Below are 288,358 nucleotides of genomic sequence, written 5' to 3' on the forward strand. Positions count from 1 at the left end.
CACTTTTTGATGTCACAGCACTGAAATCTGCTCCAATTTGAAGAAGGGTTGCACTTCCGTCACTTTGAACTATTGCCTTCAATCGTCGTTGGTCCAGTTCTGGCAGGATCTTTTCCGGCCGCAGCGATGTCGGAGATTTGATGTTTTACCGTATCCCTGATATTCACAGTGCACTCGTAAAATGGTCGTATGGGAGATTCCGACTGCATCGCTACTTTGGATATTTTGTGTCCCATCGCTCGTGCGCCGACTGTAACATCACGTTCGAACTCACTTAAATCTTGACAACCCGCCGTTGTAGCAGCAGTAACCGATCTAACAACTGCGCCAGACATTTGTCTTGTATAGGCGTTTCCGACCGCATCGACGTATTCTGTCTGTCTGTTTACATATCTGTATTTGAATACGCACGCCTATATCAGTTTCTTTGGCGCTTCAGTGTATAATTCTTAAACCAAGTGTTAGCGATTATTAAATGATGCTCTCTGGATAATTTTACGAGTAGTATGGATAATTTCACTCCTTTCCCCCAGTCTATATTCACCTACTATTATTTCATCTCTTCCTTTCCGTGCTATAGAATTCCAGTCCCTTATCACGATTAAATCTTCGTCTTCTTGAACTATCTGAATAATTTCTTTTATCTCATCATGCATTTATCTGCGAATCTAGTTGACATATAAATTTGTACTGCAGTGGTCGGCGTGAGTTACATGTCTATTTGGGTACGATAATGCGTTCACTATGCTGTTTATTGCAGCTTACCTGAATTCCTATTTTCTTATTCATAATTAAGCCGACTCCTGCATACATATTTGGCGTTGTATTTGAAACACACGGCAAGGAAAACGTTTCTGAAGAAGACAAATTTGTTAACATCGAGTATAGATTTAAGTGTCAGGAAGACGTTTCTGAAAGTATTTGTATGGAGTGTAGCCATGTATGGAAGTGAAACATGGACGATAAATAGTTTGGACAAGAAGAGAATAGAAGCTTTTGAAATGTGGTGCTACAGAAGAATGCTGAAGATTAGATGGGTAGATCACATAACTAATGAGGAGGTATGGAATAGGATTGGGGAGAAGAGAAATTTGTGGCACAACTTGACTAGAAGAAGGAATCGGTTGGTAGGACATGTTCTGAGGCATCAAGGGATCACAAATTTAGCATTGGAGGGCAGCGTGGAGGGTAAAATCGTAGAGGGAGACCACGAGATGAATACACCAAGCAGATTCAGAAGGATGTAGGATGCAGTAAGTACTGGGAGATGAAGAAGCTTGCACAGGATAGAGTAGCATGGAGAGCTGCATCAAACCAGTCTCAGGACTGAAGACAACAACAACAACAACTGCAACAACATTTGGAACACTGTATTCACTTGACCAGTAGTCCTGTTCCTCCTGCTACCGAACTTCACTAATCCCCTCTATATATAACTTGAAACTATTGATTTCCATTTTCAAATTTTAATACCTACTTCCCCTATTAATTGATCCAACATTCCGCGCTCCAACCCGTAGAATGCCGGTTTTGTTTCTCCTTCTGCTTTAGGACTTCATATTGGCTTTGCTCCAAGAGTGGGCTGAGCTAGCAGGGCTTGAGGGCGCTGTTATGACCCGTATGGCTCAAAGGCCAGTAGCCATCGTCTTCGTACTATTCCGCTCAACTCTGAATGAAAGTGAGCTTTTGCTTGAGTGTGATGTGGCGTGCTAACTACCACGGTCGTATTCAGGTATATGATAAAGATGGAAAGCGACACACGAAAACAGCCTACGGTTTGTATCCGTGAAGATATTCTGACAATTGGGAGCAATATTTCTCCGTGCCTCTATTCTGAAAGACAGGGAATAATTTTTTTATGTATACAAACTTGGTGAGCCGTATTGTAACAGTAACATTCCATGGTTACCAAAAAAGAATGAATAGCAGCGAGGTACTTGCGATTGCGACTGATCGTACGCGAGTTTACAAGACAGAATTCTAATCACCAAAGGCATTTAGCACTTGACATTTCTCACGATGCTCAGAACAGGAGGTCTTTGTGTGTCATTTTCAGTGGCCGAGCAGTTCTAGGCGCTACAGTGTGGAACCGCGCGACCGCTACGGTCGCAGGTTCGACTCCTGCCTCGGGAATGGATGTGTGTGATGTTCTTTGCTTAGTTAGGTTTAAGTAGTTCTAAGTTCTATGGGACTGATGACCTCAGAAGTTGAGTCCCATAGTGCTCAGAGCCATTTGAACCATTTATTTTGTCATTTTCATTTGCACAAAGCGGCTCTTGTGACATTAATATTATTGTCCTATGCTAAATATGGACCTTGCCGTTGGTGGGGAGGTTTGAGCGCCTCAACGATACAGATAGCCGTACCGTAGGTGCAACCACAACGGAGGGGTATCTGTTGAGAGGCCAGAAAAACGTGTGTTTCCTGAAGAGGGGCAGCAGCCTTTTCAGTAGTTGCAGGGGCAACAGTCTGGATGATTGACTGATCTGGCCTTGTAACACTAACCAAAATGGCCATGCTGTTCTGGTACTGCGAACGGCTGAAAGCAAGGGGAAACTACATCCGTAATTTTTCCCGAGGACATGCAGCTTTACTGTATGGTTAAATGATTTTGGGGTCCTCTTGGGTAAAATATTCCGGAGGTAAAATAGTCCCCCATTCGGATCTCCGGGCGGGGACTACTCAAGAGGACGTCATTATCAGGAGAAAGAAAACTAGCGTTTTTCGGATCGGAGCGTGGAATGTCAGATCACTTAATCGGGCAGGTAGGTTAGAAAATTTAAAAAGTGGAATGGAAAGGTTGAAGTTAGAGATTGTGGGAATTGGTGAAGATAGATGGCAAGAGGAACAAGACTTTTGGTCAGGTGAATACAGGGTTATAAATACAAAATCAAATAAGGGTAATGCAAGCGTAGGTTGAATAATGAATAAAAAACTAGGAGTACGGGTTAGCTACTATAAACAGCATAGTGAATGCATTATTGTGGCCAAGATAGATATGAAGCCCACGCCTACTACAGTAGTACAGGAAATATGCCAACTAGCTCTGCAGATGACGACGAAATTGATGAAATGTATGATGATATAAAAGAAATTATTCAGTTAGTGAAGGGAGACGAAAATTTAATAGTCATGGGTGACTGGAATTCGTCAGTACGAAAAGGAGGAGAAGGAAACATAGTAGGTGAATGTAGATTGGGTCTAAGAGATGAAAGAGGAAGCCGCCTGGTAGAATTTTCCACAGAGCATAACTTAATCATAGCTAATACTTGGTTAAAGAATGATGCAAGAGGGTTGTATACATGGAAGAGACCTGCAGACACTAGAAGATATCAGATTATACAGGGTGATTCAAACAGAATACCACAACTTTAGGAATTTAAAACTCTGCAACGACAAAAGGCAGAGCTAAGCACTATGTGTCGGCGAATTAAGGGAGCTATAAAGTTTCATTTAGTTGTACATTTGTTCGCTTGAGGCGCTGTTGACTAGGCGTCAGCGTCAGTTGATGCTAAGATGGCGACCGCTCAACAGAAAGCTTTTTGTGTTATTGAGTACGGCAGAAGTGATTCGACGACAGTTGTTCAGCGTGCATTTCGAACGAAGTATGGTGTTAAACCTCCTGATAGGTGGTGTATGAAACGTTGGTATAAACAGTTTACAGAGAATGGGTGTTTGTACAAAGGGAAAAGTTCTGGACGGCCGAGAACGAGTGATGAAAATGTAGCACGCATCCAGCAAGCATTTGTTCGCAGCCCAGGAAAATCGACTCGCAGAGCTAGCAGAGAGCTGCAAATTCCACAATCAACTGTATGGAGAGTCCTACGAAAAAGGTTAGTTATGAAACCTTATCGTCTGAAATTGGTTCAAGCACTGTCTGCAGCTGATAAGATTAAAAGAATCGATTTCTGTGATTTTATCCTTGCTCAAATGGAAACAGATGAATCTTTCGTTTCAAAGATTGTGTTTAGTGATGAAGCAACTTTCCACACTAACGGGAAAGTCAACTGTCACAATGTCTGTATATGGGGCACTGAGAATCCGCGGGAAACAACTCAGTATGAAAGTGACTCGCCTAAGGTGAACGTTTTCTGTGCCATTTCAGCCAATAAAGTTTTTGGTCCCTTTTTCTTCGAAGGTGCTACTGTAACTGGACTACAGTATCTGGAGATGTTAGAGAATTGGCTGTTCCCTCAGCTCGAACAAGAAGCACAACAATTCATATTTCAGCAGGATGGAGCGCCACCACATTGGCACTTATCTGTCCGTAACTACCTGAACGTCAACTACCCGAGGCGATGGATCGGCCGCCAGGCAGCCCGTGACAGAGCACGTCATCACTGGCCTCCAAGAAGCCCTGATCTTACCGCATGCGATTTTTTCTTATGGGGGTATGTTAAGGATATGGTGTTTCGGCCACCTCTCCCAGCCACCATTGACGATTTGAAACGAGAAATAACAGCAGCTATCCAAACTGTTACGCCTGATATGCTACAGAGAGTGTGGAACGAGTTAGAGTATCGGGTTGATATTGCTCAAGTGTCTGGAGGGGGCCATATTGAACATCACTGAACTTGTTTTTGAGTGAAAAAAAAACTTTTTAAATACACTTTGTAATGATGTATAACAGAAGGTTATATTATGTTTCTTTCATTAAATACACATTTTTAAAGTTGTTGTATTCTTTTTCAATTACCCTGTATAATGGTAAGACAGAGATTTAGGAACCAGGTTTTAAATTGTAAGACATTTCCAGGGGCAGATGTGGACTCTGACCACAATCTATTGGTTATCAACTGTAGACTAAAACTGAAGAAACTGCAAAAAGGTGGAAATTAAGGAGATGGGACCTGGATAAACTGATAGAACCACAGGTTGTACAGAGTTTCAGGGAAAGCATAAGGGAACAATTCACAGTAATGGGGGAAAGGAATACAGTAAAAGAAGAATGGGTAACTTTGAGGGATGAAATAGTGAAGGCAGCAGAGGATCAAATAGGTAAAAAGACGAGGGCTAGTAGAAACCCTGGGATAACAGAAGATATATTGAATTTAGTTGATGAAAGGGGAAAATATAAAAATGTAGTAAATGAAGCAGGCAAAAACGAATACAAACGTCTCAAAAATGAGATCGACAGGAAGTGCAAAATATCTAGGCAGGTATGGCTAGAGGACAAATGTAACGATGTAGAGGCTTACCTCACTAGTGGTAAGATAGGTACTTCTTACAGGAAAATTAAAGAGACCTTTGGAGAAAGGAGAACCAGTTGCATGAGTATCAAGAGCTTTGATGGAAACCCAGTTCTAAGCAAAGAAAGGAAGGCAGAAAGGTGGAAGGAGTATATAGAGGGTATATACAAGGGCGATGTACTTGAGGACAATATAATGGAAATGGAAGAGGATGCAGATGAAGATGAAAAGCGACATAAGATACTGCGTATAGAGTTTGATGGAGCACTGAGAGACCTGAGTCGAAACAAGGCCCCTGAAGTAGACAACATTCCATTAGAACTATTGACAGCCTTGGAAGAGCCAGTCCTGGCAAAACTCTACCACCTGGTGAGCAAGATGTATGGGACAGGCGAAACACCATCAGACTTCAAGAAGAATATAATAATTCGAATCCCAAAGAAAGCAGGTGTTGACAGATATGAAAATTACCGAACTATCAGTTTAATAAGTCACAGCAGCAAAATACTAACGAGAATTCTTTACAGATGAATGGAAAAACTGGTAGAAGCCTGTGGGGCGGCGGATAGAATTATTGTTATTAAATGTTCCTAGAATGTTATTTATGCTGTCTTTCGCCGTTCTCAACACTGGCTCTCTAACTACAATATTGGCAACCAGAAAGTGATTAGCAAAACGTGAAGCCTGTAATTAGAATTCCTAGTGCCCACTTCGTCTGAGAATACACTTATAGTTACAGCTTATAGGTCTGAGGAATTTAGGAGATTGTCCGGGATTTATAATCAAAAACGATTTTCTAAAATAGTTGAGTATATTCTGAAAGTCACAGATGAAAAACAAAAGAATCCACACAACCTAACTAACAGAGCAGTTCAGAGTCTAATGCGCTGATGCAACTATAAATGTCCAAATTAAATGTTTAAATGAATGCTCGCCATAACTTGATGATTAGTTTCATCAAACGCCACGCTAAATAACGGTAGAATGTCTGTCCCGCGACGGCACGTGAAAATACGACAATACGCAAACTGAAGATCGATAATTAAAGTCAACCCACAATTAACACTTCACTCGAAAATGATTTCATGGTTACGCCTATCTCGAGTAACTGAATACGGAATCCGAGGCTGTTTGTAGCAATGATACCGACGCGACGCGATTCCCGACACAGATGGCGTGCTATTCAGCGTCTGGGGAGAACTGGGGCCTTGCTTCCTCGCGCAACGTTCTTATATATAAAGCCGCGGTGCGGACGGCTAAGGGAACGCCTGATCAAATCGGCTCTCCCGACTAGCCGCTGGGCTAGTAATGCACCACATTAAGTTACCTAATAAATCATAGCTTCTCTAGCTGATGGCCGATGAAGCTCTTAATTTAAATGTGCATTCAGCACGCATGTAAGTATTGATAATAAAATTTTGACGTGGCTAAGTTAAATATTTTGGGTGAGAGAATTAATTTAATTACACTGCACGCAATAGACGAGCTCTGAACTGGCCCTTTGGAGATACGCTATCGCTATAGTTTTATAGGTATTCAAATTAAACTTCTCACATCTTCATAGTTATAGCGGATCTCCAACCTACTTAAATATAAACATCCTAGCCTTATTTATTAGCCTACTTAATCTATTTTGCTTCCTTAAGTTATAAGATGAAACCAGAAAATCATGAATTTCCACTAAAATCTTAATTTGTGAAATCCAAAGTACTGTATTTATTAAATTATTATGAAAGATGAATCTAAATATAAATTTTTAACTTTCTAGCTCTTTGCTGTTGTACCAATGATTTTTATAGAAAAACGTCCAAATTTCGAAAATGGCTAAAGTTATCGAACTGATATTGAACACATATTAATTTAGTATTACTCCTGACATGCTAGAAACATTATAGGTAATTTGCTTAATTTTTAAAGTATTGCGCAACATTTATGACGTCAGAGCTAGTTACAGCGGACTGGCTGGCACACAATGGAAAGACTGATGTGAATTTACTACGGCGTGAGTAGGCTGCTTCCCTACAAGCCGACCTCGGGTAAGATCAGTTCGGATTCCGTAGAAATGTGGGAACTCGTGAGGCAATACTGACCCTATGACTTATCTTAGAAGAAAGATTAAGGAAAGGCAAACCTACGTTGACAATGTTGATTTTTAAGGTGGAAGGCGTAAAATACAGGGAGCGAAAGGCTATTTACAGTTTGTACAGAAAACAGATAGCAGTTATAAGGATAGAGGGCCATGAAAGGGAAGCAGTGGTTGGGAAGGGAGTAAGACAGGTTTGTAGCCTATCCCCGATGTTATTCAATCTGTATATTGAACAAGCAGTAAAGGAAACAAAAGAAAATTTCGGAGTAGCTATTAAAATCCATGGAGAAGAAATAAAAACTTTGAGGTTCGTTGATAATATTGTAATTCTGTCAGAGACAGCAAAGGGCTTGGAAGAGCAGCTGAACGGAATGGACAGTGTCTTGAAGGGAGGGTAGAAGGTGAACATCAACAAAAGCAAAAGAACGATAGTAGAATGTAGTCGAATTAAGTCGGGTGATGCTGAGGGAATTAGATTAGGCAATGAGACACTTAAAGTAGTAAAGGAGTTTTGCTATTTGGGGAGCAAAATAACTGACGATGGTCGAAGTAGAGAGGATATAAAATGTAGACTGGCAATGGCAAGGAAAGCGTTTCTGAAGAAGAAAAATTTGTTAACATCGAGTATAGATATAAACGTCAGGAAGTAGTTTCTGAAAGTATTTGAATGGTGTGTAGTCTTGTATGGAAGTGAAACGTGGACGATAAATAGTTTAGAGATGATGAGAATAGAAGCTTTCGAAATGTTATGCTACAGAAGAATGCTGAAAATTAGTTGGGTACATCACATAACTAATGAGGAGGTATTGAATAGAATTGGGGAGAAGAGCAGCTTGTGGCACAACTTGACTAGAAGAAGTAATCGGTTGGAAGGACATATTCTGAGACATCGAGGGATCATCAGTTTAGTATTGGAGGGCAGCGTGGAGGGTAAAAATCGTAGAGGGAGACCAAGAGATGAATACACTAAGCAGATTCAGACGCATGTAGGTTGCAGTAAGTACTGGGAGATGAAGAAGCTTGCACAGGATAGAGTAGCATGGAGAGCTGCATCAAACCATTCTCAGGACTGAAGACCACAGCAACAACAACAACAATGCTAAATATCTGAATTTTTTGGGAGGTACTAATCACAAATCAAGAGAAGATCTCATTTTTATTTTCATTCCGTCGCTTCAACATTTCAGTTAAAGGACAAGTATTACTTAATTACAATAAATTTTTGTCAGAAAGTAATTTTGTCTAACGAATGAAAGGCAAGCATTTGCTTTGCAATATTCATTCACTGTTTAGTAAGAATATTGTACACAAATCAAAAAAAGTTTTGCATCACCTCGGTTCCCAGAACGCTCGAAGAAAGACGCTAGCTATGGACATTGATCACAGACACAGTTCCTTTGACCGTTCAGAGATGTCGCTAAACCCGCCCAAATATGTAAACAACCATGCATGAGCAGCGCCTATTAGACGGAGTGGGTCCGACAGCCAATCGGTTCCAATCATTCGACGAGGACGGAGGTACACAGCTCGTGTTGTGTGTAGTTCACCCATGCCTAGACGGTCAATACCGCGGTTCAATCGCGTCCGCATTGTTACTTTGTAACAGGAAGGGCTCTCGACAAGGGAAGTGTCCAGGCATCTCGCAGTGAACCAAAGCGATGTTGTTTGGACATGGAGGAGGTACAGAGATACAGAAACTGTCTATGACATGCGTCGCTCAGGCCACCCAAGGGCTACAACTGCAGTGGATGACCCGTACCCAGTTATTATGGCTCGGAGGAACACTGACAGCAACGCCACCATGTTGAATAATGCTTTTCGTGCAGCCACGTCGTGTTAAGACTAAAACTGTACGCAACAGGCTGCATGCTGCGCAACTTCACTCCAGACGTCCATGGCAAGGTCGATCTTTGCAACCACGACACATGCAGCCCGGTACTGATCGGCCCAACCACATGCCGAGTGGAACGCTCAGGATTGGCATCACGTTCTCTTCACGAATGAATGTGGCATATTCCTTCAACCAGAGAATCATAGGAGACGTGTTTGGAGGCCACCCGGTCAGGCTGATCGCTTTAGACACACTATTCAGCGAATGTAGCAAGGTGAAGGTTCCCTGCCTTTGTAAGGTGGCATTATTTGGGGCCGACGTACGCCGCTGGTGGTCGTGGAAGGTGCTGTGACGGTTGCACGATACGTGAATGCCATCCGCCGACCAATGGTGCAACCATATCGGCAGCTGTTTGGAGAGGAATTCGTCCTCATGGACGACAATTCGCGCCTCCAACGTGTTATCTTATGAGAGACTTCCTTCAGGATTACGACATCGCTCGACTAAAGTGGCCACCGTGTTCACCAGATTTGAACCCCACCGAATATGCCTGGGATAGGTTGGAAACGGCTGTTTATTGACGGCGCGACCCACCAGTCACTCTGAGGGATATACGCCGAATCGCCATTGAGGAGTGGGACAGTCTGGACCAACAGTGCCTTGATGAACTTATGGAGAGTAGGTCAGGGGGAGTACAGACATCCATCAATGGAAGAGGTAGTGCTACTGGGTGTCAGAGGTACCGCTGTGTATAGGAGTCTGGACCACCACCTATGAAGGTCTCGCTTTATAGTGGTCCTACATGCAATATATGGTTTTCATGAGCAATAAAAAGGGTTGAAATGGTGTTTATCTAGATTTCCATCCCATTTTTATGTACAGGTTTGGGAACTCTTCGAACCAAGGTGATGTAAATCTTTTTCTGATGTGTGTGCTATCAAATACTATTCAGTTGAGTCAACAGTCTTCTGACTAGTTTCATGAGACCCGCCAGAATTTCTTTGCTGTGCCAAAATTTTCTTTTCAGGGTTGTACTTGAAGTCACCATCCTCAATATTTTTGGAAGATGTGTTCCTTTCTCTTTCTCTACAGTTTGTACACTCTACAGCTCATTCTAGATTCATGGAAGTTATTCTCTGATGTCTTATCAGGTGTCGTATTAGCTTGTCCCTTCTTCTTGTCAGTGTTTTCCATACATTTCTTCCGTCGCCGTCTCGGCGGAGAACGTCCTCATCCCATACTATTTCAGCAACCTAAATTTCAAAGTTTTGCTGCAGGACCACTTCTCAAATGCCCAGATCACGTAAGAAACAGATTGCCCAATCGCTTGGTCTAGCAGGCAACCCTTGTCAGGGAACAGCCACCAGGCGGGAACAGCGTCACACCCTTACTTGTGGCAACAGCCACTAGATGGCACTCCGTTCTGTGAAATATGTGGAAACATCGGCCGAACGCATGCAGCTTCCCACCATTTCGCGTCTGTGAAGTACAGCTGTTTCTGACATACCAGTGGTAGCGGATCGAGTCTTCATGCGGAGGGCCAGCGAGTATATCAACTGTGGAAGGAGTGGACGGACAAATCCTGAACTAAAAATTTTCAGATTTCCCGTCTAAGATAAAGAAAGGTTACGGGAGTGGATTTTAAATCCAGGTAAATCAATAAATTAGTTACGAGTAAGAATTAATAAAGAGCCCTAAGAATTCGATCCGATCTAAATTTTGTCGATCTTATATTCTGATATAACGTGGCAGCCCTTCCTGTTCAAGAATCATATCATACAATTTTTAAATGAAATCTTTGCTGCGATTTGGACTTTTTTAAACTGTTTATTCACTTCACTATTGTAATTTTGGCTGTAGAGGCATCTTTGTGTGTAATGTGAAAACTGAAACCAATATCAGATACGGATAACAAAATGCAAAGCATAGTGTGGTAACATTTGGTAAACAATTTAAGAAGCATTACCTTACAAGACCTTTCCCTTGGTACTTGAAAATGGCTCTAGAGCTGAAATCGAAACAGTGAAATAAATGAATAATAGCCGTCATCTAACTGCTAGGTCATCGGTCCCTCTAAATACTGGTATATACTAGAGCGAACGAAGTGAACGAGTGTAAAACCTCGTTTACACTGCAGCAAACGAGTATTCATAGATAATTCGCCAATGTTCACTGCGATTCGTTTATACTTGTGAACAAGCGTTTATACTGGAATGAACGGAGGGGAATAGAAGAGAACAAGTATAACATGCAAACTATAGACGCTGCCTATTTTAATTTTTTTTAATCTGCGCGCTAATAAGCCTCACACAGCTTTCACTGGAAAACAACACTACTTATATTAACAGGTCTGCGCGAGTGTGGATATCCCCAGTAATAACTGTGTTGCAGATAAAAGCGTACGTCTGTTGCGAATATTTGCGGGTTATATTTAAACTGTACAAAGTAAATGTTTAACATAATTATGGTTTGCCGTCTGAGGCTCTTCAAAGTTGACACCGCCAAAATATGCTCCAAAAACACGCTTTCACTTGTATATTACCGCGTTTGCAGCCCCCTTTCAACAACAATCGAAAATTCATCGTTTTGTGCCACTCTTATATCATCTACGATAAGTTACATGCAAAGTAAAAGAATTTAAATTTGATATGACTGTCACTGAAATATGTCCAGCATTAATTCGCATCATAACGGAGTGCGGATTTTGAAAACTTTCTAGTGTCAACCTGCACGTGGAAATCTTTTTTACCGCCATAATCCGTATGAGAAGAGCTGTATAGCAAAGAGGAAATAGATGGCATGGAAGGCGAGTGTAAAACCTATGTGACTGCAATACAGTCTGCATTTAAACAGTAACTCGCGAGAATTGTTTGTGTGTTACTTTTCATTTATTTCATTTCGCATATGATAGTGAGAAATATACTTGGTTTGTAGAATTACAGGAGATAATCTACATTCTTAGATTGAAAACTCGGGAAAAACCACAGCCGATGATGAGCTGCAGTCAGCAGTGTGACGAATGCATTTCGCGCGCAGCGCTCTAGTCGAACGCAAATCAGCGTCTTTCACGTCACCGAAGATACAGCGTTGCCAATTCCGCGGCATGTACAGGTCAGTTAGCATTGTAGCATCGCCTGCGACATCTGTTGACCGACGAAAAAACTATTTTTTCGGTTTCCTAAGGACGGTCAATCTGTTTCTTACGTGATCTGGGCTCAAATGCTTCGATACACTTCTGTCTAGGTTTTCTCACTACCATACAATTCATTGCTCCAAACGTACTTTCTAAGAAAATTTTTCGTCATATTAAGGACAGTGGTTGCTACCAGAAGACATCTCTTGGTCAGAAGTGCCCTTTCTGCAGTGCTAGTCTGCTTTTAATGTCCTCCTTGCACCGTCCGACATGGGTGCTTTGTTGCCCAGTTAGCAGAAATCCTTAACTTCGACTACTTCGTGATTTCCATTTCTGATGCTAAGTTTCTTGCTGTTCTCATTTCTCTACTTCTCATTGCTTTCGTCTTTCTTCGATTTACGATGAATCCATTCTCTGCCCTCTTAGGGAACGTAATCCTTCGCTTTCGCTGAGGATAGCAACGCCATCAGCGATATCATTTCAGCACGAATTTTCATCTCGTTCTTGAAGCTTTCCATCACAGCTTCTTCGATGCATAAATTGAATAGTATCACCACCTTACACTCTTTTAAATCCGAACACTCCTTTCTCGGTCTTCCACTCTTATTGTTCTCTCTTGTTTCTTCTAAAAGTTGAGTGTATACCATCTTTCCCTGTACCTTACCACTATTTTTCTCAGAATTTGCAACATCTTGGACCATTTCACTTTGCCGAAGGTCGGTAAATCGTATGTGTCTTTTTTCGGTCCGTCCAGCTCCTATTACACTACTCGCGATTAAAATTGGTACACCCAGAAGAAATGCAGATGATAAACGGGTATTCATTGCACAAATATATTATACAAGAACTGACATGTGATTACATTTCCACGCAGTGTGGGTGCATAGATCCTGAGTAATCAGTACCCATAACAACCACCTCTGGCCGTAATAACGGACTTGATACGCCTGGGCATTAAGCCAAACAGACCTTGCATGGCGTGTACAGGCACAGCTGCCCATGGAGCTTCAAAACGATACCACAGTTTATCAAGAGTAGTGACTGGTATACAGAGACGAGCCACCATTGACCAGAAGTTTTCTGTAGGTGAGAGATGTGCAGAATGTGATGGCCACGGAACATTTTCTATATCCAGAAAGGCCCGAACAGGACCTGCAACATGTGGTCATGCATTATCCTGCTGGGATCGAATGAAGGGTAGAGCCACGGGTCGTAACACCTCTGAAATGTAACGTCCACTGTTCAAAGTGCCGTTAATGCGAACAAGAGGTGACCGAGACGTGTAACCAATGGCACCCCATACCATGACGCCGGGTGATACGCCAGTATAGCGATGACGAATACACGCTTCCAATGTGCGTTCACCGCGATGTCGCCAAACACGGATGTGACCATCGAACAGAACCTGGATTCATCCGAAAAAATTACGTTTTGCCATCCGTGCACAAAGGTTCGTCGTAGAGTACACAATCGCAGGCGCTCCTGTCTGTGATGCAGCGTCGAGGTTAGCCGCAGCCATGGTCTCCGAGATGATAGTCCACGCTGCTGTCGAACTGTTCCTGCAGATGGCTGTTGTCTTGCAAACGTCCCCATCTGTTGACTCAGGAATCGAGACGTGGCTGCACGATCCGTTGCAGACATGCGGATAAGATGCCTGTCATCTCGACTGCTAGTGATACGAGGCCGTTGGGATCCAGCACGGCGTTCCGTATTACCCTCCTGAACCCACCGATTCCATTGTCTGCTAACAGTCATTGGATCTCGACCAACGAGATACGACAAACCGCAATCGCGATAGGCTACAATCCGACCTTTCTCAAAGTCTAAAGAGATGGTAAGCATTTCTCCTCCTTACACGAGGCATCACAACAAAGTTTCACCAGGAAACGCCGGTCAACTGCTTTTTGTGTAAGAGAGATCGGTTGGAAACTTTCCTCATGTCAGCACGTTGTAGGTATCGCTACCTGCGCCAACCTTTTGTGAATGCTCTGTAAAGCTAATCATTTGCATATCACGGCATCTTCTTCCTCTCGGTCTTTGCGTCTGTAGCACGTCATCTTCGTGGTGTAGTAATTATAATGGCCAGTATTGTATAATATCAACCGCAGCGTCAGAACGGCCACTCCTGTATCATCACCTTTCCCGAAGCAAAACTTATCTTCATGTATTTGATCCTCAATTTTCTTTCATAATCGTCTGTATATTATTCTTTTCAGCATGTGAACAGCTTCGATGAATCATCTGTGAAGCTCATGGTGCGATACTTCTCGCCCTTGTGGGCTTTTTCCATTCTTGGGATTGTGTGAATTGAAGTTTTTCCGAAAATGTGATGGTATACCTCTAGTCTCTTACATTTCCACACCAGTGTGAATAGACCTTTTGTTTACACTTTTCCCAATTATTATTGAAATTCTGATGAAGTGTTATGTATTCCTTCTGCCTTAATTGTTCTTAAGTAGTCCAAAGCTCAGTTATATTCTGAATCTAATACATGATCCCCTATATTCCCTATCGGCTTTAGTTTTTTCTTCCATCAGGCCACGAGACAAGCCCTCTCCTAAAGTTCTTCAGTATTCTCTTTTCAGCTCTCTGCTTTCTCCTCTGCATTCTACAGTGGAATTCGTATTGCACTGTTGTCACCCTTGCTTCAAATTTTGATCTTTCTATATGCTGAGTCAGTCCTTCGGAGCACCATTACGTTTTCGATTTCTTCACATTTTTCATGTAGCCATTTCTCCTTCGCTTCCCTACATTTGATATTTATTTCTATCCTAACTGACATTTATAACTGTGTTCCTGAATTTCCCTGAGCATTTTTGTACTTCTTTCTTTAACAGATCAATTGAAATATGTCTTCTGATAACCACGGTTTCTTCGCCGCTACGTTCCTTGTATCTGTGTTTTTCTTTTTAAATTCTGTGATTATCATTTTTAGAGATCTCCATTCGTCACCACCTGAACTGCCCAGTAATCTACTCATTATAGCAGTATCTACAACCTCAGAGATTTTCAAGCGCAAGTTGTGATCTTCATATTCTGTGAATATACATTGTTGTTGTTGTCTTCAGTCCTGAGACTAATTTGATACAGCTCTCCATGCTTCTCTATCCTGTGCAGGCTTCTTCATCTCCCAGTACCTACTGCAGCCTACATCCTTCTGAATCTGCTTAGTGTATTCATCTCTTGGTCTCCCTCTACGATTTTTACCCTCCATGCTGCCCTCCAATACTAAATTGCTGATTCGTCGATGTCTCAGAAGATGTCCTACCAACCGATCTCTTCTTCTAGTCAAGTTGTGCCACAAGGTCCTCTTCTCCCTAATTCTAGTCAATACCTCCTCATTAGTTATGTGATCTACCCATCTAATCTTCATCATTCTTCTGTAGCACCACATTTCGAAAGCTTCTATTCTCTTCTTGTCTAAACTATTTATCGTCCACGTTTCACTTACATACATGGCTACACTCCATACAAATACTTTCAGAAACGACTTCCTGACACTTAAACCTATACTCGATGTTAACAAATTTGTCTTCTTCAGAAACGCTTTCCTTGCCATTGCCAGTCTACATTTTATATCCTCTATACTTCGACCGTCATCAGTTATTTTGCTCCCCAAATAGCAAAACTCCTTTACTAGTTTAAGTGTCTCATTTCCTAATCTAATTCCCTCAGCATCACCCGACTTAATTTGATTACATTGCATTATCGTCGTTTTGCTTTTGTTGATGTTCATCTTATACCCTTCTTTCAAGACACTGTCCATTCCGTTCAACTGCACTTTCAAGTCCTTTGCTGTCTCTGACAGAATTACAATATCATCGGCGAACCTCAAAGTTTCTACTCCGTTGATTTTAATACCTACTCCAAACTTTTCTTTTGTTTCCTTTACTGCTTGCTCCATATACAGATTGAATAACATCGGGGATAGGCTACAGTCCTGTCTCACTCGGTTCCCAACCACTGCTTCCCTTACATGTCCCTCGACTCTTATAACTGCCATCTGCTTTATGTACAAACTGTATATATCCTTTCGCCCCCTGTATTTTACCCCTGCCACCTTCATAATTTTAAAGAGTATTCGAATCAACATTGTCAAAAGCTTTCTCTAAGTCTACAAATGCTAGAAACGTAGGTTTGCCTTTCCTTAATCTTTCTTCTAAGATAAGTCGTAGGGTCAGTATTGCCTCACGTGTTCCAACATTTCTACGGAATCCAAACTGATCTTCCCTGAGGTCGGCTTCTATCAGTCTTTCCATTCCTCTGTAAAGAATTTGCGTTAGTATTTTGCAGTTGTGACTTATTAAACTGATAGTTCGGTAATTTTCACATCTGTCAACACCTGCTTTCTTTGGGATTGGAATTATTATATTCTTCTTGAAGTCTGAGGGTATTTTGCCTGTCTCATACATCTTGCTCACCAGATGGTAGAGTTTTGTCAGGACTGGCTCTTCCAAGGCTGTCAGTAGTTCTAATGGGATGGTGTCTACTCCGGGAGCCTTGTTTCGACTCAGGTGTTTCTGTGCTCTGTCAAACTCTTCATGCAGTATCATATCGCTCATTTCATCGTCCTCTACATTCTCTTCCATTTCCATAATATTGTCTTCAAGTACATTGCCCTTGTATAGACCCTCTATATACTCCTTCCACATTTCTGCTTTCCCTTTTTTGCTTATAACTGGTTTTCCATCACAGCTCTTGATATTCATACAAGTGGTTCTCTTTTCTCCAAAGGTCTCTTTAATTTTCCTGTAGGCGGTATCTATCTTACCCCAAGTGAGATAAGCCTCTACATCCTTACATTTGTCCTCTAACCATCCCTGATGAGTCATTTTGCACTTCGTGTCGATCTCGTTTTTGAGACGTTTGTATTCCTTTTCGCCTGCTTCATTTACTGCCTTTTTTAGGCGATGACGTCTCGGTCGTCGAATGATTTCATCAATTAAAATCAATATTTCTTCTGTTACCCAATGGTTTCTACTAGCCCTCTTCTTTTTACCTATTTGATCCTCTGCTGCCTTCACTATTTCATTCCTCAAAGCTACCAATTCTTCTTCTACTATATTTCTTTCCCCTATTAATGTCAGTTATGCCCTTATGCTCTCCCTGAAAACCTATACAACCTCTGGTCCTTCAGTTTATCCAGGTCCCATCTCCTTAAATTCCGACCTTTTTGCAGTTTCTTCAGTTTTAATCTACAGTTCATAACCAACAGATTGTGGTCAGAGTCCACATCTGCCCCTGGAAATGTGTTAAAGTTTGAAACGTTGTTCCTAAATCTCTGTCTTACCATTATATAATATGATATCTTCTAGTGTCTCCAGGGTTCTTCCATGTATACAACCTTTTTTCTTGCATGATTCTTGAACCACGTGTTAGCTATGATTAAGTTATGCTCTGTGGAAAATTCTACCAGGTGGCTCCCTCTTCCATTTCTTAGCCCTTATCCGTATTCACGTACTTTGTTTCCTTCTCTCCCTTTTCCTACTGACGAATTCCAGTCACCCATGACTATTAAATTTTCGTCTCTCTTCACTAACTGAATAATTTCTTTTATCTCATCATACATTTCATCAATTTATTCGTCATCTGCAGAGCTAGTTGGCATATAAACTTGTACTACTATAGTAGGCGTGGGCTTCGTGTCTATCTTGGCCACAATAATGCGTTCACTATGCTGTTTGTAGTATCTTACACGCAATCCTACTTTTTTTATTCATTATTAAACCTACTCCTGCATTACCCCTATTTGATTTTATATTTATAACCCTGTATTCACCTGACCACCGAACTTCACTAATTCCCACTATATCTAACTTTAACCTATCCATTTCCCTTTTCAAATTTTCTAACCTTCCTGCCCGATTAAGGGATCTGACATTCCACGCTCCGATCCGTAGAACGCCAGTTTTCTTTCTCCTGATAACGACGTCCTCTTGATTAGTCCCCGCCCGGAGATCCGAATGGGGGACTATTTTACCTCCGGAATATTTTACCCAAGATGACGCCATCATCATTTAATCATACAGTAAAGGCGCATGCCCTCGGGAAAAATTACGGCTGTAGTTTCCCCTTGCTTTCAGCCGTTCGCAGTACCAGAACAGCAAGGCCATTTTGGTTAATGTTACAAAGCCAGATCAGTCAATCATCCAGACTGTTGCCCCTGCAACTACTGAAAAGGCTGCTGCCCCTCTCCAGGGACCACACGTTTGTCTGGCCTCTCAACAGATACCCCTCCGTTGTTTTTGTACCGAGGGTACGGCTATCTGTATCGTTGAGGGACGCAAGCTTCCCCACCAACAGCATGGTCCACGGTTCATGGGGGGGAATATACACTACGTTTATTTAATGCAATGATTTCTATTGCCTTCTGAATCTTCATATGGTTTATTAGTGCTGATTCTGTCACCTTTAAGGAGCACTTTCCCACCCCAAGGCCGGGAGGGTGCGTGAACCTTTGCGCCCGCTCTTCCACGGTCTTCGCTAGGACCATTGGCAAAATGAGGGCGGCTTCTTATGCCGTCATTGCCATCATTCCTTATGATTTTTATCCATATTTTAAGCAGTGGTGGGCTGCGATGCCGGGACCCAGGGCGTCTTGACCAATAGTCGAAGACGTTACCCCTACACCAGTGATCCATTAAATCAGTTACTCCCTGCTAATTGTTGATTTGTGGAGGCTCCTAAGGATTCTGTTTGCCAATTATGATTATTAGAGCTGCGTAAGTGCGCACCGGCGGTACTAGAGGCAGAGCACAGACCGCTGTGAGGGGTTTGGGGTGGGCAGCCTCAGAGTGGTCGCTGGGATATGGTTCAAATGGCTCTGAGCACTATGGGACTCAACTGCTGTGGTCATAAGTCCCCTAGAACTTTGAACTACTTAAACCTAACTAACCTATGGACAGCACACAACACCCAGCCATCACGAGGCAGAGAAAATCCCTGACCCCGCCGGGAATCGAACCCGGGTCGCTGGGATAGTCGTGGAATGACGACTTTACTTAGCACCAGGAAGCGACTCGGCATATTTAGTGCAAGTGGATTGAGGCACAGCCAGATGTTGACATGTGGTTGTGTGAGAAGATTTTGGGTGGTTAGATGCCGTGAATTGTGTACCGAGTCAGCAGCATGGTCAGTTGGATGAGCCATTCGAGTGTGGACCGTGGAACGCCTTGCTTTGAGTTTAATACACTTTGATGTCAATTGCCTGTGCCTGGAATACGCATTCGCTATTTCAACTGGGCCTGTGGACTCAGTTCTCAGACTGAACGTAAATGTTGTTGAACTGCATTATAGAAAGTGCTATAACTTTAACGGCAATCGATTCTGCTCGTATGTATGTTGTGGAAGAAGTTGGCAGTTTGAGTGAACGCCTTGCAAGGCATGTGCATGGTTGTTTCTCTTTTCGTAGCTAAAAAATGGTTCAAATGGCTCTGAGCACTATGGGACTCAACTGCTGAGGTCATTAGTCCCCTAGAACTTAGAACTAGTTAAACCTAACTAACCTAAGGACATCACAAACATCCATGCCCGAGGCAGGATTCGAACCTGCGACCGTAGCGGTCTTGCGGTTCCAGACTGCAGCGCCTTTAACCGCACGGCCACTTCGGCCGGCTTTTCGTAGCTAATTCACGAATGTGTATGAGGCCAAGCATCACCACGCCAATGTCACATGCCCAAGAGAGGCTTTTTGTTTTATTTTTAAAACTTTAATTTTTTGTTATTATTTTTTATTTTGTTTTCTATTTTTCACATTTGAAACATTATTTAATTTTTATTGCTTTTCAGCTTTTTTTAATTTTTAATGTCAAACTTTTATTCATATTTGCATGAGACTGTATACGCAAACATATCAAAAATATCCCTAAATGTTAAACACAGTGCACAAAATAACGGCAAACATAAAACGATATCGAGAGAAATAATAAATACTGTGCGACGTTTAGGACAATGATATATATAAGAAGTTTGTATTAAGCAGATAAACTTACGATATGATCATATTACAAAGCTAACCTTTCAAACTACTGAAAAGCATATATGTTGTTATTACCTCTTTCCTTAAAATTCTTGTTTATTTTAAGTATGCAGTAATAAAAATAGAAAATCAAGATACCGTCACTGGAAAAATTCAGGTGAATTAATTATTGTGCGAAATATTGCAACAATCTATCCGAGTTAAACACGAATATGTTTGTCTGAAATATGCAGATGAGCTGCGAAACATATTCACAACAGGACACTATCAGCTGTTCCACCATGTGGGAAAATTGAGGAGTTTCAGTTTGTTTTTTCCAAAAATAAGTTTTATACAAGAGAGCATGTTATTTTTTGAAGAAGTTGCAGTAAAACTTCTTAGACATAAGGTGTCCTTCATTCTGACAGTTATTTTTATAGTATTTAGGAAATGTTCAAATGTGTGTGAATTCCTAAGGGACCATACAGCTGAGGTCATCGGTCCCTAGACTTACACATTACTTAAACTAACTTATACCAAGAACAACACACACAGCCAGGCCCGAGGGAAGACTCGAAAGTCGGGCGGGAGGGGCCGCATAATCCGTGACATGGCGCCTCAAACCGAGTGGTCACTCCGCTCGGCTTTATAGTATTTATAGGGGTAAGTTTAATTTTCTGTCTGGTCACCGAAAAAGCTTTAAAAGCTAGATCAAACATTTATTATTCTGTAAGGGGCTAGGCATAATTCTGGTTTGGTACATGCATTGTTCTGCACGTCCAAATATTTTTGAATGGTTTTAAGCAACTGGTGGATAAAATGTTTAACGTAAAAAAGGCGAAACGACAATAAACTGTGATAAGTAGCTTTTTAATTATATCCAGCGCTTAAAATGCAACGCATCTCGACGTAAGTTTTCAAACGTGAAACCAGAACGATAAAACATTTTTGCAAACGCCTCTTATACTTTACGAACGAATATATTTCTTATTATCGTTTGCATAACTTTAAATGGTCTCAGCACGTACAATGAAAGTAGAATCGGATTTTATGTGCGCCTTAGGATCACTGTATCGCGGCAACGGATGAAATTTTCAACAAACAGCAGGAGGATAATTGATTACATGTATTTGTCATCCTTGCCAAAAAATTGTAACCGGTTCCCGCAGGTTTGAAACACAAAAGAGGTGCGCGTAAAGAAACTCACAAAAACTTGTTTTTACACATGAAAGGGCGAATGAAGCTAGATGATTGAAAGCGAATTTTCAGTTTTATCGTAATAACGAGATTTATTTATTTTATTCACTTTAAACTGATTTATCTTATTTAAGTCATGTAAGAAATGCAAGTCTTTTCAAATGAAATTATAGTTATTGACTGAATACTGTAAACAACTAACAGTTGGGTTAAGAGAAAAATGGACAGGAAATCTGGGAAGCAGAAGTGAGTCAAGTACTCTGGCCCTAAAAATGTTGATAACGTAATCTGAATCGATCTGACACTGAGCAGACTTTGAGTGATACGCTACAGAAGTTTCTCAATACAGATGCAGCTAAGAGAAAGTGGCGATTGAGATCTGTAGGCCCTGACAAGGCCGGAGCAGCAGTACACTACCCTGTGTGCTTCGGCTTGCGATATAAATTGCAGCTGGCGAGAAGTGGCAAGACGTGGAGGTGGAACCGGTGAATCGACCGCAGCCACGAAAGAAATGCAAAAATCTCACGGTCTAGCGATCAGGCCGACGGATCGCAATTAACTCTTTACCACAGCCCTGAAATCGCGGTAGACTTCAGAGTGTGACACATCCGTTCGCTGGCTGTACCAACGATCAATTTAACTTACTTATATGACAGACCACACAAAGATACATTGATTGATACTCTACAGACGTTTCTCAATACAGGTGCAGCTGAGAGCAAGTGGCGATTGAGATCTGTACGCTCTGACAAGGCCGGAGCAGCAGTACGTTATCGTCCTTGCTTCGTGCAGCGATGAAAATTGCAGCTGGCGAGGAGTGCGTGGCAGTGGCGAGACGTGGAGGCGGCACCTGTGAATCGACCGCAGGAACTAAATAAATGCTAAAATCTCATGGTCTAGCGATCAGGCTGACGGATCGCTATTCAATCTCTACCAGAGCCCTGAAATCACGGTAGATTTGTGTGACACAGCCGTTCGCTGGTCGTACCGAGAACAAATTTGACTCATTTATACGACAGTGCGCACAAGGATACCAAACGTTGAGACTGGTGAACCAAAAAAGTGTGCCCTCAGCAAACGAGTACTCCGAGACTTTGGAAATCACACTGTCTGTACAATAAGCACTTCGCCACAGGCTCCCTAGTCTAAACACTCGCAAGTGAAGTCAGTCATAGGACAAGTCCCTAGTTCCAACCAGGCATGCCTGAGCTTCGATCAGAAGATGCTTCCACACCAAAGTTCAGAACACGAGAGCTTTACAATTCCACTTTCCCTCAAAGTACATAAATGACAGACACCACCTTCACGCCTTTGAGCCAATCCCCGGGCTTTAGAGGCGCTAAATATCCCATCCCACACGACATTACAAACTCCTGTCGAACCAGCGCAACAGTTAAGAAACCTACGTCTGTGAAAAAAAAAGAAACTGCCAATTACTGGCTTTTTTAATTTTTCGTGGAGGAAGGAGGTGTTTTTCCCCGAAGTCGCGTCACTTCCCGCGGCAACTAGTGAACAGATACAATCTTACAGATCTTTATCTAAAGAGCCTGTGCCTTGGAGCTTGTTAGTCCTAGCTATGAGGTGTAGTAAATATTCTGCCTCTAAACGTTTCTCAGACGCCCGAGTTCCTTATACAACCGAGGCGGACGATGGAAGTGAGTCACAGACCTATTTGCAATATCGGCGAACACGAAAACTTGTGAATTTTTATTACGTGCGGCTCTGAACACAATGCCCGGTTTATGACTCCACTGTGTAGACTTGTTCCTTCAGTCCGTCGCCCCCAGCCCAGTTTGGCATTGTTCTGCTGGAGACCTGTCTCAACTAGGGACTGCTCTGTCTGCTCTGTATGACTGTGCGCCTGTCTGGCAAGATTTACTGAGGGATGGGATCGCTGCCAATTAATTTCAATTCCAACATGCCGTTTCTGTGAGCTAAGAACCATAAAAATACCTCATGTTTATAGTGCCCTACCAAGCTCTGTCAGTGTATGCTCAGGGCGTTAACTCTCTAGAGTGTCGTTCAAGGTGTGTAAGTATGTAACAAAATCTTTAATAATTTTCTGTATACGAAAAATAGGTGAGAGAACAGCTTGTCATCTGTCACAACGAATTTTATATGCTACATTCAGCTGGAATTTAAACCATCATATCTCGATAACAGAAAAAGATTGTTGGATTTAAAAAGTTCGTTTTGGATTTATCCTTTTATCTACACTGGCAACGGGAATTTCAGTGTTATAGTACTCTAAGGTCGGATTCCGTTAATGGGTCAGTTAAATATATGAGCAAAGTTTGAATCGATTAGTACAAGTTTAAAATATAGAAGTTGCGCGCTTCATAACCTCACAGATAAAGGGTTTTTCGTGTATGAAATAGAAATGCAGCAAGATCTTTTTTCACATTGTTAAAACCTATCTTAGGCCGAGGTTCGATGCACCGGAGGACAAAATTTGAGCCATCAGTCTCGCTCCAGTATGGACTTATTTAATGGTGACTATTTTTATACATATAATCCGAACGACCGAATAAGGGTGACTATTTTCGCTCATAAAATTCGAACGCAGCAAATATAAATTGTGACATTAGCCGAGCCTTAATTTCAGCCCACTTAAGATCGTTTTCAAAAAGAATTAATCGATTAACTTAATTTTCCTGGTCGCCAGCTCCTGTTTGCCATCCAAACATATCAACGGTGAGATGGATGTGTGAATGGGTACAAAAGTGGCCGATGGTCTGGGCTAAACGAAAAACTTTTCACCCCATGTTCCTAGCTCAAATAGGAACCACTCATCAAGACCCCTTCAAATCGCAATTAATCGGTAGGCTTTTATGTATATTATATATTTATACAATGCTTCCACGCTATAACCATGAACAAAAGTGAAAAGACAAGGAATTCTCAGTAACAATCAACAATAGGATACTGTCCGTATCTGAGGTCGAAAAGTAACATGGAAACGAATTGAATAAAATGAGCAATACTGGGAAACAGTAATGAAATAATTAACCAACATACAAGATTCAAAAATTACTAATTATAGTTAGTTAACACCTCAGATTTGTACAAATTAGATTTTTTAATGTATGATCACTGATCCATTATTTTACCATGAGTAATTCTAAAGTTTAACATACTGACTTGAAGCAAGTATGGATCATAAAGTTTTGGATCTGTCATCCTAACGAGTTATTGGAAGGACTTCAGCAGCCAGTTCACATGTACTAAAAAAATTCAATAACTAACATTATGTAAAAATACGTTGCTCGTAGAAATGGGTAATTATAGTGAGCATTTTACACTCACACTGAGGATTTATTAATCGGAAACTTCTTTCTTCTACACACTGCCATCCTATTACATTATACCGCTGAATCTCTTCACATTGACTTGCTTTTTGATTTGACACTACACGTAATCAGTTTACTTTTATAGACTTCTACATTCGTCTCAATGACGTTTTTCTACATTAAACACTGAACCAAACATAAACAATCTCACTGGCATGGATATGAAAGATTTCCTTCACTCGACAGGTGACAGCGGCATAAAGTAAGTGTCCAAGTTCCATCTAGACGGGACTCAGCCATTTGTAGCGTGTCCTTGCATTGCGTCGTATCAGACTCCCAGAAGTTGGCATAGGAATGAATACTCTTTCTCCCTCCTCTCCTCTCGTCTCCTTCGACAGTATATAGGTCTAGTACATTTTTTCATGAAAATGTAAAATGCAATTAATTAATAAATTAATTAACATAGTCAAACCTTGAAACAAACCACAATAAATCCTCATGATATTTATTGCTTGGTACATCTGCATTAACATGTATGCTTTTTGATATTTTTTCATCTCAAATGTGACTTTATCAAACAGTGGCGCACCGATCGCACAAAGGAAAAGGAACGCTGAAAACATACCGAAAAGTCGCCCGGGCTCCATGTAGCGGACCACGTCTCGCTTCCATTTTTCACGACCTCTCTCAACCCATGCCTTGGCTCAGGAGGTGGCGTAACTTCTCGTTATGACTTCCTTCGCACGCTGTGGGGTTCTTTACTGGATACAGGAGCGAGGGACAGATGTCCTTCATGAACATAGAATGCAGATATTAATTTATTCTACGTCGGACACTAAATAGTATAAAATACATAACTTTTTGCTGTATTTGCAGCGTCAGTTGCTGACATGTAGAAATATACAGGGTGGTCCATTGATCGTGACCGGACCAAATATCTCACGAAATAGGCGTCAAACGAAAAAACTATAAAGAACGAAAATTGTCTAGCTTGAAGGGGGAAACCAGATGGCGCTATGGATGACCCGCTAGATGGCGCTGCCATAGGTCAAACGGATATCAACAACGTTTTTTTTTAAATAGGAACCCCCATTTTTTATTACATATTCGTGTAGTACATAAATAAATATGAATGTTTTAGTTGGACCACTTTTTTCGCTTTGTGATAGATGGCGCTGTAATAGTCACAAACGTATGGCTCATTATTTTAGACGAACAGTTGGTAATAGGTAGGTCTTTTAAATTAAAATACAGAACGTAGGTACGTTTAAACATTTTATTTCGGTTGTTCCAATGTGATGTACGTAATACGTACCTTTGTGAACTTATCATTTCTGAGAATGCATGCTGTTACAGCGTGAATACCTGTAAATACCACATTCGTGCAATAAATGCTCAAAATGATGTCCGTCAACCTCAATGCATTTGGCAATACGTGTAACGACATTCCTCTCAACAACGAGTAGTTCGCCTTCCGTAATGTTCGCACATACATTGACAATGCGCTGACGCATGTTGTCAGGCGCTGTCGGTGGATCACGATAGCAAATATCCTTAAACTTTCCCCACAGAAAGAAATCTGAGGACGCCAGATCCGGTAAACGTGCGGGCCATGGTATGGTGCTTCGACGACCAATCCACCTGTCATGATATATGCTATTCAATACCGCTTCAGCCACACGCGAGTTACGTCCCGGGCATCCATCATGTTGGAAGCACATCGCCATTCTGTCATGCAGTGAAACTTCTTGTAGTAACATCGGTAGAACATTACGTAGGAAATCGGCATAAATTGCACCATTTAGATTGCCATCGATAAAATGTGGGCCAATTATCCTTCCTCCCATAATGCCGCCCCATACATTAACCCACCAAGGTCACTGATGCTTCACTTGTCGCAGCCATCGTGGATTTTCCGTTGCCCAATAGTGCATATTATGCCGGTTTACGTTACCGCTGTTGGTGAATGACGCTTCGTCGCTAAATAGAACGCTTGCAAAAAATCTGACATCGTCCCGTAATTTCTCTTGTGCCCAGTGGCAGAACTGTACACGACGTTCAAATTCGTCACCATGCAATTCCTGGTGCATAGAAATATGGTACGGGTGCAGTCGATGTTGATGTAACATTCTCAATACCTTCGTTTTTGAGATTCCCGATTCCCGTGCAGTTTGTCTGCTACTGATGAGCGGATTAGCCGCGACAGCAGCTGAAACACCTACTTCGGCATCATCATTTGTTGCAGGTCGTGACTGACGTTTCACATGTGGCTGAACACTTCCTGTTTCCTTAAATAACGTAACTATCCGGCGAACGGTCCGGACACTTGGATGATGTCGTCCAGGATACCGAGCAGCATACATAGCACACGCCCGTTGGTTATTTTGATCACAATAGCCATACATCAATTCGATATCGACCTTTTCCGCGATTGGTAAACGGTCCATTTTAACACGGGTAATGTATCACGAAGCAAATACCGTCTGCACTTGCGGAGTGTTACGTCATACCACGTACTTACACGGTTGTGACTATTACAGCGCCATCTATCACAAACCGAAAAATGTGGTCCAACTAAAACCTTCATATTTCTTTGAGTACTACGCGAATATGTAATAAAACATGGGGGTTCCTATTTTTAAAAAAACGCAGTTGATATCCGTTTGACCTATATGGCAGCGCCATCTAGCGGGCCAATCATAGCGCCATCTGTTTTTCCCCTTCAAGCTAGACAGTTTTCGTTCTTTGTAGTTTTTTCGTTTGATGCTTAATTCGTGAGATATTGGGCCCGGTAACTATCAGTAGACCACCCTGTATACAGACATAAAAGGTTTACAAATCTGTCTGTCTTCCATACAAAGTCTGTTCAGAATACGTCGAGCCCCGGCCACTATTAAAGACTGTAAATGTTATTTATTTGTCAGACATACAAAGTGAGGCCAGTGCCTGAATATTCGAACTTAAGTACACCCACGTCAGGAGCTCCGGAGAGGGGACAGTTGCGTCTCATTCGCTGCGGCGTAGTCTCGTACCGTATGGCGCCGGCTGTAGGAAACGCGGCCACGTAACTGGCGGCGAGCGTATTTGATAGTGTGGCTGATCGTATAGCTGCCGTTGCCGCGCTTCCCATCTTTGGTATAGCAATTTCCTGCACCACACCTCTTTCTCTTAAGGTGTCTCGAGGCTCCACTGAGCGTTACCAATTCTTTCTCCTTACTTTTAGGTTGGTTTATCCGTTGTTTTTAGGCTGGTAGCAGCGAAACGCCCGCTCAGCAGAAGCGAAGTGTGACCTCTCCTATGGTGGACTTGTGGCTATAGAGCTGCAGACAACTAAGGGCAGCGGAACTCTACAACGAGGTCATGGTGAAAGTATCTCACCTTCCAAGTCACAAAATAAAGCCGGCCGGTGTGGGCGTGCGTTTCTAGGCGCTTCATTCTGGAACCGCGTGACAGCTACGGTCACAGATTCGAATCCTGCTTCGGGCATGGCTGTGTGTGATGCCTGATAACCTCAGATGTTAAGTCTCATAGTGCTCGGAGCCATTTGAACCATAAAATAACATTCACAGAAAGTTCATCTGTGCAAAGATGTTCATTAACAATCACAGTACCTGAAATAGTAGTTGATGATAATGTTGCACTATATGGGTTTTGATGCTGCATCATTGTAGTTATGAACATTATTGATGGGTTAACTCTTCTGGTTTATACACTTAGCTTTTCCCTTCATCCTCTTAGTATATATACGAGATGGTATTGTTTTTATCTCATTTTCCGTTACGAGGCCGGGATATATTATAAATACATTCTCTTGTATTCTCTTTAGACATGACTGTTTACTAACTCATCAATATTTATCAGTAACAATAATGCAGACAGCAGCATCTTTGTGACTGTGTTCTGCAAACTATCTTAGACATTAATATGGTTACAAAAACAGTATGAATTACAAGGATTGTGTATATTTATAACATAAAGTCAGCCTTCTATTATCGTTACAACAGATTTAAGTGAATGACTTTTTGTGAAGAATAAATACGTGCACGTGTTAAAAAGAAGTGTCTCCGAATTGTTTATTCCGTTCTCAATATTAACTGAAGTATTGCATGTCACGCTTATTGCTCTGTCACTTTCCCGCTTCGCTGGCATAAGCTGAAACTCTCTGACGCTTTGAGGACTCCGGAAATGTAGTGTGTAATATGGCGGTGTATGACGTACCCATACTTGTGCATGATAAACAGCCGCACTAAACGGACCACTAATTTAAATCCACAGGAGACTGAATCTAAACCAGTAATGTAACAGATGATGAAACCTGAGTTCACCATTTCCGCCCAGAAAAAAGATAGCATAAATGGAATTCCGCACAAAGCACCACCGATGGCAAAAAAGTTCAGGTCCCTGCTATCTGAAGGCAAGGTCATGCTGACAGTGTCCTGGAATGTTCAGTTGTGGTGCAATTGGAATTCATACCTAAAAGTATCACCATAAACTCTGAAAAATACCTCGAGCCCCTCCGAAAACTGAAAGCAAGAATTCGGAGAGTTCGTCCGCCCAGAGAACACTCTCTCGTTCAGCATGACGATGCCGCAACGCGCACGAGCGGTTGCGTGACGACTGTACGCCTTGGGTTCACTGTCACTGATCATCTTCCATGCAGTCCCCACTTGGTCCCATCCGATTTTCATCTGTTTTCAGAACTTAACGAACACCTTCGAGGAATTGCCATCGATGGTGATGGAGCGGTGCAAGCTGATGTGAGGTTGTCGCTCCGTCAAACATTCTACAGTGAAACTATCACCAAAAACTGTCTTTTGTTGGTAGAAATGTGTTCATCGCCACGGTGATAATGTTGAGAAATAAATGTGTAGTCATGATGAATAAAGACGTAGGCTGTTACTATATGCTTTACTTAAAACGTTTTAAGGTTGTTTACATGAGGAATTCGGAGACATTACTCTTTAGCGCCCCCTCGATATTGTCGTCGACAAAGTCGCGCAGGCAGTATTCGATCATTGGATGTTTGTGTTGATTGCTGTCTTAATGTGGAGCACTGTGTCGGATCTGTAACTTGTGGATAACTCTGATCTTAGAGAAGAGCGGGAGGGGGCAGACCCACTTCCTGACACACTATCTACCTATTTCATATAGATGAGAGTGTGACACTTAAATTAGCGACTCTATCCGACGAATGCAGTAACAGCGACAGCATCACATGCCCCAAAATCGGAGGTGCCCACGGTCCACGATACTTACGGCTTCAGATACTTGAGAACACCCTGAGAATTGCAACCACTTCATAATAACCTACTATTAACATTAGTTTCCCAAATTCAAAGTCAAATGTCACATTACTTCTTGTTCTTGTAATTGCTTACATTCATATTTATTATTGCACTCTCATATATTAAATGTAAAATTAATTCCACCTTGCGTTCTTTAGAGTAAAAAATCATAAATTAATCAATCCTAAACTAGTTAAATGTGTTAACCGTGAACCACCAACCGCCCTTCTTTTTATTTCCTTAGTAGTTATTGGTAGTATTAAGAATATTACATATATTATGAAGTTGTGAGTGGCCCAAGGATACTTGTCTTTTTCCACTATGATCCAGATAACCTAAAAGGTTTGATAGCCTTGCTCTAAACCAAGAGACTCTACAGAAGATCTTGCGTTTTAACACATGATATTCTGCTATTAGTGCACTTTCGAGCGCGTACTGTAAAGTAACGCCTCTGAATTTTTTATGTGAAACTTGTTAAGGATTTTCAGATAAAACACAAATATTTTAACACTGTACATTTCTGTTCTTGACGTCTACATATGTATATATGCCAACATGCTATAAAGGCGAACACATTTCTCCCAATGAGAAACCGTGTTTTGATGTCGTCACCGTAAAATGTTTGACTTTTTTGGCTGAGCTACAAACTCATGTCACTGCTTCATCACTATAAAAGTGAAGTCCTGCCAAGTGTTCTTTAAGTTTTGCAAACACATGAAAATTGGATGGTTCGATGGCGGTGAACCCAAGAAGTCGTATTGTTGTATATGCAGCACTGCGTGTGCTCTGGTATTGTCGTCCTGAAGGAGAGCCTACTTCATGTGTGCAAGTACTCCCCGCACCTCTTCTGCGACCACAAAGTCTTTACAGAACACTGTTTCTCAAGCCCGATCATTTTTACGTTACACACCGCCATGACACAGGCTACAATTCGAAACCCTGTTATGGCAGACGGTTGAAACTCGCGCCAGCAAAGCGGGAAAGTCGACCGAGTAATGTGCGTGACATGTAATACCTCAACCGATATTTTTAGAAGAGATTACATATTTCGAAGGAATTACTTGTCAGCATGCCCTCGCATACCACTGCCTGTGTTTTCCGTTCTCGTCCAGATATCGTGAATAATCACTTCTCACCTCAATGATTGACATCAGCCCTCTTTAGTAACCTCAGCTATAGTGACATTTCACTGCAACTATACGTTCTATGGACATTGGCGAAAATTAATCTGGCGCAGTAATTGAGCATCAGATACCGAATTTGATACAATTCAATGTAGTACAAGGTATTCAGTGGATTTTCAGCTGCTTAATCTCGCATGTTATGTGAGTTCAAATGACCTGACAGGCTAAACCTGGTCTGATCTGACGTGAGAAACTGGGACTCCAAATACTCCAGTACAATATCATTCGGAAACGATCTGCATACCTTAATAGTTGTACGTTCATCTGCAGCCTTACATTAAGTTTAAAAGAAAATTTCTCAGAATAAAAGGTTAAAGTTTTTTTATTCATATTGTTTCGACGCAATGAACTTTCAGTTTTTCCTTGCATAGGCAGCCGGCCTTGTGGTTTTTGGGATTTTGTTGTATGCTACGTGTTATTTGAACAATATCTGTTTTTCAGTACCCATTTTCGATACTTTACTAATAATCACCCTATCAATACTTCGTTGGTGGTGCAAGACTGCTATTGTGATGAACGATACTGTTTTCGGATACGTACAATGGACGGACAATTCTATGGGATGCAACAGTTTCAAAAAGACTAAAATTATCTAAAGTTGATTTAGCCTCTTCCAGGGTCTATAACAACACTACCTTGTTTTCGTAAGGTAGCACAGCACTTCAGTTTCTCACGAATACGTTCCCATACGCTTCCACACATCTGATGGACGTCTCTATTTCCTCGCTCTGTTCCCACTTCGCCAGATCGAGCTACTTGACAGAGACGTGCGCAGTATAGCGTTTTGTGGCCCACGTTCGTTTCCTAGCACCGCCGTGCGTCAGTGGTTTCTCCCCCTGTTACAAGCGCACTGCGGCTGACAGCTCCAAATGCGTCCCTTTTCCATTTCTGTAGCCGCCTTTGTTCAGCTCTCGGCACCCCGTCGTCCTGCAGTCCATCCATCAGTATCAGCAGGACAAAAAGGAAAGAACTCTGTGCATCGAACACGTTTCGTCCACCTATGATTAAATTTCGAACACTGACAACTTTCTCTTCGCTATACTATGAACAATAGCCTTTTATAGAACAACAGACCTTTCCGCATATGATAATAAAACTTTGTAACAGAATTACATACCATACCATTTTAGAAATAAAACAGCGCTCAGCTGAAGGGGTAACGAAAATACGATTTCACGTGGCGTGAAAAATTTTCGGATTCAAAAGTGACGTTTCTGTTTTATGCACCGCTCTGACCATCACTCATTATATCGTGGGTACACACGCACACACACACACACACACACACACACACACAAAACGATATGAGAAACGATTAATAGAAGCAACAAAGTGTGGAAGTAAAGAGCCTAACTTACACCGTTTTAGTTACTCTTACATACTGATTGTGGAATGAACGCTTTCACGACCGGGTGACATGGCTGTTGATATACTTTCCGGGATGTGAGGTCGTGGTCCAAGAACTCCTTACGTTTCGTCCAGGACTGCGCTGGACTTCCTCAGAGCGCTGCTCCGCTGAGTCTTGCCGACTGACTGGTCGGGTGTCTGAGAGCGACTTATATATTGTGAGTAAGGGGGGCGTGGTCCAGGTGTCACGTGATGAGCAGTGATAATCCATAGCAAAGATAAGGTTGACTATCGATTACCACCTTGTCAAAGATAAAAATTGTTAGTAATTTTGTAGAGCCACTATCCATATATCGCTAAGCTTCATAGCCTCCTCTTTCCTATTAAAATTATCGTGATGTTTATAAATTTCAATAGCTTCTCTATATAGCCGTGGATAGTAATTTAACGTTGTAGATAAAACTTCGGTCTCCAAAAACTTCACTTGGTGGTTGCCTGATTGAAGAGCATGTTCCGCTACAGCTGATTATTCTATTTTTCCAAGTCGACAAAGACTTTTATGCTCTTTCAGTCGCGTGTTTACGCTTCTTTTGGTAGTACCAATATAAACTTTACCACAGGTAGATGGAATTTTATACACACCACATGTCGACAGGGGAGGGCGTTTATTCTTCACAGATCGTAGTGCTTGACTTAATTTCTTTGTTGGTTTGAAGACAGGTTTTATGTCATGTTTTCGTAAAATCTTACCGATCCGATCTGTTACATTTTTAATAAAAGGGAGAACTACTGTATTTTTCTGTCGTTGTGGTTCATTCTTATCTTTTGGTCTTCTATTCCTTGGACGCAAAATTCTATTTATCTCTTTTCTTGAGTAGCCGTTTTTTTTCAAAAGCCTGCTTCAGATGTTTCACTTCAGCATCCAAATGTTCAGGTGTACATATCCGTTCCGCTCGATCGACAAGTCTTTTTATGACACCCCTTTTTTGTTGTGGATGATGATTAGAATTTTTATGTAAATATCTGTCCGTATGTGTTGCCTTCCGAAAAACTTTATATTCCAAGCTTCTATCGGACCGTCTCATAACTAAGACATCCAAGAAAGATATTCTGTTATCCTTTTCTATTTCCATGGTAAACTGTATTTTTGGGTGAATTTTATTTAGATAATCAAAGAAATCGTCCAAGGCCTTTCTGCCATGGGACCAAACCACAAATGTGTCATCTACATATCGATACCAACGAGATGGTTTGTTATTAGCTTTGTCTAGGGCTGATTTTCAAATTTCTCCATGTAAAGATTGGCAATCGCAGGGCCTAATGGATTACCCATTGCTACTCCATCCACTGGAACTGACTTGATGTAAGACAATGTCTGAAAAGAAGTCAAATCTTCTGGAAAAATATCCGCTATGAAAATCATTACTTCGTTAACAGGAATCATTGTGAATAAGGACACAATGTCAAAACTTACAAGAATATCTTCAGGGGCCAGAGTTAGTCCCTCTAGTTTTTCAATAAAATGACGCGAGTCTTTTATATATGAGTCAGTTTTTCCAATAAATGGTAGTTAACAAGTTGTTAAATATCTTGCTATTTCATAAGTGGGAGACTTGATGGCACTGACTATGTGTCTTAAAGGAAATTCTATTTTTTGAATTTTAGGTACACCATACAATCGAGGACACATAGCTTCACTTTTCAACAAAGTTCTTTTATCTTCTTTTTGGATAGAGGTAGATGACTTAATCAAATTATTTGTTTTCCTAAGTACACTGGCTGTAGGATCCCTCGCAAGTGTATTATACTGTCCTGATTTTAAAATGTCCATATATCGCTAAGTTTCATAGCCTCCTCTTTCCTATTAAAATTATCGTGATGTTTATAAATTTCAATAGCTTCTCTATATAGCAGTGGATAGTAATTTAACGTTGTAGATAAAACTTCGGTCTCCGAAAACTTCACTTCGTGGTTGCCTGGTTGAAAAGCTCATTTTTCTATTTTTCCGAGTCGACAAAGACTTTTATGCTCTTTCAGTCGCGTGTTTACGCTTCTTTTGGTAGTACCAATATAAACTAGTCAGTGCCATCAAGTCTCCCACTTATGAAATAGCAAGATATTTAACAACTTGTTTACAACCATTTATTGGAAAAACTGGCTCATATATAAAAGACTCGCATCATTTTATTGAAAAACTGGAGGGACTAAACCTGGCCCCTGAGGATATTCTGGTAAGTTTTGACATTGTGTCCTTATTCACAATGATTCCTGTTAACGAAGTTATGATTTTCATAGCGGATATTTTTCCAGAAGATTTGTCTTACATCAAGACAGTTCCAGTGGGATAATGAATTTTATGAACAACTTGATGGAGTAGCAATGGGTAATCCATTAGGCCCTGCGATTGCCAATCTTTACATGGAGAAATTTGAAGAATCAGCCCTAGACGAAGCTAATAACAGACCATCTCATTGGTATCGATATGTAGATGACACATTTGTGGTTTGGTCCCATGGCAGAAAGGCCTTGGACGATTTCTTTGATTATCTAAATAAAATTCACCCAAAAATACAGTTTACCATGGAAATAGAAAAGGATAACAGAATATCTTTCTTGGATGTCTTAGTTATGAGACGGTCCGATAGAAGCTTGGAATATAAAGTTTTTCGGAAGGCAACACATACGGACAGATATTTACATAAAAATTCTAATCATCATCCACAACAAAAAAGGGGTGTCATAAAAAGACTTGTCGATCGAGCGGAACGGATATGTACACCTGAACATTTGGATGCTGAAGTGAAACATCTGAAGCAGGCTTTTGAAAAAAAACGGCTACTCAAGAAAAGAGATAAATAGAATTTTGCGTCCAAGGAATAGAAGACCAAAAGATAAGAATGAACCACAACGACAGAAAAATACAGTAGTTCTCCCTTTTATTAAAAATGTAACAGATCGGATCGGTAAGATTTTACGAAAACATGACATAAAACCTGTCTTTAAACCAACAAAGAAAATAAGTCAAGTACTACGATCTGTGAAGGATCAACGCCCTCCCCTGTCGACATGTGGTGTGTATAAAATTCCATCTACCTGTGGTAAAGTTTATATTGGTACTACCAAAAGAAGCGTAAACACGCGACTGAAAGAGCATAAAAGCCTTTGTCGACTTGGAAAAATAGAAAAATCAGCTGTAGCGGAACATGCTCTTCAACCAGGCAACCACCAAGTGAAGTTTTCGGAGACCGAAGTTTTATCTACAACGTTAAATTACTATTCATGGCTATATAGAGAAGCTATTGAAATTTATAAACATCACGATAATTTTAATAGGAAGGAGGAGGTTATGAAACTTAGAGATATATGGACAGTGGCTCTACAAAATTGCTTACAATTTTTATCTTTGAAAAGGTGGTAATCGATAGTCAACCTTATCTTTGCTATGGATTATCACTGCTCATCACGTGTCACCTGAACCATGCCCCCCTTTCTCACAATATATAAGTCGCTCTCAGACACCCGACCAGTCAGTCGGCAAGACTCAGCGGAGCAGCGCTCTGAGGAAGTCCAGCGCAGTCCTGGACGAAACGTAAGGAGCAGAAAAGTTCTTGGACCACGACCTAACGTCCCGGAAAGTATATCAACAGCCATACTGATTGTGGACAGAATAATATATGAAGCTCTCAGACGGCATTTGTAAAGTACAGGTGTTGAATATTTTAACGACAGTTCGTTATTTAATGAAATAAAAGAAGAAGCGACGTTCAACACTGATATTTCGGAATTATCACATTTACCGTGGTGAGAGGTATATTAAGATGCTAGATTCGTGACAACACGACTCACCACGTGGTTGATACAATGTAGTTTTGAAATGTGAAGAAGTGAAAGTTAAAGGAGCTTGTAATTTGGATTGTATATAGTTGAATATTCAGTGAAATTTTCAGTAGACTGTGTCAGCTGAACAGTCTGAAACGAAAACAGGAAGTACAATTTTTGACAATACCATGTTGTTGTTTAGGTCTTCAGTCCTGAGACTGGTTTGATGCAGCTCTCCATGCTACTCTATCCTGTGCAAGCTTCTTCATCTCCCAGTACCTACTGCAGCCTACATCCTTCTTAATCTGCTTAGTGTATTCATCTCTTGGTGTCCCTCTACGATTTTTACCCTCCACGCTGCCCTCCAATGTTAAATTGGTGATCCCTCGATGTCTCAGAACATGTCCTACCAACCGATCCCTTCTTCTTGTCGAGTTGTGCCACAATCTCCTCTTCTCCCCAATTCTATTCAATGCCTCCTCATTAGTTATGGTCTACCCATCTAATCTTCAGCATTCTTCTGTAGCACCACATTTCGAAAGCTTCTATTCTCTTCTTGTGTAAACTATTTATTGTCCACGTTTCACTTCCGTACATGGCTACGCTCCATACAAAAACTTTCAGAAACGACTTCCTGACATTTAAATCTATACTCGATGTTAACAAATTTCTCTTCTTCAGAAACGATTTCCTTGCCATTGCCAGTCTACATTTTATATCCTCTCTACTTCGACCATCATCAGTTATTTTGCTCCTTAAATAGCAAAACTGCTTTACTACTTCAAGTGTCTCATTTCCTAATCTAATACCCTCAGCATCACCCGACATAATTCGACTACATTCCGTTATCCTCGTTTTGATTTTGTTGATGTTCATCTTATATCCTCCTTTCAACACACTGTCCATTCCGTTCAACTGCTCTTCCAAGACCTTTGCTGTCTCTGACAGAATTAGAATGTCATCGGCGAACCTCAAAGTTTTTATTTCTTCTCCATGAATTTTAATAGCTACTCCGAATTTTTCTTTTGTTTCCTTTACTGCTTGCTCAATATACAGATTGAATAACATCGGGGATAGGCTACAACCCTGTCTCATCCATTCCCAACCACTGCTTCCCTTTCATACCCCTCGACTCTTATAACTGCCATCTGGTTTCTGTACAAATTGTAAATAGCCTTTCGCTCCCTGTATTTTACCCCTACCACCTTCAGAATTTGAAAGAGAGTACTACATTCAACATTGTCAAAAGCTTTCTCCAAATCTACAAATGCTAGAAACCTAGGTTTGCCTTTCCTTAATCTTTCTTCTAAGATAAGTCGTATGGTCAGTATTGCCTCACGTGTTCCAACATTTCTACTGAATCCAAACTGATCTTACCTGAGGTCGGCTTCTACCAGTTTTTCCATTCCTCTGTAAACAATTCGCGTTAGTATTTTGCAGCTGTCACTTATTAAACTGATAGTTCGGTAATTTTCACATCTATCAACACCTGCTTTCTTTGGGATTGGAATTATTATATTCTTCTTGAAGTCTGAGGGTATTTCGCCTGTCTCATACATCTTGCTCTCCAGATGGTAGAGTTTTGTCATGACTGGCTCTCCCAAGACCATCAGTAGTTCTAATGGAATGTTGGTTACTCCCGGGGCCTTGTTTCGACTCAAGTCTTTCAGTGCTCTGTCAAACTCTTTACGCAGTATCATATCTCCCATGTCATCTTCATCTACCACCTCTTCCATTTCCGTAACATAGTCTTTAAGTAGGTCACCCTTGTACAGACCCTCCATATACTCTTTCCACTTTTCAGCATTCCCTTCTTTGCTTAGAACTGGTTTTCCATCAAAGCTTTTGATATTCATGCAAGTGGTTCTCCTTTCACCAAAGGTCTCTTTAATTTTCCTGTAAGCAGTACCTATCATAACCCTAGTGAGATAACCCTCTACATCCTTACATTTGTCCTCTAGCCATCCCTGCCTAGCCATTTTGCACTTCCTGTCGATCTCAATTTTGAGACGTTTGTATTCGTTTTTGCCTGCTTCATTTACTGCATTTTTATATTTTCTCCTTTCATCAATGAAATTCAATATTTCTAGTATTGCCCAAGGTTTTCTACTAGCCTCATCACTTCTATTAGCCCTCGTCTTTTTACCTACTTGATCCTCTGCTCCCTTCACTATTTCATCCCTCAAAGCTACCCATTCTTCTTCTACTGTGTTTCTTTCCCCCAGTCCTGTCATTTGTTTCCTTCGGCTCTCCCTGAAACTCTGTACAACCTGTGGTTCTTTCAGTTTATCCAGGTCCCATCTCCTTAAATTTCCACCTTTTTGCAGTTTCTTCAGTTTTAATCTACAGTTCATAACCAATAGATTGTGGTTAGAGTCCACATCTGCCCCTGGAAATGTCTTACAATTTAAAACCTGGTTCCTAAATCTTTGTCTTACCATTATACAATCTATCTGATACCTTTTGGTATCTCCAGGGTTCTTCCATGTATACAACCTTCTTTCATGATTCTTGAACCAAGTGTTAGCTATGATTAAGTTATACTCTGCGCAAAATTCTACCAGGCGGTTTCCTCTTTCATTTCTTAGCCCCAATCCATATTCACCTACTATGTTTCCTTCTCTCCTTTTTCCTACTGACGAATTCGTGTCACCCATGACTATTAAATTTTCGTCTCCCTTCACTACCTGAATAATTTCTTTTATCTCATCATACATTTCATCAATCTCTTCATCATCTGCGGAGCTACTTGGCATATAAACTTGTAGTACTGTGGTAGGCGTGGGCTTCGTATCTATCTTGGGCACAATGATGCGTTAACTATGCTGTTTGTAGTAGCTTACCCGTACTCCTATTTTTTTATTCATTATTAAGCCTACACCTGCTTTACCCCTATTTGACTTTGTATTTATAACCCTGTATTCACTTGAACAAAAGACTTGTTCCTCCTGCCACCGAACTTCACTAATTCCCACTACATCTAACTTTAACCTATCCATATCCCTTTTTAAATTTTCTAACCTACCTGCCCGATTAAGGGATCTGACATTCCACGCTCCGATCCGTAGTATGCAGTTTTCTTTCTCCTGATAATGACGTCCTCTTGAGTAGTCCCTGCCCAGAGATCCGAATGGGGGACTATTTTACCTCCGGAATATTTTACCCAAGAGGACGCCATCATCATTTAACCATAAGTTTAAGCTGCATGCCCTCGGGAAAAATTACGGCTGTAGTTTCCCCCTGCTTTCAGCCGTTCGCAGTACCAGCACAGCAAGGCCATTTTGGTTAGTGTTACAAGGCCAGATCAGTCAATCATCCAGACTGTTGCCCCTGCAACTACTGAAAAGGCTGCTGCCCCTCTTCGGGAACCACACGTTTGTCTGGCCTCTCAACAGATACCGCTCCGTTGTGGTTGCACCTACGGTACGGCTATCTGTATCGTTGAGGCACGCAAGCCTCCCCACCAACGGCAAGGTCCATGGTTCATGGGGAGGTACCATATGTAGTATGATATACTGACTTTGAAAAATAGTAGCTATTTCTTTTGTGTGGGATAACAATCCAAACGGGTGGTCAAGAATACGTGTACAATCGCAGAAAGTACTTTTCTATCGAAAACCGGAAACATTCCATGATCTCTGTCGTACAGAACTCGCAATTGTGTTATGATCCTCAACACATCCTGTGGATTACTCCGTAAAATCGTCTAAAGCGTCGATTGCCAAGGGCTACCGCAAACCGTCTGAGTCAGTCAACGACATAGTCAGTATCAAGCTTTCTGTTCCATATCTCACTGTCAGCCACCTCAGAATTTTTGTATCTGTATATCAGGACGTCACTGGAGGATGCGCGAGTTATACTGGAACCAATCTGACAGCACAGTAAAGCAAAAGAAAACAAAATATTCTTAAGCTAATATTCTCCATTTAGATCCTGGAAGAAAAGCTTCTTATCGACATTTGACTTGTAGGAAGCGAATCTCACTACTGGACCAACATTAAAAGCAAAGGCGTTATTTCTACCAGCTAACAGCTCCGTAACGGTTTCCAAAAGCAGTGCATATCACATCGTGCGTTATCTGATGCACATACGAGATCACGTACTGTTTGATTCTGAATTGTGGAAAGATTTCGTATCTGCGACACTGAATATATTTGGCAGTTAATTCTTAAATTTCTTTGGACAGAATTGGAGCCTAGATAGCTGACGTCGCAGTCGCAAGTTACTCTCACATAAAGAAGTGGGTTCCAGTTCTCTTCCTCATTGTGGGAAAAGTATTAACCTCTTTATGATTACAAAAAACGTTTCTTTCTGTCTTACAATGGCTAGCAAGCAGTTCACTTTATGAGGTTGGGGATAAAAACATACACTGCTTAACTCATACTGACACAGCCCGCACTACAGCCTGAACCCTCGTGGATTATGTGGCGAGTGTACAGGTGGTGTCACCTTCACGGGGTGTGATTATATGCATACATTTATGTCCAATCATATCCGCACTTTTGTTTGCCCCACCCTGTATATGCCTGTATTCTACTAACACAAATATGAAATAAAGTCCGCCAAGACAGTCTGTGCCTGTATTTTTGGGCTAATCTCAGAAACCATGGTAGGGATAATCAGACGGATTCCACTTGGAAGGCATCCCCCGAGATCTCACCGTGAGGTGGTACGCATATCGTACATTACGCTAACTCGGAATTCCACAAAGAAGCTCCCTGACATGACTCCCATACGCAATATCTCATTATTAATCCGCTGCCCCTGTCGAAGAATCGTGGCACTTGAGGAGGCACTCATATGAGACGTTATTTTAATAAAAACAAAAAAATAATCACCCAAAAGAACTACTGCGTTAGAGGACTGATGGGTAATTTTTAACTAAAAGCCAGAAATATTGTGCAGGTTGAAATAAATTTTTGTTACTACTAGGTTTTTGCGTCAACATCTCAATGTGCATGATGAAGTCATGCCTCCTGATTTACGGCACAGTGTGCATAAATAAAAATAACAACTAACAGTAGAGTACTATTTTTTTCAGTTTCCAATACGGGTTGACACCTATGCTATCACTGACAGAGCGCATCAGATTCTAGATGATTTCCCTGTCAACATGAAGGTTATTGTCGTAAAGACGAAAACTACACTTGAGCGCGCACTGCACTGCATATATGCCCTCAACTAGCCCTTCTATACGTATTTCGGCATTGGAAATTTGAATACGTCGAAACCACAGCAGTCGGGATGTGGATCAGCGTCTTGTTGCGCATCGCATATGTGTAAAACTGATGTCCGGGCTGCTAAACGAAATACAAAGCTTCGATATCGCTACGTAGCACGGACCGGAGCAAAAGCGACCGCTTCCCTTCGAAGCCAAAGCACGAGTCCTTTAATTTCTGTAGCTATCAGACGGACTTGGCGCTCGGGCCGTCCTATGGTTACAACTTTCTTATGAACAACCCAATCACTGTCACTCCCGCTTGCTGTCTGGATGCCCAGTGGCTGTCCAATTAGAGTTGCTTTTAGGAGGCGCCCGTGGTCTGAGGTCACTGGCCCCAGCACAACAGCGGCGCCGTTCCCAGAATTCGCGGAAGGTTGCTCCGTTGCCCGATGATGGCGCCACCATTGTCCGGTCTAGGGTAAGATCAGAGGGAAGTTTCTGCACATGATGGCGACTTGGGTGGCCCTGTCTGTGATAAAATCTCCCCCCGACTGCTCAGTACCGAGCCCACTTGCAGTGGTTTCCGGCAGAGAACTCTGTCAAGGAGAAGTTTTTCATAATAAGTGATTTCTATTTCAGTGCAGCTTGTACTCATTGTGAGTTTTAATAGACATGTGACAGTTATAACTATGCGTTCGGATCCCTTAACTTGATCTCCGTAAATTGCTGGTTGCCATGGTACTCCTCAAATCGGTAATAAAAATGCGAATTGGCGGATAATGTGGGACTTGCATTTGCAGTGCATGGCCCAGACAGAACACCCTTGCACACTAATAGACTGATAGATGAGTAGAATTTGGGAATATGTAAGAATCAGTCAAATCGAAGAGAGGCAAATCGAAAAAATGTAAGTCAAGTGTTTATTACTTCATAAGTAATCGTCATACGTATAAATACATTAATCCCACAGTGAGACAAGAGAGTCAGTGCTTTCGTGCAACAATATTTGAGGTTGCCCACGGAAATACATTGAAGAGCCAAAGAAACTGGTACACCTGTCTGATATCGTGTAGGGCCACGCGAACACGCAGGAATGCCGCAACACGACGTGGCATAGACGCGCCTAACGTCTGAAGTAGTGCTGGAGGGAACTGACACCATGAATCCAGTAGGGCTCTCTATAAATTCGTAAGAGTACGAGGGGTTGGAGATCACTTCTGAACAACACGAAGCAAGGAATCTCAGATATGTTCATGTCTGGGGAGTTTGATGGCCGGCGGAAGTGTTTAAACTCAGAATAGCGTTTCTGGTGCCACTCAAATGAAGTAGCAATTCTGGACGCGTAGTGTGTCGCATTGTTCTGATGGAATTGAACACGTCCGTCGGAATGCACAATGGACGTGAACTGATGCAGCTGATCAGACGGGATGCTTACGTAGTGTCACCTTTCAGAGTAGTATGTAGACGTATCACGGGTCCCACATCACTCCAACTGCACACGCCCCACACCATTACAGAGCCTCCACCACCTTGAACTACCCCCAGTGACATGCGGGATCCCCGGATTCATGAGGTTGTCTCCATACTCGTGCACGTGAATCCGCTCTATACAATTAGAAACGAGACTCGTCCGAACAGGGAACATATTTCCAGTCGTCAACAGTCCAATGTCGGCGCTGACGGGCCCAGGCATGGCGTAAAGCTTTGTGTCGTGCGGTCGTAAATTATAGGTGAGTGGGCCTTCGGATCCAAAAGCCCATATCGATAATGTGGCGTTAAATGTTTCGTACGCTGTCACCTGTTGATGGCCCAGCAGTGAAATCTGCAGCAATTTGCGGAAGGATTGCACTTCCATCGCGTTGAATAATTCCCTTCAGTTGTCGTTGGTCTGGTCTTGCAGGAATATTTTCCAGTGGCAGCGATGTCGGAGATTTAATGTTGTACCGGATTCCTTATATTCCCCAGTTCATGGCTACCTCGGAGATCACTCACTTAATTGTTGATAACCTGCCAATGTAGCCGCAATAACCGATCTAACTAATGCCCCAGACACTTGTCTTATACAGGTTTCGCCGATCGCAGCGCCGTATTCTGCCTATATATATATATCTTCGAAAACACATGCCTATAGCAGTTTGTTTGGCGCTTCAGTGTTTAATTCTACCCAAGCGTACACCCCTTTGGCCGAAGCAAATCGACGGTCAAGTATGTTTTCCTTCTGGGCTCCAAAAAATATGTAAATCACATGGAGAGATATCGGTACTGTATGGAAGATGTGTAAAGTCATGGGGAAAGATCTGGACTGCATGTAGAACGAGTGAGGTCTTACCACAAAACTTATGCAGTGTAGTCATAGCACCGTTGGTAACATGTGTGACCGTCTTGTCTCACAGTTATGTCGATTACTTTTGGAGTAATAAGCAGTTTACTTACTACTTTTCGTTTGACTTCTCCTTGTCATTTACAAATATTTTGTGCAAATGGCTGAAATATAATGAAGTAATCTCCTCTTCTGCCATTGTCTTGTAGTGGTGGATGACAGAGCTCTCTGGAATCATCAGTACGTTTTATAGTAGCTGGCGAAGGATGCTTCCGACCGATGTTGTGGCAGAGGTTACTCCGAGTCAGTTTTACAGGTGTAGGGGGATGCTGCAGCTTCGTACCAGTGTTGCCTCCAGAGGCTGCTTCATATACATGATATGTGCTGAGGTGCTTCATATCGATTTTGTGAGGCAGATGCTATATCACATCATTTTTCCGCCGTGGCATAGAAGAATGCTTCATACCAACGAACGATGGCAAAGAGTACTGCGTACTGATATTGCGTACAGACAGTGCTTTGTTTCGTACCAAGATTCTGACAGAAGGTACTTCAAACCAATGTTATGGGGCAAGGGGTGCTTTGTACCATAGAAGTACTATCTTGGGAGGTGTCGGTTGGTCCATAGGGACTGTGAATGGCAGAAGGTGTCTTGTGCCATACTGCAGGGCAGACCGTGCTTTCTTACCGACATTACAAAGCGGCGGGTGCTTTGTACCACACTGCGTGGTGGAGAGTGCTCCGTATCACGTTGCTTGGCAGAGGTTACTCTGTACGGATTGTGCTTGACATCGGGGGCTTTATGCCACTTTTAATGCGATTCTGTCTGTTTTAATTACTTGGCAGGTGACCGTCTGGTCTTAAACTTTCTTTGCTTTTTGCGTTTAATTTGATTGGGAAACCGTTGAGATTGAACTTAACATATACATAGACGGACATGAGAAATGAATGGTTGCAATAAATTTATCATCTGTGATTATTACTTTACGTATGAAATATTCTGTTGCAGATTAATAAAAAATGAATTTCTTTCAATATTCCAAAATAATTATTCAAGTTTTACTTTTATTCAAGTACTAAATCTGTTTGTGCAAGAATGAAAATATTATTGCCCATCGAACTTAGCAAACATTTTTACGATGCAATGGATTTTTGTTTAACTGTATATACCCCGACTAGCTTTGAAGCATAAGGCTATCTTTATTATATGAAAATGTTTTCTTTTTTTTATATTGTTAAGCTGTAATGAAAATGCACTTTACGATATGTTCAGAATTTATCACTTTTTTGAATGAAAATTTACAAAAGCCGCAGCTTGTATCCACCTGTGAATGCACAAGATAAAATCTACTAACTCGTTTTATTCTGTGTCTGGAATGCTATGAAATGAAATACGTGATTATTTCCGTTCACCTCTACCTGTACCCTTTTTAGGATGTGGTCGTTATTGCGATCGTATATTTAAATCGGCCACTGCTGCAGACTGCTCGCTCACGGCGCAGCTCCGCACCGTCAGCGATATCCAATAAAATGTTGAAATTTCTGAAATGAAATGGGTAATGTCCGGAGCAAACTTTGCAGTAATTGTGACAAACAGATTTTACTAAATATATATATACAGAAAGAATTAAAATCTTTACACACCTTTTACAATCCCAGCTGCCAATGACGTCGATCATCGACTTATGACAAATTAAGACTACGTAAGAGCCTAATGCAACGTCACGGGTTCCTCTCCCATTCAGTACGTGCAGAAGACAAGCGATTCTATTGCAATATATTGCCTATTTATATCTTAAGTAATTCTTGTACAGTCGTTGTCATTTCATATCGTTTCTTCTGTGGCGGTTTTCATACCCTCCGCCACAGATAGTATTTCACACTCTCTGAATAATCATTTATAATAGCAAAATTCATAATTATCTATTTCCTCGCAAAATTAAGCGTCCTTTTGTTATTCAATTAACAGAAATACATATAAATTATTTGTTACAGTGAGCATTATACATCGAAATGTTATTTTAACTTGCACTTTGGATGCGTGCTGCCAGAGAACCTTACACACTGTCGCATGGCTTTGTGCCGATGTTGCACGGCACAGGGCATTTCGTAGCGATGTTACATTCGAAAACGCGGCAATAGGTCACTCAGAAACCTTACTCAGGGAGATGGGTTCTGGAGTCAGCGGACTAGGAACTGGCAATAGTTCGCGCCTAACACCTGTGAGGCCGGGTGATCCACGCTGTACTGGCATTGCAGCTGGAGGGTGTGGATGAAGACCGCACTGTTCGGCGTGGTAGCTTGCAGCTCCTGACACTGCCATACGATATTACTCCAAAACACCATTTAAATAAGGAACAGATAAAGTTCGAACCTCCTAACAACTTAAATCGTCAAATTTATGTGAACGTGATGATATTAAGCTTGATAATGCTGTTCTCTCGAACCTCCTAACAACTTAAATCGTCAAATTTATGTGAACGTGATGATATTAAGCTTGATAATGCTGTTCTCTCGAACCTCCTAACAACTTAAATCGTCAAATTTATGTGAACGTGATGATATTAAGCTTGATAATGCTGTTCTCTGAATTTAAATCATAACTCTGTGCAGTGGGCCATAAAGATATGTCTCAGTATACCAGGTTCACCATCCACCATAGATACACAGTGCTGCCCATGCGAAACCAAGAAGAGTTACTAGAGAGTACAGATGCTGCGTTGATCTATTTCCCGAAGGCCATGACTTTACAGAAGTCCATGGTTTGAAGTTGACACGAATTTCGTGACCGCAATTAGTTACTCACATTCAGCACTTTTTACTAATTTCTTACATCTGAGTAAGAGCGGACTCAGTTTTTCGGTGAATTTTGACTGAAATCTAACCCCTCGTACAATATCTTATTGGAAACGAGTTAGTAAATTTCTGTAGCCTTGGTTGCTTTGACGTCAAATAGTGGAATACTTTAGGAGTAAATAGTAAAAGCAAGGATTAACGGATGCAGTTGAGTATACTGCTGAAATTGTATTTAAGAATTAATATGACTTTCCTCTTTGTTTTTCAGAGTTCCCATTCAGTGTTTGAAGATAATGATATTTCGCGACACCAAATGTTTATTGTTAGTTTAATGGAATTCATGAAAGCGCCTGATGTAATGTGATAATCCATCATACACATCTAGTGATTCATTTATGGAACTGTGTGCTGAATGACGTATGACTCTTTAGAATATACCTTACTTAGCTATATCATTTAGAATTCCAGATACGTATCTGGTGGCACCTACGGTTTATCATACACTTCTGTCTGTATGCGTTTGGAGTATTGATTTAAATAAGTATAATCCGGTAGTGAGTTACCTGAATAATTCATATCAATGCCGTTTAGTGTAATTCCAGTTTACTACAGATAAGAGTCCCATTCCATCTACATTATTGTGAAGTTACTTATATTGGGATTTCTTTGGTGTACTCTATAGCAGGCCTCTGCAACTGTTCGAACGGAATTTTACGTTGTTATTATATTGTAATTATATAATCGTTGTCCGCTCCTGGTAGCTGAGTGGTCAGCGCGACGGAATGTTATACCTAACGGCCCGGGTTCGATTCCCGGTTGGGTCGGAGATTTTCTCCACTCAGGGACTGTATATTGTTTTGTCCTTATCAGAAAGTCGCCGCAGTGAAATCAACTAGAAAGAATTGCAGCAGACTAACGGTCTACCCGACGGGAGGTCCTAGCCACATGGCATTTCCATTTATAAAATCGTTGTGTCAGGAAGCAATACGATTCTCATCCACTTTGTCATGTGTCAAACGGAAGAATTTACACTTTATTTCACAAATAGTGGAATAAGGTATCTACTGAATTTTAGTGAGCCCACCTCATAACTTCGTTAACAGAAAAAGGGATTATGTGTGAACACACCGCTGTGACTGAATTATTTTTCTGCTGATTGTAATATAATCGTGTCAACCACAATTGTGTAGGTGTGTCCAAGACGAAGATTAAAAAAGAGATTGTACATGAGAAATGCGAGAAGTCTATCAGTTTTGTGGAGTGATAAACGAGAATGACTGGAGCTCTATAGTAGGCAAGTAAAGATGTAGGTACTTAATTTGGTGGTTAAGGAAATAGGTCTTTATAAATATCTCTCAAATGTAATGAGTAGATTACAGTTGCGTGTGTTAAAGTACACAGGAAGAACCACAGGGCCATAGAAAAGGCTACGTTTTACAGCTACAAGTATTGACGAATATTGAATTTTCTGAAGGAGGTGACAGAACACTTTGGAGCAAGTCTCAGTCCATGTTTGTGCTCAGTAGACTGTTAATCTAATTCAACAGGTCGTGCAAACCTCGCTCCCTTAGACATAATATCATTGCTAACTGACATGTATTTTATCGAGAGGGTATTACTTAATAAAGCCTTTATATGTAACATTATATGGGGTGTTACAAAAAGGTACGGCCAAACTTTCAGGAAACATTCCTCAGACACAAAGGAAGAAAATATGTTATGTGGACATGTGTCCGGAAACGCTTACTTTCCATGTTAGAGCTCATTTTATTACTTCTCTTCAAATCACATTAATCATGGAATGGAAACACACAGCAACAGAACGTACCACAGTGACTTCAAACACTTTGTTACAGGAAATGTTCAAAATGTCTTCCGTTAGCGAGGATACATGCATCCACCCTCCGTCGCATGGAATCCATGATGCCCTGATGGAGCCCTGGAGAATGGCGTATTGTATCACAGCCGTCCACAATACGAGCACGAAGAGTCTCTACATTTGGTACCGGGGTTGCGTAGACAACAGCTTTCAAATGCCTCCATAAATGAAAGTCAAGAGGGTTGAGGTCAGGAGAGCGTGGAGGCCACGGAATTGGTCCGCCTCTACCAATCCATCGGTCACCGAATCTGTTGTTGAGAAACGTACGAACACTTAGACTGAAATTTGCAGGTGCTCCATCGTGCATGAACCAAATGTTGTATCGTACTTGTAAAGGCACATGTTCTAGCAGCACAGGTAGAGTATCCCGTATGAAATCATGATAACGTGCTCCATTGAGCGTAAGTGGAAGAACATGGGGCCCAATCGAGACATCACCCACAATGCCTGCCCAAACGTTCACAGAAAATCTTTGTTGATGACGTGATTGCGCAGTTGCGTGCGGATTCTCGTCAGCCCACACCTGTTGATTGTCAAAATTTACAATTTGATCACGTTGGAATGAAGCCTCATCCGTAAAGAGAAAAGTAGCACTGAAATGAGGATTGACACATTGTTGGATGAACCATTCGCAGAAGTGTACCCGTGGAGGCCAATCAGCTGCTGATAGTGCCTGCACACGCGGTACATGGTACGGAAACAACTGGTTCTCCCGTAGCACTCTCCATACAGTGACGTGGTCAACGTTACCTTGTACAGCAGCAACTTCTCTGACGCTGACATTAGGGTTATCGTCAACTGCACGAAGAATAGCCTCGTCCATTGCAGGTGTCCTCGTCGTTCTAGGTCTTCCCCAGTTGCGAGTCATAGGCTGGAATGTTCCGTGCTCACTAAGACGCCGAGCAATTGCTTCGAACGTCTTCCTGTCGGGACACCTTTGTTCTGGAAATCTGTCTCGATACAAACGTACCGCGCCACGGCTATTGCCCCGTGCTAATCCATACGAAATGGGCATTGCCAACTCCGCATTTGTAAACATTGCACTGACTACAAAACCACGTTCGTGATGAACACTAACCGGTCGATGCTACGTACTGATATGCTTGATGCTAGTACTGTAGAGCAGTTAGTCGCATGTCAACAAAAGCACCGAAGTCAACATTACCTTCCTTCAATTGGGCCAACTGGCGGTGAATCGAGGAAGTACAGTACATTCTGACGAAACTAAAATGAGCTCTAACATGAAAATTAAGCGTTTCCGGACACATGTCCACATACCATCTTTTCTTTATTTGTGTCTGAGGAATGTTTCCTGAAAGTTTGGCCGTACCTTTTTGGCGCCGGCCGCGGTGGTCTCGCGGTTCTAGGCGCGCAGTCCGGAACCGTGCGACTGCTACGGTCGCAGGTTCGAATCCTGCCTCGGGCATGGATGTGTGTGATGTCCTTAGGTTAGTTAGGTTTAAGTAGTTCTAAGTTCTAGGGGACTGATGACCACAGCAGTTGAGTCCCGTAGTGCTCAGAGCCATTTGAACCATTTTGAACCTTTTTGTAACATATCGATATGGGGTAATAGGGTTAAGTGGACTGAAACTAAGGCGTTGTTCAAATGAAATTGTTCATAAAATTTCTTAAACAAAAGCTGATATAACTGCAGTGTAATAAAGATTTTCCTATGGTGATACAATTGTGAACCTGTTGAGGACATCCATCATATTGTATGCAGTAGTTCTTAGTGATGTTTAAATCACAATTTTTCGGCCTGATTGTGTTACAGTCATATGTGCGTTATATCTGCGTGAAATCGGTCCGTGCCGGCCGGTGTGGCCGTGCGGTTCTAGGCGCGTCAGTCTGGAACCTCCTGGCCGCTACGGTCGCAGGTTCGAATCCTTCCTCGGGCATGGATTTGTGTGCTGTCCTTAGGTTGGTCAGGTTTAAGTAGTTCTAAGTCCTAGGGGACTGATGACCACAGATGTTGAGTCCAATAGTGCTCAGAGCCATTTGAACCATTTTTGAAATCGGCCCGTGAACGACGGTGCACGATATCAATATGTCCCTTAAAAGCCGTGTGCAAAAATGCGATTTTTTAGGCGGTCATATCTCGGTTCCTGTTGATCACAGAGCTAGTGTGTCTCGTGTTTTGGGGAGCCCTTGGCCTAACGGTCGGAAAAGGGGCGTAATGTAGCTGTCCTACGATATAGAGTCATGTATTCAATGTTACACACCTCCCCCAGCCCAGTCATATGGTGAAAAACGTTTGGGTTTTTGCTTTAGGTGTGGTCTGGGATGGGCATCATGTGGCTTATAAAAGCACCATTTCTAGATGGGTGGTTCCTGACAAAACAACGAAAAACTAACCGTAAGTTTTAGGTATCGAAAATACTAACTGTAGGAATAGCCACTTCCATCATTTCTGTTCATGGCAAATCACCCAAATTTTTACCATATGTTCTTCAGCTAAGGCTCTTGGCAAACTTCGAAAACTTTTTCCGTTAACGAGATCCAGAGAATAAAATTTTCCGGGTATTAAGCACGTAATATATGCACGTAATATCCAGTCTGACGCATAAATGCAGTTTTAATTGACATAGTGAACACATGACAACAGTTCTGGGTTCTGATGTCACCAGACTATGGGTTTTAGTCCAATTTTATTTAGCATTACAACTTTATGACACTCTGTCTCTATGCATTGGGCACTTCACACTTACACAGAGTGTCTTACATGGTAATAAATAGATGGTGACATCTAGCGGCGCAAGCGCCTTACAAAACATTATTTCGACATACGAAATTCTTTGTGCTAGCAAATCACACATCGCATGTTTTGGTATACGTTAGGTGTCGACTAAAAGTGCTATGCATTTTTGCGTAATGTAAAGTGAAATTGCGCTGAACGTGAGACGATTTTGTGTTAACCTGACATTATGGTTACTTACATATTGTGTATACACTGAGGCTCCAAAGAAACTGGTATAGGCACACGCATTCTAACACAGAGATATATAAACATGCAGAACACGGCGCTGCGGTCCGCAACGATTATATAAGAAAACTCTCGCGCAGTTGTTAGACCGGTTACTGCTGTACAATGGCGAGTTATCAGGATGTAACTGAGTTTGAGCGTGGTGTTATAGATGGCGCCTGAGCGAAGGGACACAGCATCTTGCAGGTAGCAATGAAAGAAGAGAATCGTTCAACGTGACGGAAGTTCAACCCCTCCGCAAACTGCTGCATATTTCAATGCTGGGCCATCAACAAGTGTCAGCGTGCGAACCATTCAACGAAACACCATCGATATGGGCTTTCGGAGCCGAAGGCCCATTCGTGTAACCTTCCTGGCTGCAAAACACAAAGCTTTACGCCTCACGTGGGCCCGTCGACACCGACATTGGACTGTTGATGACTGGAATCTTGTTGCCTGGTCGGACAAGTCTCGTTTCAAATTGTATGGACGTGTACGGGTGTGGAGATAACCTCATGAATCCATGGACCCAGCATGTCGGCAGGGAAGTGTTCAAGGTGGTGAATGCTCTGTAACGGTCTGGGAAGAGTGCAATTGGAGTGATATGGGACTCCTGATACGTCTAGATACAACTCTGGAAGGTGACACGTACGTAATAATCCTGCCTGATCACCTGCATCCATTCATGTCCATTGTGCGTTCCGACGGACTTGGACAAATTCCAGCGATATAATGCAACATCCCAGACGTTCAAAAATGCTACAGAGTGGCTCCAGGAGCACTCTTAAAAGTTTGAACACTTCCACTTGCCAACAAACTCACCAGACATGAACATTATTGAGCATATCTGGATGCCTTGCAACGTGCTGTTCAGAAGAGCCCTCCACCCCCTCGAATCTATGGATAGCCCCGCAGGATTCATGGTGTCAATTCCCTGCAGCAATACTTCACACATTAGTCGAGTCCATGCCACGTCGTGTTGCAGCACTTTTGCGTACTGACGGGGTCCAGCATGATTTAGGCAGGTGTACCAGTTTCTTAGGCTCTTCAGTGAATGTGTCGAAGCACAGAAACCATCAAAACAACAGTAACCTACTGAATTCGTTTTAAATAAGTAACACATCAGCAGTAACAGGGAAAAGAAGCGAACCAGCTGAAAAATGCGTATTTCGGGGAACAAAAAAGCGAATCTACTCCTCTTTAAACGATTCTGTCAGAAATGTGGTGAACCAACTTCTTCATTCCTCATTCCGTCGTCCTTACCAAAAATTTTGGCATGTGAACTTATTCTCACTTCCCTGTGGTAAAAGAGAGTAACCGAGCCGGCCGCGGTGGTCTAGCGGTTCTGGCGCTGCAGTCCGGAACCGCGGGACTGCTACGGTCGCAGGTTCGAATCCTCCCTCGGGTATGGGTGTGTGTGATGTCCTTAGGTTAGTTAGGTTTAAGTAGTTCTAAGTTCTAGGGGACTTATGACCTAAGATGTTGAGTCCCATAGTGCTCAGAGCCATTTTTTAGAGTAACCGACAGACAGTGAGGGTGGAAATGAGAGGTAGAACTTTGGTGAGTTTGCGGAAATGAGGACTAAGTCAGCTGGTTCACTAATTAGCTGTGAGAATCTTTAAAAGAGGAGTGTATTCGCCTTTTCTGCGGGAAGACAGCGGCATTTTTTAGCTGGTATGATTATGATCGACTTTGTACAAAAACGAATGGTTTTCAAATTTGTAACATTTAATTACGTGTATCATAAATGATTCTTGTGTAGGCGTCTTGCCACAAATGAAAATTAAAACTGATTGGTATGCTACGAATTTTGTTTCACTACAAGCACATCAGCAAAAGCAGATCTTCCAACTGAAATATTTTACTCCGTTATGGCAGTATGTTGCAGATATTTCACATAGATCCACTATTGTGTTGCAAATTCTGCAGTGATGAGCATTAGGCACAGAAGAAGACAAAGTGCCAATAACAGGGATACCAATTGAAAAAGTTCTATACAAGTGGAATAGAAACTAATACTGCAGGGTGGTAGATAAAACGTTCGACGAAAAAGTTAAGTATCAGTCAAATAATTACATTGTAAAGTTGAAGATATAGTTTTTGTACACTGCCATTTTCCCATACAAACCGCCTTTTAATGTTCAGTAGTTAGCTTCAGACACATATGTTCTTTAATTATAGGTACCGATGAACAGAAAATAGTGTTCTATTTTTCTGTCCTACTTGTTAATATTTCGTGTTTATCATTTAGCACTGCCAGAACCTGAATGGCGAACAAGTAGCCTACTTTGTGAAATACAGCGGTGAAACATCAAACGCAAGTTCACCTCAAAATGGATGTTGAAGCGTGTAAAGCTACCAGTCAGAATTAGTTGGTCTGCGGCGAGTCCAAATAGTTCATCACGCTGCGGCACTCCCTATAGCAGCGGCCTGTAATCCGCTGCGGTGATTCTGTGATCAAATACTGCACTTGCGCGTCCCGCGCGCTGCGGCTGCAGAGGCCAGCCGCGGTGGCCGGAATGGGCGTCCGCCGCGTTTGCCGGATCCGGCAGCAATCTCAACTCAATCAGCTGCCCGTTCGTCCGTGCGCGTATGTTGTGTAACGCACGTTGTCATCAGAGCCGCTGCCCATCAGACGCGGCGTCGCTGTACAAAGTGCGCAGCGTCCACCATGACCGTCCAGCGGCCGTGGGAATACTCGATGCTCAGCTCCACGCGGAAGCGAGAATAACGGCCGAAAAAATTAATTTTTTATTTGTTCATCAACCGAGGACTACATTACGAAGTCATATGCTGCGTGAGCATCGTACTGGATTCACTCATTTTTGAAATATTGACCAAGCGAGATGGAGCAGAGGTAAACTCTTTACTCGCATTCGAAACGCTGTTCTAGTGACATCTGCCCTTCCTGATTTTTCTATGATATCCGCAAGTCGCTTGGACATCTACATTTAAAAGATTGTTATCATTAGACTTTCGTTACTTCAGCCACTGTAGACGGTAAACCACCGTGCTCAAAATAATGTCACGTATTGCTTTATAGTCAGTTTCTGGACATAACAAGAAACAAAACTGACATTATAAAGTTTTGATGCTGCTGAGCAACAGTCATAGAACCTGTTTTTAAAGGAACACATCGCAATTTGACCGTTTTATTGTTTATTTAAGTACAACCCAGGGTTCAGCCTTTTATGCCATTCTCAAGTATTTAGTTTTATGTCTTTAACGTATACTGCAGGACACTTAACATCTTGTCAAGTTCAAAGTTGGCCATAATGTAAGAAAAATATTGGCTACCCACGAAATGCCAAATGTAAAATCACCACCTTGTAACTGGGCAGTAAATAATCGTGGGAGCACATCATACTTACTAAAAAGAGGCTTACGTTGGTAAAAAACTGTTATTTATTTATCTATGTATTTACCAACCTAAGCATGTTTTAAAAAAAAATATTTTTATTTATCATTTTTTATTAATTTATGGCCAAGTTTGAACTGGACAACTTGTTAACTGTCATGCAATATATGTTAAAGACATAAAGTCAAATTCTTGAAAATGGCATACTCGGCCGGAACCTTGGTTGTACTTAAATAAACAGTAAAACAGTCAAATGACGGTTTGTTCCCTTAAGAAAATAGACTAATTTTGTTCTGATGTGAAGCCATCACACAACTTCTATTCAAGCCAGAACATGTTTCGGGGCAACATTAGCCCACTTTCAAGTGTTAAAAGCAAGGAAACCAGGTACAACAATCCTCCTTAAAACGACAGACATATAACGATTACAGACCTAAGTTATAACCTATCAAATTTTTTTATACTTTTAGGCCTCCTCACAGTTTAAAAACAGACTACAGACATGCAATGTCAATTCAAACCATACACTATCACAAGCCAGTGCATCCACCTTTTCCGAGATACTGTAGCAAACTTAAAGCCGCTGCCATCAGCTACCAACGATATTTACCTGAAACCTAATGCTCAGTACCAATCAAAAAATCTGTGAGAGCTGCCTTCGGGTCCTAGCCCATTCCAACTTAAAACTAAATCTACGCTGCTGACTGAACGGAAATAGCATGCGAAAATCCTGTGTCAATAGTTAAAGTATGTTGGTGGCTGATTCTTATGGGAGACGTCGTTAAAGGTTCCTATACGCTTCCGACACGCCGGCGCACTGCTCTCTAAAGGCACAATTAATCTTTACCTCCCCTAAACTACAGAATCAACCCTTTTTTTTTTAACGTGCTACACCATGCTTTCCGTTATATCTCTTAACGAATTGATTTTGTTCTTTGATGTACAGTCAGGCAACCTATCATAAGAAGCTGAAATAAAAAATATAAACACATTTCCTCTTGATTAACACAATAAAAGAACAAAAGTAAAGCCTTACAAAGTATTCCACTGCAAGCATTACAATTCCTTCCTACTGTCTTTCTGCTTAACACGTTGATTATGAACCAGTCGCCGCTCCTTGTGGTGGAACAGAATAATTGTAAACTGCTCTTTTTGGCCTGACCACACAGTCTCAACGCCGTTGAGGTCTAGAAAATGTAGAAGCCGTTCCTTGCTACTGGTTCTGTTCTCCACTATTAATGTGTTCATAAGATTGTGACGTTAGGGGTGGGCATTGCCGCCCATCGGTGCGAATCCCGCTCCAGTACGTTCACCAAGTGGAGCCACAATGCGTGAAAGGATGTCGTCCTGATACTTCACACCATCCTTCCTCTAGTAGTGGCACAAGCGGTGTCCAGCGGTCATTCACTACGAGATAAAAAGTATCCGGACATTACCAAATTCATACGTTTTTCGTATTAGGTGCATTGTGCTACCAACTACTGACAAGTACTCCATGTCAGCGACCTCAGCAGTCATTAAACACCGTCAGAGTGCAAAATGTGGCGCTCCGCAGAACTCACGGACTTCGAACGTGGTCAGGTAATTGGGTGCGACTTGAGTCATACGCGATATTTACGCACTCCTATACATCCCTAGGTCAAATCTTTCCGATGTGTTAGTGAAGTGTAAACGTGAGGCACGCGTACGTATAGCAAAAAAGCGTACAGGCCGACTTTGTCTGTTAACCGACAGATACCACCGACAGTTGAAGAGGGTCGTAATAGACTTCTATCTGTAGACCATCACGCAGGAATTCCAAACGACATCAGGATCCACTGCAAGTACTATGACAGTTAGGCAGGAGGTGAGAAAGCTTCGATTTCATGGCCGAGAGACTGCTCATAAGCCACGCAACAACACGGTAATTGCCCAACGACTCCTCGCTTGATATAAGGAGCGTAAACATTGGACGATTGATCAGTGGAAAAACGTTGTGTGGAGTGACGAATGACAATGACGGTAAACAATGTGGCGATCCGATGGTAGGGTGTGGGTACGGCGAATGCCCGGTGAACGTCATCTGTCAGCGTGTATAATGCCAACAGTAAAATTCGGAGGTGGTGGTGGTATGGTGTGGTTGTGTGTTTCATGGAGGGGACTTGCACCACTTGTTGTTCTGCGTGATACTGTTATAGTACAGGCCTACATTGATGTTTTAAGTATCTTCATGCTTCCCACTGTTGAAGATCAGTTCGGGGATGGCGACTGTATCTTTCAGCATCATCGAGCACCAGTGGCAGAGTGGTTACACGACAATAACATCCCAGTAATGTAATGGCTTGCACAGAATCCTGACCTTAATCCTATAGAACATCTTTGGGATGTTTTAGATCGCCGACTTCATGCCAGGCCTCACCGACCGGCATCGATACCTCTCCCCAGTGCAGCACTCAGTGAAGAATTGGCTGGCATTCCACAAGAAACCTTCCAGCAACCGATTGATAATGGTTCAAATGGCTCTCAGCGCTATGGGACTTACCTTCTGAGGTCATCAATCCCCTAGAACTTAGAACCACTTAATCCTAACTAAGGACACCACACATATCGACGCCCGAGGCAGGATTCGAACCTGCGACCGTAGCGGTCGCGCTGTTCCAGACTGTAGTGCCTAGAAGCGCTCGGTCACTACAGCCGGCCAAACCCATTGCATGTATGCCTGTTAGAGTGGGAGGTATTAACAAGGCAAAGGCTGTGCGAACACCATATCGAATTGCAGCATTACCAATGGAGGGCGCCACGAAGTCATTTTCAGCCAGGTGTCCGGATACTTTTGATCACATTGCGTACGTAGTTTCACCACAAAACATGACGGGTGGTGGTCAAGGATACAGTTAGGGTGTAAACATTGTCGTCGTTTGCCTCCACAAACAAGCATTAGTAGCGTCAGCGTGGAGACGGGCACGGGTGACACCAGAAAGGGGCGTTGTGTCCCACTGTTGCATAGTCCACAAAGAGTGGCTTCATGCTCTTGTGACACGAGCACGTCTCCAAGCTCGAATTAGTGGGGGAGCTTCGAGAGATCTTCCAGCACGTAATTTCGGTTCGCGTAGCCCATTTGGTATCGTTTGTGTTGATACGTTCACTTCTGCAGCCATTTGGAGCTGCAGCCGTAATTGTGTAGGGTTATATTGAGGGTTTCTGCTTGCTGTTACACGCAAAAAAATTGTTCAAATGGCTCTGAGCACTATGCTACTTAACTTCTGAGGTCATCAGTCGCCTAGAACTTAGAACTAATTAAACCGAACTACGGACATCACACACAATCACGCCCGAGGCAGGATTCGAACCTGCGACCGTAGCGGTCGCGCGGTTCCAGACTGTAACGCCTAGAACCTCCACTCCGGCCGGCGGTGATATCAACAGCAGCAGAAAATGGTATAACGCGTATAGGGTTCGTTGTGAATAGGAAGTTAGGGTAGAGAGTGTGTTACTGTGAACAGTTCATCATGAGGGTTGTTACGCTCAGAATGGACAGCAAACCAACACCGACAACGATAGTGCAGATATACATGTTGACTTCGCAAGCCGGCCGCGGTGGTCTAGCGGTCCTGGCGCTGCAGTCCGGAACCGCGGGACTGCTACGGTCGCAGGTTCGAATCCTGCCTCGGGCATGGGTGTGTGTGATGTCCTTAGGTTAGTTAGGTTTAAGTAGTTCTAAGTTCTAGAGGACTTATGACCTAAGATGTTGAGTCCCATAGTGCTCAGAGCCATTTGAACCATTTTTTTTGACTTCGCAAGTTGAAGATGAAGAGACAGAAAGTATACAAGGATTTGGAAAATTTAATACAGTAAGTAAAAGGATATGAAAATGTAATAGTCATGGGGGACTGGAATGCAGTTGTAGGTAAAGGAGCAGAGGAAAAGGTCACACGAGGATACGGTCTTGGGAAGGAATGAGAGAGAGGAAACATTAATTGAGTTCTGTAATACATTTCAGCTTTTAATAGCGAATACTCTGTACAAGGATAACAAGTGGTACAGCTATACTTCGAAAAGGCGAGCTGATACAGGAAGATTTCATTTAGATGACACCGCGGTCGGACAGAGGCTCCAAAAACAGGTACTGGATTATAAGGCGTACCCAGGAGTAGATATAGATTCGGAACAAAATGTAGTACTGCATACGAGAAGGCTCAAGTTTAAGACATTGGTCTGGAAGAATCAATACGTAAAGAAGTGGGATACGGAAATACTAAGGAATGACGAGACACGCTTGAAGTTCTCTAAGACGGTAGGTACCGCAGTGAGGAATAGCTCAGTACGCTACTGGATAAATACAGCAGAAAATGTGTATAAAATACAATGTGCGTCCCGTAAAACAAATACATGCAGATCACCCAACCACAAGCACTGAAGAGGATATAACTGTGAAGGAAGGAAGAACGCTTGACCTACTTTAAGAACATCTAATAGTAATTCACATAGAAAGATTCGATAATGTGGGACAGAGTGGTAACGCTTTCTCGAGTGGTTTTACAAAACTAGTTTGAGACCACTTCTCATACATTACTCGTGTACAGTTGTTTCTTCAACGCTTCTGTAACAACTATGGAACGGTTTATGGCTCGGTGCAGTCAGTTGGGGCTGTAAGGTTATAGTTGTTTACGGACCTAGCCAGTGCACGGAAAGGCATGTGGCGTGAATTGAAGAAGATGTGTCCGGTGTTGCCACTACCGGAAAAGAGAGCCCCCATGTGCGGTCTATAGTATGGAGAAACATTCCATCGGAATGGCCTGTAATATGGGAGGACAATCCATCAGAATTCATGAAGTTAATTGCGGGAAGTGTCAACAAAACGATTACTCACATTAGTATGTAGAATTTATGACAATGGCTATATACCACCTAACTTTCTGAATAAAAAACGTCGTCCGCAAAATTCCTAAGTTTGCAAGTACCGACAAGTGTGAGAATTATATACTTGTATGAATATAGTGTCTATTCTTTCGGACGTGACTTGCAGCCGTCTAGAACGAAATTAGAATAATATGTTAATACCTTCAGCTGCTAACGAGCGTTGATATGTATAAACGGGGACAGGTGAAAATGTGTGCCCCGAGTGGGACTCGAACCCGGGAGCTCATGCTTATATGGCAGACGCTCTATGCTTTTTTTTCTTTTTTTTCAATCTCATTTTGTTGACTTTTGTTCGTTGCATCTGCTCGGGGCGGACGTCGTAAGACATCCGTTTAAGTTCGTTATTGATTGATTAACTCAGTCTTTTATTACAGAGGGCAGCTAACCCTCTGACCGGAACACGCTGAGCTACAGTGCCGGCTCCATCTGAGCCACCGAGAGCACAGAGGATAGTGCGACTGCAGGGACTAACTTGTGCACGCCTTCTGTGAGACACACATTCGCACCTTATATGTCCACGCACTACATTCGTAGTGTCCCTACACAACACACTCACTACTCGTGGACAACATTTTTACCAAGTCCCGTAAGAGTTAGGTTAATATGTGTGCATTCGCACAGAAGAGGAATGGTTTAAATGGTTCAAATGGTTCTGAGCACTATGGGACTCAACTGCTGTGGTCATAAGTCCCCTAGAACTTAGAACTACTTAAACCTAACTAACCTAAGGACAGCACACAACACCCAGCCATCACGAGGCAGAGAAAATCCCTGACCCCGCCGGGAATCGAACCCGGGAACCCGGGCGTGGGAAGCGAGAACGCTACCGCACGACCACGAGATGCGGGCACAGAAGAGGAAGATCGTGGCTGGTATTCCCAGAACTATATACTTACATGGATATGGTGTCAGTTCTTCCGGACTTGTATGATGGGCAGGAGCACTATGAATATAGTGCGGGACAATACGTTGCGAATGTGGGTCTCACGAAAGGCGTGCCAGAGATACATCCCTGCAGTCGTACGATCCTCTGTGTCCTCGGTGGCTCAGATGGATAGAGCGTCTGCCATGTAAGCAGGGGACCCCGGGTTCGAGTCGCGGTCGAGGCACACATTCTCACCCGTCCCCGTAGGCCTATATATCAATGCCCGTCAACACCTGAAGGTATTAATATATAATTCTAATTTAGTGTTAGAATTATCACACAATTAGCTTAAAGGCTCGTGCACCCAAGATGATGACAAGAAAAACGTACAAAATGGATAAGAGAAAAGAGGATCTGTTAGATGACTATCAGTTTGGCTCTAGGAAAGTTAAAGGCACGTGAGAGGCAGTTCTAACGCGACAATTGATAACGGAAGCAAAACGGAAGAAAATTCAAGAGGAAGAAAATTCATAGGCTCTGTCGACCTGAAAAAAATCGTTGGACAATTTAAAATGGTGCAAGATTTCCGAAATTCTGAGAAGAATCGGATAGGTTATAGCGAAATTCGGGTTGTACTGAGTATGTACAAGGACCAGGGGGAAACAAAAGGAGTGGTAACCAACAAATACGTTTTCGGATTAAAAAGGGTATAAGATAGGGATGCAGTTTTTCGCAACTTCTATTCACTCGGTACGCCGAAGAGCAATGACGGAAATAAAGGAAAGTTTCAAGAGTGGGATTAAAATTCAAGGTAAAGGACAGCATTGTTGAGATTCGCTGGCGACATTAATGACCTCAGTGAAAGTGAAGAAGAATTACAGCATTTGCTGAATTGAATGAACAGCCTAACAAGTGCACAATATAGAATGAGAGTAAATGAAAGAAATACGAAAGTAATCAGCAGTAGGAGAAATGTTATCAGCGAGAGACTTAATATCATAACTGGCGATAAAGTTATAGAATTCTGCTACCTAGGCAGCGAAATAACCCTTGATGGATGAAGCAAGGAGGAAACAAATAGCAGACTGGAACTAGCAAAAAGTCTGCTTGTATCAAACATAGACCTTAATTTGAGGGAGAAATTTCTGAGAATGTACGTTTAGAGCACAGCATTGTATGGTAGTGAGACATGGACTGTGGGAAAACCAGAAGAGAAGGGAATAGGAGCAACTGGGATGTTGTCCTCCAGAAGGATGTTGAAATTTAGGTGACTGATAAGGAAATCGGAGGTTCTTTGCAAAATCATCCAGGAAAGGAGTATTTGAAAAACCTTTACAAGAGGGATGTACAAGGAGATATGACATGTGTTAAGACATCAGGGAATACTTTCATAGTACTAGAAAGATCTGTAGATGGTAAAAGCTGTAGAGATTGGGATACATATTGCAAATAATTAAGGAAGTATCTCTGAGATAGAAGGTTAGCACAGGAGGGGAATTCGTGGCTCGCCACATCAAACAAGTCATAAGACTGATGACTTAAAAAAAAGTAGAAAAGCGATACAGGGATGTGGACTTTATGTCCGAATATTTCTATTTTGTTTTTATTTGATGACTTCATCAACTGCTTCGTGCTCGTTAAGTGCTTGTGTATGAATGGTTGAATACAGACAGCGTAAGTGCGGGTTACATTCCTCACTCAGCATGTAAGCCAATTATAGCTATGCTCTAACAATAATTACGTCGGGATTAAACAAATAAAATGTGAATGGCAGCCACAAGAAACTCCTGCCAATTTTCAGAAATCTCCGTACAAATAAAGAAACTCAATTAAGCGTTCAGCCACTGATAACTTAAGCCATAAGAACGAAAGAGAGTGGCGATGTCCACAACCAATCCTTCGCTAACGTAGGTTTCCCGTTGGCGTCTCCTTCCTTCTCTCTCTCTCTCTCTCTCTCTCTCTCTCTCTCTCTGTGTGTGTGTGTGTGTGTGTGTGTGTGTGTGTGTGTGTGTGTGTGTGTGTGTGTGTGCGCGCGCATTCCAGTCGCCCATGACTATTAGATTTTCGTCCCCCTTTACATACTGCATTACCCTTTCAATATCCTCATACACTTTCTCTATCTGTTCATCTTCAGCTTGCGACGTCGGCATGTATACCAGAACTATCGTTGACGGTGTTGGTCTGCTGTCGATTCTGATTAGAAGAACCCGGTCACTGAACTGTTCAAAGTAACACATCCTCTGCCCTACCGTCCTATTCATAACGAATCCTACACCTGTTATACCATTTTCTACTGCTGTTGATATTACCCGATACTCATCTGACCAGAAATCCTTGTCTTCCTTCCACTTCACTTCACTGACCCCTACTATAACTAGATTGAGCCTTTGCATTTCCCTTTTCAGATTTTCTAGTTTCCCTACCACGTTCAAGCTTCTGACATTCCACGCCCCGACTGGTAGAACGTTATCCTTTCGTTGATTATTCAATCTTATTCTCATGGTAACCTCCCCCTTGGCAGTCCCCTCCCGGAGATCTGAATGGGGGACTATCTTTTAGCATTACCTTGAGCCCACCTCCCCTTGCAGTGACAGTCACTGGATTGGAGATCGTTAAATATCTAAGTAACGCTCTTACGCTTCTTAAACATCGTCATGAAGGGACTCCACTCTTCTTTTGCCGCTTCGATATAAATCCCTCTTTCCTAGGGGTCCAGTCTGGCGATTAGGTCGAACAAGTACTATGTAATGGACATTATTTATCGTTACGGTTTTTTGGTTTACAACGCGAACTGTAAGGAATGTTATCTGGAGCTACGAGTTTCGAGAGTCGAGCTCCTAGCACCAGGGTCTCTCCAGCTTTCGCCTCACAATCACGCGCTGAAAGCTACAAAAAACAGTCATAAAACAGAATAAAAGTATTCAGACATAAAATACAAGCCTTAGTTTAAAATCGGCTACTCTTGTCCCTTTGTTCTGCTTCATTGTACTACTATCTGTATTACTTCTGTTTGATACTACCACCGACTGCGGTTGCATTACGTAACTGGTTTGGCCTGTAAACATCAAGCACACGGCGCCGATTGACCACACTCAGACACCAACTGTTCCTGTTTCGCAGGAGAGCTTCTGTAAAGTTCGGAAGTTAGGAGACGAGACACTGGCAGAAGCTGTGAGGACGGGGCGTGAGTCGTGCTTGGGTGGCTCAGATGGTAGAGTACTTGCCCGCGAAAGGCAAAGGTCCCGAGTTAGAGTGTCGCTCCGCCACACAGTTTTAATCTGCCAGGAAGTTTCATATCAGCGCACACTCTGCTGCAGAATGGAAATCTCATTCTGTCTACCAACTCTTCAACCGTGTTCCAGAGATGACGGCAAAGGTAATTTGAATAAACAACATTTTCTGTGGTAAACTGTGAAAACAGCTTACTTACATCTTATTGCTGTTAAATTCAAGATAGATTCTTGACACGTGTTAGGTTACTTCAGAGATCAGATCAAGTTGTACAGGGAGATCTTTACTCAAACTATCCTGGCGAACGGAAATTTATTCAAATAGGTCGAGCTTCGCAATTCAGCCAACTCGTAATATTCTACAGTGCCTATTTGTGTGATTAACTACTGCATATTGTCAATAAATGCGCAGTTATATAGCATCTTTCTGCACTTCATATCTTCTAGAAAATGTTTTTCCTGTCTGTGCCACAACCCTAGCGTCGCATAATGAACGCTGTGTTTAATATACTCACTCATGTTCCAGATTATTTTTCTCATTAGCGATCTAATGCCTTAAGTTATATCAATTTTGTGCTCCGCTTGGAATGCCAACTTCTCAAAACAGGGAACGGCGACGATATTTTTAAGCTTAGTACACCGGTAGAAAAAACATCGCAGCTCTAAAGAGATGTGCTACAGAAACAAAAGTTTCTGGTCATGCTTCTACATCTGAAAGACGATATATATTCAGATTTCTGGTAGTTGCATAAGAATGGCGCTAGTAGCGTCACTATGAGGATGCAAATCAGGTTTGCTTTGAATACAATCTATAGCGGTCGTGAGCGTTAGTTAGCTTGAGGATGGACGTGTTGAATTGTTGTTAGTCAAGAGTGCCCGTAAGATGATAAAGACGTCGTTTGCAATCCCCTCACTGAGTTTAAACGAATTCGTGTAGAGGGGCTACAAGAAGATGGACGTTTATTCTGCGATATTTCAGAAAGCCTTAGCAGGAGGGCACAAAACGGCCACGTGGACTACCGACTGGGAAGACCATCATGCAAAGCGTATGGCTTTGGAGCATCGTATTGCATCTGCAGCAGCAATGTGAGCAGCAGTTGGCGTCAAAAAAACAGAAGGAATTGTTACAAACCGGTTGCTGCGAGGACAGCTCGAAGCCGCAAGTCCTGTAGCGTGCATTTCACTGACTGCAAATCTCCGCCCACTGAGAACTCACCGGAGGGCAGAGTGATTGTCTCTTGCGTTTTCTAATGAAAGCTGGCCCTGCCTCGATGCCAGTGATGGCCAAGTGTTGGTTCGAAAGAGGCCAGTTGAGGGACAGCAACAAACCTATCTGCGTGGTACTAAACTGGAGCTACAACTGGAGTTGCGGTCCGGGGGTTGATTTCATATGGCAGAAGGAGCACTCTTCACCCTGACTCCAAAATTGTACATCTGTCTGATGATTCGACCTGTTGCACTGCCTCTTGTGCCTGTATTCCAAGAGGATAATCCTCGTCCGCATACAGCTGTTGTAACCAAAACATGCTCTTCAAAGTGTCGACAAGCTGCCTTGGAATAACCACATCTGTCTGCAAACGAGTACGTGAGGGACATCAGTGGACGACACTCAAGCGTCGGGTGCTGATAACCTCGTCCTTGGGGGTCCATAAAGCCTAAACAAACATACACAAGCGTTCTCCACAAGCAGCATTAACCGTCCCTGGATTGATCCACCAAGTACGACAGGCGTGAAGCTCTATGCCACAAACTGTCATCTGGCGTCTGTACAATGCTTTACATGCACGTCTACATTCAACATGAAACTTCTAAATACCAATTTTACTTAAAGTGAAATAACTGAGAAGGCGAAACTTCTGCGATTTTACTTAAATTGATTAATGCAGCTGAAAACTGTAAAACTGCAAAGTGAAACTGAACGTACTGTCACTTTGCTATTTTTTTTATCATTTCACTTCTGACCAACAGAATTATTCCTGACAAATGCTACTGAAACTTAATCATTTATTACTCACAATATACAGGGATAACGCAGTCTGACTATTAATTAACATATAAGAATGACCATGATTTAAAAGAAATCCTAACAATAACCCATACATTTCATAAGTCACTTACCACAAAGAAAATCTTCATGACACGATCTACAGGAAGTATACAGCCTGCTAAATAAAGAGCTTCTAACTACTAATAGGCAAGTGGTTACCTAAAGAAAGCTTTTGTTGCAGGGTAAACAATGTATTCCACAGATTTTACCTTAACCATGTGACAGCCAGTTCAAAAAATTATGTAATATCCGTGGCACACAGTTCCATAATGTATATAAACATCGGTACTTACATTATCCACATACTTTAATCCATGACCAGCCAATATTAAATCTCCATGACGGACATACGTTCGGAACGTCTACTAGCGCTAGCACTTCCAACCTCTGTCACTGCTAACCGTTAACTTCTAACTGCAAGTCCTTACAGCCATAGGGTCTTAAAGGGGGCGCACCGCGTTGTCAGTGATATTAATGCAGTCTGTAGCGCTGCATAGCGCTGCCAACGTACAAACAGTTAAACAGGCTCATTCCATGTAGGCTTTCACGGCCGGCGTCTTCATCAATAAACACTTCCGGGCTAAGTTGCCGTGGTCGATCTGTAAAACTTCTTCTCCCTAACGTTTCGTTCTCAACTACGGAGAACTTCTTCGGAGGTGACTCACCTCCGAAGATGTTCTCCGTAGTTGAGTACGAAACGTTAGGGAGAAGAAGTTTTACAGATCGACCACGGCAACTTAGCCTTACCTCCGAAGATGTTCTCCGTAGTTGAGAACGAAACGTTAGGGAGAAGAAGTTTTACAGATCGACCACGGCAACTTAGCCCGGAAGTGTTTATTGATGGAGTTAAACAGGCTACTTACAAACATTCTGGCGGTTATACCTGTTATTAATGTACCGGCATTTCATATTTGCAATGGTTCATCCTGCTCTTATATTAACCTGGGGTCTTGCAATTGTAATCTCTTAATTATGTTACCTCGACAAATGTATTACTGAAATTTCAGTACTCTACATTAATTCTTTTTGGGGAAAGATTTTTTTCTGCCTGTGTGCTACTGTCTTGAAGAGCAAGTGATCTATCATTACGTATGAGAGGTGCTCTTATATGACTCAGCTTCTTAAGAATCGCATTATGAGGATTCTGTGCAGTGAAAGAAATTTTTAAAAATTCATAGCATGTGAAAGATCGTACAACGCCAGTATGTCTCTTTATGTTTGGAAATCGGTAATGGACATATTGCACTAAGATATTATGTAATTCCTTGGTCGGTTGACGAAAGAACGACCGGAAAAACGGCAGAGAATACGAGAAACTGCACATGGACAGGTTCATATTAAAAGTGTATCCCAAAACCGAATGCTAATATTACAAAGCATCAAAAGAAGATCGTTAACGAGCCATATTTTTTGGAAACATCAGAGTAACCGGGGTATGTTTAAACTACTCAGTCTCATGTTGGTGATTTATTTCGCCGTACTATGTAGCCAGTCTCCTTTTAAGTTTTTGATATAATTTATTTTCTGTACCATTAACTTTTTTCAAGCCACTGCAGCCCTCATCAACAGATAGAGGTGTTATAGGAAGATTATCTGGATACTGTGCACCTAGGTGCCGCATTGTGCTGATTCCACTGACTAGTGGTACAAACATACATATTTTTCTGCAGCTAATTTAACATTCATTAGCAGTAAATAGACACTATTGTTGCACATCATACCGAGGTAACTGGATTTTAAATCCAATTTCAATTCGCCACACGAAGTGGTTGCAGTGAATGTCACGTTGCGTTCCAAGCGGGAACCGTAATTTCAGTTTTAAAATGTGAGGTCGGAGATGGGAAAAGTAAACTACAAGAATAAAATATACTTTGCGTCATGCAAAGCGATGTACTCGGGGCTGATATGTAGAACATTAGCGAGAAGGCGTCACGAACAGATATACGCTTTTGGACTGAACAGCGGAAACTCTGTAGTGGCGAAACACTCATCGCTCGTGCCAGACCTTCAACGGAGATGCACTGAAGAGGATTTGAAATTGGTGCTCCTAGATTCTTCAAAGGTGTCACGGACTTTTTTTTTATAATTAAGAATCAGTGCGACATACGAAAGACGTTTTCAGCGCTACTGACACTGTCGTTCCTTCGTTGCACCTGTGACATCTCTGTCGTAGGGTGGAACGTTGGTGGCTCCGTCCAACCATTCGGCTTCGTATACTTGTCTACAGAACAAGCTGGTGTACGGACAGGAAGTTTGAATTACGTTAAGCAGATTGTACTACTATAGAAACTGGGTATTCGGTGAACGGAAGGTTGTGTGATGAAGAAAAAGATTGAGGAACAAGTGTAGCTGATTTTAAAGTAATGTGGACAATGTGCCCGAAAGCTTACACTTACATCGAAGACCATTTTATGCACTTTTATGGGAATGTTTATGGTGGGATAAACACAGACTGCTGTTCGAATGTAGCTTGACTCCAGAAACAAGGAGCTGCGAACAACAGTTGTCATATGTACGTGTTGTCTGCTAAATAATTAGAAATATTTACTTCACAGTCGCTACCTCTCATCTGTACGGCTGACAGTATCATAACAGTTCTTTTGTTTATGTCTTAAATTTCCTTAAAGTTTTTCAAAATAATTTTACTCTTCAATATACTTTTCCTAGAAATACTTTTAATGTGGTCGCTTTACTTCTTCACTCCCAAATACTACATGTTAGTTAGAGATTCCATTGATTTATTGGCATCAGCGTAATCGTGCGGTAATTAATCCTTACTACTATTCACCTGCATCGTGTTTGATTTATTTCAGTTCAAAATCAGTTATTAGTTGGTGCAACAATCGCCGATCGTCTCAAGATTTTCATGGATTTATCTACCGTTTCCTGGCCTCGGGACTTTTCTACAGATACGACGATTAAATTCAAAGACCATAAGGATCATATATATATATATATATATATATATATATATATATATATATATATATATATATATATATATAGGGTGTTACCAAAAGGTACGGCCAAACTTTCAGGAGACATTCCTCACACACAAATGAAGAAAAGATGTTGTGTGGACATATGTCCGGAAACGCTTAATTTCCATGTTAGAGCTCATTTTAGTTTCATCAGTATGTACTGTACTTCCTCGATTCACCGCCAGGATTTCATACGGGATACTCTATCTGTGATGCTAGAACATGTGCCTTTACAAGTACGACACAACATGTGGTTCATGCACGATGGAGCTCCTGCACATTTCAGTCGAAGTGTTCGTACGTTTCTCAACAACAGATTCGGTGACCGATGGATTGGTAGAGGCGGACCAATTCCATGGCCTCCACGCTCTCCTGACCTCAACCCGCTTGTCTTTCATTTATGGGGGCATTTGAAAGCTCTTGTCTACGCAACCCCGGTACCAAATGCAGACACTCTTCGTGCTCGTATTGTGGACGGCTGTGATACAATACGCCATTCTCCAGGGCTGCATCAGCGCATCAGGGATTCCATGCGACGGAGGGTGGATGCATGTATCCTCGCTAACGCAGGACATTTTGAACATTTCCCGTAACAAAGTGTTTGAAGTCACGCTGGTACGTTCTGTTGCTGTGTGTTTCCATTTAATGATTAGTGTGATTTGAAGAGAAGTAGCAAAATGAGCTCTAACATGGAAAGTAAGCGTTTCCGGACACATTTCCACATAACATATTTTCTTTCTTGTGAGGAATGTTTCCTGAAAGTTTGGCCGTACCTTTTTGTAACACCATATATATATATATATATATATATATATATATATATATATATATATATATATATATATATATATATATATATATATATTATAAGCCCATGTTTGTTTTTGTTTACAGTGCATATATATATATATATATATATATATATATATATATATATATATATAAAGTAGAGAGTAAAAACCTTGTAATCCTTTCTTACGATACAAAGTAGCTACAAAGGCCGGCTAAAAACTAATGCTTCCGGATTTTTATGAGAAAACTCTTAAAGCTCTTTATTAACATTCTACATCTTTATTATTCATATCTACTTATTTATTTCACAACATATGACCAGCTCGACGAACGCATTTATCCCAACGAGGGACCAGTTTCCTGATACCGCCACTCTACAGAATTGGAATTTGTTTACGGAGCCACCAACCTACCTTTGCTTGCAGCGGCTCATCACTACGAAAGTGAAGCCCTCGAAACGGTTCTTTATGTTTTGGAAACACATAAAAATCGGACAGAGCCAAGTCGATACTCTGTGGTCGATGATTGATGACAGTGAACCGCAGGCTTCGGATTGTTACCGATGACACAGCGCTGGTAAGTGGCCAGGCATTGACAGGCTGAAGGAGTGGATCCTCCACGTGTGGACAACTTCATGGAATTCAAATGTAGCATGTTGATTATCACGTGCCGACAAGTTACGTTACGCAGCGCCACGGTACGTGCTTCAATTCGTAGCCCTCTAGCACCAGAGGGGTGGAGATGTGTAAACACGAGTAACACAGATGTATAATGCTAATAACGATTGTTTGGTTTAAAATGCTGTACGGATTTTCGCATCAAAAGTTCAGAGGCATTGGTTTTCAATATGTCGTCGTGCATCTGACGTCTACGGCTCTTAAAGCAAACTTAAAGAAGTCTCAAGGGTGGTCCGATATTTTACAAGCCCATGTTTGTTTTTGTTTACAGTGCATTGTTTTCCAAAGTGTAAGGTAACCCTGAAACAAAGGAAATTGGTATTTAAGTCATGCACAGCTCTCTCATTGGCAATATCTGAGTATTCAGTGTGTACCAACCTAATATCCGTAACCGGAAAGCACAGCACTGCACAGTGATGGCTCTTCCCACCTAACATGTCTCATTGTGGCCAGGTTATAATATAGTATGGACGGGTGACCACGCGCACGAATTCAGTAGTGAAATAAAGGCGTGCAAGGCGACTTGTCACTGGCATTTCTTTTCTAGGTGTCTGTAGATACGTAACCACCCAGTTCATTTCACTCAGTCCCGATATTCTCTGAAATGCAGTAGATCATGACCTCTAACTGCTGCTTTCATAATGATGTTCAAGTGATGTTCTCCATGCTTTGTTTCAGGATCATCGGCAGTTCGCAGTGAAGGGGCTGTTGCTTTTGGTAAGCGAAATACTTTTCTCCTGGAATTATTTCAGTTGAATGATAGTTGTTTGCTTTAAGCTCTTTGAAAACGTTGTTCGATAAGAACACAAATAAAGGCATCAGAACACTTCGTGCAATACTATTGTGCTGTGTCTGATAGTAGTCGCGTTGAGACGCACATAGGCGAAATGTTGAGGTGACAAATAATTATTACAAGAAAATATACTTATTGAAATAACATGTAGTCCCAAGCTGCGACGTTTCGATATTTTCCAGTTTCTGCCGCTAGCTTCAGCGAGAAGTATGGCACTCAAGATTCAGATATGGGAGCTCAAGGGCCTGTTCTTGATGTGTATTCTTGATCCGAAAGAATTATATAAATGCAATCGAACGTATTTAAGTTTACGTTTACAGCTTACAATGAAGAGTCTAAGTTTTCGCCTTCTAACGGCAGTAACGTCGTAAACTGGAACAATAATCCTCATGTTTGGAAAGCATATACTCTATGTTGCTAGTTATTGTATGCAGTGTACTCCATCGTCAGCGGTAGTATTACCGCACAACACAATTTTCTACCTTCTAAAGATAAACACTGCCCGTCATCAGTATGTAGAACAGTTTCGGAACGCCGATAGTTCAGTAGTTTGAATATAACGGGTAAAAAATTAAATCTAAAGATTCGGGCCATAGAACTTCGTTCCGTAAAATGAGGAGCAAAGTGGGTATTTATCTCTAGTGAGCCAATCTCATGACTTCAACAACAGCAATAGAAGAAACCTTTAATTTGCTGGTACCTCTGTTATTACTCACATAGGTAAGACACTGACGTAACATGGTTAGTGCCGTGAATGAATAAATTTTCTGGTATTTGTAATAAATGCAACCCACACATTTTTGGGGTTAAAGAAGTCAATGCATTCATTAGTATCACGTGTTCCAGGTAGGCCAGCGAAACCTCCAACATAGAAAAGGAGAAGATGTGCTTAGAGCTTAGATAACAAAGAAAAACTAAAAGTACTTCTTGTTTATCCTCGGAACATTCTACTATTGTTTGTAGATCAAGCGCAAATTTCCAAAAGGAATTACATTATCAAGACACTTGGTGTAGAATGACAATAATCTACATATCCTTAAAAAAACACCAGTAAAAGTACAAAAATTGAGTCTTTTTTAAATACAAGCTTTAATAAATAAAATTATTTTAAAAGTAAGTTACTTTAAAAGTATTTATACCTCAGATGTGATTTATGTCATAAGTAGGGACAATAGTGTAATTTTTTTTTTTCAATTTCAACGCATTGGACGTGAGATGCCCGACCGGACAGTAACGTTACAGATTTTCTAATAAGCAGAGGCTTCATGCGACATGCCCGAAATTTGTCAAGTTCCTTTCAGAAAACGAAGCGCATAGATTACAGATTCACGTAGCGGTATCACCATCTCATACGCGACGAAGAATGTAATACACTCCTGGAAATGGAAAAAAGAACACATTGACACCGGTGTGTCAGACCCACCATACTTGCTCCGGACACTGCGAGAGGGCTGTACAAGCAATGATCACACGCACGGCACAGCGGACACACCAGGACCCGCGGTGTTGGCCGTCGAATGGCGCTAGCTGCGCAGCATTTGTGCACCGCCGCCGTCAGTGTCAGCCAGTTTGCCGTGGCATACGGAGCTCCATCGCAGTCTTTAACACTGGTAGCATGCCGCGACAGCGTGGACGTGAACCGTATGTGCAGTTGACGGACTTTGAGCGAGGGCGTATAGTGGGCATGCGGGAGGCCGGGTGGACGTACCGCCGAATTGCTCAACACGTGGGGCGTGAGGTCTCCACAGTACATCGATGTTGTCGCCAGTGGTCGGCGGAAGGTGCACGTGCCCGTCGACCTGGGACCGGACCGCAGCGACGCACGGATGCACGCCAAGACCGTAGGATCCTACGCAGTGCCGTAGGGGACCGCACCGCCACTTCCCAGCAAATTAGGGACACTGTTGCTCCTGGGGTATCGGCGAGGACCATTCGCAACCGTCTCCATGAAGCTGGGCTACGGTCCCGCACACCGTTAGGCCGTCTTCCGCTCACGCCCCAACATCGTGCAGCCCGCCTCCAGTGGTGTCGCGACAGGCGTGAATGGAGGGACGAATGGAGACGTGTCGTCTTCAGCGATGAGAGTCGCTTCTGCCTTGGTGCCAATGATGGTCGTATGCGTGTTTGGCGCCGTGCAGGTGAGCGCCACAATCAGGACTGCATACGACCGAGGCACACAGGGCCAACACCCGGCATCATGGTGTGGGGAGCGATCTCCTACACTGGCCGTACACCACTGGTGATCGTCGAGGGGACACTGAATAGTGCACGGTACATCCAAACCGTCATCGAACCCATCGTTCTACCATTCCTAGACCGGCAAGGGAACTTGCTGTTCCAACAGGACAATGCACGTCCGCATGTATCCCGTGCCACCCAACGTGCTCTAGAAGGTGTAAGTCAACTACCCTGGCCACCAAGATCTCCGGATCTGTCCCCCATTGAGCATGTTTGGGACTGGATGAAGCGTCGTCTCACGCGGTCTGCACGTCCAGCACGAACGCTGGTCCAACTGAGGCGCCAGGTGGAAATGGCATGGCAAGCCGTTCCACAGGACTACATCCAGCATCTCTACGATCGTCTCCATGGGAGAATAGCAGCCTGCATTGCTGCGAAAGGTGGATATACACTGTACTAGTGCCGACATTGTGCATGCTCTGTTGCCTGTGTCTATGTGCCTGTGGTTCTGTCAGTGTGATCATGTGATGTATCTGACCCCAGGAATGCGTCAATAAAGTTTCCCCTTCCTGGGACAATGAATTCACGGTGTTCTTATTTCAATTTCCAGGAGTGTATTTTTATATTTATTCTTCCTCAAATACAGAGATGCTATGTACTGCTTTCGAACACGTGCTGCAAGTGCACGAACGACGTTCTGGTATTCCAATAATTGGTAATTAAGCGTGCAAACTATGATTGATACGTAATGTTTGCTTATTTGATTAACGAGATAGGAAGACTGATACGGACAACAAATTTGGAAGTGACAACACATGTATTTTCATTTCAATCTTTGGTATATATTTTTCAATGACCATCTCAAATCAGGTGACGCTAATTTCAGATTCTCGAATCGATTTTTGATACACAAATTTCTTTGCCAGACTGCTTCTCCTCTATCTGTCCTCGTTGTCGATGGTTACTTGAAAGAAATAAATATAATAAGGAACACAATCGCGAATGAAATGCTTCGAATAATCTGAAATGTCGATTCGAAACAAGTGAAGCCTGAGTGTTATCATTATTTTGAACGTTTGTAATGGAGACTGAAATGCAGTTTACAATTCATACGCGTCCTAAATAATGTGTATAGAATAAAGAAGGAACTTGCAACTTAATCAGTATTATTACCCACTAAACTCAAATAAAAACCGGCGTCATTAACACATTTATCATTTCACAAGTAATTTTAGCGTAGGGTATTTATGCTAAAAGCGAAAACAAGGGTAATTAATCAGAGCTGTAGAGAAACTGTTGAGCCATATTTCCAACGCAAACTTGCGAGAGCGTGTGTAACATAAAAGTCATATCAGAAGATAACGGAATTTAATTACGCAGTTGAAATGAGGCTTTCTACCATGCCAGTTGCATTAATAAAGCTTGCAGCGCGATATTGTTGCAACGATTGAATGGGAAACCGCGCATGCATCTGTTTGCCAGAGGCACATTGGTTGGAATATATTACGTATAACGCGGTGGAAATGCGCTGGAGCCTTCGATGGGAAACTGGGCTTCATAATTGTAAGAATGAATGAAGCTATTTAGAGCGCGCATGACTTAACTTTTCGATCGACTAATGCACGACTTTTATGGATATACTTGCGTTTTCACCATTCATATCGTTCTCTCTAATAAATCTCCAGTTCGTCGGCATCGGTTCAGATTTTCAGGTTCTTTGATGGAAATGTGTAAAAAAGTTGATGAATTTAACATAAAATAGTCATTTCTCACTTACGTACATAAACAGCATACTAACATAATATGAACACATAAACAGTACAAACTTTAACGTAGCATGAATATTGAAATATGTTGCATACTCGACAGGATTTTCTGTGTTTAAAATTACACTGATATGCGTAGTAGTATGTTTCTTATCATTTCCCTTAGTAAAACTCGCAACAGTTACTTACATTTATCTCTTGACAACTGGGAAAGTGTGTACGTTACCGTGGGTTGAGATGGACTATGTCTCAAAATGTGAATACCTTCAATTATTTTAGGAGGTAATGTAATAATTTATGCATTCGACAGTAACTTATGATTGTCAACGTGTTTACACAATCTAAGAGGGAAAAATAGAAGTGTTTATGTTCAAACGATTGAAAAATATAAAACAATAAACAAAAACTGCGTTATGCCATATATCGTTATCCTATTGAGATGGCGACTCCAATATGGAGGATAACGCTACTAGGAATAAGTGATATTATAAAGTAATAAGCAAACTAAAGAAATTTCGAACGGAAAACAAGGTGTTTTAGGTAGATCCATCGTCGTTTTTGATGCTATTTAACCGAATGTCTGGCAAATGTTTATATAATATGTTTTTTCTATGGTACCAGGTCTTGGATATGATACTCTTCAAACGGTCGTCGTCCTTATTTTACGCATTCAATATCAGTGTAATCTCCGAGAAATTCATTTTCCTCTTGATACTCAGACATTGAATCCTCTTCCTCTTAATGTGTACCTGAGGAAGATGAGTCTTCATTCTTGAGGACTTTCCCTAAATTTTCTTTCGTATATTCTTTGATTGCTTTATCGCCACACCTCTGTTCTCGCCCTTTTCTTCTACATTTGACGAAGGTGACGTGCCTTTTGACCATTTCCTTTCACTAAAATTTTGTTCTCATCGCTTTCGTTTCTTTCAGCTTTATTTCTAACATATGAAATTTGTTCTGAACAATTTAATAGAATAGAAATTGATTTAGATCGTTTTTCTGGCAGAACTTAAAAGTTTTAGGTGTAGGTCAGATTTGTTCTAAATGCATTCCTGGAACATATGTAGGCCTATTCGCCACCAGCGATCTGCATCAAACTTCGACAGTTTGTTTGTTGGTTTCGCGGTTGACAAACAGATGAGTGAGGGTCTTCACGATATGATGTTTCAGTGTCTTTCGATTGGGAATCGTCGTCTTGGTTTTCTGGGAACGCTTTCTGCCTTGCTCTTCTGCTTACATTTGATCAGACACTGTGTACGAAATACCGGGAATTATGTAAAGATTCTAGGAAAACGTTCACGTGCCTTCGAAGCTATCAGTGGATAAAGTCACGTCAAAAATAAGTGGCGATCCATCTTCGAGACTTAGCGGCAACCTCTCCGAACCGCATGGAAGAGATGGCCACCTTGCCGAACAATGGAACGCTAAAATCGTGATAGCTTTTCGTTAGACTAGTAACACGAACATAGCACCAACGTAATTCAAGCATATCAGAAATCACCTTCAGCATAAATGCTCACAAAACTGCGAAATTTACGCTGATTAGGATACTTTATAACATTTTAACGTTATTCTAGTGGCGGTCCACAAGCGTAACTTTACATTTTTACAGTCGCTTAAACATATATGTCACACGAGATGCAGCGCCGCCAAGCACCCCTATGTAATGTGACGTTTGCTATCGCACCCGCATGGCCGTGTCACCGCACTTCAATCCTGCAAAAACGTCAGCTTAAATTTAGCTTTGCTTGAAATCTCGGCAATTGCTAGGTACACTTGTAAACAGCGTCTGAGTCCCAGTACATGGGGGAGTGCTGTAAATTTTAGGACAGAAGCCAGGTGAGTGGCGGCAATAACCCTCTCGGTGTACCATGAGGGCGCCCCCTGACGGCCTGGCGGCTGCTGCCGTGATAAATGGTTTTCACGAGGGCGCCCGAGAGGTGCTGTGCAGTCCACTACGAGGGACTCTTCCTGTGAACGCCACCAGCACGTCGTAGCAACAACGTACTGTCTCTCTGTCTGCCATGCGAACAGAATGATACTCTCGGTCCCTCGGTATTCGGAATAAATGAAAACAACATGAGACACATTGTCGTCTTACATGCGAATCTCTCGGAACATCTGATAGGAGCACTCCGCAGCGGAACTACGCTAGCAATTCATCGTACAGCTTATTCCAGCTCATTCGCAAATGTGATGTCATTTAAGGGGCTCCGGAGAGGCTCAAAATCATGAAAAGTTCAATTTTTACTTTTTTGCGTTTTCTGAATCTGCAGACTATTACCTTTTAATAGATATATAATTTATTCAATTCCGAAGACTACAACTATTTTTAAATTTTTTTTGAAATGTGTTCTACATGGGGGTGACCAACTGTGGCGCTGTTAAATTGCTGTCAAATGGTGTTATTATTAACGTCCGTGTTCATCAGGTACATTTTAGTGATGTGAGATAAAGTATGTGTTGTGGCTAACCTGTGATGGTTCAATATATATCGCTGGTGTGATTGTCGATTGTTTCATGTTTATTTACTCTGTCGTTATCTCGAAAATATTCGTAATTAATTCTGTTTCTTGAGTCTCTGTTTTGTTGAAGTATAATAATGAGTAAAAGTAAAGTTATTAGAAATCCTCTGAAGGCTTTTAAGAAAAGGAGAAATGTTGGAAAGCCAAAGGTATGTGTTATTACTGTAAACAATAAAGACGATGAAAATCCCCAACATAGCTTGTGTCCCAAAGAAGAAGACAGTTGGTGTAAATATAACAAAGGATTGCTAACTGGTGAAGTGTACACTCATAAGCATAGTCTGCCTCATGCAATAATGGAGGTGATAAAACCTATTTTCAGAGACTTAGCAGCACCTGAACTGTTGAAAAAGTGTATTCACGGAAAAACTCAAAACCCCAATGAAAGTGTAAATAGTGTTATATGGTCGAGAATCCCCAAGACTGTATTTGTTGGAATAGAAACACTTCACTTTGGTGTGTATGATGCTGTTGCGACTTTCAATGACGGCAACATTGTAAGGTGCAAGGTATTTAGAAATATGGGAATGAAGATAGGTTCTAACATGGTACGAGCGATGCTTGCTTTAGACAAGGAACGCCTTCGGGCTGCAGACAAGGCTGTAAAGAGTCTAGAAATACAAGCAAGAGTAAACAGGAGGAGGAACAAGAGGAAGCTGGAGGAGGAGTTTGCAGAGGTTGAAGATAATCCATCCTAAGGACCTGGAATGCACTAAAAAGTTAATCCAATCTTTGTCGCTCGATTCCCAAAACTTTTATTTTCTCATACTAATTACATGTTTTCTAAGGATCTTCCAAACATATTTGTTTCAAACTTTCAGTAAATGTTACACAATACCTTCTGCAGCCTTTTTCCAAAAAACTGTATATTTTTGAATATATAAATAAAAAATTGCAAAAAAATGTTGTGAATTTTCATTACAATTGAAAAAAATCATCTTTAACAACTGAACTAAAATTTTGTAAAATACATGTGTTAAGTTGTAGCCCATATTCCAATAAATAATCTGTTAAAAGTTCAACTTCCTACCTTAAATACTTTGTGAGAAAGATGTAACTTATAAGCGTTATTTTAACATTGCAAGTATAGGGCGTTCCTGAGCCCCTTAAAGCAGGGCTTCTTTTTTTTGCAAAAAAATGTAGCTTCTACTAATTCTGTTAACTAATCTACATTGTTATTGAGTGTCTTGCAATTAATTCAGGGCTGATATGCTGGGTGACTTTTGTATGTGTAAGAAAATTCAGATGACATACAGGTAGTACTCACAGTAAACGAAAGTAATCAAAATAACTCATATTCGTCTTGAAGGAGGTAAGGCTATTTCTCCGTACCTCACAAACGACATGCTAAAATAACATAAAGCTCTTGCATTAATGAAATGATAACATTATACAGATTTTATGATGCTGCTTCGTCTAATTTGAGCACATTTGTGGAAAAATGCAGTATAATTATGTATACTGGTCTTACCAAAAGAGATCGTATACATAGAAATATAGCAGTTCCCCCAGGGTTATTCAGCAGCGCAAATTGGTAAATGATATCAAGGGAATGTGGCATATCTGACGTCTCACGTAAGATTCGCAAGTGTCATTCTGTAGAGTGAAGTAGAAACGACACTGCGATGACTGACACGGCTGCCCTTCAGACAGAACTGGATAAAGCAAAACAAGATGTGGAGCGGTTAGGGGAGGAGAGGGAAAAAGAGAAATGGAAAGTGACAACAGGTTTTAGAATAAAATGGAGTACAACCTTCTGAGACACGGTTGTTGTCAATGTGAGAAACGGGTTTGATCTGTTGTCACAATTGGAAAGAGATGAACCACAGGTAGAAGTAGGATGGGACATCACACAATAAACTTTCAAGAAGTGTTTAAGAAGTAAGAAGTCAGTAAAAGTTATGAGGAAGAAGAAGAAAGATTTCTTGTTAAGTAGTTCCTATGATAGTGATGTTGTCCAACTCTTGCGGTATAAACTAGGGGCAGGTTGCCAGGCCACAAGTTACTTGTTTTAGCCTACTGCACGTCTGGTCACGCGATAGAGGCTGTAGGCTCACTTTGTAAAGATGTCACAAACGAGACCGTGACAATAGGGGTGGGGGAGGGTGGGTAACACCATAGATAGGGACGCTAATTCTTCAATTGAAGGTGACCAGGTAAAGATAGCGTTAGCAACGAGACTTACTGGTGTTGGGCGCCATGACCGGCTGCACTTAAACTCTTCGGTTAGGTGAGCTAATTTAGAGGTGGAATGGCTGCTTGGATCAGGTATGGGGTCTTACGTCGGTGTGGTTCCTGTCGACTCTATCAGCAGGTGAGTCTATCCTATGCATGGCCTTTACCTCAGCTGGAAAGGGAAGGGTAAACTGTCTGGGCTAATAGCAAATAACTTAAGGGGGCACTGTCACAAGTTGTAAAGTACCAGTGGTTAAAAGTGACAGAACAGCAGTTTTTGTAGCGTTGGGTGGACAGAAACAAAAGATGTTCAGAGGGGCGCTAAAATTTACATTCACATTGATAAACAGGCACCTAGAAAGCAAATTTTAATGTACATAATTGATGTACACTGCCTCACTGAAATTAAAGGTATTCAAAAATTGGCGAAAAAATTAGGTTCATCAAGTTGTAATTCAGCCAGAGCACAAAATCAGTTATACTCATTGCATCAGAATATCCGAGGACTAAGGGGTAAGCTCAATGAGTTACAAATTTCTGCTGAAGAATCAGAACTGAGCAACCCAGTTGATATAATCTGCCTCTCTAAACAACATGTGACCACTGGCATAGATATGCCAAATGTTACAGGATTCGAGTTACTTTCTTACTTCTGTAGAGAGAATATGGAGAAAGGAGGAGTTGCCACATCTGTGAGAAATTGATTTGATTTCAAGAATACGGACATGTATATTTTTGCTTAGTTGACCACTTAGAAGCTAGTGCTGCAGAAGTAGTATTTCATACCAAGTCCGTTACAATAGTAAGTATATACAGGAAACCTTCAGGAAACTTAAGCCTATTCATAAAAATTGTGGAAGCTCTTCTGTCCCATTACGCAGTACAAAGCAAATGAAAAGGGCTCGATGGTGATTTTAATGTGGATTTACTCAAAAGGCTCTGTCAGTGAACAATTATTGGAATGTGTAACACTGCCATTCAGTTTATGTACATTCTCTGAGACTGCTATTGATATCACAAAAACCAATAGTGAATGGTTTACCTTATCAACAAATGCGGCATCTTCTGTTAAATGTTGAAACTTGTCAGTATAAAAAAATCTATTAAATCTGAGTACAGGAGGCTAATAAATCTATCAAAACTTGAGAATTTTAGAGATTGCTCAAAGACATGAACTGAGTAGATGTTTTTATTTCTTCTGACTGAAACGGAAAATACAATGCGTTCATTAATAAACTTACTTCCTCTTTGGAATACAGTTTACCCCTCAAGACAACCCAAACCAAACAGAAATCTGAAAATAAACCATGGATTACACAGGGACTAAAGATATTATTTGGGACAAAGAGGAGACGATATATACTATGTAGGAATAGCTCTGACGTTAGTATTGTAATCCGTTACATAGAATAGAGAAAAGTATTGAAGCAAGTAATACAGAAATCAAAGCAGCTATATTATGAGGAAAAGCCAATTACATCAGGCAACGAAACCAAATATGTATGGGATATAATTAAAACAGACACAGTTTGGGCCAATAACGGAAGAGGAACAAGCTCTAAATACGAGACATTGGTAACAAGTGCACGAAGTGCCGCAAACCTCTTAATCAAATACTTTGTTTCTGTTACTGAAGACTTTGGGTTATCAGGTTCAGTAAACAGTGCAATGGAGTATCTGAATCAGTTTTTACAAATAACGTCAGTAAAATGGAACATTTCCAAACTGGCTAAAATATGCTGAATTTAAGCCTCTTTACAAGAAGGGGTTAAAGGGTTGTGTTCAAGCATCTCCTTAAGCATCTGACTGCAGATAATGTATTGTCCAAGTCAGAGTTTGGCTTTATTAAGGTTCTGATATGGAGAAAGCTGTTTACACACACAATCGGAATGTCCTTAATTGATTAGATAACAAATTAGGGGCTACTGGAATTTTCCGTGAACTGTCAAAAGTCTTGGCCTTTGTGAGCCACAGCATTCTCTTAAGTAAATTAGAATGTTATGGTGTCACTGGCAGTGCTGCGAAATGGTTTGAGTTTTATCTGACTATCAGTAAGCAAACGGTGTTGTTGCGAAATACCTGTGTAGTAAGCATTCAGTCAGCATCTGATTGGGAACGTTCCTCAATAATCTGTCTTCGTTCTATTGCTTTTTCTTCTGTACATTAATGACCTATCGCTTGTTACATAGCCAAATGCTAAGTTTGCTATTTTTTTTTTTTGCAGCTGCTACAAACATTGCAATAAGTATCAAGTCAAGTGCAAGTTTAGAAATGGCTGCTAATCAAATTTTCACTGAAATCAATAAATAGTATAAAGCTATATGAATGTCATTATACTATGAAAAGACCCACTATACGCATTTGATAATCTGTAAGAGATTTCCTTTAACATGTGTTTCACATATGGAGACATGTAGACCTCATAGTTTGACGGTGTTAAATTCCTGGGATTACAACATCGCAACAAATTCAACTGGGGAGGGCGTACCACAGAATTGGTGAAGTGCCTAGACAAGTTTGTATTTACAGTGAGAATGATGTCAGAGGCAGAAAATATAAATTTTAAAAATGTAATATTTTCTTTACTTTCATTCTAGTATGTAATACAGGATCACATTCTGGGGTAACTCATCAAACCAAGCAAAAGTTTTTGTGTGCAAAAGCACGTAATAGGAATAATTTTTGGTGTAAACTGAAAAACGTCATGTAGAAACCTGTTCAAGGAACTTTGTACTGTAGCGATTGGTTGGCACTATAGTTATTCCTTACTGAAATTCGTTTCAAGTAATATATTTCTATTTGTGACCAATAGCTCAATACATAGTATCAACAATAGGAGAAAAAACAATATACATAAAGACCTAAAATCACTTACCTTGGTTCAGAAAGGAGTCCAATATTCATGAACAAACATTTTCAGTAAATTAATTTCAGATAAAGCACGGTTTGAACAGGATTTGAAAGAATTTTTGATAGGCAACTCCTACTCTATAGATGGATATCTTAGCAGGACTTGTCAGACCTGCTTAAGTACAAATCAGTGTAGGATTTCAATTTTGACAGCACTTGGTCACAACAGTAAATATTAGGTATGTCGTGTATGATAAATTTCAAAAAAGTTCATAACTATGTTTCATTCTGACAGTGTATTAATTCTGTATGTACACTCCTGGAAATTGAAATAAGAACACCGTGAATTCATTGTCCCAGGAAGGGGAAACTTTATTGACACATTCCTGGGGTCAGATACATCACATGATCACACTGACAGAACCACAGGCACATAGACACAGGCAACAGAGCATGCACAATGTCGGCACTAGTACAGTGTATATCCACCTTTCGCAGCAATGCAGGCTGCTATTCTCCCGTGGAGACGATCGTAGAGATGCTGGATGTAGTCCTGTGGAACGGCTTGCCATGCCATTTCCACCTGGCGCCTCAGTTGGACCAGCGTTCGTGCTGGACGTGCAGACCGCGTGAGACGACGCTTCATCCAGTCCCAAACATGCTCAATGGGGGACAGATCCGGAGATCTTGGTGGCCAGGGTAGTTGACTTACACCTTCTAGAGCACGTTGGGTGGCACGGGATACATGCGGACGTGCATTGTCCTGTTGGAACAGCAAGTTCCCTTGCCGGTCTAGGAATGGTAGAACGATGGGTTCGATGACGGTTTGGATGTACCGTGCACTATTCAGTGTCCCCTCGACGATCACCAGTGGTGTACGGCCAGTGTAGGAGATCGCTCCCCACACCATGATGCCGGGTGTTGGCCCTGTGTGCCTCGGTCGTATGCAGTCCTGATTGTGGCGCTCACCTGCACGGCGCCAAACACGCATACGACCATCATTGGCACCAAGGCAGAAGCGACTCTCATCGCTGAAGACGACACGTCTCCATTCGTCCCTCCATTCACGCCTGTCGCGACACCACTGGAGGCGGGCTGCACGATGTTGGGGCGTGAGCGGAAGACGGCCTAACGGTGTGCGGGACCGTAGCCCAGCTTCATGGAGACGGTTGCGAATGGTCCTCGCCGATACCCCAGGAGCAACAGTGTCCCCAATTTGCTGGGAAGTGGCGGTGCGGTCCCCTACGGCACTGCGTAGCATCCTACGGTCTTGGCGTGCATCCGTGCGTCGCTGAGGTCCGGTCGCAGGTCGACGGGCACGTGCACCTTCCGCCGACCACTGGCGACAACATCGATGTACTGTGGAGACCTCACGCCCCACGTGTTGAGCAATTCGGCGGTACGTCCACCCGGCCTCCCGCATGCCCACTATACGCCCTCGCTCAAAGTCCGTCAACTGCACATACGGTTCACGTCCACGCTGTCGCGGCATGCTACCAGTGTTAAAGATTGCGATGGAGCTCCGTATGCCACGGCAAACTGGCTGACACTGACGGCGGCGGTGCACAAATGCTGCGCAGCTAGCGCCATTCGACGGCCAACACCGCGGTTCCTGGTGTGTCCGCTGTGCCGTGCGTGTGATCATTGCTTGTACAGCCCTCTCGCAGTGTCCGGAGCAAGTATGGTGGGTCTGACACACCGGTGTCAATGTGTTCTTTTTTCCATTTCCAGGAGTGTATTAGCAGTATTCTGACGATCTTCTCACAAATGATGAGGATAGTGAGTACAATATTCAGATGTTTTACGTTTTTTATGACATACTTTCTTACATGTTCCATACCCACGAGAATCATCTCATTTTTGTGTGTACATAACGAAAACTGAATCTAATTTCAACTATAATCTAATCTAAACTGCTGAGAGACTGATGTGCTACACTATCGTCATTTACCACTATAAAGAGCATACTTTCAGTCACTTTGTGGATGAACAAACTTCCTCAAACCACTCAAAAGTGTGTATGGAATTGATATGTCTACAGTTTTTTTATTCAATTCATGTCTGAATGTGAATGAAAATGTAGAGTAATATATAGTTTGAATCTGTAATGCTGTTGTATAAATGTATAATTACGTAACTTCTGTGTATTCTGAACCATTGGTCTAGTAGGGAAGGTATAATTGGCCGGCCGAGGTGGCCGAGCGGTTCTAGACGCATCAGTCTGAAATCGCGCGACCGCTACGGTCGCAGGTTTGAATCATGCCTCGGGAATGGATGTGTGTGATGTCCTTAGGTTGGTTAGGTGTAAGTAGTTCTAAGTTGTAGGGGACTGATGACTTCAGATGTTTAGTCCCATAGTGCTCAGAGCCATTTTGAATTTATAATTTACGATAAAAATTGTCAGCGATGAAGGAAAAAGTGAAACAAGTGAGGTTTGATCGGGACTTGGGTGGGTATATGGACAGACGGCACGGTATGCAGAGTTAATTGACTCAAATGGTTCAAATGGCTCTGAGCACTATGCTACTTAACTTTTGAAGTCATCAGTCGCCTAGAACTTATAACTAATTAAACCTAACTAACCTAAAGACATCACACACATCCATGCCGGAGGCAGGATTCGAACCTGCGACCGTAGCGGTCGCTCGGTTCCAGACTGTTGCGCCTAGAACCGCACTGCCACTCCGGCCAGTTAATTAGTGAAAGGGTGTTTTGTGGATGTGTCTGAGGGTGCATAAGTCTTACTTTTAAAGTTATCTAAAAATTAATAATATAGATTGAAGTACTCTCTGACTGTAAGCTCTGAGCTGTAATAATAACTGAACTGATGTTATGAAACTTTTACGGTCCTAATGTGAAAGCAAAGCTGCATAGTAATAGCAATTAATCGTATTAATATAAAGGGAAGTCTTTCATTCTGTAAAAGTTAACAAACTGACGGCAAGAATTTTGAACAAGATTAACCACCAGAATAATTAACTTGCATTTACTTGACTGAATAATTACCTAGAGTAATTGGCTTTGCGAAATTTATCACAAAGACTGTCTCTGAATAACATAACTTCGCCCTGACTGAATAAGTATGAAAGAAATTATAATATTTACTCCTTACCTTTATTCTGCCGAAATCTGGATAACGCTTTGCAGTACTGCTCTATCTTGTGCGCCGCTGTGTTGAAGCTGCATATTACTATATCCACATAGAGAGACTCGAGCGGTGCAATGAGTTCTCTGTTAATTGCAAATCGAATAGCTTTTCGAACAGACGTGGTAGGACGACCCATTAAAAAGAATTGTGAGAGAAAAGTTGGTAAGAAAGTGGAATGTGCACCAAATGACAACACGAAGTTTTTTGTATTCTGTAATAAAGTGATGAAGGCCGATTTTAAATTTAATGAAGTTCTTAACATCCAAACCATACACTTCACTATGACTCAAATCTAGCAGCTTTCAGTGCAATAACCAAGTTAGTTCGATGGCGCAGCAATAATGAAAACAAGATAACGTCATTATAACATTTACCTGATATTCCATTAGACTTCCCCATTTCACAACAAATTCTACGATAAATTGAGACTTTAAATTTGAAATATAATATTGCCATTGCTTCCTCACTCTGACACAGGTTAACATTATCTGCATCCTTACTCGGAAACTGCTTAACATTGTCAGCTTAACTCTAACACTGTTAAACTTTGACTGCCTCACTCTACCAAAGCTTAACATTGGCGGTTCCAATGCGCCCTCACGCAGTTCAGAGATACTAGCTTAATTCTGCAATGCTTTACAGTATCGCTGCTAGCTCACAATCGATTCAGATACCAAAATTATACATGACACCTATCAACTTCGCAAATCTCATAATGAAGTAGGAGGGGATCTAGCCACAAACACATACTACAGGTACATTCACTTATCATTGAAGCAATTTGTGTTAAGCTGAATCCGGTTAAAGGTGTGCACCACTTTGAGATAATTCTAGTTCAGAGTGCTCAGTTGTGACTTCGCTGGGCACTGGGGTACCAATTATTTGTTACTGTACTTATAACTCTTCTTATTAGTGCATTATAGGCTGTGAGGTGAGAATATTGAGTATGGTTATTTTAGTCAATTACTTTAAGGCGTATTCTGGCTTTCATAAAAGCTTTTCAGTCTTACTGAAATTTGCGAGTACTGATTTAACTAGACGTAGTTCGAGGGCGCGGTGAAATATGATGCCTACGAATTTTTTTTCTGTCCTCAATATCTGTTGAGGTATTACATGTCATTGAAGTTACTCGGTCAACTTCCTGCTTCACTGACCCAAGTTCCAACCCTCCGCCGGTACGGGGCTGCGAACTGTAGAGTGTAACGTGGCGGCGTGTAACGTAACTACGTCGGTGCGTGGGAAACAGCGTACTGCATTTAAATTTATAACCGCAGGAAACATTCATTCACACATGGAGCATGGACCACACACGAACGTTCCAACATCTGTAACAGTTCGATGATCTGGATTCAATGTCACTGATATTTTTGCATACAGTCCCGACTTGGTTCCTTTCGATTTTCGTCTATTTCCAAAACTTAAAGAACAGGGCTTCACATTGATAATGATGGAGCGTTTCAAGTTGAGGTGGTGGCACTTATAGAACATACCTCTGGTCACGAGGACGATTTTATTGGGCGTCGGCAGCTGATGGGACGCTGGAATCCATTGAATTGGAGGCGGCACTGCCTTTGGAGAACTGTTGCTGCCGGCCGTGTATTAGGTAAACTATTAAAGAAAAGACACTGTACATATATTCAGTAAATCCTGGGTTTAATTCTTCATAGAATATTCAAAGTATAGACTTTCTGAAGATTCCCTAAACAACAAGGTTCCCATATGATTTCTACCGAAAGGAAACCAGTTTCTCTGTCTCTAATAACTTCGTCCTCTACCGGATGACAAACCCTAATTTATTCCCTGAAATGGAAGTCTCACATTGCACTGGCTCTATGCGATGCGAGTAGTTATCTTTTTTTTCCCTAGGAGGAAGTTGTAAAAACAACCGAAATAAAGTAGTCTTTCTATAGTGCGTGACATCGTGAAAACATGTTTTCGTTTATAAACACCACAAACAGAGTAACACTGCATCCAGAAAGAAGTGGCCCTGAAGTCAGCTTACTTTCCATTTAAAAAAATTTTTTGATGATTCCCTTTGTTAGCGTCATTTGGAATGTATCTCAGAATGAACTATACGAGAAGAGGAAAACTTCTTCTGAGGTTACTTGAAGCAGATATATTTTGCAATATACCATACGTAATTTCTCTCTATGCAACCACCTATTCCTCTCTTCCCTACAGGAACCAAAATATTTTATTCTTTCTACTGGGGAACGTTGTCTTAGCAAGTGTTCAGTTTAGTTTGATACGCTACTAAGAAGTTTTCTTGCGAAGGATTTTTAGTATAAACTATTCTCCATGCATATGTGGATTTGGGGGCCTATTCTTTGTGTAAGTCGAAGTACTCACAATATCACGATTCAGTTCATCAGAAAAGCAGCTGACGGCTGAAAGAGTAGCGAAATCACACAGATGTAGCAGATTTAGTCGTACCCACAAAGACCAGCCACTACTTTAACACCAACGATGAAATAATAATCGTAGCGTCTTTGTTTTCATCATGGCATATAAAACGGTACGTTATCCTTTGTAGAGCATTAGTACTCGTAAATGTTTCTAGCTAAGGAATAAGTGAAAACAGGAACCAAGAGGATACACGGATTTATAATTATTTGTAAATGTTTCCCATTTCTTACCTCAAAAGGTACGGAAGTCTCTTTGAGTAACAACTCATTCAGGAGTGTGGGACTTTTTCGAGGGAATTTCGATCAAATAAGAGGCGAACTGATTCTGAGGCAGAAGGAGATCCGATGGTGAATGTTTAAAAGGCTATTTCCAATTTCAGCATTTGCTTTCCTTTATAATGAAGGTTATTGAAAGGAAGCTTCGGACCAAAGCGAAATGAACTGTGACTGTCTGGTGCAGCGACGTCACTATAGGAGGATAGCAAGACAGCCGCTGGTGCAATTAACGTTCGGTAATCACAAATAACTACTTATAACTGCAGTAGTTCTCAGAAAATCATTTAAAGCAGTCGATTTACGTATTCAGACGTTAGCAGTGGATGAAGAATGCCACTGGGGGAATTTTAACTTTTGTGCGGCTACTGCTTTTTGTATTTTCTGCTTCATATTGAGGAATCTCGTGCGAATGAAAAGTCCAGCTTTGACATACAGTTTTAAAATTCCTGGTCAACTATCACCATATTTCGTTTGGATAACAGTGTAATTTGTTTTCAGTGTGTTCGTTTCTTTCGTTGCATCCTCTATACAATAGTATTCATTAAAATTAATTTAAAATTTAAATACCTTACATAACCAGTCGTCTGTCGAACTCTTGGTTCAACGTGAGGCAGAAATTCAATCTAACCAAAATATTCAACATCTGTAGCAGCAGTACTTAAAATATCACTGAGCGGCTATCCCACGACACAATTCTTTGCGAGATATGCAATGTAACCAACCAGGCTGCGGGTCCACCTACAGACCAATCAGGACCCTCCTTGAAGGCGGATTCTTCTGGGGCAGGGTGAAGACGAAAGTTAACATATTGCACATTTGTTACACCATCTATCAATTACAGTATGCCTCTAACCTAATGAAATGTGAAAAACCGATGACTGTCCTATGCCTCCATCGGAGCTTCATATGATATAGGAATATCAACATCACTGTACCCCAAGAACCGCAGCCGTAGTTGACGACTTACTCTTGCCGGAGAAAGGTTCAAGTGGGAAGGACGAGTTCATGCTATCTGTGCGAAAATCATTTCCCTATGCATCTTGGTTCAACCGTGCACTGAGACTATATTTCATCTCCAGAGTCTGAAGATCGGAAAACAGTCCGAGCCAAGAGCGAACGGTTATCATCAAGCGTTTCTGCAATTGTAGAAAATTATTTGTAACACCAATGGGCATATTCTCCGTGCAGAAGTACAGTTCCCTTAACAGTCTTTCCTGAACATCCTCGTACGCCTCCTAACGACGTTACAGTGTACTCCTATCGTTGTTTCTCCGGTCATTCACGATCTCGTATATCTTGTTCGCTAGCTGAAATAGATTTATTGCTTCCTCTTAACCGTGAATCAGCTACATGAAGCGAGCAGTCCATCAGTCATAGATTTAGCAACAATTTTCCTACCTAGAATATTATTCCATCACCCAGAAAGTGGTTTCTGATCAATTTAAGAGGAAGAAGAACAACTGAAAACAGATTCATTTCTCCTATACCACGGATTGATTAAGCAGAAACTTGCCTCCTCCACAGTAAGATCTTTCGAAACATCTATTTAATTAATTTAAGTTAATTAATTTAAGTTAATTAATTTACTTTTTTACATATTTATTTATTTTCGTACCAAGGTCCCACACTACCACCACAGTATTGCAGCCAACATCTTTCAAGGAGCAGATAACCGAATTTAATAAACGAGCTGTTATCTTTGTGTGAAAATTACAGTACAGCAGTTGCTTCCATCCTGGAAACGAACAGCGAACCATTACACATAAGAGGTAAGTGCGCGGTCCTACGAAACGATCTTCGGTAGAATCCCATGTGACATTGCTGTCTGCTTTCATTTCGTCCATACAGAACACACATAAACATTCAACGTTTGACTCTACACAAGACAGGGCCTTCATTAGCAGCAAAACGTTTTTAAGTACACCAAGAAAACATATGAAGGAACTCAGCGTCCATCTTCTCAGAGTTTATTAGTCCTGGGTGGGGAATCAACCTGGTTTTACAAAATCAAATAATACTTTCCAGACATAGTACTAAGTGTAGTCGCTTTACAGGTACCTTGTCGTTGACACTTTGCTCGTTTCTACTCACTTAAAAAGCGTTTTATCTACGGTCTTGAAAATACACTCTATGGCAAAAAAGAAACGGCATACCACGAAGGACTTATCCGAATGGGACGGGGATCGGTAGATGTGGTGTACACATACTGACAAATAAATGATTACAATTTCAGAAGAAAGTGGATGATTTGTTGAAGAGACACAGCCTCACAAATTGAGCAAGTCAATAAAGCGTTCGTCCACCTCTGTCCCTTGTGCAAGCAGTTATTCTGCTTGCCATTAACAGGTGGAGTTATTGGATGTCCTCCTGAGAGTTATCATGACAAATTCTGTGCAATTGGCATCTCAGGTCGTCAAAGTCTCGAACTGGTTGCAGGATCCAGCCCACAATGCTCCAAACGTTCTCAGCTGGAGAGAGATCTGGCGAGTTTGCTGGCCGAGGTAGGGCTTGTAAAAGACGAAACAAGAAATAGAAACTCTTGCCGTGTGTCCGCCAGGAATCACATTGACTGGAGTAAGCTTGACTTCAGTGAGTTCCGCTTCTAAATGAGCCCTGATGACCAGCGAAGACCTGTCTGGAGATGTCCCGGACAATAGTGGAACTGCAACTTGACTGTCGCTCGCCTTACGGCCTACAAATCGGGAGTCATGGTCCGGGGTACCATTTCCTTTCATAGCAGGAACCCTTTGGTTGTCACCAGCGCACTCTTACAGCACAGTGGTAAATCGAGGATAGAATCGTTTTACTGCCCTTCATGGCGAGCCATTCTGAGCTTCCATTTCAGGATAATGCCCTCCCATGCACATAGCAAGAGTTTCTTCTGCTTGTCTTCGTGTTTGCCCAACCATGCCTTGGCCAGATAGGTCAGGGATTTCTTCCCAGTGTGACACGTTTGGAAAATTACGGGCAGGGAGCTCCAGCTAGCTCGTGATTCTGACGATCTAACACACGAACTGGACAGATTTTGGCGCAACAACCGTCAGAAGGACATCCAACAGTTCTATCAGTCAATGCGAAGCCGAATAACTGCTTGGATAAGGGACAGAGACGGATCAACGCTTTATTAACTTGCTCAGTTTTGAAGCTCTTTCTCTTGAATACAGCATCCTTTCTTTTTTATATCTTGATCATCTGTTTGTCTATGTACATCACATCTACTGATTAGCATCTCATTCTGATAATTCCTTTGTGGTGCGTGTTTTTGTGTAGTTCACTATAATTTCAGTCACTTTCTGCCATAGTGGCTTAATTTTACCCTTTGGCAAATGTCAACACAAATTTTCAGTTTTACTGTTAGCACTTCTCACTATATCTTAGGTGTATACACATAGCTGTCGGTCGGCAGATTCTGTGTTGTAATTGTTCTATCTTTTACGTTCGCGAATTTATTTACTATAAATCTCAAAGTCTTCTGTTATTTGATCTAGTTTTCTTGTTTTGGGAGATACAATAGCCAGAAGGTCCAGTGAACTTTTCATTGTATTCCTTGTCTCCATCGTTCCAGCTCTGTCCGGATACGGCTCTTGATCTCCACTCCGACTACCGCTTAAGGATATACTTACTAGTTCATTAACCATGACGCTGCGTGTAACTTAAACAGTTTTCGTGGTCATAGATTAAGACGTTCTGCTCACAAGTCACGGACGTAATCATCGGACACGAAATGTGACGAACTTGCGGTTGGTGTCGAAACACTGGAGCGATCTTTTCGGTACCACATCGTATAAGTTCACCAGTTGAAAGTTTCCGAGAACAAATCGTAGAATATATTCGCACCTTGTGTCTGTCTGCTGTGATACAGGCATTCCGTTGCAGCAGTCACCCATTTTAAAACAAAACTTTAATCGAACACCGCATTGACGATATAAAGTTTAACCGAACAACGCAGTAACACCACAACTCTGCTACGCGCCTCGAGACACATGAATCAACGTACTTCTATGATGATGTCATGCACACAACTACTCAATGTTTAGCACTCTACGTATATTTGACTCACTATCTCCCGCGCTCCCCTGACGCTGTCACCCCCTACAGATAAGAGAAAAACCTTCCAAACCATGACGAGAGCTGGGGTATGAGTACTGTTCTTAATTTAATTCTGAGGTAATATATTGTAGCTAAATAAAAAGGCCTTCTGTGTAAGTTAGCCTATCTATTTCTGTGGGAACAGAATAAAGGCAGCGACCTGTTCGATTTGTGCAGTAGATCAAAGTCGCTGTGTCGTAGCTCCAATATTAGAAGTCGTGATGGTGAAAAATATGATGCGAATGATATTTATCTGTTACTATGAAATTCTGGAGTTAAGTATTCTTCATTTGTAAGAGACAAGGATCGATCTGGTAACATCTAATCTTCAAGCCAGTGTCCCTTTTCTCTTAATGTGAACTTTCATAGTTCAATTAACTAATCTTGGTGCAGATTCGTTGTACCACTAAGAACTGCTAGATTTTTCTTGACTTTTGAATCTTGTAACTTGAAAAGCTTGTCATACTTGAACAAAATCACGTCATAACATTGAACCACCAACTAGGATTACCACCTTTGCCAGAGTTAATAAAAGGAAAGAAAGGAAACGCTGCCATCAGACCCTGAAGACTGCACGATAGTCAGCCAACGGCCGTGTCGCCAGCGACGGATGCGACACGGAGGGGCATGGGGTGAGCACGCAGCATTCCTGGCCGTTGTCGACGTTTCAATCTTGCAACCGCTACATTGCGGTCATATAGCTGCGAAATTTGCATCATGAGGCTGAGAGGACCTCTGTCCAGTCCTCCCGCTTAGTAAAAATTCTTCACTGTATTGGGAATCGAACCTGGGTCCCCAGCATGAGGGTGTCTTGTTGATCACTATTTTTTTGATGATCTCATTTGGTTCTACGTTTTTCGTTGAATCCGTTCGGGGCGGACGTCCGATGACATCCGTTCAGGTTCTTCGTTGATTCGTCCACTCAATTTTTTTTATTTATCTTTTTTATTACGGAGGGTAGCTAACCCTCTGGCCGAACACGCTGAGCTACCGTGCCGGCAGACACTTGGCTATGGAGGCGGACGCCAGAGATAATACTACTTCCAATATTTTCGGTAGTGTTTCTCAGAATGAATACAACATTAGTTTTAGCATTGCTTCTGCTTTCGTAGCCATAGCCAATTAGAAGACTTCAGTATCGTGAACAGTTCTACAGCAGTTTCTTGGATAAATAAAAGTATAGGCCTAACTCAGAATTATTTCTTTTTCATCCACTTAATACCGGCACTACTTCTTTACAGAATATCTTCAAATTACATAAAATAATTTCATAACATCTCGTTAAAGTCCTCAAAAGCTCATGCAGAGGAGGCTACCGAAAATATTTTATTTGCAAATTATCTCGCTTCAGAGTAACAATGTGTACCGGCGTACTTGTCGATAGTTCGTGCACATATCCTCGGCGCTGGCCATCGACTGACTCCTTACAATGATCGTCAATGCCGGACACCTCGTATGCAGATAAGCGGCTGACCACCTTGTCATGAACTCGTGTAGCAAGTAGTAAAACACAGATTTTATTAATCCCATACACGTTTCACCTTCTCCTCTTGTAAGGCATCATCAGTGGGATCTATAATGATACAGTTTTGTTAGTTATAGATTATCAAACAATTCACTTCGCGATTTTTTGTAAAAATGTAATTAATTACGATTTGCTAATCTGCGTTTCCTCACATCTGGTCTGGAGGTCGCAATACCACTTTTATCACTGTTTTATATTCACATCTTTGTGTTTTCACCATCCACACACTGTTCATCATGTTTCTCACTCTTTTTTGCGGTGGGCTATCGTTCTTCTGCCACTTGCTACAACTATTTCGTCGTACACAAAGAAACTTGTTATTCACGCCATGCCAGGCATTTCCAGGTGACCTGTACCAGAAATTCAGAAGACTTCATCCGATCATCCATAAAACCATACAACACATAAAATTCAACAACATATGCAAATGTAACGATCTTGTACCTAAATATATCAATGTGAAGATTAAAAACAGTTCACCTAGCGCCCAAAAAGCAATGCATGCTGCTCAGAAAAATGGTTAAAATACGAGATAGAGTCCCTATACTCTGTTTTTTAGTTGTATAAGACACATTTACAACTCGCAGACACCATAAATAATATGACAGTTTTCTCCAATCTGCTCAACAAGGTCGGAAAGCACACAAAAACTGCTGTAGAAAGAGTGGAAACAGTTCATAGAAGAAAAATCAACCAACTCAAGAAACTCCAGTCACAACATAATACCTTTCCACACAGCCAAGAAAAACACACACAAATTCTACCCAAGATTGGTGAACCTTGCAGACACACAGTTAAGCAATACAGAAAGAAAGCTGTTGGAGAGAGGATTATAATACAATGTAAATTCAGAAATAGATGAAGATTACTTAGAAAATCTAATTATAGAAGCAGAAAGTGTTTTGACAAGGGAAGATAGGAATGAAAATAGCAGTGTCAGCATGGGATTAACTTGAGAACTAGTAAAAAAAGGAATCCAGAATATAATAACCAGTATGAAAACACAACAAGAACAAAAACACAGAATGTGTGACACTAAGAAAACTTAGGAAAAAACTTCAAAATGAAAATGTTATGATTTAAAAAGCAGACAAGGGGAACATAGTAGTACTGATAGACAAAGAACAATACACTGAAAAAAACCACAAGAATTCATCTCACAGAATAACATTACAAAATTGAAATCAGATGCAACAAGCAGATTCCAGACAAATGTAAAAAACACTCTGAAAAATATTAAAATCATACTGGATAGCACAGAGAAAACGAAGTTTACACAGATCATTCCCACTGCACCAGTCCTCTGAAGCCCACCAAAACTCCACAGACTGAACCTTCCTGTAAGGCCAATACTAGATTTCAGAAAATCCCCCACTTACAAGCTTGCAGGATACATGTTAAAAGTACTGTCTGAAAATTTCAAAGTCCAAGAAGACAGAACCATTAAAAACACTACACAGCTAATACAACAAATAAAAGATATAAAAATCCCAGACACAGCAACACTCCTCTCATTTGATACAGAAAACATGTATTCCAACATAATAGTACCAGAAACAATAGATATTATACATAAGAACCTAAATCTTATAGTCAACACCCTGATGAACAGATTAAGGAAACGTGCACACTAATAAAGCTCATAACAGAAAAAAATTACTTCCAATTCAATAATGAATTTTATTTACAAGAAGATGGATTGCCAATGGGATCTAAAGTTTCAGGAGCCTCAGCAAATATTTTTGTAAACCACATTGAAGAGATCATTTTCACAAAAATAATAGCAAAAGAATACAACATATTATGTAGGTTCAGGTATATGGATCACATCCTTTGCTTAATAGATGAACCACAAACAAATATTGAAATACTACATACTGACATCTGAAAGATACTAAAAATATAAAATTCACAATGGAAAGAGAACAGAACAACCAAATTATCTTTCTGGATATAACAATAAAAAAAGAAAACAATAAGCATACGTTTGAAATTTACCGTAAACCCACAGCACGGACATTATCATTCCACAATCCTCGAACAACCTACACGCACAAAAGCAAGCAGTACTTCGAGACATTCCCATAGGCTCAACACAGTACCACTCACTAAAGAAAGCTACCAAAAAGAACTGGGCATAATAATGCAGATAGCAGAAAATAATGGTTACAATATTAACACAGTCACAAAGCTAAACAACAAAATTAAAATTAAAATAAAAGCAGAAAGCTCCAAACCACAGATAGCAACATCACAGAACCAAACACAAACACGCAGTCCCATAATAAGTACACAGGATAATCAGAAAAATCAAAGAAAACACATGATGGTACACAATAACATAACCCATAAAGTCACCAACATTTTCAAAAGACAGGGAATAAACGTAGCATACACAACAGACAATTCTATAAAGAAATACATCCCAAAACTGACAAAAAAACAGAGCCATATACCAGAAAGCAGTTATATACCAGTTATAGTGTAATACTTGTGAAGGCACATACATAGGGCAAACGGGGGAACATTTGATGTCAGATACAACGAACATATGAGAGCATGGAAACATGGGACAAACCACTCCACATTTGCAGAACACCTAAGAGAAAATGACCACAAACCAACCACTAGAGAAGATGACATGAGAATAATTACAATCAACAACAAAAAGCACCTTCTGACCATGCAAGAAAATTACCACATACATAAAACCAAAGCAGAGGGGAAAATCCTGTTGAATGACCAAGAACACATGCCAAGCAATCCATTATTTACACTAATAGTTAAAATAATATAATAATGTTCGTAAAAGTGATAAATACACTCCTGGAAATGGAAAAAAGAACACATTGACACCGGTGTGTCAGACCCACCATACTTGCCCGGATACTGCGAGAGGGCTGTACAAGCAATGATCACACGCACGGCACAGCGGACACACCAGGACCCGCGGTGTTGGCCGTCGAATGGCGCTAGCTGCGCAGCATTTGTGCACCGCCGCCGTCAGTGTCAGCCAGTTTGCCGTGGCATACGGAGCTCCATCGCAGTCTTTAACACTGGTAGCATGCCGCGACAGTGTGGACGTGAACCGTATGTGCAGTTGACGGACTTTGAGCGAGGGCGTATAGTGGGCATGCGGGAGGCCGGGTGGACGTACCGCCGAATTGCTCAACACGTGGGGCGTGAGGTCTCCACAGTACATCGATGTTGTCGCCAGTGGTCGGCGGAAGGTGCACGTGCCCGTCGACCTGGGACCGGACCGCAGCGACGCACGGATGCACGCCAAGACCGTAGGATGCTACGCAGTGCCGTAGGGGACCGCACCGCCGCTTCCCAGCAAATTAGGGACACCGTCGCTCCTGGGGTATCGGCGAGGACCATTCGCAACCGTCTCCATGAAGCTGGGCTACGGTCCCGCACACCGTTAGGCCGTCTTCCGCTCACGCCCCAACATCGTGCAGCCCGCCTCCAGTGGTGTCGCGACAGGCGTGAATGGAGGGACGAATGGAGACGTGTCGTCTTCAGCGATGAGAGTCGCTTCTGCCTTGGTGCCAATGATGGTCGTATGCGTGTTTGGCGCCGTGCAGGTGAGCGCCACAATCAGGACTGCATACGACCGAGGCACACAGGGCCAACACCCGGCATCATGGTGTGGGGAGCGATCTCCTACACTGGCCGTACACCACTGGTGATCGTCGAGGGGACACTGAATAGTGCACGGTACATCCAAACCGTCATCGAACCCATAGTTCTACAATTCCTAGACCGGCAAGGGAACTTTCTGTTCCAACAGGACAATGCACGTCCGCATGTATCCCGTGCCACCCAACGTGCTCTAGAAGGTGTAAGTCAACTACCCTGGCCAGCAAGATCTCCGGATCTGTCCCCCATTGAGCATGTTTGGGACTGGATGAAGTGTCGTCTCACGCGGTCTGCACGTCCAGCACGAACGCTGGTCCAACTGAGGCGCCAGGTGGAAATGGCATGGCAAGCCGTTCCACAGGACTACATCCAGCATCTCTACGATCGTCTCCATGGGAGAATAGCAGCCTGCATTGCTGCGAAAGGTGGATATACACTGTACGAGTGCCGACATTGTGCATGCTCTGTTGCCTGTGTCTATGTGCCTGTGGTTCTGTCAGTGTGATCATGTGATGTATCTGACCCCAGGAATGTGTCAAGAAAGTTTCTCCTTCCTGGGACAATGAATTTACGGTGTTCTTATTTCAATTTCCAGGAGTGTAGTTGTATGAAGTGACAGAAGAACGATAGTCCACCACAGAAAAGAGTGAGAAACATGGTGAACAGCGTGTGGATGGCGAAAACACAAAGATGTGAATATAGAACAGTGATAAAAGTGGTAGTGCGACCTCCAGACCAGATGTGAGGAAACGCGGGTTAGCAAATCGTAAGTAATTACATTTTTACAAAAAATCGCGAATTGAATTATTTGATAACCTATAACTAACAAAACTATATCATTATAGATCCCACCGATGATGCCTTAGAAAAGGAGATGGCGAAACGCGCGTGGGATTAATAAAATAACTAGCAGCATGAAAAAGCAGTTTGATTCGCAAAACAGGTATTTATATCCTTGCTGCGGAGGATGGCCACACAAACAAACGTGTTATGTTAATCATTACCTAAGATTCTGCTTTTGAACCACTAACTGCTTCTTACCTGCGTCGATCGCATGGGAAAAGACGGCTGCGTTTCTTTCACTTTATTGACATTACACATTTGATCATTAACTGTCCTCTCTGATCGCACTGAACACCACTACATTCATTAAATCGGAGAGTCATTTGTTCCGCTGTTCTCTTCAGTCAATCATCAAGAAGCTGACTGGAGTAACTGGGGCATCCTTATTCTTAAAAAATGGAAGAGGTTTACCATTTCTAGCATACGTCTTACATTCAATGAAACCTCTCGATAACCTTGATCGGAACCAGGGGATTACGGTTGTAATTTACGTGTTGTACATCGCCCTCTCCTTGATGATAATTGCGTTTTAAAAATACACATGACATTTTGTTACAAAGTGCGTAATTATCATTTGAGCCTGTATGTTTAATGACAATAATAGAATTTCGTTAGTTCATCAGTGATCACGTAAACGGTACTTGACATATAAATGAAGTTTGTCGAAGTAGCTGCAACAGGTGCTCTTTGGCTCATCATGTTACTCTGTGAACAAAACATTACTTTCCATGCGAAGTGAGCTCTTTTGAGTAGGTACATGTATCTTAACTATTCTCTGTTGTGTGATATATTGTCGGCAGCAGCCGTTACTGATTTTTCAGTCCTTAGAAAAATAAATTGACGCCGACGACGCAATTATTGACAGCATCATATCTTTACACATGACAAAGGGTAGTCCCGTCTCAAGAATATACTTTAATTAGTGTTAAAGAGGAACGCAGTCGTTTTATTTGGCAAACCCAGATTCATCATTAAGACAGCCTGCTGTGACTTATATATCATGGTGACAGATTGTTGATCGACGTAACGAGAATCCGAGTTCACGGTTATAATTTATTTCCAGAAATACGGGGCTTTTCTAAAACATTGACCAAATAAAACTAATTTGCTTTCAACGACATATAAATGGGAACATGAACAGTCAGAATACATCGAGGCCGAGCGGTTCTAAAAGCTACAGTCTGGAACCGCGCGACCGCTACGGTCGCAGGTTCGAATCCTGCCTCGGGCATGGATGTGTGAGATGTCCTTAGGTCTAAGTAGTTCCAAGTTTTAGGGGACTGATGACCTCTGAAGTTAAGTCCAATAGTGCTCAGAGCCGTTTGAACCAATACAGCCAGAAAGTGGAAGGTCCAAAGTTTAGTGTTGTTAACCACTTTAGTTGGAGTTACGAACGATAACGGTCGAATTTAGGCTTGTTCTGCGCACATAGCGTCATAGGCTTGTTCTGCGCACATAACGTCAAGCGTTCTCCGATGGCCGATTAGCGTTCAGTAGTGTTGTGAGCGCTCTGCTTTGAATGTTGTGTGCAATGCGAGCATCATATGCGATCCTAGTGAGTTATTTCGAAAATTTTTGTTTCACTGGTTGCCAGTTGTCATGGATGATGGTGGTGGTAAATGAGAAATTCTACACAAGCAAACGAGAGACATAGATGGTGGAATACGCGCTTTCATCGGGCTCAAAGCATGAATATCCGCGTACCGTAACGGTCACTTGGAACCGGCAACAATGCAGTCCCCGTCCTCATGCCAATCTGCGCGAATCGCCATGGTTTTTGGATCGGACTATTGTTGCAAAAACGGTCGCCAGGGATGTGATATTTGGTGTAAAAGTCCGCTATGGTAATCGTGCCAATATGAAGTTGTAAGATACCACCGATGCTGCAAAAGTTTCTCTGTGTTCTTCAATTTACAAGAAGTCTATCGGCAATTACTATGATTGCTCAGATTCAGCACTAAATGACCAACAAAGAAAACTATAAACTGTTGGTTTAAGCGATGTCAAGAAATCAGATGTCTCCGTTTGGGACAGGTTTGCCTACCGCTTACAAGAAACTACTTTTGTGCGAGATCGTAAAAGGCCAAAGATATGTACGGCATTCGACACCGCACATATTCTTTAAAATACAACCAAACTATTGGCTGATAACGCCAAATGGGGGCGGGACTGGAGGTATGCAATGGCGGCCACGGCATGAGGCTATGATATGCTATGATATGTATTTGAACTGCGTAGTCGAGGAGTAGCTCACAACAGTGCCACAGTGCTAGTGGTGTCGATACGAAGCACAGGAAACATTGTATTTCTATCTACAACGATTGAAGAAGCCGACATTTGTCAGAAAGGAACCCAAGGAATTTCAGAGAGAGAGGGGCGGACGTGACAGATCAAATATTAGTGTTTCTGCCACATAGCATGTATGGTGTCGTATACGACCGACTGCGCAGACAATGTACATAAGGGGTACGCAGTGCGCCAGTTTGGATGCGAGCTTTCCTTACTTCTGTGTTTAGGCGAACTCAGGAAAACACTATCTATGTGAATAAATTTTATAACCAGTTCATGTCAGGATGTAAACAAAAATGTCTTTTTTTTTGGTTGTTTCATGTATTCCACGAAAGTTTTAGTTTTTGACGAGTTGTTCCAGTGGTGTTCGCTTGGAATTGGCATCAGCCGGAGAGGGGCATTTCGTCTGATGGAGCTGACAGTTGTTATCGGCGAGGAAATCGCTCCACCGGTGTTAAAGTTCTATGAATTTATTGTTACAGAACTGTATCACAAAAAATGTTGTAAAATTACTTTTATCAGCACTGACTTCGCTGAAGTGTCTGAAATAACTTCGATTTGACATGCAATACTGAGATGTATCGTGAAACAGAGGCCTACTGAAATTTCTGAAGACATTTCTCATAATTAAACTGTGTTTTCTGATAAGTTTCGTAACACGCAATTCACGAAGCTGAAGCAGATTGAACTTTTCATGAAGTGAGTTCAAATGGTTCAAATGGCTCTGAGCACTATGGGACTCAACTGCTGAGGTCATTAGTCCCCTAGAACTTAGAACTAGTTAAACCTAACTAAACTAAGGACATCACAAACATCCATGCCCGAGGCAGGATTCGAACCTGCGACCGTAGCGGTCCTGCGGTTCCAGACTGCAGCGCCTTTAACCGCACGGCCACTTCGGCCGGCCATGAAGTGGGAAAGTGGCTTAATAACAGTAATTTCAAAAGGGCAAAATGTGATAGGTCAAAGTGTTTGTGATAAATAATTGAAGCGCTTGGTTATCAAAAAGTGCTTCAGGTCAATTTTGATCTACATAGTCACTAATTACCGATCTCTTATAAGTTACGTACAAGAACTTTATCTTCCATTTCGCAATATTTTATCTATTGCAGCAAATCACAAGTTATTTCCAAAACTAATGAAAGGCATAAACCGCTGTTTAATCAGGTCACAGTGCCTAGATATTGACGATAGACGATGTTTAAACATTGGGAGCTAATCATTACCCCACAGTGCATTTAAACAATATTGCTGATAGCCAGAATTTCGCGAACACGATATTGCATTGTTTCACGAAGCATTATACGTCTAAAGACTTAAGGCGTCGTAATATAAGTCACAGATTGAACCTTTCCTTCTCTCATTGTCAGATAAACGATCCTGCAAAGTTTAATCAGCTCAGTCTGGAGTAAAATTACCAATTAAATTAATCCCCAAGGAAGGAAAAAAACTTCGAGTGAGGCTTCATCCCATTAAGATACACTCGGTCAAGCTTGTATTCAGAGGTGTGTACTACGAAAGAAGACAGCTTCTCTGTGTCATAATCCAGCATTTAACGGGCGTCGTACAATGATGCCGAGATATGTTGAACAAGTGAGAGTGATACTGAAACGGGTGTCGAGCCATATAGTTCGTCATGCTTGTCGGGTATGAAATCGTAAATCCTGCCTCCAAGTGTAACACAGTAAAGGCAAATCGTTGTCCAAGGATCGCATACTAAACATAACTACATATATGAAAGATCATGTACGGATAGGAAAAAAAAAGCTTCGAGTAAGATGGTAGCGGTATGACCGTGTAGTGCATAGAAAAAACTACGGGTTTTCAGTTAAGGACAAGGCGTACGTGTTACAAAAAATGTTATTTACGTTTTTCAAGGATGCTCGATACAATTTACAGGATGTGAGTTATTGTGACCTGCTACGTTATGCAGACCCGATTATGCTCGTCATATATTACAGTGATTTCAAGGGAAGCTGTGATGGTTGCGTAACTTTAAACAGTGCTACAGAACTGGAAGACATAAAATAGGAAAATTCAATCAACGGGTAAACTCGGCGATTCACAGCAAACTGCGGAATCAGCGCTTGAATTTATATATGAAATAAACAAACTTATCACAACGGTCAGTAAGAATTTGTTTCTAACTCCGACCAATGGAGCTTTGAAGAGAACATGCATATGGAAGGAATCCTGTAAATTAAATGTACCAAGAGAGTTGTACCAAGATCGACTAAATCAGTCCCTTAACGAATTCATATAGAACCATGCCAATTGTCAATCGGGGTGGTAAATTGGCTGTAAAGTCATTTATTGTGCTGTGAGAGGTTGGAGGTGGTCCCGTACGACTCTTTTTCGTGTGCATGGTTTTGCAACGTCACTAAGGAAAATTTACATCACAGGAAACAAGAGTGGACAAATGGGCGTAAGAGAAATACCAAATTAGCGTAAAAGAACTACCGCTTTGATATGAGCACTGCTTTTGGCCAATACCTTGTCAAAAATAACTGGTTTTCGCTTAATTCCCGGTCTATGTATAAGAATCGTACTGATTTAGAGTAAACTATACATCCTGCTAAGTGTGTGACATTGCGGTTCATCCCACCTGGAACCACTGGGCAAATTCTACCTTTCTATGATTGTTTTTTCCGTGCCGATAAAATATATAGTTGCAGTATTGCAGCTACACCTTAAAGAATAGCCAGTTTCAGTAAGCTCCACGACACACCGTCTCGCGTTCGGTTGCTTGCCATCACCTTCCGTCAGTTCTCATCACCCCGTTACACCAATATGATTCTATAGAGTGTATACATAGCTGAACAGTTCGTAACTCCCAAAGAGCTGACCTTGATCTCGATGGTGCGAATATCTGTGGTCACTGTCGTGGACCATTTTTCATTCGGAATTCATGGTGTAGTTTAATTGTCCGTTTTGAACATTTCTTCAATGTGGACAGTTGTCATTTTGTAAAGTGTAATACATACATCCCATAGCTGTTTCATCTCTGCACCTCCCGGTCGCTCATTTTATATCGCCCTCTTGATGAATGCAGTGAGTCGTCAGCAGCTAATAATGTTTTTGTCATAATGGTTAAAACACTTTCTAACTACCAACTAAAGACTGAACTTGTGACGTCGCACTCAAGGGGTCTCTGGTTAAGTGTTTGGCATGCAGCAAAGAGGAGCTACACTGAGTGATCATAACCTGTGTTAAAAAGAAGAGACTTTTGAACTTTCTGCTTTCATTGGTATGCAAGAAATTTCTACTTCATGAAATACAGATCTATTAAATTTCTGACTAATACACTATTATAATTTTTTCTGATGTTTTAACTCTTATGGAACAGGATAGCTATCATCCAGATTTCATCAAACATTCTGTAATTGCACATATACAGATTCAGTTCTGTTTATGAGGATCTAACAAAATTTCGTCTTGAGCTTCCAGCTGCAGTAGAAAGTGCCCTTGTTGCGTCATCACAGAGCAGTCTATAAGTTTCTGTTGAGAGCTGCACGTGAATTCCAGAAAACTAAATATATCGTGAGACAAATTCAGATAACATAGTTAACTGGCCATACCCTTGTTATTTAAATGATATACCTAAACAAGAATCTAAAACCCGCACTTAATTTGAACTTTAATTAAATCAACAAATCTAAAGCAAAGAGGCAAATTAAGTAATAACTTAAATTTTTTTTATTTATTTACCGGTACTTCTCCAACACCCAGATGCTTTCGTGCAGGATACATTGGTGTTTATTATTTATTATTGAAAACTCCGATTGTAATAGGTAACTGACGTATGAAGTGCATTGAGTACAGTTAAAACAAATCTCTCATCAATAATAAATTACATTCTGATGTCATCAAACAATTCCACAATATGTTGATTACGCTCACGCAAGGTACCTTCTTTCCACAGCACGTTAGTACACGGTCTATAGCTTTAGTATGAGCACAGCAGAGATATTGTTTGATTCTGCGAGATGTAATGATCGCCCCATTTCGCTCTGCATCCTCGTTTCTGTTATGAAGAACAGCGACTCTTGCGTTAGGACAGGATGTACGAGAAACGTCTCGCCTTCTGGCACGGTAGCGCTGTGTCACGTTAAAATTGGCGCGACTAATGACACAATTACGAAGGAGCCGTTTGCGAACAGCGCGGCTTTCAGAGGACGCAGGTTAACAGGCTGCGGGCTGGTCTTTAATGTGGAAGGGCAGTAAACCCCTGCACAACCGTAAGTCCTGAGCGACGACTACGATTAGCCAGACCGACGAAAACGGCACACGCGTCTATAACGTGTAATGGCGCACTGCTGCTGTAACACGGAGAGCATAGGGCTTCTAGCATGGTGCCGCTGCCGACTCCTTCTGGCACTGGCGTTGGTTGTGAACGAAACAAGGCCACTGGAGGTATTTCATGTTGTGCTGCTGAACGGTATACAACATAACGATATTCCTTCACAGGGAGACTATTTTCCTGAAAATGAGGTAACTGCAGCGTTGCTAGCTACATATCTTAGTAGATACTTTCACTGTATTCTCAATGTTCGTGAACTTTGTATTGCAACAGAAAATGGCAAATATTTCTCAAACCTATCCTCTAAACCTAGCGCTGATTGATCCCTGAAAGGTAAAATTAAACTTTCAGTGCGCTAAACAAATGTTATTGTTGTAACGTAACTACACTATTTTAAAATTTCATTACTATTATCAGAATTTCACAGCACTTTAATACTACTTACAGTGACATCAGCAAACAGTCATTTAGTAAAGCGATCTAACATCTCAACACTGAATATGGCGGCAATGACCTGCATATCCATTTGTAGAGGTTAAGGTTCGTAAAAAAAAAATGGTTCAAATGGCTCTGAGCACTATGGGACTCAACTGCTGAGGTCATTAGTCCCCTAGAACTTAAAACTAGTTAAACCTAACTAACCTAAGGACATCACAAACATCCATGCCCGAGGCAGGATTCGAACCTGCGACCGTAGCGGTCTTGCGGTTCCAGACTGCAGCGCCTTTTAAGGTTCGTAAACTCAAGGGCTTGTCACACCAGTAAAATCAATCCCATGTTAAGTGCTACTTGGCTATAAACGGCATTAACACTTGACATGATGTAATGGAGGTTACATTTTGTGAAACGAATGTAAGAACAACGACTTTCTCACATAGTCTACCCAATAAAAGCACACTTTGTACTTCTTACCATACATCTATGACGGTGAAATTGAGATAAAACGTCACATATGCTTTAAAACCTCATGGATATGCCTTTTTCGGTTTATAGGCTGTCATAAAATAGACCAGGAATTGCTTCGCTATTCAATTCACAACAATGAATGATAGCTAACAGTACAACTGAACAGTAATTATGCAGTGTCTAACGTCACAACACAGCTGTAACTATGCATTCGCTGATACACTTCTCTAGGGCCTACAACTTATAATAATTATTACTATTATTAGTGGAGGAGTTCATACACAAGGCTTTGGCAGCCAGAAGTTTTTGCAAGTTCAGCCAATTCAGAACTGAGCAGCGCCGCAGTCAAGTGATTTATAAATATTAAATATACATATCTTGGTCGGATCTACATATGCCTACAGGGGTGTGGCAGAAGAAATTGTTGCTACGGAATGGAAAGGAGTACTGTAGTGGAACCGTCATTCTATAACTTTTTTCTGTTATAAACAACCAGTACCAGAGGTGTCATTGACTCATTAGTTCTTTCTTTATTACACTAACTACTACATCTAAATATCACTTTTTTTGTTTATTTTAAAAACTAAACTCTTAAAACAGAATTTTGTTCCATCCTAGAGTTTTGTTAATTGCTAATGTCGCGGATGGCGAGATACAGGTGGCGGTACTAGGTAATAGCTGATTTAGGAAGGTGGAGAACCATGTCCAAGACGTTGTTAAAGACACACTCATAGTATAAATGTTGAAAACTTAAACCACACTTACGTTCTGGTCTCTGGAGCTGCCGGAGAGTACGTTGTATTCTTTCTATATCAGCAGTCTTCACACAGGTTTGCTACAGATTTCCATAAAACCGTCTCTTGTGCCAATCTCCTCATTTCATAACAACCGTTGCATATAATGTCCTCATAATTTTGCTGGATGTATGCCATTCCCTGTTTTGACTTACAGTTTGTACCCTCTACAGATCCTTATAGTAACATGGAAACCTGACGTATTAAGGTCGAACGACAGGGTGACGAACGAAAATTTTGCTCAAATTCAGGATTCTTCCCCCGGACTGGATGTAGTAGGCAAATGCGGTTTGCTGCAATGAATGAAGAATACATTGAAGTTTTTATTGTTTTTTTTTTATTGAAACCTCTTAATATGTTCACTGTGTAATTGGGATTTTCACGTGACAGGTCTGAAAGGAGGCAGGTAGACGGCTGTCGCTCTAACTCCGGTTGTGCTTATCTGAAACGTAAAGTTAACATATCACCTTGATCCTTACAGATGTAGTTTTAGTTCATCGTATGGATTTCCAAAAATAAAAAAAGTGGCAAAATTATAGATACTTAAATACATGGTAATGTTTGGGACCCCCGTTTTTCGGCCGAAAGAATATGAAATATATGAACCCTCAGCCCCCTAAACTTCGGTCCCAGTTCATACTTCATAAACCTAATCACCCAATACGTCCAATCTCCAATAGCATCAATAGCGCGTATCACGATTTGGCCCGATTTCTAGACGAAACTTTGAAAAAATCTTTCGTTTTCTAAAATAATTATTCTGTTCCTAACAGCCACGTTTTGGTTCAAAATATTAAAAACTTAGTATGCGGTTCAGACACCAAGCTCTTTTCCTTAGATATTAAAAATCTTTATACCAGTGTCCCGGTACATGAGAGCTCATCATTGTAGAAGAAAACTTACGTCAATTTAAAAAAAGATCTATCAGATGAACAATTACCGATTTTATGAATTTCATTAATGTCGTTGTCAAATACAACTACTTTGAATACAACGGACAACTGTACCAGCAGTCTGATGGCCTCGCTATGGGCAACCCTTTAGCCGGCATCTTCGCCGACGTCTTTATCAATTCCTTGGAAAAAAAGCTGTTTAACCATGTCTCAGCAGCTTCACTAGGTATCCTTTCTTACACAAGATACGTTGATGATATTCTGGTCATCTATAACGGATCCGCCGATAGAATTTATCATATATTTAAACTTTTTAACGACCTCCATGAAAAAATTTCTTTTACTATTGAACTCGAAAACGAAAACCGCAAATTACATTGTTTAGACTTGACGCTTACAATAGAAGACAATAACATCACTTTCAATATTTTTCGAAAAGAAACTGACCAAATCGTGTCTGCTTCCTCTTTTCATCCACAGTCTCAAAAAATGACCTTTTTTCACTCTGCAGTCCATCGAGCCACCTCCATACCACTTTCAACAGAAATGTTTAATGAGGAGATTAATTTACTTAAAACCATAGCAGTCAATAATGAATATACGCCTAACATAGTGGACGATATCCTAAAAAAGAGGGACTTATGACCACAGCAGTTGAGTCCCATAGTACTCAGAGCCATTTGAACCATTTTTTGAACCTAAAAAAGAAAACTGCAAGAATTACCACGCTCAACACTTCATGCACTGAAATTAACCCAAAATAACGTTTTTTTCTATTCCTTTCATAGGACCCATTTCCTATCAGATTCAGCGCATGCGTCGCAACAAATGCTACTGCAATGTTGTCTTCTCTACTGATAATAATCTAAAGAGAAATTTCATTCATAATTTGAAATCCATTTGCTCCCCTACAGAAAGTTCTGGCTTTTACAAGATCATATGTGATACCTGCTCCTCCTATTATATAGGGCAAACTGGACGTGCTTTCACCATCAGATACAAACAACGTCCTTTGTGAAAGAAAGGCACAAATACCCTACATTCATTCTTTTCCGATCATCTCTTAATTACTGGACACGTGCCTAATGTCATAGGCGATAACAATATTGTGCATACCGAAAAGAAGGGGGTGGGTTAGATGTCTTAGAGGAATTGGAGATTTTCAAACATCTCACTCGTCATGATGGCCTCATTTTCAACGAACAGCTGCAGCTGCGAAATAAAAACTTCTTCGACTGTATAAAGCCATTGCATGATCTTTGATTCAGATTTCCTCATGCAGTTTACCGAAATGTTGTTTTCCTGTCACATCTTTGCTGTTTTCTTGTATGTCATAACTAACGTTTTTTACGTTACAAAATGTATCTCTATTTAAAGCAGATAAATGTGTAACTTCATCCTGTTAATATTAGTGCTTACGTTATGCCTGACTCAGCTGCATCACAATTTCATGTGTCTAATTTTGAATGTACAGTAGCCTAGTTGTTTCTGCGGCTACTAGATGGCACTCGTAGCAACACCATATTTACTTGCCCACACTTTCTGAAGTGAGCACCTCAGTCTTGTTGCAACCCTTGTTCACAGTACGAGCAGCCCTTAGCGGCTTGCCATCTCACAACTATTCATGACGTCGCCTTCCCGGCTTAGATCTTTTTTCATATGTGACTTGTAAGTACTGCATCTTTTCCAGTCAGTACAAACTTATTAATGTATTATATACCTAATATGTTTTGGAACAGTCTAATTCTGAAGACGAGCGTCGAAACCTAGTCAATTTTGACTTAATATTTGTGACCGATGGCTTATTTGTTCTAATGTAGTATTAAATATCTCCAGAAAAAAAAACAGATTGACTATTATGAACTTAAGAGAATTCAGTTTGTTTCAAGGGTGACCGAAAATCATTAAAATCGGATGAAAATGAAAATTGTAGCGCGCACAGCGATACCCGTGGCGAAAAACATGGTTTTCAGAAAAACGTATTTAAAGTTTGACAAGTATTTATCATATGTTAAAACTTATGGATGTCATCGGCACCTAGTCCGTAATAACTATCACTCCAGCTAGTGGAAAGGCCCTTTCTCCTAATTTGACCTGATGGAATCCTCATTTTCGTCTTCAAAGCCCTTTTCGTCGCTGAGCTCGTCGCCGTCGGCACAGTTCTTCTACATCTCGCTGTACTTAGAGATCCTTTCCGATCCATCTTTGACGATTTACATGTAAAAAATATAAAAAAAAATGATTTTCACTTTACACCGAACGATAAAAGCTCTCTTCTCTTAATTACGCTGACTGACAATAATTCAGCAATGAAACAGCTGACTGAGCGTCTACCAGGGGGCCAACTTGAGAAAAGTGAAAATCTACTATGCGATTGAGGCGTGCCCGGTTAGCCGGGCGTTCTAACGCACTGCTTTCCGGGCGGGAAGGCGTGCCCGTCCCTGGCAAGAATAAAATGGTTCAAATGGCTCTGAACACTATGGGACTTAACTGCTGACGTCATCAGTCCCCTAGAACTTAGAACTACCGAAACCTAACAAACCTAAGGACATCACACCCATCCATGCCCGAGGCAGGATTCGAACCTGCTACCGTAGCGGTTGCGCGGTTCCAGACTGTAGCGCCTAGAACCGCTCGGCCACTCCGGCCGGCGGCAAGAATCCGCCCAGCGGATTAGTGTCGAGGTCCGGTGTGCCGGCCAGCGTGTGGATGGCTTTTAAGGCGGTTTTCCATCTGCCTCGGCGAATGGCACCTGGTGCATCAAACACTCACAGAATCGTTACCCATAATATTTTAGTGAATAATTCTTCAACGTACATACATTCTAATTCTGTAATAAAATAAATTTTGAGTTTTTTCGACCGTCACCATATCGTTCTCTCCTTACACACATCTATAATCCCGTACCTTCTCATTGTCAATGTTTACGTATGATTCTTTCTTCGCCAATTCTGCGGACAACCTTGCTATTTTATGATCATATCAGTCCGCCTAATTTTCACAACACCTCAGTCGCTTCTAGTCCTTTTCCGTTTTGTTTTTCCCTCAGTGTGTGGTTATCGTCCATACAATGATCTGCTCCAGACGTAAATGGTCAGAAATCTCTTACTCTATTGAGTCTATTTTTGCCATTAGTAGTATCAATTCTTTTCTTTTCTAATTATCCCTGATCCTATCATTTACGACCATATAATGCTGTTCTCCAAACGTACCTTCTCAGAAACTTCTCCCTAAAATCGAGGCCATCTTTGGTATTAGTAGTATCTTCTTTTCCATTTACCCCTGAGACCATGATTTACGCGAATTATAACAGCGTTAAATAATTCTGCGCTCCAAAGAAATTTCTTCCTCAAATTAGTCCTAGATGCCAAGGGACTCCTCTTGGCCATGAATGATCTCTGCCTGCAGCAGTATGCTTTTTATATCTTCCTCCCTTCGTCCGTGACATGTTATTTCGCTTCGAAGGTAATTCATTAACTTCGTCTACTATGTGAGCATCCTTTTCATAAGTTACACGCTATTCTCGTTTCCGCTGCTCCTTACCTTTCCGTCTTTCATCGATTCACACTTAGTTTGTTTTCAGCATACAGTTAGCTATTCGTTACATTCAATATTTCCTGTAATTTTTTTTCACTTGCACTGAGGTCAGCAGTGTCACCATAGGATCCCATCATTGACATTCTTCCAACCTTAATACTGAACCCTTTCTTGAACTTTTATTTTATTTCGGTCATTGCTTCTTCAATATGTGGATTGGACAGTAGGTACGAAAGACTTCGTCAATGTCTTATATTCCTTTTAATCCGAGCGTTCTCTGTCATCGATTCTTATCGTTCTGTCTTATTTCTCGTACATGTTGTATATAACCTTCTTTCACTGTAGCTGACTACTACTTTTCTCTTGATTTCGAATATCTTGCACCATTTTACATAAATTTCATATGCGGTAAATACGCTCACGTCATTGAGTATGGGACTCCGTAGCAGACGATTCCTACGTGTCCCAGTGTCCAATCTACAACACCATGATTTAAAATTGTTGTTGGCTCCGGGTAATCGAGATTGGCCCGTCAGTCGACGGAAACGTGGCGCCTGGTCGAATGAATTACGTTTCATATTACACTAGACCGGTGGTCGTAGTAGTAGTATTTATCGAAAGCATCACGACTGCTTCAGAGCATGTGAACTTACGTCCGGACAACATGCATCCCTTTTGCTCGATGGCCTCTCCAACCGCGATGGCAGAAACAAGTAGGATACCCCTCTGTGTCACAAAGCCAACATCGTGCAATAGTGGTTTGACAAGTATGGTGGTGAATCCACATTGATGTCTCCTCCCGTATATTCTCCTGACCTGAACTCGATGGAATATTTACAGGACGTTTTTGTTCCGCTGCTCATTGTCCACAAACCACCTGTCCACAATACTGAAACACGACGTGTGCATAGACGTCTGGTACCACCTACCTCCTAAAACCCACCAAATACTTCTCGAGTCCATACCACGCATCATCGCCGCTGCAGCGCGTTACAAACGTGATCCAGTGCTCTACAAGCAGTTGGCCATCATGTTTTGGATGTCAGTGAATGTATTGGCCATTAATATGAACGTTCCATAAGCCCCAGCGTTAACTTTCCTACCATTACTATGTGAAATCCAACAAAAATCTCTACGTGAACAACAAGTGACAACGTTATGAAGTCACTGATCGTTAATTATGGTGTGCTGTACCAGGGCTCTAACATCCACCCTTACATGACCTGCAAGAGCAGTGCCTGCCGATGTCAAGAATACTCGTCTTTGATTAGAGAGTACACACATCATTGTAATATGTCACCAGCTTTATTACAGGAGATGTATGTCGTACGGAGCGAAACGTTTCTCGATACATTACGCAGCATACACTTTTTTCATTTCAGCGAAAAGCCTACTTTCGTAAATAGAAATTGAAATCGGGCCTCATGACCACTCAGCTCATGTAACTGATAATTTCGTTGTATCATATTAACCAGCCCCCCCCCCTCCCCCCCCGTCTTTCTCTCTCTCTCTCTCTCTCTCTCACGCTCACACACACACACAAATCCATGTTCACTATAATATTGATATTTTTTTGTTCTGACTCATATATTCTCCATAACAAGCATCAGGTAGACATATTTCTTAAGAAACTTCTTTCACACTGGGTGAGCGTCACCTACGGTCATCTCACACCGTGTGTTATCCTTCCCCATGGGATTTTCTTAGGCTCGGCGGTGGTTTGAGGTACTCCAATGAACACTCGAAAGTCGACACACAGATGGCGAAATCAGACAGCGTTCAGAGTAAAAACTCTTCTTTGTGAGAGTTTTGTAGGCAAATCGCCGAAATATTCACAAAGAAAGCTTACGAACTTACTAGCCCAGGGGAAATACATCAGGCTCACATCATTCTAGGGATCGAGAGTTGGCTGAAACACGAGTTAGAAAGCTCTGAGATATTTAGCAAGTCATTTACATCTACCATCTACATGGATACTCTGTGAATCAAACTGAAATGCCTGACAGAGTGTTCACCGAACCACCTTCTCAATAATTCTCTGTTATTCCAATCGCGAAGAGCGCGCAGAAAAAAACGAACACCTAATATCTTAACTTGTGAGCTGTAATTTCCCTTTTTTATTATGATCGTTCCTCTCTATGTAGGTCGGTGTCAACAAAATATATTTTCTCATTTGGAGGAGAAATTGGTGATTCAAATTTCATGAGAAGATTCCGCCACAACGAAAAACACCTTTGCTTCAATGATGTCCACTCCAATTCCTGTATCATGTCAGTAATTGCTAGTCTTTGAGCATTCCCGTTGTACTCCGTTAATTCTATCTGGTAAGGATTACAGACCGCGCAGCAATACGCCTAAAGAGGACGGACAAGCGTAGTGTAGGCAATCTCTTTAGCAGATCTGTTACACTTTCCAAGTGTTTTGCCTATAGAACGCAGTCTTTCGTTTGCCTTACCCATTACATTTTCTATGTGTTCTTTCGAATTTAAATTGTTCATAATGGTAATTTAATGGCATTTTGTAAAACATACAGCCTTTAGAGTTGACTGATTTATCGTATAAGCCAAGATTAACGGATTCCTTTTAGTATTCATGTGGATGATCTCCTACATACCGTTATGTACTGTCAGTTGTAAATTTTTGTACCGTACAGATATTTTTCCTAAATCATTTTGCAATTGGTTTTGAAATTATGATGAATTTACTGGACATAAACGACAGGGCCATCTGCAAACAACGTAAGGCAGTTGCTCAGATTGTCTCCTAAATCGTTTGTATACATTACGAACAGAAGAGAGCCTATATCACTACCTTGGGGAACGCCAGATATCACTTCTATTTTACTTTATGACATTCGGTCAGTTACTAAAAACTGTGACCTCGCTGACAGGAAAACACGAATCTAGTCACATAGCTGAGACGATATTCCATAAGCAAGCAATTTCACTACAAACCACTTGTGTGGTACAGGGTCAAAAGCCTTCCGGAATCCAGAAACATGGAATAAATTTGAAATCGTTTGTCAATAACACTCAACACTTTGTGTGAGTGAAGCGCTAGTTGTGTTTAACAAGAACGATATTTTCTAAATCTGCGTTGAATGTGTGTCCATAGACCGTTCTCTTCCATCTAATTCACAATGCCTGAACACAAAACAAGCTGCAAAGTCCCGGTGCATATCGTCGTTAACGATACGGACCTAAAGTTTAGTTGATTAGTCCTACTACTTTTCTTGAATATTGGTGTGACCCGTGCAGACGTACAGTCTTTGCAAAGACAGATTAGACGCGAAAAGAGAGGGACACAAATGTTGTCTCTATTGAGGTCGAAATTGAGTGTGACAGTGAAGCTAATTGATTGCGTGTAACACGCGTAGGTGCAATCGAGTTAACCGTTGAATGTCTTTGTCGTCCACACGATTCCGCTGTGATAGTTTTAGAGTCATTCAAAGACAGTGTTCGGTGATTATAGCGGAAGTAACCAGATCAGGAAATATTAGTTGGAGGCGACTTTAACCTACTGAGACTGGGACGTCTATGGATTCATTTCAAGTGATGTAGACAGAGTGCCTTTAAAGCACTTGTGAACATTTTTTTCGGAAACTTTCATGAGTAGATAGTTCGACAGTCCACACGCTATGGAAATACTCTAGACCCAGTAGCTACAAGCAGGCCTGACTTAATCGACGGCCTCCTTATAGAGACATGGTTAGTGATCAGGGTTTCATAGCAACTATGCTTACTGAAGCTAATAAACCAATTAAGAATGTGGACAGACTACTCCTATTAGAAAGAGATGACAAACAGTTGTTAGCATTTCATTTAACAAACAGACATCATTTAGTTTCAGTATAATGGACGTAGAGGAATTATGAGCAATGTTTAAACGAATTGTAAATCGTGCTCTGAAGAAGTATGTGCCGAGTAAAGACGGAAAAGAACCACTGTTGTTTAACAGCGAAATTCGGAAAATGATGCAGCAGTGGCTGTTACACTGCCGGCTCAAAACAGAGCGCGCAGGTAACGGCAGGCAGAAATTCGTGCCTCTGTAAAATTATGGATGAGCAACGCATACAAAAACTACCGCCGTCATACCTTACCATATAGCTCGCCAAGATCACGCGAAAATGAAGGTCCTACTTAAAATCTCTAAACGGATGTAAGGCTTCTATCCATTCACTTGTTGATCTGACTGGTGAGGTAGTAGACGACAGCAATCGAACAACAGAAGTTTTACATTTCGCATTTAAGAGATAGTTCCGGCAACTGAATAGTACAAACATGTGTTGTTTGGCCATGGCACAGACTCCCGTATGGAGGACACAAAAAAAAGCATCCCTGGCGTAGAGAAGCAACCGAAAGAGTTGAAAACAAATAATTCGTCAGGACCGAACGGAATCCCATTTCAGTTTTGCAGAGACAACTCTAAGGCATTGGCAGCTTATTTTGCTTGCATTTATAGCGAATCTTCGCTCAGCGCGAAGCTATTGTAAAAGAAGCGCAGCTCATTCCTGTACACGAGGAGGGTAAAAGAGTGGACCCACAGAATTATAGACTAATATCATTAACATCGGTCTGCTGCAGAATTCTTGAGCATATTTGCAGTTAGAATATAATACATTTCCTTAAGATGGAAAATGTTCTGTCCACGAATCAGCACAGTTTTTGAAAGCATGGCTGGCGTGAAACTCAGCTTGCTATTTTCTCACACGATATCCTGTGAACTATGGATGAAGGGCAACAAGCAGAATCAGTGTTCCTGGATTAACAAAAAGATTTTCACACAATGCCCACTGATGACTGTTAACGGAAGTACAAAATAGGTTCACAGATATGGAAGTGGCTCGAAGACAGAAGTAACAGAACCAAATACATTTTCCACGACGGCAAGTGTTCATGAGAGAGAAGGAAGAGAAGGAGATAAGAGTCTAAAGTCCCATCGACAACGAGGTTCTGGAGCACAAATTTGCCGCTCGGAGTGGCCGCGCGGTTAAAGACGCCATATCGCGGACTGCGCGGCCCCTCCCGCTGGAGGTTCTAGTCCTCTCTCGGGCATGGGTGTGTGTTGTTGTTAGCATAAGTTAGTTTAAGTAGTGTGTAAGTCTAGGGACCGATGACCTCAGCAGTTTAGTCCCTTAGGAATTCACACACATTTGAACAGAAGTTCGGATTAGAGAAGGATGGAGAAGGAAACTGACTGTGCTCTTTCGAAGGGGCCATCCCGGCTTTTGCCTTAAGCGATTTAGGGAATTCAAGAAAACGTAAATCAGGATTGCGAGGAGAGCCTTTGAACCGTCGTCCTCCCGAATCCTAGTCTAGTGTGCTAATCACCACGGTAGCCCGCACGATTAGGGACGAGGTTATCGTCAGGATTGCCATAGGGTTGAGTGACAGGATCACCCTCATTTTCTTTATTCATAAATTATCTGGTGGACAGGAAGAGCAGCAACCAGCGATTTTCTATGATGATGTTGCAATGTAAGGAGGGGTTTCGCCATTGACAGGCAGTAGGAGGATACGAGGTGACTCACGGAAGATTCTAGTTGTTGTGATGACTGGCAGTTGCCTCTAAGTGTAGAAAAATATAAGTTAATGCAGCTATGAACAGCAGTCCCTTAATGCTCGGTTACAGCATTAGTAGTGAGCCGCTTGACACTGCCACGTAGCTGCAAATCGATAAGAAGTGGAACGATCATGTAAGGATTGTAGTAGGTAAGACGAATGGTCGATTTCGGTTTAATGGGAAAATTTTAGGAGAGTGTGGTTTATCTGTAAAGGAGAGCGAATATAGGTCACTAGTGGTACCCATTCCCGAATACTGGAGTGTTTGGGATCCTCACTAGGTCGGATTAAACAAATACGTTCGTGGAATCCGGATGCAGGCTGCTAGATTGTTATCGGTAGGTTCTAACAACAGACGAGTATTATGATGTACTTCGCTGCAGGGAAAGCAACTTTCTTTTCGAGGAACACTGCTGAGAAAATTTAAAGAAACGGCGTTAGGAGCTGACTTAAGAGCGATTCTACTGTCGCCAAGGTTCATTTCGCTTAAGGATCAAGAAGATAGGATGAGAGACATTAGCTCCCGTAGGGAACGATATAGATAGTCGTCTTTCCCTAACATTGTTTGCTGGTGGAGCAGGAAAGGAAATGACTAGTAGTGGTAAAGGTACTCTCCTCCACCAACCGGACGATGGCTTGTGGCATAAGTAAATGTAGATGTACAGTAACTGCTACAACTACTCCAGTATACAAGAGCTCACTTTCTTGATTTACTAGAATCGCTGATGCAAGATATCAGATAATAATTACTGTTGACGCTGATTACAAAATACACCTCTACTAAACGATTCAATGTAGATCATATGATCCCGAAATTGATGGCATTGTGGCCTTGTAAATAAAGTCGTTTAAAAAAAGGGGAAACACCGGTAGCTTACAACTCTTAACGTACGGTGGACACTCGATTAACCGGAGTAATTGTTGTACTATGTCATCCGGATAATCAAAGATCCGAATAATTGAATGTATGAAGATAAGCAATGTTTGTATTATTAATCCTAGAAAGATAACTTACCAGCGTACGGTTGTCATTTAGGTACGATATCACATGGTTATCCTTCTAGCGTCAGATTGTTTTTGTAAAATCCGACAGTAGAGAGTTTCTTCCAAAACCTCTATTTTCGCTTTCCTGATCACTTATCGATGTTTACTTCCTTCTTCACTATCAAGTCTGCAAGTGTACAACAAAATTGAATCGTTATTGTTCATAATATCACTTGTTGTGCAAGCACCTACACCATACTTGTCCGCTAACTTACGACCAGTTTCTCCTTCTATCAGTAATTTTCTTTTGTCTTCAAGCGACCACACCACTCCCTTCAGCTTTGACAGTTTTTAGCACAGACGCATCTCAGCGCATTGAGTTGCTACTGTCTTAATTGAAACAGTAATCAAACGCTCAGCGCAGAAGCGCCCGGCGCGCGGGCGGGAGGTTCCGCGCGACTAGACTACAATGTTATTTTCTCACGGTTGACAGTCCGCACAATCGCGAATCCGTGTAATTGAGATCAGAGTTATTGAATCTCGACTGTATTCGTTATAGGGTGGAGGATATTAAATTAAAGATTTTTGTTTAAGAATCGCGACTTCATATCAGACACTATTCGTCAAAAGTTTAATGACTAATGCAATTCAAGGAAGCTTGCAAAAATTTCGTCTCCTGTGAGAGAGAAATTCCTGTTTTTTTCGGGTTACCAGGTTGGTCCCTACACAAGAACCTACCCACAGAATTGAGTAATCCAGGTAGAAGAGAAATAAAATCAAATTTTTGAGTATATTGGGAGGATACAAATCTCACGTAACAGCCAGGAACACAGCCACAGGCCGGCCGGAGTGGCCGTGCGGTTCTAGGCGCTACAGTCATGAGCCGAGCAACCGATACGGTCGCAGGTCCGAATCCTGCCTCGGGCATGGATGTGTGTGATGTCCTTAGGTTAGTTAGGTTTAATTAGTTCTAAGTACTAGGCGACTGATGCCCTCAGAAGTTAAGTCGCATAGTGCTCAGAGCCATCTGAACACCGCCACAGGCTCACCCATGGACAACGACCTACCAGACCAGCAACAGTGAGCCGATTTCATATCAAGTTTTTACAAGTCAGAGGCCGAGACACTAACCAACATTAAGGAAACTCCAACTGTAGGATCCTCTACCGTGTCGGTTAGACCATTAGTGAGAGAGCACCGTTCGTTCCTGCTGCAAATAAGGCGAGAACACCGTTCGTTTATTACATATTCTTACTAGCTTCAAACAGGAGCGACTCCAGTAGTGGACAGGTACTATGACTGCTGTGTACAGGTGCGAGTTGAGTTGTTGATCCTCCGCTCAAAGCTGCAGGCAGTGTCGGTTTTCGTCACACAGTCTGAGGCGCATGCCAAGGGGCGTCACTGTGGGGGTCAAGCACATACCACGTGTCACCCGATCTATCCACTGCTTTGGCTGCCCCGGTTATTGCCTGCACTGAGGTTGACTCCTCACCCGTTGTCGAGTGGGAGATCATTCCAAAGCCTGGCAGGCAGCGAAAGTCTTTCCGAGGGGCCGATCTTAGGGCCTACCCGGTTCCTTTGACAAACAGGTTTCGGACATTATCTGTGGCTGAGCAAGTTTGTAAACAGGATGCAGTCGTCCACCCCAATCCAGAGGAAGCTTCTCGGCCCGAAAGGTCTAGGCATTCACAATGGGTGGGTTTGCTGGCAACTAGGAGCTCCAGCGTTAGGCGCGTAATGGGACCCATCAGAAAGATGGCTGCCAAGGAGGGGAAGGATGCCAGTGTGCAATCAGTGTGCATACTGGGGGGGGGGGGGGGGTGGAGTCATTCCGGATGCGGAAAGGGTACTTCCGGATGCCATGAAGGGTACAGGGTGCCGCCAAATGCACGTGGTGGTCCATAACGGTAAGAATGACGCGTGTCGCTTTGGATCGGAGGAGATCCTCTATGGTTTCGGGCGGCTAGCGTAAATGGTAAAGATTGCCAGTCTTGGTGGATGGATTAAGGAGGAGCTCACCATCTGTAGCATCACCGACGGAACCGACTGTGGTTCTTTGGTGCAGAGCCGAGTGGAGGGGCCGGGAATCGTTCAAATAGTTCAAATGGCTATAAGCACTATGGGACTTAACATCAGTCCCCTCAACTTAGAACTACTTAAACCTAACTAACCTAAGGACATCACACACATCCATGCCAGAGGCAGGATTCGAACCCTCGATCGTAACAGCCACGTGGTTCCGGACTGAAGCGCCTAGAACCGCTCGACCACCGCGGTCTGCAATTGATCCCGAGCCCAGTGCTTGGGAGCCATGCACGTTACCACCAAGCTAAGCAGGCGGACCACGAAGTGGGTGACGTTAAGGGACACTACTACGCAGGCAGCAAAATAACCAATGACGGACGGAGCAAGGAGACATCCGAAGTGGACTAGCACTGGCAAAAGGGCATTGTTGGCTAATAGATGTCAACTAGTGTCAAACTCAATCTTCAGTTTGAGGAAGAAGTTTCTGAGAAAGTAAGTTTCGAGCACTGCATTGTATGGTAGTGAAACATGGACTGTGGGGAAAGCGGAACAGAAGAGAATCGAGGCGCTCGGGATGTGGTGCTACAGACGATTGTTGAAAATTAGGTTCCGTGCCGAATCGGAGAGAAAAGGAATGTGTGGAAAACAGTGAAAAGGAGAAGGGACACAATGATAGGACATCTGTTAAGAAATCAGGGAATGACTTTCATTGTACTACAGGGAGATACAGAGGGTAATAACTGTGCATGAAGACATAGATTAGAATAAATCCAGTTAATTGTTGAGGATGCAGGTTGAAGGTGTTACTCTACGATGGAGTGGTTCGAACATGAGAAGACTTAGTGGCGGGGCGAGCAGATCAGTCCGAAGATTCATGACTAAATAATAATAATAAAGACCAGAAGACAAGAAGATAAATTCTTTTGAAATGTGGTGCTATAGACGCATGTTCAAAATAAAATGTATTGACAAGGTCACAAAGTAAGTGGTTCTGGAAAGAGCTGGTGAGAAGAGATGCTTCTCGAGTTTCATTGCTAAAAGAAGAGTGCAATATACAGGCCATCTATTAAGACATAAAGGACTCCTGAAACACAATCATAGAGGGATATGTCGAGGCAAAAAAAGACGAAGAGGAAGACCATGGCCGAGGTACATGGATCAAATCGTGAAATATGTGGGACGTAACACTATAAGGAAATGAAGAGAAAAGCGGAGAGACGCACGAAATGGAGACAAGCTGCCATTGTAGCTGTCAAACCAATCCTTGGATCGACCACTACAGGAGAAAAGAATGAAATAATAAAGCAAACGGAAGGGACCGAAACAAACGGAAGGGACTAGTATTGGACTGTTTAGCTTTCGCAGATAATCTGGCACTTACAGCTAGGTCAGTGGAAGTAGCAGTAAAGCAGCTCAGTATGCTCAAACTCCATGCTGCCAAGGTAGGACTTCAATTGTGGCTATAAAAGACAAAATACCTCAGAAAAATAAGTGATACTCCCAGAGAACTACAGCTGGAACGAGGTCAAACTGAGAAAGTTGACAGAGTCCGGTATCTAGGAGAATGGTTGAACCTAATCGATCAGAAGGAACAGCACTAACAACTCGGATTAGTAAGTTACATTTATCATATGGATTAACGAAGAACATCTGTAATAAGAAATGTCTATCTCACAATTCCAAACTAAAACACCACCAGACAGTTATTCGCCTTGAAGCCCATTATGCCTCAGAATGCTTGAATCCGAGCGGGTAAGCCTTGACAGATAAACTAGAGATTCAGGAGAGGAAGATCCTGAGAAAAATCCTTGGGACTGATCTAAACAGATGGTGAGACAGAAGACAATCAAACCAGAAGTTATAAATAATACTGAGAAAATAACATATGTAGCCAGGAAAAGAAGGACCAAGCAAGACTGACCAACCGACTTCTCAACTACTGGAAGAGCAGGAAGACTGTGACACCATGGCTGAGAGAAATCAAGAAAGAGATCCAGGAACTGACCCGACAGGATAGCCGACAGCACTAACACGCTGCTTCCTGGATTAGGGTTGGCGCACCGGCCCCGGATCGAATCCGCCCGGCGGATTAACAACGAGGGCCGATGTACCGGCCAGCCTGGATATGGTTTTCAGGCGGTTTTCCACATCCCGCTAGGTGAATACCGGACTGGTCCCCACGTTCAATTACACGGCTCGCAGACATCTGAACACATTCGCACTATTCCATGGATTACACTCGACGAAGACAGTTGGGGTATACTAATTCCGTCCCGGGGAGTACTTGGTGGCGGCAGGAAGGGAATCTGGCCACCCCTTAAGCATTAACATGCCAAATCTGATTAACGATGGCTGACCCTGCGTAACTGCGGGAAAAGGCTCAAGCGATAGATGGAATCCAGGAACTGAACATAACTGAAAGTGACATTAGAAACTGAGCACTTCTCAGAAGGATACCAAAAGAGTAGAGGTATCAGGACAGATAGCCCGTAAAAGGACCGGCGCTCTTTGACAAAGGAGAGAAAGGAGAAACATAGCCAGAGGGTGTTGGATTATTGTGCAAACATCAAGTCCCTCTCCAAGCTAAAAAGTTGAATATCGGGGTCCTTTGCTGGCCCATTAGAAAGAAGAAGAAGAAGAAGAAGAAGAAGGAGCTATCAAAATGTTCCCGTTTGATGGCATTGTTGCTACGTATATGCAACGTAACGCGACTCGACTCAGATGCTGGGTATACAACGATGATATGTAGGCAAGAGATTAGTGTGACATTCGTGTCTTTTCCAACGTGTGCGTGGTACACGCTGAAACGTGACCTATGGGACTTAATTATCAAATGCATCCAAACAGGACTCGTTGTTGTTGATGTGGTCTTCAGTCCTGAGACTGGTTTGATGCAGCTCTCCATGCTACTCTATCCTGTGCAAGCTTTTTCATCTCTCAGTACCTACTGCAACCTACATCCTTCTGAATCAGCTTAGTGTATTGATCTCTTGGTCTCCCTCTACGATTTTTACCCTCCACGATGCCCTCCAATGCTAAATTTGTGATCCCTTGATGCCTCAAAACATGTCCTACCAACCGATCCCTTCTTCTAGTCAAGTTGTGCCACAAACTTCACCCCAAGCCTATTCAATACCTCCTCATTAGTTATGTGATCTACCCACCTTATCTTCAGCATTCTTCTGTAGCACCACATTTCGAAAGCTTCTATTCTCTTCTTGTCCAAATTATTTATCGTCCATGTTTCACGTCCATACATGGCTACACTCCATACAAATACTTTCAGAAACGACTTCCTCACACTTAAATCTATACTCGATGTTAACAAATTTCTCTTTTTCAGAAACGATTTCCTTGCCATTGCCAGTCTACATTTTATATCCTCTCTACTTCGACCATCATCAGTTATTTTACTCCCTAAGTAGCAAAATTCCTTTACTACTTTAAGTGTTTCATTTCCTAATCTAATCCCCTCAGCATCACCCGATTTAATATGACTACATTCCAATATCCTCGTTTTGCTTTTGTTGATGTTCATCTTATATCCTCCTTTCAAGACACTGTCCATTCCGTTCAACTGCTCTTCCAAGTCCTTTGCTGTCTCTGACAGAATTACAATGTCATCGGCGAACCTCAAAGTTTTTACTTCCTGTCCATGAATTTTAATACCTACTCCGAATTTTTCTTTTGTTTCCTTTACTGCTTGCTCAATATACAGATTGAATAACATCGGGGAGAGGCTACAACCCTGTCTCACTCCTTTCCCAACCACTGCTTCCCTTTCATGCCCCTCGACTCTTATAACTGCCATCTGGTTTCTGTACAAATTGTAAATAGCCTTTCGCTCCTTGTGTTTTACTCCTGCCACTTTCAGAATTTGAAAGAGAGTATTCCAGTTAACAATGTCAAAAGCTTTCTCTAAGTCTACAAATGCTAGAAACGTAGGTTTGCCTTTTCTTAATCTTTCTTCTAAGATAAGTCGTAAGGTTAGTACTGCCTCATGTGTTCCAACATTTCTACGGAATCCAATCTGATCTTCCCCGAGTTCCGCTTCTACCAGTTTTTCCATTCGTCTGTAAAGAATTCGCGTTAGTATTTTGCAGCTGTGACTTATCAAACTGATAGTTCGGTAATTTTCACATCTTTCAACACCTGCTTTCTTTGGTATTGGAATTATTATATTCTTCTTGAAGTCTAAGGGTATTTCGCCTGTCTCATACATCTTGCTCACCAGATGGTAGAGTTTTGTCATGACTGGCTCTATCAAGGCCATCAGTAGTTCTAATGGAATGTTGTCTACTCCCGGGGCCTTGTTTCGACTCAGGTCTTTCAGTGCTCTGTCAAACTCTTCACGCAGTATCTTATCTCCCATTTCATCTTCATCTACATCCTCTTCCATTTCCATAATACTGTCCTCAAGTACATCGCCCTCGTATAAACCCACTATATACTTCTTCCACCTTTCTGCCTACCCTACTTTGCTTAGAACTGGGTTGCCATCTGAGCTCTTGATATTCATACAAGTGGTTCTCTTCTCTCCAAAGGTCTCTTTAATTTTCCTGTAGGCAGTATCTATCTTACCCCTAGTGAGACAAGCCTCTACATCCTTACATTTGTCCTCTAGCCATCCCTGCTTAGCCATTTTGCACTTTCTGTCGATCTCAGTTTTGAGACGTTTGTATTCCCTCTTGCCTGCTTCATTTACTGCATTTTTATATTTTCTCCTTTCATCAATGAAATTCAATATTTCTTCTGTTACCCAAGGATTTCTATTAGCCCTCGTCTTTTTACCTACTTGATCCTCTGCTGCCTTCACTACTTCATCCCTCAGAGCTACCCATTCTTCTTCTACTGTATTTCTTTCCCCCATTCCTGTCAATTGTTCCACTATGCTCTCCCTGAAACTCTCTACAACCTCTGGTTCTTTCAGTTTGTCCAGGTCCCCGCTCCTTAAATTCCCACCTTTTTGCAGTTTCTTCAGTTTCAATCTGCAGTCCATAACCAATAGATTGTGGTCAGAATCCACATCTGCCCCTGGAAATGTCTTACAATTTAAAACCTGGTTCCTAAATCTCTGTCTTACCATTATATAATCTATCTGATACCTCTTAGTATCTCCAGGATTCTTCCAGGAATACAACCTTCTTTTATGATTCTTGAACCAAGTGTTAGCTATGATTAAGTTATGCTCTGTGCAAAATTCTACAAGGCGGCTTCCTCTTTCATTTCTTCCCCCCAATCCATATTCACCTACTATGTTTCCTTCTCTCCCTTTTCCTACTGACGAATTCCAGTCACCCATGACTATTAAATTTTCGTCGCCCTTCACTACCTGAATAATTTCTTTTATCTCGTCATATATTTCATCAATTTCTTCATCATCTGCAGAGCTAGTTGGCATATAAACTTGTACTACTGTAGTAGGCATGGGTTTTGCGTCTATCTTGGCCACAATAATGCGTTCACTATGCTGTTTGTAGTAGCTAACCCGCACTCCTACTTTTTTATTCATTATTAAACCTACTCCTGCATTATCCCTATTTGATTTTGTATTTATAACCCTGTAATCACCTGACCAAAAGTCTTGTTCCTTCTGCGACCGAACTTCACTAATTCCCACTATATCTAACTTTAACCTATCCATTTCCCTTTTTAAATTTTCTAACCTACCTGCCCGATTAAGGGATCTGACATACCACGCTCACATCCGTAGAATGCCAGTTTTCTTTGTTCTGATAACGACGTCCTCTTGAGTAGTCCCCGCCCGGAGATCCGAATGGGGGACTATTTTACCTCCGGAATATTTTACCCAAGAGGACGCCATCATCATTTAATCATACAATAAAGCTGCATGTCCTCGGGAAAAATTACGGCTGTAGTTTCCCCTTGCTTTCAGCCGTTCACAGTACCAGCAAAGCAAGGCCGTTTTGGTTAATTTTACAAGGCCAGATCAGTCAATCATCCAGACTGTTGCCCCTGCAACTACTGAAAAAGCTGCTGCCCCTCATCAGGAACCACATGTTTGTCTGGCCTCTCAACAGATACCCCTCCGTTGTGGTTGCACCTACGGTACGACCATCTGTATCGCTGAGGCACGCACGCCTCCCCACCAACGGCAAGGTCCATGGTTCATGGGGGAAGAACAGGACCCAAAATGGTTCAAATGGCTCTGAGCACTATGGGACTTAACATCTATGGTCATCAGTCCCCTAGAACTTAGAACTACTTAAACCTAACTAACCTAAGGACAGCACACAACACCCAGTCATCACGAGGCAGAACCAGGACTAACATGCTGCTAATCCATTCTTTGGTGCCTAAGGAAAACCACCGGTAGACATTCAACCGATAATGAATAATGTTTGTGGGCCAGAATATATGCCGAAAACCTCCGTTGTGGACTGGTGCGCCAGGGAATATTGTGGGGAGGGGAGCTGCGGCTTCACGGTAATGTATGTCCCGATATCGTAAAAGGCGTAACGAAACAGTTGCGCCATCTCAAATGGGAGATACTCGAGCACCCATCTTGCAGTCCTGCTCTCTCCCCACGCGATGTTCACACCCCACTGTGTTTTAGCGAACGGTTATCTTCAACCTGATATCTCGGTACAACGACTGCCTCAATTACCAAGGTGATTCTGACTGATTGATATACCGACTTTGGACTGCATGGCCTTCGAACGGAAACTCTGATCGCCCCTTACGCCGTATTCTCAGTAGTATAATGCGGCACCAAATACAATCTTTGAATACTTGCAACACCTTCTGTCAACAGTAACCTAGAACATCTTGGTGAAGTTTATAGGAGAGCTAGGACCACGAGGCTGTCATTGTTAATGGAAAATAATGTCGGAGTAGTAAATATTCAAAACTTTTGATACAGGCACTACTCTATTGTTTCCTATAGCTCTATCGCCCTGTTCTGCTGTTGCGTGAAATGTGCAGTAGAACCTTATTTATCAGGACTCGTTGCATCGTAGGTCTTCTGCATTATTGAAAATCCGCATAATCTTCTAGTTCAGAAAAAAACTAGAGCCACTGATTAAATCACATACACATATACATGACATTTACTCTTTCGTAAACACTCAAATTTTATGTCACTTGCTGCGACCGCACAGCGCCAAACTAAACTCTCAATTTTATTTCTTGAAATATTTAGCAAGTATCTTCTAAATCAGTTTCGGATTTAGTTTTAATGCAGCAGTAGCTGACTTGTGTTTCGAAAGCATTGTTCCGACCGAATTAGTATCCGCCTGGCGTCTCAAAGAAGCTATTATTTGGTTCCCTCTGTATGTTTCATGATAGACAACTTTGCCAACTAATACGTCATAACAGTCGTCATTGTCTACGGATGAACTAACGGCAATAATTTCGGCATCAGAAATCTTACCGCCAACAAGGTCATTATTATTCTTATCTGAGCATACAGGAATGTAGTAAGTACTACGAGGTGCATTCAAGTTCTAAGGCCTCCGATTTTTTTTCTCCGGACTGGAAAGAGATAGAAACATGCGCATTGCTTTAAAATGATGCCGCGTTCATTGTCAATACGTCCCAGAGATGGCAGCACCGTACGGCAGATGGAATTTTACCGCCAGCGGCGAGAATGAGAACTGTTTAAATACTTAAAATGGCGACGTTTTCCTTACTTGAACAGCATGCAATCATTCGTTTTCTGAATTTGCGTGGTGTGAAACCAATTGAAATTCATCGACAGTAGAAGGAGACATGTGGTGATGGAGTTATGGATGTGTCGAAAGTGCGTTCGTGGGTGCGACAGTTTAATGAAGGCAGAACATCGTGAGACAACAAACCAAAACAACCTCGGGCTCGCACAAGCCGGTCTGACGACATGATCGAGAAAGTGGAGATAATTGTTTTGGGGGATCGCCGAATGACTGTTGAACAGATCGCCTCCAGAGTTGGCATTTCTGTGGGTTCTGTGCACACAGTCCTGCATGACGACATAAAAATTCGAAAAGTGTCATCCAGGTGGGTGCCACGAATGATGACGGACGACCACATGGCTGCCCGTGTGGCATGTTGCCAAGCAATGTTGTCGCGCAACGACAGCATGAATGGGACTTTCTTTTCGTCGGTTGTGACAATTGATGAGACGTGGATGCCATTTTTCAATCCAGAAACAAAGCGCCAGTCAGCTCAATGGAAGCACACAGATTCACCGCCACGAAAAAAATTTCGGGTAACCGCCAGTGCTGAAAAAATGATGGTGTCCATGTTCTGGGAAAGCGATGGCGTAATCCTTACCCATTGCGTTCCAAAGGGCACTACGGTAAAAGGTGTATCCTACGAAAACGTTTTGAAGAACAAATTCCTTCCTGCACTGCAACAAAAACGTCCGGGAAGGGCTGCGCGTGTGCTGTCTCACCAAGACAACGCACCCGCACATCGAGCTAACGTTACGCAACAGTTTCTTCGTTGTAACAACTTTGAAGTGATTCCTCATGCTCCCTACTCACCTGACCTGGCTCCTAGTGACTTTTGCTTTCTCCAACAATGAAAGACACTCTCCGTGGCCGCACATTCACCAGCCGTGCTGCTATTGCCTCAGCGATTCTCCAGTGGTCAAAACAGACTCCTAAAGAAGCCTTCGCCGCTGCCATGGAATCATTGCGTCAGCGTTGTGAAAAATGTGTACGTCTGCAGGGTGATTACTTCGAGAAGTAACGCCAGTTTCATCGATTTCGGGTCAGTAGTTAATTAGAAAAAATATCGGAGGCCTTAGAACTTGAATGCACCTCGTACAAAGAGCTCCAGTGGGTGGCCATTGTCTCCATTTCCTTTATTCAAGGAGTAAACTGCCAACTGCGCAAAAAACTCAACAGCTCATTATGACCTGGATATGGCGGTTGAATGTGTTTAAAGCTATAGACTGTCAACGTCGATTGCTGTCGCTATTTTCTCATGAGTGTCAAAAGGCTCACTGTTAAAACGACTATCCAGATGAAATGGGGTTCCTGATTAATTATGGCCGAATAAGTAAGATAATAGTTTTGTTATACACTGATGAGATGGAAGTTATGGGATACCTCCAAATATCACGTCGTACCTTCTTCTGCGGCGGTGCAGCATCTCGATATGGAATGGACTCAACCAGTATTTGGACGTGACCTGCAGAAATATTGAGCAATGCTGCCTCTATAGCTGTCCATAACAGCCAAACCTTAGCTGGTGTAGGATTTTGTGCACGAATTGACCTCTAGATTATCTCCCATCTGTGTTGGACTGGGCTCATGTGGAGCGATCTACGTAGCCAAATCATTCGATCGAATTCTCCAGAACGTTCTTCAAACCAATAGCGAATATTTGTGACCCAGTGACATGGCACAGTGGCGCCCACAAAAATTCATCGTTGTTTGGAGATATGAAGTCCATGATGGTTGAAAATAGTCTCCAGGTAACTATATATAACAATTTGCAGTCAATTATAGAATCAGCTTGACTAGAGGACCATTACAGAGCTACCACCAGTTTTCACAGTGCTTCATTGATAACTTGGGTCCATGGATTCGTGGAGTCTGCACCATATTCGAACACTACCATCAGCTCTTACCAACAGAAATGGCGGCTCATCTAACCAAGCCACGGTTTCCCAATCAACTAAGATACTATTGGTACATTTACGACTCTAGGAGATGCCCTGCAGGCGATGTCGTGCTGTCTCCAGCAACCATTCCGCTTTCAAAGTTGGTGGGTTCCTGTCGTGCGGCCATAATCAAGTCGGAAATCTACTCACATGAGTCGAGTGAAAATGACAGCTCTGCTAATGGAATGTCCTTCTATACCTTCCGTACGCGGTACTACCGCCATCTGCCTATGTTCACATCAGTATCCCATGACTTTTGTCGGAACAGTGTAGATTTCGCTGCCTGTGCGATAGATTGGCGGCTCATGATCATTTATGAGAAGCAAGCTGTGTTGAAAGAATGGAAAAGTTTATTCTCCTCATTCGTTCTCGTTGGTGCTTCAAGCGTTACCTTCACCTGGGTGTAGCGTACGCTAAGTACGATATAGTGCAAGTTATAAATGACTTCATAAAAAGACCAACGGTGTGTGGGATTAAAAAGATGGGAGGCGGGATTATTCTGGGAGGAGGTGCAGAGGTGGAGAACAGGCGGCCTGGCTGGCTAGACGCGTCGAGCTCCGCCCACGAGCCTCCGACTTGCCGAGTTAATTTGCATAGTAAGGGCGCCTCTTACGCCGCTATGAGCTTTGTCTCGGTAGACATCACCTTGAGAGCCGGGGCGTGATGCGGCCGCTTGGCTTACCCACTCACCCGTGTGGCCAGAAAAGGTAATTTCGTTTCAGAGCTCTCGAGTTAGCTTTGCGTCCGGGGCAGAATTTTCCTGCGCGGTGCAACGAGGAGAACGTGAAAATCGGTGACCTCTGTTTCTGACGATTGTGGTAGTCTTGCTGCATGGTTACACATGTTGTTTTTGAACGAGAACAATACATTGGATTGGAAAGTAAACATTGTCGGCTTATACCGCTGTAAGAACTATTTATTCCGCCCTATCGCGATTTCGACCTATTATGTCGTTATACAGTTACAGTTCACTATTAAGTGCGTCAGTGCATCGTTGCTTAGAGATATTACTTGAAAATGGAGTCATGGGTCGAAGTCAATATCGGGGGTTACAAGAAATGCAAAACACGTATGAAAAAATAAGTGCTACACTACTGGCAATTAAAATTGCTACAACAAGAAGAAATGCAGATGGTAAACGAGTAATCATTGGACAAATATGAAATACTTCAACTAACATGTGATTACATTTTCACGCAATTTGGGTGCATAGATCCTGAGAAATCAGTACGCAGAAAAACCACCTCTAGCCGTAATAACGTCCTTGATACGCATCAGCATTGAGTCAAACAGAGCTTGGATGGCGGGTAGAGGTATAGCTGCCCATGCAGACTCAACACGATACCACAGTTCATCAAGAGTAGTGACTGGTGTATTGTGACGAGCCAGTTGCTTGGCAACCATTGACCAGACGTTTTCAGTTGTTGAGAGATATGGAGAATGTGCTGGCCAGGGCAACAGTCAAACATTTTCTGTATCCAGAAAGGTCCTTACAGGACCTGCAACATGCGGTCGTCCATTATCCTGCTGAAAAGTAGGGTTTCGCAGGTATCGAATTAAGGGTAGAGTCACGGTTCGTAACACATCTGAAATGTAACGTCCACTGCCCAAAGTGCCGTCAAAAAAATGGCTCTGAGCACTATGGGACTCAACATCTGTGGTCATCAGTCCCCTAAAACTTAGATCTACTTAAACCTAACTAACCTAAGGACATCACACACATCCATGCCCGAGGCAGGATTCGAACTTGCGACCGTCGCGGTCACACGGTTCAAGACTGACGCGCCTACAACCGCACGGCCACACCGGCCGGCAAAGTGCCGTCAATGCGAAAAAGAGGTGACCGAGACATATAGCCAATGGCACCCCATACCATTACGCCGGGAGATACGCCAGTATGGCGATGACGAATACACGCTTCCAATGTGCGTTCACCGCGATGTCGCCAAACACGGATGCGACCATCATGATGCTGTAAACAGAACCTGGATAAATCCGAAAAAATGGCGTTTTACCATTCGTGCACCCAGGATCGTCGTTGAGTACACCATCGCAGGCGCTCCTGTCTGTGATGCAAAGTCAAGGTGACCGCAGCCATGTTCTCCGAGCAAACGTCGTCGAACTGTTCGTGCAGATGGTTGTTGCCTTGCAAACGTCAGCATCTGTTGACTCAGGGATCGAGACGTAGCTGCACGATCCGTTATAGCCATGAGGATAAGATGCCTGTCTTCTCGACTGCTAGTGATATGAGGCCGTAGGGATCAAGCACGGAGTTCCGTATTACCTTCCTGAACCCACTGATTCCATATTCTCTTAACAGTGATTGGATCTCGACCAACGCGAGGAGCAATGTCCCGATACGATAAACTGCAATCACGATAGGCTACAATCCGAACTTTATCAATGTCGGAAACGTGATGGTACGCATTTCTCCTCCCTACACGAGGCATCACAACAATGTATCACCAGGCAACGCCGTTCAGCTGCTGTTTGTGTATGAGAAATCGGTTGGAAACTTTCCTAGTGTCAGCACGTTGTAGGTGTCGCCGCCGTTTTCTGAATGCTGTGAAAAGTTAATCATTTGCATATCACAGCATATTCTTCCTCCCGGTTAAATTTCGCATCTGTAGCACGTAATCTTCGTGATGTAGCAATTTTAATGGCCAGTACTGCACTTAAAATCGAATATTTCCTCTATTAATTACCAGTTTCTGGTCATTGACGAACCACATTTCATTCTGAAAATGTAAACGACCGCTATAGACAGCACAAAATACAATCCACAGTTCGTCACACGACACCTGTCACACAGACACTTCCTTGCTCTTGTTATAAATATTATAACTAATATCTTGTTTACATCCACTCATGGCGAAGCAGCTGTCATTGCTATCGATCGTGTCTACACGAGTTTTGCAACATAGGTACTGTAACAGTATTTGATTAGAGATAACCTTTGTCAATTTTAGGCGTCTTTGCTGTAAGAATACGACGATGGGTAATTATGGTCAGAAACTGAGCATCATTTTAGATTGAGCTGAAGATGGCTCATCAAAGAGCCGAAACCGGTAATCAGTAAAGACTATTTCAATCTTTGTAGGAGTTGTTCCCAAAGTTGTTACATAATTGTATATTATTTTATACATTCAAATCAAGTAGTTTACTATTCCACGGCTAAGGCTTTGTACATACAAGGGTTGCCCAGAAAGTAATGCATCGCATATTTCTCTCAGCTGAAAACACTGCTTCGAATGGGAAACATTACGTATGTGTTATACGAAGTCTCCTGAGTGAGCGCGGCAAATATCCGTCATTTCTGACAGATATCGTAACTTCAGGACGGTTTCAAAATGGTGTCTGTCAATTACTTAGTAAGGTTAGTGGCAACAATTCAGCTTTAAGTGCACATCTGTTTTATGCATAAACTATCGCACAAACCCGGCGTTGTACAGCTATTTAATTATAGCTGTGCGTCCACGGCTGTATCCCGCAGCATCTGGGTTGGCTTAATGTTTATGACCTCATACCCGTGGTCTAAGGGTAGCGTCTTTGATTCATAATCAAAACGTCTTCGGTCCTGGGTTCGATCCCCGCCACTGCCTACATTTTGATAAATAATCAGCATTGGCGGCCGAAGACTTCCGGCATAAGAAGTCAGCCTCATTCTGCCAACGGCCTTGTCAAAGAGGGCGGAGGAGCGGATAGAGGTTCAGGGCACTCTCTTGTCCTAGGGGTGTGAAATTGCCCCTAACGGCTGAAGAATCAGCAATGATCAACGACATGAGGATGCAGAAGGCAATGGAAACCACTGCATTAAAGACACGTAACGTGTATCCACAGGACATGTGGCCTGTAATTGAAGAAGTATCATGATGATCTCTCCATTGGCAAAAGATTCCGGAATAATCCCCCATTCGGATCTCCGGGAGGGGACTGCCAAGGGGGAGGTTACCATGAGAAAAAGATTGAATAGTCAACGAAAGGATATCGTTCTACGAGTCGGGGCGTGGAATGTCAGAAGCTTGAACGTGGTAGGGAAAATAGAAAATCTGAAAAGGGAAATGCAAAGGCTAATTATAGATACAGTAGGGGTCAGTGAAGTGAAGTGGAAGGAAGACAAGGATTTCAGGTCAGATGAGTATCGGGTAATATCAACAGCAGCAGAAAATGGTATAACAGGTGTAGGATTCGTTATGAATAGAAAGGTAGGGCAGAGGGAGTGTTACTGTGAACAGTTCAGTGACCGGGTTGTTCGTATCAGAATCGACAGCAGACCAACACCGACAACTCTAGTTCAGGTATACATGCCGACGTCGCAAGCTGAAGATGAACTGATAGAGAAAGTGTATGAGGATATTGAAAGGGTAATGCAGTATGTAAAGGGGGACGAAAATCTAATAGTCATGGGCGACTGGAATGCAGTTGTAGGGGAAGGAGTAGAAGAAAACGTTACAGGAGAATATGGGCTTGGGACGAGGAATGAAAGAGGAGAAAGACTAATTCAGTTCTGTAACAAGTTTCAGCTAGTAAAAGCGAATACCCTGTTCAAGAATCACAAGAGGATGAGGAGGTGTACTTGGAAAAGGCCGGGAGATACGGGAAGATTTCAATTAGATTACATCATGGTCAGACAGAGATTCTGAAATCAGATACTGGATTGTAAGGCGTACCCAGGAGCAGATATAGACTCAGATCACAATATAGTAGTGATGAAGAGTAAGCTGAAGTTCAAGACATTAGTCAGGAAGAATCAATACACAAAGAAGTGGGATACGGAAGTACTAAGGAATGACGAGATACGTTTGAAGTTCTCTAACGCAATAGATGCAGCAATAAGGAATAGCGCAGTAGGCAGTTCAGTTGAAGAGGAATGGACATCTCTAAAAAGGGCCATCACAGAAGTTGGGAAGGAAAACATAGGTACAAAGAAGGTAGCTGCGAAGAAACCATGGGTAACAGAAGAAATACTTCAGTTGATTGATGAAAGGAGGAAGTACAAACATGTTCCGGGAAAATCAGGAATACCGAAATACAAGTCGCTGAGGAATGAAATAAAAAGGAAGTGCAGGGAAGCTAAGACGAAATGGCTGCAAGAAAAATGTGAAGACATCGAAAAAGATATGATTGTCGGAAGGACAGGCTCAGCATACAGGAAAGTCAAAACAACCTTTGGTGACATTAAAAGCAACGGTAGTAACATTAAGAGTGCAACGGGAATTCCACTGTTAAATGCAGAGGAGTGAGCAGATAGATGGAAAGAATACATTGAAAGCCTCTATGAGGGTGAAGATTTGTCTGATGTGATAGAAGAAGAAACAGGATTCGATTTAGAAGAGATAGGGGATCCAGTATTAGAATCGGAATTTAAAAGAGCTTCGGAGGACTTACGGTCAAATAAGGCAGAAGGGATAGATAACATTCCAGCAGAATTTCTAAAATCATTAGGGGAAGTGGCAACAAAACGACTATTCACGTTGGTGTGTAGAATATATGAGTCTGGCGACATACCATCTGACTTTCGGAAAAGCATCATCCACACAATTCCGAAGACGGCAAGAGCTGACAAGTGCGAGAATTATCGCACAATCAGCTTAACAGCTCATGCATCGAAGCTGCTTACAAGAATAATATACAGAAGAATGGAAAAGAAAATTGAGAATGCGCTAGGTGACGATCAGTTTGGCTTTAGGAAAAGTAAAGGGACGAGAGAGGCAATTCGGACGTTACGGCTAATAATGGAAGCAAGGCTAAAGAAAAATCAAGACACTTTCATAGGATTTGTCGGCCTGGAAAAAGCGTTCGACAATATAAAATGGTGCAAGCTGTTCGAGATTGTGAATAAAGTTGGGGTAAGCTATATTGAGAGACCGATCATATACAATATGTACAAGAACCAAGAGGGAATAATAGGAGTGGACGATCAAGAACGAAGTGCTCGTATTAAGAAGGGTGTAAGACAAGGCTGTAGCCTTTCGCCCCTACTCTTCACGAGGAAGCAATGATGGAAATAAATGAAAGGTTCAGGAGTGGAATTAAAATACAAGGTGAAAGGATATCAATGATACGATTCGCTGATGACATTGCTATCCTGAGTGAAAGTGAAGAAGAATTAAATGATCTGCTGAACGGAATGAACAGTCTAATGAGTACACAGTATGGTTCGAGAGTAAATCGGTGAAAGACGAAGGTAATGAGAAGTAGTAGAAATGAGAACAGCGAGAAACTTAACATCAGGATTGATGGTCACGAAGTCAATGAAGTTAAGGAATTCTGCTACCTAGGCAGTAAAATAACCAATGACGGGCGGAGCAAGGAGGACATCAAAAGCAGACTCGCTATGGCAAATAAGGCATTTCTGGCCAAGAGAAGTCTACTAATATCAAATACCGGCCTTAATTTGAGGAAGAAATTTCTGACGATGTACGTCTGGAGTACAGCATTGTATGGTAGTGAAACATGGACTGTGGGAAAACCGGAACAGAAGAGAATCGAAGCATTTGAGATGTGGTGGTATAGACGAATGTTGAAAATTTGGTTGACTGATAAGGTAAGGAATGAGGAGGTTCTATGCAGAATCGGAGAGGAAAGGAATATGTGGAAAACACTGATAAGGAGAAGGGACAGGATGATAGGACATCTGCTAAGACATGAGGGAATAGCTTCCATGGTACTAGAGGGAACTGTAGAGGGCAAAAACTGTAGAGGAAGACAGAGACTGGAATACGTCAAGCAAATAATTGAGGACGTAGGTTGCAAGTGTTACTCTGAGATGAAGAGGTTAGCACAGGAAAGGAATTCGTGGCGGGCCGCATCAAACCAGTCAGATGACAGATGACCAAAAAAAAAAAAAAAATTCCTGAACCCTGCATCGTTCAGTGATAATTTTACACTTGAATTCAATGTTATATGTGCATACGGGTCCTTATAATGTGTCGCAAATGCATCTAGTAGTAAAGAAGTTATAAATTATAACGTTATGCCGCCTGCAGTGTACTTACTACACGTACAGTGGAAAAGTAGTAAGCAATACACATTTTTCCTGTCGTCATTTTGCTGCAATTGTTAATGAGGAAACATTTAGTAAAGGCTGAAAATTGAAACGTGCCCTCGTTCTCAAATAATTGCTGGCCTGGAAATACACGTTATGCCGCCTGCAGTGTACTTACTACACGTACAGTGGAAAAGTAGTAAGCAATACACATTTTTCCTGTCATCATTTTGCTGCGATTGTTAATGAGGAAACATTTAGTGAGGGTTGAAAATTGAAACGTGCCCTCGTTCTCAAATACTTGCTGGCCTGGAAATACACGTGTCACACGCTACGCTCTTTTTCCATCCCCACCAATTTGATGGATAGGTGGTTCTCACCCCAACATCGGTGACCGCCTGACAGAAAGGTATGTGTGTACCAAATGTGGTTGAAATCGGCCCAGTAGTTTGCTAGGAATTGAGGAAAACACACACACACACACACACATACACACGCGCGTGCGTATTTATACATACAACTGTTTTTATAAGATGTATAGATTATTCATTTATTGATATAATTAACTATTTCATTATTTGAAATTTCAGAAATTTATCTACATCTGCACCTACATCACTAGTCTGTAATTCACAGTTAATTGCATTCAGAGGCTTAGCATCTGTGTTCATCAGTCCCCTACAACTTAGAACTACTTAAACCTAAGTAACCTAAGGACATGACACACATTCATGCCCGAGGCAGGATTCGAACCTGCGACCGTAGCGGTCACGCGCTTCCAGACTGAAGTGCCAGACCCGCACGGAGGCTTCAATTCTCTTTCGTTTCACTCACGCTGAGTGCGTGGGAAGAACTAACACTTAAATTTTTCCACGCGCACTCTGAATTCCCTCATTTTAATACAATGATCATTTGTCTCTTTGTAGCTAAGCTTCTACTCAATATTTTTGCATTAGGAGGAAGAAGTCGGTGATTGAAAGTTCATGAGAAGATCTTGCAGCGGTCCATCGGCAATGCTTTACGTTAATGGATGCCACCCATATTTGCCTATTATACTGCCGAAAAAAATGAATACAGCTGGAAAGACGACGTCGACTTTTATTCGATGACGGAATATGCCACCTGAGGGATAGTAGCAGTTCTGACAATGATTTCAAAGTCTTCCACTAATAGATAGCATAGTAGCACAAATTCCAGAGCGCCACCCGTGTCTACCACTTAATAGGGATTGCTCACGGGTGGAAGGCTAGTTTTGACGCAGACGCATGAATCAAGTAGGCAACCATGCCTAAGAACCACTCGTGCTTCTACAGCCAAAACGAGCGTTTGAAGACGGTCAAATCGTGGCCTTCTGGGTGGCAGAATGATTCTTGTGGATCATTCCCACGCAAGTTGGACTTGTTGCGTCAATTGTACCACGATGCTGGTATCAGTGGTCACAAGAGCATTCTCATACAAGCACACGAAATTATGGGCTTCAGAACAGACGCCCACCAGGATCGTCGTATTATAACGGCAGCAGTGGCAGATCATACTGCTACCACAGCAGAGATATGAGGGCTTGTGTCAACACGGATTGTTAGTAGTGGAACGAACTATGGGCAGGCACACCTCTAGCCCGTCTTCCACTCACGTCATAGCAACGACGTGCAAGGCTCGATTGTTGCCGTGAAGAGGTTCACTTGTAAGTGGAATGCCGCGCCGTGGTCTTCAGCGATGATAGATTCTGCCTGCACACAAGTGAGGGTCATTTGGGCTTATAACGTAGAGCTGGTGAGAGCTGTCTCATTCAGTGCATTCGTCCGAGACACACTGGCCCAAATCCAGGTCTTAAGGTCCAGGATGTGATAAGCTACAATTCTCGTTCATCTTTGGTTTTTCTGGACGGGTACAAACCAGCGCTCAGTACGTGGAGAATGTAGTTACACCCGTTCTGTTGCCGATCTTGGAACAGGGAGGTGGTGTGTTGTTGCATCTCGATAATGCTGCTCCACACACTGCCCATGAAACACAACGTGCTCTGAAAGACGTGCAGCAACTTCCTTAATCAGCGCTATCTTCGGACTTGTTTCCAGTCGAGCACGTGTGGGATACGGTGGAAAGTCATGTGATTCGAATAACTTGTAAGCCAACAACTCATACAGAACTACAAAAATGGTTCAAATTGCTCTGAGCACTATGGGACTCAACTTCTGTGGTCATTAGTCCCCTAGAACGTAGAGCTAGTTAAACCTAACTAACCTAAGGACATCACACACATCCATGCCCGAGGCAGGATTCGAACCTGCAACCGTAGCGGTCTCGCGGTTCCAGACTGCAGCGCCTAGAACCACACGGCCACTTCGGCCGGCCCAGAACTACATGAACAGTTCGAGAGAGGCATTGCGTACCCCAGGACAGTATTCGTCGTCTTTACGATCGAATGGATACCAGTCAGAGCGTGCAATGCCGCCTGTGGAAGCTACACAGCGTACTAATATGCTTGTTTCAGCATGGGTCGATACGTGAAACCTCAAAACCGTTTGTGCTATTGATCACCAAATGTAATGATGTCATCTAGTCCATATGCCCTGTTGCAACGATAAATCTTGAGTGAATCTCGAACCTCTAAGGTGTTGTATTAAATTATTTCCGCCACTGTATATCCGTGGCACTGTCTCGCCCACTCCGCGATAATACAAAACGAACTTCCGTTCTCTGGACTTCTGTTGTGTTCTCCCGTGGTCTTACCTGATGCAGATCCCACACAGCTTAGGAATACTCCAGAGAAGAGCTTAACGCAGAGTAGCCAGTCTCTTTATTAAAACTGCTGCATCTTCTAAGCGTTCTGCTAGTAAATCGCAGTATTTGGCTCACTTTCTCAGAACACTACCTGCCTGATCGTTCCATTTTAAGTTATTCGTAATTGTAATCACTAAGTATTTAGTTCAATATAGAAGACTGAAATTTATGTGATTAATTGTGTAACCGAAATTTAGCGAATTCCTTTTAGTACTAATGGGCATGACTTTCAATTCTCATTAATCATAGTAAATTTCCATCTTTAACGTCATAGAAACATGTTGTCTAAATAATTTTGATGTTGGTTTTGATCATCTGATAACTTTACCAGATGGTCTATGGCAGTATCATCTGGGAACAATCTAAGAGGGCTGCTCGGATCGTCTCCTACATTGTTTATCGTTCAGGAACACCGGAGAGCCTATAACACTTCCTTGCAGAACGCCAGATATTACCTCTGTTTTCATCGAAGATTTCCGTCAGTTACTACGAACTGTGACTTTTCAGAGAGGAAATTACGAATCCTGTCACACAGCTGACATGATAGTCCGTAGCAACTCAATTTCATTAGAAGTAATATGTGAGGGAAGACGTCGAAAATCTTGTGGAAATCTAGTAATACGGAATCAGTTTGACGTCCGCTGTCGACATCAATCATCAATTCGTGTGACTAAAGAGCTACTTGTATTTCACAAGAACGATTTTTCGGAATTAGTGTTGACTATTGTTCAATAAACCATTTTTACGCAAGCAATTCATAATGTTCGAACACGATAAATGTTCAAAATCCTACTGCAAATCGACGTCGGTAATATAGATGTGTCATTCAATGGATTTCTCTTATTTCCTTTCTTGATTTTCGTGTGACCCTAGCAATTTTCTGGTCTTTATGTAGAGATCATTCGATGAGCGATAGGTTGTATACGATTCTTAAGTGTGGGGCTAGTGGATCAGCATATTGTTAAAGGAAACTAACTTGTGCACAACCTGAACCGGTGGCCTTTCCTTCACCATTTGATGTAATCTGCTTCCTACAGAGAGTATATCTAGTCTAAGGTGCTAATTATGGCAGTTTTTCTTGGTTAGAATTCAGGAATGTTTACATCGTTTCCTTTGGTTAATAAATTTGGGAAAACCGTGTTTAGTAACTCTGATTTAATAGCACTGTCGTCAGTGGCACTGCCAGTGCTATCACACAATGAAGATATATCCACTGTTTACAGATAACTTGCCATTAAAACATTAATTTTGAAGTTATCCTCACTCATAATGTGTTACGTATTATGAGAAGGTATCTTCATTATTCAGAGCTTTTGGCAGTTTATTCTGATGTAGAGAATATTTAGAGCATTCCAAAGTGATATGTTTCATACGTCCATTGTGTTATGAATTTTCGATACATCTGAGTGAGCTTTTTTCCATAGGGTGGGGCCCCTCCACGCCCACACCAACGTGGTGATCTCATGTGAGTGAGCCTATCACTCCAATCCCATATAGGTGTGCAGGGCAATAAGCGTGTCCCATCCTCATCCTAACAACTGATCCCACGTATCTGTGCAGGAGATTATTCTAGCTGCACCACGGTTTTGATGGTGTAGTGTGCTGCACTGAAGCAAACGAAAAGCCGTATTTCTGCAATAATATTTGTTATCAATGTTCCTATCGACCGTATGCTACTTTCCTTGAAACATGGTGAAAAGTCACAATACAATGCTGTGTAAATAGCAGGTCTCCTTCTTTGATGCTGTGTTTTGCAAGACCTTCTGCTCCCTCATCATGTCGAATACTTGAGAGCCTACATTAGATGAAGTAATTCAATTTCTTTCCTGGCTTTCGTTATTAAACTCATCACATCGAAGTACACCTCTTATCAAATTTCCACTTTATGTTATCTAATTTCTCCAAGCACAACAGATCTTGGATAGTACGCATTTATTCTTTTACTTGCCTTGCTGCCACATAGCAGCGATAGTGAATTTCAGTTTTAACCAGGATAGGATGACAGTCCACAAATACCCTTTCCCCCATCACTACATACTCCACATTTGACTCCACCATACAACACTCTCTTACGCAGACTCGAATCTGCCCCAAAGGGGGACAATTTTTTGGATGTGAAACCACTTCAACGGAATGCGACACTGATTCTGAATGGAATACAATTTGAACATTTGGTGACGTGATAGGGAATGTCTGTGATCAGTACTGTGAATGTGTGGTTAGGGAAAAGATACATGCAGAGATATAAAACAGTAATTATGTTAACGTAGTCATATACTTTATCTCGAGATAATTCATAATCTTATTGAGCCTGCTGTCAATATTTCAATACAACTGGTGCTTTGGATGATGAGTTATTTGATTAAGCTGGTGAATTACAGTGTTTACATTACATACAAGAATAGACAACGATAAGTACAGGTTCTTAACTCTAGGAACAGACACCGGTACGCTAATATCGATGCTGACTCTTTTTAAAATACTGACGCACTCAGAAATTCTCCTAAAATTATTTTACGTTATCAAATTCAGAGTAAATGGAAATGTCTTGACATTCTGCATTGTAGATATGCTGTCGTGTTGTTATCCCTTTATTTCTGTCCCCTGTCGTTTGTTCCGTATGATCAAAAATCTTTTGTCATCAGCTTGTTTATAGAGACAAACATCTCAAGAACAAGCCCCTTGCGCAACTAGAAAGTGGTAACGCTTAACGACAAATCACTATCTCTGATGCTCACTTCTCGTGCTGGAAGGTGTTACAGCGGTTCCGAATATGTGTAATTTTTGCCACTACACCTTCCCATCACAACTATATTCACTGACTCAAGTAAGCCCAAGTCTAAAATTTTGTGTGTGGAATGTTTAAGTGGCTTAAAAAGGTTGTATGAAATGTTACAGTGAAGAAGATAGTAGAAACAGTTCGTAACAAATGAAATTCAGATAACTGTGGAGCACTGAAGACCAATGTGGTAGCAACGAAAGCAACAAGCCAGATAGCGATGTTCTACATGGTCTCGAAATTTAGCGCGGACGTCAGTGCGAGGGCCTGAGTGGCCGAACGGTTTTAGGCGCTTCAGTCGGGAACCACGCTGCTGCTACGGTCGCAGTTTCGAATCCTGCCTCGGCCATGGATGTGTGTGATGTCCTTAGGTTAGTTAGGTTTACATAGCTCTAAGTCTAGGGGACTGATGACCTCAGATGTTAAGTCCCATAGTGCTTACAGCCATTTGAACCATTTGACGTCAGTGCGAGGTACTTTTGACACTCGAACGTCCAGCGGGGTCAAAATGACGCTTTTCGTTTGTTAAGTGCTAGTTATGTTTTGAAGAATGATTCAAGGACATTTACATTCGTGACATGTGTTCATTTGGCATGTAATTTCATTATATTAGAAATTAATGCGTTTCGCCTAGTTGATTATCACTTTTTTCCTTAAACGCCCGGAGGGGTTATATCGACCCCTTCAGAAAAAAAGTTATAATTTTGTTTATAGTTCAAAAATGGTTCAAATGGCTCTGAGCACTATGGGACTCAACTGCTGTAGTCATCAGTCCCCTAGAACTTAGAACTACTTAAACCTAACCAACCTAAGGACATCACACACATCCATGCCCGAGGCAGGATTCGAACCTGCGACCGTAGCAGTCGCACGGTTCCGGACTGCGCGCCTAGAACCGCGAGACCACCGCGGCCGGCTGTTTATAGTTATGCAATACATTTATCTCATGCATTCTCAAGCCTCGGCTGCTTTACTCTGTAGCGCAATAATTTACTTTCTTTTATATTATTTCCGTATGAAATGACAACAATGAACTGTTCACCATTATTCGTCATTCCCTTGTGAGACTCAGTCTTTCGAAGGTGATCGTGAGCTGAAGATTGAAATGAATCGGAAAGAGTATTTACAAGATGAAGAGATTCTTGCAAAGTTACAAAGGCTTATGAAGTGTGATTCACACCATGGCGAACATTTTTCTGACGATTCAGAGGAAGATTTTCTACTGCAGACATTGGGAGAGGATGAATCATTTATAATACTAATGATTCTGATTCTTCAGATACATATATTAGACGTTTACATTCTAGTAAGTATATTATTATTATTGCTGCTAATTTATAATAATCATGATCTTATCAACATATGATATTACTGTACCAAATTTAGATTTTATGGTGGCTTTATTACATTTGTTCTGCTATTCGTGCTCTATAGATCGAGAACAATCATGCAACAGAAGTGGAGGTAACCCTGTTCCTCGGAGTGTAGAACAAGTGACTGCTTCTTCGTCGTCTGATGGAAGACATAAAGAATTTTCTCCAGCCGGAACAGTCTGGACAGAAGCAGTGCCTAATTGAAAAGGTGGGCGTCTCCCTAATCGCAAAACTATGAGAGAATCTCTTGGACCTACACTAAAAGTAAAAACAAATGTAAGTGGTGAACTTGTGTCAAGTGCTTCGCACTTGTTCATAGACAATAATATAATCAAAAGTATCTTGAAATGTACTATAACAGAGGCACACAGAGTACTACGAAATGATAGCTGATCAATGACCACGGAAAAACTAGAAGCATATACTGAAATTATTTACGCTCTTCGTGTGAGGGGGTTATCAAAGTACAGACCTTCACAACTTATGGTCAGAGTCCTGGGTCCTACCATTTTGTGTGGAAACCACGAGTAGAAATAGATTCTGTGAGATTTTGAGATTGATGAGGTTCGATGAGGAGTACACACGCTCTGTACCATTACAGAATAATAAATTTACATTGAATTCTGCCGTCTGGAACAAATTCATAGAAAACTGTACAATGTGTTACAAACCTAGAAGTGACATAACAATAGACAGGCAGCTCTTCCCAAGTAAAACTAGGTGCCTGTTCACACAATTCGAGGCTTCAAAGCCTGATAAGTTTGGGCAGAAATACTTTTTAGCTGTAGATATTGAAAGCAAGTATATACTCAATGGTTTACCTTGTCTTGGTAATGATACTGCAGGATCCCAAGATCAAAGAGTTTCAGATTATTTAGTGATGCGTCCTATGGAACCATTTCTGAGTTCCCAATGAAGTGTTAAATGCCCTCTGATGTTTATAACCCGCTAAAGGTTTTGGGAGAGAATGAGATTTTCATGCAGCAGAGTGTGCACTGACATGAAACTCCCTGGAAGATTCAAACTGTCTGCCCGACCTAGACTCGAACTCGGGACCTTTGCCTTCCATGGGCAAATGCTCTACCAGCTGAGCTACCCAAGCACCATTCACGACCCGTCCTCTCAGTATCAATTCTGCCAGTACCTCGTCTCCTACCTTCCAAACATCACAGAAGCTCTTCTGCGAACCTTGCAGAACTAGCACTCTTGGAAGAAAGGATACTGCGGAGACATGGCTTAGCCACAGCATGGGGGATGTTTCCATAATGAGATTTCCACTCTGCAGAGGAATGTGCCCTCACATGAAACTTCCTAGCAGATTAAAACTGTGTGCCGGACCGACACTCGATCTCGGGACCTTTGCCTTTCGCGGGAAAATGCTCTACCAACCCAACGAGCATTTTCCCGTGAAAGGCGAAGTTCCCGAGTACGAGTCTTGGTCCTGCACACAATCTGCCAGGAAGTTTCAGCCCTCATATTTTTTGCAGGCGATGCTGTCGTTTTCCATCTTGTAAAGTCATTAGAATAAATTATAAAAAAACTACAAAGTGATTTAGAGGAAATAAATGTGTGGTGAACAATGTGGCAATTGACCTTGACCAATAAAACCGCATTTGCTTTGTCTATTCTGTTTTCCTTTTATTGTTCAGTGAACCGCTGTACTTCGAATTGTAATGTAACTCTTATAACTAATGGCCGCTGCTCTGCAGACGATATAATTCCACTGTTGGTACTGTTGAACTACCGAAACCGTTCAGTTTCTCTTTCTAAGACTTTCCTGACCTGTGTCCAGTGTAATTAACATTTACTTCCTTCTTACATACGTGTTTTACACGGTATATTCAGTCCTGTAGTACTTCGTAACACTCCGACCCATACGAATCGGAATTTTCGTTGCCTTCAGACAATTTTGCTGTATTTTTCACTCAGGCAACAATTTCCTGAAACGACTGGCCAGCATTGTCGGAACTTTGTGTTTGCTTAAATTCAGCAACGTGTTTCTGTTTTAAATTTAAAACAACGATCTGAATTAAGCCTTCTTAAATCTTTTGTCCTATGTTTCCTTGCATCTAGTTTTCTCATACAAATGTTAACATCCTTTCAAGTACAATTTTGCTGTCTCACTAGTTTTGGTGTTTGACCTGCTGACAGACAGCATTCTCTAACCTGGTTTTGCACTTACACTATGTGATTAAAAGTATCCGGACATCCCCAAAAACATAAGTTTTTCATGATAGGTGCATTGTGGCTCAAAAATGGTTCAAATGGCTCTGAGCACTATGGGACTTAACTTCTAAGGTCATCAGTGCCCTACAACTTAGAACTACTTAAACCTAACTAACCTAAGGACATCACACATTCATGCCCGAGGCAGGATTCGAACCTGCGACCATAGCGGTCACGCGGTTCCAGACTGTAGCGCCTTTAACCGCTTGGCCACCACGGCCGGCTGGTGCATTGTGCTGCCACTTACTGCTAGGTACCCCTCATCAGCGACCTCAGTGGTCATTAGACATTGTGAGAGAGCAGAATGGGGCACTCCGCGGAACTCATGAACTTCGAACGTTGTCAGATGATTGGGTGTCACTTGTGACATACGCAAGCTTTCCACACTCCTAATCATCCCTTGGTCCACTGTTTCCGATGTGATAGTGCAGTGGAAACGTGAAGAGACACGTACGGCAACAATAGTCCAGTATAATTAGCATTCAAATCGGAAATAATTGCTAAAAAAGGTTTAATTGTTTTACTGGCTTCATTGTGTCCTAGTATGACTATCCTAGGTTTTACCACTCGGCGGATAGTGGGAACGTGGTGAGGGGCAAAAATGGACCCGAAAAAGGGGTATTTTTTGGTTATGTGATTATATTCCGTAAATGAATCGCACTGTCGAAAACATAGTTGAATTACAAATTGTAGGGCATGAAGTTCTGCATTGAATGAGACAATCCGCATATTTTTTGGGCAACCCGTTTCCATACTAGTGCTCTTCAAAATTGGACTAATTTTCATGTTCATGAAAAATTTTCCTTTTAATCTTTGTTTTTCGGTAATATCGTTGAACCTAACCCGCCTATCAATAATTTCGTTCATAAAAAATATATGGAGAGATAAATTCTGCATTCGATGAAACCAAAAGTGAATTTTTACGACCACCCATTTGTGTACAGCTCCTCATTAAATTTGGACCATTTGTCATCATCAAAAAAATGGTTCAAGTGGCTCTGAGCACTATGGGACTCAACATCTGTGGTCATAAGTCCCCTAGAACTTAGAACTACTTAAACCTAACCAACCCAAGGACATCACACACATCCATGCCCGAGGCAGGACTCGAACCTGCGACCGTAGCAGTCGCGCGGTTCCTGACTGAGCGCCCAGAACCGCTAGACCACCGCGGCCGGCACATCATCAATGAAGACAATTTCAAATGTAGTTCTTCAGTAATTCTTACGTACACTTTTTTAAATACAGAACTATAGCAACCCATTGTCTTGTACTTATTTAATATAGTAACAGAATAAAATTTTAAAAGTTTGCTAAATTTGAAAATAATATGAAAAAACTGAGATTTCGTATCTGACAGATGCCAGAAAAAGTCTTGGCTCAAAAAAACCTGTAAGTGAAAAATATATATGTTATAACAAAATGATGTAAAAAAAAAAACAATGCGCAACTGAGAGTAATAAATGATTATGCTCTAAATTAAAAAATCAAAGCAATGAAAATTTTTATTAAGAAGTTATATTCCTTAGCTCCCCTGTCAAATTTTTCTTTTGTCAAATGCGTGGTCTCCGTTCTTAACTCTCGATATAATATAGTGATACCCATTCAACTGATATGAAGGACGCAGGAAGAGAGAGACACTCCTTGAAATTAAGTAGTGGTTATTATATTTCGTAGTTACAAAATTTTACATAAATGTATGAGATGAAAAGGGTAAAACTACGTGTGTACACAACTTTCACATACGTCGAGCCGGCCGCTGGTGGCCGAGCGGTTCTGGCGCTACAGTCTGGAACCACGCGACCGCTACGGTCGGAGGTTCGAATCCTGCCTCGACCATGGATGTGTGTGTTGTCCTTAGGTTAGTTAGGTTTAAGTAGTTCTAAGTTCTAGGGGACTTATGACCACAGTAGTTGAGTTCCATAGTGCTCAAAGCCATTTGAACCATACGTCGACGTTTGACTGTCATTGCACTACTCGGCTCCTCAAAGTCTGTAATTTCCGAGTCCGGTGCCCCGTCACTCAGCTCCTCAAAGTCAGTAATTTAGGTCACCTGATATATACAGACCAGGTCTTCGTCAACATCTGGTTCGTCAGTTTCATCTGGTTGGAGGAAGTTAGTGCATGAGTTCCCCTTGCAGTTGACACAAATTAATGAGCACTTAATACCAGCCTTCCGACACCCACTACTCCCTGCACAGCCCTTGTTGCATTTGCAGGAAATTGATGAGAGAAGAGACTGTGGAGCTGGTTCTTTGGGGGTAGGAACGGAACCAAGACCAAACTCTGAAGCCTGCTATCCCCACAAGAGCAGATCCATCTGGTGTCCTATCCACGTTTGTACTTGTAGGTCCTCAAGCAATGATGGCGAGTTACTTCCGACGTTGGTGGTAGGGATGCTAGGATGAATCTGTATTTCACAATCGCTTTTGAAAACGGGTCGAATCGCAATTTATCTAAAGTGTCTCCTACCGTAGCTCCATACAGGGTTGCTATATATCGTAGGCCAGCTTTGACAATAGTTTCAGCTTGACCCAGCAGTTGGCATGTTCAGAATCTGACTTTAAACAGTTTTTTAATTTTTTTTCAATATTTACTCATGATAATGTTATTTTTGAGTTCTCTGCATAAAACTGATCTAGAGACCTAGATTTGAATATATGAGTACCTTACATGCATACCAATGACAGTACGAACTTAGTCGTACAGAAACGGGTGGTCCATTTAGCTTTTGGTCTCATCAAACGCAGAATTTATTCCTCTATATCGTTTGTATGAACCACTTTATTGATACATGGGTACCAAAAAACAGAGGTTAAAACGAAAATTTTTCGTGAACATGTAAAATTGGTCAAAATTGGAAGAGCTCTAGTATGGAAACGGGTGGTCCAAAAAATATGCGCATGGTCTCATTCAATGCAGAATTTCATCCCCTATAATTTTTAATTCAGCTATGGTTTCGATACTGTGAGTCATTTATGATGTATAATCACAAAACCGAAAAAATACCACTTTTTCGGGTACATTTTTGCCCTCCACCACTTTTCTACAACCTTGGATAGTCATATTGGGCCACAAATGAAGCCACTAAAATAATGAAACGTTTTTTAGCATTTATTTCCGACTTTTGTGATTTTTAGGTTTAACCCTACTGGACTAAATGTGTATAGGCCTAACTCGTCTGTTGACTGACAGTGACAGTCGACAGTTGAAGAAGATCGTAATGTGTAACAGGTTGACATCTATCCAGACCAATATGCAGGAATTCCAAACTGCATCAGGATCCACTGCAAGTACTATGACAGTTAGGCGGGAGGTAAAAAAACTTGAATTTCATGGTGGAGCGGCTGCTCATAAGCCACACGTCATGGCAGTAAATGCCAAACGACGCCTAGCTTGGTGTAAGGAGTGTAAACATTGGACGAATGAAAAGTAGGAAAACGTTTTGTGGAGTGACGAATCATGGTACACAATATCGCGATCCGATGGCAGGGTCTGGGTATGGCAAATGCCCAGTGAACGTCATCTGCCAACAGTAAAATTCGGAGGCGGTGGTGTTGCGGTGTGGTCGTGTTTTTCATGGACGGGGCTTGCACCCCCTGTTGTTATGTGTGGCACAATCACAAAAGAGGTCTACATTTATTCCCACTGTTGACGAGCAATTCGGGGATGGCTGTTACATCTTTCAACGCGATCGAGCATCTGCTGATAATACACGGCCTGTAGTGGAGTGGTTACAGGACAATATCATATCTGTAATGTACTTGCCTGCACAGAGCCCTGTCCTGAATCCTGTAGAACACCTTTGGGATGTATTGGAACACCGAATTCGTGCCAGGCTTCACCGACCGACATCGATAACTCTCCTCAGCGCAACACTCCTTGAAGACTGGGCTGCCATTCCCCAAGATTCCTTCCAGCACAAGATTAAATGTGTGCCTGCGAGAGTGGAAGCTGTCATCAAGGCTATGGGTGGGCCAACACCATACTGAATTCCAGCATTACCGATGGAGTGCGCCACGAACTAGTAAGTCATTTCAGCCAGGTGTCCGGATATTTTTAATCACATAGTGTATATAGTGTACTTATATGGCCAGTACTTGCCACTAGCTTGGAAGCCGTAGCTCTAATGCTCTGCTGATATATTTTCTTGCTGTTTTGTTCAACATTCCATTGTTGAGTTCTGTAATTATTGTATGATTATTTCCATACCGTAAGTGTTTACTTTCTTCTTTGTGAAACTTTGATGTCCTGGTAAAAACATATGCAATGTATTGTCTTGATCAGTTACACATTTTCCCTCACTTCAAGGGATGCAACATATATTATATATAACTGAAAATTTATTTAAACAATTTTATCTAGAACTGTCAATATGTGCAAATGATATGTTTAGTGCAAAATGCCTTGTTACTCTGTATTTGCTGATCCTCACTTAGGGTTATCAGATCTTTATATATTTAATAGGTGTTGTGGTTCCCCTCAGGAACAGAATCGTACAGCGCGCGCAAAATGTTGTTATCAAGGAGAGAAAAGTGGAACGAAGAGTTAGTCTTCGACGAGCTACCTGCGTGCAAACAGCTCAGGTAAAAGTTGTGTTTTGTGCTGGTGCCATTTTCCGATGTGCCAAAGCCTCGGATGGATGGATAAATAGCTGGAACTATTCGGGAATCGGTGTCTATCATCGCCACCAAGCAATGACAGAGTCCAGCATTTTCGCCTGCAGATCCACCCACCAACATGCACTCGCCTTCACGTTGTAACGGAACCAAGGAATCTCAGAAGTGTACAGTGAAGGGTCAGCTGATGTGGATGATTTATTTGTTTTCAATAATAAGGTCAACAAAAAGACTATGTAAACTTACCTTGATTTATCCTCAGTCACAAATCCACATAGGGTCCTTCTCATGCTAAAGTGCTTGCCGAGTGTCCCTATTGAAAGAATATTAAAGTCCAGTTTTTTACTAATTAATGACTCTTGAACATAGTAAAATGAAAGTTAAAATTAATGTGGCAAAAGAGTGTGCTAAATTAAATAATGTTTGCTGAAAGTAATCTTACAATTATAAGTGCTTACTAAAAGTTTGTGGGCTAAAAAGAAACTGAAGCGAAAAATAGAATTTAAAGTAATAAAGTGGTATACACAGGAATTAAAACAGTTTGCTGTCAGCTTCAAAATTAAAAGTTCTTAAAACTGAGGCTTATACAGTTTTGCTTCGTAAACGATCATAGTGCTGCCTGTTGTAAATTGCAAAAGGTGAGTCAGTATCTTATAAATATGTCAACTTTGTGTCTCACTGCAGTAAAGGTTGTGAACTGTAACTGTGGGAAGTTATATACGCATGCTTACTAAGTGCTTGTTTCTCTCGTGTATTGAAGTGCTCATTAATAGTGTAACAGGATCCACAGTTTGTCCATTATGCTCATGATAGATAACAATTAACAGAGAGACCACTATCAATGAAAACAGTAACCTGTTTTATTTAGAGGCCAGTGAGAAATAGTTGGCTAGTGAACTTTTTTTTATTCCCATGTCAGTTAGAAAAGTAATTGGTAAAAGAAAGACTAAACCTATGCCCAATTTATAATTTAGCAGTGAATCTTCTTCACATAGCATGTCAGATAGGAAAGTGTTTGAAAAGTGATACTAAATCTGTGTCAAATTTATGATTCTAAAGCGCACTTTAATAGTAATATTATGGAAACCATTCAGTTTGACCAAGCCTTGAAGGCAAAAGTGTATGTCATTGTCTGTTGTACTCATGCAAATAGCTTTGTTCTTCTATAACTATTAGCACTTTCTTTAACGTCAACATCTGCTAGCGACAGAGTTCATTGCACTCTCGTGTGATATAGGCTGTATCTGTCCATTAGAGTTACTCATATCTATTTTTTTGAACAAGAATGTTAATCATTCTCATGCCTAATTAGGCAGGCGACCGGTTTCTTTATTCTTTAAACAGTGTGGATATTTAAATATTGTTTGTTACTGTTTAAATATTTACGTAATTCTGAGTTTCACTTCCGATAAGCCACCTCCGTTAGGTACATCACGGGTAACACAAAAAAATTCCATTGAGAGAGTAACACTGCATTGTTGCTTTATGCCATAATTGGTTTAACAACATGGTTTCATTATAAGCACTGTCTCCAGCCTTTGAGGTTATGGTATAACAGTAGTGGGCTGTAGTATTATAAGCTGTGCTTCAAAATACATTTTCTTGAAGATCGCTTTAGTAAGCATAGGGGTGCTCTGCCGAGTGCCGAATGTGGCACCTCCCCCTCACCCCTCTAGCCCTTCCACCATCCTCACGCCTACCTCTCCTCTCTGTTTCCCCACGCAAGTCGTGCTTTAAGCCAAGGAGAATCGCCCCTCCATCACCCTACTAGAGAGCAGCGCCTTCAAAGTTGTCAGCGCCACACATGCATGTTTCTTCTTTCCCGCCGTACAAGCAAAGTGCTCTTCTCCCGTCAGCCGGAACTTTGTTTACAAACGGTACGAGCGCTCCTGCGACACAGAACCACTTCCTAGCTGCGAATCTTCTCGTATTTTATGAACTGATTATGTACTCACTCCAGTCTTTCCCTTCCTCTATGAGAAGTTTCATGAATAGAAAGATGATATGTTAATTGTTTTGTCACTGTGGACACACATTTCATCTACATTTTCAAGAGTTCTGCCTGTGTATTTCTCCACGCCTATATCTTTGTTTTTCAAGCTTATGATATGTCATATGAAGGTCTCCTGGTAATCTGAAAACAGTAAACTCTAAGAGCAAAAACATGACAGTTTTTCTAGAACATTGAAATTGCGAAATTCTTGGAAAATCTCGTCTATAAAAATTAACATGGTTTCCACAAATAATGATGCTGCGGAACCCAGCTCGCTCTGTTGTACCATGAGATCCACAGCGCCATAGACAATAGCGGTCAGGTTGATGCCGTGTTCCCTAACTTCAGGAATGCATTTGACATCGTTCCTCAATGACGTATACTGATAAAATTTCGAGCTTATCGAGTATTGGAGCAGATCTGCGAGTAGATGTAAGACTTCCTTGGAGAAAGATGTGGACACGTCGCTCTTAGCAGAACTAAATCGACGGACATAACGGCAATTTACGGAGTACCCCAAGGTAGTGTGACAGGACTATAGTTTACACTATATATAAGTGATCTAGTGGAAAGCGTCGGACGTTCTCTAAAGCTGTTCGCAGACGGTGGGATTGTCTATAACAAAGTAGCAACGCCACAAGATACCAAAGATTGAATAATGACCTCCATAGAACTGATGAATGGTGCAGGCTCTGGCAATAAATGTAACTACTGCGCATGTATAGGAAAATAAATCCGCTACTGTGTAATTTCCCTATTGACTATTAACCGCTTGAAACAGAATCTGCCTTATGAAACCTAGGAGTAATTATCCAGAGCGGTTTTACGTGGAATGACCACATACAACAAATAGTGGGAAATGCACACGCCATACTAAGACTGATAGAAAGAATATTAAGGAAATGTAACTCATCCACCAATGACGTGACTTGTAAGGCGTTTGTTCGACCGATTCCTGAGTGTTGTTCATCTATCTGGGATCCCCACTAGTTAGAACTGGTAGAAGGAATAGAGAAGGCTCAATGAAGAGTGGCACATGTCGCCATGGGATCATTTAGTCGGCACGAGAGCGTTACGGAGATGATCAACAAACTCCACTGCAGACGTTACAAGAGAGGTGTTGTGCATCAGGGAGACATTTACTATTCAAATTTCGAGATAGCACTTTCCGGAAGGAGTCGGACAATATATTACTTCCACCAACAGACGTCTGGCGTAATGATCATGCGGAGAAAATATGAGAAATTATAGCCAATACAGTGACTTACCGACAAACATGCTTTCTAAGCGCTGTGCATAAGTGGAACAGGGTTGGAGGGCTGAATGACCACTACTTGGTCACATGTCAACCTTTTAACTTTCATTTGCCTCAGTTATGACAGTTAATTTACATTTTAAACTAAATGATCTACGAGGGTCGGTCAAAAAGTAATGCCTCCCATTTTTTTTCTACTTAAAGAAATTAAGTTAAGTGAAAAATTTGAATTTGGCGCCATTCCTCAAACCTTCTTCTGCAATCCACTGCAGTAGTAACTTTCTGTGTCAACAGGTGGCAGCACAGCAGAAGTTTGTAAGATGGCCGACATCGATGTTCGTTTGAGACAGCGTTGTGTGATTGAATTCTTGAATGCAGAAGGTGAAACGCCCATACGCATTCATGAAAGACTGAAGAAGGTGTATGGTGTTGTGACAGTGGATGTCAGCACTGTTAGACGATGGGTTCGTCGTTGTAAGGAAGCTGAAGGGCAAACACCGTTGACTGACGAAAAGCGGAGCGGCAGGCCGGTGAGTGCAGTGACTCCACACAACATTCAGCAAGTTGATGACATCATTCGTGGTGACCGTCGGGTGACTGCAGATGAAGTATGTCGCATTATTTCTCTTAGTAAAGGCAGTGTGATCACGATTATTAAACAATTGGGGTACTCAAAAGTTTGTGCACGGTGGGTTCCAAGAATGTTAACCGATCAGAATAAAGAGGCGAGGAAAACAATAGCCTCCCAACACTTGCAGCGCTTCCGTTTGGAGGGAGATGAGTTTCTGAAAAAAATTGTGACCGGGGACGAAACATGGGTGCATTTTTTTGAACCCGAATCAAAGAGGCAGTCAATGGAGTGGCGTCACACAAGCTCGCCGAGGAAGAAAAAATTCAAAACTGTGCGATCGGCAGGGAAAGTTATGGCAACAGTTTTCTGGGATACAGAGGGTGTGATTCTGGTTGATTTTTTGGAGCAGGGATGCACAATAAATTCTGTTCAATAGGTCACAACCCTCAAAAAACTTAAAGCACGTCTTCAGCGAGTTCGCCCAACAAAATCAATGGCAGATGTTCTTCTTTTGCATGACAATGCAAGACCACACACCAGTCGTCACACCTCTGACGAGATTGTCAAAATTGGATGGGAAGTTTTGCCTCATCCCCCATACAGCCCTGACATGGCACCATCAGACTTCCATCTGTTCGGGCCACTAAAAGAAGCTCATCGTGGGATTCATTTTGAAGATGAGGAGGCCGTCAAAACATCCGTGCGTCAATGGCTTAGGAAGCAGAGCTGTGATTTTTACCGTGCTGGGATACATGCCCTTGTTCAAAGATGGACCAAAACTGTAGAGATGGGCGGAGATTACATTGAAAAATGACAAAATGATCCTCAATGTTGTGGTTTTCAACCTATGTAATTGCATTTAAATTTCCTGACAATTAAACGTAGAAAAAAAAAATAGGAGGCATTACTTTTTGACTGACCCTCGTACATAAGGACTATTACCCCATGTGGCAATTAAAATGGTTTTTAAGTGAATTGGTAAACCTTTCATTTTTGCTTTTTTTAGATTTTCACTATTAATAGGTGTATTGGCCATTTCCAATTATGTATCCAAATTGAGACAGTGACGGTTAATCAGACGCTGGGGCTGATTTGAGCTACTATTTTTCCAGTTGAAACTACCGTGTAACTTGGATCTACGTGTAATATTTCAGTGTATCTTGCTGTGTATTTCTCAGTATTTCGATATCCCATGTTTTGAACGACTGTTATTTTATGAAGTAATTATGGTGTCTTAAACTGAGTAGCTAGAATTTCAGTTTTAGAAATTCGTGGATTGTGTGGTGTAGTCATTCCTGTATAAAAATTTAATCCATAAATCCAATATTTTGTCCGCATATTGTCTTTTAAAATGATCCAAAGTAATGTAATCAACGTTGACGCTAAATATTCCAATGGTTGCTTGTATGAATATAATTTTACATCTTTATTCAATTGCCTTAAGCAGCTATACATACCATTTGGAATTATGCTTACCTTTAGATGTATTTGGCACCATCCTTTTAATCTTAAAACCGGAATTACCCCTTCGAACAATATACTTACGTTTCATATGTTATGGAAAAAGTTTGGGTGATGTGTTTTGTGGTAATCTATCTCTTGGACTTACTAATTCAATTACACATTCAACTGAAACTGTGATAATATATTGTATTCTGCAGAACTGGTGCAACTGATAGCCGGAAAAATGTAATTATATTATGTTTTTTACCCAAATAAATCGATTATCATAGAATTAAGAATTCTCCACTAAGCAGCAATGAGATTAATATTTTCCAGACAACAGAAACCACTACATATTTCTGCAGGCGGCTGTAAACCATTAAACAATGCTGATTCAGTTCGGCCAGCATTTACTTTCTTTGACACTGACTTTAGTACTGCAACAATAAATCAACAATAGGTTTTTCCCTCAAATTAACAGAAAGGTTATAGTTTATTCTTCTTTTATGACGCTTTGTGGCGTGATTTTTAACTTCATTCCTACTTTTTTAAGAACTGATTATCTGGGCAACGATGATTTCAATTATTACAGAAGGCATTGTATCTCCACACAAAACATGAATATTTCATATTATACTATTTACTTATATCGCGGAACATGATAAAATTTATTACATGTAAGACCCCTCTTATAGTAAATGATATGATATAACAGAGCCCTCCTATAAATTTTAAGGTCCCTTCTAGGACAAACCGTCTTTCTGGAGAGTGACTGACACCCTTTTGTAAACTATCCCTCTCGAACTAGGAAGGAATGTACAGGGTGGCAGCAAGTCAAGGAATATTTTAGGGAATTGGTTTAAATAATTTACTTCAAAGGCCCAGTCAAATCTTTACAATTTTTCTGCCAAAGCAACTTTGGCTATGCCTAAGTGACGCAAGTTGCCTACCTTTCAGTACCGAGGCAGCGCTGTCCACTTAAAGCTGGTGACAAGAGACACCTTGAGCCCTCTGCTGAAACTGCTAGCGAATTCATGTCATTGTTTTTAGGCAATAGCGTGCGTATGATACAGACCACGTGTGTGGGCTTCGGATGATTCTGCAGTGCAGAACACAGTTGCTTCGCTCTCTTGTGATCCAGACCTCAAGCAGAACAGACGTCTTTCTTCGGAGGCAGAGCCGAATGCGTTGTATACCTTGCATTGAAAAGTATTCTCTTTATATTACCCAATTTTCTGATCTGTCACTTAATAGGGCTCTGAATGATCACTCACAAGTCATGACCGCTCGACCTCCTGTACATTGTAACAACTTACCTCCCTCTTCCTGCACATGTACAAGCTCGATGTGTATTATCGCCAGAGTCACGGATATAACACGCGAGCTGGGATGGCTATCATTAAAGCATGAACGTTTCTGCTCACGGCGAGAACTTTCGACAAAATGTGGACCACCGACTCTGTCCACTGTATTGAACATATTTTGTTGGCATCCGCCAGTATATGGAGAAATGACCATCGTAATACTGTTTGAGAAATTAGAGCTCGCGCGGAAAAAATTAGGTGTTCATTTTCGAGAGTGCAACGGTCACGCAAGAATCTGGAAGAGGATCTCAGACTCCGGTGCGAGGCCCTTAACTGTGAACTACGGAGTACTAATGTAGATGTAGAAGCAGCTAGTGTTCAGAACTTGGAGCACATATTGTAGAAACGTAGGTGCAATTGGTGTAGATAAAAATATCATGCACCTAATATCTCTAAACATACAGTAAACGTCATAGAACTGAATGAGTGTATCACGTGAGCCACTCGAAATGTAATACCCTAACACCATTAGTAACTGGCAGTATTAGTTTCATACAACAACAAAACGTATACCATATAACTCTTATTTTGACCTTCATATTATTTTCAAAATATTAGAGCTACGTGATAAACTCTCTTTCACTTAAAATCACTCACATTCTAAATTTCTGTTCTCTGCAAAGGAAATGTTCATGTTGAAGTACTAAAATAGATTCCATCATTGTTGTAATTCTTATTTGCTGCGTTTTGGAGAATCAGGCTCTAATCACGGACAGGAAAGGAATCATTACACCACAAGTTGTATCTAATGCGGCTTCCAGAACGCCGGTATAGTTGTGGGTGAGGAAACCTCGTTATTTGGGTCTGACACGTCAGTGGTTAGTGAGTGATCAATGGATGAACTAGAGATTTCTGAAATGTACTAAACAATTTACGGCTCGAAGGCACACAGTGTTTTTCAGATCGTGGAGAGAAATCATCGTATTAAGTTTTGGTCTTGACATATTTAGAGGGACCATTTTTAGGCAAGTATGTCTCTTTGACGTAATAAAATAACGCATTAGGAAAGGACAATGAATGATGTTGACAAATAATTCGACTGCCGCTGTGAGAAGCCAGATATAGTAGGCAACAGGAAAGATTGAACATGAGCGAATGTTGCAGAATGTAAGAGATAAACATCCAGTTTGCACATACTGCGGACACTTCGCTGCTGAGGATGCCGTGAGGTATTTCATCTCTGTTGGATCATCCCTCAACACTTTGCCCGTGAACTTAAGAGAAAAATGCTTCGGAATCATTCCTGCTAATCATACAAAAATGCTTTCATCTCAAATCAATAACATGAAAGTTGTTCGAGACCAAAACACCAGTTTGTAACGCCTGTCCTTACTAACCGGATAATGCGATAAAGTGACTGTGATTGAGTGAGCCAAATGAATTTGATTTATGATAAGGCTTCTGTGTCACAAGAAATTTTGGCTCTTTTATGGAGAGAAGCGTACAACAATTCGCTCAGCAGAGCTTACATATGTTTTGTTCAAATATTAAAACACTGACATCGCTCACGTAACATACCGAACGAAATGGGGTACCACATTACTGAAACAGCCCACACCAGAATTAACTGAAATAATGCAGTAGTCTGTTAATACGGTCGCAAGCCCAGTTGGTGCACTGTTTTTCCACTTCCTGATCAATAATGCGGACAACGATGGCTGTACGTATGGTAACAGAACGTTGACACTCGTTTCAGATGACTCATGTTACAAAATAATAATAAATAAAGAAAGCAATTGTCTTATCTCGTTAATACTCAGATACTTTGCCGGTTGGCACGTCTTTGCCTATCGATCGGTTTGTGGCGTTCGATGGGAGCACGGTGGAGGCCGTGAGGATGATTGTAACCCGAGGGACCGCGGAGCGACTAAAAGAATGTGCGGGCGGTATGTGTGGTCAGTAACTAACGGATGTTGTGTGTAACAAGTGTGGCTACAACAGTCGGTGTTCTGTGACTGACGTTGAAACTTACAGTGACTTCTGCGGTTAAGTCTGTGGAGACTTTGAGTCGTTGCCTTCAGAGCGGAACGAGGCCCATATAGCGTTGAGAAGGTTTTAATGTTTCCCTTCATGGTAAGTAATAGATGAGTACGGATGGATCGAGTCAGGGAACTATTATGTGGCAGTCCTTCGAGTAATTCAGTGTGGACCCTTCCCTAGAACTGATACGATTCATTGCATGTTCTCACAGTGTTTTGCCGCAAAATCATGGGCGGTGTGGCCGATCTTTTCCTTGTTACCCTCTAAGCAATATAGAACTCACATAACGGAACAGACGTTGTTGCTGTTTGCTTATCTATCGGGTTACGTTGTAGTGTTAGATACAGTTCATAGTCCGGTGATGTGGGGAACTGGGCTGTAGTGCACTATTTGTATCAAAACATCTTCACCTAACTGTGGAGTGCTGTGCCATAGGAGACCTCACGAAGATTGTTCTGTATCTTCCTGGGCTCTCCTAGCTGTTTCGTGTAGTATCTCTGTTTCAGACGAACTTTAAGTATGGTAATTACGAGTTACCGGTGTGAACAGCAAATAGAACGGCCCGAACAAGTAACGGCGGTTAGATGAGCGGAAATATACGACGCGAGCGAGCGAAAATGCACCTGCATGACACATTTGGCCGTGTTTCAAGTTACGTAAATGCTAGTTTTGTATCTTGATGATCCATATGTCCTATATTGATGTGGTTTTAAATTTATTAAGGAATGAATTACATTTTAGTTTTCAAGTTCAGTAATGCTACTGTTGGCTTCAAATTTTAATAAAGCTGCTACTGGTATTAAGTGAACATTTTGAAATAAAAGTGCAGCGAGCCCTCTCTAGAATGTTGCAATATAGAGAAGTATGGACATAGAACGACTGGAAGTACATGAAAGGTCGATACTAATATCTGTGTTCGAATAATTCTTGTCTTTGCTGATTTGGAGCCATATATATCTCCTGTTAGTATTACGGGCTGTTATAACTGTGAAAAGCGGGATATCTTATATATCAGGAAATAAGTGTTAGTCCTCGTGGTGTTTTTTTTCGAATTGGAATGAAATTGAAGCATCAGCAGTTTTGTCTACTTGTTACGGCTTATTACTTGTAAACTGTTCCTGCATAGGAGCTTAATCGTGTTATCTTCTCTGAGAAGATTTTGTTGTGACGAGTTTGGTGTAATATTTGTGTTTTGCTGACTGTCACTCTGTACTCGTTTTCCGAGTCTAATTTGATTAGTTGAAGTTCCACGGCAAAATATGTTTATATAGAAAAGGCATTTCAACTACTCATTGAAAAGAAAGTAATTTACCGGAGATAGCTCTTTCGTTGGATAATAATTTATGCAATCTCATATTAATATTTACTAAGTGCACCACTTTTCTGAATATGGTGAGCTATGTACGTTGAACAGATTGTAATTACTATAAACTGAAACTGCCAGAATTACGTCAGCTTAAATTTACGTAACTGTACGCTGTTCTCAGTAAATTATCAAGTATAACTTGGCCTCTAAACAATATTAAGTAACACTGTAAACTTACTGACTCTTCATTGTTACTCACTTTCAATTATATTTTGGCAAAGAAACAAAATTGGAAATGGTAGTCTTTTAATAATTTTCATTTAACAACTTAAACAGCGACACTCCGGTATTCAATAACAAGGAATGAAGGAGACCCTAAGTAGGTTGTACTGAAAGTTTTTAATGTGAATTAAAATAAGAAAACCCTACAGCCATCTTCTTCATTGTCATCTACAATGCTTCCCTTGATCAGTGTAATACTGCGGACACAGCATTATTCGCAGTGACAAACTATGGGGCAGGATCTTTATGTTATTGAAGCCTCTCACATCTGCCTACATTTTAGGTGCCTTGCTAGTAGCAAATGCACCTCACATAGGCCTGACAATGCACGATAGTTACATATGTTCACTCTTATGTTTCATTACCAACTAAGTCTCCTGCCTGCTCTCCTTTGCCGTCACACTCGCGTCCAGCGATAGCGCTCCTACTCAAGTCTTCATACTTTAGCAACAATATTGCTTATTCTAACTTTCCCCGACAGCATTAACTCAGAATAAATAAATCATCATATAAAATAATTTACAGATTTTACCACAGTTATAATTAACACTTAGTATCTAAAGATTTGCAAAATAAAACAAATTCATCATATTTACAATGAACATAATGGGCAAACGTTTTAGGGAGCACATATGCATTATAGTGACATAAGTTGACATTCACTTCCTTAATGAAATGAACTAAATCCCACCAGCAGAAGTTCACTTGACAGTGTCCTGTTTGCTTTGAAGTAATTAACTAATGGCGCCCAGGAAGTAATTCTCAAACTCTAATGTCTACAATAACAGTGTATGTTGAATAACTATTTGTGCTTGAGGTATATTTGTTGATTTGCTTTACACTCTTCAAAGTAAGGTATAACATACAACAGCTATCACATACGACATATTAATTATGTAGAAATAGAAGTAATTCATATTACTGAATATTTGAACTACACTTATGCAGGATGTTCACCTGTGCACCAAATTAACTTTTTTGTTAGTTTTAAATACTAATGTAAGTGTATTAATATAATTATTCAGTTTTATATCAGTTTCTTGAAATTATGCGCTTTTTGTATGATCAATATGTATAGTTACTGAAACGTAGGTTGACAAGCAAGATAGCGTAATAGTTACATCAACACATAAGTTGTAACCACTACAGCAGCATTTACGTAGCTTGTACTATGAAATACCAAATTTGGTTTATTACGTAGTATGCCCTAACAGAACAAATAGTCCTGTCACGGAAAAGCCACTTGTAACCCTACACTACTGCGCACGATACTTATTAAAGCCTGTACTATGGTAAGTTGACGGGCTTCACCTTATAAGAAAGGATTTTGGTATATATGTTGACCGCGTGTTCCTGAATGGAGGCAAAATCAGATTTTCACCCACTCAGTAACAACAATGATACGTCAAGCAAGTCTGAAGTGCAACTGCATGTTAGGACGGACAAGAAACAACACATCAGATGCTATCAAATTGTTAATAATACGGTCGCCAGCCTAATTAGGCATTAACTGAGTTTCTTCCCAGTACAAGTTGAAGTACGTTCATACAAAACAACACGTAATAACACTGCATACTATGGTAAATTTTAGAACCAGAAAATTTACTGAACTAATGATTTCACTTTCTGTACTAATATGGACAAGCCATAAATATACAACAATACACTATAATGTTTACTACAAACTTCGTACTGTCTATTGATCTGATTAAAATCGGGCATAGGTTACCCTAGAAATAGCACTTTCGAAACACACATACAATATCAATTTTGAAAAAGGTAAAACACTAATAAATTTTGGTTTTATATTAACTTTAACTTTGCTGGTCAAATCAGTTCAGTACACTTCAGAATTTAAATGAATAGAAAAGAAAAAGGGGGTGGGGGGCTGAAACTCTTATGATCACTGTATTGAAACTATTAACTATTGAAAGCATTAAGCACTCAAGATTTCCAATATATGAATTACTATTCTTTTTATCATATTTCCTGCTCATTTAACTACCATTATTTTTGTCTCAAATTAATTAAACTTCATTACTAAACCAATTTCAACATTATCTTCCAACTTTGTCAGACCTATATTATTTGTCTATTATTTCATTAACAAAAAAGTTCTTTAAACATCATTCTAACATAGCTAGGTCTGCAGGTAATTATTATTGACATAAACTTTAAATCTTCATTTCGGGACACTCGGATTGCACAACATGTGGAAAGGACCCTGTCTAGGTTAGTGATGAGGATAATTAAATGATAGGACAGTTCTGGTAAAAGTTAAATTGTTATTGAACAGTCAGGAACAAAAGTAACACTGGTCCACACGAATACAGTACTAAAAGATTCAACCGGTTCGTATCGATGCGGCGGTTGGCGGGCGGCGAGATGGCGAGGCGCAGAGCACACATACAAGCACAGCTATGACTCTTGATGTATCGGCACTTTACTTCTTCATAGCGTCGCAATATTTTTCCATTTAGTGCCTATGGAATTTTGTCATGCTGTCTAGTCGTCGGAAACGGCACGTCCGAGGCTCAATGAAACTACGTTTTCCAGGCGAGCCTCCTCGGTCCAGAACGTGTTACTCAGACCGACGCCCAACTCCGACTACTACTGCTGAGCCCGTTATGCCGCGCCCGTGTGCATTTTCCCGCGCTCGCCTACCATCCACCTTTTTCCGCTCCCCTACAGACAGGGTATTCACCCGAGGTTTTGCATTCTACATATCCTAATACATTGCCTACGTATGGACCAGGCGCACAATTACAACTTTAACATCTTACAATAGTTTCAACATTTCTTACATTTCAATTTTGTTACAACATTGCTTGAAATTTGACATAAATATTAATATTCACATAGAAAGTTGTTTATAGTTTCTTTAACATAATGACATGAAAAGAAAAAAGAAATGAAATCAGAACATCACTTACACTGATTTATCGAAAATCAGAAGAAAAAATTATTATATGTACAATAGTATAACGTTGGTGTTGTTACAAAGTGTCCGCCAAGCCTCCTATAAACTGAAGAATACAGAATAAAATACCTCCCTGACGTTGTGTTAACGCGCCCTTTTTATTTCCATACCGTAAAAGCACTACAGCAATAGGAACACATAGTCTACTTTCATAGAGATTGTCCACTAAGATGTGGTGGACGTTCATTACAATCATTTTAGAATGTTGTATATGGTGCTCATAAGACACCTGCATATAATCACAAAGGAAACTTCCGTCATAAAACTCTGTTTAGCCTTCTCTCTTCTGAGAGTAATAATGCAACCCACCGCCTATTCCTCTCCTGTGCCAAACTCTCTCTCTCTCAGCATCCCAGCGTCCTCAATCACTTGTTGTATATATTCCAATCTGTTTATTTGCCTACAGTTTTTGCCCAGGTTACCTTTAACATGTGAATTACAGAAAAATCGCCCGCATCTCGTGGTCGTGCGGTAGCGTTCTCGCTTCCCACGCCCGGGTTCCCGGGTTCGATTCCCGGCGGGGTCAGGGATTTTCTCTGCCTCGTGATGGCTGGGTGTTGTGTGATGTCCTTAGGTTAGTTAGGTTTAAGTAGTTCTAAGTTCTAGGGGACTGATGACCATAGCTGTTAAGTCCCATAGTGCTCAGAGCCATTTCAACCATTTGAACAGAAAAATCAAATTGCCTTTGTTGATGATTGTATCTTAACTCTGTTGGATACCTAGATGGCTCATCATGAAATCATAAAGTACTTCCATATCAGTTGCAGTTAAAATAAACCAACTTCAGAGCTAAGTGGAAAATTGTTCCACATGTTACATCTCTGTCTGTCTGTCTCCCCCCCCCCCCCCCTGTTCTAGGTAGATGCATTGGTTAGGATAGGAAGGGTGTCACTAGAAATCGTTGTGTTCTTTGCCGTGGCAAGCTGGCCCACCACTGTTCTATGTGATCCTTGATATACTGGGTCCTGGCAATGGGACAGAGTTGACGTCCGAGCTAGTTCCACACATTTTCCATCAGCATCTTCTGTTGGGATCTTGCTGGACTCGGGGGTATCTCAACATCATGCAGAAAATCCATAGAGACACGTCCGAACACGTTCTGTTGAAAAATGGCACAACGTGAGAAGTGAGACATGAGGACACACGATGTCTGTGACTAAGGTTGTGCCTTCATAGGTCCCCAAGTCATTACCAACAGTGACCGGAATTCATATCCAATGTCTCCTCACACAATGACGACAGGAGTAACACTAATACATGTCTCAAAAACAATGGATGAATTGGCCCTTTTCCGAGGGCGCCATTTTTCGCGCCAACAATAGTCATGTGGCGTAGTGGAGAACCTCGATTCACAGCTTCACGAAACCCTCGAAACTGCCGTTTGTGTTGTGGTGCTACTCACGATAGCCTACGCATGGGACGACAATTCCCTAGTCTGGGTATCGCTAGTCCTAACAATGGTGTGGAGTGACATAGAATATAGCAGGAGCCCATTACTTTTTCTCGGATGGTAGGCGCCGAAATGAAGGAGTTCAGATGAACTTGGTTTATAACCGTACCACCGCTATTGTAATTTAGTATGCTTTTACCTAAATAACAGAAAACCCTGTCTCTATGTATACTGTATCCCAACTAAATTTAGCTTACTTTCCAAATAATGTACACTACGAGAGGATAGTCTTGTTAATAGGAAAAGCTAATCAATACAGTTACCCTTTTTACAGGATATGACCATGTGTTGTGTCTAAAGGATAAGGAACTCAGACTATTTACTTCTTTTCCTAAGATGTTACCCTAGATAGAAACGCAGTATGAATAACATTATCTTGAAGCTAGCAAAACTCAGTTCCAAGTTCCTTTAGTAGTTTAAAACATGTGCTAATGGTCGCCAGACTATCCAGGCAATGAAACTCTGAAGCATTGGAAAAGGAGTAGTATGAATTTTGCCTACTTTCTAGCTATTGTTTAGTTTGTTTCTTCAAATAAATATTGCTCCACTTAAACAATGTTGTACTATGCTCTCATACATTAAGTTTTCACAAGAGAAAAGGCCTAGTAGATAACTTAAAGGAGGAGAAAAATATTTGGCTACGGTTGACCTTTAGGATATCACTTTTCATAATCGACAAACTTAAATACTAAAATACTTAGATACTAAAACACACACTTTTTATATTGGACATTTCAGTTCAAGAATAACTCTTTCTTACTGGAATTTACTTTCAAAACTAATCTTAGAATTTTTCTGTATAGTCATTTAACAGATTCTAGTAACTTGGCTACACTCTGATTGAATTTTACGTAAACAAACGTTTACTATAACACTTTGCGGTAGTTAAGAAAACACAAAAACTATTTAAATGATGCCTCTTTATATTAACTTGGCACTTCATTAGTCTGTAAAACAGGATACTCGGACTAATCAAACACCAGGAAGGAACCCTACATTGGTGTATGATTAGGATGAAATAACAAGGCGAACCTGTTTCTTTTACGTTCAACAATGATTATTAAAACACAGTTTAAATTAATGGTTCATGTTGTACAAAAGCAAAAATAGAAAAAAATTTTATCTGGTGGCTGTAGGTCTGGGTGTGGCGAATAATTACGATGACTACACGACCTACAGTACGGCCTGCAATTATCTTACTGTATGGGCTCAATTTCTCTTCATGGCGTCGTTCAATTTTACGCACAGTAGGCCAGAAAATCACAGGTATGCCGTAAGCCGTTTCCAGTCTTTATCCTAGGCAACTTTGTGCAAATTTGTTGGCAACACTTCTCCTGCTCCACAAAGGTGTTGTTTCAATCACTTCTGCCTACAGATTGTGTGACTTACTTGCTGCGGTTGCTCAATGTAGCTCGCCAATTCGCCCTTACCATCTTTTCTACTCCCCAGAGCCACTTTCGTTTCAAACAAAAGCACACTGGTTTTTACATAACAACTATTTCTTACATTGTTCGTGAGCTTGACCATTTCTCAAAACTATCAAATTTACATCAACATGAAGAATATATACAAACAAATGATTTTATTTACAAAAATGTATCAAACATTATTTAACGTAATAAACAATTTACATAGTATTTTGCATAAGTTGCTCACATACAAGAATTTCAAACTCCAGAGTAGCACACTTTACTTTACAAATACAGGAAATATAGCACGTACATGCGAAATTTTAAAGCGAAGAAAATTATAAAAATTTAAATGAATCATGGACAAATAGTAATATAGGTGTACAATTCGGTGATCCTCCTATGCAGTGGTCAGACATAGTCGACCTGAATGTTGAATACGTCTGCCCTCATGTTCCCATCAGTCCAACATTGCGCTGGTGCCACATCTGGGTGTTCCACAAATCAGGATATTTCATGATTCAACCTGAGAGCCAAGTGGAGACCCACAATGAGAAGCTGACACAGTTTAATCCTTTGCAATTATCTTTCAACATCTGACGTTGTTCATGTCCCAGATATACGCTATCATTCCTGGTAACAACACTGAACACGAGCAACACTAATGTACTTGGTTGGTCATTAGTCCTGCCACAGACAACTGAAATTTTAATGATTTACACATCCATTGATGATGTGTACATAACTGAAGATACATTGACATTCGACGGTTTCTTCTTGGGTGCTTCAGCTGTTGTAAAGCAGTGTACTTACAAAGTTTAAAGTTCAATGCCCGGACATCAGTATGTTAAATCTCAAAAAAAATTTTAAAAAAATTCCTGTGTTGATTAGAATATATTGTCGTTCTGTTCAGTATAAAATATTCTCAGTTTTCCAACACAGCAGCCGGTAGCTAAATGTGTAGCGAAAAGTCTTGTAATGGTATAATCACTGTTTCTAATCTTTCCAACAGTAATATATTTTTCCTTTATTTTAAGCCACATCTATTAAAAATGGAAAAAAAATGTGAAATGCTGAACGTTTCTCAATATAAATGGCATCATTTTACATTTAATAATTGCTAATTGCATGAAAAACCCAATTATTCACAATGAACTTCATTTTTGTAGATAAAACACCTTTATTGAAAAACGAAATAATTTCTTCATTTCTAGACGTAGAATAGTATCATTGATATTCAGTGTATTTCTTCATTCAGCAGTTTGGAACTTAATTTATTTTCAAATGAACTGTAATAAAATTGTTTCCGCTTGTATGACAAATAATTATTCAATATTGTTTAATAACCCTAATGATTAGTTAGGTAATATAAGGTTTAAACAAAAGTGAAAGACAGTTCCTGTTACCGTGAGTCGAGCCAGAAATTTCACAATTAAGAGCCGTTGACTCTGCATGTCAGTATCGGCACTTATGTTAATAAGTTGAAATATTTTGTTTGAGTGGTTTTCAGAATAAAAAGTACGAAATGACACTTTGGGAATAATTGACGTGTTTATACGAAAGGAATCACCAGAGGCCAGCGCACAACTATAACATTTATCCTTTTGTTTCATGAGCCGAATGATTCCCTGTTCCCAAATTACGTGTAGTTGTCACAGGAGCCAGTCCTTCACTGTGTCCTTCAGTTCGTCGATAGAATTTAAGTGCTTGTCTTTGAGAAGCTTTTTAGGGGAACAAGCACGTGGAAGTCGAAGTATGACATGTCTGGGCTGTAATTTGGGTGTTCAATGTGGTCCCACTTGAACTTCACCATTACAGTGTGGGATCTTGGAGACGCGTGGGCGTGCGTGATCGTGCAGTAGAATCACTCCCTCCGTGAGCAGCCCTGGCCGTCTGCTCTTGATGGACCTGCATAGGCTATGGAGTGTATTACAGAACATGTCACTGTAATTCGTTCGTCCTTGCTCGTGGAATTTGAAGACATTCGATCTCTGACGTCGAAAAGGACGGTTAGCATCATCTTGCCTTCTAAGGGCGCAGCTTCGAATTTTTTAAGGGGAGATGACGACACTACATTCACGTCCCTAGATGCTCATTGCGTTATCCCAAGGTCTCATATGCAAATTTCAACCGGTTTTGTTATTACTACATTTCGTACCTCTTCAGTGAGCACGTGTTATACTGAACAGTGCCAAGTAACGTTCTAATTTTCAAAGACGATATTATATTATTACTATTATTATTATTATTATTATTTCTTGATAACTGCCTCACATAAATTTCAGAAATCTGGGTCTGGGAACTGATTTTCTAACCCTGCAAATATCAAGAGAATGAGACATAGCAAAGGAGTAGTTACCTCCCTTTGTCAGTCAAGCATCGATAAACATAAGGAGGAGAGGGAGTATTTTATGCCTATCTTTGAAAATACTGTAATCTAGTTACTTGCTTTATATTTTAAAATTCTGAAACAATATTTATTGTTTTTACAGTATTTTTCTACCATATTCTATATATGTTTTAAATTTTTCAGTTAAACTCAACACAAAAGTTTAAGGCTCTCTAATAGATGTCACTTTCCCCAATGAAGGCCGTATTCAATATATCTAGGTTCAGAGCCTTAGTTACACATCAGTATCTCTTTAAAAAATTATTTTGAGAGTAAAAGTCAACAACAATAATCGAAATTGGCATATTTTTATATTGTTTGGTGGTCATAAGAATGGTAGTACACATAATTGAAACTGCATTCTTATTGCTGAGCATATGCTTAAAGATATTTTCTCGATCTGGTCCATGATTACGCATCAGTACCAATTGAAATAACATGCTGTTAATGCAATTCGGCCACTTTTCACGAATTTTGTTTTTTCAATTTTTTATGGTGTGCACAAGGCACCCCCTGCTTTCCCCGGCCCCCTTGGTAACGCGGTTTATCGAAAATGGCTTGGTATTGTTATGTTTAATCACCATAAAAATTATATCTAGATACACAAGTGTCACAGAAGAAGTGCGGTTGCATACAAATAGTCACCCTGGAACTAGTAACGTGTCTCTCGCATTTGCCACAGCCATGTCTGTCGTAGAAAGCTATAGGCCGAGGCGACGGGGGCGGCACTGTGTTTACGTAATGCCGTCGTCAGCGGTAGTAGGCCCCGAAGCGCTCTTCCTCCCGATTGTTGCCGACAATTTATAGGCGACAATGCGGCCGCCGAATGCGATCCGACCCTCGATTAGAGCGCTGCAAGTGTTTTGCATTTGAGTAACGCTTCCGGGCCGGGAAGCGGGCCCTGCATGGCGCAGCGTAGCGATGCCTGTGTTGCGGGTAGCGGGAGCGCCTGCCCGGTGGCGGGGGTGAGCGAGTGGCCCTGGGAGGACTCTTTTACCGCTCGGCCGTCTTCCTGCCTGCTGCGCCCACCGCCCCTCTATTTTCCAGGCTTCTGGCCGTCTCTTAATGCACGTTTTATGGCACTATTCATTTCGTGGGATTAGCCTGGGATTAATAGATCTCATCAAGGGCGGGACGGGAACTGCACTCTCTGCCGTCCACAAAGGAATGAAATTCTTTCCACGCCACCCAATAATTTAAGTTTCGTTTCCTCCTGATAAAACGTTAAACTCCTTTCCATTGCTTCAAGAAGAATTATACTTCACCAGAAAAGAAGCAGTACATTAGAAAACAGTGCAACAATCAATTTTATTATTTTTGTCAACGTTTTATGTATAGCACTCAAAATGCGTATTGAGGAAGCAATAGAAGAAACCAAGGAAAAGTTTAGAGAGCAAATTAACGATCTGAGAGACGAAATGAAACAAATAGCGAGGTATGAGTAGGACTCGCGGTCTGAGGATTCTGTACAAACTTAATTATGTATATAACTAAGTCATCCATCCAGAGAATCGAGAATTTCGGCGATTTATTCCTGTTATCGACATTGATACTGGCAAGATATCTGTCACTGGAATTCCTAGGCTTCGGAGAATGTTTTAATTTTAATTTTAAAGTATGATAACAAACGACGAAGTTAATAATTTTTGTGATATAATTAAAATTAAAAATTTCTTGATTTTTCCTTTCCTTGTATTGTGAAACCTTGCTTCTTGCCAAATTTCATGATTCCAGATAAACGAGAAGTACCCTACACGTTTTGATGAATGCGTTCTCAAGTATGAAAATGTGCGACATAAATGGCTGTAGCTTTTAATTGCACTGACTTAGACGCTTGCATTTATTACACCACCAAAGCATCGTGGAATTAAGTGTGTGACAAAAACTTCAACTTGATACACCTACCCATTCCTGAGATACGGTTTCTTAAGAGATGGAAGGACAGATATACAGCCGGCTAATAAATGACAATTTTTTCGTGCAATATAATCACATATTAATAACTCTCTAAATTTTTCTGCTTTTTCATTGTGAATTCTCGCTTGTTAACAAATTTCATGATTCAAGGCTAAAGGGAAGTACGCTATATGTTTTGATGAATGCGTTTACATCGAAACATCTGGCTGTATGGCGATATCTTTACATTGCACTGACATAGAAGGTTCAGTATTTTACACCTCCATGGCACCGTAGACTTTATAATGTCACAAAAATTTCAGATTTCAGCTTGATATGTCTGCCCGCTCCTGAAATAATGGAGTTTTAACAGTCGGAGTGATAGACTATTGGATAACAAAGTGGACCTATAGGTATTCTGTTTTTAATAACTGAGTATGAAATCCTAAAAGAAACTGGATGTTCCACTGACAAGCAACAGAATAGTGTGTCGAAAATAGTTTATATAGGATGAATATAAAAAAGTTAGACAAGGGTTATGCGGTGCAGTCGAGTTAAATCAGGCGAAACCGAGGGCATTGCATTATGAAATAGGACACGAAGAAGTAGTAGCTAAGTTTTCCTAATTGGACTGCAAAAATAAATAAAAAAAAAATGGTTCAAATGACTCTGAGCACTATGGGACTTAACATCTGTGGTCATCAGTCCCCTACAACTTAGAACTACTTAAATCTAACTAACCTAACGACATCACACTTATCCATGCCTGAGGCTGGATTTGCGACCGTAGCGGTCACGCGGTTCCAGACTGAAGCGCCTAGAACCGCACGGCCGCAACGGCCGGCATACTGTAAAACAAGACACAATGGCCGAATTAGTACAGGTATGAAGTATAGACAACCAAAATGCACTGGTCTGGGCCATAATCTCTTTTTTAGTTATAGAAAAGATTACAGATATCTCTTTTTTTCAGATCACAGATCAGTGCTTATAAAAGGTATTAATGAAGTTTGTAAACCAAAACAATCGAAAGAAGCTTTTTGACGCAGCAAGATAACAAATGTGCGAATTTGAAACATTCGCATTTTTCAGTGTCGTTTAGCTGGAGGATTGTTCATTTTTAGAAGTTTCTATCGAGAGGGCAAATTTCAGTACGTTTTAGCTGTAACGACACGAGATTTCTGAATCGTCGTTCTCATTTTGCAGTAACTGGTAGTGAGAAAATTGGCACAAAATGATATACAAAATACGTGGTCCATCCAGTATTAGGTATAATGATTTGCTGGAGGGTGACTAAATGGATACATACTGTAAACCGTAATAATTATATAGCTCTCACAAAATCCGTCAGTTTTCACAGTTATCTCCCACAACCCGATATACCGTCTGAGCTTACTGCATGGATTGGTCCTGATTCATTTGCTTCTGCTCCAGTGTTGGCAATGCAACATTGATACAACTTCCTTCGTCATAATTTCTGAATTTGTAATAATAAAACGACAATGCACAATACAATCGTGCTGCCGGCCGCGGTGGTCTAGCGGTTCTAGGCGCTCAGTACGGAACCACGCGACTGCTACGATCGCAGGTTCGAATCCTGCCTCGGGCATGGATGTTTGTTATGTCCTTAGGTTAGTTAGGTTTAAGTAGTTCTAAGTTCTAGGGGACTGATGACCACAGATGTTAAGTCCCATAGTGCTCAGAGCCATGTGAACCATACAATCGTACTCCGCAGTAGTAGAGTAAGACTGCAATATGCGTTGTTTTTCCTGAGGTGTCATGAGCAAAATATTGTTTCAACGTTTGCCAAATTTGTGCATCATATTAATTCTCCTGCCACCAATCTCATCAAGCAATGCGCTGGCCTAGGTTTTTTTCTCGAATGGATCCATTACAATCGTCGACAGTTGGATTTTGTCTCCAAGGAATTGTTTCGGCTTCGTTTAATGATTGCTTCAAAAATTTTGGCCTTTTATTGGGACTGGCTGTACGGCGCTTCATGGTCGCTGTCTGACTGGGAATTTCATTGGGTTGGGTTGGGTTGTTTGGGGAAGGAGACCAGACAGCGAGGTCATCGGTCTCATCGGATTAGGGAAGGACGGGGAAGGAAGTCGGCCGTGCCCTTTTAAAGGAACCATCCCGGCATTTGCCTGGAGCGATTTAGGGAAATCACGGAAAACCTAAATCAGGATGGCCGGACGTGGGATTGAACCGTCGTCCTCCCGAATGCGAGTCCAGTGTTTACCCACTGCGCCACGTCGCTCGGTTGGGAATTTAATTCTGTAACTGCGTAGCATTTTGCGAAGCTTGAACAGTTCCGTGGCTCTGAATCTAATACTATGTCTGGAAGTTCTGTGATAAGTAACATGGGGAAAGTTTTTGACGATACAGCTTTATCCTTGCTAGGGAAAGCTTTAAATTTTGCAGCAACCTCCAAGAGTTTGCCAGTTGTTGATTTTGTTAGTGCTGTTGAACAAGCTTGCCTTTAAATGATCTCCTGATGTTATAGAGGAGCCTATCAAGTGGCCATGTGGTGTGTTTACTGGGGTGCGTCCACTCAAGAGTATTATCACAGCAGCCGAGATGGGTATTTTATTTTCCTTTATAGTTGATACGAATATTGTTACTTTACCTGCTGAGAAGGGCAACGCTACCTTTGTCTTAGTCAAGCAAGATTTCGTGCAAAAGGTGCAGTGTTTAATGTCTGATTCATGGTATCGCAGGATCGATGCCAACCCCTAAAAATGTGTACAGAGAAAGATAGCAGCTTTCGGAAGAAAAGTTCCTTATCGCAGGAGATCATCAGGAGCCTTCATTCGTATCGTACTGTTCGTCCACAACTAAGATGTTCCTCTAAACCGATTGTAACATTGGTGCTCCGACGTAACATAACATCTTCATACTCTGTTCAGCCCTATAGTAGGTCGGTGTTAGTGCAGGTTGGCGGATTTCTTACGTCGATAAGAGGGAATGTGGTTGAATGATACTGACATTCTAGTTAGTTTTGATGTGGTGTATCTCTTTACTCGTGTTCCTCGGTCTTATTCGTTATGGATGATTCTGGCCAGTTTCGGTGCTGAATTAACGAACCTAGTTCTACGGGTATTGATTTACACGTACTTTTTATTCGATGACCAACACTACGAGGAGACAGAATTGCGATGGTAAGCACGTTTGCTCATATTACTTCCAATTTGGTTATGGAAGATTCCGAGGAAAGTTCCTTGGAGTCGGTGGCTTCGAAACCTACACGTTTCTCCAGATATGTCGACGTGAGAAGTTGAACGACTTTCTACAACACTTGAATTTAATACATCCGAATATCCGTCTCACGATGAAGGTAGACAAGAATGACTGTCTTCCCTTCCTTGGTGTGTCGGGAAGATTCCGTTTATAGGAAGCTCACTCACACTGACTTGTATCCGGAGGCTGATTGAGACGTGCACGGCTCGTGTTCATGCCATTTATTGTTTGTCATCTTCTGTTACAGTACTGAAGCCTCGTTTTCTTATTACATTTACTGGCGTCACTTGCCCGTGAGCGGCAGCAGCAGCATCAGCAGCGCGTATCGATAAGTGCACTGTCGTACCATCTCTGGAGCGACTGATGGTATTTCCGGGTTGTCGTGTCTAGCCGTCAGTTCGAGATATACCAGCAGTGCAGTCGGGACGTAGCAGCAGTGAAGTCGGGGAGGGAGCGCCGCTGAATCGCGGACAGCCAGTGCTCGCCGACTGCCTGCGACACACATGTACAGTCCAACGGAAGGAGATTGGAGCGGGACGACCGTTGGTTGGTCGTTCATCTGGTCGTCTCATCGGCCGACGTATATTTGGTCCTTTCACCGTTTCCGTGCCTGGGAGTTGGTCGGTTGGCGTGGAGCAGCGAGGAAATCTCCGCGGCGAGTAGTTTGGCCGTGTCCGCTTGCGGCCTCTATGTGGTGGTGGATTGTGTGGTGCTATTCCTAATGCTACGAGGTTCGTGGCTCACCGATCCTGGACATGAAAGCTGAGTTTTGACTTAATTTACCAGCAAGTCACGACTATTCTCATTGTGTAGTTTGGAGTTCTTTGTCGGCTGTTGGGATATTCCCGCGATCAACAGCGTGTGTTTTCAAGTTGGCAATTTTAGCCACCCTCCGGTGAAATTTAACTTTACTTGGTTATTTGAATTGAAATGCACCAGCGGAGTCTTCTGCATTGTGGCCATTAACGTTCCAGTTACCTACCCTGGCCGTTGACGTAAATTCAGGCAGTGTATTTTCTTCATCGTGTTATCGTTGTGCAGCACAGTGTATAGTTTGACAGCTCAATGTACTCGCATAATTGGCTGTGGATGCCAATACCTTGTACGTTGTTCCATTGGACTCCTTGATGTGTGCTGGTCTGGTGAAGTGGAGTTTACTTTGTCGGTTGGTCCGTTGATTCTCTGTCGCTTGGGTTGTCGTTGGATTGACAATGATTGAGCCAACTGCCTGTCTCACCTAAGCTAGCGTTAGTGTTTGAATTCAAGGCCGACCCTCGGAACGTCTGAGCGCCCTGGGGTGTACTGCCTTTTCTTGTTTGTTCTTTTTGTTTGTATTTGTATGGCTTCTAGCCGATTTTTAGATTAAGGTTGTTTTGCCCTTAAGGCGTCAGATTGTTTGTGCCTTCAGCGTAATTTAAGAACTGTTTTACGTAAAGCCTTTGGCAGTTTCTTTTATTAATGTTATTGAATCATAAGTGTTGGGCCTTCAGCCGATTTCGAATTTAAGTTGTTTTTCTATTAAGGTGTCAGATTCTTTGGGCCTTCAGCCGATTTGGAATTTAAGTTGTTTTGCTCTTAAAGTGTCAGATTCCTAGCGCCTTCCGCCTAATTAGGGAACTGTTTTCAGATGAGGATTTGCCTTTTACATTTCTTATTTTGGTTGAGCTTTAAGTTATTGGCTTTCAGCCGTTTTTAAATGAAAGAGGTCTTGCCATTAAGGCATGAAATTGTACGGCTAATTAAGTTCCAAAACTAAAGCTGTTTAGTTTTTTTTTTCTTTTTAGTTTTCTTGGTTCTTGTAATGTTTGATCAAATAAAAGGTTGTATGTTCGAGTGTGACAGCCACTTATTTTGGCCCCTTTCCACAACTTAAACCACCTGTCCTGTCCTACGGGTTTAGTAGGGCGTCTCATTGATAGTTGTCACCATCTGGCTCAACTTGATGAGGTGCATCTTACCTTGCTTCGTGGGGCTCATATCGTCCTGGACCCTAAGAGTTTGTCACCAGAGTTAGCGTGTCTCTAAATTGCCTTTCGTTAGAATGGTTATATTGAAAGACAAATCAGACGTCGATTGCTCTATGGACCAAGTGAGCACCGGGTTAATGATGATAATAACGAGGAGGCACCAGAGTATACGGCCTTTTTGCATTACGCAGGGAGAATTTCCAACAGGATTGAACATATTTTGCGGAAATATGATGAGAAGTCTGTTTTTCGACTACCATATAAGATCAGGGTCCTTTTAGATTCCGTAAAGAATGGGCTTGGTTTGCGTGAGACAGGTGTCTATTGTATTCCTTGCAATTGTGGCATGTCATATACGTGTCGCACTATCAGGACTATGGAGGACAGGTGTACTGAGCATAAGCGGAGCACTCACACGTACAACAGCCGAGCAATTCCGCCATAAACATTGTCTTGACAATGATCATCCTATGGGATATAACATCACAGAGATTAAGGTATTCACTTCTACCTGTTGGGATAGTGTTATTAAGCAAGCTAAATTAGCGAATAACTTTACAATTAGAGATGGTGATGTTTGTTTAAGCTCTTAATGGAAACTGGCTCCCTCCCTTGACGAGAATCATAAGACAAAGTTTATACTACCTCATTATCGGTAACTTCTCAAGTCGGTCATCACTGCTTTGTGACGGCGTTAGAGTTTACAGTGTATTTGAGTGTTACGTTTTCGGTCGTTCTCAGCAGACCGAGAACTCACGAGCACAACCCTTCCTTGCTGTGGTTTAGCCTTGGTGGTCACCTGTCTAAATACCGGCTGGTGTCAACGACGACATCCGGCTGCATTCCCGTAAGTTATTTGAACATTGTATACGCCTGCAGAAACTCAGGTCTCACATAACCACCCTGCACATGCGAGTGTTAAGTCTTACTGCACTTGAAGCGCACGGCCTAGTAAGACATATTTCAATCTATATCCGTCCTAAACAACCGGTGACCCAAACCACTTTCCAACATTCAGAGGCATGCAGACGTAGCTTGAACGATTGCCGCATTCGCTCTTAGCAGATCGTTTTCAGGGAGGTCCTTTTCTCTGAGGTCGATAGTTCATAACAGTATTCAGAAGTCTGCAAATGAGAGACTGAACGCTGGAGAGATGTGTTGGCAGTCAAAGCTGTGCTGCGTAACATTGCAAACTTAATAAGAGCAAGATCACTCTTGTTGGCATAGATACAGGCGGACACTAACTTTTGTATCTTGTTTTCGTTCTTCAATTCCTACTTTTATCCACAGCATTATTGACTATTACATTTCTGGGTGTTTGGTTGATCTATGGGAGTGAACCAAACAGCGAGGTAATCGGTCTTACAAGATTAGTGAAGGATGGCGAACGAATTCGGCTGTGCCCTTTCAAAGGAACCATTCCGGCATTTGTCTGAAGCGATTTAGGGAAATCACGGAAAACCTAAATCATGATGACACTGCTTCTTCTCTCGTTTCGTAAGTATGTGTATTTTATTTGAACATAAATGACTACTTGCCTGATGGTTTATAATGTTTTAACTTCTTATGTACTCATACTTGATTTACGAGAACTTACTTCCTTGTGAAGCGTTTGAATCTGGCTGTTGCTGATGGAATTCGTAGTTGGCGTGGGAACTGCACACTCTTTGGTCCGTGGCTCCACAGTGATTATTCACAGTGTACGATCATGGTATCACGTGGAGAACGGAGGAGCCGCCAGCGCATGCCATAGGAGTAAACGCTGTAGTATTTCTGTATTTTCTTTTAACACCATACGTAGTAGTACTGTTAGTAACTTTGCTGTTCCTACCCTTACAGGGCCTACCAAATCTGAAGATGGCTTTAACATTTGCGGAAACCGGTAATAATAAACAAATGTTATTGCGATTTCGACTGTTGTTTTAATCAGAGTTAGCACCAGACAATGTTGTCTAAATTTGTGAACATCTTATGAGGTCTGAAGATGGTCACTAACTGACCGAAACCGGTAACGACAAAAATAAAGATTTCCTACGATCGAGAAATAGATGTACATGTTAAAATACTGAGTAAAACCACTGTTCTCCACGAGAACTGTTCCCAGAAATTACTGTTCGACTTTTCTATACGCAGGATCAGTCCTTCCGTCGACCACTCCTTATTCGCTTTCCTCATATTTTTCCTGCAGCCAGTTTGCCGTAACTTCCGTAAGCTTCCTATTTATTTCATAACTTAATGTTGCTGCATTCCTATCTTATCCTAAATATTTTCATAGTTCCCATCGATCAATTAAAATGTCACTTCTCTTATCCAAGGTTTCTCTCCAACTACCTTCGCCATAACTACATTCGTCTGTATACCTGTGTAATTGCTACTTTTAGACGTGTCCAAGCCTTACCAACTGAGCTGCCTGTTTCGGTACCCATTATCGTAGTATTTACAGTATTAGAGAGCTACAGATGCACTTCACCATTCTTCTGAAATTAGGTATCCCACTGATTCTCCTGGACCATTACCATCAACCTCAGTCCCCTCTATATCATTACCCGTTTACGAACAAAGTTTGTATCTACCCTAGGGTAAGCCATACAATCCAATATCGGATTCCTAAATCGCTGTCTACCTAATACGTAATCCATCTTGCGTTGTTTCTAGTCGTTTTCCAAGCACACATCTTGGGAATTCTGAGCAGTGTATTCGCTAAAAATAGCTGAGATTTGTTGCAGAACACAAGTCATCTTTATCATTCCCACTGCAAAGCCCATATTTTCTCATAACTTTCTTCTGTTCTCACCCCTACAATACCGTGGCACTCACCGACCATTATTTAACTTTCACTTCCAACCCAGTATTAAATTACTCATTCATTATCCTCATACACTCACTCTTCATTATCTGCTTGTGAGATCGGCATGTATACCGAACGTTCGTCGTCGTCGTTGGTCAGCAGTTGATTTTTATGCGAATCAGATTGTCTCCGCACTGTTAACACTCTCGCCCCGCCACACTTTTCTATGTATGACCAATCTTATCCCGGTTGCACCATTCAGTGCTGCTGTTGACATTATCCTCTACACATCTGACTAGATACCTTTATTACCTTTCCATTTCAGTTACTGAACCCAGCTATATCTTAGACTAAGTCTTCGTATCTTCCTCTTCAGGTTTTATAGTTACCACATTCAGACTTACTACCTTCCATTCTCAGATTCTTAGACTATTAAACTTCCGTTGGTTGTTCAATCTTTTCTCGTGGTCACTCGCCTCCCTCCTAGTATTCACCTCAAAGAAATCCTAGTGGGGGACTAATCTGGAATCTGAAGAGATCATTATGATTCTTTTCTTCGTTGGAAGACCGCATGTGTTGTGTGTACGCATTATACAGGGGTTGACAAAATATGGAATCACGAAAAACACAAAACATTACCATGCGCAATGTAGTGTGGAAAATTATTTTCGCTCATAACAGCTTTCAGTCGTCTCGAACTGATCTATACAGCGGCAGGTTTAGGTGACGAATATAAAGATGAATAACGACCACACACTTTTCTCTCCAAAGTAAGAAAAGCGTTTCTGAGGAAGAGGAATGTGTTAACATCGAAAATAGAGTTAAATGTCAGGAACACCTTTCCAAGGAACGTAACCATGTATAGAGGCAAAACATGGACGATAAACAATTTAGACAAGAAGTGAGTAAAAGCTCCGGAAATTTGGTGCTCTAGAATAATGCTGAAGATTGGATAGATAGATTACGTAACTAATGAGGTGCGAAATAGAACTGGGGAGAAGAGAAATTAGTGGCACTGCCTGACTAGAAAAATGCATGGTTTTGACAGAACACATTCTGAGGCATCAAGGGACTACCAATTTAGTATTGGAGGGAGAACCAGAGATGAATACAGTCAGCAGATTCAGAAGGATATAACTTGCAGTGGTTATTCGGAGATGCAGAGGCTGGCACAGGGTAGAGTAGCGTGGAGAGCTGCATCAAACCAGTCTTAGGACTGAAGATCACAACAACAGGGAAATATTGGCCGCACTCAATGGTATCTGACACTGAGGCTGAAGAATCTTTGGAATGTCCCCGTAACGGCAACGACGAGATCAGCCAGGCTCGTCCACAATAAACTGTCCATGTCGTCGAACTAAACTGAGGTCTTTGGGCGGGGATCCCCCGAAGCGCCGTCGCGCTGGACGCTGTCTGCGGGCAGGTGGTAAATCCGCGCCACGCCACACATTGCCCCCAACTGAGTTACGGCTCGTAAATCCCGCGGCGTCTGTGCCGGTGCCGGCGCCGGCGCTTCGTTCGACGGTCTGGCCTCAGTGCGATGCGGAGCGGCGCGGCGCGGCGCGGCGTCGCGACGCCTGCAGGCCCCTCATTTCGGCTGCGGCCTTTTATTTCCCCGCCACTCACTCGTAAATTCCGGCTGCCGGATATGGGACGCATTGCTTTTGCTGAAAGGAACTGTTCGCTCGCTGAAAACACAAAAGAAGAAACAGGAGCGAAAGTTTGTGAGCTGCACAGCGCGGCGCAGTTCTGCCTTGTTTCGGCTTTCGCGCTTAGTCGCAGCGGAGACTTCGCAGTCGTATCTGCACTACTGGCCATTAAAATTGCTACACCACCAAGATAACGTGTTACAGACTCGAAATTTAGCCGATAGGAAGAAGATGCTCTGATACGCAAATGATTAGTATTCAGAGCATTCACACAAGTTTGGCGCCTGTGGAGACACCTACAAGGTGCTGACATGAGGAAATTTTCCAACCGATTTCTCATACACAAACATCAGTTGACCGGCGTTGCGTGGTGAAACGTTGTTGTGATGCCTCGTGTAAGGAGGAGAAACGCGTACCATCACGTTTCCGACTGTGATAAAGGTTTATCGTATCGCGACATTGCTGCTCGCGTTGGTCGAGATCCAATGACTGTTAGCAGAATATGGAATCGCTGGGTTCAGGAGGGTAATTCGGAACGCCGTGCTTGATCCCAACGGCCTCGTATGACAAGCAGTCCAGATGTCAGGCATCTTATCCGCATGGCTGTAACAGATCGTGCAGCCACGTCTCGATCCCTGAGTCAACAGATGAGGACGTTTGCAAGACAACAACCATCTGCACGAACAGTTCGATGACGTTTGCAGCAGCATGGACTATCAGCTCGGAGACCATGGCTGCTGTTACCCTTCATGCTGCATCACAGACAGGAGCGCCTTCGATGATGTAGTCAACGATGAACCTGGGTGTACGAATGGCAGAACGTCATCTTTTCGGATGAATCCAGGTTCTGGTTATAGCATCATGATGGTCGCATCCGTGTTTGGCGACATCGCGGTGAGCGCACATTGGAAGCGTGTATTCGTCATCGCCATACTGGCGTATCACCCGGCGTGATGATATGGGGTGCCATTGGTTACACGTCTCGGTCACCTCTTGTTCGCATTGACGGCACTTTGAACAGTGGACGTTACATTTAAGATGTGTTACGACCCGTGGCTCTACACTTCATTCGATCCCTGCGAAACCCTACATTTCAGCAGGTTAATGCACGACCACATGGTGCAGGTCCTGTACAGGCCTTTCTGGATACACAAAATGTTCGACTGCTGCCCTGGCCAGCACATTCTCCAGATCTCTCACCAATTGAAAACGTCTGGCCAATGGTGGCCGAGCAACTTGCTCGTCACAATACACCAGTCACTACTCTTGATGAACTGTGGTATCGTGTTGAAGCTGCATGGGCAGCTGTACCTGTACGCGCTATCCAAGCTCTGTTTGACTCAGTGCCCAGACGTATCAAGGCCGTTATTATGGCCAGAGTTGGTTTTTCTGGGTACTGATTTCTGAGGAGCTATGCACCCAAATTGCGTGAAAATTTAAACACATGTCAGTTCTAGTATAATATATTTGTCCAATGAATAACGGTTTATCATCTGCATTTCTTCTTGGTATCGCAGTTTTAATGGCCAGTGGTGTAGTTGCGTTAACACACTCACAGAGAGGCGTAGTAAGCATCACTCATAATTTTTATTTTCAACATAGTACACGTTAAGGTGATGCTGCAGTGGGAGTTAAATAATTACTGCATGCTCCACTATCTATAGAAGGTTTAAATGAAATGCGGCACCTCGTCTTTGGATATTGAGAAACGGGGACCAGTTTGAATTATTTCCTTTACCATTGACACAAATGTGGGTCCAGTAAGTGCACGCAACAGAAACGGAAATTATTAGTACTGTTATTGGGTGGTACCGAACGGCCTTGCCACAGTGCTAGCACCGGTTCCCGTCAGATCACCGAAGTGCTGTAGGGCTGGGCTAGCACTTGGATGGATGCTGTCGGGTTGGGCTAGCACTTGGATGGGTGACCATCCGGTCTGCCGAGAGCTGTTGGCAAGCGAGATGCTCTCGGCCATCGAGAAGTAGCGGCTCCGGTTTAGTAAAATGACATCCGGCTAGGAGAGCGGTGTGGTGACCACATGCCCCTCCATATCCGCATCGAGTGACGCCTGTGAGCTGATGACAAGGCCGGCGGTCGATACCGTTGGACGGAGTTATGGATGGCTCCACCAAATCACGTGTGGTGTGCCACCATTCACGTTATTTTTAAACAGGTGTGAACCAGGATCTTCGAGTAAATGTTACATTGAAGATGAAGTAACAAATAACATTTTATTATAATAAGACAAATAAATAACATAACAGACAAGCTCATTTTCACTCTCCACCCTCGGAGATTGTACACCATACATATAAGAAGCACGAAATTATGCCAATAATAACATGACTAAACAGAAAAACGCGCGTTCAACCCGCGATCCCTGAATGAGATTGATGGTTGCCGTAAGCTCTACTACAATGCAGCTCTTGTGGAGATTAATAGGATATATGTACTTAGCCAAAGGCTAAGGACATTGAAATCAGCCTCTAGTTCATTTCCGGGAAACACAAGTTAATAGTACCTAACGAATGAAGGAAGCACTGCAGGGGTTGTGGACGGTTCAGTCTACTCTTACCAATCTGACTCGAAGTCCGAAAATCTTGGCAATGAAGTCAGGATCCCGAAGCCTCTCATCCGGGTCCTCGCCACAGAAGAACACCTTTCAGATTCAGTAACCAGCTTCGAAACAGAGCACATGCCTGCATTCCTTCTTATCTACTCACCTCCAAGATTCGCTTCCCTGTCACTTCATAAAAATTAGGTTGCTTTTCCTCCAAGTAGGGAATTAGATCTTCTTGAACAATACGAATGAATTCTCATTACACTCCCACTCCTATAGAATGTCACAAGGCCAACCGATGAACAGAAGTCTGCTGGCGTGCTCTCCCATGAGATAAAAGTTTAACACCGCCGGCCAGTCACTGCTGAGCTCTCAGTTTTCCATGGCCTGGGGTAATCCTTCCAAACATGGCGACAGCAAGGCGTGTCGTGAGACATCAAGCACCTACATGTCAGCTGTAATGTGACTCCCCAGCGAGGTAGCTGAACTGTTTACCAGCATTTCCTTCGGCTTAAATGTGTCTGCCTTGTGACCTTGTGCTGCTCCTGGTTGCTTTTCGCACTGTACCCAGAATGGTTGAGGAAACTGCAGACTGAGGTCCTAAGTGAGAAACCGCAGGTTCACTAGCGTTCTCAAGTGGCCAGAATACCATATCATGCTGCCGCCTCAGAGACCTCACTCCACGTTCCAAGAGGCGGACGCTATGAACTGACAGCACTAGGATACGTTAACAACAGTGCCGTCGTGTAATGTTTTGTAATTCATGACAGGATGAGGAGAACAGGGTGTGATAGATGGATAACCGGTTTCCTCACACTACAACACAAAATGCAACTTGGTTAAAATACACTATAGTACAGGAACCCATTGAGTACTTAACTTCAGTTATGTCCAATCTGAAGTTCTGAGGTTAACGGCAATCAAATAACACGGACTAAGTCTTGAATCTTGTCCGTGTCCATTATCACAACTATATACAATTACTACCGTTCCTTCACAGCTAGCTAAGCTGCGAGGCGACGACTGTCAGAAATGTTCAAATGTGTGTGAAATCTTATGGGACTTAACTGCTGAGGTCATCAGTCCCTAACCTTACACACTACTTAACCTAAATTATCCTAAGGACAAACACACACACACCGATGCCCGAGGGAGGAGTCGAACCTCCGCCGGGACCAGCCGCACACTCCATGACTGCAGCGCCAGAGACCGATCGGCTAATCCCGCGCGGCTGACGACTGCCAGTGAGTATACCGTTAGCAGAGCCTGTTATGTTGATTATGCGAATGGAGCGGTCTAAAGTCGTGTAAGTCTGTGATAGTGTTATCCTCAGGCATTACGTTGCTCCACAGCAGACCGTCAGTGCAAGGTATTACTGTTCGTTTTTGGAGCATCACCTGCGACCACCTTTGCGAAAGAAACGGCGACACTTTCTGCGCAACGCACCCATCGTTTTGCACGACAATGCGCGGGCGCATACAGCGAAAACTGTGGCTGCTCTGTTCGGCCGACGGGACTGGGAAGTATTGTACCATACACAATACTTTGATTTGATTCCCAAGATCAAGGAACCACTTCGTGGCATTCGCTTCAGAACTGTTCCAGAGATATGACAGGCAGTACACCACTCCATTCGCACCATCAACAGAACAGGCTCTGTTAACGGTATACTGCGCCTTCCACATCGTTGGTAACGGGTTCTACACAACGCTGGTGACTAATTTCGAGGAAAGTAACAGGTGAAAACATGTAACTCTTTTGTATCGGTTGTGAATAAATAGTTGTCACTATTTAAGTACCAACTCTCGTAGAACTTTTATAAGGTAACTGTTTACAGCTGTCAACTATGTGAAGAAATGCATCTCTGCATCATCAGCTGTAAAAAATACACCTTTATTCTCTACTCGTATATTTTACTGATGAATAATGTCTCTGTATTGTGCATCTGTGCATTTATTGAACTTATGGAAAAATGTTACTAATCTGTGCTCCGACGCACTATTTAAGAACAGCTAGCGTGTTAAATCTAGTTTTCAAGTTTAGGTGTATGAGCAGAATTATAAAAAAGTATGTTCGTTAATGTTACCATTAATCATGTACACATGTCCTGTAAACTGACTCGTCACATATCGTTCCGATAAAAGAACCTTTTATATGATCTGTGCTACATGTAACTAACTAAGCAGCAATGAGTTTTTGTCGTTGAACGGTACTTTACCAGTCCTTGGTGTGGAAATGTAGACGCATTTCATGGGAAATACCAAAATGCCACAACGCCGAAAAATTCAACAATAACGATAGTAATCCCCCGTTTGATGGAATGTGGATCGTCTGAAGAAGAGTACCAAAAGTCACAATTTTCACTGAAAATGTACTGGCTGCGATGAGACATTTGGTACTGCCACCTCCACCAAAAAGTTCCCGGAGACTTTCCTTTCCACACTTTCTCTCTCCTCTAAAGGTCGGATCGTCAACCGTAAATATCTTGCCACGGAATTCTCTGACCTTAGCAATTGACTCTGCCTTTGAGGCAGAAATTAGTAAACTGCCAGGAATTAAATACAGATGTAGCTCAATCCCAACGGTGGACAGCTATCAATGTCGTTGCTAATCGCAGTGGATCTCATTTATTTAGAAGACTGAGAAAAGTGAGCAGGCAGTACAACTTAAAACAGATTATGATATAAGGATGGGACATTTTCTCTGCGAATTTAGAAATAGATAGCCGATAGCATCTTTCACTTACAAGATAAACTGCCAAAGATACAAAGGTAGCACAGGATTGACGCGGGAAATGAGATATACAGGATAGTCAGAAACAGTCTTATAAGCTTGTAAGGAAGTTGCAGGATATGCTATGCTGTGTAATAATTTCATGTGTAGCGCTGTTTCGGAGTGAATTAGCATTGACGCCAACCAATTAAGGCGTTGCACGCGTGAATTCAAGCTGCCCGGCAGAGACAATTTTTTCATGATGATAGCTCAAGAAGCTGCTCTGTATTTGACTTGGATTCGATCCTTCCTACCGTCACCTGTCCAATTTCTGTATCGCTCTCTTGTTCGATCTGACGACAGACGTTTGTGTCTGGCTCGCAGTTTCAATTTGCACATGAAACGGCTTGAATGGCTAATTTCAGTGTTAATTAACTCGAAAACGGTGCAACGTATTGAATTTCTTACTTAACAATTATTTCGCAGCACAAACAACCCTGCAACATACTTACAAGCTGTGTAGAGTGTTTGTGATCAAAATGATTAAAATAATGACTCACTGATTTTGAGCTGCTGGAGCGAGCTCTATTGGTCTGAGGAGAATCTTGATGTACTACGGAAAACTTCGAAAGAGGCCGCTCGCACGCCGGTGACCTTCATATCTATAAAAATGTGGCTAGTACCCACAGGAAGGAGGGGTCTTGTGCGATAGGTGGGAGCAAGGTTGGTGATTGGTAACGTGCTCGATCAAATAAATTGGTAGAGTTTCACCAAGTTTGTTTAACAATAAGATTATAAATCAAAAAAGAAAATATTTTTCCGCTTTCAATGTCCCAGGTGGACACCTTACAAAAGCAATTTACTCACTGATAATTTTTCTGCTGTGTTGAACATTCAGAATAATATGGGCACAAGCAGTACAATATGAAAACTAATTGCAGTTATTTGCCCCCTTAAAAGACAATTGAATAAAGATGCCCACAAATGAACTAATCACCTTCACGGTGAACGATCTGTTTCAATGCAGTTTTGAAACCTTTACAATTAGCAGGTCACCTTAGTCCGTAATCAAAACAAGGAAATTTCATAATATAACATTTGGCAACTATCCGCGACAGCTGACAGATTAAATTATGAAATCAAAGAACATCACAATGTAAGTATTCGCCTCAGGTGGCCAACTGCATTCAGGTAAGTTACCACAACTGAGAAAGCAGCACTTTAACAGAAACTAGGACGCAAGAACCATCACGGGCTTTGTTTTAAGATCTTAAATTCCTTACGATGTCAAGGCCCATAAACATTAAGAGTTTACGAGTAATGCCCCAAAAGTCTTTAACTTTTTAATCCTAGATTGCTAAACTCTCGCAAAATTTACGATCGCAGGATATTTTGAACTTAGTCTGCCATGTAACGTAGGATTAGACATTCTGACACTTCACTCCTTTCCTCTTTCGTCTGAAGTCATCAGAAACACACTTTGAGTGTGTTAGCGACCAGAGAATAAATGAATGGGATAAGGAGTGGACCCTTATTCTGTGATGTAGCACAACTATGTTTAAGCTGTAAACAAATTGGTTTTAATGCTGAATTTTTATCAAAGAAATACACGAATTTACACAGTTTGTGACCTGACAATGTTAGGACAGTTATCAAGATAACGCATCTCGTCCTGAGTAATCACCGAGCGAGGTGGCGCAGTGGTTAGCACACTGGACTCGCATTCGGGAGGACGACGGTTCAATCCCGTCGCCGGCCATCCTGATTTAGGTTTTCCGTGATTTCCCTAAATCGTTTCAGGCAAATGCCGGGATGGTTCCTTTGAAAGGGCATGGCCGATTTCCTTTCCAATCCTTCCCTAACCCGAGCTTGCGCTCCGTCTCTAATGACCTCGTTGTCGACGGGACGTTAAACACTAACCACCACCACCACCTGAGTAATCGAAATAACTCTAAACACAACATCAAACATTCACCTGAAGTTTCTTTGCCAAATTAATCTTAATGCTACGCCATGAAGTTGGCCAATATTACGACAAATTGCCCGATTCTGGTTCTAAGTTCGGTACTGTTTAGGATGACATTCACGTCTAGAGAGGATGGTTAATTTTTGTGACAAGCTGAGCAAAAGATTACTCAAGGTTGCTCGAGTTCACAGTGGACGCAAGCTGGTGATCCAACAAGGTTACACCTCGACTTGCAGTATTTACCTTAGTTGCAATGAGCTGTCGTCTGCACAGCAGCTTTCGTCCTCTGAAATTCCTATCAAGGCTAGTCAAACAGTTGCTGACTTTTTCAGCAGAAACTCTCCTATGTTTCTCGTTAGGCGAGAAAACATGCACTCATACCTAGTCTTGAAATATGGCGATATGCAAGCAGATAGCTGGAGCAGTGTGCATATTACAATACCCTCTCAGTTCTTGCAAGAACAGTTAACTAAGTTGCTGGTTCGTTTCTCCACTGTTGGAGCTCAACGACGCTACAGCTAACATGTAGCTAAATGTCAGCCGCCGTGAATGCAGTGTTCACACCAACTTCTCCTCTGCGTTGTACAGAGCATTATGCGTCCTGTTCTGCACTTGACGCCAGTTCAGAGGAGAGTCCCCGAAATTTTTGGTCTTGTCTTTCTCGTAGCAAAACTGTCTCCCTCCTTGGTCCTTCTGTGCTCCATGTCATGGCTTTTTCCGACCAATAGGAGCGTTTCTCTTACTTTGTAGAAACTCTCTCTCCCAATTGCAAAGGCCCTACCATTAAACTGTGTAGAAATCTCGGCGCTTTACTCCTTCCTAGTTCGTCTCCTCCAATTGGACTGTTTGTGACCACTCCAGACGCCTAAAAGTTACTTGCATCCATCATGAACATACCACGCGCTGTTCACATGATCAACTGTATCCATTTGGAAATTCCGCAACGCAGATTTCTCAAGCTTCTTTCCATGCCACTCGTGTGCCCCACTACTTGCCCTCCTGTATGAGTCCCCTGGCCCGTTCATTGACTCTTGCCATGGGATGACTTCAAAAGCTTCCTGTTTTCACTTGTGATGCGCCCCTCGCAACCTGCTTCAAAACGCACTGTTCTCTCTAGCCGCTTGTTTCACCTTTTGCTCATTAACATACAGTATGTAAGTTCGGTGCGATAGTACCGTTAACTAAGTGTCATCCCTTTGCATTGCATATAGTGCATTTTTATACTCAAATCTGCCCAAGTAAGTTAGGTGACATACTCACCTTCCCGTTACGATGTACAAAAACTCTCATCTAAGATGCGAAATTGACCTTCATTTAACCTACCGCCTTACAACATCTTATAATCGTAATTAACTAATGCATAATCATGAATTACGACTTCCTTTGAATAAAATTTGGGGTAGTAAACTTTATGACGGCTTAGTAACAAAGTAACTTTTGTTGCTCTTTAGTGTTCTACGGTTACATACTATACTTAGAATTAAGCTGCTGAGAATTCTTCCGGGTTGTATGGCCATGGTCCATGGAACTCTTCTATCCCTGACGTTTCATCCAAGGCCGACAGTCGGCAAGACTCAGCAGAACCCGGAGCACCTCCGAAGACGTCCAATGTAGCCTTGGATGAAAGGTTATGGATAAGAGAGTTCCGTGGACCATGGCCATACAACCCGGAAGATTTGTCAGCAGCTGAAACATATGGTAGTGAAAGCCTTCATTGTATGATGCAGAATTAAACCTGACCTTAAAATAAAGAAAGCAGATCATGCATTTAATCATCAAGTAAAAAGAATCAACAATACTCCAAGGAGTAACCACCAAACAACTGCCGGCATTAGAGGGAAGCTACAAGGGTAAAAAATATCAGTTAATGATGAAGTGGTACAGAACCGGTGGAAGGCCACTAATAAACGTGAGGAGTCCTTCTGTCATTGCTACCAGCTTCACGCAATTTTATACACAATATAAACCTAAATAAAATAGATTACATATGGACACTGTCCACTCTCCAACCTACTGAATGGACAAGGCAATCTCCACCAAAATTGAAGCATATGTTTATAAAAATATAACAAGTTGTAACGCACTTGCTTACTAAAAAATAGTGCATAATCACTGCGCCAACACAAGTCGGTACCACACATTATCTCAATAAAAACAACGCAGCGGTGTTACAAGCTCGTCCACGCTGGCACCTGATGGCTGTAAAGCGGATTTTCACAGTAGTGTATACATTGTTCTTGGACGAAAATCAGAACCTCCATAATCTCCCTGTTCAGAAAAAACAGCTTATTCAGGGACTCAAATTCCAACAAGCGATTCGCCACTGCCCAAGCCGGAAGCAAACAGCCATTTCCAACAGCGTGGCTGCCCTGTTAATATCAACACGTAGATATTCCAAGCGAATCCAACTTCTGAAGCCAGTGCCTTGGACTTTTCATGTAGCCGTCACCAAAATGTCGCCCACAAGTCGCAGAACAATAGTGATAGCGCCAGAGGGTCAGTCATCGATAAAGACTCTCGCACAGCTCATTTTCCTGACCCTTTAAATTGAAAAAAAAGGAGGAGAGGAGGGTTGAAAGGTCCAAATTCAAGACACTGCCGTCCTCCCAAAATTCCGATTACCAGGCGCAACTTTATGCTGGCTTGTGTGTGCTCTAACCTGTTTCTTCGTGGATCGGTCCTGGACTAGGAAGCTAAATTGAGAGTCCACATAGTGTAGAAGCATTTTAGCAGTGGCCTTTTGGCTACCTTCGCTCAGAGCCCAAATAATTTTCAGAAGAATGTCACCAATTCAGAACGATATAGGGCCTCTGCTGCTATTGTAGCAGTCAATGTCGCTTCGATGTTCAAGATGAAAGTTGTTTCTGACCGCCTCCTAATTTTTTCTACTAACATTCGCTTTAATATCCTCAGAAAGGAGGTCACTGATCGACCACAGGTGGGACCTAGGCGAGTTAACAAGAAACATGAACATCAGCCTCATGGTGGTGGTCCCGTGAGTTCCATGCACAGTGGTAGTAAACACAAAATGAAACCAACGGACTGATTAATCTCACTTGGCCTGAAACTGGGCGTGGAAAATTGTGAGGTAATATGTTTCTGTGAACTCGTTCAGAAAATGAATAATGGGGATAATAGGGGTTGGCGGTGACGTGAGATTTAGGTCTGTTGAAGCAGAATTTCCTAAATTCTCGAGACAAGAAGGCTGGAGCGTTATAGCTCACCAACACCTTAGACACTCCAAACAAGATTCCACCTTTATATTTAATCGTAACCCCAATGGTGGTAACTTACTTGAGAGCAGCCTCATGTAACATTTGAAAGCGTCGACCACCACTAATAAGTTATGGGTACCCGCTTGATACGACGAATGGCACGGAGAAAAGGGATAAAAATTTTGCTTATAGATTTCTGCGCCCTGCTCCAATTCACTCACATATAAGGTTACCAGGATTCGGTTTGGCTATCTTACACTCTCAACACTGCCCTACAATCTTCCTTACATCGCTATCGATAGTCTGCCAGGCTAAATGATCCTTTATTTTCAAGACTGTCTTATAAACCTGTGTATATCATCCACATCGTAATGGAAGTACCTGAATATGGGAAGAATCAACTCCCTCGGGAGAAATCTCTCTTTCATAGCGAGTATGGTAACAGAGCAAGCCCTTGCAAAGTGAACTACCTGGAGTCCCCTTATCATACATAATTAGTATTTTAGAGCCATTTAAATGGTCGTCTGCATGCTGTTTTTCCCCCAGGTTTCCAAGCAGTCCTGGAACCCCCACAGTACTGTGGGAACACGCACCAGCTGCTCAATAGCTTTTGGGGCCTCAGCGATTTCGTGGTCGTGGTGGAACATGCATTTGAGGGCATCAGCTAAGTGATTATCCACACCCCTGAAGTGCCACACATCGGACCGGACAGGCTCACTGCCCGTCTAGCGAATCTTCCGGTCTCATGAGACCTGGGCAGTACCCAGGTTAAGGCCTGGTTATCTGTAAAAATGGTCTATTCTCCTGACAAAATTTAAAATTTCCAGCATAAATAGAATGGCTAGTGCCTCCAACGCATCAATATTTGTTTTCAGCGGTGGACAGGGGCGTTGAGAAATAGCCAGTCAGTTTCGTTTCTCCTTTAAGGGGAGTTGGAACGCCCTATCCCGACAATGTTAGAGACTTGGCTTTCTTGTATTTCAGGAACCACTGTCGCCATAGACAAGAAACTTATACAGTACATTAAACTGTATGTTCTGAGTCTACTGAACTGCAATAATTGTATTTCAGCCACTGCTTTCGGAAATAAAATTTTTTCATTGCGTGGTTATGATTTTGTGTACTTTTTTGTATCTTATCCAAAATAAATTATACATCAAATTATGTTCTCATTTTGGTTCAGTAGACTCAGGATATGTATGTTATTACTCCCTGAAAATTTGAATAGTCTACTCGATGCAGTTTCTGAGATTTAGAAAAAAGTGCATACTCTGCTTTATCAATGAGAACCTTGTCCATCCGTTCAAGTTCTCTGATACAGTTTGCTCCAGGATTAATTCCCATATGCTGTAGCACTTTCACCCTACCAATCTTGCCATCATTAAAAGCAATAATAGCATCACTGAACCCCCTCCCTCCCCCACTTTAGTGTCTTCATTCCAACAAAAATTATTTTTGGCAAGCGAGTCCATATAAGATTGTTGAACGACTTATTGGTATTTTGAGTATGACCATGCAGACACTTCTTCAGTAATTCAGGATTTGCCAGGTCTTTGTAAATAGGTTTTATGATGTCCTTGACTGCTGCTAGAGTTGATTTTTATAGCTGTATGAACTGCTTGAGTACTGGGCATTGTGGTAATGGCACCATTTACCAGGTGCAGGAGGGCAAAGTGGTGTACTGGATGTTCATCAGTTGACAGTCTGTGGAAGAAGGTAGCCTATACTGCGAGCTTGAGCTCTTACAGGCTACTGCCCCTACAAATGTGCAGCTCTTTAGGGTCCAGGCATATTTAAATCGTTTACGTAATCGCATCTACAACCTTGAAGTGCCACTGCCCGTCTAGCGAATCTTCCGGTCTTATGGGACCTGGGCAGTACCTAGGTTCAGGCCTGGTTATAAGTAAAAATGGTCTATTCTCCAGACAAAATTTAAAGACGATGGTTTCAAGTGTAGTGAATGTCGGTCTCAAGCAGACCCCTCACATTCAGTAACTGCAGGGAAAAATTATTCACTTACAGTTTGAAGCAAGTTTGCTGAGTTGGTAAGATAGTGTACGATGAAACCAGTTCTCAGGCAGGCTTCTCATGAGGAAGCGACTGAGGGCTCAGGAAAGAACTATGAAGGAAGGTGGAAATTACTTAATAAACTGACTAATCAACTTTGGTGAACAATGCCCAGCATTGATATATTATCTACAGACACGATTGTAGACCTGTTATTGCTGGAAGTTCGTCTGAAGAATCATGCCGACGGTTTACAAGTTTCCGAAACCACCGTCTTTCAAACTATCTATCCCTAAACTCGGGGAAAGTTGAGACGAGTTACTTAGGAGTCACTGAGTGGGTTCCGCCAAAGCTTACTGGAGGTAAAGTCGTCCAGGATGAATCGGAATGAGCAGGCGAGCCCCAATATTTGTACCATGTCTAAGACCATAGGGAGCCACGTTTGCCATGTATTATACAGGACATTAGAGTAGCTACGTCAGCCCTTTTGTTTGGCACGGTGGGTGGTGAAAAGTAATGCCTCCACATTTTTATGCCAAAACCCTTAAAGATTTTTAAATAAAACTAATTTCATTAATATTCTACATTTGTTTTCTTCATGCATACATCTTTATTTCTCACCATAGTCACCCTGGTGACGAATATTTTTCTCCCAACATTCGCCTATTTTGTTGATAGCGTCACTGTACAATGTTAGACAATCATGACAGAGCCAAAACCACCTCACCTCTGCTTGCACCACCTCATCACTATTTAAGTGAAATCCTCAAAGGTGCTCCTTATGTTTTAGAAACAAATGATAAACTGATGGGATCAAGTCACGATTCTATGGGGAATGCTCGATGACGGTTAACCTAAGGCGTTGGATTGTTGCGGATGTCGCAGCGCTTCTGATGCTGAAGGAGACGGTATCCCGTGTGTGGATGAAAGTTTCCTGAGGTTAGAAATTCGATTACAGCAGGCTGTTTCTCATGTGCTGGCAAGGTTACGTCACACACTACTATGTTAGGCTCTCCACTTCGGAGCCCTCTACCAGCAGAGTGTTGAAGCTTCCGTCGGTGAAGTAGGGAAGTCGACCGAGTAATATGAATGACAACTAATTCCTTAACCGATACTGAGCACTCCCTTGTACATCAGAAGCAGAGGTAGTCAATAATGTTTTGGGAGGTATGCTTGCAGAGGACCGGTGACGTATGATTTCATCAAAGTGGGAAAACTGTTGGCGATCACAGAAAACATTCGTTTTAGTGACAAAAAGCGCAATGGTCTTCAGTGTAGGTCGGAGTCGCTTGTAAGCGGGAACCGCCCACAGGAAAGTGCATTTACGCCGAGGGCATTCGAAAATAGAATATGTTTTTGATGCAGTCAGTCACGATGCTTGGAGCAAGACTGTACGGTACCATGGGACAGGGCGAAGTAGAGCTGATGCCACAAAATCGCAGCCCAGGGTGAGAGCTTATGGGGACTGCTTAAGGCTGTAGTGAAGTGGAAGCGTCTCCTAAATCTGGGTTACGTTTTCTTTGTGGTACTTTGAATCATGAACCGATTTCCGCTTTGATAAAATCAGGTAGTAGTACATCTCTGATTGGTTACTGGTAATATAACAGGCTCCATCGGATTTGTAAATTTTCTCCTCTGTCAAAGGTAAACATGCGGTGATGGACCGTTAATGGTGGGTTGTAGCCTGTCTTGGGAAATATTCCTGTTAAATTAGGGATCCATTGGTTTCCATTGCCACTGAATATTACTGCTTTAAGGGCTTAGTCTACCACGGCATTGCTTGCGTATCAGTTTGTCGAAAAACATGATGTATTTAAATCATGTTAGTAGCAAAAGGCTTATAGGAAGTATGACTTATATAATCATAACTATCTTCAAGGTGTGAATAAAGGTATGTCTAATTTGAGCAAAGAGCAGGCTCGGAGTGTTGCTGAAAATATAGGAAGTGTTTTCTGATTCCTTACCAGTAAGTTATGGGTCACCAATAAGATTCAAAATAAAACCTGCCTTACTGATCAGATCCCTGTCCGCCAGTCCTGTTACCTAGGTCGCCTCCTACGATGAGGGAATTGCGAAAGACTGTCGACCAACATTGGTGGATAGTGTAATAAGATCGTTAGTCTCCCAGTATGCTCTTGCGTATATTTTTGGTGCCTAAGCCCAGATGTGATGGTACAACGCCTAATTGTCGATTACAGCTCTTTCAATCAAAAGGCTGTGTGAGAACTGGATCCCTTACCAGACTTGCATAATTGTTTAACGTGATTTTCGGAAGCTCAGTGTTTCACTACATTTGAGTTAACTGAATCCTACCAGCTGTTTCCGAGGGCCAAGGAATCTTAGTCTGTCAGGCGCTCTGCACTGATTGGAATCTGTTTTAGTATAATTTTGTCCCATTTGGGCTAGTTACAAGGGCGGCAATGTTGTTACGGTTGTTGGACTCCGTGTTAGATGACCAGAAGTTTAGATGTGTGTGCAATTACTTGGATGACATTTTCATCGACAGTAAAACCTTTGATCAACATCGGTGTCATTTGTGGCAAGTCTGCATAGAAAGTGTCGAAGGCGACTCTGTCCCGCTAGTAAATTTCATTTATGGAGCACATAGTGTCCTCTAATGGAATCAGAGTAGATCAGGATCGTGCTAAAACGATTTATAAGTTCCCTCTACTTAATGACAAGAAAGGTATATCCAGTTTTATAGAAATCGTAAATTTATTTTGCTAGTTTATCCATAATTTTGTGCATTTGCCAGCAACCCCTAAACCATGTGCGTCGTAACGGCGAAAAGTTTCAGTGCTTTAAAATGGCTTAATCAGGTGTGCCTGTGTTGACCATTTTGAATTACGATAATGAGCTTGTCTTACAGACCGATGCGTCTAATTTCTGAATGGGCAGCGTTTAAGGGGAGTTAGAAAAGAATTTTTTTTCGCATTTTAGAATTTTTATCTCATTTTAAAATTTTCAATTTTCCCAGTAAAATGATATATACCTTATAAAGTCATATGGGAAGTGTTTTATTTAAATTTTCTAAATATAATCTACACCCGTGGAAATTTTTACGTGCATTACTTCGAGAGCTACTAAAATCGGTAATTTTTTATATAGAATGCTGTGGATTGCTTTATTATAAAGTTTAAATTACGTGTTTTTATTGGTCATGTCCAGAAGATGATCTGCACCAGGTTGAGGAACCTGAAAGAAACTTTCTGATGGTGAAACCATAAGAGGCAGGCTGACAGACGAAATGATTGATGAACTGCAGCAGTAATATGGGGTGGCCATTACAAATAATATTGAGGATTTGTTGAAAAAGATAGCATGCTTTGAAATGATAGGGGGAGGTTAGTGAGTGGCAAGATGTGATATGAAGTAAACTGATATAGTTTCAATTTGTTTGTTTAACAATCAGATAAGACACCATGAACAATAAGTTTAAGCTCTCTCAGTGGTGTAGGCAGACACATTAGAAATGAAAGTTACATTTTATGACTTCTCCACGTTGATAAACACCCAGAATGATGAAGGCACAAAAAATGAAACATGAAAAACAATTGCAGTTATTAGCCACCTTAAAAGGCAATAGAATAAAGAAAGGCAATAATTAACTATGCGCTCTCACAGCGACCAATGTGCTTAAATACAATTTTAAAACAGTTACAATTAGTAGCTCACATTAGTTCGCGATCAGGGTAGGCAAATGAAAGAAAACAGTATTCGGCAACCACCCATGAGAGTAGCCTGATTCAGTCATCAAAACAAAGAACACTAAACATTAACCGTCAGTCTCAGGTGGCCAACTAAATTTCAGACGTTTACGAAAACATGGAAAGGAGCTCTTTTACAGAATCATGAGGAAGCACGTTCCTCCGCAGGAATATCCTTTAAGATTTCAAATTCTGTACAAATTCAAGACCCCTAAACAGCAAGAGGCTGCCAAGAATACTCCGAAATCTTTAATCTCTTGAATTCCACTTCGACAAACACATAGAAGTAAGCCTCAGTTTAAAAATATACAGGGAACACTAAACATTTAGTCTTTATACAATAAAAATAGAATACTCCAAAGTGCGGTCACCAACGACCGCCTGAGAGGCCACAGGTATCAAAATATAAATACTAGTTGACGCCGAAGTAGCACAAAACAAGTCGAAGGCCAAGTAAGAATAAACGTGAACAGTATGTCTGTTAGCGTTACTGGCCTCACGTAGTTTTATTTGCAACGTAAGCACAAAAAGTAGCTCCTGCCTAAGCAGGCGGCAGCCAGCACTTGCAAATACCGTGGCCACACCATTAACGGATCAAACGTCGGCCTCGATAGGCCAAGCGGACGCAACTGCAGAAGCCAATCCCGCTGCCGTCGCACGGAGCCGTCAGCAAAATTTCGCCCTTAGGTCAAACTGAAACAGTGGACACTCAGCCAGACCGAGACTTGACCTAGGGACCTTTGCCTTTCGTAGGTAAGTGCTCTACCACTCTAGCACTAGATCGCGAAAGGCAAAGGTCCCGAGTTTGAGTTTAGGCCCGGCACACAGTTTCAATCTGCCAGGAAGTTTCATATCAGCGCACACTCCGCTGCAGAGTGAAAATCTAATTCTGGAAACATCCCCTAGGCTGTGGCTAAGCCATGTCTCCGCAGTATCCTTTCTTTCAGGAGTGCTAGTCCTGCATGGTTCGCAGGAGTGCTTCTGTGAAGTCTGGAAAGTAGGAGACGAGGTACTGGCAGAAGTAAAGCTGTGAGTACCGGGCGTGAGTCGTGCTTCGGTAGCTCAGTTGGTAGAGCACTTGTCCGCGAAAGCAAAGGTTCCGAGTCCGAGTCTCAGTCGGGCACACAGTTTTTATCTGCCAGGAAGTTTCATATCAGCATACACCCCGCTGCAGAGTGAAAATCTCATTCATGATTGCATTTTACAAACATATAACTCACAATGGTGGGGTTTTGGATTACCCTATGTGAGGAACGCTAGCCGTCACAGGAATGTTGTCGTGACTATGAAATAAATCACTTGCAACAAGGACGATATAATAAAATCACTCTTTGCATAAACAATTGTGACTTCTTTGCCAACTTTCAGGAGAGATTCGTCTCAAGCAGCTTTGCAGATTGTGGATTTCCCATTTACCATATCTCAGAAGGGATAAAATAGCTCCTTTTCTCCGCTGAATACAATAAAATGAAATATTTATCAGAGAAAAGCAAGTGGTAGGAATTTATTAAGGAACTTAGCGATAGCTACAATGTTGGCTCAACAGACACATGTTCAACTTAAATTGCCACAGAGCTATGGTCAAAGCGAGCCCTTACACTTACATTCAAAAAAACAGAACACCTTGAATAACTAGAGACTGGTCGCTCATATTCACACGACACGTAAAATAGTATCTTCTGCATAAATGATTAGCGTTTGAACCATGACGGCACAGCGGGTTCAAGGACTACATCGATATCGCTGTGTAACACCAGGTACCGGAGAAATGTGCCTGCTGCTCTCGTTGTCGCTCTAAACCGAAGGTAATGGATGGGTGTGACTTCAGCAGACATGCAGGATGCCTCGCTAACATACGTGGGAGCCGTACCGTGAAAGCAATGAGTGTGACAGGGGATGCATTTTTGGCATGAGAAAACGTCATGCGTCCATCGGGGTTACTGCTGCTCATGTGGGAGGAAGTGTTTCGGCAGTCCAATGGATCTGTGCAGAAATGTTGAAGGGAGGTCATAGAAGACGACGAGATGGGTCAGATCGCACCACCAAGGACAACCGCCCGAGAAGATCGACACCTCATCCGAATGCGATTGCAGGACATACCTGCGTCTTCCTCGCCTTTGGCGCAACAGTGGAGCAGTGGAACGCATCGTACACTGTCAGGTGCGACGGTTGGTCGCCGTTTATTACGACATGGATTACGTGCGCGTCGTTCTCTTCTCTGCCTACCTTTGACGAATGTGCAGAAACATGCTACAGGTCAATGGCGTATGGAGCGACGTCACTGGGGGCAGATAGTGTTTTTGGACGAATCTAGGTTCCGTTTGTTTGAAACTGATGGCCCCATTTTGGGTCGTCGCAGACAAGGGGCGGCATCGCAGTTGCTTCATTCTTACAAGACGTACAGCTCCATCTCAAGGCCTCGTGGTGTGGGGTGCTATTAGGTACAACCGTAAATCACAGTTGGTGCGTCAGTCGAAATGTGTAGGATATGGTGAAACGAGGGTTGCAGCGTTGAGACCCAGTGCCAACCGTGACGGATGAACTTTGGTACCAGGTGAATGCAGTGTAGATGGCTACACTACAGGACGCTATTCGCGCCTTATATGCACCACGCATGGAACAAGTTGTCAAGGTCTACGGCGGACAAAAAATGGTTCAAATGGCTCTGAGCACTATGGGACTCAACTGCTGTGGCCATAAGTCCCCTAGAACTTATAACTACTTAAACCTAACTAACCGAAGGACATCACACACATCCATGCCCGAGGCAGGATTCGAACCTGCGACCCTAGCAGTCGCACGGTTCCGGACTGCGCGCCTAGAACCGCGAGACCACCGCGGCCGGCCTACGGCGGACACTGTGAATATTAGGCCACAGATGATATGCGTGTCCGAGGTGACTAAAATGCTAATCATTTCAGCAGAAGATACAAATGTACACGTCCAGTGAATATGAACGTATTATCTCCAGTCGTTCCAGTTGTTGCGTTTTCTCGGAAAAGGAGTATATGTAAAATTGAACAGTACACTGGAGTACATCTATCTACAACTACGTTATACTCCGCAAGAACCTAACGGAGTGTAGCGAAGAGACTTTAAGCACCACGATACACGCAGAATCTAGAAACCCCATATTTTCCTGGAGCTGCTAGTCATTCAAAGGAACACTCCATGCAATGCCCGACCACACTTTGAGTGTACAGTATACAGCAAAGGAGGGTAAGAAAGAGACGTCTTCACTTCATGGAAAGGTGCTCACATGTTGGCATTGTGGGAAGGAAGTACGATGAAAATTCAAAAATATAGTGACACACTGTGTTTCTGAAAGCAAGTTGGATTCATTAAGGTCTCCAATACATTGAGCTGTTGCCCACTCTTGTCTACAGAAGCCTGTTTTTCATAGTACTCTCCATTCAGTACGACGGCCTTACAAGACATTATTGTGAGGTCTGTGCGCCCGCACGGTCCCACTCTACAGGTCGACGTTGCATTCAGCGTCTTGCTGCATCAATAACATCCCCATCGTCCACTCACTGCTTCCGCGGAGTACACCCTTCACTGCACCAAACATATCCTCCGTTAGACGGTGAGGAACCCATTAGCCAAACACCTTTGACTAACGCAACTGGTTAAAGAGTGCCTCAGCACTACCAACATAGATGACTAATTCAGCAGCGAAGAGACTGAGTGTGATCCATCGATCACCTCGAAGGAGAATGTTCTCAAATTCCAATATTGCAGGAGTCAGAGCTCTTTGTGGCCAGCAGGCACGAAGGAGATTGTATAGGTTAGCACCACCTGTAGCGGTATTGCCAGATTGCCTCGCCCACGACTTTCCGTGCTGTTGCTTACGGTGAGGTCTCCATAGACGTTCTGCAAGCGCCTATGAGTATCTGTGGCTCTCTTTCCTTCTCTACAAAAGAAAATCAATGATAGCTCCCTCATTTAATGCGCCTGCACAACAGACGCCATTTTGAATGCTACATATAGTGGCATCACCAATTAGAATTCCATGAAACTAAAGGGGCTGAAGCGGACATATTCCACGATGTTCCACAGTAAGGTTCACTGTTTTTCAACTGAAAATGTCCGAGAAAAGAAGGTAGCATTACATATTGAATGCCCTTTGCAGATGGGCCGTGAATGACTGCATGACTAAATTGAGGATTTAGCACTGAAATCTGAACAACCAGGTTCTAGGAGTCAATCCTCTACGATTTTCGTTGGTCAACTCCCCCCCCCCCCCCCCCCCCGCAAACGCCTAGCTCTAACCACCGACTCAAGCAAGAATGACCTGGAAAAAAACTACCCCAGGCCAAAGGCGAGCATATCCAACAGTTATCAAGACGTGGCCAACTACGTTGCCGAATGCAGCAGAGCCGCAGTGTGATCAGTACACTTGGCGCAACGCTCACCGGCCCCAAGATATCCCTCCGCCTAAACGCCGAAATTGGCACCCTTATTACCTCAAGACTTTCGAAGGATCTTTTCTGCTCTTATCTGCAACATTACGGTTTATCATCATCATCTTCTATTCAACAATCAGGCAGTAATTGCCTGTTACGTTACCCATCTCTGTCGGTGTCTTCCTCTCTCTCTTCTCCCATGGTACTTATAATTTCTTGCCTCTAAGGGACGTCTCTCACTCCCCATTCTTTTTTAGATGTTCCTTCCATTTCCTTCTTTAATTTATAATTTCATCATTGCGGCCAAAGATTTGCAGTTCTTCCCTAATACCTTGATTTCTTAGCCTGCTTTCTCTTGTGCAAGCTTTAACACCTCTAAGGAAATTCATTTCTTGTGCTTGAATCGGGCTTTCTTGATTCTTAGTAATAACCCAGGTCTCACTTCCATAGAGCAGTGTGGGAACTGCAACAGTTTTGTAAAATTTAATTTGAATGCATTTCCTGGTTTTGATTTTTAGGTGTCCATTAATTGTCACTAATTTCAATATCTCTGCTGTAGCCATATGTTATTTCACATCCGAGGGAATTGTAATGGTTTACTTGCTCTAAAATCTTCTGATGTAGCACTATTTTGGTTCTGATTGGTTCTTTCCCCATGAAATTTCCATGTTCAATTTTGCACTTCGTCTTTTTAGCAAATGGATTCCTTTCTGAAGGTCATCTTCCTTATTTACTAGGATCACCGCGTCATCAGCATATAGTGAGTTATTTAAAAGAATGTTCCTGTCTAGGTAGATGCCTTTCTAAAATTCTGATTTCCATATATGTATTATTTCGTTAATGTGGATGTTGAACAAAGTTAGAGAGATGCAGCAGCCTTGTTGTACCCCTTTATTAGTTGGTATCTCATTGGTTGTTTTGCCATTGAGAGCTAGAGTGGTATTTGTGTCTTCATATCAACTTTTTATCGCATTTACTATCTGCTTTGGATATCCGCAATTCGTCATTATTTCCCAAAGCTTCTGTCTATCAACATTATCAAAAGCCGTTTTTAAGTCAATAAAAGCAATGTGTGTTTTTTCATTATACTCTCTTCTTTTTTCTATTATTTGCTATAGAATAAAAACTGCAGCTATTGTAGAGCGTCCTTTCCTAAAACCCATTTGTTCCTCATGCAGTACTGCTTCTGCTATGATTTTAAGCCTTGTATTTAAAATCTTAGCATGCACCTTGTATGGTGAATCCAGTACAATTATTCCTCTGTAATTACTGCATAGGCTTTTATGTCCCTTTTGCTGGCCGGGTTGGCCGAGCAGTTCTAGGCGGTACGGTCGCAGATTCGAATCCTGCCTCGGGTATGGATGTGTGTGATGTCCTTAGGTTAGTTAGGTTTAAGTAGTTCTAAGTTCTAGGGGACTGATGACCTTAGAAGTTAAGTCCCATAGTGCTCAGAGCCATTTGAAACATTTGAATGTCCCTTTTTTTAAAAAATTGATATCACTCTAGCTGTTTTCCAGTCTTTGGGAATACTCTTCTTCTTCCAACATTCGTTGAAGAGATGTAACAGTCGCTCTGGATACTTTAGTAATTCATTAATGAAACATTACGGTTTACTCAATTGAATCAGTGACGCACTTCATGGGACGAGACAAATAGTGCAGGACATTTTTAGTGTGAAGGCCAGCTACTCTGACAGTTCAGAAGTATAATGTTTACTTGTTCTATTAAAGAATGGTGCTGGAAAAGGAGGAATATTCACTCAATTATTTCTCATGAAGATATTCGTTATATACCCCAATTAGCATCATTAACTTGCAATACCCCCTTTGTTTTTAGTTTGTTGAAGTTATAAAGGGCACACAAAAATATGTGAGCAACAAAATGTGAACCTAATAACGAGTAGTTAGACGGTTGGCATTGAAAACATCTTCCAGTTGTCTCGGAATGAGTGAATACAGGACCTGTATGCTTTTCAAAGAATCTTATACCATTCTTTCTGCAAAATAGTGGCAAGTTTAGGTAACGATAATGGATATTGACAGCGATCACGTATCCTTCTCTACAAAGTAGAACTCAGAAGCTCAGTAATGGAGACGTGGTGACTGTAGTTACTAAGTGATATGCGACAATTCGTCCTCCTGGTCAAGAAACCATTGCTGGATGATGCAAGCTGTGTGAGCGGGAGCCTCGTCTTCTATGAACACGGCACCATCATTGAGTAACAAATATTCTACCAAAGGATGACCTGATCAGCCAGTGCTCACTTAATCCTTAGCAGTAACGGTAACTTGTGGAATACCGATGGAATACCACGATATGGTTGCACAAATAATCACCGAACCTCAACCATGTTTCACTCTTGCAACGTCAACTCGGCCATAAGTTGGAAACAGTGTGCAACAACACTCATGCTACTAAATGGCTTTCTTCCATTGCTCCATAATTCAGTTTTTATGGCTTCAGCACCACATTTTCCTGTTACGGGTATCTCCATCATAGCGGTTTTGGAATTCTAGCTCGTCCTGCAATTCCTTGCTTCTGGAGCTCGCTCCATTTTGTTTTGATGCCGTCAGCATTCGCGTGTCGATATTCACTTCAGAGACTTTTGCACGTATTGAGCTCTTATTTTTCGTCAATATCCTCTTCAGTGACCGTCTGTCACGACTATTCAGTACACAATTGCGTTCGCATTGTGACTTAGCGGATAACGTTTCTGCACTTTTCCTGTAAACGGTTTAAAACTTCGATACGGTGCCTCTGGAAACATCAAACACCTTGGCTACCTTAGTTGCGGAAGCTCCAAGCAAACAAGCGCCGACAACGCCGACATAGTATACTCACTACTACACACGAGCCGGCCGCGGTGGTCTACCGGTTCTAGGCGCTCAGTCCGGAACCGCGCGACTGCTACGGTCGCAGGTTCGAATCCTGCCTCGGGCATGGATGTATGTGATGTCCTTAGGTTAGTTAGGTTTAAGTAGTTCTAAGTTCTAGGGGACTGATGACCACAAATGTTAAGTCCCATAGTGCTCAGAGCTATTTGAACCATTTTGAACTACACACAACACTGTTGTCACCACGCGAGACACTTGCAATGCATTGAGGACGTTCATGGTCAAATACAACACTGCAACAGGCGGACTTGGTTAGTACCTGCATTTATATCGAAGCATGCGTTTTCCATGGTTTATCCGTATCATTGTCCAGGCAGTGTATGTCTCCCTGGCGAGAGCTGCCGTCACTAAAAGAATGGTTCAAATGGCTCTGAGCACTATGGGACTTAACATCTGAGGTCATCAGTTCCCTAGAACTTAGAACTACTTAAACCTAACTAACCTAAGGACGACACACACATCCATGCCCGAGGCAGGATTCGAACCTGCGGTTCCAGACTGAAGCGCCTAGAACCGCTTGGCCACTCCGGCCGGCTACTGTCTCTCTCACACGTTCTGCAAACTAAGTGTTATGCTCTATCATGTTTGGAATAATGGTCGTTTATTCGACAGTCAATTTATGAACCTACTTGTGGCTACAAATTGCCAGTTCAGTAGGAGTAGAGAATACAGATGACAAAATTGTCTACTCGGAGCAACGGTGTCGGTGAGGGGTGAGTTACATTTTGGTCTTGCGCCAGCGACCATACCTCCTTCCCCTCCTGGAGGACGTGACACAGACGACGCCACCGCGGCGGCAGACGGCGGTGCACTCTGACGGCGACATCTGCAAGTCAAGCAGGAAGGAGCTACAGCACGGCAGATGCGCGGGACGAAATCACTCACCAGACCAGCTGGCCCCAGGCACCATTCACGACTGTCCGCAGTGTACAGTACCTTCATTTCCTCGCTGTCTGGCACAGCAGCTCGCTACCGCAAGTACCTAGAGGCTAAGTCCCGAGTTCTCTAGTATCTGCTCATTTCCAGAGCACTGTCAGTCAAGATTCATAGACCGAAACAGGTGATACAGTGGCAATACACTACTCTCGTCTTTGTAAGAACGTCTATCCAGACCGTTTCACTGCCATTTCCCCAAATTGGTTACGGTGAGTGCTGGGATGTTTTTTCTTGCCAATCCTTCCTCAACCGGAGTTTGTACTCTGCCTCAGATGACCTCGTCTTATATGGGACATTACGATGTACTCTTACTTCCTTCCAAATGTTACAGTATTACGTATGTCTAGAGTAGAGCCGGGCAATGTGGCCTTGAACGTTCGTGGATGGCGCGGGAAGTTTGTCACTCCATGAAGTCCAACTTGTTTTTCGCGCCGCTCCTCAGAGTTATAATAATTTCTGTGTAATTATACTGGTGTGAGGTAAGTGGTCAGTTTGCATATATGTTGTGAAGAGAGAACGTGGATACTTACCTAATTAATGAAATTGTGTTGGATGTGTCATATCTTGCTCCAGAATTCTACTTTCATTATTGCAGTTTCGCTCACGCTATTACAGCGTACACAATTTTTGAGTAAGGACGTCAGTGCGGGAAAAGTGGCAATCTCGGCAGTGGCTTCTGGCCAGTTTGCCCGCCAGGCACCTGTTCTATAGGAGGAACAGGTACTTACAGGAAGTCATTATAAGAGCGACAAGCGACGGAAAGTAAATAAAGAAAAGGAACGCGAAAGGAAGGAAAATCGGAAAGCAGTCGAGGAGAAGAAAGGCAGTAAAAAGAAGAGGGCTAAAAACACCAACCATAAAAGAGCTCTTTTTGACGACAAGGATGAAAACAGAGAGTGCATTTACTGTGAAGAAAAATTTTGAAATTCGAGGCGATAAAAACACTTTGATTTATTGCCAGTTGTGCTCTCTTTAAGCTCACGAACTCAATGCAGGAGTTCAGAAACGCAGTTTGACTTTTTATTTGTAAAAAGTATAAATAATTTAATTCGATTAACGTTTTACAGTACAGTATATTTGATTCTTTGGTAATACAGTTTCTTAACCTTTACTTTTGAGTTTAAAAGCAAGTAGCCACTCGGCCCGTTTACGTCGGGCAAGGTGGCCATTCTGTGACTCTGTGATGGTTGAAGTGTTTAAAGTTCCTAATTTGATCCTGAGGTAATAAATCTATTCGATATTATACTCCAGAATGTTGGAGATTAAAACCACCAATTTCTATCGATTACAGTCTATTTGAATTCAGCTTAAAAATAGGAAAACTTTAGGCTGGCAACTTTGAGAAGCTCTCCCCAACCGGAGGTATCTAGTTGTCACTCATCGTTTTGATGTCATCAAACGAAAGTGGATCAAGTATTTACAACATAAAGCAGGAAGATTGTTTCTAAAACATGACATTAGGATAAATTATTACAATATTTTCAGAATAATCAACCCATATCATATGAACGTAGCGTCCGTGGAAAATTCAAAAATAATTTGACTGGAAGAGTGAATTTTGAAACCAAATGTACTCAAATTCGAAGAAACATAATGAAATACGAGGAAAAGAAAAATTCCTAGGAATACACTAAACGTAATAAGGTTTGAAGGACTCATCCATATTCAAGACAAGGATAGTACTCATTGGTTTACATATCATTATTACTTCACAAGGAGGAAAGAAGTAAGAACAGTGTTAAACGTCCCGTAGCCATCGACATCGTTAGAGACGGAGCACAAGCTAGGATTTTTGCAAAGATGGGTAAGGAAATCTGGAGCGTCCTTTCAAAGGAACACCGGCCGGTGTGGCCGAGTGGTGCTAGGCGCTTCAGTCTGGAACCGTGCAACCGCTACGGTCCCAGGTTCGAATCCTGCCTCGGGCATGCATGTGTGTGATGTCCTTAGGTTAGTTAGGTTTAAATAGTTCTAAGTTCTAGGCGACTGATGACCTCAGATGTTAAGTTCCATAGCGCTCAGAGCCATTTGAACCATCTTTGGAAGGAACCAAGCTGGCATTTGCGATTCAAGCAAATCGTGGTAAACCTAAATCCGGATGGCTGGACTAGGATTTTAACCGTCCTCCATCCAAATGCGAATCAAGCATTACTTCTTTATTACACTTTACGTACCTTCGTCCTTGTGGTTACTGATCTAGTGAGCAATGTCAGGAACGTAAGAATGTCTATATATCTATATTCATACAAATTGTTCAGTTGCAGTTAAATGAACATTGAAATATAAGGAAAAAAACTTTTAAAAGATGTCATGTCAGAAAGGGAGAGTACTGGAAATTGGAAATTTGGGTAAGGTCCTATGGGAGCAAACTGCTAAAGTCATCAGCCCCTGAGCTTACACGCTATATAATCTAACATACGCTAAGGATGACACACACACACACACACACACACACACACACACACACACACACACACACACGCCCGAGGAAGGACTCGAAGCTCCGAGCCGGCCGGTGTGGCCGTGCGGTTCTAGGCGCTTCAGTCTGGAACCGCGTAACCGCTACGGTCGCAGGTTCGAATCCGGCCTCGGGCATGGATGTGTGTGATGTCCTTAGGTTAGTTAGGTTTAAGTAGTTCTAAGTTCTGGGGTCTGATGACCACAGATGTTAAGTCCCTTAGCGCTCAGAACCTTTTAGAGCCATTTGAACCATTTTTTAACCTCTGACGGGGAAGCCGCGCGGACCGTGCCAGGGCGCCTAAGACCGCGCGGTCCGTGAGGCTACCCCATGCGGCTGAAACTACTGCCATAGATTAGAAGACGGTGGTAGTGCACTAGAAATGCAAAAAGAAGGATGCTGACAGTTTAAAGTGGAAGAAAATTGTTTCCGAACCACCAAGCGGCAAAAAGAGCTTAGATGGGGTACAAATAGTACATTGTGTACACCGGCACGTATACATAAAGGTTAAATGTGATAACAAATTTCAGTGCTAAAAGCATTTTCAGTGATGTGGGATGTTTTGCTTTTATTTTATTGACACCACTGTAAGAATCTAATGACACAGACTGATGCAAAGAATTACGTATATATGCAGATTTTTTTACTTGATCGATACTGGTAGTGAATATAAGCTTATTCCGACACTTGTTCTTGGCGATTAGTAATTATGACTTGCCCACGTACTGAGATACGGTGAAATTAGCATAGGAGAGGATGATATAGAAGATGGCAACAAAGCCATTCGAAGAACTGACGAGCGAAGAAAGAGAGACATGAATGCTCGTAGATAATCGACATTACACAACTCAGAAACGTATTATCTAAGTAGAAACGACAGTTGAAACCGTGAAACAACTTTTCTTAAAATTTAGGATAATTTTAATGTTAGAAATGAATATCACTGGTAGACACTCATTTAGTGTATAAATGGAAAGTACTGTGTGCACCTAGCCACTTGGCAACGTATATATTTACGTAGCGCAGTCTTCCGCGAAGGGCCAGCTGGTGCGCCGCGTGGGTAATCGGATGGCGGGGTCACGGACGCGACACATGGCCATCGCTTGTAGACCCGGCGTGCTGTCGTCATGTAATTACCGTCAATTAGGCGCCTGCTAATTGACTCGCTCGCAATGCTGATATCGCCCTAATACACGCCATATGTCGCTGCTCACTTCCTGTCCGGTCACGGACAATTGAGTCGGCGCTCTCTCTAGTTTTATACATCAAAGTCGACGGTATACAAGATTTATGTCACTCTAATAGCAAACTTATTCAAAAGAAAAAAAAGAACTCTCTGAATGGTACTTGAACACACCGTCTAGTTCTCTTCTTTTAACAGAATCTTCGCTTATTCCCACAAGAACGAAGATTTCGCTAACACTTCCCATGAGATTTGTTCCGTAATGAAATTTGTGACAAATATTTCAACTTTTCATTACTTCAGCTGGTTTTATGCGCTCCACCGCAGGTTCCTCTCTTATGCCAACCTCTTCGTCTCGCAGCAGCTCTTGTAACCTACGTTCCCAATTATCTCTAGTGTTTACTCTAATCTTTTTCTTGCCCTGCAGTTTTTACCCGCTACAGCTCCCTTTCCTATTGCGAAGTACCGAGCGAGGTGGCGCAGTGGTAGCACACTGGACTCGCATTCGGGAGGACGACGGTTCAATCCCGTCTCCAGCCATCCTGATTTAGGTTTTCCGTGATTTCCCTAAATCGTTTCAGGCAAATGCCGGGATGGTTCCTTTGAAAGGGGACGGCCGATTTCCTTCCCAATCCTTCCCTAACCCGAGCTTGCGCTCCGTCTCTAATGACCTCGTTGTCGACGGGACGTTAAACACTAACCACCACCACCACCTATTGCGAAGTGCTGTTCTAGTAAGTTTTACTAATCAAGGTTCAAAGCTCTACGAAACAGCTGAACGCCTTACGAGACTGTCAGCTGTTGAGCAGTTGCATGCGAGCATTATTACTGAGGTGGCAGACAATATTGTTACTAACCATTCATCAAACACTGATTTGACTACAATTATTCATTTTTCCGAGAAGGGAATAATAATAAAAGTAATAATAATTGCAGTAGCCACCAGAAAGTTCGCGGGAGCCGCACATCGGTACGGTGCGTCACGGACAGTACTTGCCACAAGTAAAATCCCGTCCACCAGAGGGCACGCGAGAATTCGGCCGCGCCCTCTGCCGGCTGAACAACAATAACTCAGGCAGCACGGGCCGAGCCCAGGAGTTCACATAGAGCATGCCTGGCAGACAGTTCCCGGTATACACTATGTGAAGTGGGACGGAAACGTGAATCGTGTTACTACAACAATAATAATAATAATAATAATAATAATGCTTAACACTGTGGTACATTCTTAATAAAAATAGCTCTGAGCACTATGGGATTTAACAGCTGAGGTCATCAGTCCCTTAGAACTTATAATTACTTAAACCTAACTAAACTAAGGACATCACACACATCCATGACCGAGGAAGAAGTGGAACCTGCGACCGTAGCGGTCTTGCGGTTCCAGACTGAAGAGCCTAGAACCGCTCGGCCACTTCAGCCGGCTACATTCATAGTAACCGTTTTTTTTTAAACTTTCGTCATAAATTATTTGCAGGATGTATTCAAATATCAGTCTTCCCCTAGAGTCTGTACGCTCTACATTTCTGTCTATAACAACGGATGCAAATCTCTTAAGTCTCAAATCATGTCTTGCTATCGTGTCTCTTATTTATATCTGTGTTTCCCATAACATTCCTTTTTTCACCACTTCTGTGCAAAACCTCCTCATACATTACCTTATCAGTTCTCCAAATTTTTCAACATTCTTTTGCAGCACCAGTGGATGAAAGTTTGGCACTTCACTGCGGCTAAGTCCAGCAGGCCAAGCTAGCCGCAGTCTTGAAAGTATGAGTCACGTGGCGAACGGTAGACAGCACATGACAGGTACTGCCTCGATGTAGGCTCACTGCATGGCACAGGGGCTCAGGAGCCCGACCATTTATAATCGCCAGATGGATATAATGACGTTATGTCCTAGCCAAAATGACCGCATGTGGCCCCACTTTCTAGGTTCGTCAGAGGTCTTTATCGCATCTTGATATACCAACATCGTCTTTCGGCCCTTCAGCTTGATGGTTTTCTGCTATCTGAGCAGGCTGAAATGCTTTCTTGTGTATGATTTACGTGTAGTTGCGGCACCTTGCAGTACTGTCAAAATGGCATTATGTTCTTTCCACAGTTAGCTCATCTTGCTGCATTGGTGATTCATACATCTCGCAAAAGTGATGAGAGGCAGTGGCCTTCATTGTCTGCAACGAGGCTGCGGTATCGGCTCCCCTGCATGTTTGGCGTCATGGCTGCCTGCGTTGGAAGGGCTCAGCCCTAGCTTTGGAAAATTAAAAAAAAAAAAATGTGTTTGTGCAGTATATATCCTTTTGTGGCACAACACTCGTCTTGCCACTAGAAAATTCGCGCCGATTTTTTCTGAATTTACTTCTGAAACAGTCTTATGACATACATGTTACATGCACAGTTACACACTGTGCATTTTTTTCCATTTTAATCTGCATGGAAGCTGCTTCAGAAAGACCCTCTTAGTTTGTTAATTCTGTTTTGTTTCTAATAACTCCTTATTTTCCAATACAGGATTAAGGTTTTATTGAATTACACCCTCGGCACTTTAAACTACACTAGGAAGCCACTCGAAAAGAGTCAGATGCGTTGTTAACTCAGCAGGAAAATAGGGGTACACAGACTGCTAGTAGGAACATGGTTTTTATTGTAACACTTGCAGTCGTGATGTTACACGGTCTTTTACCTTCATAACGCGGAATATTGTGGAACATACGTTGACGTAAGTCTTCCTTTCTGCACGCTACAAATTCGTCCAGTAAGTGCAACCGGTCGGGTTTCAAGATGTTGTTCAGGAACGTTAGGTCTTGTGCTGGTAATTCATGTAATGGTTTTTCCAGCAAATTCAGTGTAGTTCGAGATGGCTTGATTGTGGTCGCACGGATGATGATAGCTGGAGGGTAAAATTGTGCTCTGCCTATATCACCTGTTGTGTCATTTACCAGTACACCATTGTTTCTTAATTCTGCTTTTGTCATGTCATTTCCTTTCCTGTTGTCGTGATAACCCATAATTACGACTTCAAGTGACAAAACCGACTAAGCCCAGTGATCTCCCACTCACTGCGGATGAGGTTGTGGGGCCAGTGTTTCTCTCTAGCACTCTGTGGATCCCGTTTTCCTCAGCAACAGTTGCATTTCACATGCCTGTGCGTTAGTGTGTATAACTCTGGCTGGACACATCGTAATGCTTTCTTTCAAACATTCTCAAGAATCTTTCACTAACATGAAAAAGTAAGATTCTCCCTGTTCCTACATTATGAACACTAGCCAACATTGAACATTCAATAGAGATGAAATAAAAGTTTGTTGACTCTATCGACCACGCGGATAACGGAAACGACAGTGAGAAACTCGAGCTAACTCTCGTTTCCAAGCTAAAGTGGATTGCATTTAATTATAATTGTGTTTGGTTAGCATTCACTGTTAACCACTTCCCACATACGGTTTGATATCCCCCTTATGATAGATACAGTGATGAAGTTCCGAACAACAATAGCAGCGTGTGTTTTGTCGCTATGTTTACGCGGACTCGTAGCAACGAGGCGAAGGGAAGAGGAACAGAATAGTGAAGCATGTTTCATATAAACGTAGTTTCGGTCTGTTTATATCCGTGTTCGGTTCGCGTGCTGGAAGAATGAGTTACTGGAATGTAGTTAGAGCGTCTGGTCATTGTGATTCCTGTAAGTCGATAAGCCTTCCAAATGCACAAAGAGTGCAGACAGGCTACACTGAAATCGCAAATGAGGCTAAGAACGCAATCTATTCGGTAGCCGTATAGGCTTTACTTTGGCTGTGAGATCTCCAACCAGGACAAGCCCTGGGGTCCTCACGTGTGTTACATATATTGTCTAGCGTCTTCTTCGCGTTTGGACCCTAGATGACCTTCCATGGAATTTGGTACACCCATGATCTGGTGGTAACTATCAAACCATGTGAATGTTACTTTTGTGTGATAGCTCCATTAACACATTTCATTTCCAAAAAGGAAAAGTCTTCTATGTTGGAATATTCTGACGTACCGTCGGCCATGGGATCAATGCCTGACGGAGATGGACTGCCTGTTCCTGACCCACCTGATTGTGAATGTAATGAGAACGGTAGTGAACCTAGTGCCTCACTATAATCTTCAACACCCACTTTTTTCGAAACATCCAGATCTTGTGTGTAAAGATGATTGTACTCTGACTCACAAAATGACACAGTGCGGGCCTATGACCTACTGAGAGATTTGGAATTGCAGGAAGGAAGAGCTGAAGTGTTGGCGTCAAGACAACAACAATGGAATTATCTCGATAAGAGGGTAAATGTGACTGCGTTCCGTGGCCGCCATACACCATCCCTCCCATTTTTCGGACGTGAAAAGAACTTGGTATTGAGTCGTGACGTACAGGGACTGATGGCAGTTACGGGCATTGGCTGTATAAGTTGGCAGTGGAGCTTGGTCTTCGGCTCCTCCAAAGCAAATCTCAGGTGTGTGCGACTGCATAGTGCCAACGTGTTACCATAGATTGTGAATGAGTGTACACATTATATGAAAGAAACATATGACATCTTAAAACAATTGTTATTGTGGTTGAACTATGACACGTTTAAATGGCAGATTTCCGGGGATCTGTTAAGTCTTAGGCATATTACTTAGGCTACAACATGGCTACACCAAATTCTATTGATTCCTGTGCTTCGGGGAAGGCTGCGCCAAAGCAATTCATTATAGAAAAAGTAAAGATTGGACACAGCTTCGGTCACATGAACCAGTATGTTGCAATGTTATGCACTTATCGAATCCAAGAACATAATTCTCCCTGTCCTTCTTATAAAATTTAACCTAATGAAAAACTTCAATAAGGCCATGAGACTGGTGAAAAATTTCTTTATTTTAGTGATAAATTTCCATGTCTTAGTTAGACGAAAATAAAAGGAGGTTTTAGTGGGACAACAGATAAGCAAACTGTACAAGGATGATCATTATAACAGCATCCTGACAAGTGATGAAAAGTTAGATGAAAAGTTAGCTTGGGATGCATTTGTCCTAATATCAACAAACTTTCCAGGGAATTAACTAAACTATTCTGAGGTGTCAAACATCGATGCTGGCAATGACCTCCTGAATGGCTCTTTTCCGCTCAGCAATGGTTTTGGTGTTATTGCTGTGCGCCTTGCTTTAATTTAGCCCCACAAAAAGGAGTCCTCTGTGTACAGATCCGGAGAATATGGCGGCCAGTCGAGGACCATACCAGTAATCTCTGGTACCCTAGAGCCAGAATGCCGTCCCCAAAGTGCTCCTCCAGGACATCAAACACTCTCCTGCTTCGATGGGGTGGAGCTCAGTCTTGCATGAACCACATCTTATCGAAGTCAGGGTCACTTTGGATAATGGGGATAAAATCATCTCGCAAAACCTTGACGTACCATTCGGTAGTCACTGTGCCATGAAGGAATATCGCATTTCCGAATGGCTAAACAGTTCTGTAGCAAATCTTCTGCACTGCTTGGTTAGAGTGGGCTGCCACATCTCCTTCAGTCACATTTCCCGTATTTTCACTTGGACTTCTCTCCTGAGAACTGTGGTGCTTATGAAAGTAACATATAAATTTATAAATGAAAAATAGTAATTAAATAAAATCTGCAGGTACTGTCTTAACGACTTTAAATGATGAGCACGATAGTAGAAGTACTTTTGAGAATGCGGTATACTTCTGCAAAACACTTATTGGTGTCGGTGGTCCAGCAATTAGATAAAATATAAGTCGAATAACAGGGAAACAATAGATTCTTACTTCACGTAATTAGTTATGAACAACAACATAACTCGCGAGATATTCACTTCTATACGCATACTACGACTTCACTGCAGAAGCCACGGAAATCACACAAGAGCACAGGTCAGCACTCCGAAATATTTCTCACTGCTGTGACCACGCGCAAACAGCTCCACACTCTCCAAGCCCCTCTCGTGACTTCCGTGTCCTGTGCCGTACTCTCCCTCGTGCCGCAGTCCTCCAAACTGCCCCGTGTCCTCTCTGGAAACGATGCTCCTCCCCAACCTACATACGTCTCTCTTAGTAACGAATACTGTGATTGGCTAGAGCGCTTCCTCCATGTCTCGAAGTCAACGTATCCACACAAACATAATGAAGCACTTTCGAAATCCTGAATTTAAATTTAAATAACTTGAAATTAAATAAATATTCCTATGTTCTAACACACATAATTAAAAACATAAACAAATTAAATAAACACATATCAAAGGAATAGAATAAAATGTAGGTCAGTAGCCTAATGTCTCTGTGCTTTCTACAACACAGTAAATATTTAACCAATTTCTTCATGAATAGTATATATCGGATATAAACAAAGACATAGATGAATAATTATATTTATAAGCGTGCTACTACCGCTTTTTCGTGTAACTGTGGAGTACTTATGGCCTGACGCAATAGATAGTATTCAGCCAATTAGACCTCCACTAACTCATGCGCTATTCACGTTACATCCCTGTCATTTTTACCAATTTAAATTTACACTAATAGCTTTCTAAAGAGACGTCAATCGATGAAATGGGATGAAGCGTTTAGATTTTGGAAATTCCTTGCTGGGTGTTACGTGTATAATTTATCGTCAGATACTAAACCTTAAACTAATAAAGATATTGGAAATCTGATTACACCAAATCTATATTAGCTCTTACAGGGTGACGGTTATTGAACTATATGAAATAAAATCGTCATAACTTCTGAACGGTTTGCGTTAGGATGTTGAAACTGCACGGTTGGCCGCGGGACATAACGGCATTTGTATACGTGGTATGGTTTGGTTTAGCGTCGAAGACCATTTGGATGGGTTCATCAATAAGCAAAATTGGTGCATTTGGGGGACTGGGAATCCGCATTTGCGTTCGAGAAGACACGTCCCCATCAACAGGTGGCTGTGGTGTGCATTGTTCAGTCGCAGAATAATCTATGCGATATTCCTTGATGGCAAATGGTATGTGAAGGTTTTGGGAGATGATTTCAACCCCGTTATCGAAAGCGACCATGATTTCGACAAGATGCGGTTCATGCAAGACAGAGCTCGAGCCCATCGAAGCAGGAGAGTGATGTCCTGGAGGAGCATTTTGGAGACCGCATTCTGGCCTGGGGTAACCAGAGGGTACTGGCATGGTACTTAATTGGCCACCATATTCTCCGGATCTGTACACATTCGACTCCCTTTTGTGGGGCTAAATTAAAGACAAGGTGCACAGCAATAACCCCAAAGTCATTGCGGTGCAGGAAACAGCCACTTAGGTGGTCATCGACGGCATATTCGTCTGCACCACGTATTGAACGTTTCATAACCTAAATCTGAATATCAGTAACGACGTTTACCTGTTGATTAGAGTGTGTGCTTGCCGTAGTTTGTAAGTAATTAAAGTTTTTTTTCACATAATCCAATAATTGTCACCCTGTATGTAGTTACTGCTGTGTCGTGCGCTTCATTAATTCTAGTGTCTGTTTCGAAATGAGTAATGAAGAAATTTCTGGACACTGCAGGTACTTTCTACAACTTGGAAAAAACATTTTCTTGACATATTTAGCATGTCTTACGTATATGTCTCAATATTACCATTAGCGATGTACAGGACAAAGAACAATATGCTTGTGTAGTTGGTGGACTATGTGAGAAATCTCTAAGCTCTGTCACGTTAATGCTACTAATTGAGTAAATGTAAATAGTAATAGCTTATGTAATCCGTATTAGAGTCTTACAAAATTGTGACAATAGTAATGATCTTTTGAAGGTAATTTGGTTCCGTGACGGGAGCAGAGTTGCATCGTTTAATTTAGACCCCTCAGAAAATTTCATTTTACCACTCAAGGGGTAGCAGTCCCCAGGTTGGGGACCTCTGAGGTAGGGTCATTCTTTCGTGCAGTTCACTTAACCGTGTTAGTACCCCGTCCAGGTTCGTATTTATTGTCTGCATATTAGTTGTTGTGTACTGCGCAGATTCTGTAATCAGTTTTCTTACCATATTGGTAATATTTAACACAGTCTGTTCTAGGTTTGCTGGTTGAGTATCATGCCATTCCAATGTGGTTTCAGCGGTGTCAGCTGATATTGTATTTGCTCCACTGCATTATCTAGATTTTATATATCTAATGTGTCTACTATGTCTAATACAGTTTCCAGTAACTTCCATCTGGGGTCCAACCATTCCCTTTTTCATTGTGCTAGTGTCTGTAGTGCTAATTCTCTTAACTGATTCAGTTGATCTCTCAGTTTCATATATGACAGTCTTGATTCTCGGTATAAGTTCTGTGTATCTTCTATAATTTTGCATTTGTGCTTCCTTATGCAATACCGTGAATACACCTTGTAACCTGCGGATCTCATTTCGTGTTTCCCTAACGTCGGAAATTAATCGTAATATCCACCAAAGGCTAGTTAATAGCACATTTCGCTGCCTGAAGAACAACATTCCAAAATTTAGAGGCAGGTTCTGAACTACGTTGAATACTCCTCCCCTGAAGAACTGTAGCAATATCGGGACTAGGATAATTATCCTGGACGTCCATGTTGGCAGTTCTGAACCTTTCTCAGTATAAATTAATCGAAGAATAAAACAACGTTAACTCCACTTTTTAAATGATATTGAAGAGAACGTCTTCCAAACCCACGATACATAATCACAAGTCATTCATAGCACAATTTAAAAAGACATCGAATGCGTATTACAACTGTATAGGAAAAAAAAGAACACCTCCTGAACTATTTGCCCCACGATCTGCACACGTAAGGTAGACTGTGTGTAAGCTGACTGTCTTTAGGTGATTATTTCCTGATTGCTTTAGAAGTTCTATTTGTCACAGGTGTAGCTGATGGAACTTGCAGTAGTGAATCTACAGCTCATTCGAATGGTTGTACACTACTCAAGCGAGCAGCAGATGTTTACATTGGCTACTGTAATTTAACATTTACTGACGAATTCATTCCAGCAGCTTGGTAACGACGTGGCACCTGGGTAATAGTTGTTGTTTATTCCTTTAGGAGTAAAACGGTTGGTTATTAGCACGAACAGACCAGGTCGATACTGCGGCAGGTGGCTATACATTGCCCCACCTGTTCCTGACGTTGTAAGGTTTTCGTGATGGTTTTGGTTTACTCTTTGCCCGACTTCATGCAACAGTTTTTCAAGTTTTCTGCTGGTGCACTATTTGCTCCACGACCTAGGCTTTATATTGTCAATGGTAGGCGGCATCATTCTGCTGTAAACCACCTCGTGTGATGAAAGAGTGGTCCTTGTATGGACTTTGAAGTTGTGGGCTGAAACTATGAATTCAAGGTACGTGACCCAGTCACTGTGTTGGCTATTAATGTGGTGAATCTGTGCACCTTTCAAGCTCGTCCATTTGCTTGTCGATGAAAGGGACTTGTTTGGAGTAAATGACACACCTGCTTCATTAACTCTCACATGAACTATTTACTCTGTTCAGTAATTATCGTATCTGGTACACAAACGTGAGGGTACAACTATCGAAAAAACTTGGGCTAGTTACTATGTCAGCGTGCTGGTCTGCTATTGCTGTCGCTGCTTTTTATCAAGGATAATAGTCTTTTACCGTTAGTATGTACTTACCTCCTGGTGCTGTCTATTAAATGGGCCTAATATACCTATTTCCACCATTTATAAAGATTTAGATGGTTCTAGCAGTATTTGTAACTTGATTTTCCTGTGGCTATGGTCAGCCCTCTGTGCACAAAATACAGTCTTTCGCACATTGTTCCGCATTCCATTTCCTAGATTTTCACCACAGCTTCTTTGCTACTAGATATCTGTCGTTCTGCGACTGCTGCGATCTGCTAACATGTGGTCATATGCTTCTTGCAGAACTTCATTTCTGAACATGACTGCAGCCAAGACACGTGTTCCACACTTTGGTGATCTGCAGGATAAGCCATCATGTGACACAAACTGTGGCTGAGACCTGAATGCCTGGCCGTCTACATCAGATGGTTGCGCCTTCTGCCATTTAGTCACACTTTTGGCTAGTGCCTGTAGCTTTGCTGTTTTTCAGTTTCAAGTATTGGTATATCTCTTACCAAGTTATTGAATAACTTCCCAATGAAATCCACTCAGTATGAGTGCTCATCTGAACAGTCTACTAGCACGATCTTTCGGTCTTCGCCATAATTTTGGCGATGTGTGATCTATTACCACCTCAAATTTCGGCCCATGTAGACAGCAGCAAAAATATGTTGTCCCTTAAATAACTGCTAACTTCTTCTCCTCATTGGTGAAGTACTTCCATATTGCCTTGTTCAGTTGCCTAGGTGCGTAAGGCACTTTCTTTTTATTGCTGGCATTCTTTAAATGAGGAAATATAAGTACTTTGCATGATATCAAAACTTTTTTCAATGTTTCAAATGATAGTTGACAATGCCTCAGCTCAAGTACTTGACTAATTTGCGATACTAATTAATAAGCACATTAAAAACTGTAATTGGTCTTTCATTTGTGGTGGTAAGACGTCATGGACTGCTGATACCAACTGGAGACTGGTTTCCACACCCTCTCCACTAGTACAGGTGCAAAATGTCATTAATCCATGCTTTGTGTGAGAAGTGCTGTTATTAGTCTATTACAGCTCTAAAAGTCTCACATGTTCTTCCATATCTTTTGAAAATACTGTGATGTTGTCTAAGTAGATCATGAATTTCTTAGGCTTTCTTCCATGAAGTACTCTACCCAATAATCTCTGAGACGTAGCCTGTGCATTCTTAAGACCAAATGGCATTCTGCGATCCTGAAATTGACGCTAGTTAGGGAAGTCTATGGCCAATGTTCTTGGACTGCTTCAAGCTGATGATATTGTCTTTAGAGGCCGGCCGAAGTGGCCGTGCGGTTAAAGGCGCTGCAGTCTGGAACCGCAAGACCGCTACGGTCGCAGGTTCGAATCCTGCCTCGGGCATGGATGTTTGTGATGTCCTTAGGTTAGTTAGGTTTAACTAGTTCTAAGTTCTAGGGGACTAATGACCTCAGCAGTTGAGTCCCATAGTGCTCAGAGCCATTTTTATTGTCTTTAGATGAATTGTACAATGTCAAAGTAATATTGGAGATATGTGTCTGTGACAGTTTTGGCAACCAGGTCTTGGTAATCAGGACAGAATCTATTCTTCTTAGTACCATCTGGTAATTTTTTTTGTGACGATGATCGAATTCGCCCCCCGGCTCCCAGAGCCTACTTTCCGTTATTCCTTCTACCAGTTGCTGATCAATGACTTCCTCCATTAATGGTTGCAAATACCTTGGGACACAGTATGGTTTTCTGTAGACTGAATAATTGTTATCTGTGGAAACATGATGTGTACCAGACATTACTGGTAACGGACAATTTGTATTGAACAAATATATGAAACGTACCGAGAAAACTTCCACCGCATGGCAATCATTGCCTTGTATGTGAATCATTTTTTTGTGTAACGCAGTTGCACTCGTCATTTGCTTATGGCTTTGGCCATCGTATGCCTATCATTATTGTCCGTATACAGAACGTCTAAAATGGCAATCAATAAGCCCTTTTGCAGGCTAACCTCGTCCATGCTAAAATTATATAGGCTAACGGGAACCATAAATCCACCATTTACATTACTAATATGTGCCATACTTATACAAACAATTTTATCCAATTCTTCATTCCTCTTTAGTGATTCTACGACACACAATACCTCGTGTGGTAAATCAGTATCCACAGCAATCAAGATGGTATATTGTGATGGGAACCATTCCTTAGTGTATGTGTTCGTAGTTCAGTTGGAAGAAATTCCATGATTGGTGCTGTTTGCCACATTGCATCTCTTGTAGTGCATAAATCCAGTGAAAAAAATTAAAAAAAATTCCAATTTCAGCTGTACACCACTAGAGATAGATCCTAACATGATTTTTATCGAGGAAGTGCTGTTCAATAGGTTCAATAGCTGCAGATTACCCTTTAACAATATGTGGCAACACTTCTATGTGCTCTCGAACACTTTAGGCTCTGATGAAAGAGTCGAACACGTCGCCCCTAAAGACTTCACATCATTGCCACTTTCCTCAGTAATGCGTAATGTGAAAACCTGAGTGTCTTTCTGCCTGAGAGTTTCACACTAATGACTGTCATTTTCTCAACTTTGTCTACCAAAATTTTATGTTATTTGACCAGTACTAAGACTAAAAACGCAGCATACCGTCTTGGCACACATATCTGCAGTATCATCTTCTACTGGGAATGTTTTGTGATGGACAGTGTATTCCAGTTTTACATTTAACTCACGCTTTTTCAGTTGTTTTCCTTGCTTCCTACTTCTGCATTCTTCTACCTTATGACCGGCCACTCTCTTAGTGCTCAGGTCGACGACATTGCGTCTGCAGATGGCCCATACACATGCATCTGTAACACTTCAGAGGAGAAGACCTGATAGTCGTTATGGCCTTTTGTATCAATATCAACTTCTTTCAATTGTGTGGCGATTGTAATAACTTCAGCCAGAGCAAATGGGTTCTCCATCCTGACTCTGCATAGCAAGAGCGCTTTCAGGTAAGATAACTTCATTAGCTTTTGAATTCTGCATCAGCACATGCATTTGTGCACCGAACTTTGAGAGTCTGTATGAGAAGGATTCCATCAATTCGTTATGATTGTATGACAAACCTTTAGTTTGTTCCTGAAAAATTTCAGTTTGTTATGGGTGTCGCTGGCGCAGGTATCGAGCTACCTTCTGGACCATTTCCTCCTTCCTAAGTGCTTTATGAGTCACATAGGTATTAATCTGGCCTACTAACTGTAACTTAGTCATACGTAAATATGCTCCGTCTACCCATTAACTCAGTTTGGCGGTAGCTATGACATCATTAATAAATACAGTTACAGCCTCTGTCGTTTTCCTTGAAAATAGTGTTATCTGGTTGGCTGCTGATGGATCTGTCAATAAAGAGGCACAACAAAAAATTATTTCACGTATCCTGATCCTGAGTGTTTTCAGTACTTCCTTGCCCACGTAATTCCTCATATATTCTTTCTGCTGAACATTCAATGCCAATAACCTAGTCAGTTGCTTTGGCATAATAACAACAGAGTCACCCGTAGTTGCTGTGAGTGAGTCTGGCATTCTGTATATTCTGCAACTGCCGTTGCAGTAAGAGATACAACGGGAATAGCTACACTGACAGCTCACACAAAAGGCGTAGTAATTTATATTCTGAGCACCTGTAACTATTGAAAGCAATGACGTAAAGAGTAACCCACTGACAGATGCTTAAACTGTTGTTTCTATTATCACACAACCGGTTTCACAGCCTAAAGCCGCATCATCAGGTGCAAAAATGTCAAAAAGTCATGGGTTTACCCATCGCTCCTAGACAAAGATGTATTATTAGTGAACATTGTCAACACTACATTGGCGAAAGGGGGATGACATAGACGTGATCTATTAATTTCGTAAAAGTTGATCATGGATGGATCATGTACACTAGTGTCCAAAATTAAAGCAAGAAACCACGCCAACGATGACGTCAAGGTACCTATCAAACGGGGTAGTGTGTGCAGGGTAGTCCCACATCAAGAATCGCTGTGTATACAGTCACAGACGGGGCTGCATGCCACATAGAAGACGTCTACCAGACTCTCTGCCCTGGAGGAGAATGTGTAACGTCCCCTTAGAAAACTTATTGAATTACTGTGCTGATAAATCTCTTACATTATTTGATTTTCAAACAGCTGAGCAGAACTGAACGTACTCAGACATTTCGCTCTTTACCTACTCTGATGAACACTAAACTGACACACAATATTTTTAGCGCAACGCAATCTGACTTTCAATAATCCCTACAAATAATGGCCCTGACTAACATTAACCTATACCTTTCACAAATCACTTACCTCACAAAAATCTTCGTTACTCGAACAACAGCAATACAGCGAGCGCCACTACTGCCAGCTAAATAAAAGATTCGAATTACTGAAGGCACTAATTACTGATAGGCATAGTTAGCAAATGCAAGATTTTGATAGAGAACAAACAATGTATTTACCTTAATAGTGCTCAAAAGTGATTTTATATATATATATATATAATCAGTCCATGATATCCAATATTACAAATTTACTCTTTCTGATGGACACACGTCCAGATCGTCCGCTCTCAAAATTCCGCCATCTCTCTCCCCACATCCACCACTGCTGGCAGCTCACCTCCAACTGCGCAACGCTACGCACTGTTAACATCCAACTGCCCAACATTACAATAGCGACTATTGCAACAATGCCGACCAGCCTCAGACAGCACACAGCACAGTCAGTGATTTTCATATAGAGCGCTACGTGGCGTTACCAATAAAAAAACCTAAACAGCCTACATACAAATGTAAGTAGAACAGTCGCGAACTGACGTGGCCCGATGGCTTAATGTGAATTGTTCTGATGTTTCTTGAACGTGGCCACAACTTACACAGGCCTAAAGTGTATCCCACAGACCAGGGCGGGGCCGACCATGTGTGATATCAGAAAGAGACGAGTGTTATTTGGCTGTAAGGGCACGACAGTACCGCCTTAGTGATGCACGGCGACTAGCATTTGACCTCGCAGCATCCGCTGGATGTCCTGTATCAGACAAAAGGTGACAGAAAGCTTTGGCACAGTGGCCTTTATTGTCGGAGACCTGCTGTATGTGTACCTCTGATGGGCCTTCACAGAAGGGAACGTCTAGATTGGAGCCGTCAGAGGACGTCGAAATGTTCTTTACACAGATGAGTCCCGATTTGGTCTGAAGAGTGATTCTCCAAGCATTCGCATCTGCACGGAACATAGAACACGATTTCCGGACCCAAACATTGTGCAGAGAGACCAATATCGAGGAGGACCCCTAATAGTATGGGCAAGGACTATGACGAACACTCGAACAACTCTTCATGAAAGTGTTCAAGTGAATCTGCAAGATTTAACTACTCTTAGGTATTGTGACGAGATCTTGGGATCACATGTCCGATTGCTGCAAGGTGGTGTGGACCCATACTTCGTACTGATGGGTGGCAATGTTCGACCTCATAGGAACGGGTAGCTGATGTTTTCTTGGAAACGGAAAATGACGTCACCTGCTCACTATCCCGATTTGAAGCCCATGGAACGTTTCTGGGATTCACTTGGGAGGCGGTTTGCATCATGTCAGCTCCACTAGCCACTCTCCAAGACTTGCGAGCTACTCTGCAGGAAGAATGGGCATTATAGCCTCGACATGAGATTGATGGCTTTATTCACATCATAGCCTGCCGTTGTCGGGCCTGTACTGCTGTAAGAGGTGGTCACATCCCATACTGACCACATTAAGAAGTTGTCAGAATGTATGTGCAAATTCGTTAAGTTAGAAAAAGCGAAGAAAATTTTTGTCTGTCGTTATGGATATAGCAGTTATTTATGTTCTGCATTCTTTACATTGTTTCTATTTTACTATCACCTCCTTATACTGTTTCGTGGCAAAAAAAAACGCAACCTTGAAAATTATCTTTCGCTGCTTTAATTTTGGACGCCGTGTTTTAAAATCTGACTCCATAAGGTGTGACGACAGGCCAACCCGGTTTTAGGAAGAGTAGAAGTGCTCCCGCACAAGCTACTACGTTTGACACAAAAGCAAGAAGCTGAAGACATGAAAGCCACTGTTTGGACGCCAAGGTGCAGTGGGCTTTCTTGTGTGAGACTGCAAGATTTAGACATTGTTTTGGCACGTTGTAGCGCTGTCAGTATGACGTTACCTTTCTGTACACAGTGAGTACATATTGCTGAACTATCGATTCATACTTATCGCTCAAGCGATGTGAGGCAGTTGCCTCGGTTGTCTCTCACGATATTGCGGTGTCGGCTCTTCTCCCTGTTTGGCATTCCGGTGGTGACATTGTCTGGAACCTACCTTCCCGTGGCTCGGTGCCAGCTAGGGGTAATTTAAAAAAAATTACATTCACCCAGTATCAAATTAGAACTTAAATACATTTCGAAATAGAAGCAACTGAAAACTAACACAAATTTACACTTTCAAGAAAGGTTACATTGTTAAGACATAAACTAAACATTATTCATTTGTAAATATCAAATGTTCTGTAGTACAATACCTTCTTCTCTTTCAAGGTTCAAGGTGATGCACGATGGACGAATTGTGGCTTCACCGTCAACAAATTATATAACTACTTTTTAAAATGTACAGACAGTCACAGGACTGGTCAGTGTGCAAGCATATGAGAGGAACGACCGTTCTAAGCAAAAAATACTAAAAATGCCCTTTAAATTACATACTTTATGAAAACAAAGGTCTTCTACCGCAAGCGCTTTGCTTTCCATATTTTGAAAGGTAGTCGTACAGACCATAGCAAGAAAAAAATATCCGATAAACATGGACTAAATTGCGTACCTTCACAGCTATGACCACGTTTTCATCATCACTACTGTGAAAAACATATCTGCTTGTAAACAAGTGCTCGTAGTTCTTAAAGTTTGCACTTTAGAGCCCAAGTGTCATAATTTTTTCCTCTTTTGCACCGTGTTAAATCCTCCAAAAATATGGAAAGCAAAGGTCTTGCAGTAACAGAGATTTGTGTCACAGTATCTAAGAAGGAAAAGTTCTCATAGCTCTCAAGGTACGCATCTCAGAGACCATGTTTTCTACTCATATTTCCTTCGAATGATCGTTCCTGAATATTGTTTACTCTTCTGGGGGTACTCTGTACTGACAGTCACAACACACAGAATTCTGTAAATGGAGAACAAACAATGTATTTCAAATTGCTTCAATTCACTATACAGCACTTAAATATGTGAACCTCGAAATATTTACAGATGTTGCACAAAGTGCAACCTCTTGTCTAGCAACAACAAAAACTTTAGAATATGGCAGAAACTGTTTGTGCCGGTCTCCACCACGCACTGTACAATAACGCCACTAATACAAATTAATGACCAAGAAACATCTTGTGTTCCTAGGTACACTCTAAGGAAAACGCTCTCCTACACAAGCTGCCATAAATATAGTATTCAGTAATGGATAAATAACGTTTGACAACCATGATGATATTTCTAGATGCAAGACTTGGTCCAATTATTGGCCTAAAATCGTGACCACTAGTAGTAATTCATGTCTTACGGTTGCAAAGGAAACATTTTACAGCCTTAGGGAATAACTCTCTTGACAGTTTGACCTGCGTCATATATTCGCGATGGATTTATTTGCAGACCCGGAATACTTAACCACTTATTAACATTTTTTATGCTTATAACTGCCTTTAACAAGAATTACTCATAAATGATGCGTGTGTGTGTGTGTGTGTGTGTGTGTGTGTGTGTGTGTGTGTGTGTGTGTGTGTGTGTGTAACCTTATAGTTTTATATTTCACTGAGTGGGTAATTCACTATTGGAGAATACTGACCTGTTATCACTTGTAAAACGTGTCGCGGGTCAACGTCTGACGCCAACATACGTTCAGGTCGTTTCCATGACGACGGGCACACGCGTCGCTGACGCGGCTCTGGCGCCGACCTGGACGCCGGTCGGTCACGGAGAGACCCCGCGGCTTTCCACTACAGCTCCGAATGGTCGTCGTTTTCCTACACACATGCCGCTAACGACACCTGGCCAGTCTCTCACCTGAATCAGTATATGCAAGAAACACATCAAAACGAGCTGTGGAGGGAAATGTAATTTTCGACATAGATTCCAAATACTGAAAGTATATATTAGAGACAAAAACACGGCAACCATGATGCAAGTGAATGAAATATTAACCACATATTTTACAGGCTTTTCACCGTGTGTGATCATTAATGCAGCAATACCGTCAAACCTAAGTATCTTACATAACAATTTAAAATCTTGTATTTATCAACGAACATTTATTTATTTCATATTATTTCGAGACATCAGTCGTCTAACTGTTTTCATGCGGTCCGTGACGAGCTCCGCTCATATGCTACCTTCTTCATCACAAAGTAGCACTTGCTACATACGCCCTCATTTATTGGAAGAATTCCCAATTCTGTGCTACTCTGCAGTTTGTACTCTCTCCGGCTCACTCTAGCACCATGGAAGTTATTCCCTGATGTCTTAACACGTCCCATCATCCTGTTCCTCCTACCTGTCGGATTTTTTCACACCCCTTTCCTCGCCGATTCTAAGGAGAACTTTCTCGTTCCTTAGATTACCAGTAAACCACATTAATGTGATGACGTGCCTAAACCGAAAACTTTTGCAGCACTTTCTGATGCGAATCGTCCACCAAGAGGAGCAATCTGATCCAGTACCGTGGCCAGCTGCGGTGGTTTCTCGATTGGGTATCCGTGGTGCGAACAGCCCGCTCACGGCGGTCACGTACATTCACGATTAGGCTTAAATTTGGGGAATCTGGTTTCCAGAGGAGTACGTTAAACCCAGCCTGGTCCTCTTCGAACGACAGACATACACTGTGAGCGATGTGACATGTTACATTGTGCTGCTGGTAGATGTCATTGAGCCAAGGAAGCACAAACTGTATGTAGGGGTGAACATGGTCCCGAAGGATAAATGCACACTTTTGTTGATGCATTGTGCCTTCCAGAATGACGAGAACATCTAGAGAATGGTACGAAAACATTCGCCAAACGACAACGGTCCCTTCTGCTTACGGGGTGTTTCCTTCCAGATATTTCACACTATACGCACCAACAGCCACCTGTTCAATGAAGCATAAACCGTGACTCATCTGAAAAGGTCACCTATGGTCACTCAGAGGACGTCCAGCCGTGGTATTCACAAACAAGTTCAGCCTTCGTTCCCGGTGACGGGCCGACAAGAAACAGGTACCTGCTGCGGAGGTCTATAAGCAGCCATGTTCGCTGAACGATCCTTGAGGAGTTACTGCTGATGGCCCCTTGGTTCATGTGGGCTGTCAGTTGCTCAACAGTTGCACGTCTAATCGCCTATACATTTCTTCTTTCGCCTGGTGCACCACAGTTGCCTCGGTGCCTCTTTTGGATAGCGACATTTTTCCGTGCATGGTGTACCTTAACCACGCGGTACGCGAACAAGTTACAGACTTAGCCGCTTCGTTAATCCTCCGCCATTGGCCCGAAAGCCAATGATCACGCCCTTTCGGGCTCAGATAAATCACTCGGTTTCCGCTTAGAGCAAAGACTGCACTGTTTTCCTAGTTCCCCGATACTCTGTAATACCCCCGCCGACCGGTGTGGTCGAGCGGTTCTAGGCGCTTCAGTCTGGAACCGCGCGACCACTACGGTCGCAGGCTCGAATCACGCCTCGGGCATGGATCTGTGTGATGTCCTTTAGTTCGTTAGGTTTAAATTGTTCGAAGTTCTAGGGGACTGATGAACTCAGAAGTTAAGTCCCATATGCTTAGTGCCATTTGAACCATTTGTAACACCCCCCGTTCCCACTGCTATTATTGCCACCTGCCGTCTGTAAGTGACTACTGCACGTAGAACGTAGGTGGTAGTCACATTAGTAGGATTGGACCATGTGGAATAACTGTTGTGCAAATTTTTGCATAAAATTGTATTCTGCGGTATTTGATAGCAAATTTTGCAAAGCTCTTTTGAATTATGCCTCTATCACTGCATCACTTGTGTCTTCCGATAAAATCCCAGTTCCTCTTCCATCAGTGTCATTGGATAGTTCCTCTCCCACGTACACCTCCTATCTATTTAATCTCCTTGCTGCCTTAAAAGGAAATTCGCATTCCTCTTTAATGTTATGGCTTTTGTTTTAATTTCGCAGAAGAAAATTGTTACGTTTCTATATGCTGACACAGTCCTTCCGTTGACTCATCATGGCGTCACCCTGAGAGCTGAGCAGTGCTGGCGGAAGGCTACAGCGCTATCTTACACCTCTTTTAACTCAGCGCTTTGTTCTTAATATTTTTAGATTTCTTTACATTTTTTGAGCAACCACTTTGCTTGGTTGTCCTGCATTACCTACATATTTAATTCTTAAGTGGCTTACATAGGTGTATTCCTATCTTTCCCTGAACATCATCCCATTTCCTTCATTCGTCGGCCCGTTGTAGTGTTTCTTCTGTTACCCAAAGTTTCTTTGCAGTTACTTTCTCTGCACTTAAATTCATGTGCCCTTTTTTAATATATCCTTGCCTTTTCAACTGAATTACCTGCCGTGGTATACAATATCGCCGTATCTACCACCTCAAAGAACTTCCATGTGGCGTGTCAATGGTAGTCGTCTGCGAGCAATCAGGTCCGTAACATTGTCCAACCAGAGACTTGACAGAAGTAACAGAAACCAGCTATCGCGTTTGGACGTCTCCACGACGACATCGTGAATGAAACAGACCGATTTAATCGTATAGAAACACAGACTATGCAATGTATCTACAGCTAGTGATGTGCCACTCGCAGCCATGTAACGCGATGTAAAATCATTCTCCGTAAGACAGTGCTACTTGATAGAGACCAGAGGTAGTGGTACGCTCTGCCAGTAATAATTGGTTTCAGACCTGGCAGGAATTGCCACCGTCACTTCATGAAGGCTCATGTCAACTCGTTCGCGCACATTATTCAGGGAACTGCTTGCTAGTGGACATCTGCAGTGGATACCCACAGTGGCACAAAAACTGCACGCTATCTAATACTCCAAACATCACAAAAACTGCACAGTGACTCCGAGTGTTAAGTTTACCAAGTACTCACGATTTTGTCTTATTTCGAATTAAACACGGTGTCGAGAGTACCGAAAACGTAACAGAGAAGTTTTTGTTTAAAATATTGATTTGTGGCCATAGAAGTCCCGGTGACGTCTCTGGGGTTCCTACTATGACTTCGGCTCAGTTATTTAGGTTACCGTTAATATGACAATAACGTTTATTTCAGCATCCACTGTTATCAGGCGTGACCATTTCTTCTTCACCGTGATTGGTATGCTGTGAATACTCCCGTCTTCCTGGATGATAACAGCTTTACTCAAATAGTAGCTCTTCCTGGAGGATAACAGATTTACACAAATAGTTGCACGCTTCGTTTCTCGTTTGACGAGTTGAAGTTTTACAACTATAATTTAAACACACTGATCTGGCAGAACCATGTCCAGCGTCTAGTAATAAAACAATGTAAGCTGACGTAGTACATAACTCAAAAGCGAAGAGAAACGTTGGACGATCGTTAAAGACATTCTGTAAACACTCCTGAGGCTGAACAGGAAAAAAAAAACTATACAATCCCTGGAGTTCACGTTTATGATGATGATGATGACAAATCAGACACTTTATTACACCACAAGTAGTTGCTAAACAGTCCCATCTGAAGCGCACAGAAAGCGTTTGGGGCTACTCAGAACATAGCAACCAACGTCCTCACTAGTTTTCTGCTCTGCGGGATCTGATCATCAACAAGTGGTTTCAATAGGATATTGCATACCCGAAGAATCTTGTGGACTCCTTGCCTCGCCGAATTAAGGCCTTTGTCAATGCTAGAGGCTGTGACGCACGCTGTTTGTGTGATTCCCCACGTCTCGTAGTTACGTGCCTACCAATACTTTTCAGTAATTACGATGACCCAGAAACATCTACACGATGTAAGTTACAAGAAGATGGTATGTCGATTCAACAATTGACGAGCTTTAACTTTCTAGAGACTTGTTATCACCAGCTGTAAAGAATTGACCTCGGAAGTAAAAATTCGTGTGACAGAGCAGTAAGAATTATCAGATGTCTTCAGAATACTGCAGGAAAAACAAATTTATGGCAACTGAGGAGGTAATACAAAATATATATATAGCAATGGTGGGTCCTGTTATGGCACATGAAAGAGAAACTAGAGAAGAAACGAAAAGATATGAAACAAAAGTTAACGGGAGAGAAAATGTTGGTACTAGGATCGATCCTAGAGTAAAGCTCTCGGCCTACGGAACCAGTTAGGTAACGCTGATGTGGCGGTCTACGAGGTTTGTGACGAAACGTCCTTCAATTTCACTTTGAGGTGCCATTTTGTCACTATATATAATAAGTTCTGCGATATTTCGGCAACGTGCCACGTTAAGTAGAACCAACAGGAAGCCAGAACATTCCCTATGTCACAAGCAGAATGCAAAGGGCTGTATTGTATTTGTCGTGTTAAGTGAGGGTTTTTGTTATACTTTACACCCTACGAATATTTGCTGTTTATAAGAACCAGCACGTTGAATTTCTCGAGAACGATTAGTTATTGGTAAGGTTTGGTATAATGAGAAGACGGGAAATGTCGTATTGGTGGTTAAAGAGTTTTCGCATGTAGTTATTTTCACGTTATAATTCGCGTGGTATAAGAGAAGGCGATTGAAGGCAACGACCGACTGAAGATTCAGGAAAACGTGTTATTCTTATTAGGATTTGTAACAATCCGATGCCAATTAATGACTTTCGACGATTAAAGCTTCCAAAAGACTTTAACATAAAACACGAGGGCTGTACGTGTAAAGTTTTGGGCGTAGCGTAATTGACACAGGCGACACGTTATGAAATGAGCATTAGAACGATAGGTAGAACGCGACAAGCGAGATACAATGTTCCTTCTTTTTCCAGTTTCGCGTTTTCTAAAAGGTTGTGGGCCTTGCCTATGGAATTAATAGAAATAATTTCTGTAATAACTGATGATGTGTAAATATAAGAGTTCTCTCTATGACGAGTGAGGGTTTTTTTTTCGATTTGATGAACTTTTATAAGCTGATGTCCTTACTGAATGGACATGTGTCTTTCATTTTTGTCTTCTGTCTCGTTTACAGATACTAAAGTTTTTTGTACACCAAAGGTAGAACAACATGACTAGCATACTGTCAAGAGACGAAATGTGCGTCTTAATAGACCTAATGTAGAAATTATAGGCGCGTCCATTTTTAGTGACCAAATTATACGGTTCCCGGTCCAAATAAAGCCAACAACTGACGCTGGAGGGCGCTGAGAGCGCAAAATCACGTTAACCAAATGGCTCTGAGCACTATGTGACTCAACTTCTGAGGTCATCAGTCCCCTAGAACATAGAACTACTTAAAACCTAACTAACCTAAGGACATCACACACATCCACGCCCGAGGCAGGATTCGAACCTGCGACCGTAGCAGTCGCGTGGTTCCGGACTGAGCGCCTAGAACCGCTAGACCACCGTGGCCGCTCACGTTAACCAACTCGCCGCGTGTGCCAACGGCGCTGTGACTCGTAACGTTGGGTATCCCATATTCTTTCACGTCAAAGTTAGCTGCCTCTCACTTTGTGCCACGGCTTAACAGTTTAGGACAAAAGAATAAATGTTTCGATGTGTGGAATACTAGATATAAATAAATGGATGAAGAGAAGAAAAAGAAGTTGGAAGGATGATATGGGAGGGATGGACCCCATTTTCGGGGTGCACTCTGCGTCGTGATTCCAATTGAGGAGCTACTCGACCGAATAGTAGCGGCTTCGGTGGAGAATACCATCATAACGACCGGGAGAGCGATGTGCTGGCCCCACGCCCCTCCTATCCACATTCTTAATGAGGATGACACGGCGGTCGACTGGTCCCGGTAGGCCACTCGTGGCATGAAGACGTAGTGCTATCACACACCAACACAGGTGTGAACAGTACTACGCTTGACAAAATAAACAATGATTTAAACAGGATGCAATGTTAACACAGAGTGTATAGAAAAATCAAACAGTTTAACCAGTTAATATGTTAATGCATGACTCAGGGTGGTGGAGTGGTCTCTCTCTCAGCTCTGAGCAAGTGAACGAAGTTACCTAGCTCCCATTAATCATTTCTAGAGATTAGGAGCGCACTGCTGCAGTCTTATCTCAGACTTTTTCTCTTCAAAGAAAGTTACATTACTAAAAATTTATATTCTCTTCGCTTTCTAACATATACATCTTGTTCGTCGTCGCTGTCCTTTACAATCAATCTTTCTTCTCTAACAGATATCATCACACGTCAACACAACAGTACTGTATACGTTTATCACCTACCACTTTTCAACTAAGAAAGTATCAGACTGCCCAGAGACAACGACTGAGCCACAAAGATTCTTAAACAGTAACGTAACTTGCTCTCTCTCTCTAATCACGTGCACATCGATAACATACAAAAATCAAAATGACAGGAACACCTTACACCAGCCTCCTCGCTGTTTAATGTTGCGAGTTTACATGCTTCAGGTTAAGTCTGTCACCGCTACATAGTTGGACAACGCATGATACGCGTAAAAACAGCAAGCCAAAGATTATTTTAGAATTACTATTTTTCTACATTTAAGCGGAACAGGTGCTGTGTTAACGACCACACAATTTTGTTTTTCAAGACTGTGCAAGGGACAACTTGAAATCGCTAGTCGTTACGTGAGACATACACGGATAAAAACATAGGTAGCCTCACGGCAGGTAGGGATCCGGATGCAAATCTTCGTCCAGACGATGTATGTTCAAAATACAGTCTGCGGTTCTGTAAACGTTTTACGATCACTCGTTGACGATGACTCTACTGTTATTAATGAACTTCTTCATAAGATCGTATTTTGTAATGTCGAAACTCTACAATTGATATGTTCTAGTTGAAGAAGCTTATTATTTCCGCAACGGAGAACAATGGAACGATGGAACAATGGAAAATTGTACTAAAATGCAGGAGGATCTGAAGCGAGATGACGCATGGTGCAGGGAGTGGCAATTGAATCTCAATGTAGACACGTGTAATGTGCTGCGAATACATAGAAAGATAGATCCCTTATCATTTAGCTACAAAATAGCAGGTCAGCAACTGGAAGCAGTTAATTCCATAAATTATCTGGGAGTACGCATTAGGAGTGATTTAAAATGGAATGATCATATAAAGCTGATCGTCGGTAAAGCAGATGCCAGACTGAGATTCATTGGAAGAATCCTAAGGAAATGCAATCCGATAACAAAGGAAGTAGGTTACAGTATGCTTGTTCGCCCACTGCTTGAATACTGCTCAGCAGTGTGGGATCTGTACCAGATAGGGTTGATAGAAGAGATAGAAAAGATCCAACTGAGAGCATCGCGCTTCGTTACGGGATCATTTAGCAATCGCGAAAGCGTTACGGAGATGATAGATAGACTCCAGTGGAACACTCTGCAGGAGAGACGCTCAGTAGCTCGGTACGGGCTTTTGTTGAAGTTTCGAGAACATACCTTCACCGAAGAGTCAAGCAGTATATTGCTCCCTCCTACGTATATCTCGCGAAGAGACCATGAGGATAAAATCAGACAGATTAGAGGCCACACAGAAGCATACCGACAATCCTTCTTTCCACGAACAATACGAGACTGGAATAGAAGGGAGAACCGATAGAGGTACTCAGGGTACCTTCCGCCACACACCGTCAGGTGGCTTGCGGAGTATGTATGTAGATGTAGATGTAGAACGGAGAGAAAGCTAGTAGGGGCTACTTGTAATTTTGATCTGGAATTGTCTCTATGACTAAATCTCTGGAAGAGTCTTCGGGACCCACACTAAAAGGTCGGCCGGCATCATGTTTTTGTTTTGTCACATTCTGAGCCAATAATTATAAAATAGTAACAGAGATTAATAAGTTAACCTTCGAACTACTGCGAAAATGAAACCAACTTTTTCATAATTAACGGCGCACGCGCGCTAGAATTATTAATGCATAATTGTGATTTAATTTCCAGATTAAATTTGTTTTGCGAATTTAGATGATTAATTGAATTTCTAGCACATAATATTTAGTAGTCTCTGATTTCGTATATTCCCGTGAAAAGGCAGTCCCTTCATGTAGATAAGTACTGTCAACTCGATACGAGGTAATTCAACACTGCTGAATTTTGAATCCAGTCCGCACCATCTCATCACTGTGTATTTGCCTGCATTGTCAGAATGAAATATTTGTGGTCATACAGCTGTACAACGTGCTAGATTTTCAAATATTTTAATGTGAAAACGAAATATGTTAAACAACCTTTCTATAGGCTTACGAGATTGTTCCTCACCAAACATTTGAAGTACCAGTGAATGATCTATTACCAGTTGCAGTTGATACACAGATTGTTATCAGAGGTTTGTGTGGGTTTTATTTTTAATCAGTCTAATGAGTCCGTCACACAAACTTGATGAAACCACCTCATATATTATTATTTTTGCTTTAATTACAGCACAGTACCCTGTAGTTATCTCATGTCACTGGAAATCATTTAGAGTGTCAAACCGAAAGTTCACGGACATTCAGTTTCTTGATAACAAATTGTGCTGTGAATAAATGTAAGGTAGCACTTGTCAAATCTTTGGACTGCCTGCCCAGTTATTACTCTCGAACGTCGAAACTTCTTTAAAGAGGTGGACGGGGAAAGAGGGTAGGATGGATGAACATTACGGCATATGATAGTCGGAACGTCTATTCTTGCAATCGATAGTTGCGCCTATGCTGAACATTTGTCTGGCTGGCACTTAGACGGTATTAGTACCACCTACACTTTAGTTTTAGTATGTTGATGCATATGCTATAATAACGTTAGCGAAGTGTTTATATTATTAGGCGGTACTGTTCTGCTAAAACCCTTCATCAAACAGTCACCTTGCGTTTCTTTGTAATGTTCTGATACGGAATCCGTACCGTAATACAATTGTTTCGGACTGTTTATCGCCAGTAACATTTTATGTGGAGTTGATGAATATTTATAATGAGTCTACGTGTCAACAACAGGAATGATACGAATAGCTGAATTAAGACGAGGTGACATATGTCTCGTAATTATTACAGGTGAAACATCACAAATGATATCAGCAAAAAGGTTCAAAATATTTTAATGATCGGAGAATAGAACAAAGAATGGCAACACTGCGAGAAATGCGTTCTTTAACAATGCGTTCTTGACCAATATCGACCATTCGTGCAATTTCTTCGATACGTTGGGAGTGTCAGCCGTGGTCAGAGCTCTGTTCTGTACAACTGTAAGTGCATTATGTCAGAGACGAGTGAATTCACACGTGGTCAAATCATTGATGTTCATATGGTAGGTACTTCCGTAACTTAGATTGCCGAAGTGTTTAGTGTTTCAACAAGCACCGCATTGAAGATCTCTATCGTATACAGGGAAATCAAATAAACATTATCCGCTAAACCACAATACGAACGAACATGTGTGTCAAGTGATCGTGACAGAAGTTCCTTGAGAAAAATTGAAGAAAAATAAGAGGATGATAGCTACAGAACACATACCATGACTGAACGCGCGACCCCTGTCAGCAGAAAAACAACACGTAGGGAGTTCTAGAAGCTGTGAATTGTAGGCCGAGATGGAATACGAAAACCGCACATCAACTCGTAAAACCTGGACCAAGGGACTACAGAATATGAGTGTTGTTTCATACTAATTTCCGTACCGAGTTTACGTCTGTCGTATGCCGTCCGAAGCCTACCATGCTGACTGCTTCTTATCAATAGAGAACCTTGGATGTGGTTCAGTGATGATTAGGGCTGCCACATCGTGGTATGCCATGGTTACCCTGTAAGGTCCCATTACTGCAAAGGATTGACTATATCGCCTGATCTGGTCCATCGCATTGTACAATATTTGTTCTCCAATGGTGATGGTGTGATCCAAGACGTCAGGGTGTTTGTCCACACAGTTCGCATTGTTCAGGACTATTTTCAGTGCACGAGGAACAATTTTATCATCTCCCATTGGCCATCTCTATCATCAGATCGGGATATTATTGGATCTTGGCAGCCTTGCTTCGAGACATGAGTGTTTGATGGTTATCTGCTCCATCATCGCTACCTCAGCTAACCATTACTTTGCAGGAAGAATGGTATAAGATTCCCTTTATATCTATACGGGACCCCTATTTGAATGAATACAGAAATAAGTAAAGTCATAGGCGTGCAAAATAACCATCTTATCACTGCCTATCTCATTTTATGCTATTATCAGTTCCGATCTGCGGTTACCTTCCTGAGCTGTGAGTTGATGGTTAAGGAATTCACACTGCGAGCTAAGATATGCTCAAGTAGGGTCGGTTTTTCCTTTAACTGAAGACAACAAGAGAAATGTTTCTAAGATACTGCACACTTGTCTATTTCGATCACAGTCAACGAATCTATGTGAGTTTCGAACAAAGGATGATTAAAAGGTAGAAAAATAGAAAGTTATTCATGTTTTATGTTCCCGTGCAGAAGAATTCGGCTGTCTAAGTGGTTATATGTTATAGTGCGTCATCCGCAATGGAAATATATGAGACCTTGTACCTACAAACTGACCTGACCTTGTCGAAACTGTATAGAGGTACGTATTAGTGATCATGACGTCATCATAGTGACGATGACTACTAAAGTAAATTATTCAGTCACGAAGGCTAGGGGAGGTTTTATGTTTGGAAAGAACAAATCAGCTGTTGTTACATCATATTTAGAAAATATATGGCCGTCATATAGTCCCGTTATAATGTAGCAGAGGAATACTGGCAAAGTTAAAACTGCTTGTACATTGCGCTCTGAGGGGAAGCATCTACAAAGTTATTGGATTAAGTACGGGAAAGACTCACCGAGGTACAATAAATATTTCGGAAAATGCTGAGAAACTTGAGACTGCTTCACATTCGGTTCAAAACAGAGTGTGCATATGACGGTATGAAGAAGCTACTTAAAATTCGTGCCTCTGACGCATGAAGCATTGAAAAACTCGAACTGTTATACCTTAACAAAATACCTTGCCAAAAACCAGAGAAAATTCTGAACTCATGTAAAATCAATAAGAGGGCTGAAGGCTTCTAAACAGGAAGTCGTCGGCCAGTCTTGTGTTACAATATAAGACACCAAAAGGAAAGCTGAATTTTTAATTTCTCGTTTAAAAATTCATTCACTCCGGAGGACCGTAACGACTGACCGTCGTTTGACCGTCGCACAGACTCCCGTGTGGAGTTCATTGTAATAGGCAGCCTTGGGTAGAAAAAACAAATAAGCCGCCAGGTCCGAATGGAATCCCAGTTAGGTTTATGTTCTCTTCGGTAGTGCCCTCTTACTTAGCTTCCATCCATCGAATAGCAATTCCAGCACAACTCCCAAGCGACTGGAGAAAAGCACAGGACTCCTGCATATACGAAAGGTAGAAGAACGGGCCCGCAAAATCACACAGTCATATCCATAGCATCGCTATGCTGCATAATTATTCAACATATTCTACACTGGAACATAATAATTACACTCCTGGAAATGGAAAAAAGAACACATTGACACCGGTGTGTCAGACCCACCATACTTGCTCCGGACACTGCGAGAGGGCTGTACAACCAATGATCACACGCACGGCACAGCGGACACACCAGGAACCGCGGTGTTGGCCGTCGAATGGCGCTAGCTGCGCAGCATTTGTGCACCGCCGCCGTCAGTGTCAGCCAGTTTGCCGTGGCATACGGAGCTCCATCGCAGTCTTTAACACTGGTAGCATGCCGCGACAGCGTGGACGTGAACCGTATGTGCAGTTGACGGACTTTGAGCGAGGGCGTATAGTGGGCATGCGGGAGGCCGGGTGGACGTACCGCCGAATTGCTCAACACGTGGGGCGTGAGGTCTCCACAGTACATCGATGTTGTCGCCAGTGGTCGGCGGAAGGTGCACGTGCCCGTCGACCTGGGACCGGACCGCAGCGACGCACGGATGCACGCCAAGACCGTAGGATCCTACGCAGTGCCGTAGGGGACCGCACCGCCACTTCCCAGCAAATTAGGGACACTGTTGCTCCTGGGGTATCGGCGAGGACCATTCGCAACTGTCTCCATGAAGCTGGGCTACGGTCCCGCACACCGTTAGGCCGTATTCCGCTCACGCCCCAACATCGTGCAGCCCGCCTCCAGTGGTGTCGCGACAGGCGTGAATGGAGGGACGAATGGAGACGTGTCGTCTTCAGCGATGAGAGTCGCTTCTGCCTTGGTGCCAATGATGGTCGTATGCGTGTTTGGCGCCGTGCAGGTGAGCGCCACAATCAGGACTGCATACGACCGAGGCACACAGGGCCAACACCCGGCATCATGGTGTGGGGAGCGATCTCCTACACTGGCCGTACACCACTGGTGATCGTCGAGGGGACACTGAATAGTGCACGGTACATCCAAACCGTCATCGAACCCATCGTTCTACCATTCCTAGACCGGCAAGGGAACTTGCTGTTCCAACAGGAATATGCACGTCCGCATGTATCCCGTGCCACCCAACGTGCTGTAGAAGGTGTAAGTCAACTACCCTGGCCAGCAAGATCTCCGGATCTGTCCCCCATTGAGCATGTTTGGGACTGGATGAAGCGTCGTCTCACGCGGTCTGCACGTCCAGCACGAACGCTGGTCCAACTGAGGCGCCAGGTGGAAATGGCATGGCAAGCCGTTCCACAGGACTACATCCAGCATCTCTACGATCGTCTCCATGGGAGAATAGCAGCCTGCATTGCTGCGAAAGGTGGATATACACTGTACTAGTGCCGACATTGTGCATGCTCTGTTGCCTGTGTCTATGTGCCTGTGGTTCTGTCAGTGTGATCATGTGATGTATCTGACCCCAGGAATGTGTCAATAAAGTTTCCCCTTCCTGGGACAATGAATTCACGGTGTTCTTATTTCAATTTCCAGGAGTGTATTTTGATTCAGAGAGAAAAGCTTCTGTCCACAATTTAGCTTGGACGTGGTAGCCATTACCCGTGTAAAACTTTTTCGGAAAGCGTTTTATACGGTGCAGATTCTTAACGAAGGTCCAAGAATACGGAATAGGCTCACAGGCATGTGTGTGGTTCGAAGACCTCTTAAGTAATAAAACCCAATCCGTTGTGCTCGATGTCGAGTATTTATCAAAGACATCTATCGGACAGGGTGAGCTGCAGTCGGTGACTGTTTGTTGATGTCGCAGCAGTGAACATGAAAGTATCGTCGTTAAGTGACTATAGGATGATCCGGAATATGTTAGAAGCTATTTCTGCGTGGAGTAATGTATGGTTGTAAGACTTATGTTAGTGTAAATGAGTAAGGAAAACAGTCCTGACATGTAAGAACGGTGCATGATGGCAAACTGCTTGACACAGTCAATGCAATTAAAGATCTGGGCGTAACGTTGTATAGCCAGATGAAATCGAAGAGTAGTAGGAAGGCGAATGGTCGACTATACCTTATCGAGAGAATTATAGGAAATTGTTAAACATCTACCAAGAACACAGCGTATAGAGTACTGCTCGAGTGTATGGTAATTAAACCAATTTGGATGAAAGATGACATCGAAGGAATGAAAATATTTGTTGCTGGTAAGTTCGATCATTACAAGGGTATTACGGAGCTGCTTGGTGAACTCAAATGGGAATCCCTGAAGGAAAGACGATATCCTTTTCATAAACGGCTATTGACAAAATTCATGAAACCAGCATTTACACCAGACTTCACGGCTATTCCACTGCCTCTAATGTGCATTTCGCGTAAGGACTAGAGATAAGAGCAATTAGGGCTCGTGCAGTGGTATGTAGATTGTCGCTTATCTCCTCGTTCCATTTCTGAGCGGAATTGGAAAAGGAAATGAATAGTAGTGGTACAAGGCACAATTTTTGCTCTGAGAGGGTTTTTTCAGGAGCCGGACAAGAGCTGTAGACGATCTGAAACCCGTTTCTTGTTTCTGGTTTCAAAAATAAGATATTATTTTCATCGCGGCTACACAGGCCGATCAAAATCATCAAAAGGTCGATATCTTCCCCCTGTTACATTTCCACAACATAGGAGTTGTAATAATTAGGACCTCAGCATCCTCCACAGCTTGCTGTGAATCGATTTACGCGTGATAAAATTTTTGCATTGGCCTAGATATAAAACCGTTCCTGTTTTTGGAGTTTTCAAGAAATTTTTCCTTCGAGACAGTGGCCACAATTATTACTGTAAATCGTATGGCAGCAGGCTGTTTCCTTTGTGCGCTTTCCAATCGTTCTGTGCGGATGGTGTGTTCACAAGCTTCGGCATGGTACCCGTCGAATATGTCAGTGACATTTGGTTTGTAGTTTGACGCGTTACACATAGGTCCTGCAGATTTCTGAATATGTCTTGCAGTAGTAACGCAGCCATTTGTAACGCAAAGCCTCCGTGGATGAAATATTATGTGCAAATGCCCTGTAAAAGCTCGATAATGTTCCTAACAGTTGAAGCTTACCTTTGAATTCTTCTTTTATTAGAAACAATTACTGTTCTGTCTATGCTGAACAAAATGTCCTCCAATTTATCCACCAGTTTTGACAACAGGGCCATCGATTAATGCACTATTTGGCCAACATGTAGGTTCCAAAAGGAGTATATTGGACGTACCAGAATTAGTGGAAACCACTTGGAGCGCCAAGGTGAAAGGGGCACCATAGGTTACCAAGTGGAACATTCTCATACGGTATTTTTCACAATTAGTAGCCGACACGGCTGAAAGTATTCTAGGGAAAGAATGGAAGGCGAAGGGTGCGAATTCATAAGTAACTTCTGTTGAAAAATGTTTTCGAACCGACCCAGGTGAAGGCACACAATAAGTAAAACGAGTAGACGTAGAAGACGGAATTATATTTGCAATGAATTTAAATACTATGTGACTTTTGGAAATGTATTTTGTTTTTAGTAGTGGAGTTGACTTAACAAGTGAAAACCACTCTACAATGTATTCATCTTAAAACTAGGGTTGAAGTCACTAAATTGCAGCCATACATTAGAGTTTTAGAATAGAAAGATTGTTTTTTTGTGCGCATGGAAACAAAATACGCACGTTTTCAAATAGTGCCTCAGCCGCAAAGTTTCGTGGATAAAGAAACCTAGATAATGAAATCTGAAACAAATCTATTTTTCAGTGGGAATCACATGTAAGGACAATTGAAAGTTTCCGAGATCTGTCAGCAAAAGCTCACAAAAATGGGATTCTGTAAGTGTTTCATAGCGAAATTTTGTTGGCAACCTCAAAATCGGATTAAGGACCCTAAAAACGGGTAGAATGAAAATAATCAAAACTATTCTCCACAACTTACCCGTTAAAATATTTTTGAGCACAAATTGACTCTACTAATGGTCGTATTGTAGATAGTATGTTCTTGCCCTCTGCAGATACATAAACTGATTTCTCTAGGCAGTGATAGTGGGACATATAGTTCGCATATTAATATGGGCATCGATGCAACTCGTAATTTGTCATTTTAACGAAGCAGTGCCTAGGGTGATAGGATTGATACATGGTCCTGCGAGCAAGAGGGTATCGAATCCTGGACGTACTTACAAAGCTACCGATTCACACCTCACGTGCGTGTTTTTCACAGCACGCTTGAACTGCAGGTTCTATGTTCTATATAGTATGAAGGAGAAAGAGATAATCAGACAGGAATCATGTGGAATCATGTGGAATCATTCAGAATGTAAATCCAGCGAAACAGAAGGTATATACTAGGCCTGAAAAGTTTGTAAGGGTGCTGCAGGGTAGGTTGTGCTGAGAAATAGTTGTTAAGAAAAAAATTTTATGCGCATTGCCTTTTCAGATTTAATTAGCACTGAAGTTAGCCAATCAGGATGTTTCGCGTGCAAATTCAAAAGAACCACCAGATACAATTGTTTTCATAGCATAGATGGTAGTTCACCAGACTTCTCAGCCTTCGGCTAGGGTTCTAACCCTACTACCGTCCCATGTACAAATTTTGTATCGTTCCCTTATTCGGTTTTCGGAAACCAGACGAAGATCACTATTGGCCACTCCATTTCTGGCGGCTACTAGAATTTCCGAGAGCGACGTTCTGATTTGCGAACTACAATGGTCTTTAACTCAGAAACGATGCAACGTATGAACATTTTCCTAACCTTATTTTTCTCATCACATCCTGTCTTACAGCACCTTTACGAGCTTTTCACTCTGTTTCTGACTACACCAAAGAAAGAGAAACTATAACAAGTCTGTGCATTAACAAGGGCGTATCATTATACATGGATGAATGGGCGGCGCTCAACACGCGGTGGGCAGTGACCACAATGTTTGATTCATCGATGTGAATGAGTGTATTGGTATAATTATAAACCCTAAAAGCTTGAACGGGGAGAATGATAGCAAATAGAAGTTAGTGTGTTTGCAAGTGATCCCAGTCCTATGGGCTGCAACTCAAGGACTCGCTGCAGCAGCATAAAAAAGCGCGCGGAATAAAAGTGCCTTGTGGCATCGACGTCTTGATTCAGGAGAACACATTCCCTGTGTGCTCTGAGGCAAGTTGTAGGATAGCGCTATGCGCATACACAGATGGTGGTAGTATGGCTTATGCAAGGCATGAAAGTGCAGTGCAGTGTTGGAGCTTTTATTTGTACTCAAGTAATTTTTTTTAATGTCGTGTGACGAGGGCCTCCCGTCGGGTAGACCGCTGGCCTGGTGCAAGTCTTTCAATTTGACGCCACTTCGGCGACTTGCGCGTCAATGGGGATGAAATGATGATGATTAGGACAGCACAACACCCAGTCCCTGAGAGGGAGAAAAATCTCCGACCCAGCCGGGAATCGAACCCGGCCCCTTAGGATTAACAATGTCCCATGTAGCGGGCCATAGACGTTCGTCATTGGTTTAAAGAACATTCTGGACAATTCGAATCAATGATTTGGCTTCCGAGGTCGCCCGACATGAATCCCATAGAACATTTGTGGGACATAACCGAGCGCTCTTTTGTGCGCAGTGTCCTGCCAGAGCAACACTTTCGCAGTTACGGACGGCTGTAGAGGCAGCGTGGCTCAGTATTTCTGCGGGGGACTTACAATGACTTATTGAGTCCATGCCAAGTAGAGTCACTCAAATACACAGGGCAAAAGGTGGTCTGACACGATGTTAGGAGGTATCCCATGACTTTGGTCACCTCAGTGTATAAGCCGCCGAAGTGCTGTTACTTGCCACCCGCCTGCTAGAGTAGCACAAACAACAATCGTCAACACAATTACTCCGTCAAAGGCATCTTGACTTTAAACTATTGAATGACGTACAGGTATGTGACGTCGTTTTTCACCTAGGAAACGAAACAAGTAGATATATAACGACAACCATCCCGAGAAACAAGCAGTTTAGTTGCCATGGAGAGAACCGCTCCAAACACAGGTAGTATATTGGATTTAATACTGGTTCTATTTGCAAAATGACGCGGACTAGTGACCAAAAGGATTCTACTACAATCGGCAATTGTTTAATCTTTGTTTTTAGTTCTTCATCCTTTGCAACCAATGAAAACTGTAGCGAAGGCACAAGAATTTGAGTGTTTGTATGACTTCCCTTCTGGGTGTGGAGTTTGGCTACTTGGTGTAAGTCTTTCTATTTGACACCACTTCGGGGACTTGCGTGTCGATGTTGATAATCGGGGGCTAGCAACGCAAATCACAAGATAACAAACTGCTAACGAAGGTACAGATAAACGACCACTATAACTGATGTGATCACTTGGTATATATACAAGACATCACAGACATCCTACACAGTCCGTCAAATCCTTGTACCGCGCGGCTTTTCCTATCTGCTGAACGAATGACCCGAATTCATCATATATGGCCAAGCAACTGCACAATAATATTGTTTTTAAATTAATTTCGAGTAGGACGATTAATGGTTATTGCTCTATTTATTATGTTTCGCATGCACTGCCATCTCTAAAAACTATTATCTCTCTCATCGCAGCACAGCATAGGACTTCTGATACTAGCCCTCCCATTCGATGAAACTACCGCCAATTGAACATAAAAAACATTAGGTGTCTATGAGAAATTAATACGATAAAGTAGCTTGTTCAGATCAATGTGCGCGAAGGTTAGAAACACAATAATACGTTGACAGCTTCGTTGATACGATTCTGTCATTTAATATATTACTTAGGGAATATAATGATCAAGTGACACATTTGTTCGTATCGACTGCGAGGGTTAATCGTTTACATACTTCATTAACTATTCTTCATGAAGTACAAATCTCATTATCATGGTACATTTTTGTATATTGTTGTGTTACGTTCTTTAATAAAACTACAAGGAAACGTTAGCATCTTTTACTACTGTATTTGGTAGAATTATAATATATCTGCTTTTTCTCGACCCCTTATCTGGATTTTCTACATGGCTTCCTCTCGTTACGAGGAGGCAGAATCTGTCCCTGAGAGTTTGAAAGTAAGACGTTATTGTCCGCACTTCTTATTTGTATTTAATGGTGAAAAAAATACAAAGAGGAATTACATTTAACATCAGCTATCAGTATTGTAGCGTTTTAAGATACGTACATTTAAGACACAAATGAATTACAGACACTGTCTGCGTGTGGGCACTGGTTAAAATAGACAGGGGAAGTTGAAAGTTTGTGCCCGACCGAGATTCAAACTCGGGTCGCCTAATTGGTATACAGATGCTCTAACCATTATCCTATCCGGACAGGAAATGCTTATATATAAATAAGGCGAGGACGCCCATTAATCTCTTCATTGCGGATGCACGTGAGATTCGTACTTTGACGAGAATCGGCGAAATGCCACGAGTAATTAGGATACTGCGCAAGGGATACTACATTATTAGTCTGTTGATAAATCGAGAATCTGAGTCTGACGTCTGGCGTGGTTGAGTACCCCCTGCATTGGCGTTGACCTCTGTGTCTGGATGATTCAGTGGTCAGAACATTTGCCTAGTAAACAGAAGACCAGAGTTCGAATGCCAGCCCGCCACAAATTTTGAACTTTCGCCATTGATTTGAACCAACGCTCACTCGCAGCCAATGCCTGTAATTCCTTAATTCCTTTGCGGCTTAATTCATAGTGGCTGCTGGATTGAAATGATATCTGTTCTTTCGGACATGTCCGACACCACACACACACACACACACACACACACACACACACACACACACATAGAGAGAGAGAGAGAGAGAGATACGTATATATATATATATATTTTGATACGGTAGTAACAGGATAAATACAAACACATTGCAGCAGTTTCAATCTACTAACAATAAGAAAACCGCCTCTCTTACTACGGTTTAGCTTCGCCACAAAATTTTATGAGATGTAGTACTTACAGACAGCGGCAGTCGGAGCACGTACAGGCGATGAATCTCTCAGTACCGAAGCTGGTTTAGCGAGCCTAGTAATGCATCCTCACATCAGCGCGACGTTGGTGAAAATCTACCTCCGCCCCTTTTTCTTAAAGCAGTCCCGATAAAGCCCATAAACTCTATGAGAATCCTGATATATCGTCAGAAAAGCTGGCACATGAAATATGCCCTACTGTCATACTGGGTCCTGAGAGGAATTACATTCAACAACTTGAAAACTTGCTATACGTGTTAAGCACGCTCTTATGGACATAGAAGAAGTCTACTAGCTCCTCATCGGAACCCGACTTTAGGTATAAGAAAAAATGGCATGAAACAGTTTGTCTTGTGTCACGTTTTTTACGTTCCGATTGGTCTTCTCCACAAATTGTAGGTAACTCTACTTAAAACGTGCAGAGTGGAATGCGTTCTTCAAAAATAGCAAGCCATGGTAACTCTTATGGAGGAAGATTAAAGCACCAGCGCGACAACACTTTTCACCGTTGTCTTTTGGTTAAGCGTCTATCAACTACACGAAGTAAATTAATGTGGTCTCATCGCTAAAACCAATTCGTAATTTGTTCATGTTAATGCCCTCTCACATCCATCGCTTCTCAGTGGTTCGTCTGATGCAGCTGAGTCAAATGATTACCAGTTCTTTTTAAATACGAAACATAGCTTTGATTATGAATTCATTAATTTACCAGCCACTTCAACGTCCGTTCTGTAAGCTTACACAATCCCAAATTCTGCGCCGTATGGGATTTGATTCATTATTAAGATTCTTTCACGTCGAAAACATAGACTGATATGTTTATTGACTTCTTACTACACGACTATTCTTAGTGCTGATGATTCCATATGACAAAAACACATTCGTTAATTTTTTGTTAGCAATTTTCAAACACAACTTAAATTTATGGAAAATGTTTCGAATTCCTTTCAGTCCATCACGGCGTAAATCTTATTTCTCTTTGTTACTACGTAAATGTTGTATTTTTGTTTATATTCTTCCTTGATATGTGACGAGCAGTTTATATCTACGGTCTCAGAAAAATAAGCAAGAGAGCTTTCTCTCCTAATAAACACGGAACCGACTATGAAAAAAAAATCAAGCTTTCCTCCCTGGTATCCTCTGTAACCCATCACTATTTCAACGAGGAAATATTTTCGTTCTATCCCCGTATTACTCTTAGAAAATAGCGTACAATCTCCTCCTTACACATCTTTTACTTCCGAAGTTTTAATGCTGCATTGAGGAGGAATCCAGAAATACAGAAAGACTGAAAGCACATCAGATTCTTTTGAATACATTACGGGAAAGGCGGTGATCAATGTCTTACAAATATTTACTATTAAAAACAGTCTTGATCACGATTTACTTATCAAGGCGACCGGTTTCGACCAGTACTGTGGTCATCTTCAGACCACTGAGTAGGAACCTCTTTCTGTTGGAGAATCACTACTCAGAGGAGAGGTTCCTACTCAATGGTCTGAAGATGACCACAGTAGTGGTCTAAACTAGTAACCTTGATAAATAAATCGTGATCAAGACTGTTTTTAATAGTAAACATCAGATTCTCTCTGAAACTGAGAAAAGCAGTACTAAGAGACAGGATAATGCTATGATCATCCAGTTTCGCTATATTTACCTTCCTTATTCTTTCTTTGCCTGCATCTACACGACTTAATGTTGTACGCGTCTACCACAATTGGATCGATTGCATTGTGCATCACTACGGTTAATAGTAGCGTCAAGACTGTCCCCAAAACGAGTGTAATAGGGGTGTTGCTGTTTGCTTATCTTTTGGCGGTATGTTTATACCAGCGAAAAAGTGCTCCTGTTGAAGCAAAAAGAAAAAAAACACTAATGTGTTGACTTTTACAAGGTTGTGACAGAGAAGTGGGGAGCTAGCTGCCTCAAAACTTCACTCCGTTTTCCTCACCAAAAATCTTCCCGTGCTCTTTTAACACGGAACATCCTCATTTTACGCCATTGTTAAGCCTCATTTCTCAGCACCTGCATCCGTCTTCCACTATCTGTATATGCCTCTCGCCCGCTGTCTCCTTTTTCTCCCACTGATTTGCTGTATGTCCCACTGCTACCGTGTGCTCTCTGTTAACATTGTCCCTTTTGTCTTTCTTTCTCATTGCTACCGTCTTCACCATACCTCGACAGTTCTGAGATTTTGGTGGTCTAACTTTTTCCCCCTATACCAATTTGTTTAAAATCTCGGTCCAAAACGCTCTCTTCCAAATCTCTACGAGTAGAGTTCGCAGAGTCACAAAGCCAACGTGTGGTCTCCACTCATATGCATATTTGATGTCCACTGTCTCGTCTTCCGTTTTTGCCCACTGCTTCCATTTCCGTCAGTATGTCTTCCTCTTTTGCGGCCACTGTCTCCTCTTTCTTCCATCGTCACTGCTCACTTTTGGCACAATAAAACGCCAATATATTCGCAAGGAAAAATTTCGTTGAGGTAGCTGGTTCTAAAATTTTCTGTCGGAGTCTTCTAAAGACTAACATATTCGACATTTTGTGCTCCATCACGAGCATTTTTCGCTGGTCCCCTTATTTTCCCTACTGCAGCGGGGTGTTCTGCTTACATAAAAATAATTCTGTGTATCAGTAAAATTTCGACAGTTAACACATATAAAGAACCAATAAGAATGCGTATAATAAGATTCGCACAAAATAGTTTGCTATACAATTCCCCTTCGATCACTATCAAACGGAAACGCCGGGATTATGACATGTATCTTAAAAGAGTAAAAATGTTATAGAAACATTTTACATATTTGCAGTTCTTCTAGTTTTACATAATTTTGGCAGTCATTTTCTATTTTTTCGCTATTGTCCAGACCCATTTAGTCAGTTCTTTGTTACTGCACTGACTACGTCGGTTAAAACTACATTTACGCCTCTTAACTGATATGACATGTATATTTTACGTGTATAGGTATTGTAACGTTGAATCTCTGGGTCTCGGTAACAGATAATGCTATAGAAAAACGTTCCACGGTTCCCTGAGAACACCGTCTTAGCAACTTTCACGAGTTTCATTGAATAGTAATTACAGATGTGACAACGTCTGTCTAACGTGGCTAAGCTCCAATTGTAAAGATATACTGTATAACAAATTAATATGTTAGTGTGCAAGTCCAGGAGTGAACAAAGGTATTGGTAACCACATTATAGATTTCATAAAGTGTCGGCTCATACGACTACTACGAACTTTTAGGTCTTTCTTGACTAAGCAGCATGGCATTACCAGGTTGAAGGATAACTACAGAATGGATCGTGTATTCGACCCTGTGCACGAGTGTTTACGTGTATTAGACACCAATAAACAGTCTACAATGCGCTCCACTTTATTCTGTGACAATTGCTTCCATGTGGCGTCAATTAACGGATAACGAACAGAATAACTGTTGTGCTGTGTTTAGCAGCGCTCTCCTGTTTGTTTACAGGGGTAATAAGAATACTGGAAAATTGACAGGTGCACAAGTACGTCTTTTAGATACTCCAGACAGAGTAAAGCTTATCAACTATGTTCTGTCTGCATACAGTTTTAGATATCTACCTGTAAACTACATGGAGTTTCTTATTTCTGACTCCAATAAAACAATATAAGTATTATACGGAAGTGTTCAAATGGCTCTGAGCACTCAGGGACTTAACGTCTGAGGTCATCAGTCCACTGCAACTTAGAACTACTTAAACCTAACTAACTTAAGGACATCTCACACATCCATGCCCGAGGCAGGATTCGAACCTCCGACCGTAGCAATTGCGCGGTTCCGGACTAAAGCGCCTAGAACCGCTCGGCCACCGCGGCCGGCCACGGAAGTGTTATGTTAAAGCAGGAGAACTTATTATTCTCAGTCTACAGCATTGTTCTCCACAATATCGTCCGACATAGATATTGCAAAATTGGGATCGGCTGACACGAGCAACGTTTTTCCACAAGTCCTGACAAAAAGAGTAAATGTATTACAGAGACGTAAACCGTTTCCAAATAAAGAAATCACACCTTTAAGTACAGTTAATGTGTTATGTGCACGAAAAAGTAAACTGGAATTAGAAGACGTCGAAGTAAAGAAAAGGAAACTAGAGTATACAGAGAAGACAACTGCTATAAAGGACGAATATAAGCTGAAAATGGGAAAGGAAGAGGCTATTGCGGGATGTGCAGGCCAGGCTTACATACGGCTTTAAACACAATGTATGGAGAAATCTGCAAGGACTGGGGAATAGAAGATACAGGCATGTATTATAAAGAAGTGGCCATATGTTGGAGTACTGGCCGAAAACGACGGACTAGAACATGTTTATTACGTTAAATGACACACGAAAAATCTGTTTATCAAATTCCATTCCTCCTTGGATATGCTTAAAAAAGAAGGATACACTGCATCGAAATGTAGTGGGCTTGATGTCACACACTTCGCAACAGAAGAACCGTTTGCAGAGCTTAAAATCAATGGAAAAAGAACCTTTAATGGCAACTCGTTGGCGAAAGTTGTAAACTTAAAGTTATATACTGAAAATCCGCAAGAATGTGCAGCAGAAGAGCTGGCAGCCGACACCCAATGGGATGTGAAATGTTATAACAACAGTGTTAAGCAGAAAATAATGGAAAAAATTAAAATCTCCGAATGCTCTCGCCTAAAAGAATTACCGGAAGGAGTAGAAGTAATTGCTAAAGCCATCATAAAAGAGGTAGTTTACAGGAAAAAAATTTGATATATACTGGAGTTTGAAAACATACCTTCTCTGTAATTGCGAAATTACTGGCTGGAGAAAGAAACAGATGATTCAGTTGTGGTTTTAAGTTTTAAGTTAAAAATGAAATAGGATATTATTAAAACTACACCTATCAAAAATAAAGAAAGAGTTGTTTTCTGTACCTAAAAGTGAAAGAAAAAGTTAATCAAGATTTGGTACTAGAATATTTGCTTGTCTTATTCGTTAACCTACGAAAAATCCTAAGACATTTCCTATATACAGTGATCCATGGGGATATATTTCGGTTTTGGAAAGTAAGTAGTCAGATGACCTTGAAAAGTAGTAGAAAGTAGGTAGTTGAAAGTATAGTGAACTCTTTTCCTACCTATATCACTGGGACGGACAGCAAGAGCTCCTTGTCCTGCTCCAGCAAGTGGGCTATGTGTGCTACAGGATCCGACGTGGTCGCTTCAGGTTCAGACATGCTAGTGGTTGTTGCGACGCAGGTCTAAAGGTCGGTACAGGTCTCGACAAGATGGCAGCTGAGGTTGCTACAGGTCTGGCGGCGGCAGAAGTCGACATGTTGGCGCTCGAGCCTGCAGGCTTAGACGCGTCAAGGACTACTGCTGAAGAAAGACGAGGACCAAGATGCGAAAACAACCAATAATAATCATAATGCTAACCACAAGCAAAGGTGTGATAGGGGTACTTACTTTTCCGTTTCTTCCTGTTCTGCAGGGGTGTGTTAGATTGTGACTGCTGTTGACAGTTCATATTTCTTCTGCTGCTGCTGCTGCTTCTGCTGTTGCTCCTGGATGACTGAGAGAGACTCAGGTCTCAGAGCTGCTGAGCCTGGCCTATACTCCAATGACGTTACCAGATACCGCCATCCTACTGTCTGTAGCGTTAACATGTGAATGGATTAAGGGTTCCTATTTGTTCCCGGCATTTTTTCCCTGACCGCCATGTTCGTTAACGTTATGTGAGGGATGGCAGCACTCCCTTGTGGCGGTACTGTGTACTGGACCACTTGGACTTCACACTTCAAGGTGAACAAATGGTTCAAATGGCTCTGAGCACTATGGGACTTATCATCTATGGTCATCAGTCCCCTAGAACTTAGAACTACTTAAACGTAACTAACCTAAGGACATCACACAACACCCACGAGGCAGAGAAAATCCCTGACCCCTCCGGGAATCGAACGCAGGAACCCGGGCGTGGGAAGCAAGAACGCTACCGCACGACCACGAGCTGTGGACAAGGTGAACACATTTAATGGAGCTACTGGGAGCTACTGCCTAAGACAACTCAGACTGTTTAAATAAACAATGCATACAAATATTTACATCCATCCTATCCAGCAGAGACTGAGTCCTTTTCTCGCCAATTTCAAGGAAGAGGTAGTGGTAGGATGGTAGAGGTAGCCCGACTGACCTTTTCGCTGACATTTTCTTAGGTTAGTGGAGCTAGCCCAAGGGACATTTTTCCTACCAAAATTTTAACTTCGTGATATTTTCTTGGGGAAATGAAGGGGTTAGGTTAGCGGCGGTAGTCCAATTGGCCTATTTTCCCTCCAAAATTTGAACTTCCTGCCATGACATCATTGCTACTTTGCCATATCTTACGCTGTTCTCTTGGATCCACCATATGAATAAATTTGGCAACAATGCAGAGTGGGGCCATATGAGGTTTGCCCTACTACTGTTGTCCATGTTAACAGTGATACTGCCAGTGGATGGGGTTATAAGTTAAGAAGAAACTTTCATGATGATAGAGATGTAATGCTTCCTGTAGGTCGCTAATTACACACATCAAAAAAAAAAAAAAAAAATTTGCGTCACTTCGGTTCCCAGGATAACGTTGATTGTGGATATTGTATCACAGACACAGACCCTTTGACTGCTCAGATATATCACTAAACCCGCCCAAAGATATAAACAACCATGCATGAGCAGCACCTATTAGACGGAGGGCGACCGACAGCCTATCAGTTCCAGTCATTCCACCAGGAAGGAGGTACATGGCTCGTGTTGTCTGTAGTTCAGCCACGGCTAGACGGTCAATTCCGAGGTTTGATCGCTTTTTGCCAGGAAGGGCTCTCAACAAGGAAAGTGTCCAGGCGTCTGGGAGTGAACCAAAGCGATGTTGTTCGGACATGGAGGAGATACAGAGAAATAGGAACTGTCGTTGACATGCCTCGCTTAGGCCGCCCAAGGGCTACCGCTACCTACGGATTATGGCCCTGAGGAACACTGACACCAACGCCACCATGATGAATAATGCTTATCGTGCTGCCACACGGCTTCGTGTTACGACTCAAACTGTGTGAATTAGGCTGTATGATGTGCAACTTCACTCCATACGTCCATGGCGAGGTCCTTTGAAACCATGACACCATGCAGAGTGGTACAGATGGGACCAATAACATGCCGAATGGACCGCTGACGATCGGCATCATTTTCTCTTCAACGACGAGTGCCGTATATACCTTCAACATGACAATCATCGAAGACGTGTTTGGAGGCAATCAGGTCAGGCTGAACGCCTTAGACACACTGTCCAGCGAATGCAGCAAGGTGGAGGTTCTCTGTTGTTTTGCGGTGGTATTATGTGGGCCGATGTACGCCATGGTGGTCATGCATGGAAAGTGCTGTAATAGCTGTACGATACATGAATGCCATCCTCCAAACGTTTGCGCAACCTTATCGGCAGTATACTGACGAGGCATACGTCTTCATGGACGACAATTCGTGCCCCCATCGTGCACATGTAGTGAATGACTTCCTTCAGGATAATTACATGGCTCGACTAGAGTGGCCAGCGTGTTATCCAGACATTAACCCTATAGAAAATACCTGGGATAGGTATAAAAAGGCTGTTAATGGACGATGTGACGCACTAACTTCTCCGAGGGATCTACTCCGAATCGCCGTTGAGGAGTGGGACAATATGGACCAACAGTGGTTTGATGAGCTCGTGGATAGTATTCTATGACGAATACAGGCATTCATTAATGCAAGAGTACGTGCTACTGGGTATTAGAGGTACCGACCGGTGTGTACAGCAGTTTGGACCACCTCCTCTGAAGGTCTCGCTGTATGGTGGTACAACATGCAATTTGTGGTTTTGATAAGCAATAAAAAGGGCGATAGTGATGTTAATGTTGGTCTCCATTCCAGTTTTCTGTACAGGTTCCGGAACTCTCGGAACCGAAGTGATGCGAAACTTTTTTTAATGTGTGTATTTGACTACCGTGGACGTTATCAACTCGTCATGAGTATTTTTTTGTTTCTCCATACGTACCTAATCAACGTATAGACTGATTTTAACGATTCGGGATGCGTTTGAGAAATCCGTCCTGGGTCGATCCACATCTGCGTGAATTGTTAAAGAGCTAATATCACAAAATACTAATAATTTAGTTTTCACGAGTGAGGCCGCTAAACAGTTTGTGAGCGAAATGGCCAATACTCTCATCGCGGGTAGCGCTGGAAGGCGCTTTTACATTTTTGTACATTAACATTAAGTTGTCTTGCACGCTCCATGTTGGTGCATCAATGACTATTGTGTCTTGATTCATCAGAATCGTCAGTTGTAAAGGTGTTTGAATTCCAATTTGACGAATAAAGGTTGTTTTTCTTCGTACCAATCATGGTGAAACGATTTAGATATTTCATGATTTTGAGGAACGGTACCACCTTATGATAAATCAGGAAAGTCTGCAGGTAAAGATTTAGCATTCAAAATGCCTGACATTTGAATTTAATGCTTCTTAAACCTATTCGAACATTGAAGGTGACGGAAAACTAAATTTTGGCCACAATATTGTTATACTGTAATGGGGTACAAAATTATATTGCTTATAAAACAAGAATCATCGGTAAATTCGTTGAGAGTTGATTGAAAAGCACCTTCATCAAAGGACCTTAGAGCTACCGCTTCCTCAACCACATTTTACTAAAGGCTACGAGCATTATTTCGTTTTTGATTATTCACCGATTACGGTTTTGCATTATAAGTAAACAGCATGTATGTTGTTCAGTTATTTGATGTAGAAAATATAGCTCTTGATAACGTTTCTCAGCGAGCTCATTTAAAAGACCTTTACGTATTTAACATTCAGCATTAATGAGCACAAAATGTTGCTGAACACTACTTAGAAATTACATATTCATGCTTTCCACATTGCCTTAGTTCACATATAGAGTTAATTACATATAAAGCTTTATGGTATATTTTAATAGATTTTTCCAGGGACACTTTTTCGTCTGTCGCATTGCTGGAAAACGAACTTTTTTCCTATGGGTAGCAACTCTTTTGGGCCTTCCAGTTACAAACATAGGTAAATGAAAGCTAATGCAGTAATGAAATGAATTAACAACAAAAAATTAAAATCAACCTCCAAAAAAGTCCTTTTTCTTATCTCTTAAGTGTAACTGCAGCAACAAATGGTAATCCGTTCACTGTATAAACGACATAATTATACAATACATTTTCTTCTCTTTTCAGAGCAATAAGAATTTTTTTTCTTTCCTGCTTGTGATATTACCACAACACTACACTGTTGCGGGTCTTATTTGTCGACCTACAAACACGAGTATTACATTCTTTATAAAACGACAGATGACACGTTCCCACATGGTAGAGAATACGTTTCTCTATACATACCAGCTATACGTTTTATTACCGAATATCAATCTCACTACATCCTCCCTCACACACATAAGTGGCAGCAGAATCTATTTCTGCACATGTATCGCTGTACGCTCTCTACGTTCTTTAGTAAATTCCAATCTGTATTCCAGAATACGCCCTTTGTCTTTCATACCGTTTAGAATGTATTGTTAAGGAAAAACGTATGATCAGAATCAGTGCCTCTGCCACCAGTATCATCTTTTAGTTTCTAGCATCTACCTTGATTAGAAAGATTTCGTTCCATGTATTGCAGCATTGTCGCTTAATGAATCAAATACGAGCTTATCGAATGCCCAACCAGATATATGACTAAATGCAGATCACTGTAGCAGATAAGTCACAGCGTTCTAATAGGAACAAAATCACTTCGACTGGTATTAACTTTAGGAGTATCCCAATGGCGTGTTACACACCCATCATAATTTATAATACACGTCAGTAATATAACGGTTAACATCGGTCTGTCCATTAGGCTTTCCACGGTCGAAGTTGATGGCTAGAGGATATCTGAAATGTCGGACACTGTGTGCCAAAACATACAGAGGAATTAATCACCTGAGGTGGTGACTGATAGTTAAAACTTAACGATAGGGCCGGCCGCGGTGGTCTAGCGGTTCTAGGCGCGCAGTCCGGAACCGCGCGACTGCTACGGTCGCAGGTTCGAATCCTGCCTCGGACATGGATGTGTGTGATGTCCTTAGGTTATTTAGGTTTAAGTAGTTCTAAGTTCTAGGGGACTGATGACCACAGCAGTTGAGTCCCATAGTGCTCAGAGCCATTTGAACCATTTGAACCTTAACGATAGTAAAATGCTACATGAATAAATTTACCGTTCAAATTCCATGAGCGCACATTCCAATAAGTCAGGCAGCATTGTTTCTTCTCACAAAATTAACGTTACAGTGTCATCAGGGAATTGGTGCTCATACGGAGTCATACGCGAGTACCTTTTTCCCTTCTGCCTGACACTCCGGCATAGGTCAGGAAAGATGAGAAGTAGTAGTGAGACCTGTGGTATCATAGATCGATACCAGCCCCCATGGTCCGCCTGCTTAGTTGGCTGGTTACGTGCTTGCCTCCCATGCAACGTGCCCGAGTTCGATTCCCGGCCTGGTTGGGGATTTTCTCTGCTCGTGGACTGGGTGTTGTGTTGTCCTCATCATCATTTCATCCTCATCATCGACACGAAAGACGCCCGATGTGACGTCGACTGAAATAAGAATTGCACTCGGCGGCCGAAGTTCACCGAATGGGGCCTCCGGGCCAACAATGCCATACTCTCATTTCGTTTCACTGCCCTCATCGGCGCGTCTCAGCTGGCAACGGAAGCGCACGTTTCCCACGGACGCCGATAGTGGTCGGGCGAGGACCAGGCGGATCCAATGATGCGTGTCTGCTTAGCTACGCTTTCAGCGGCTCCGACTGATCACCCTGTGTTGCGAGGTGCAGGATGGCCGGCGGCAAGTATAAGATACAGTCTCAGATCCAGTCTTCAACAGTCTACAATCTTAGTCACCCTTAGGCAGTTCGCTCATGCACTAGTAGCGGTAGCCTCGCGCTGGACGACGCCCTTTAGTTAGCTTTTTTTGTAATAGCTGGTCCTTAGTGCTGTTTGTTCTTTAGTAAAGTTTTTTCCCAATGCTTGGAGACAGCTACAACTTAAGTAAACCTACTATTTACTGTATCTACATGATTACTAGTCATTTCTTTCCCTGTCCAGCTTTCTTAAGACTACAGCTGCTGCACCAGTCTGTTGCCCACGTCTCCGTACACTTGTTTACCAAGTAATACACAACAGTACCTGAAGTATCGCCCGCCAAACTACTGACGTCATCGGTCCCTAATCATACACACAACTTAATTTAGCTTAAGCTAACTTAAGCTAAAGACACCCATGCCCGAGGGAGGACTCGAACCAACGACGGAGGGAGCGGCGCGTACCGTGAGAAGGCGACCAAGAAGGCGCGGCTACCCCGCGCGACCGCCAAACATTACGAAGTGACTTCCACAGTGGAGATGTAGACGTTAAGCACAAGTGACTAGGGCTCTCAGTCGGGCCTTAGTCTTAATTTCTCAGAAACTTCGTGCTGTACTCTGGATTTTTAATATAATGATTGTAACATTCACTGGTACATCTCTGTCGCCTCACATTTTCCAAATACACAATAGGATCAAAGAATTACTGTCGAACGTTGACAGAATTAAAACAAAGAACAAATACATATTCAGAACTCAATACAGTTAATTTGTGTGTATGAACATAACGTCAGTGGGAGGTCTAGAGCAGTTCACAACGTGTTTTCATCTTTAATGATTTTTTGTGTGCAAAGATTGCGAGAACGATGATCTTCTTTTGTTAGACACTTCATAATTTTAACAACACCTTAGCAGTAGTGCCTAGCATATGACTGTTCCTGTGACGATAACGACTCTCCAAAGTACGGGTGTTTTGGTGAAAGCGTATACCCGTTATTGTAGCTGTACCTTGGAAACGTAATTATCATCTCTTCTGTAGCCCAAAATGCCATTCGCATATACTTAGAACAAGCAGTAATTCGGAATTTGTGAGTTTAGTGTCAAATGTTGGATCTTTCATCAGTTCTCTTATTTGTGGCTCAAGTTTAGCTCCTTTTCATTAAAGAGCTGAGGCGAAGAACTGTGAGATTGAGGGCAGTATTCTACATTTCCGGTACCTTCTGGTTGACATGCAGTTGGGTCTGATAGCCGGCCGGAGTGGCCGAGCGGTTCTAGGCGCTACAGTCTGGAACCGCGCCACCGCTACGGTCGCAGGTTCGAATCCTGCCTCGGGCATGGATGTGTGTGATGTCCTTAGGTTAGTTAGTTTTAAGTAGTTCTAAGTTCTAGGGGACTGATGACCTCAGAAGTTAATTCCCATAGTGCTCAGAGCCATTTGAATTTTTGGGTCTGATAGCGTAGACTGCAGTTTACAAACAGGGACAAGCAACCCTTCATAACGAGGAACAGGAAATGCACTGTAAGTAGAGTTGGACAGTTTGTGTAGTTTTTCTTGGTTATTGCGAAATAACAGTCTGAAAAGTGGTATTTAGGCTCACATACACCACTGGAACTGTGAATCGCTCGGCTTGGCGCTATCCTTTCGTCCATTCAGTTTTAAGTGGTAGCAGAGTTTATGCAGGTAATATGAGTCACATAGTTTCATCTAGGTCACCAACAGGGCAATTGATATACAGTTTATATGCCCTCCTAAGAAAATCAGTTACTGGTTTTCTCTGATGTTTTTGAGTGAAGAAACAAAACTTGTCAGCATGATTTACACATCAATGACGTTTTTCACTTGCCATTTTTATCAAGCCACCACAACGCTCCACTATCTCTCACAGAAAACACTCACTGAGAGAACGAAATCTCGGAATACACTGTTTAGCCAAAGTAAGTATGCTGTTTTAGAATGCAATAGTTAGTAAAATCTTTTTCACGCTAGGAATGGTCTTGCCGTAAGGGGAGTAAAGTTTACAATCTTTTTCACACCTGTCACCTAGGAGTGACTTGTAAATCTTAAACCACTCCTCCAGCAATGAAACATAAATTATGGAATTAAGACATCTAACCAAACAACAGTAAACAGCGAAATACAGAAAATAATCAATAGGAAACCATAAAAATTGAAAACATTACGTATATATCGTTTCAAAAGTTGTGTTGAGATTCCGCACTCCAAAATGCATACTAATTGATACATATTTCAGACGCAAAATGTCTGTTGAGGTTATTACAGGAATTTTTTTAAAGTTAGGATCAAGTTATAACTGTTATTTGTGTGTGTGTGCGCGCGTGTGTGTGTGTGTGTGTGTGTGTGTGTGTGTGTTGCTTGGCATGGGCCTACGTATTTATTTCAAAATATGTAGAAGACGTTGTATTCTTTGTTTCTTACATTATTTTACTTTTAGAAGGCGTTGAATCTGTCGGCTACCTACGAATGTTGGAACTTACAGCCGATACAAAACAGTTACATGTTTGGACCTCTTACTGTCCTTCAAAGTCGTCACCAGCGTTGTGTAGAACCCGTTGCCAGCGATGTGGAAGGCGTAGTATACCGGTAGCAGAGCCTGTTCTGTTCATGGTGCTAATAGAGCGGTCTACTGCATGTCGAATCTCTGCAACAGTCCTGCAGCGAATGCCATGAAGCGGTTCCTTCATCTTCGGAATCAAATCAAAGTCAAAAGAACTTAAGTCCGGGGAGTAAGGTGGATAGTGCAGTACTTCACAGTCCCATCGACCGAACAGAGCAGTGACAGCTTGTGCTGTATGCGCCACGCTGTTTCGTGCAAAATGATGGGTGATTTGCGCAAGAAGTGTCGCCGCTTCTTTCGCAAGGGTGGTCGCAGGTCATGCTCCAAAAACGAACAGTAATACTGTGCATTGACGGTCTCTGGTGGACGCGCGTAATGCGTTAGGATAACGCCATCACAGTCATACACGAGGATCACCATCACTTTCACCATACTAGGGCTCTGACGCACTTTGGACTTTCGCCATTAGCTGGATCTGCGTTTCTGTTTTGGCTTCCTAGCATTCGATTCAGAACTTTTCCAGAGATTCGACAGGCAGTAGATCGCTCCATCCGCACGATCAACAGAACAGGGTCTGCTAACGGTATACTACGCCTTCCACATCGCTGGCAACGGGTTCTACACAACGCTGGTGACTACTTTGAAGGACAGTGACAGGTGCAATCATGTAACTCTTTTGTATCGGTTGTGAATAAATAGTTGCCACTATTTAAGTTTCAACCGTCGTATATGGGTGCAGCCAACGTCAATTAACACAAAAAAGTTTCACTGGTGAAGAGAGAGAACTATGATTGTGAGATTGATGGAAGGACGGCAACATTATTAGAAAAGGAGCATCTTCCGACAGAATAAGGACGGGGAAGAAAATTCGCAGGTCCTTTGAAAGAAAGTACTTAAATATGACTGGCTGAACATGTATCTCTTCTACCTACTTAGCCGCCTAGTCATGTGAAAGTGTTTAGTGAACTCTAGTGCTTTAGATTTACTCAGAAAAAGTAAATATACTTCGTCACTTTGACAGGACTACGCTTCAAAAAAAAAAAAAAAAAAACATTATCACCGTTTTAAGAAAGTACATGTTGAATACTGATTTGAAATAGAATACAGGTTGTTAGGTTGATTGCTAATACCTTCCAGGGTATCACGTATGCAAACTGGGCCCACGTCGCTTTTGTGTCACACACGAGCACACGATATACGCTCTCTGCCCTCTGGACCAGTACCTGCAGGACGGCCTCATCTTTTATTCCACCCGCGCAGCCGCGGGAATCGAATCACAACAAGAGAAAATCCCGCATGCCGAGAAACGGTCCATTCATTCATTCGCACACACTCTCGGTCTGTATACGGCCGACGCGCATACACTACGCAGAAAACGCAAGGGAAGTAAATCCTTCCTGATTTTTCATTTTTTAATCAAACATTTTCAAGCGAGTCGGACAAAATTTTTGAGCCTGTTTCATGTTACCATGTCTTACGCAAATGGGAGAAACTCCTAGCAGAGCGTGATTTGAAAACAGTTCATCCCTAAAGTATGCCTGGTAACGACGACGGAATCCGCTATTTTCGTATAATCCTAAATGAAGGGAAACAGGTGTCTACGAAGATCCCTAGCTCAAATCATACAGCTGGATTACTATTTTCAGTTCCACAGGGAATAAACAAACAAATAAATGATGTAGTGTTTGCAAAGCGTTTATTACTTTATTTGCTGATCAGCGCCACAAAGAACTACTTCATTCTCTTTGCAAATATCAATGAGTTGGAAGAATGGTTGCATAAGCTTGACACAATAGACCAGCCCAAATCACTGAGGCATGAGCGCCACCCCTAAGAGTGCGCGATTTTAGTTCTGAATCTCCAAAAAGAGCCGGATAACTTGTTGTCGCATATACTGTAGTTTAACACAAACACATTATTCAGTGAAAGCCTCAGGTATTTCGTATTACTCACTAGATTAGTGCCGACTGCTTCGCCCAGGTACACTGTATGGCCAGTAGAGAATTTTTGTTTTTATTTAATAGAATTTTTATTTTGTTCGCAAATTTGCAACACATTGTAAGCTTTTCACGCTAGTTTAGGCCATATAAGCATGCGATTCTGGTAGCTTGAGTCCAAAGTTTTTGTTAATCATGTCCGCCCCCGGTAGATGAGTGGTCAGAGCGACAGAATGTCAATCCATAGGGCCCGAGTTCGATTCCCGTGTGGGTTGGAGATTTTCCCCGCCTAGGGATTGCCTGTTGTGTTGTCCTAATCATCATCATTTCATCCCCATCGCCGTGAAAGTCGCCGAAGTGGCGTCAAATCGAAAGACTTGCATCCGGCGAAAGGTCTACTCGACGGGAGGCCCTAGTCACACGACATTTATTTATTTATTTGATGACTGAGCTTCAAAAGCCCATAATAGCAACACACTTTCAAAATGCCTTTTTTCCTCTATTTCACCCATTGAGGAGTGAAATTCAGACAAAACCTTCTTCAACGATGCCTCCAATAAAAGATCCACAATATCTTCAAACTTCAAGTGTCTATCTTCAGCGGTCTGGGCTGGGCGGTGCAAGTCAGTGCTTAAGGCTGACATTACCCACGTAAGGTCCGAGTTTCGAAAAACAATGAAAAACTATTTCTTCATCTCTACGCGAGAAATAAACCGCCAATTTTCAGAGATTTACCTTTAGAAACGCTTTCACAATAAAATATTTTCATACAATCTTTCACCTCCTATTTCTCACCCTTAGGGTTTGGATTTCCATAAACAGTAACGTTCGTAAGTTTTATTTCTAACAGAGAAGGAAAATAGAAACATTCATACACTTAGCTTTAAAAACGTTTTCATAATAAAAAATTTTCATAAAAAAAATCTCTCCGGCTATTTCACCGCCCCCAAAGGTGTTCTGTTTCCAAAACACTCAAACACGTATTTTTTACACTGAAGAGCCAAAAACTGGTATAGGCAAGCGTATTCAAATACAGAGATCTGTAAACTGGCACAATACGGTGCTTCGGTCGGTAACGCCTATAAGAGATAAGTGTCTGGCGCAGTTGTTAGATTGGTTACTGCTGCTATAATGGCTGGTTATCTAAATTTAAGTCAGTCTTAACATGGTCGGCGCACGAGTGACGCGACACAGCATCTCCTAGGTAGCGATGAAGTGGGAATTTTCCCGTACGACCATTTCACGCGTGCCCGGTGAAAATCAGGAATCCAGTAAATCAACAAATCTCCGACTTCGTTGAGGCTGGAAAAAGATCCTGCAGGAACGGGACCAGCGACGACTGAAGACTATCGTTTAACGTGACAGAAGTGCTACCTTTTCGCAAATTGTTGCAGAATTCAGCACTGGGCCATCAACAAGTGCCAGCGCGTCAACCATTAACATGGGCTTCAAAGTCCATTCCACGTCGTGTTGCTGCTGTTATGAGTGTTCATGGGAGCTCTACACAATATCAAGCGGGTGCACCAGTTGGCTCTTCAATGTATTTGTAACCGAGAAGTCAAATACCCATGTTCATTGCTGTAGCATTGAAAATACTTTAGCAGTTCTTTAATAATGATATACTTTCAAAAAAGGTTTCACCCACTATTTCACTCCCGTAAGGTTAAATTTGAGAAAATGTTGAAACATGCATTTCTTTATTTCTGACGGAGAAACCAAATACGATTTTCGTAGGTCTAGCTTCAAAATTGCCTTAATAGTGACATTTTTTGAAACACTTTCATTCCCTATTTCACTTCTTTGGATTGGAATGTAGAAAAATCCCTTCGTCAACAACGCTTATACTATAAGATCCACAGTTTTTCCAAATTTCAAGTTTGTACCTTTAGCGATCTTGGCATGGCAGTGATGGGTCCATTAACCAGCACATTGCTTTTTCTATAGGTATAGAAGAGGGGGGGATTAATAGAGCTAGTGAGAGGTGTAAACCTTTTTTTTTAATCGGGAAATTATCTCAAACTGTGCCTCTAACATAGCCTGTTATAGGAGTAAAATAACTGGTATTTGTTCGTCACTCAAGTTACTAAAATATATACATTTTGTAACATTCAGCACAAAAAGTGTTTCTGCATTGCTGTAAGTATTGACAAATACAGACACCAAAGCTCTTATGAAGTCTTTCTTCTTACGCTATCTTTCTTCCATGAGATACTTGTGGAACTGTAAAAGACTTCTTTATTTAAATTTGTTCACAGTCTCGTGAAGTTCTGCGTCTCTGATTTGCATTTCCAGTGCTGCTGAAACATCCTCTATTTCTCAAGATACGGGGTTTTGGAAAACTTGGATCTCCTTGTATGAGCACGTAAATCTATCGATATGGAAGAGAACTGTTACTTCAGATTACCAAGAAATTCCACAGCAAACAGAATTGGAAAACTTCAACCACACTCACTTTTCAGTGAACGGCGACTGAGGAAGTGTCAGAAAATCATTCTGACGTTTTCTTCAAAAACTCAGATTTGGTCTGAAACCTTTAACATTCGTATTACGGTCACAAATACGAGGACAAGCTTGAAACCAATGCCTCCCAATGTTTCATGAGAAAACTTTTAACGCTTTTTAAATAAAACAACCGTCACTCAAATTGTACATCTTTATTATTTATGTCTACATACTTATTTCTCAGAGTAGTCACTATGGCGATGATACCTCGCCTCTGCCTGCACAGCTTCATCATTAAGAAAAGTTGTGCTTTAAGTCTGGAAACACGAAAATTGGTGAATCCAAGTCGTTGGATTCTTACAGCTGTTGCAGAGCTCGCTTGTGCTCTGGAATTGAAATGCTGATGGAGAGAGTTTTCCGCTTGTGGACGAACTCATTCGAATTCGAAATTCGATTACAGCTCGCTGTTTCTCACGTACCAACATAATAACGTTACACACCGTCATGTACACGCGGCAAACGGCTGAAAATGTGTAGGAACGATGTATAAAGATTTATAATGTGGATAACGTCTATTTTACTTTTAAAACTTTAACAGTTTTCTCATCAGCGATTCGAAGGCATAATTTTTCAGCATGCAATCGTCATCTCGTACTCCCTTTGACATTTCTCATTCAGTTCAAATAAAGAGCCACCTTGTTGAAGTAGGCTCATTTCCATTGCATTTTTTTTCTCCTGCAGGGCTTTCAAAGTTTGTTTTCCTCATTCGGAAATCTTTCAATCTCCGTTTTCAAAGAAACGAAGCTTGACGGTATCTTGGTCAGGCCGGATCATTTCCCTTCGTGGGCTCTATGCGAGCCGAGGTCCTTGTTTGGAGACCCATGCACCAGACTACGAGTATTTTGTCCAAGCGCGTCCTTTCCGCGTAAGTTCTATATGCAACGTCCAAAGCAACGTTCACTTCACCGTTCTTTCTCTACCAAAACTATGGTAATCCGCCCATTCCTACTCTTCCTGCTCTATAAAAAAAGTGGTTCAAACGGCTCTACGCTCTATGGGAATCAACATCTGAGGTCACCAGTCCAATAGACTCAGAACTACTTAAACCTAACTAATCTAAGCAGAGCATACACATCCATGTCCGAGGCAGGATTCGAACCTGCGACTGTAGCAGCAGCTTGGTTTCGGAATGAAGTGCATAGAACCGCTCGGCCAGACCTGAACTATCAAATTGACTATTCTTTTATAATTCAGATGTGCTCCATCGATTATTGCCCCGTTTTAGTCAGTTGTGCCTTAAATTTCATTTCTCCCCACGTCTACACAGTAGCATCTCATTGGTTATTTGATCTACACATCCAGGCTTTAGCATTCTTCTGTAGCAAAACATTTCATAATTTTCCACTATCGTCTGCACTACTTATTACCCACTTACGTGCAGGTCTACATACTAGACTAATAGTTTCAGTGAAATCTTCCCAACACTTAAAGATAAGTTAAATTTCTTTGCGAAAATTGGTTTAACTACCACATCCAAACCATATTACATACCTTACCCTAAGATCCCAACTATGACGGTTCCTTTAATTGTAGCAGTAATTGTATACATTCTATGTTAATCGGTCGTCCCTCATCTGACTGGTCTCATGCGTTATGCCACTAATTACTCAAAGTTCCAATTTCTTCAGTTAATAGCGAGCACAATTACAAATCATGAGTTCAGTTTCCGGATTCAAGGCATTATGTTACCAATCTCACAGGTCAAATAATTAGCTAACCCACTGAACCCTGGTGCTACTCAATTCTCTAGAAAATCAAAAATTACAATCTCACCACAGCTATTTAAAGGAAATAGGAAGCCCGGGATCACTGGTCATGGACAAGCATGTGATTGTTTAACAATTTCAATTTGACTCAAAGCAGACTTTATTATAAACTTATATTCTGAGATTTGGCCTCTTACTGATGCAATACACAAATCTTCACTTTATTCAATTACATAAACACGAATAAGAATCATATTTTGCGTCCGCAAACAAAATCATAGATGGTGAGCACGGTGAATAATCGATCATAATCAATCGTTCTTGTTTAACCATATCTCAAAAGACTAGTAACACTATACACTGCCAACTCAAAGTTACACAGCCACATAATACCACAACTTCATTAAAAAAACCAAGATCTTAAAGCTTAATAAAACCGAACTGCCCACAGAAAGGTCGACGGTGAAACATGCTTATACTAAAAAGGCTAAGTGGTCCAACCATGGTCTCAAAACTGGCACACAGGAAAAATAACAAGTTGCACATTCATTAAAGATACACAAATGATTAACGTAAATGTTAAATAAGAATGGATAGTACTAACTTAATCAGTAAAATAATTTACAGAAACGCTAATATTAACAAAATGGCCTCACGTAACTTTAGAGAACAGCGTTAAGGCCCACAGCAGTATTTGGAAGCAATGACGCTACGGCCGGCAGGCAATACGAGAGTTCACTCCCCATGGCTTGTGCACAGGCTCACTAGCAAGCAGTATATATTTATATATAGACCGACCTGCCTCACAATGAGCGGTCCTAACAAGGATCCATAACCCCACAGATGGCATGAAATGAGCAGACTTAACAAATGGCCTGCAGCACAAATGGATTGCATTGAAAACAAGGTCAAATCACAGCCATATATAATAAGCATGCACCCAAATTTTTATAGAGGAATACTCTAACATAACCCGTCTACCAGTAAATTAGCAGGAAACTTAGATATCACTTCCTGTTGTCTTAAGGCACATTCAACATTAAATAAACAGACCAAATCCTTCCGTGACAAATGATTAAACAATTAACTCTACGGCTGCCGGGCGCGTACACAACGGCAACCAGTCCCCAAGCGGTCAGTATGTCCTAAAACCAGTTAAAACTTGCATGAAAACCGCTTCAGACACACACTCCACAGATGATAAAAAACGAATTGAGGAATATCAGCCATCTTAAAATAGCCACTGTGGAACCAAATTCAGAACCATCTGCGGCAGCTACCCATGCCACAATAAGTTTAAACATTCATCTTAGTTAAACACAGAATAAAAGTCATACTTAGCTTGGAGCTTGCAAATTAAGGATTGGGAAGCGGTTCAGCGTGAGACGACGAACGCACCACAATTTTGTACGTCAAGGCGCCCAATGATCGGCACCGTACATCCGGCGCAACAAAAGAAATGGGCGGCGAGCACGGCGAGGCCCATGCACCACGGTTAGGGACGCCGGCTTGTTTTCAACACAAGTTGGCTCGTTGAACGCCGACCGGAGACACTCCCGTCGTACGTTCATCCGGAAAACCGCCGGGGGGAGCAGTCAACGATAGCAAGAGAGCCAAATATCGATATCAGCGATGCAAGTAGAACACCCTAGCGCCAGCCGCCACGGCTCACCCTGTGTGCAGGCACATATCAATAAGCCTTTAAATTTGGGGAAGCGATCGAGTACGGTGCTCTAAAGAGACCGCGCTGCTTCTACGTGAGCGTCAGGCACTAGCGATCGGTGACATATTTATGTTTCAAGCGGACATTGTTCCTAAACAGGGGTAAACTTAAGGCCATAGGAAAGTGGCAAAAAGGGGCAGTACTGTTCGGCCTTACCGTGACCATGCAGCGCGTGTAGTTCGTCGATTCGTTTGTGTTTCACGGTGAACTGTTCAACGTGTTTTCAAGCAGTGGTGTAACGCACATGGCCACAAAACACGACTTCAGAATTGCGCTCGGAGAGAGATCTTCACGGAGAGGGACCGGAGATGCGTTTGAAGGCTTGGAAATAGAAACAGCTTACACACTGGACGGGAATTACTGCAGGCATAGAGTGAAGGTCCACCACAGCCTGTTAACGAGAGAAGAGTTAGACGGGAACTGCATCCAATGGACATACGGGTCAGTCTTCTCGTAAGAGGCCTTTGTTCACACAGTCACATGAAGACGATAACAGGTAAGTTAATCGGGCTAGAAGAATAAATGGTTAGTTTTCTGTTCACTCCCCCATCCTGTTTCATCTCGACCGGTGTGCAAAATCAACTGACATGAATACCATAGAAAAACTGTGAGACATATTGGAACAGTTAGCGAAGCGCCGACATCAGCATCCCCGGAATTTGGTGGAATTGGGTGATCAAATCCACAGCGAGTGGCGTAAGCTGAGCGACTTACTTACAAAGCCTTATGGACTCAGTTCCTAACCGAATCTGGCCGGTTATCAAGTCCAGGGTAGGAATTACGTTGTATGAAATGATACTGGTAACAATTTGTCAAAGGGTGACAAATTTTTTGTGGGTGACCTTACGTCTCAGAATATATTGACACATTTTAACCTTGAGGTACTGATTATAGGATACCCTTTTACAAAGTTTCACTAATTATTGCGTCAATGAAGTTACATCTGGCTAAAAATATGTATTTCAATAGAATCTTAGCGAACGGAGTTTTACTTATAAGTAAATTTTTCAGTAACAAGTCACGTCAAGGCGCCATGCCGGCCTCATCGTTCTGTGGAACTTTAAGAGTTTCTGTACGTCAAATGCACACTGACGTAAGCATGGAGTTTCTCTCAATGAGAGCCCAATTCATTGACAAATATTTTCTGTATTGTAGAGAGAGTAATATTATGATATGATATTCCTGTGTTCTAAGTGGCCTACATAGGAGAGCATATGTATTACATATACTGAAATAGGCAACTTGCATTAAAGTCCGAAGCATTACTACATGTTTATAAAGCGGTCTACAACCAAAAAGTGTGTTACAAATTTTTTGTACCTCTTATCTGTACGTAAGCTTCTCAACTCTTTAAACAAGTGTGGCACTAGAAATTGTTTTGTCGCTATGATGGTCTACTTCCTCCTGATAATCCCGATTTAAATTATGGTATAGTATTGCGTCACTTTTTTCTTGAAAGGAAATGAAAGCGGATGACAAAGTGAACGTATATGGCCAGCGCTAGCTTCGTTTGCTGGGAGAACACCGACCGTCACAAATTACGATTGTGCAACAGCCTTATACACCCATACCTTACTGACATGTTTCACTCGTCAGTCGCATCTTCAGAACTTTGGCAATCAGCTCCCACACCCAGAATATAGGAGAGTTGGTACTTTAATAGTGAGAACTGTTTATTTATAGCTCGTACAAAATAGATATGTGTTACTGACCTTCAAAGTAGTCACCATCATTGTGTATAACGCGTTGCCAGCGATGTGGAAGTTGTGTTGACAGTTCGAGCGGCGAGGTCTATTATCCGACGAATTTGTAACATTTCTGAAGCGAATTCCGTGAAGTGTTTCCTTGAGTTTAGAATCCGAGTTGAACTTACCAGTAAAAATTTTGGAAATTTGTGGTAAGTACTATGGGACCAAGCTGCTTAGGTCATCGGTCTCTAGGCTTACGCACTACTTAATCTATCCTAAACTAACTAATGCTAAGGATAACACACACACCCATGCACGATGGAGGACTGGAACCTCCGACGGGGGAAGCCTCGCGAACCATGACAAGATGCCCCGACCCCACGGCTACCCCGCGCCCCTAAACTTACTAGAACTTAAATCTGGGGAGTGTAGTAGGTGGTATAGCACTTAACAGCCCCATCAGTCAAACAAATCAGTAACAGCTTGCGCTGTACGTGTTTGAACATTGTCCCGCAAAATGATTGTCAGGTCCTGCAGAAAGTGTCATCACTTCTATCTCTAAGCTGGTTTTAGGTTGTGTTCCACAAATAAACAACATAGGGACAGAAGTCATGACATTTTCTGCAGAACCTGACCATCATTTTGCAGGACTATGCTCAAGCACGTACAATGCAAGCTGTTACTGATTTGTTTGACTTATGGGGCTGTTAAGCGCTATACCACCTACTGCACCCCCCTGACTTCAGCCCTCGTGAGTTCAACTCGATTTCTAAACTGAAGGAAACACTTCACGGCATTTACTTCAGAACTGCTACAAATTCGTCGGGCAATAGACCGCGCCGCTCGAACTGTCAACACAACTGGTACTGCTAAGAGTACCCTACGACTTCCACATCGCTGTTAACGGCTTATACACAATGCAGGTGACCAGTTTGAAGGTGATGAAAACTTTGAAACACATGTCTATTTTGTAAGAGCTGTAAGTAAGTGCCGGCCGGAGTGGCCGAGCGGTTCTAGGCGCTACAGTCTTGAATCACGCGACCGCTGCGGTCGCAGGTTCCAATCCTGCCTCGGGCATGGATGTGTGTGATGTCCTTAGGTTAGTTAGGTTTAAGTAGTTCTAAGTTCTAGGGGAGTGATGACCTCAGAAGTTCAGTCCCATAGTGCTCAGAGCCATTTGAACCATTTTTTGTAAGTAAGTAGTTGCCACTATTAAAATTCCGATCCTTGTAGCTTGCTGCGTACTGCTCCGACGTCAGCGCTGATGCCCAAGTCTAATTTTGAAACGTACCTAACACCGGCATTTTATGAGATATGCGTACCATGGAGTCAAGCATATGGCACAGTCGGAAGCTTTGAGAACAGATTCAACTAATGCGGTGACTATGGCGTCATACTTTACAGCGTATTTTTAAATATTTGCGCGTTCAGCTGTGCAGTAGTTAAACAGCGTAATGTGAAAATTTTTATAATGAACTAAGAAGATTACTCTGAACTCAATCTAAATATTTCAGGCCAAACTTTCTACGAATAAAAAATTTCACGAGAGACTATTAGTTGCTTGTCTATCGACGTAGAGACATTTACAAGAAAACTGTGTTGTCCATTCTACGCTATCGCCTCAGAACATTTCAGAGGAAAAAAATGTTATTCTCTGATTGACAAATAATGTAGCTTTTCCCACAGTATTTGGTGAGTACTAAAGTTACCCTACAATTGGGGTATTACACTCTTAGTCTAACGTACCAACTTTGATAGTATAGATAATAATTTCAACAGAACTCAATTTCGAAGACAAACTGTACAGAAGGAAACTTTCCAGTCATGTTAAACCTGTCATCGAAGGGCCCAATAATGATAAACAGTCTTAACTGCTTGACTTGATGATTCTGCCATCGTAATATTCCGGTATGGTGCTTCCATTTTCCAGCAACCGCTACATTCCGCAAGGGGAGGAAGAGTGCGCCATTTGTCTGTTAATCTAGGAAGTTTTGTTCGACACCTACGCACTCGTATTGTAACTATGTGTGAATATTACAGAATTTGCCAAACATTTGCCTACACCAGTGTGGAAAATGACACACGACCCTGGCTGACATGGGCATCAGTCTTCCTCTTCCTTGAATAACGAGGTGGTGGTCAGCTTGATAAATTACGCAGCTAGATTTTCGTGCTATAGAAACAGTTACTGAAGACAGTAATTTTAAATACCTCAAGATAGTTCAATCAAAAGCCGACTGTTGCTTTGGGCGGAAGTGATAATTTATCCTACTGTCAGAAACTAATCCCCGTGAATTCAACAATGAGTGGTATAGTGCACAAAACATTTAGTACTCATGTGTCAAGATGCATATTCTGCGTTTTGCGTTTCCGTGCTATTTCATTTGGATTTAGAACAATTAAAGCAGGCTGAAAGGTGGCAAGTGTTTAAAATTTTACGGTTTTAAAATATAATAAACGAACAAGATAATATTCATTTAAGTACACATACCATGCAAGTGCGACGTAAAACGCAAAATTTAGATTACAAGTTATTTGTAGCATATTTAATACAGAGATGATAGTGTTGATGCTGCTCGGATATGATGGTGATAGTGTATGGAAACGATTGCGATTGAGATCAAAAGCTGATACGGGGCGTGAAGAGACAGTTAAGAGGCACCTCTGGTTAGTTGGTGTGAGGAAAAGGAACAAGTGACAGAAACCGAGTAATGCAAGGAATGGAGTTTGCTTAGTAGATCTGATGTGACAAGTGTATTCTGGAACAGATTTCTTAATTAATAATTGAGGGTTGGTGAATTTTCCGGTGGGAGATGCTGAAAAAGCATAGCGGTGCATCAAATGCGGAACATGATAGTTCAATTCAGTTTAGAGATTTACATATATCATTGGAGTGTGCTCTTGAAAGAGAATAAGGAGTAGCAAGTCGATATGGTGATGTACAGTGCGAGCCGAACAGGGTATCTAAATGCAGAAGGTGAGGCATAACTCACCTATCTGAAAGCTTGCTATTAATTTGTAGAAATAGGGAGAAATGAAGATCTTCTTGACATTTAAATAATATGCGATTAATAATTAATTATTCTGTGTAGCTGTGCATCCGTGTTGTGACCTTTTTGTCGTAATGCCTTTATTCGATTAAGGGCTTTGGTTGAAACGTTGAGGTGGGGCCAGTTACAAGCTAATACTAATTATATAACTGCAGTATTAAGAGGATTGGACTGATTTAACACGAAGAGATAGAAATAATCTCTGAGAAGTGGGTAAAGACAGTGTCTTAAATAGTATGGAATGACAATTCCAAAACGTAGTTCAACCGTCCACCGTTAGTCGGCAATGCAGTCACCCAAAACTCCAAAATGACGCTGGTTGGAAATTCAAAAATACAAGGTAGCACTGCTGAGAAATTTGAAACTGCGAGATCGGGACAGCAAAATTTATAAAAATGCCATATGGCGGTAGTGGTAAATGAAAAAAAAAAATGCCGGCCGAAGTGGCCGTGTGGTTCTAGGCGCTGCAGTCTGGAACCGCGAGACCGCTACGGTCGCAGGTTCGAATCCTGCCTCGGGCATGGATGTGTGTGATGTCCTTAGGTTAGTTAGGTTTAAGTAGTTCTAAGTTCTAGGAGACTAATGACCTGAGAAGTTAAGTCCCATAGTGCGCAGAGCCATTTCTTTCAAAGAAAAATGGCACTATGGGACTTAACTTCTGGGGTCATCAGTCCCCTAAATGAAAAAAGAAACTCCAGGTTGGTAGTGGTGAGATATTCGAATATATCCAAGTTTATGGTGGCCAATTATACTCTGTCCAACACTCCAGCTGATTTTACAACACAAGATGGCGCCATGATCAAAATACTTAAGTCTCATCTCACATGTACGCATATAACAAAAGAATGTAGGCTTCACCTGAGTTGCGTAAAACGACACCATCTTCAAAAAATGTTGTCATTATTACAGTTTTCCATGTTGAAACAAACGTTATCCTTACTGTGATTCAGTAGAAATGGTTCCGTGGTCAAAAATGTAATCTTATACCACGGTCTTGCACTGTGCAGTGGACCCTTTAATAAAATATATCTATATCTCAATTATTCCATGAAACATATGACGCTAGTCACGTTTGACAAGTTTGACACCGTAATCACAAAGTCTAAAATGTCTGCAATCGTACGTACACAATAGAGAAATGAATTGTTAAAGTCAAGTGTCACAATTTTTTGTCCACACGCACGCGCAGGCGCGAGCGCGCACTTACACACACAACACACACACACACACACACACACACACACACACACACACACAAACAAACACACACACACACACACAGAGAGAGAGAGAGAGAGAGGGAGAGAGAGAGGGAGAGGGAGAGGGAGAGAGAGAGAGATCTGTCAAAATTGATGGCTAATTATGACTGTGGACACTAAAATTAATCAACTGACAACTGATGGTTGGAGTGCTGACATCACAGTTACAGATAGCCTGCTTATACCAGTCGTTGGTCACTGTTGCAGAGTATATGTGTATCGTGATAACCTCTTCAGCATCGACTAAGACCTGACGATAGAGTATTGAAACGCCGAAACTGGTAGCTATACAGTAAATAAGATGATAAGGACGAATGTAAGCGTTTCATTTTCCTACAATAGTGAACGTCCGTGGTCCAAACGGCCTCCAGTCAAAAGGATGAACATACAATAACCATTTACGGTCAATGACAAGTTCACTTGGACCAGAGGATCCAGTCCATTCCATGAAAACACAGCTTACACCACTATAGAGCCACCACAAGCTTTTACAGTGACTTCTTGACAACTTGCGTCCATGGCTTCGTGCGGTCTGCGCCCTACCATCAGCCCTTACCAACTGAAACCAGGACTTATCTGACCAGGCTACGGTTTTACGGTTTTCTAGGGTACAATCGATTTGGTAACGGGTGTACGAGAGGCGCTGCAGGCGATTAAGTGCTTTTAGCAAAGGCACTCTCATCGATCATCTGATGTCACAGTCCAATGACGCCAAATTTCGCGTCACTGTCCTGACTGATGTATTCAACGTATTTCCCACATGTTGCTAATCTGTTAGCACTGACAACTTTACGTATGCGCTGCTGCTCTCGTACGTTATGTGAAGGCCGTCGGCCACTGCGTTTCCCGTTACACTACTGACACTGTGGATCTAAAAATATGTAATTCGATAACTATTTCTGAAATGGACTCTCCCATGCGTCTATCTCCAACTACCATTCAGAGCTAAAAATCTGATAATACTCATCGTGCGGTCATAATCACATCGGAAACCTTTTCCCATAAATTACGTGAGTACAGATGAGAGCTCCGCCAATGCACTGCCATTTTATACCTTGTGTATGCGATATTATCGCTATCTGTACGCGTGCATTTCGCTCGCTGTCCCATGACGTTCGTTCAAGCAGTGTAAAATTATCCATGCGAAATGGGCGACCTTCTCTAAATGTTTGCGAATGGCGTAACTAAGATGGAGCTTCGGTACCAACCAGGTATAAACCTTGGCAGATGTTGGAAACTGCCTAAAAACCATATCAAGACCAGCTGGCACCCTGACCACCGTTGTTAATGTGCCTGGCGAATTCGATTCGGGGTCTGCATATCTCCCCGATTTCCGGAAACTTCGGGTTAACATGCTCATCTATCCGGGTATGTATATCCATAGATAAATAGATAAAGTAAGATTGCTTCATCCATAATGACTGCACAGGATGGCTCCAAGGAAATAGAGTAACTGTTGCCCACGACAACTTTACAATAAACTAGCACAAGCAAGTGACTCACTGTAATTATCAACAGTCTACCACTATCAACACCTGGCCTCTAGAGACAACACACATAGAGCTGCAACCACTATATCGAACAGAAGCAATCTCTCTTATGTAAAGCCACAATAAAAGGAAGTAGTGGTTATTTATTGCTAACGCATTGTCATCGAAAAATGTCCTTACTGTATTTACAATTTCTCAATCTGAAATATTACTGGCTCTGAGCACTATGGGACTTAACATCTATGGTCATCAGTCCCCTAGAACTACTTAAACCTAACTAACCTAAGGACAGCACACAACACCCAGTCATCACGAGGCGGAGAAAATCCCTGACCCCGCTGGGAATCGAACCCGGAACCCATGCGTGGGAAGCGAGAACGCTACCGCACGACCACGAGCTGCGGACTGAAATATTACTCTGTGTACCTCCAGCGCCATGCCGTGTGTAAACTTTGCCCGTAGTTTAAGTACAATAAAGTTTCTCACCTCCTCAAACTACTTTATACAATAACAAACTGAATCAAGCCTTCTCTTTTCCAACGCATTCCATCACACTGTAACCTAGTTAGCCAACTTCTGACAGTTGCCACTTCTTTCCAACAGCAACAAAAGCACTCACCATTTTGTGCCCTACACTGCCCCACGGTAACCAACGGTATTACTTCCAGAGTCCTCATCAGCGACATTGAAATGCAGTATTCTCTTTGTCACAAACAAGAAGACACTATCCACAACTCCAACTCAATTACATAAGTGCGTATAGCTGTCCACATTCCTTGCTGATCGAGGCAGAATCCTTCTGTTGTTTTCATGCTGATCGCCGTTCCACGATGCTCTCCTCTCCAGGCTTTGTCTTGATTGGCGGCAGTGCGCTAAATCGTACCACCGTTCACTGTCAGTGGATTTGAGTGGCCAATATGACAGCCAGCCATGTCAATGCAAACACAACTTCAGCCGCCATAGCAACAAGACCCAGATGCCATCCCACAGCTGCTTAGCCGTTGTACAGAACAGCCTCCGGCACTTGTACATGGCGATATGGCCACTACCACCCGTTAACCGCTGAGTCCCCTTTTACTGGTGAATGTTTGGTGCGTCGTCTCGTTCGACCAACCAAGCCAACGAGAAAAAAAATATGGCCTAAGCACAACCTCACGAGTTGAGAGAGGTTTCCACTATGACCGCCAACACTGGCTCATATTGATGCCGCTTCCGCCTGATGCTGCAGATGGTCCGCTGCTTTGTCATGCTACAGGAAACAGCCTCCGGGCTGCGCTGCCTCTGCAGAGATGCTGCCACATAAGAGCTATACTGAAATTAATGTACCCGTTCCGCACTGATGCAACCAACAGGGTGGGCGAGAAACATCTTTGCGTCATAGACATAATATTTAATTCAAGCATCACAACGTTATTTTCACGCTTTAAACCTCCATAAAAATACGTAAAAGGTGTAACTCAACGTGTTCCGCGTCTCTGATGTGTGTTCATACACATAAAAGTTTTTCGGTAGTGCTTAACCTCACCAAATATCAATGTAGGGGGGAAGAAAACATTTCATCATGTTCTACACAAAAAATATAATTGATTACATTTACAGGATAATAATGGCTTATATTGCACTTGGTCTGGGCGTACTTGCGGTTAGGAACAAAAAATAACTTTTGAGGAAGGCTGTGGCATTTATAAGTCAGAACTGTGGTGTCAAGGTTCAATAAAACTTTTACGGATTGTATTTACGTAATAAACTACCAAATGATTACAAAATTAATTATAAAGCTCTAAAATACGGGATGTAAAGGTACTAAATAGATCCAAAAACAAACTAACTGAGCAAGCACCATTTAAAGGAGGAATGAACGTGTTTTGAGAGATTTGATAATTTGCAAGAAGACCATTTTAATGTACCGAATACAAATGTGAACATGACTACAAGTGATGTCACCATCGTTTTACACAAAGAGCTACAGCTTCGATATGTGGGAAATACGATCTCTGCACCGCAGTCGGCCGGGGTGGCCGTGCGATTCTAGGCGCTACAGTCTGGAACCGCGTGACCGCTACGGTCGCAGGTTTGAATCCTGCCTCGGGCATGGATGTGTGTGATGTCCTTATGTTAGTTAGGTTTAAGTAGTTCTAAGTTCTAGGGGACTGATGACCTAAGAAGTTAAGCCCCATAGTGCTCAGAGCCATTTGAACCATTTCTGCACCGCAAAAAATTTGATATTAGAATAAAACTGTTTTTCAAAATACGTAAGATTTCGAAAGCAAAACTCGCGTGGCACTACTGTTAATTCTTCAATAACACTGAAAAAGAATACACATGGCTTGCATACTGGTACCACTGATAAAACGTAGAGGTTAATGTACATTGGCTAATACCAAAACTTGATTATTATACTTCACCTTGCAAAGAACACTGACCCATGAAATTAAATGTCACCCATCTAAATTAACTGTATTAATTGTTAAAACGCATGCAGCTAGCTTATTTTCACAATTGACATAAAGCAGAGCCCATTCCAGATACGGAGACACTGGAGCAGGTTATTCATTCTGCCTCTGACACTGTTCGGCTGCAGCCTGGCCGATGTGAACGTGAACACGCATCTTCTGAGGCACATGGAAACCATTTCCAACGCATACTGTAGCTGTGCCTGTTTGGTACAACGAGAATTAGACGGCAGTCTCTGTAACAATGTACGAGCTCCAATCGATGTTTGAAACCTGAATTAAATTTGTGAAATTACATAAAAATTCAAATTACTAAAATAAAGAATCGTATATGTGCTCAACTGCTGATCTAGGTTACAGCTTGAAGCGCAACAGTCGATGAGAATAGCACGATGCTTGTATAAGGGGCATTTAATTAAAACCAAACACTTGCCACAATGGAATCATGGAGTGGTTTCATTTAGAAGTAGTCACCACACTCATTAAGACATTTATCACACTGTGAGATAAACGGAACAGTTTCTGTTTCATATTATGCGATAAGCCGCTGACGGAGCCTCCGTCGCACCCACCTTTGTATTTTTTCGTCTAACTGAAATCGACGCCCACGCATGTCTTTCTTCGGTAGCCAACAATGCGTAAATTGCATGGTGAACTATCGGTGCTGTACGAAGGATGTTGCAGTGATTGCAAACCAAATCGCTGAAGAACAGCCCTCCTCTGATTGGCAGCGTGGGGGCGGGTGTTATCGTGCAAGAGGAACATTCTCTCCGACAGCATTCCCCAGAGTTTCGACTTTTTGCGAAGTTTCTGCCAAGCGTCTTCATAGCGCTTCTCATTTTTTATGTATCCATACTCGAGCAATTGCAGTCCAAGTTACACGTTAACGCGCACCGTCACTGCCAATCTGATGAAGGCTACGCCGCAGCGACTTGGTTGGGAAAACTGCAGTAAGCTCCGTGCAGCCCGGATCGTCTATCTAGTGATTTTCAAATCGTTGGCGATTAGAAGAACGACATAAATGGACGTCAGTTTCGTCCGACAAGGGAATGAAGGAGTGGGTGCAGTTGCGGATCCGTAAGCGGACAACTGCTTTTTACGAAGCAAAGAATTAATTCTTGAAAACCAGTAGGATAAATGTTTTAACGCGTACTGTGAGTACTTTTGAATCCAACCATTCCATGGCCCCGTTGTGGTGGGTGTTCGGTTATCATTAGACTCCCAGTCATACCAAAGTAAGCTGATCCAACTTTCTCGGAAACTCATCGTATTTCGGCTGAAAGCTAAATCAAAGTCAGCTAAACAATATAGGGAACCCCATATTAGGTTATTAACTTTAGCTTGCAGGTCATAATATTTGTCAATCTGTTCTGATAATGTTAACTTACGCTGCTCAAATAGATTCCGTATGTCTGGATTTCCGGAAGGCTTTTGACACGGTACAACACAAGTGGCTTGTAGTGAAATTGCGTGCTTATAGAATATCGTGTCAGTTATGTGACTTGATTAGTGATTTCCTGTCAGAGGTCATAATTCGTAGTAATTGACGGAAAGTCCTCGAGTAAAACAGAATTGATTCCTGGCGTTCCCCGAGTTAGTGTTATATGCCCTTTGCTATTCCTTATCTATATAAAAGATTCGGGAGACAGTCTGAGCACCGTCTTAGATTGTTTTCAGATGACGCTGTCGTTTATCGACTAGTAAAGTCATCATAAGATCAAAACAAATTGCAAAACGATGTAGAAAAGATATCTGTATGATGCAAAAAATTGGCAATTGACCCTAAATAACGAAAAGTGTGAGGTCATCACATGAGTGGTGAAAAGAATCCATTTAACTTCGGTTACATAATAAATCAGTCAAATCTAAAGGCCGTAAATTCAACTAAATACCTGGGAATTACAATTACGAACAAATTAAATTGGAAAGGACACATAGAGAATGTTGTGGGGAAGGCTAGCCAAACACTGCGTTTTATTGACAGGGCACTTAGAAAATGTAACAGATCTATTAATGAGACTGCCTATACTAGGTTTGTCCGTCCTTTTTTAGAATATTACTACGTGGTGTGTGATCTTTACGAGATACGATTGACGGAGTACGTCGAGAAACTTCAAAGAAGGGCAGCACGTTTTGTATTGTCGTGAAATAGGGAAGAGAGTGTCACTGAAATGATACAGTATTTAGGAAGGACTTCATTAAAACAAAGGCGATTTTCCTTGCGGCGAAATTTTCCCACGAAATTTCAATCACCAACTTTCTCCTCCGAATACGAAAATATTTTGTTGACGCCGACCTACATATGGGGAAAATATCACCATAATAAAATAAGGGATATCAGAGCTCGTACGGAAAGAGATAGGTATTCGTTATTTCCAAGCGCTATACGGGACTGGAATAATAGATAATTGTGAAGGTGGTTCGATGAACCGTCTGTGAGGCACTTGAATGTGATTTGTAGAGTATCCATGTAGTTGTAGATGTAGATGTATCACTCAGTGGAAACTACATGACGCAATGTATTGAACAGAAGTAATACACATATGCATGTCTCAAGCTATTGACACAGAAGTTTGACGACGGGGAAGCAGAGACCCTGCAATGGGTGCTTGTGTTAGCAGGACGTTTTCTGCGGCTGCTGATGATCTAGATAGAGCATGGCACTGGCTGCGGTTCAGGCTGTAAATTCTTCCTTCACAGAAACAAAATTCAACCGTCCAGATTACTGTTGTAGGTTGGGTGCAACGTAAGCACTCAATGAATTACAAATGTTTACAGTTTGCGTGCTCTGCTGCTCTCACAGTGACTTCTCTTCTTTTATACTATTTCACATACACTGAGTCTCTGTGTCCCTCTTCACACTTCTGTCGCTCTAAGTTTTAGTCCAGTTAGCAACTACGTCATTCCACATCGAGCGAATGAACTTGAGGCCAGGAGAGTGTTCTAACCCACTTACTATTTGCATGCTAAATTTCTCAGCTTTCATATTTCCCAATTACTTACGTTTTATAACTCAGATGAGTCGAATAAGGGTCCATTAATAATGTTAAGTCATAACCTAAATTTATACAAACAACAATACGCACTCTTCAGTGATAACAACAGAAACCAGGCTCTATTTCACATTGCTATTTTCATTTCGTTACCTTATGTACATGCTATCCTATTGTTTATTACTACGATATAACAAGTTATCGAAACTATCTACGGAAGAAGGTGTCAATGTCAGCATTGTTGTTGTCACATTCTCAGTCGTATTCATTACAGCCTCGTAATACAGACTTCGTTCTTAGAATCTTCATATTTCTCTGGAATCTTCACAATAAGTCTCAAATTATAAATTCACCACTCTCTCTCGTTCTTTGAGTGCATTGTCTCTGTTTCATGAGCTGCCTGATACCATGGACATACTTCTTGGGTCACAGTCGATTTCAGCTATTCTCTTGGGCCCACAATGCACCTATGGAAACCTTTATGAAGCTATCCCTAGTTACCATTACGTCCTCTCATAATGTCGAAACTCCATAGATATCAAACATTCTGGCAGATTCAAACTGTATCAAGACTGGAAGTGGCGAACATGGCCTTTCGCTGGCAAGTGCTCTACCAACTGAGCTGCCCAAGCTGTCCTCACAGCTTTACTTCTTCGTCTCTTATCTTTCAAACCTCACAGAAACTCTTGTGAAATTTGCAGAAGTAGCAGCCCTGGAAGGAAGGATATCGCGGAGACATGGCTCTGCCCGAGCCTGGGGGATGCTTCCAGAATGAAGTTTTTACTCTGCAGCGGAGTCTGCGCTCATACGAAACTCCTGGCCGATTAAAACTGTGTGCCCGACCGAGACTAGAACTCGAGACCTTTGCCTTTCGTGGGTAAGTGCTGTACCAACTGAGCTACCCAAGCTGATACCTGTACTTCCGCCAGTATCTCGTCTCCTGCCTTCCAAACTCCATAGAAGCTCTCCTGCGCAACTTGATTTCGTTGATGGATTCTCCACTACCATGTGCACCATGTCCCAGCGGACCTGGACTGTTTAATTAGACAATCATTTGTCTCACATCCGTGAGGTGCCTCAGCATATTGCTGCTTTGGGTCAGTGTCACTCAGTGCAACGGCAGGAAACCTGGACCATCCTATTCTGTTGCGGCTGTTAGACCAAGACCACGCTCTGCTTCGTCAGTGCTGAACTACCACTACTTGTATCCACCCCATTGCTAAACTCACTAATTTCCAGGTATTCGCTTATTCCATGTAATACAGTACTAAAGTAAAAGCCCCTCTGAGCTAAAATTTTCAGTGTACAGAACACATCCTGCTTCAGAAACTTATTGTTTACAACAACAACTTGCTGCTAATTTAGCGTGTTCCTTATTTCCACTTATATCAGGGATTCAGCATGTTAAGGCAGGTACACTAGCAGCACTAGCTCGCAAAAATGCGCCTTTTGGTGGGATACCCAACAAATTACATCATGCGTTCCATAGTAAATTAGAATGAGCGCATATTAAATGAGATAGTCATTGGACCCTCCAGCCTTAGCAAAAACTGAGTCTTAACCCTACATACTGAAGAACAAGTTTGCAAGTTTATAATAATGCAAGGATACAAATAAACCAGAATGCATGCCTCCTGCGAGTAAATATCTTAAGGATTCACGGCTATATAAGATCACCATTGAAGACTACTGTCGTCAGAATGGAGCGTACATTTATCTTGGTCTCCTAACCAACTGTGTTATGTCACCACAATGTAATGCCTGTGGGCTCCAATGACCACTACCGGTTGGTGTAAGACGCCCTTGTGTGTGTTAGAAGTGGGTTGACACCCCCCTGGGCATCCCAGGTTCTTCTGATAGCTTTGGAGGAAGTTGCAGACAAACAATTAATGAGCATAAACTGTTCATTATTAACCCATTAAATGATTTTCATTAGGGAATCACGTCTTACGCCGCGCTATTTCGCATTGTGATGTTTTCAATCGACTCGGCCCTTGAGATAGGTGAAGCAAACAGTCAGCGGTGTATATGCACTGGTCAGGAGGAGTCACATTGATCTGGTGTAACTGGCACTGTGTTGACATATCGGTCGCGTACCGATGGCGTCTGATGTTGTACCCGGCAGTATCCTAGTCGCACGTCTGTGCCCCGGCCATGTGGATCACCTACTCGGTTGGGGGTTAAAATGTAGCTATTTAGCGGTGTTTTATACGGAAAGAGCCGTATTTATGCGTCACACTGCAATGTCTGGAACGGGGTTGGTGAACGAGGTCCTTCTACTGTGAAGCAGTAATGGGTTGAACTGAGGAAATTTCTTGAGGTTGGTTAATGTCCCAGGCCATTGGCATCCAGTAGTCTGATCACAGAGATGCAAGATCATCGTGAAGCTTGCTTCTGTCAGCAGAATGTTAGCTGTAGCTGCTGAAACTTTAGATACAACACTGGCGTTGGCTGTGGTTTAGGCCGTTACAGCAAGTTAATGTACTATGTCTTCACAAGTTAGTCTACTATGTCTTCAGCTGGTATCGGTTTTGTTACTTGTGTGTGTGTGTGTAACGCCATTTATTGCTTTCTTGTTTTATCATAGGCATAGGTATCTATTAAGTAATTATATACGGTAGGCTGCATTAAACAAGTCAGGATAGTGATAACGCAAAACAAAATAAAAGCAAATATAAGGGTCGAGTGGTGTGTTGACGGTTTTTTATATATGATAGACAGAGTTATGTTTGGTGAAGTTAGTTGCTCAGTGTTGCTGTGTAGAATAATTTATGTAGCATCTTTTACCTGCAGTTATTTGCAACACTTAGAGGTGTTTGATAATTTAAGGCTATGTGCTGCCCGCAGCACTAGTAACTTGAGAGGAACTGTAAACTTACAGGGTGCTTTTGCCACCCTGTACAAACTCTAGGATTGATCGATTAGAGGATACCGAGCAAAAATGGTCCAATGAACTATTGTCCGGAAATGCTTGGTTTCCATGCAACAGACCATTTATTCAATTACACATTGTTACAGAGACTGCCGTCTAATTCTCGTTGTACCAAACAGGCACAGCTACAGTATGCGTTGGAAATGGTTTCCATGTGCCTCAGAAGATGCGTGTTCACGTTCACATCGGCCAGGCTGCAGCCGAACAGTGTCAGAGGCAGAATGAATAACCTGCTCCAGTGTCTCCATATCTGGAATGGGCTCTGCTTACACAGTACTTTTGAAATGGCTGCATAACCAGAAATCGCAAGGGTTGATATATGTTGAACGAGCAGGCCATGCTACTGTACCAGATCGTCCGATCCACCGACTACGGAAGACACGATTGAAATGCGTCCGAACGTTCACCGCAAAGAGGGCTGAAGCATCATCACGTAGCGGCCACATAATTCTTCGAATCATCGATGGCATTTCTTCCAGCAGGAGAGGCAAAGTAATCCACAAGAAACCCCCGATAGCTTCGGCCTGTTAGGCTGCATGGAAGCAAGACTGGTCTTAAAATACAGTCTCCAATTATCCCGGCCCACACATTTCCACAGCACCGATGCTGATGATTCACTATAACCATACCATTGGGGCTCTGCATACTATCCCACAGATGACTGATATCAAAGTTGAAGCTACCACTCTGTGTAAGAGTAGCCTCACCTATGAATAGGATGGATGACACACATCTCGGAATCGTGGTTGCTTGGGGAAAAAACAGTGACAAAATGCTCTCGATGTGGAAAGTCTGTAGCTAGTATGCCCTGCGCATGCTGTAAGTGATATGGGTAGTAACAATTCTCATAGAGAATGTTCTATGCGGTCGCCTGACTTACCCTGTACTGGCGGGCCCACTGCCTAGAACTGACACGGCAATCGCCTTCCAGTGTTAATTACATTTTCCTTCGAGTCTGCTGTACAAACATTTGTGGTGCGTCCTTCATGATTTCCAGCTTACTGAAACGAACCTGTCTCAGACAAACAGCGAAACATTGTTGCAAACACGGAGTCCTGTTGTTGTTGAAGCGGGGGGAGGGGGAGGAGGTAAGGTATAAGTTTCCTGACCCTGACATACCCTTGCTGTCCGCCGCCATTTGCCATTTCCCTTTCCGAAAGTAAACAGCATGTCGGCAAGCTCTCGATTCCAATAAGGGACTATTGTGTGCAATAATGTATCACATGCACTACAAAGTGAGTCACAAGAAAAGTGAATGAGACACAACATTACCAATGACTACGGCAGGAGATGGCTTTAGGACATGACGTGTGAGGATCAGTATCACCCTCTAGGTGGAAGCCGTGCTTACTGTAACTGTGACTGAATCGTACAGTGCGTATTAGACCAAAGTGTCTCTAACAAACTATGATTGAATAAGTGATTCATAGCATGGAAACGAAGCGTTTCCGCACTTTTTTGTTCCATAACCTCTCATTCAACAATCCCTAGATTTTGCCCACGAGAACCATCCTGTGTAGTTGGAGCTGTCGGTTGCAAGTAATGATATTTTTTGCATTGCGATTATTGAGACAATTTTCATTGTGGAGACAGTCTTCACTTAATTGGGTATGGATGCATGGAGAAGGGTCAAAAAATCATCACACTACTGACCTGTACTCATGCTTGTGAGTATGACAAAATAAAAATGGCACTTGCTTGTAAACGTTAATGATTTTCCTCGATGTAGAGAGCAGAGCATCGTTATTGTCGCACTGCTCTACTTTGTTTTGTTGCCACTATAACTTAGGTGTGTTTTGTCATAACACTAGTACCCTGCGTTATATCTAGTTTGAGACACTGTTACTATGTGACCATCTGAAACTAATTTCAATCGATATGAAACGAAACATTTTATGCACTCTTTATTGCGTCCCGAATGTTTACAGCTGACAAGTAAAACAGTTGTATATTTGTTTTTGTTTTCTGTTCCGGATGTTGGAAGCCAATGACTGCCTATTCCGATTTACGATATAGAACTTTTTCTATAACTGCAACATAGAATTTATCAAGTACTCAGTAGACCGAGCGAGGTGGTGCAGTGGACTGGCATTCCGGAGGACTCAGATTCAAACCCGCGTCCAACCATTCTGATTTAGGTTTACCGTGATTTCCCTAAATCGCTTTAGGCAAAATCCGGGATGGTTCCTTTGAAATGGCACACCGATTTCATTATCCATCCTTCCCTCATACGATGGTACCGATGACCTCGCTGTTTGGTCCCCTTCCCCAGATCAACCAAGTAGCCAACTAACGAGCCGTCAGGCACTCTGTAGAATAGTGAAGATTACATGGTGAGATCGGTTCTCTCACGAGAATAAACTGAATATAATTAAGGAGAAAAAATTTTTATTGCGCAATTAGTCTGCAAGAAAGAAGTAGCTGAGTAGACACGTTCTGACGCATCAGGATCTGGTTAACTTGGCAATGAAGGCAAATGCACTGGTAGAATACAAGGAACACGTTAAAGTGTCGGCAGCAATTATGTAGAGTAAATATGTTATAGGACAGAGTAGCGTAGAGAGCTGCTAGTACTCAGGCAGCAGACCGCAACAACCACAAAGGGCAATTGTAAAGAAAAGATTTTTGTATATCCACCCTTGTGGCTTGAGGTCTCGGGAACTACGGCCGTTCACTATTGTAAAATGAAACACCTATAGCCGCCCTAAAGATGTAATTTCTTGTGTAGCTACCTGTTCTGGCGCCTCAATGCGCCATCTTCAGGTCTTAGTTGATGGATATATAAGATACAGAGGCCAGCATAATTGGTTTTCGCAGACAACACGTAACAGTGATGTCGTTTCTCCAAACATCACAGTTACAGGTAGTCTGCGTAAACTGGTTATGTTGACAACTAATGCATCGTATATATGGATTGTTACAACCCCCTACAGCATAAACTAAGACCTAAAGATGGTGCATTAAATCGCCGAAACAGGTAGCTACACAATAAGTTACATCTTAAGAACGGCTGTAGTGTTTCATTTTCTTACAAAAGCAACAGATGTTACGCAAATGATATCTTAAATTGTTATTTTCAAGTGTCTAGCTCATTTTCAGCAATTAAGGCCAACTTAGAGTCATTGCGGTAGCTGTGCTTGCTCTTCCTAGACGCCGGACGGGACCACCGAGAACGTAGCAGGATCGTACCTCATTCGCTATTGATCTCGCCCCATTGAGCCTTGTAATTAATCCCGCACGTTGTCACTGGCGGGATTACGGCGCGTGCGTGAGTGATCCCGCACTAAGCGGCCCTTCCGGCTCGGCCCACGTCTCACACATATATCAATAAGCCAGATGAGCTCCATCACCGCTGCAACCTGTGATGTGGGCTGCACCACATTGTTGGCTCTTATTAACCCCATATAAGGACCTGAGGCGGGGCGCGGGATAGAAGCTCCGCAATCCAATTAATAGTGACGTTTCCTGTTTCTCTGCCATTGACGAACTGGAAGAAGGGAAGTAGATCACGGTGCAGCATCTGGAAAGCATTCGAGACGTAGAGGCGCGGGTTGTGAACGCATGCGGAAACTATATGGTGGCTTTTTAAAACAGCCGTACCGGTATTAGCTTGAATGAGTTCAGGGAAATTTTACGAAACTCTGAACACTGGATTCATATTTATCCCCCTTTTTCATGAGTGCAAATGTATAAAGTACGGACAGCCTCTGTCGATACGAGGAAACGTAGTCATAGTTCATGGATGGACAAAGTTATTCCATGTCAAATCAACTATTAGTGAACTGGTTTCGAAAAGTACATTTCATTTTCAAAGGTTACCGGGAAGAAAACTGTGATGTCATTAAGGTAGTTAGGTGTTAGATAACTTTCATAATCAGTCTTACAAGCAAGTCAGCAAACTGCAATTAATATTCGTTCACGGTTGACCAGTAACTGTCAAGCTATCAGTAAAATTATCTTCCAAAAAATGGTTCAAATGGCTCTGAGCACTATGGGACTTAAGATATGAGGTCGTCAGTCCCCTATAACTTAGAACTACTTAAACATATCTAACCTAAGGACATCACATACATCCATGCCCGAGGCAGGATTCGAACCTGCGACCGTAGCAGTCGCGCAGTTCCGGATTGAAGCGCCTAGAAACGCCAGGCCACCACAGCCGGCTACTAATTTTCATAAATAACATCACCACTGGGTGCTAAGAACACAGTTACCTGACTCTGAATGTCTAAACAAAGACAATTTATCAATCATGGATGTGGAAGAAAGATTCCTACAACAATAGCTCTAGTACAACAGTCAGATATACAACAGTCACAATACAGCGTGTGTCATAAAGTTGAAACTGATTGACAGACAGTAACTGGTTTACCGAGCGAGGTGGCACAGTGGTTAGCACATTGGACTCGCATTCGGGAGGATGACGGTTCAATCCCGTCTCCGGACATCCTGATTTAGGTTTTCCGTGATTTCCCTAAATCGCTTCAGGCAAATGCCGGGATGGTTCATTTGAAAGGGCACGGCCGATTTCCTTCCCCATCCTTCCCTCACCCGAGATGGCGCTCCGTCTCTAATGACCTCGTTGTCGGCGGGACGTTAAACACTAATCTCCTCCTCCACAGTAACTGGTTGACTATTTGCAAAATCGTTATATAAATTAAACTTCAAATGTATTGGAAATTTCGGTGAATAGTAAGTAAAATAAAGAAGGAGAAGCTACAAAGTAATCCCATCGTGCACTATTATTTTTCGAGCATTTATACAGAAAGAATCTGCAAGTGCAGACTTCTGTTTTGAATCTATTGAAACATATATGTGTTTTAAGGATTTACATCAAAATTTAAGTATAATTGGGCTGGTGTTTGTAAATGCCATGAGGACACTTCAGTGTGGAACAATTTGAGTCAGTAATCACGATTATTATATGCTGTTACTAATTGTGAATACGCTACTTTCTTGCAAAATATGGATCGTATCAAACAAGATACGTTGTCTGACGTAGTCTACCCTGGGATATTCTTGTATCTATTTCTGCGAGCAATATTAGGCTCATCCATACTTCATACTTCATACTGAAGAAATATGGCGCTATTAAGATATATGCGAAATCAACAACATCCTCATCCTCTAAAAATAATTTTTCGTTCTATCTTTCTGCTATTAACAGCAAAACTGCTCTTAGGTGCACATTTTCAAACATGGTGTTTTCAGCACTCTGTGTTATAGCTCTGATACAGATTGCGAGTCCGGTATGAACACGTTTATAATTGTTCGATTGTAGATACAGGATAGACTGCACTCGGAATCGTCATTGAACAGGTGCCATGGAGGCAGACCTTCCGTATAGCCACCTACGAATATTCCAACTAATTACGTAATTTCAAGCAACATCTTGCGAGCTGCCAAATGCAGATTGATACTTGTATGCCGATAAAAGGTAAGATAGTGATGAAGTAACACTTGAAGTTCATACTCTAGCTCTATTGCTGATAAGAATATACTAACCGGTTACTGACCCGTGGAAAAGATTGTGTGATCCTTAAATCTGAGAATCATTTACCAACAGCACTGTTCCTAAAAATGATCAGTCGCATGTGATTAGACAATAAAAATTACAGTCTTGCTAGAAGGGCAGTAAGAAATTTTTGACAGTGCTGAACGGAAAAATATTGCAATTCCATAATACGATGTAAAGCCTTGGTTTAACGTCATCTCGATGTAAAAGAGCCCACTGCAGACTAAATACCATCGATTAAGATATGCTTATTATTGTAGAGGTAACAAGTTTCCAATATACTGAAAGTCACTCAGTAACCTTCCTATTTACCTTATTTGCTTCTACATAATATTTAAGCCTTTATAATATACTACGTAAGACTAAAAGAGTTTGCTTGATGACACTGGGCAAGAGAATTTCTGATAAACTATTCTAATTTTTC

Source organism: Schistocerca nitens, chromosome 4 (assembly GCF_023898315.1).
Source record: "Schistocerca nitens isolate TAMUIC-IGC-003100 chromosome 4, iqSchNite1.1, whole genome shotgun sequence".
NCBI lineage: Eukaryota > Metazoa > Arthropoda > Insecta > Orthoptera > Acrididae > Schistocerca > Schistocerca nitens.